The 288,358-nt window shown below is 46.8% G+C and overlaps 1 protein-coding gene across 1 annotated transcript; it reads left to right on the forward strand.

Moving 5' to 3' along the window:
• The first annotated feature begins 18,527 nt into the window (after nucleotides 1–18,527).
• On the forward strand, nucleotides 18,528–212,003 carry fer1l6 (fer-1 like family member 6). The gene is made up of 41 exons (XM_078215513.1): nucleotides 18,528–18,598; nucleotides 29,133–29,215; nucleotides 46,471–46,591; nucleotides 57,809–57,863; nucleotides 57,954–58,085; nucleotides 64,251–64,313; nucleotides 68,579–68,657; nucleotides 78,932–79,091; nucleotides 80,306–80,492; nucleotides 83,857–84,049; nucleotides 89,306–89,640; nucleotides 91,240–91,348; nucleotides 94,734–94,911; nucleotides 99,631–99,751; nucleotides 101,652–101,752; nucleotides 105,160–105,250; nucleotides 110,241–110,357; nucleotides 111,809–111,961; nucleotides 116,601–116,781; nucleotides 122,775–122,899; nucleotides 126,091–126,225; nucleotides 128,406–128,555; nucleotides 134,429–134,539; nucleotides 136,461–136,622; nucleotides 141,252–141,426; nucleotides 142,978–143,081; nucleotides 152,642–152,758; nucleotides 155,775–155,826; nucleotides 157,655–157,770; nucleotides 158,498–158,629; nucleotides 166,326–166,445; nucleotides 167,699–167,826; nucleotides 172,530–172,700; nucleotides 172,785–172,939; nucleotides 177,563–177,705; nucleotides 181,500–181,588; nucleotides 185,303–185,401; nucleotides 190,702–190,943; nucleotides 193,218–193,381; nucleotides 202,460–202,560; nucleotides 211,823–212,003. The coding sequence occupies exons 1-41, from the start codon at nucleotides 18,528–18,530 to the stop codon at nucleotides 212,001–212,003; spliced, it is 5,502 nt and encodes a 1,833-aa protein (XP_078071639.1).
• Nucleotides 212,004–288,358: the final 76,355 nt, after the last annotated feature.

Raw genomic sequence — 288,358 nt, forward strand, 5'->3', positions numbered from 1 at the left:
GGAGGAAACTCACGCAGACACTGTATGAATGCGCAAACTCCACACAGTCACCCAAAGCCGGAATTGAACCCGAGTCCCTCGTGCTGTGAGGCAGCAATGCTAACCACCTTGCCGTCAACTTAACTGACAAAGAAAATTTGAGATTTTGCTAACTTCCATATTAATACAAAAGCTGAATCAATGCCTTCAATACAACCTTTAATATCAATGTGCCATGTACCTCCAAGATATATAAACTGCCCAACTTGAAGAAAGCAAGTCAACAGAGAGGCCCAGCCTGGGAGATTATCTGGGTGGAATTGTATGTCCTTGCTGTTGTGGGTTTGGTGGTGGCCAGTCCCTCCTGGCCTCTTTAAAGCTCCATAAGCTACTGCCCACCCACCCAGCTCTCCAGTGATTTTTCACTTAGTTCATACGTTTTTCTTGGGTTTCACCATGGGCAGTGGGTGGACTGATGGCTAATTATATCAACTTTACCAGGCTAACATGATTCTTCTGACATTCCAGTAGGATTTTCCTTTTCTGAAGGTAAGACGATGATTTCAGTATCATGATAAAATTGGTTAAACAAAACTCCTGAATCTGTATAATTAAATATGCTTCTTAAAGTACATCACGTTCAAATCCCATACCTGCAGAATAATGTTTGGCACACATTTGATCTCCTTATTTGAGGAAAGATGCAGTGGTATTGGAGGCAGTTCAGAGGAGGTTCACTAGATTGATTCCAGAGATGAGGGGTTTGTTGTATGAAGAGAGATTGAACAGTTTAGGCCGACACTCTCTGGAATTTAGAAGAATGAGGGGAGATCAAATTGAGGTATACAAGATGGTAAAAGGTATGGATAAAGTAGACATGGAGCGGATGCTTCTGCTGGTGGGGCATTCTAGGACGAGAGGTCAGTCTTAGGATAAGGGGCAGCAAATTTAAAACAGAGTTGAGGAGAAACTATTTCTCCCAAAGGTTTGTGAATCTGTGGAATTCGCTACCGCAAAGTGCGGTGGATGCTGGGACAGTGAGTAAATTTAAGGAGGAGTTAGACAGATTTTTAATTGGTAATGGGGTGAAGGATTATGGGGAGAAGGCAGGAAAATGGGGATGAGGAGCATGTCAGCCGGGATCAAATGGCGGAGCGGACTCGATGGGCCGAATGGTCTAATTCTACTCCGATATCTTGTGAACTTATGAACATTTAAGTGCCTGATATTGGCAAAGTGTCATACATGCAACATCCATTGGCCAATGGTGCATAACTTGTGTCAATACTGACCTATTAATGTTGATTTTGTACCGTTTGAGTACTTTGCAACTATTCATTCTCAAGAAGTGTACCAGTGAAATCCAGCGAGTGGACCAGCCAATGATAGGGCTCAACATTTCTTCCAAATTATTTTGGGGGCAATCCTAATTTTTGCTAAGAACAGGATATGAGTTTATCCCTTTTTGTCTATCTAATTCCATGTGACGGAATGGGGGAATCCCTGGAGAAGCACGGTACGGTAAGGAGCGGCACGGTAGCACAGTGGTTAGCACTGCTGCTTTACAGCTCCAGGGACCTGGGTTTGATTCCCGGCTTGGGTCACTGTCTGTGTGGAGTTTGCACATTCTCCTCGTGTCTGCGTGGGTTTCCTCCGGGTGCTCCGGTTTCCTCCCACAGTCCAAAGATGTGCAGGTTAGGTTGATTGGCCATGCTAAAATTGCCCCTTAGTGTCCTGAGATGCGTAGGTTAGAGGGATTAGTGGGTAAATGTGTAGGAATATGGGGGTAGGGCCTGGGTGGGATTGTGGTCGGTGCAGACTCGATGGGCCAAATGGCCTCTTTCTGTACTCTAGGGTTTCTATGGATTTCTATGGATATAAGCAGAACCTTGTGCAGTTGTAGAGGTGGTTGTAACAGATTTCCTGGGTGATTGGGACAATTCCTAGGAAGCCTGGGCCACAGGGCCATCTCGATGGATCTGGAGATTCATTGACAAGTGATGGGCTTGCAATCCTGTTCCCACCAGGTTATAGTGTGGAGATGCCGGCGTTGGACTGGGGTAAACACAATAAGAAGTTTAACAACACCAGGTTAAAGTCCAACAGGTTTATTTGGTAGCTAGTGGCAGGAACTGGGGAAACTGAAAACCCTTGACTTCTGTGTTCTAAAAAAGGCAAAAAGAGCAAGTGTTGCATTTGTATAACACCTTCCACAACCACTGGATGTTTCAAAGCTCTTTACAACCATTGAAGTACGTTTGAAGAGTCGTCACTATTGTGATGTGGGAAATGCAATGGCCAACATGCACACAGCAAGATCACAGCACAGTTGATATGAGGAGGGAATTTATTTTTGCGATATTGATTGGGGGATGAGTATCAGTCGGTTCTCCAGGGATAGCTCCCAATGACTTCTTTGCAATAGTGGTGTGGAAACTTTTATGTTCATTTGAGAGAAAAGACATGCCCTCCATTTAATGCTTCTGCCTGACAGGAGCACCTCTGACAGTGCAGCACTCCCTCAGTACTGACCCTCTGACAGTGCGGCACTCCCTCAGTACTGACCCTCTGACAGTGCAGCACTCCCTCAGTACTGACCCTCAGACAGTGCGGCACTCCCTCAGTACTGACCCTCTGACAGTGCGGCACTCCCTCAGCACTGACCCTCTGACAGTGCAGCACTCCCTCAGTACTGACCCTCTGACAGTGCAGCACTCCCTCAGCACTGACCCTCTGACAGTGCAGCACTCCCTCAGTACTGACCCTCTGACAGTGCAGCACTCCCTCAGTACTGACCCTCTGACAGTGCAGCACTCCCTCAGTACTGACCCTCTGACAGTGCAGCACTCCCTCAGTACTGACCCTCTGACAGTGCAGCACTCCCTCAGTACTGACCCTCTGACAGTGCAGCACTCCCTCAGTACTGACCCTCTGACAGTGCGGCACTCCCTCAGTACTGACCCTCTGACAGTGCGGCACTCCCTCAGTACTGACCCTCTGACAGTGCGGCACTCCCTCAGTACTGACCCTCTGACAGTGCGGCACTCACTCAGTACTGACCCTCTGACAGTGCGGCACTCCCTCAGTACTGACCCTCTGACAGTGCAGCACTCCCTCAGTACTGACCCTCTGACAGTGCGGCACTCCCTCAGTACTGACCCTCTGACAGTGCAGCACTCCCTCAGTACTGACCCTCTGACAGTGCAGCACTCCCTCAGCACTGACCCTCTGACAGTGCAGCACTCCCTCAGTACTGACCCTCTGACAGTGCAGCACTCCCTCAGGACTGACCCTCTGACAGTGCGGCACTCCCTCAGTACTGACCCTCTGACAGTGCAGCACTCCCTCAGTACTGACCCTCTGTCAGTGCGGCACTCCCTCAGTACTGACCCTCTGACAGTGCGGCACTCCCTCAGTACTGACCCTCTGACAGTGCGGCACTCCCTCAGTACTGACCCTCTGACAGTGCGGCACTCCCTCAGTACTGACCCTCTGACAGTGCAGCACTCCCTCAGGACTGACCCTCTGACAGTGCGGCACTCCCTCAGTACTGACCCTCTGACAGTGCAGCACTCCCTCAGGACTGACCCTCTGACAGTGCGGCACTCCCTCAGCACTGACCCTCTGACAGTGCAGCATTCCCTCAGTACTGACCCTCTGACAGTGCGGCACTCCCTCAGTACTGACCCTCTGACAGTGCGGCACTCCCTCAGTACTGACCCTCTGACAGTGCGGCACTCCCTCAGTACTGACCCTCTGACAGTGCGGCACTCCCTCAGTACTGACCCTCTGACAGTGCAGCACTCCCTCAGTACTGACCCTCTGACAGTGCAGCACTCCCTCAGTACTGACCCTCTGACAGTGCAGCCCTCCCTCAGCACTGACCCTCTGACAGTGCAGCCCTCCCTCAGCACTGACCCTCTGACAGTGCAGCACTCCCTCAGTACTGACCCTCTGACAGTGCAGCACTCCCTCAGTACTGACCCTCTGACAGTGCAGCACTCCCTCAGTACTGACCCTTTGACAGTGCGGCACTCCCTCAGTACTGACCCTCTGACAGTGCGGCACTCCCTCAGTACTGACCCTCTGACAGTGCGGCACTCCCTCAGCACTGACCCTCTGACAGTGCAGCACTCCCTCAGTACTGACCCTCTGACAGTGCAGCCCTCCCTCAGCACTGACCCTCTGACAGTGCGGCACTCCCTCAGCACTGACCCTCTGACAGTGCAGCGCTCCCTCAGCACTGACCCTCTGACAGTGCGGCACTCCCTCAGTACTGACCCTTTGACAGTGCGGCACTCCCTCAGTACTGACCTTCTGACAGTGCAGCGCTCCCTCAGTACTGATCCTCTGACAGTGCAGCCCTCCCTCAGTACTGACCCTCTGACAGTGCAGCGCTCCCTCAGTACTGACCCTCTGACAGTGCAGCCCTCCCTCAGTATTGACCCTCTGACAGTGCAGCACTCCCTCAGTACTGACCCTCTGACAGTGCGGCACTCCCTCAGGTCTGACCCTCTGACAGTGCAGCACTCCCTCAGCACTGACCCTCTGACAGTGCAGCACTCCCTCAGGTCTGACCCTCTGACAGTGCAGCATTCCCTCAGTACTGACCCTCTGACAGTGTGGCACTCCCTCAGGTCTGACCCTCTGACAGTGCAGCCCTCCCTCAGTACTGAGCCTCTGACAGTGCAGCACTCCCTCAGTACTGACCCTCTGACAGTGCAGCACTCCCTCAGTATTGACCCTCTGACAGTGCAGCACTCCCTCAGTACTGACCCTCTGACAGTGCAGCACTCCCTCAGTACTGACCCTCTGACAGTGCAGCACTCCCTCAGTATTGACCCTCTGACAGTGCAGCACTCCCTCAGTACTGACCCTCTGACAGTGCAGCGCTCCCTCAGCACTAACCCTCTGACAGTGCGGCACTCCCTCAGTACTGACCCTCGGACTGTGGGAGGAAACCAGGGCACCCGGAGGAAACCCACCTAGACATGGGAAGAATGTGCAAACTCCACGCAGACAGTGACCCAAGCCGGGAATAGAACCTGGGTCCCTGGCGCTGTGAGACAGCAGTGCTAACTACTGTGCCACTGTGCCACTCATGGTGACTGTCCCTTTAAATCAGCCACAGTGCATAACTTTTAAAAAGCAGGACTAGACCAATGCAAATACAATGGGACAGCATGGTGGCACAGTGGTTAGCACTGCTGCCTCACAGGGACCCAGGTTCTATTCCTGGCTTGGGTCACTGTCTGTGTGGAGTTTGCACCTTCTCCCCGTGTTTGCGTGGGTTCCCTCTGGGTTCTCCGGTTTCCTCCCACAGTCCAAAGATGTGTAGGTTAGGTGCATTGACCGTGCTAAATTCTCCCTCAGTGAACCCGAACAGGCGCCGAAGTGTGGCGACGAGGGGATTTTCACAGTAACTTCATTGCAGCGTTAATGTAAGCCTACTTGTGATGCTAATAAATATGCTTTAATAAAATGTCGAGTATCAGTTTGTCGCCACGGTTACAGGCATGAGGAAAAACAAAGCAAGTTATGTCATTAATATATTAATGTAGAGGTTTCGCAATTTGTTTCCAAGGTTACAGGATCGAGAGCGAAAGAAAGCTATGTATCTCAAATCTGTTCACACCCTGTTGGCTGCATAACAAGCAGTTATTTTAGTTCCTGAGTGTCAATTATTCAAACCCTTGGCTTCTGACCCAAAGTGCTGCAAATACGTCACAGATCTGGCAGCATCGATGAGGAATTTATTCCCAAGCTGCTAACTTTCTTTCTCTTTCAGATGCTATCTGTCTGTTGTATGCTTTATGTTATTTTCGATTCACAGCTTCTCAACTGAGAACCTATGAAGGGCTTGGCTTGGAGGAGCAGATATTCCAGCAGCTGGTTGAAATTAGTGCAAGCCACCAAAAAACTTCCATTGTATCTCCATATCTGCCAGGCCGCACTATACCACCAGAGGGTGCTATTGGCTTGTGGGACAGACTGACATTTTGCCATTACCATGAGCAATGTTTACTATGGTTTACTACAGTAAACATTGCTTTTGCAATTCACTTACTGATCGTCCTTTTATGTGATCAAATTACTTATAAAGTCCACTTCCCAACATCGCAGTCCATCTCAAACTTGTGTTTAAGGCCATGGAAAGATTTGATAGGGTAGATTACAAGAAACTTAATGATCTTCATATGAAAGAGGAGGTAGGACCAATAAGTTTGCAGATGACGTGAGAATTGGTGGTGTGATAAATAGCGAGCGGCAAAGCCTTAGATATAGACGGGCTGGTCAGATGGGCAGAACAGAGGCAGATGGAATTTAACCCTTAAATGTGTGAGGTGATGTATTTTTGGGGACTAACAAGGCAAGGGAATATACAATGAATGATAGGACGCTAGGAAGTACAGAGGACCGGAGGGACCTTGGGGTACATGTCCATAGATCTCTGAAGGCAGCAGGACGGGTAGATAAGGTGGTTAAGAAAGCATATGGGATACTTGTCTTTATTTGCCAAAGCATAGAATATAAGAGTAGTGAGGTTATGATGGAGCTGTATAAAGCACTCATTAGGCCACAGCTAGAGTACTGTGTGCAACTCTGGTCACCAAACTATAGGAAGGATGTGATTGCATGAGAGAGAGTGCAGAGGAGATTCACCAGGATGTTGCCTGGGCTGGAGCTTTTCAGCTGCAAAGAGAGGCTGGGGTTAGTCTCCTTAGAGTAGAGAAGGCTGAGGGGGAGTCTGATTGAGATCATAGAGTCATAGAGGTTTACAGCATGGAAACAGGCCCTTCAGCCCAACTTGTCCATGCCGCCCTTTTTTTTAAACCCCTAAGCTCATCCCAATTGCCTGCATTTGGCCCATATCCCTCTATACCCATCTTACCCATGTAACTGTCTAAATGCTTTTTAAAAGACAAAATTGTACCCGCCTCCACTACTACCTCTGGCAGCTTGTTCCAGACACTCACCACCCTCTGTGTGAAAAAATTGCCCCTCTGGACACTTTTGTATCTCTCCCCTCTCACCTTAAACCTATGCCCTCTAGTTTTAGACTCCCCTACCTTTGGGAAAAGATATTGACTATCTAGCTGATCTATGCCCCTCATTATTTTATAGACCTCTATAAGATCACCCCTCAGCCTCCTACGCTCCAGAGAAAAAAGTCCCAGTCTATCCAGCCTCTCCTTATAACTCAATCCATCAAATCCCGGTAGCATCCTAGTAAATCTTTTCTGCACTCTTTCTAGTTTGATAATATCCTTTCTATAATAGGGTGACCAGAATTGCACACAGTATTCCAAGTGTGGCCTTACCAATGCCTTGTACAACTTCAACAAGACGTCCCAACTCCTGTATTCAATGTTCTGACCGATGAAACCAAACATGCTGAATGCCTTCCTCATCACTCTGTCCACCTGTGACTCTACTTTCAAGGAGCTATGAACATGTACCCCTAGATCTCTTTGTTCTGTAACTCTCCACAACGCCCTACCATTAACTGAGTAAGTCCTGCCCTGGTTCAATCTACCAAAATGCATCACCTCGCATTTATCTAAATTAAACTCCATCTGCCATTCGTCAGCCCACTGGCCCAATTGATCAAGATCCCGATGCAATCTGAGATAACTTTCTTCACTGTTCACTATGCCACCAATCTTTAGTTAGTAAGGCAAACTTACTAACCATGCCTCCAATATTCTCATCCAAACCATTAATATAAATGACAAATAACAGTGGACCCAGGACTGATCCTTGAGGCACACCGCTGGTCACAGGCCACCAGTTTGAAAAACAACCCTCTACAACCACCCTCTGCCTTCTGGCAAGAAGCCAATTTTGGATCCATTTAGATACCTCATCCTGGATCCCATGAGATTTAACCTTATGCAACAACCTACCATGCGGTACCTTGTCAAAGGCCTTGCTAAAGTCCATGTAGACAACATCAACTGCACTGCCCTCATCTACCTTCTTGGTTACCCCTTCAAAAAACTCAATCAAATTTGTGAGACATGATTTTGCACTCACAAAGCCATGCTGACTGTCCCTAATCAGTCCTTGCCTCTCTAAATGCCTGTAGATCCTGTCTCTCAAAATACCTTCCAACAATTTACCCACGACAGATGTGAGGCTCACTGGCCTGTACTTCCCAGGCTTTTCCCTGCAGCCCTTTTTAAACAAAGGCACAACATTTGCCACTCTCCAATCTTCAGGCACCTCACCTGTGACTATCGATGTTACAAATATCTCTGCTAGGGGACCTGCAATTTCCTCCCTAGCCTCCCACAATGTCCTGGGATACACTTCATCAGGTCCTGGGGATTTATCTACCTTGATGCACCTTAAGATTTCCAGCGGCTCTTTCTCTGTAATATGTACACTCCTCAGGACATCACTATTTATTTCCCCAAGTTCAAAATGTGTACAAAGTTATGAGGGACATCGATAGGGTGGAATAAACTTTTCCTCTTTTCCCCTTAGTAGAGGGGTCAATAACCAGGGGGCATAGATTTAAGATAAGGAGCAGGAAATTTAGAGGAGATTTGAGGAAAAACTTCTTCTGGTGGAATGTGGAACTCACTGCCTGAGAGGGTGGTAGAGACGGGAACCCTCACAACATTTAAGAAGCATTTAGATGAGCACTTGAAACTCCATAGCAGACAAGGTTATGGATCAAGTGCTGGAAAATGGGATTAGAATAGATAGGTGCTTGATTGCCAGCACAGATACAATGGGCCAAATGGCCTTTTTACGTGTTGTAGAACTCTATGACTCTAAATTATTTCATGTGATGAGGAGCCCAGAACAAGGGTTGCAACTGTGAAATCAGGGCTAGGTTGTTCAGGAATAAGGTCAGGCAGAATGATTTGATTTATTATTGCCACATGTCATGGTATGCAGTGAAAAGTATTGTTTCTTGCGTGCTATACAGAAAAAGCATACCGTTCATAGAGTACATAGGGGCGAAGGAAAGGAGAGGGTGCAGAATATAGTGTCACGGGCATAGCTAGGGCGTAGAGAAAGATCAGCTTAATATAAGGTAGGTTCGTTCAAAAGTCTGATGGCAGCAGGGAAGAAGCTGTTCTTGAGTCGGTTGGTACTTGTCCTCAGACTTTTGTATCTTTTTCCAGACGGAAGAAGGTGGAAGAGAGAATGTCCAGGGTGCGTGGGGTCCTTGATTATGCTGGCTGCTTTTCTGAGGCAGCGGGAAGTATAGACGGAGTCAATGGATGGGAGGCTGGTGATGGACTGGGCTACGTTCACAACCCTTTGTAGTTTCTTGTGGTCTTAGACAGAGATATGAGAAATATCCCACAGATGCTCAGAAGAACCTGCCTATTATGACATGCATATTATGAACTAATTATCAAACTTTTAAAGACAAACAAATTGGAGAATTAGGGCAAATATCACAAAAACCTTACTTCATATATTTTTAGAACTATCTTGTTTGACAGGCAGAGGATTATGTTTATTCAAAATGCAGTTAGATACCCAGTTGTGAACATTGGCATCTAGTTGGAGATGACTTGATCCCACGTTCTTTTCTGTGTTCGCAGAATTAGTCTGTCTTAGATTGCAAAGGGCTGATTTATGGACATTATTCAAAATACTGTAGCTCCCTTCGTTCTGTTGCGATTTCCACAGTCTTACTTTGTATTTAGTTTGATGCAGCAGATTTTAATAGTACAATTCACTGGAGGATCCCATGTGAGGTAATTAAAACTGAAGCAAAATGACCACAAATACAACATTTACACTGAGAAGCATGAAACAACCGTTGACCATTGTCGATTGTTGGAAAAACCCATCTGGTTCATTAATGTCCTTTAGGGAAATCTGCCATCCTTACCCAGTCTGGCCTACATGTGACTCCAGAGCCACAGAAATGTGGTTGACTCTCAACTGCCCTCATGCAACTGGGGATGGGCAATAAATACTGGCCAGCCAGCGATGCCCATGTCCCACGAATGAATAAAAGAAATTCCCCTGTAAAGATCTCAGTAGCAGCAACGACATATATAAAGATGAGCAGGAACATTCATGAGAATCTTGAAGGAAATATCACATGACATCAATAGCATTAGATGGTCAGCATTAATCAAGCTTAATCTACCAAGCTAAAAATAGACAGCATCCTTTCTAGTTGTATCACAACTTGATATGGCTCCTGCTCTGGTCATCGGTAGATTCTTAATTCCAGATATTATTTCAATAGGTTTCTACCATGTTTGCAATTGTGTCCTTTTTGTCACTTGAGGCCGACCCAGACATCTCTGATGGCAACATCACAGCCTTGTTTGTACAAATTGTCACTCACATTGTCTGTACCTTTAAGACTTGATTACCTGTAAAGACTCGTATTCCAACCATTATCTTGTAAATTGAGTTTGTGTCTATATATGCTCTGTTTGTGAACACAAGTCCCACTCACCTGAAGAAGGAGCGAGATTCCGAAAGCTTGTGCTACCAAATAAACCTGTTGGACTTTAACCTGTGAGACTTCTTACTGTGTTTACCTCAGTCCAACGCTGGCATCTCCACATCACGTGCAAATGTGATCCAGTGAAATGCAAATTTGTGAAACAGGACTTGCTGAACCACACACAAGGATTTCCTCAAACTTACTGAAACACAATAGCTTTCATTTTATTTGTAACAACAAACTTGAGAAGATGAGTCAGAATGAATGTTTAACCTTCTTAACCATTTGTTGGATCAGCTGTGATGGTGCACAATGCTGAGTTTTGGTTATAGCAAAGTTGCAACTGGGGTTATATCTTCTGTTTGTTACTTCCCTGTTAACAAAATGAATGGTGGAGCAGGCTCGAAGGGCCGAATGGCCTACACCTGCTTCTATTTTCTATGTTTCTATGTTGACAGAAATCTTGTTGCCCCAAGAAACTCTAGCCGTGTAACCCTGGGGCTGGTCTTCAACAATCATCATCTTCTTTTGTGTCAGGCATGACTCCAGCCATAGGAGGATTCCCCCTTTGATTCTCATTGCCTTCAGTGTTGTTGGTGCCCGTACCATGTCTCATGTTGCCCTGATGCCAAGGCCAGCTGATGCCACCTTTCCTCTGGCTTTCCTCCCTTATCTCCATGTTTGGATCAAGGTGAGTCCTGGAATTGTGTGTTCTGGCTCGAACCCAAACTGAGCATTGAGCAGTGAGCCCTGATGAGGATGGGTTGTTTGATGGGATTATTGATGGCTCCTTCTGTCAGTCTTTTGATGATTGGAAGAAGGCTGATGGGACAGTAATTAGCCAGTTTGGATTCATCCAGTTTTCTTGTGGATTGCGTGTACCTGGGCAAGCGTCCACTTACTCAGGTACGGACGGACCGATGTCATCACTTTACTTGTATAGATTGGTTAGGAGAGTAACTAACAAGTGCAGTGTACATGTCTTCACTGCTCCAGTCAAGATTTGATCAGGGAACACAGACTTTGCTATCTTAAGTGCACAGCTGTCTTCTAATACTACATATATGTACAAATCAGCGTTCATATGTTGTTTTTCAGACTGCGTTTACAACTTTCAGGTGTATGTAGCTGAACCAGCAGTCCTTAAAGGGCCCTTTGATAGCTAGACTGGGAGTCCTTAAAGGGACCACTGATAGCTGAACCAGTAGTCCTTAAAGGGACCTTTGATAACTAGACCAGGAGTCCTTCATAGAAACCCTACAGTACAGAAGGAGGCCATTCGGCCCATCGAGTCTGCACCAACCACAATCCCACCCAGGCCCTACCCCCACATATTTTACCCACTAATCCCTCTAACCTACGCATTTTAGGATTCTAAGGGGCAATTTTTAACCTGGCCAATCAACCTAACCTACACATCTTTGGACTGTGGGAGGAAACCGGAGCACCCGGAGGAAACCCACGCAGACACGAGGAGAATGTGCAAACTCCACACAGACAGTGACCCGAGCCGGGAATCGAACCCGGGACCCTGGAGCTGTGAAGCAAAACCCTTAAAGGGTCCTTTGATAGCTAGACCAAGAGTCCTTAAAGGGCCCTTTGATAGCTAGACTGGGAGTCCTTAAAGGGACCACTGATAGCTGGGCCAGGAGTCCGATTGGCTCTGCTGCAGAGAGGAGGGGTAAAAAGTGTGCCAGTGCAATAGTTATAGGGGATTCAATTGTGAGGGGAATAGACAGGCGTTTCTGTGGCCACAAATGGGACTCCAGGATGGTATGTTGCCTCCCTAGTGCTAGGGTCAAGGATGTCTCGGAGTGGCTGCAGGACATTCTGAAGGGGGAGGGCGAACAGCCAGTGGTTGGAGTACACGTTGGTACAAGCGACATAGGTAAAAAAAAGGATGAGGTCCTAAAAGCAGAATTCAGGGAGCTAGGTAGAAAGTTAAGAAATCGGACCTCAAAGGTAGTGATCTCAGGATTACTACCAGTGCCACGTACTAGTCAGAGTAGAAATGACAGGATATATCGGATAAATATGTGGCTGAAGAGATGGTGTCAGGGGGAAAAAGGTTTCAGATTCCTGGGGCATTGGGACTGGTTCTGGGGGAGGTGGGACCTGTACAAATTGGATGGGTTACACCTGGGCAGGACTGGGACTGATGTCCTAGGGGGAGTGTTTGCTAGAGCGGTTGGGGAGGGTTTAAACTAATATGCCAGGGGGATGGGAACCTATGTAAGGAGTCCGAGAAGGAGGGAGCAAGGACAAAATGTGGGGAGAAGGTTCCAACTGCATCAAAAATCAGGAAAAAAGTTAAAAGGAAGGAGAACTCAGGAGATGTCATTAATGGAAGTGTTAGCATTCATAAAGAAGGTACAAAAACTAGCATAAGGGCAGTTTATCTGAATGCTCGTAGCATTCGAAACAAGATAAATGAGTTGACAGCACAAATCATTGCAAACGAGTATGATGTGGTGGCCATTACAGGGACATGGTTACAGGATGGTCACGACTGGGAGTTGAATATCCAGGGATATCAAACTGTTCGGAGGGACCGACAGGAAGGTAAGGGAGGTGGTGCAGTGCTGATATTTAAGGATGATATCAGGGCGGTAGTGAGAGATGATATAGGTTCGATGGAAAAAAAGTTTGAATCCATTTGGGTGGAAATTAGAAATAGTAAAGAGAAATAATCACTGATAGGCGTAGTCTATAGGCCACCAAATAATGACATCGTGGTGGGGGGAGAAATAATCAAAGAAATAACTGATGCATGTAAAAATGGTACAGCAATTATCATGGGGGATTTTAATCTACATATCAATTGGTCAAACCAGGTCGGTCAAGGCAGCCTTGAGGAGGAGTTCATAGAATGTATCCGCAATAGCTTCCTTGAACAATATGTAATGGAACCGACAAAGGAGCAAGCTGTCCTAGATCTGGTCCTGTGTAATGAGACGGGAATAATTAATGATCTTGCAGTTAGGGATCCTCTTGGAAGGAGCGATCACGGTATGGTTGAATTTAAAATACAGATGGAGCGTGAGAAGGTAAAATCCAATACCAGTGTCTTGTGCTTAAACAAAGGAGACTATAAAGGGATGAGGGAGGAGTTGGCTAAGATAGACTGGGAACAAAAACTTTATGGTGGGACAACTGAGGAACAGTGGAGGACTTTCAAAGCGATCTTTCACAGTGCTCAGCAAAAGTATATACCAGTGATAAGGAAGGACTGTAGAAAAAGAGATAATCAGCCATGGATATCTAATGAAATAAAGGAGGGTAACAAATTGAAAGAAAATGCATACAAAGCAGCAAAGATTAGTGGGAACCTAGAGGATTGGGAAATCTTTAAAGGTCAGCAGAAAGCCACGAAAAAAGCTATAAAGAAAGGTAAGATGGATTATGAGAGTAGACTAACTCAGAATATAAAAACAGATAGCAAAAGTTTCTACAAATATATAAAATGAAAAAGAGTGGCGAAAGTAAATATTGGTTCTTTAGAGGACGAGAAGGGGGATGTAATAACTGGAAATGAGAAAATGGCTGAGGCATTGAACAGGTATTTTGTGTCGGTCTTCACAGTGGAAGACACAAATAACATACCAAAAATTGATGACAGGAAGACTATGGCAGGTGAGAACCTAGAAACTATCATTATCACGAAAGAGGTAGTGTTGGGCAAGTTAATGGGGCTAAAGGTAGACAAGTCTCCTGGTCCTGATGGAATGCATCCCAGGGTACTAAAAGAGATGGCGGGAGAAATAGCAAATGCACTAGTGGTAATTTACCAAAATTCGCTGGACTCTGGGGTGGTTCCCGCAGATTGGAAAACAGCAAATGTGACGCCACTGTTTAAAAAAGGAGGTAGACAAAAGGCAGATAACTATAGGCTGGTTAGCTTAACTTCTGTAATAGGGAAAATGCTTGAATCTATCATCAAGGAAGAAATAGCGAGACATCTGGATATAAATTGTCCCATTGGTAAGACGCAGCATGGGTTCATGAAGAGCAGGTCATGTTTGACTAATTTGGTGGAATTCTTTGAGAACATTATATGTGCAGTAGACAATGGGGAACCTGTGGATGTGGTCTATCTGGATTTCCAGAAGGCATTTGACAAGGTGCCGCACCAAAGATTGCTACATAAGATAAAGGTGCACAGTGTTACTGGTAATGTAGTAGCATGGATAGAGGATTGGTTAACTAACAGAAAGCAAAGAGTGGGGGTAAATGGGTGTTTTTCTGGTTGGCAATCAGTGACTTGTGGTGTGCCTCAGGGATCAGTGTTGGGACTGCAATTGTTTACGATTTACATAAATGATTTGGAGTTGGGGACCAAGTGTAGTGTGTCAAAATTCGCAGATGACACTAAGATGGGTGGAAGAGCAAAGTGTGCAGAGGACGCTGAAAGTCTGCAAAGGGATATAGATAATCTAAGTGAGTGGGTGAGGGTCTGGCAGGTGGAGTACAATGTTGGTAAATGTGAGGTCATCCGTTTTGGTAGGAATAACAGCAAAATGGACTATTATTTAAATGGTAAAAAATTGCAGCATGCTGCTGTGCAGAGGGACCTGGGTGTCCTTGTGCAGGAATCTCAAGGAGTTGGTTTGCAGGTGCAGCAGGTAATTAAGGTGGCAAAAGGAATTTTGTCCTTCATTGCTAGAGGGATGGAGTTTAAAAACAGTGAGATTATGTTGCAACTGTATAAGGTGCTGGTGAGGCCACACCTGTAGTACTGTGTACAGTTTTGGTCTCCTTACTTGAGAAAGGATATACTGATACTGGAGGAGGTGCAGAGGAGATTCGCTAGGTTGATTCCGGAGTTGAGAGGGTTGGCTTATGAGGAGAGACTGAGTAGACTGGCGCTATACTCTTAGAAATTCAGAAGAATAAGGGGAAATCTTATAGAAACATATAAGGTTATGAAGGGAATAGATAAGATAGAAGCAGGGAAGTTGTTTCCACTGGCAGGTGAAACTAGAACTAGGGGGCATAGCCTCAAAATAAGGGGAAGCAGATTTAGGACTGAGTTGAGGAGGAACTTTTTCACACAAAGGGTTGTGAATCTGTGGAATTCCCTGCCCAGTGAAGCAGTTGAGGCTACCTCATTGAATGTTTTTAAGGCAAGGATAGATACATTTTTGAATAGTAAAGGAATTAAGGGTTATGGTGAGTGGGTGGGTAAGTGGAGCTGAGTCCACAAAAAGATCAGCTATGATCTTATTGAATGGCGGAGCAGGCTCGAGGGGCCAGATAGCCTACTCCTGCTCCTAGTTCTTATGTTCTTATGTTCTTAAAGGGCCCTTTGATAGCTAGACTGGCAGATTGGAGTCAGAGCAGACGTAGGCTCACACCAGAACAATCTGCAAACGTCTCGCACCCTCAACAATCTCATCGTTATCAGGTTCAGACCTCATTCATACGGGACTGGCAAACACTGACACAAAATGTGGCCTCGGTTGAAGCTCAAGACTCGTCAATAGTGGGAGGCAATCCCAGAGGGAATCGGGCCCAAGTTGGCATTGGGCCAATTGGGCATTTTGTGGAGCTCGGAGGACCTCACCTGTACCTCTGGCCCCACAAAAAACACCCCCAAAAGTACTTGGGTCTTTTCCAGGGCAGGTAGCAGTGGTCCCTTTAGGACTCCTGGTTCAGTTATCAGATGTCCCTTTAAGAACTAATGGTTCAGTTATCAAAAATCCCTTTAAGGACTCCTGGTCCAGCTATCAGTGGTCCCTTTAAGGATTCCCAGTCTAACTATCAAAGGTCTCTTTAAGGATTCCTGGTCCAGCTCTCAGTGGTCCTTTTAAGGACTCCCAGTCTAGCTATCAAACGCAGGTCAGTGCTCATCCCAGGAAGCTGGCCGGAATCAGGAAGGAATGTGAGTGATTTTAGTTATGTTCGAATTGAGCATTTTCCCTTTCAATCCAAATCATAGGGAGCCCCTAAAGGGACCACTGATAGCTGGGCCAGGAGTCCTTAAAGGGCCCTTTGATAGCTAGACTGGGAGTCCTTAAAAGGACCACTGAGAGCTGGACCAGGAGTCCTTAAAGGGACCTTTGATAGTTAGACTGGGAGTCCTTAAAGGGACAACTGATAGCTGGACCTGGAGTCCTTAAAGGGACTTTTGATAACTGAACCATTAGTTCTTAAAGGAACATCTGATAACTGAACCAGGAGTCCCAAAGGGACCACTGATAGCTGGACCAGGAGTCCTTAAAGGGACCTTTGATAGTTAGACTGAGTGTCCTTAAAGGGACCACTGATAGCTGGACAAGGAACTTTTGATAACTGAACTATTAGTTCTTAAAGGGAAATCAGATAACTGAACCAAGGGACATCAGATAACTATCTATTTTAGATAGTTACATGGATACGCTGGGTATAGAGGGTTATGGACCAAATGCAGACAATTGGGATTAGTTTTGGGGTTTTTAAAAAAAAAGGGCGGCATGGACAAATTGGGCCGAAGGGCCTGTTTCCATGCTGTAAACCTCTATGACTATGAGTCTATGATACTGCTACCTGCCCTGGAAAAGACCCAAGTCATTTTAGGGGTGATTCTTTTGTGGGGCCAGAGGTATAGGTGAGCTCCTCCTAGCTCCACATAATGCCCAATTGGCCCAATGCCAACTTGGGCCCGATTCCCTCTGGGATTGCCTCCCACAATTGACGAGTCTTGAGCTTCAACCGAGGCCACATTTGGTGTCGGTGTTTGCCAGTCCCGTATGAATGAGGTCTGAATCTGATAACGATGAGGTTGCTGAGTGTGCGAGAAGTTTGCAGATTGTTCTGGTGTGAGCCTACATCTGCTCTGGCACAGGAAGACTCCAATCTCCCAGTGTTTGCAGCAGGTCAGTGCTCATTCCAGGAAGCTGGCCGGAATCAGGAAGGAATGTGAGTGATTTTAGTTATGTTCGAATTGAGCATTTTCCCTTTCAATCCAAATCATTACAGGTTCAATCTTCTATTTAATGGCTGCACCCTCTTTGTAACTTGAAGATGAATGGCTGAACTGAGTATGCTTTTTAAAAAAGTTTGTTTATTTATTGCCACAAATAGGCTTACATTAACACTGCAATGAAGTTACTGTGAAAATCCTCTAGTCGCCACACTCCGGCACCAGCTCGGGTAACACTGAGGGAGAATTTAACATGGCCAATGCACATGCATTGGGGAGAGAGGGGATGAGAAAAAAAGGAAGAGGGAATAAAAAAGGGGAAAGAGCGAGAGATAGAAGAAAGGAAAAAAAGAGAAAAACAAAAAAGAGTGAGAAGAGAGGTAGAAAGAAAGGAAGAGATAGAGAAAGAAGGAAAGAGGCTGAAGAACAGAAAGAAAGCAAAGAAGGACTAAAAGGAGTTAAAGTTTATTTATTAGTGTCAGAAGTAGGCTTACATTAACAATGCAATGAAGTTACTGTGAAAATCCCCTAGTTGCCACACTCCAGTGCCTATTCAGGTACACTGAGGGAGAATTCAGCACGGCCAATGCACCTACCCAGCACGTCTTTCGGACTGTGGGAGGAAACCCATGCAGACATGGGGAGAATGTGCAGACTCCGCACAGATAGCGACCCAAGCCAGGAATCGAACCCAGGTCTCTGGCGCTGTGAGGCAGCAGTGTTAACCACTGTGCCTGTGAACGTAAATTACACCAATGTTTAACAAGAGATGACCTAATATTTTCTCTCCAGGGATTTAAAGGAATAATGTTACTCATTACTAGCTCCAGTCCTTGGTGAGGTGCACTTTACTCTGTTTACAGAAACATTGTCGAGAAGGCTCAAAGAAATTCATCCAGCTTTTTGTGTGTTCTGAGACGCATGTTTACCAAGGGCTGGTTCGATGACAGATGTAAAGTATGATTGTGTCATGGGAGTTTCCACATATATATTTACTCAGGAGTTTGATAACTTAGTTTAATATCTTAAACTGTTATCAACTGGAATTCGGAGCCAATTGAGAAGTGAAAAGAAATCCCTTGGGACCCAAATATGTGTAAAAGAAAGGGGACGGATAGGTTTGCCTATTCAGTACCAACAACAGCATCGTGCATTTATATAGAACCTTTAGCTTCACAGACATTGGGCAGAATTTTCCGGCCCCCTCGCGGCATGTTTTCCAATGGTGGAAGTGGCTCTCCAATGGCCGCCAGTGGGATCTTCCAGTCCCGCCAATGTCAACGGTATTTTGCATGCCTCGCACGCTCTGCCACTAAGACACCCACCGCGGGGTGGGGTCGCCATTGCTGGGACTGGAAGATCACGCCAGCAGGCAGGGCTGGAAAATTCAGCCCCTTGTCAGGCTGAAATGGACGCTGAGGTAAAAAGGAGATATTATGGAGGCGAGGATCCAAATCTTGATCAGAGAAGTGGAATCTTAAGGAGGTGAGGAAGGTGGAGAGGCAGAGAGATAAAGAGAGGGAAGTCCAATGTATAAGGCCTAGATGCTGAAAGGCACAACCGTCAAAAGTGTGACAAAGGGGAGGGGAATATCAGAGTCAGAGGAATGCACAGTGGTACAATGGTGGGCATCTGCTGCCTCACAGCGTCAGGGACCCTGGTTCCATTCCGGCCTTGGGTGACCTTCTGTGTGGAGTTTTCATGTTCTCCTGGTGTCTGTGTGGATTTCCTCCGGGTGCTCCGGTTTCCTCAATATTCCAATCTAGAATCTCCGTGTATCTTCAGCAATCTCATCATTTTCAGGTGCAGACTTTACTTGTGTGACAGTCATCCAAAGATATATAGGTTAGATGGATTGGCCATGGTAAATTGCCCCTTAGTGTCCAAAGATGTGCTGGTGAGTTGGATTGGCCAGGCTAAATTGCCCCTTAGTGTCCAAAGATGTGCTGGTTAGCTGGATTGGCCAGGCTAAATTGCCCCTTAGTGTCCAAAGATGTGAAGGTTAGGGAGATTAGCCATGGTCAATGCACGGGTTATGGGGATAGAGCAGGGGGCTGAGCCTGGGTAAGGTGCTCTTTCAGAGAGTCAGTGCAGACACGATGGGCCAAATGGCCTCCTTCTGCACTGTAGGAATTCTATATATTTTATGATTGTTTTGAGATGGCGAGGGGTTTGGGATTGTATGTCTGGAGGATGATCAGGAGCAAGAGATTTTAAGTTTGATCCGTTGGGGATTGGGCGCTAATGTAAGTCAGTGAGCACAGAGCGGGTGAACAGGGATTTGAGCATGATAGACTACGAGCAGTAGAGTCTGGATACAGTGGAGTTTACAGAGTTTGGAGAATGGAACATCGGCTGGAATTGCAGTGGAATAATGAGGTCTAAATGAAGCATAAGCAGGTATGAGGGATATTAGCAGGGTACGGGCTGTGGAAGGAACAGAGGTAAATGATGTCATAGAAATAAGTAGTCCCTCTAATGGGGAATGTATGAGTTCTAAAGGACACTGAGATTATGAAGGGTCTGGCTCAGCTTGTGACAATAGTCGGGGCAAGGAGAGGGTCAGGATGGAATCAGTTGTGGGAGCATGAGTTTATAGAAAGCATTCTCTCTGGCTGTATCACAGCTTGGTATGGCTTCTGCTCTGCCCAAGACCGCAAGAAACTACAAAAGGTCGTGAATGTAACCCAATCCATTATGCAAACCAGCCTCCCATCCATTGACTCTGTCTACACTTCCCGCTGCAAAGCAGCCAGCATAATCAAGGACCCCACATACCCCAGACATACTCTCTTCCACCTTCTTCCGTCGAGAAAAAGATACAAAAGTCTGAAGTCACGTACCAACCGACTCAAGAACAGCTTCTTCCCTGCTGCTGTCAGACTTTTGAATGGATCTACCTTATATTAAGCTGATCTTTCTCTACACCCATTGTAACACTATGTTCTGCACCCTCTCCTTTCCTTCTCTATGTATGGTATGCTTTGTCTGTATAGCGTGCAAGAGACAATACTTTTTACTAATACATGTGGCAATAATAAATCAAATCAAATCAGATGAGAGGAGGTTAAGACAATGGGCTGAATTTCCCCCCTTTCTGAAGGCAGATTTTGGCAGACAAAATTAGAAAATCTCATGTCGGGATCTGCCCTCATACCATCTCACCTTTGAGCGCTCTTGCCAGCGTTGGAGTCAGATTGGCACCGGCTACCTGCCCAGTGGCAGCCGGTTGCTAATTGGACTCAATTCAGTGCCCACAGGATCAAATTGGTGATGGCCCTGGATCAACCCCACAGCAGATGGGACCTTCCCCCACCACCCACCACCCTGGCTCCCTCATTTCAGGTGAAGCCTAGCTGTTGCCTGAGGGCTACCACCTGGTGACGGGTTGAGGGTGCATCGAGCTTCCTTTACTCCTTCACCCAGAGACCATAGGATGAGTAGGCCACAACCCCTGACTACGGCCCATCCTGTGGAGGGAATCCCTTCCACAATGATGACATGGCAGCAGGAGTCAGTCACACTCATTTTCCTTTAACTATTTTAGAATTCTTCCCCTACCTCGAGGTGCTCTTGTGTTTTTCTACCTACATTGGCAGTGACCTGGACATCCCTGCAAGCCCTCTGATTGGGCCCCTGCCATCCCCAATTGGATGGGAGTTCAGGGTTCAGCTTCCTAATCGGTCACCTCCTGGGAAAAGCAATGTCCTGTCACGGTCACATCCGGGATATGGACGCAGAATCCAAGCCGGAAATATAAATGTAATTGGTTGGATTAGTAAGTTTGTGGACGACACAAAGGTTGGTGGATTTGCAGATAGTGATGAGGACTGTCAGAGGATACAGCAGGATATAGGTCGGTTGGAGATTTGGGCGGAGAGATGGCAGATGGAGTTTAATCCAGACAAATGTGAGGTAATGCATTTTGAAAGTTCTAATACGGATGGGAAATACACAGTAAACGGCAAAGCCCTTAAGAGTATTGATAGGCAGAGGGATCTGGGTGTATGTGGTGAACCATCGTTGGTTCCCACTGTGGGGTTGTTCTAATGTTGTTGTTGGGCTAGGGTGTTCACACTGTGGGGTTGTTCTAATGTTGTTGTTGGGCCAGGGTGTTTACACTGTGGGATTAATACACCTGTGGTTGTTGCTGTTGTGGCACATCCCAGTCGGGCCCCGCCTCCTGGGAGAGGTATAAGACCCCCTGCTCAGGCGGGACCTCGTCAGTCTGGAGTGGTGTACTTGTGTTCTAATAGTTCCATTGTTAGGCAATAAAAGCCTTCAGTTACCGAAGCCTTGTGTCTTGTGCTCGATTGATGTGCATCAGTGTACAGGTACACAGGTCACTGAAAATGGCAACACAGATGGAGAAGATAGTCAAGAAGGCATAAGGCATGCTTTCAGCCGGGGCATTGAGTTTAAAAATTGGCAAGTCATGTTGCAGCTTTATAGAACCTTAGCTAGGCCGCACTTGGAATATAGTGTTCAATTCTGGTCGCCACACTACCAGAAGGATGTAGAGGCTTTGGAGAGGGTACAGAAAAGATTTACCAGGATGTTGCCCGGCATGGAGGGCATTAGCTATGAGGAGAGGTTGAAGAAACTTGGTTTGTTCTCACTGGAACGACGGAGGTTGAGGGGCAACCTGATAGAAGTCTACAAGATTATGAGGGGCATGGACAGAGTGGATAGTCAGAAGCTTTTTCCCAGGGTGGAAGAGTCAATTACTAGGGGGCATAGGTTTAAGGTGCGAGGGGCAAGGTTTAAAGGAGATGTACGAGGCAAGTTTTTTACACAGAGGGTGGTGGGTGCCTGGAACTCGTTGCCGGGGGAGATAGTGGAAGCGGATACGGTAGTGACTTTTAAAGGTGTCTTGACAAATACATGAATTGGAGGGGAATGGAGGGATATGGTCCCCGGAAGGGTCGGGGGTTTTAGTTAAGTCGGGCAGCATGGTCAGTGCAGGCTCGGAGGGCCGAAGAGCCTGTTACTGTGCTGTAATTTTCTTTGTTCTTTGTTCTTTGAAGTTGGACCCATACCTGCAGATAGTCAGCATGTAGATGAGGCGGAGAAGGGAATCATGGGCTGATTCTAATATACTCAGAGAATATAGCGCAGGGGTGGGAAGAAAAGCCATCACTAGAGATTGTCTGGCTATGGTCAGATAAGTCAGAGTGAACCCAAGCAAGGGGAATGAGCTGGGCACCTGAAGAAGGAGAATGGTGCGGTTGACTATGCCAAAGGCTGAAGAGAAGGTGTGAAGAGTTCTCTCAGAGGATGTCATCTGTCATTTTGGCTGGAGTTGTTTCAGTGCAATTGCAGGGATGAAAGTCAGTTGGAAATATTCAAACATGGCGTTGCATGAAAGATGAAGATATTATTTCAGGTTTTCACACCATTGTGTTGCCACATGTTTTTCTTGAGATTTCCCCGTGAGTTGAAACCCGTGCCTTCCTAGTGTCGATGGTTTCATGAGGCGTGAGGAATGCACCCGGTCACCCACCCTCATCTACCATTCATTGGATGCTCTCTGTGCTGGGCCCCACTGTCGGGGGTCCCAGCTCCCTGAGCCCCCACTGGGAAGAAATTCAGATTCAGGAAACTTGGTGTTTAATTCACTAGGAATATTCGAGCTACCCAGAACTTTGTGTTGTTTGCCTTCAACCATTACGCACTCTGATTCTGCAGCATTGGAGCAAAGATACAATTGAGCTTAGATTTCCTCGCTACACCTAAAGCTCCCCTCAGGTTGTGAATAAGAGGCAGGGGAGGGAAGATGCAGGGAGGTGTTTCATTATGGGCTTGGTGGGTTTTGAGTCCTCCATCCGTCAGACACCTTTACAATAACAATTTGTTTGTTATTCCAGGCAATATGAATCACCAATAACTGTCTTATCAGTGCTCCTTCCATGTGTCCTGAAAAGAAGGAAGACTTGGATAAATTATCACAGAATTTGAACCCATTCCCTCGCAATGAGCAATAGAAATGATTTGTGCTCTGGTAAAAACAAAATCCTGCAGGTGTTGGAAATCTGAAATAAAAGTGCTGTAGATAGTCAACTGGTTTGGCAGCATCTGTGAAGAGGGAAACAGAGTGACTGCTTTGAGTTGATTCTTGAATCAAAGAATTTTACAACATTGAAAGCGCTTTATTCATTTTCCCCATGCCTTTTCACCTCTGTTCTTGTTCAAGTATTTCTCCAGGGCAGCACGGTGGCACAGTGGTTAGCACTGCTACCTCTCAGCGCCAGGGACCTGAGTTCGATTCCTGGCTTGGGTCAGTATCTGTGCGGAGTCTGTACGTTCTCCCCGTGTCTGCGTGGGTTTCCTCCGGGTGCTCCGGTTTCCTCCTACACTCCGAAAGATATGCTAGTTAGGTGCATCGGCCATGCTAAATACTCCCTCAGTGTACCCGAACAGGCGCCGGAGTGTGGCGACTAGGGGATTTTCACAGTAACTTCATTGCACTGTTAATGTAAGCCTACTTGTGACACTGATAAATAAACTTTAAATTTAATTGAGGATTTATTGGAGACAAATTGCAATCCCTTCTCTGAAATGTACCAATCCTCAACTGAGCACATAGAATTCATACAGTGCAGAAGGAGGCCATTCAGCCCGTCGAGTCTGCACCTACAACAATCCCACCCAGGCCCTATCCCCGTAACCCCACTAATCCCCCTGACACTAAAGGACAAGTTATCATGGCCAATCAACCTAACCTGCATCTTTGGACTGTGGGAGGGAACCGCAGAACCCGGAGGAAACCCATGCAGACACGGGTGCCGGAATCTTACCGGCCTGCCCCGATTCCGGCTCGCAGAACGGCATTTTCCATGGGCCTCAGGCGGGCGAGGCGGTAAAATTCCGGCAAGGGGGGAGCATGCAAACTCCACATAGACAGTCACCCGAGGCCAGAACTGAATCCGGGGTCCTGCAACTGTGAGGCAGCAGTGCTAACCACTGTGCCACTGTGCCGCAACATGACAGCGGCATTCTCATTTAGCTCATTAGGTTCAGGAGATAATTGTAGAAATGGACCTACAATAATAATTGCCATCGGGTTTGTACAGAATGTTTAAAAAAAATTCCCAGAGATTATGTTCGACTTGAATGCTTCCAGCCAATTTTCAACCTTACCTGGAAAATCATTTGCAAACAGTGTGAATGGCCTATCACAAACACTCATACCTCCCTCTGTTGTAATAAAATGATAGCTAATCAGTACTCAACCACAAAGGGATGTGGTTGGTGACGTGAACTTTACAGTCTGGGGCAACCAGTGCAGGAACACATTTTAGCTTTGTGCTTTAGCTTGGCGAAATTAGTTTCTGAGGCTAAAGGAACTCAAGAGAGAAACTACTTTCCAACAGATGGAGCCTGGTACACCACAAAAGTAAGTGACGAGCATGATTTCTGTTCACAGAAATGACAAGTGTATTTAATTTAAACTGATATTAATTTCAAGTGATCTTATTTCTGTTGGTAATTCCAAAAAAAATGCATTAATGTGTCCATAATGGAAGTTTTCTTACGCTGAGAATGAAAACTAAATTTGGAACATTTTGTAAATGATTTTCATCTGTGCTAATTATTTTTAAGTGAGCTTGCAACGTAAGGATGAAAATATTATAGTTTGAATGGTCAAAGCAATATAACAATTTGGAAAGAATGTTGTTGGATTGTAAAACAGGATGTTATGGATGCACTCGTAATGTGACAATAGATAGATTCAAAATGTTCAGTTCTGTCCTTGAAGGAATATGGAGTTTTATGATATATAATTTCAATAACGCATGATAGAAGCGATGGGAAAATATTTTCTGGTACCAAAAGAGAAAATGCTGGAAAATCTCAACAGGTCTGGCAGCATCTGTAAGGAGAGAAAAGAGCTGATGTTTCGTGTCCAGATGACCCTTTGTCAAAGCAAAAAATATTTTCTGGTGTTTGGGGGGAGGGCGGGGGGGGGGGGCGGGGGGGCTGTCCATTACAGAGGTTATTAAAGACAATAAGATCATAAGATATAGGAGCAGAATTAGGCCATTTGGTCAGTCAAGTCTGCATTCAATCATGACTGATAAGTTTATCAACCCCATTCTCCTCGTGACCCTTGATCCCTTTACCAATCAAGAAGCTATCTATCTCTGTCTTAAATACACTCAACGACCCGACCTCCACAGCCTTCTGTGGCAATGAATTCCACAGATTCACCATCCTTTGGCTGAAGAAATTCCTCCTCATCTCAGTTCTAAAGGGTCGTCCCTTTACTCTGAGGCTCTGCTGTTATTTCCAAACACAAGCTGTAATATAGGCTGCTGCTGGGCCCAGATGATCCAGAAGATCCCTCCAATGGGAACGGCTGGAAAACTTTGACCAACATGTTTATAGTGAGATTCACAATTCTTTGAGAATTATTTTTCCCTTTCTAAATGTAATGTTAAAACTGATAATTGTGCAGGTAAATATTATTTTTATGCTTTAAGTATATATTTTACACATACACACTACATATTTTTAAATACAGATAGATCTATATATATATATATAGTATAATCCAAATGCCAAACACTCCCTATATCAACAAACTCTTCTGTAAATGTTGGTTCTGAAGTTATGCAAATTTTCTTGATCTTTCTTTTTGATTCTCTGCCAAATGCTGAACAGGTTTCCAAAGAGTTATTGTCCCCCGGGTAGCTTATTAAAGTGACTATTGTGGAGGATGGGACAATAATTCGGATTGGCCTTCTGAGAAGCATTGGCTCTGTGTCCTGTTCTTGCTCGGTATCACACTTATGTTCCTACAGCACTCATCCAAGGGCAGAAACACGTCACCTTTGCTCCTCTCTACCCCATGATTAACTCAATCAAGTATGTTAACGTCATGGCAATTACATTGCTAAAGTTAATAGGACCATGTGATGGTATTAATTATCTCTCAGCACATATAAATAGGGGATTTCCTCCCCCCCCCCCACCCCCCCCACCCCCCCCACCCCCCCCACACCCCCCCAACCCCCCCCCACCCCCCCCACCACGCCCCCCCCACACCCCCCCCCACACCCCCCCACTCCCCCACTCCCCCACTCCCCCCACCCCCCCCACCCCCCCCCACCCCCCCCCATCCCCCCCCAACCCCCCCACACCCCCCCCACACCCCCCCCACAACCCTCCCCACACCACCCCCCCCCCACACACCCCCCCCACACACACCCCCCCACACCCCCCCCACACCCCCCCCCACACCCCCCCCCACACACCCTCCCCACACACCCCCCCCACACACCCCCCCCACACACCCCCCCCACACACCCCCCCCACACACCCCCCCCACACACCCCCCCCACACACCCCCCCCACACACCCCCCCCCACACACCCCCCCCACACACCCCCCCCACACACCCCCCCCACACACCCCCCCACACACCCCCCCCACACACTCCCCCCCTCACCCCCCCCGCCCCCTCCCGCCGCCCCCACCCACCCCCCCCACACACCCCCCCCACACACCCCCACACCCCCGTGCCCCCCGCCCCCTCCGCCCCCCCGCCCCCCCCGCCCCCCCAGTGGTTAGCACTGCTGCTTCACAGCGCCAGGGACATGAGTTTGATTCCCAGCTTGGGTCACTGTCTGTGTGGAGTTTGCACGTTCTCTCCGTGTCTGCGTGGGTTTCCTCCGGGTGCTCCGGTTTCCTCCCACGGTCTGAAAGATATGCTGGTTAGGTGCATTGACCCAAACAGGCACCGGAGTGTGGTGACTCGGAGAATTTCACAGCAACTTCGTTGCAGTGTTAATGTAAATCTTACTTGTGACTAATAAATTAACTGTTTACAGTGCAGAAGGAGGCCATTCGGCTCATCGAGCCTGCACCGACCACAATCCCACCCAGGCCCTATCCCCACAACCCCATGCGTTTACCCTTGCTAATCCCCCTGACACGAAGAGGCAATTTAGCATGGCCAGTCCACTTAACCCACACACCTTTGGACTTTGGAAAGTCACTAAACTTTCTCAATAAAGAACAGCTCAGTGTCTTGGTTTTGGCTCCGCCAACCAGCTTGGATCCTACTAACAAATCAGGCCAGAAACCAATCTCTGAGCAACTTGCTCTGCATTGATCAAGCAGCCATCTTAGCCACTGGGACATTGCAATCATCCAGCATACAGACAACTTGAAGAACAGTTGTGTATGATGGTCTCTGGATGTTTTTATGATCCTCTTGAAGAGCTTTCAGGCATAGTGTACAAATCTGAATGGAGAAAGTTCCTATACGACTTTGATTTAATTTCAAGAGACTCTGAAATTTTTGTTCGTCAATATACCAAAGCTGTGAAGACTATAGTTTAAGGAAGTCATGCTGGACTTATCCAAGGCCCAATTATTCACAATTGGGTAACTATGCACTGCATTTTATGGGATGGAATGGGCTGGGGGAGTGCTTGCTCCCCAAGGAAGGAAAGTTTGGTTGGAAGCTGACACGAGCAAAGCTCCGCAATATGATAGGGGCGGAATTTAGATGCTGGCCACATTGACCAATGTTTCAGCTTTCCACCATATCCATAGAACCATAGAATTCCTATAGCGCGGAAAGAGGCCATCCGGCCCATCGAGTTGCACCAACCCTCAGAAGAGCATCCCACCCAGGCACTCCCTCTACCCTGCGCATTTTACCATGGCTAATCCATTTAACCTACACATCCTGGGATTCAAAGGGTCAATCCACCTAGCCAGCCCGTCTTTCGGACTGTGTGGCAGGACAGGTGAGCCACCCAAAGTGCTGAAGACATCGGGTGGACCGGAAGATCCTGTCGGCGGCCAATGGCGGACAACCACTACTGCTGGAAAACATACCGGAGTGGTGGGGCGTGGGGGAGGGGGGGGGGAGGGGGGTCTGGAAAATCCCACCCACATGTGAACTGAGACCATTTACATAGGGAAAGCGGAAATATTGATGGAGAGACTTTCTGCAGAGGAGTCTGCAAGTGCTGTGGACCTGAGAAACTAGAAGATGGAAAAAAGGGAACTCAGTGACAACAAATAGAATGGACTGAGATGGAAATTTTTATTTTATTTTATTAATTCATGGGACATGGGCATCACTGGCTGGCCAGCATTTATTACCCATCCCTAGTTGCCCTTGTTCAGAGGGCAGTTGAGAGTCAGCCACATTGCTGTGGCTCTGAAGTCATATATACCAGACCAGGCAGGGACAGCAGATTTCCTTCCCTAAAGGACATTAGTGAAACCAGATGGGTTTTTCCGACAATCGACAAGGGTTTCATGGTCATCAGTAGATTCATAATTGCAGATTTTTAAAAATTGAATTCAAATTCCACCACCTGCCGTGGCGGGATTCGAACCCAGGTCCCCAGAACAAAAGCTAGGCTTCTGGTTTAACAGTCTAGCGATAATGCCACTAGGCCATCGCCTCCCCTTTTCCATCAAAGTCACCTCATTTTGGAAATTAGAAAGACATGTCAGCAGCTCCACAGCTAATGATTTTCTACCTTGTAGAACATTGCCTATAAAGGAATAAAATCATCGTGAAAAAGATTGATGATCTAATCCTGTGATGGATTTCTCCCTGACTGAGGGGAGAGACAGGGAGATGTATGTGAAGATGTTACAGGCTGTCATTTGGGTTAACTGTCCTTTGCCTTGTCACTAACGTGTCTCTATAAACAAAAGCATCCAGTCCTCACATTGTGAATATATCCATGAATCAGAGTTTACTAATTCCCTTAATATTCTCATTTGCTTCAATAAGGTTCGCAATTCACAGAAAATGCACACATGTTGCTTTTTTTTGTCCTGCAGGAAGAATGTATTTGCTGGAATTAAACTGAAAAAGAAGAAAAAGGAAGAAAGAGGTTTATTCATCGCAAACAAAGGCACATTAGGTAAGGCCTTGTAGATAAATATCCATTAGTGATAATAAGCAATATAAATAGTGCACTATTTAAGATGAGATATTCCGTTTAATGTGGAATTGGTTTGTGGTTGTTCAACTGATATTCTAGTTAAATGTATTCTATTATAAATCAATAGCAATCCTCCATCATATGTAAATAAAGCCAAGTACACCGAAATAGCAATGTGCATGTGTCAGATGTCAGATAACTCGGGATATGGTAATATAAAACGTCAGGAGAATTTTGAAGGCGTTTCACAATGTTAGGTCACTTAGAATAATATCGAATTTATATAAAAACAAGCCATTCGGCCCAACTGATCCATGCTGGTATTTGTACCCCACGTGAGTTTCCTCCCATTCCTCTTCATCTCCCCTTACCAGCATAGCTCTCCTTCTATTCCTTTAAGAACACAAGAACAAGGAGCAGGAGTAGGCAATTCAGCCTCTCGAGCCTGCTCCGCCATTCAATATGATCATGGCTGATCTCACCTCTGCCTCAACTCCACTTTCCTGCCCTTTCTCTATAATCCTTCAACCCATTACTAATTTAAAATCTGTCTGTCTCCTTCTTACCGCACTGTGGGGTAGTGAATTCCACAGATTCACGACCCTTTGAAAGAAGTAGTTTCTCCTCATCTCTGTTTTAAATCTCCTGCCCCTTATCCTAAAATATGACTTCTTGTTCTAGACTGCCCCACAAGAGGAAACATCCACGTCTACTTTGTCAATCCTTTTATCATCCTATCCAACTCAATTAGATCTCCTCTTATTCTTCTAAACTCCAGGGAGTATAGGCCTAAATCGCTTCATAAGCCAAAAATCCCTCATCTCTGGAATCAATCCAGTGAACCTCCTCTGAACCACCTCCAATGGAATTACATCCCTCCTCAAGTAAGGGGATCCAAACTGTGCACAATACTCCAGGTGCGGCCTCACTAATACCTCGTACAGTTGCAGCAACACTTCCCTATTTTTATACTCTATTCCTTTAGCAATAAATGCCAACATTTCATTAACTCTCAAGTTTATTTTGCTTCCCTTTAAATATTTCTATGCTGGTCTTTACACTTCCCCATGCAGTAGCATTGAGTTCCAGGTTCTAACTACTCTCTGAGAAAGAAGTTCACTTAAATTTGTTATTGGATTTATTAGTGAATACCTTATATGACGTATGAGGAGTCTCTGAGGACTCTGGTCTGTACTCGATGGAGTTTAGAAGGATGAAGGGGTATCTTATTGAAACTTACAGAATACTGAAAGGCCTGGATGGTGTGGACATGAGAAATATGTTTACATCAGTAGGAGAGACTAGGATCCGAGGGCACAGCCTCAGAGTAAAGGGACAATTCTTTAGAACCGAGATGAGGAGGACTTTCTCCAGCCAGAGGGTGGTGAATCCGTGGAATTCATTGCCACAGAAGGCTGTGGAGGTCAGGTCATTGAGAGTATTTAAGACAGAGATAGATAGGTTCTTGATTGGTAAGGGGATCAAAGGTTATGGAGAAAAGGTGGGAGAATGGGGTTGAGAAACTTATCAGCCATGGTTGAATAGTGGAGCAGACTCGATGGGCTGAATGGCCTAATTCTGCTCCTATATCTTATGGTCTTATGTATGGCCCTTGGATTTGATCTGCCCCACAAATCGAAACACCATCTCTATGCGTACCCTTTCAAACCCTTTCACCATCGGAAAGACCTCTTTCTGTTCATCCCTCAGCCTTCTTTTTTATGTTCATTCTTTCCTGAAGCATATCTTTCAGTTCTGGATTCATCCTTGTAAATTTTTTTTGGACCTTCTCCAGTGCTTTTATAGAATGGAGATGAGAACTGGGTACATTACTGTAAGTATGGTCTAACCAAGGTTCTCCTTAGCTTTAACATTACTTACCTGCGTTTCAATGGGGATGGTCATATGGCACAGTGGGCAGCTCTGGGTTTGAGTCCTACTGTGGAGATGCCGGCGTTGGACTGGGGTAAGCACAGTAAGAAGTCTCACAACACCAGGTTAAAGTCCAACAGGTTTATTTGGTAGCAAATACCATAAGCTTTCGGAGCAATGCTCCTTCGTCAGATGGAGTGGTCTCTGTTCTCAAACAGGGCACAGACACAGAAATCAAATTACAGAATACTGATTAGAATGCAAATCTCTACAGCCAGCCAGGTCTTAAATGCACAGACAATGTGGGTGGAGGGAGCATTCAACACAGGTTAAAGAGATGTGTATTGTCTCCAGACAGTACAGCTTGTGAAATTGTGCAAGTCCAGGAGTCAAGCTGCGGGGGTTACTGATAATGTGACATAAATCCAACATCCCGGTTTAGACCGTCCTCATGTGTGCGAAACTTGGCTATCAGTTTCTGCTCAGTGACTCTGCGCTGTCGTGTGTCGTGAAGGCCGCCTTGGAGAACGCTTACCTGAAGATCCAAGGCTGAATGCCCGTGACTGCTGAAGTGCTCCCCCACAGGAAGAGAACAGTCTTGTCTGGTGATTGTCGAGCGGTGTTCATTCATCCGTTGTCGTAGCGTCTGCATGGTTTCCCCAATGTACCATGCCTCGGGACATCCTTTCTTGCAGCGTATCAGGTAGACAACGTTGGCCGAGTTGCAAGAGTAGGTACCATGTACCTGGTAGATGGTGTTCTCACGTGAGATGACGAAGGAGCATTGCTCCGAAAGCTTATGGTATTTGCTACCAAATAAACCTGTTGGACTTTAACCTGGTGTTGTGAGACTTCTTACTTTGAGTCCTACCCCAGGACTTGATGGCTAAGGAAGGGTGCGTTCATAACGCGGTCACACAGTGACCAATCTGCAAATCCTTCCAGCACGTGCAGGCAGTAGGAGTGGGAGAGATTCCTGGTCAGCCATGTGATGGACAGAAATTGGATCCTGTACCAAAGGATAGTGAGGGATAAAATTGGTCCTCTTGAAGACCAGAGTGGTACACTGTGTATGGAACCAAAAGAGATGGGGGAGATACTAAATGGTTTTTTTGCATCCGTATTTACTGAGGAAACGGGCATGGAGTCTACGGAAATAGGGCAAACAGGTAGGGAGGTCATGGAACCTTTACAGATTAAAGGGGAGGAGGTGCTCGCTGTCTTGAGGCAAATCAGAGTGGATAAATCCCCAGGACCGGACAGGGTATTCCCACGGACCTTGAGGGAAGCTAGTGTTGAACTTGCAGGGGCCCTGGCAGACATATTTAAAATGTCAGTATTCACGGGGGAGGTGCCGGATGATTGGAGGGTGGCTCATGTTATTCCGTTGTTTAAAAAAGGTTCCAAAAGAAATCCGGGAAATTATCGGCCAGTAAGTTTGACGTCGGTGGTGGGCAAGTTATTGGAAGGTGTGATAAGGGATAGGATCTACAAATATTTGGATAGACAGGGACTTATTAGGGAGAGTCAACATGGCTTTGTTTTTCGAGGAGGTTACCAGGAAAGTGGATGAAGGGAAGGCGGTGGATGTTGTCTACCTGGATTTCAGCAAGGCCTTTGACAAGGTCCCTCATGGGAGGTTAGTTAGGAAGGTTCAGTCGCTGGGTATACATGGGGAGGTAGTAAATTGGATAAGACACTGGCTCAATGGAAGAAGCCAGAGAGTGGTTGTGGAGGATTGCTTCTCTGAGTGGAGGCCTGTGACTAGTGGTGTGCCGCAGGGATCGGTGTTGGGTCCATTGTTGATTGTCATCTATATCAATGATCTGGATGATAATGTGGTCAATTGGATCAGCAAGTTTGCTGATGATACAAAGATTGGAGGTGTAGTGGACAGTGAGGAAGGTTTTCAAAGCTTGCAGAGGGATTTGGACCAACTAGAAAAATGGGCTGAAAAATGGCAAATGGAATTTAACGCAGACAAGTGTGAGATATTGCACTTTGGAAGGACAAACCAAAGAAGAACGTACAGGGTAAATGGTAGGACTCTGAAGAGTGCAGTTGAACAGAGGGATCTGGGAATACAGGTACAGAGTTCCCTAAAAGTGACGTCACAGGTGGATAGGGTCGTAAAGAGTGCCTTTGGTACATTGGCCTTTATAAGTCGGAGTATCGAGTATAAAAGTTGGAGTGTTATGGTAAGGTTATATAAGGCATTGGTGAGGCCGAATTTGGAGTATTGTGTACAGTTTTGGTCACCTAGTTACAGGAAGGATGTAAATAAGATTGAAAGAGTGCAGAGAAGGTTCACAAGGATGTTGCCGGGACTTGAGAAGCTGAGTTACAGAGAGAGATTGAATAGGTTGGGACTTTATTCCCTGGAGCGTAGAAGATTGAGGGGAGATTTGATAGAGGTGTATAAGATTTTGATGGGTATAGATAGAGTGAATGCAAGCAGGCTTTTTCCGCTGAGGCTAGGGGGGACAAAAACCAGAGGGCATGGGTTAAGGGTGAAAGGAGAAAAGTTTAAAGGGAATATTAGGGGGGGCTTCTTCACGCAGAGAGTGGTGGGAGTGTGGAATGAGCTGCCGGATAAAGTGGTAAATGCGGGGTCACTTTTAACATTTAAGAAAAACTTGGACGGGTTCATGGATGAGAGGGGTGTGGAGGGATATGGTCCAAGTGCAGGTCAGTGGGACTAGGCATAAAATGGTTCGGCACAGACAAGAAGGGCCAAAAGGCCTGTTTCTGAGCTGTAATTTTCTATGGTTCTATGGTTCTATCACTATCCATAGCTTCTTACTGCAATATGCATGGAGAAATTGCATGTTCCTCAGCAAATCAGAATTGCTAAGTGAACTATAACACGCACACACCTACTTTTCAATTCTACCCCTCTTTATTTGCTTTTTCCAAATTTACTTGCTACTTCTGGGAATTTGTGTATCTGTCCCCCTAGATATCTTTTGCCTGTTATTCCATTTAGACTCTTATGGCGGGATTTTCTGGCCACACTCACCCCGAAACCGGAAAATCCCACCGGAGGTCAATGGACCTTTCCATGGTCCGCCCCGCGCCCGCTGCGCTACCCGTGGCAGGCGGAACAGGAAAATTTGCCCCTTCTTCTCTGAGGAATATGAGGCTTCCTGAGACACCTTGACAAGATACACCACCTTACACATCTATAGTGAAATGCATTTACCAATGATATATCCATTCTCTGTCTACACTTCCCGCTGCCTCGGCAAAGCAGCCAGCATGATTAAGGACCCCATACATCCCAGACATTCTCTCTTCCACCTCTTCCGTCGGGAAAAAGATACAAAAATCTGAGGTCACGTACCAACTGACTCAAGAACAGCTTCTTCCCTGCTGCCATCAGACTTTTGAATGGACCTACCTTGCATTAAGTTGATCTTTCTCTACACCCTCGCTATGACTGGAACACTACATTCTGCACTCTCTCGTTTCCTTCTCTATGAACGGTATGCTTTGTCTGTATAGCGTGCAAGAAACAATAGTTTTCACTGCATGCTAATACATGTGACAATAATAAATCAAATCAAATTAAGTCATTCCGCAAGTTATTCAGTGGAAGCATAGGTGAAATAAGCAAAGAGGTATTGGTTGAGTGACGCTAAGCTCGGGTTTCAGATCCAGAAGATTATGGGATGAAGGAAAGACTAGGGGAGTTGTGGAGTTCCACAGCTTTGAGCTCCTGGGAAGAAATGACTGCAGGAGGGACTCCAAGATATCGTCTTAGAATTTTGGCAGCAACCGGTTTTGGGGCACCTCACCCAGAGAATGCTAATGGCTTCTGCTCAAGTGACAGGTCAGAGGAGAATGGGAGTTTTTTGGGCATCGTTATTAAGTTGTAGACACAGAGTTAGGGGCTCACACGTGTTTGTGTGACAACGTTCCTGGAAGTGATTTGGGAAAGATTGCGGTCGGGAGGAGCAGTGACTGGGTCTCCGAGTGTGATCACAGGGGATGCTAGGCGGTCAGGAAGGATCACAGTGGGGTTCCACGGTCCCGTTAGCTGGGCCTCAGCGGGCAGGGGTTGGGTGGGACTAGGTGTTCAGGCTGGAGTCAGGGTGAGATTGGGGATAAGGCCCGGAGTTTGGAGTCAGAATAAGGTCAGAGATTTCAATCACCCAGGGTGGCAGTGATGACGTTTAGTACAAACCCTTCTTAGATGCTCAGTGTTGGTTTTCCTGGGGTCAATAGACACTGGTGGTGACTGCCTCAGGGGCAAGCTGAAGTCGTAAGAGGGAGAATAATAGGCATTAGGCCCTAATTAATGGCCGTATGTCTGCTTCTGAGGTGGGTGAAGAATGCCTCTTATTTCGCCCTTACTACAATGCAGCCGGCAGCAGAATTGAATGTGCGTTGCTTGGACTGGCGCTCCGCTGAAGTTCAAAGGCTATGAATGATTCTCCAGCCTCGAAAGCCTGTCCTCCATCCTTAACTGAATCGCTCTGGGGAAAATCACAATGATAGAATCACTACAATGCAGAGGGAGGCCATTTGGCCCATCAAATCTGCACCGACTTTCCAACAGAGTGTCTTACCCAGGCTCTATCCCCGTAACCCCACATATTTATCCCACTAATCCCCCTACACATGGGATGTTAAGGGGCAATTAGTACCACCAATCCACCTAACCCGCCTATCTTTGGAGTGTGGGTGGAAACTGCAGCACCCGGAGGAAACCCATGCAGACACAAGGAGAACATGCAAACTCCAGTCACCCAAGGCTGGAATCGAACCCGGGACCGTGGCGCTGTGAGGCAGTTGTGCCACCGTGACTGTTTCCTGCACACTCCTGGCTTCTGAGGCCCATTTGAACCTGATGGCGGGGCCCTGAAGCCTGCTGGGAGACCCAGCCCCACAGTGTCTGCGTTATGAGGAAATTATTAAAAAGAAGCAGTAGTCGAGTGTGTTTCATGACCTCAGGACATCCCAAAACACTTTGTCGTTACCAATGCACTTTTAAAGTAGAAACGCGGCAACCAATCGGCACACCTCAAAGCCTTCCAGACAGCAATGTGACAATGACAAAATAATCTGTTGATTGAGAGAGAAGCATTGACCAAGGCACTGAGGAGAACGCTCCTGCACCTCTTCCAAATAGTACCATTGGCTCCTTCATCAATTTAATCTCTTGTCTGAAAGATGGAAACTCTGACAGCACGGTGGCACAGTGGTTAGCACTGCTGCCTCACAGTGCCAGGGATCCGGGTCCAATTCCTGGCTTGGGTCACTGTCTGTTCAGAGTCTGCACATTCTCCCCGTGTCTGCGTGGGTTTCCTCCGGGTGCTCCAGATTCCTCCCACAGTCCAAAAGACGTGCTGGTTAGATGCATTGGCCATGCTAAATTCTCCCTCAGTGTACCCAAACAGCCGCTGGAGTGTGGCGACTAGGGGATTTTCACAGTAATTTCATTGTAGTGTTAATGTAAGCCTACTTGTGATACTAATAAGTAAACTTAACTTACACTACAGCACTCCTTCAATACCACACCGGAGTGTGAGGCTGGATCCATCTGTTCAGATGTCTGGAGTGGGACTATCTAAACCCTTTGATTCTAAGGTGTTGCGAGTGGTACCATTAAGCCAGAGCTTGCTACTTTAAATTTAGTTTGCTTACACTAATACTTTAATTTGAACAGTGGGAGTCAGAGCCAGACACAGAAGCTGGTGAAAGGTATCTTTGGGACTGATATCAGGAGGAGGTTTTTCATGCAGGGACCGACCAACATCTGACCATGAGGTGGGGATATACGACCCTGCAATCTAATTGCAGAATTAGGGTAGTTCTGGACAGATGTATTAAGAAAGGTGGGCAGCATGGTGGCACAGTGGTTAGCACTGCTGCCTCACAGCACCAGGGACCCGGGTTCGACTCCTGGCTTGGGTCGCTGCCTGTGTGGAGTTTGCACATTCTCCCCATGTCTGCGCGGATTTCCTCCGGGTGCTCCGGTTTCCTCCCACACTCCCAAGATATGTGCGTTAGGTGGATTGGCCATGCTAAATTGCCCCTTAATGCCAGGGGGACTAGCTAGGGTAAATGCTTGGGGTTATGGGGATAGGGCCTGGGTGGGGTTGTGGTCGGTGCAGGCTCAATGGGCCGAATGGCCTCCTTCTGCACTGTAGGATTCTATGGTGTCTAGGTCTTCCTCATCCATAATCACTTTTTGATCTGGTGTTTTTGACAGAATACAATAATCCGTGTGGTAAATTAATACAGGAAAGACTTTGCACTAAAGGTGGAATAATTACCTAATGTCCCATGATCTGTATTGTAGTTACCAAACAAACAGGTTTACCAACAGGCATATCAGCTGGCTCACATTGCCAACTTTGAAACAACTGACTCACCTGGGAAAGTGCTAACTATAAACCAACCTCACATCCCACAAAGTAAACAGCTGATTTGGGTGGTTGTATTGTGTGTGGCTTCTTCTGACTCGAGTGTCTGAATGGAGAACAGAGTGCAGCAAGTTTGCTATTTTTTGAACCATATTCTGATAAGACAGAGCGAGAACCGTGATCTCTGGAAGCGTCGGAACGTCATCAGATTTGTGTTTTATTTTTATCCATCCAGCATTCTCATGTAGCACCTCATTACAATCTTTATTACAATCTTTATTACAATCACTACACAAGAGTAATCGAAATGACATTCTCAAAGTATTTGACAACGGGCTGCATTAACAAATAATCAATATTGCTGCTGGTAACACTGAAAGAAATTCTTTATTGGGTGGCACGGTGGCACAGTGGTTAGCGCTGCTGCCTCATGGCTCCAGGGACCTGGGTTCCATTCCCGGCTTGGGTCACTGTCAGCGCAGAGTCTGCACGTTCTCCACGTATCTGCGTGGGTTTCCCCCGGGTGCTCCGGTTTAATCGAACAGTCTGAACGATGTGCTGGTTAGATGCATTGGCCATGCTAAATTCTCCCTCAGTGTACCCAAACAGGCGCTGGAGTGTGGTGACTAGGGGATTTTCACAGTAACTTCATTGCCGTGTTAATGTAAGCCTACTTGTGACACTAACAAATAAACTTGAAACTCCTTTTGGTCCTTCTTTGCTTTTTTCCTGTCCCTCTCTTTCCTTTCCTTCTCTCTCTATCTCCTCCTTTCTTTCTCCCTCTCTTACTCTTTTTTTGTTTTTCTCTTTCTTCCTTTCCTCTATATCTCTCTCTCACCTGCTCCATCTTCTGTTCTATTTCATCCTCCCTTTTTTCTCATCCCCTCTCTCCCTCTTTCTTCCATCCTTTTCTCCCTCTCTTCCGTTCCACTCCCTCTCTTCTCCTACTTCTCCCTCCTCGGTTCTTTACAGTTCCTTAGTGCCTGCTGTGGCCTCTGTGTGTGGCCCTTATATTTATACCTCAGAGGTTGTGAGTTTGAATCCTACTCCAGGATTCCAGCATGAAAACCAAGTCCATCACGGCACTGAAGGAGTGCGACACTGTTGGAGATGCTGTCTTTCAGATGCCGTGTTAAAGCGAGGCTCAGCCACCCTCTCAGGTGGATACACTATATTGAAGACGCGTTACCCCCGGTGGACTGGTCAATAATGTCACAATATAAACAGATTATCTGGTCATCATCATACTGTGGGATCTTTCTGTGCTCAGGTTGACACCTGCGTTCGCAATGTTTCAAGGACGGGGGAGGCAGAGGAAACCAAAGAAGTAGGAAAGAGAGAGGAAACAAGAAAAGAGCTGAAGAATACTGAGTGAAAGAGTGCAAACTGGAAAAAGGGATCGAGAAGGACTATACTCCAAAAGGGCTTCATTGACTGTAAAGTGGTTTGGGATGTGGTGCAAGGTGCTATATAAATGCAAGTGTTTCTCCTCTTTCGTTCCTTCCTTTGTATCAACCTCTCTTTTTTCTCCACTATTTATTTCTCTTGTTCTCCCTTCTCTTCAGGTTTTCTTCTCAATTCTTTTCTTCTCCCCTTTTCGGGTTAACTCCTATCTCTCTTATTTTTGGCCCCTTCTCCATCCTTTTTTGTATTCTTTCACGAGACGTGTGTTGCTGGCTAGGCCAACATTTATTGCCCAATGGGCGGCATGGTAGCATAGTGGTTAGCACTGCTGCTTCACAGCTCCAGGGACCTGGGTTCGATTCCCAGCTTGGGTCACTGTCTGTGTGGAGTTTGCACATTCTCCCCATATCTGCATGGGTTTCCTCCGGGTGCTCCGGTTTCCTCCCACAGTCCAAAGATGTGCGGGTTAGGTTGATTGGTCATGCTAAAAAAAAAATTGCCCTTAGTGTCCTGAGATGTGTAGGTTAGAGGGATTAGTGGGTAAATATGTAGGGATATGGGGGTAGGGCCTGGGTGGGATTGTGGTCGGTGCAGACTCGATGGGCCGAATGGCCTCTTTCTGTACTGTAGGGTTTCTATGATTTCTATGATCTCTAATTGCCCTTGAGAAGGTGGTGGCGAGCTGCTTTCTGGAACTGCTGAAGTCCATGTGGTGTAGGTACACCCACAGTGTTGTTAGGGAGGAGATTCCAGGATTTTGACCCAGCGACAGTGAAGGAATTTCCAAGTCAGGACGATGTGTGGTTTGGAGGGGAATCTGTAGATGGTGGTCATAGAATCATAGAACCCTACAGTGCAGAAGGAGGCCATTCGGCCCATCGAGTCTGCACTGACCACAATCCCACCCAGGCCCCATCCCTGGAATCCCATGCATTTACCCTAGCTAGACCACCTGACACTAAGGGGCAATTTAGCATGGCCAATCCATCTTACCTGCACATCTTTGGACTGTGGGAAGAAACTGGAGCACCCAGAGGAAACCCACGCAGACACGGGGAGAACGTGCAGACTCCGCACAGACAGAGACCCCAACCGGGAATCAAATGCGGGTCCCTGGCGGTGTGAGGCAGCAGTGCTAACCACTGTGCCACCGTGCACCATGGTGTTCCTATGCATCTATTGCCCTTACTCATCTATGTGGTGGAGGTCATGTGTTTAAAAGGCTCTTAAAGGAGGCTTGGTGAGTTGCTGCAGTGTATCTATAGATGGGATAAACTGCTGCTACTGTTAGTTGGTGGTGGAAGGAGTGAATGTTGTAGGTGTTGGCTGGGATGCCAATCAAGCAAATCCACATCCCATGAAGGGGATTCAGCGTTGGTAATGCCATTGAATGCCATGGGGAGATGGTAGGGTTCCCTCTTGGTGGAGATGATCATTGTCTGGCACAAATGTGACATGAATGTGACTTGCCACTTATCAGCTGAAGCCTGAATGTTGTCCAGGTCTTGGCTGCATATGACCATTGACTGCTTCAGCTGGGCGGTGCCTTTCTCGCGTCTCTGCTTCATTCCATTAGTATTCTTTTTCTTTATATTTTCCAGTTATTTTCCCACAGTTTCTATATTTTTCTCTCTCTTCGAACACTGCACTCTCTCTTTCTCTCTCCTCCCACCCATTCTCTTAGTTTGATCCCCTTTTTCTTACCTCTGCCCTGTCCTTGTTTATTGAAGATTTGTAACGATAGATGGGAGATTGTTGAGATAATGAGTGAAAATAATGAGAGCAGACTCAGGCCGGAGAGAGCCAGTGCTTTCGGATGAGTCCGTAGGGATGTTTACAGCAATCAGCCTCAGTGCAATGTACATCAGTAATGGAAATTTATTGTTTGTGAGCATTTATCAATGTTGCTGATACAATGGAAACAGTTCTTCTTGGTGGTACTGTGAAACTGGAGATAGCAAATCAACAAGAATGCACTGCCTGATAGGGTGTAGGAACAGATTCAATAGGGACTTTCAAAAGGGAATTGAATAGATACTTGGAAGAGAAAAAAATTGCAAGGGGAAATGTGAGGAAGGGGATGCCAAAAGAGCTGGTGTAGGCTTGATGGGCCACATCTAAGCGCACCCCCACAACCCCCTCGATCATAACTGGCATTGACCCCCCCACCCCCATCATCACTGGCATTGCCCACAGCTCCACTCCACCGCCCTGATCATCACAAGCACCCCTGCTCCTGATTATTGCCAGGAATAACTCCTTCTCCTCTTCCCCCACTGATCATCACTAGCAACAGCCCACTTCAACGCCAATCACACCACCACCACCCCTGATCAATGCCAGCATCGGCCCCCTTCCACCCCAATCATCGCCAGCATCTCTCTCCTTGTCTCCCACCCCAATCATTGCCAGCATCGCTCCCCTTGTCCCTCACTCTGATCATCACTGGCACCCTTCTCCGCCCTGATCATCACTGGCATCGCCCCCTCTCCGCATTCCCATCATTGCCAGCATCGTTACCCTCCTTCCCCACTGCTAAACGTCGCCAGCATCTCCATCCCTAGCAGTGTTCGCTGCCCCCCCCACCACAAATAGATGAGTAACACCACGTGAGCCACCCCCCCCAGGGCCTGCCCCTTGCAGTGCCACTGGCATAGGATGGCGCTGCCAAGGGGCATTGCCAGGGTACTGCCTGGCCATATCTCTCACCCCACACCCCGGGGGCTAAAGTGACCTTTGGCTTTGCAGGGGGAATCGCCATGACATCTTCATGTCGGGGTAAACCTGTTGTAAACGTTGTCAACGTGACGTCACATTGGTGAGGTACGAGAATTGAGTGAGGGGGGAAGATCTGGCGAGGAGGGTCTTTAATGAGATTGACATTTATTGAAATGCGTGTAAATCACGTTCTTGCCCATTATGGGTGTGACCCTGACTCTGTCGCTGGCGAGGGGTGGCGAAAATTGGAAATCAGGATCTCTCCGGCGGGATTCACTATTTCCAGGATTTGCCAGATCCTGAATATCCATTGGTTATCTCCAGGACGGAGAGTGCAGGCTCAAAATCCCACCCGATGGAGTTGATCTTACCAAAAAAAATTCTAAGTCCAGGACAGGTGGGAAAATGGGGAGTTTCAGACCGTTTTTTGGGTGAGGTCAAAGCTGCTGTTGTATGTACTCATTGCATGAGAAATCAACAGAAATAGTTCCTCACTGTAGGGGGAGAGGGCAGGGTTTAAAGCACCTGAATGATGGCAGCAGAGACCTGTCACTCAGCCTCTGCTGCTCTCAGCCCGTCTCCATGGCCTCCATAAAGCCTCCAGCCTCACAAACATAGTCACCCCCTCCCACTACCGCAGGGGTCTGCGGCCTATCGTGACCTCCCCCACCCACCCCGACTGATACTGCCCTTCCTTCTCCTCCACCCCCCCATGATTGGACGTCCAACCACCCCTTCCCCCACCCCCCTCACCCCCCGCCACTATGACCAGCCCTGATGCTCCCCCTGCCTCCCCATACCGATCCCAATGCAGAGTGCACAGCAGCCACCCCTTTCCCCCACTGACCAGCCCCCCGAAAAGGCCCCACCCCTCAGGCCCAGCTCCTGCCCGATGCTCACTGGGCATTGCCAAGGTGCCCGGTCGGCAGTGCCAAGGTGCCAGGTTGGCACTGCCAGGCTGGCACTGCCCAGGGAGCACCCCCTTGCCCCTGAGCTCCCCAGGGGGCCTCAATGGCCTCCGGTTCTACTGGCAAGGCCATCATGACTGGACCAGTTGTGATTCTCACTGGAGAGAAACTCTCCTGGTGAGGCCACGCAGGTAAGTGAGCCCGGAAGATAGCGTCCCCAGCTTATTTAATCAATGCTAAATATATTCAAATTTGAGTTAAATAATTTATTCAGCCTTGTGCTGGAAATGGGTGTGAGGCTGACCTCGCTTGCTTTCCGGTGCCGGTAAGATCACGAGAGGTGAGAGATCGGATGCGAACCTGATTTCTCAGCCACCTCACCCATCGGCCAGCAGGACACAAGGGTAAGATCAGCCCCTATATCACTCAAGGAGACATGGTTTGAATTGAACCCGGACTGGTGAGATAAGCATTTCCTCTTTTAACTGAGAGTGTCCCTTATGAAATATATTTGTAGAGTTTCCACACTACGATTTGATTTGATTTGATTTATTATTGTTACATGTATTAACATACAGAGAAAAGTATTGTTCCTTGCGTGCTATACAGACAAAACATACCATTCATAGAGAAGAAAACAAGAGAATGCAGAATATAATGTTACAGTCATAGCTAGGGTGTAGAGAAAGATCAACTTAATGTAAGGTAGGTCCATTCAAAGTTTTGACAGCAGCAGGGAAGAAACTGTTCTTGAGTCAGTTGGTATGTGACCTCAGACTTTTGTATCTTTTTCCCGAAGGAAGAAGGTGGAAGAGAGAATGTCCGGGGTGCATGGGGTCCTTAATTATGCTGGCTGCTTTGCTGAGGCAGCGGGAAGTGTAGACAAAGTCAATGGATGGGAGGCTGGTTTGCGTGATGGCTTGGGCTACATTCACGACCTTTCGTAGTTCCTTGCAACCTTGGGCAGAGCAGGAGCCATACCAAGCTGTGATACAACCAGAAAGGATGCTTTCTATGGTGCATCTGTAAAAGTTGGTGAGAGTCGTAGCTGACATGCCAAATTTCCTCAGTCTTCTGAGAAAGTAGAGGCGTTGGTGGGCTTTCTTAACTATAGTGTCGGCATGGGAGGACCAGGACAGGTTGTTGGTGATCTGGACACCTAAAAACTTGAAGCTCTCGACCCTTTCTACTTCGTCCCCGTTGATGTAGACAGGGGCATGTTCTCCTTTACGCTTCCTGAAGTCGTTGACAATCTCCTTCATTTTGTTGACATTGAGGGAGAGATTATTGTTGCCGCACCAGTTCACCAGATTCTCTATCTCATTCCTGCACTCTGTCTCGTCATTGTTTGGGATTCGACCCACTACGATGGTGTCGTCAGCAAACTTGAAAATCGAATTGGAGGGGAATTTGGCCGCACAGTCATTGGTGTAGAAGGAGTATAGTAGGGGGCTGAGAACACAGTCTTGTGGGGCACTGGTGTTGAGGATGATCGTGAAGGAGGTGTTGTTGCCTATCCTTACTGATTGAGTCTGAGTTGTACTGAGTTAGGAAGTTCAGGATCCAGTCGCAGAGGGAGGTGCCGAGGCCCAGGCCATGAAGTTTGGAGATGAGTTTCATGGGTTCTAGTGGGATTCGTACTTCTAGTGGGTTTGAGTCTATAGCACCAAAGCAATTTGCAAATTTCACTCACATAGATCACAAGGATAGCTTGTGTGGAGAGAAGAAAAACTCAAACTAGTGCATTCAAGGGTGTGGCATTCGGCATGCTTGGTTTCATTGGTCAGAACATTGAATACAGGAATTGGGACGTCTTGTTGAGGTTGTATAAGACATTGGTGAGGCCACATTTGGATGTGTACAGTTCTGGTCACCCTATTATAGAAAGGATATTATTGAACTAGAAAGAGCACAGAAAAGATTTACCAGGATGCCACTGGGAGTTGATGGTTTGAGCTATAAGGAGAGGCTGGATAGAATGGGACTTTTTTCCCTGGAGTGTAGGAGGCTGAGGGGTGATCTTAAAGAGGTCTATAAAATAATGAGGGGCATAAATCAGCTAGATAGTCAACATCTTTTCCCAAAGATAGGGGAGTCTAAAACTAGAGGGCATCGGTTTAAGGGGAGAGATTCAAAAGGATCCAGAGGGGCAATTTTTTCACACAGAGGGTGGTGAGTGCCTGGAACAAGCTGCCAGAGGTAGTAGTAGAGGCTGGTACAATTTTGTCTTTTAAAAATAATTTAGATAGTAACATGGGTAAGATGGGTATAGAGGGATATGGGCCAAATGTGGGCAATTGGGACTAACTTCGGGGTTTTAAAAGGGGCATGGTCAAGTTGGGCCGAGGGGCCTGTTTCCATGCTGTAAACCTCTATGACTCTATGGCTCTAATGAACGTGGATGGGGCAGAGAGCCTCAAATGTACAACACTAACCTCGGAGTTCTTGATGCTACAATAGGTTGAATGAAGCAAAACCTCCCATTCTAGTAGTCTCAAGAATGCTATCATTTTCCTGCTATTCTTCCAAGAAGTGTGAGCTTGAGATGTTTTAATATCATCTCTTTAATGTGTAGACAGCTGAACCCACATCTTCAGCCTGAAACTCAATGTCCAGAGTCTGAACTGAACCAGTGTGTGTGGCTAAAATGATCAAGGCTCGCAACTCCTTAAAAAAGGGTCACACTCCCTGATCAGGGAAGGCAATGGCCCAGTGGTATTATTGCTAGACTATTAATCCAGAAACTCAGCTAAAGGGGACACGGATTCAAATCCCACCACAGCAGATGGTGGAATTTGAAATCAATAAAAAAAATCTGGAATTAAAAATCTACTGATGACCATGAAATCATGGTCGATTGTCGGAAAAACCCATCTGGTTCACTAATGTCCTTTTGAGAAGGAAATCCTTACCTGGTCTGGCCGACATGTGACTCCAGAACCACAGCAATGTGGTTGACTCTCAATTGCCTTCCAAGGGCAACTAGGGATGGGTAATAAATGCTGGCCAGCCAGTGATGGCCCATGTTTCATAAGTGAATAAAAAAAATGAATGACACAGCAACAACCCCCAAACGTTTGATGCCAACTCTTGTACCCATTCCACATCCTGTGTTCATTAATGTTTGCATTTTGGTGGGAAAGTTCTGGGCATATCAGCAATATTATGTTGGTGAATTATTTTACCTTCTACAAGATGAGCATTTCCAAGGAATGTATGCTGAGGCGTCTGCTTATCCAGATGCATTTGAACTATGTTCATCACTTTATATGTCCTGTTGCCAACTTGAATACAGGGGTTTAATAATCAAGACAATCACTTAAATCCAAACAAACACATAGAATTGTGTGGCCTGATTGCACCAGCTATTCCTTGGTTAACTGTTACAGTTATCAGATTTATACAATTGTTATGTTTTGGACTGTACCTTTAATTTTGGACTGTGCCTTTAATGTAAAGTAAAATGCAAGGAGTTGCATGAATACCTGTGAAATATGTTTTGTTGGTTGCTCTGAAAATACGAGGGGGAGATATTCCATCCTGTGAGTTGAAGTGCAAGTTGCCTCCAAAGACACTGTTTAGTTAATAGTGGTTTTAGCATTGTGTTACAGTAAACATCTTAAAATGTGAAATTAATCCTTTCAGCTGTGAACTGGAAGTTTGAATTTCTTTGTCAAAGCTATGGGTCATCATGGAGATCGTATCACAACATGTTCATGAGGACAATCCGTTCTGTGGGTGTTCCTCTGAATAATTTTGTTTCAGCTCCTGTGTTCATTTTAAATGTCCAGGTAATAATCCCAGGATACGGAAATTGGCCTATTTGTAAATTCACAAACTGCCTTCAGAGTCTGACTCTGTTAAAGGGCCCCTCGATGTTGGCGCCCGTTAACTAAATGCCTCCTTGCTGAAGGACTGATTATGCATTGGCTGGAATATTAGAGCTGTGATTGTTTTCCAGATGATCATGATGACACTGACAGTGTGCTGGACATGCCAGGAGCTATTGGCCATGTTACCGATGAAACCAGCATTGAAATTCCATCCAGCGGTTCCACCAGGAATATTTCTCCCAGAAAAAGGTAGGCACCTCCGGTATGGTAAAACTATATTCTAGTTCGGAGAAGGTAATTCCACCTTTCAGAAATTAGAAGCATGGACAACCTGGGAGTGAAATTTGCTTGGCAAAATCTGAGGCTTAATCAGTCCGTTGGCAACCTTGGTGTCTTGCTTGATCATGGAGAGAGCTTCCGGCCACGTATCTGCTCCATCGCCAAGACCACCCGCTTGTATCTTTGTAACTTTACCCCACCTCTTACCCTGCCTAAGCTCGTCTGTTCCTGAAATCCTCATCCATGCCTTTGTTAACACAAGACCTGAATATTTCAACACTCTCCCTCTCCCAGCCTCCATAAGCTTGACATCATCTAACAAGTTACTGCCCATGCCATTATTTTCACAACGTCCTATTCACCCATTGCCCCGATACTTACTGGCCTACATTGGCTCCAGGTTTGATACGCTTCCGTTTTAAAATTCCCAGCCCTGTTTGAAAATCCCTCCATGGCATCATCTCTCCCTGTCTCTGTAATCTTCCCGAACCCTACAGCCTTCCAAAAACCTCTGTGCATCTACAATGCTTGCCACATATATATCCCCCATTTTATTCACTCCACCATTGTGGCGGCACTGTAGCACAGTGGTTAGCACTGCTGCTTCACAGCTCCAGGGACCTGGGTTCGATTCCTGGCTTGGGTCACTGTCTGTGTGGAGTTTGCACATTCTCCTCGTGTCTGTGTGGGTTTGCTCCGGTTTCCTCCCACAGTCCAAAAATGTGTGGGTTAGGTTGATTGGCCATGCTAAAATTGCCCCTTAGTGTCCTGAGATGCGTAGGTTAGAGGGATTAGCGGGTAAAATATGTAGGGATATGGGGGTAGGGCCTGGGTGGGATTGTGGCCAGTGCAGACTCGATGGGCCGAATGGCCTCTTCCTGCACTGTAGGGTTCTATGATTGTCAGTGTGTTTTTAGTTGTCTGAACCCTATGCTCTGGAACTTAGGGTGGCACGGTGGTTAGCACTGCTGCCTCACAGTGCCAGGGATCCAGATTCAATTCCCGGCTTGGGTGACTGAATCTGTGGAACTTGCACATTCTCCCCTGGCAGGATTTTCCGGCCACGCTCGCCCCAAGACCGGAAAACCCTGCCCCAGGTCAATGGACCTTTGCATGGTCTGCTCCGCCCGCTATGATTCCCTTGGCGGGTGGGATGGGAAAATTCCGCCTCCTGTGTCTGCGTGGGTTTCCTCCGGGTGCTCATTTTTCCTTCCAAAGTCCAAAGATGTGCGTTAGGTGGATTGGCCATGCTAAATTGGCCCTTAGTGTCCCAAGATGTGTGGGTTAGATGCATTAACCATGGGAAATGTGTGGGGTTACGGAGATAGGGTGGGGCCTGGGTAAGATACTCTGTCAGAGAGTTGGAGTAGATTTGATGGACCGCATGGGCCCTTCTGCACTGTAAGGATTCTATTCCCTCTTTAAACCACTTACCCTTTCTCCCTCTCTCTTCCTCCTTTAAGATAGTTCTCAAAATTTACTTCTTTGACCAAGCTTTTGGTCATTGGTCCCAATATCTCCTTATATGGCTCAGAGTCAAGTTGTGTTTGATAATGCTCCTGTGCTTTTTTTAAAAGAAGTAATTCATGGAATGTGGATGTCACTAGGAAAATCAGCACTTAGTCTTCATCCTAATTGCCCTTGCAAGGGTGTTGGTGAACCATCTTCTTGAACCACTGTAGCCTCTGTGATGTAGGTACTCCCACCGTGCTGTTAGAGAGGGCATTCTGGAATTTTGACCCCGCGATAGTGAAGGAACAGTAATATATTTATTTGACAGGATGGTGTGTGGCTTGGAGGTGACAATGTCTCACCAATGTGCCTGTTACCCTTGTGCTTCTAGGTGGTACAGGGCTGTGGATTTAGGAAGTGATATCCTAGCAAGTGGCTGCAGTATATCTTGTAGATGGCACACACTGTTGCCACTGTGCATCGGTGGAGGGAGTGAATGTTTAAGGTGGGGAATGGAGTGTCGATCAAATGAACTGCTTTGTCCAGGTTGATGGCTTGCTTCTTGAGTAGTGTTGGAGACACACTCATCCAGGAAAGTGGAGAGTATTCCATCCCACTCCTGACTTGTGGCTTGTAGATGTTTGACAGGCTTTGGAAGGTTAGAATCGTAGAATCCCCACAGTGCAGAAGGAGGCCATTCGGCCCATTGTGTCTTCACCGACTTTTACCCAGGCTTACCTTGTAATCCCATGTATTTACCCTACTAATCTTCTTAACCTATATATCTTGGGACACTAAGGTCAAATTTAGCATGGCCAATCATAGAATACCTACAGTGCAGAAGGAGGGCATTCGGCCCATCGAGTCTGCACTGACAACAATCCCACCCAGCCCCTACCCCCGTAACCCCACAAATTTACCCTGCTAATCTCCCTGACACTATGGGGCAATTGAGCATGGCCAATCAACCTTACTCACACATCTTTGGAGTGTGGGAGGAAACCGGAGCACCCGGAGGAAACCCCCACAGACACAGGAAGAACATGCAAACTCCACACAGATGGTCACCCGAGGCCGGAATTGAACCCGGGTCCTTGGTGCTGTGAGGCAGCAGTGCCAACCCACTGTGCCACCATGCCGCTGTGTTACCTGCTGCAGAATATCTAGCCTCTGACCTGCTGTTGTGGCCGCAGTGCTTATATAGCTGGTCCAGTTAATTTCTGGTCAATGGTGACCACCAGGATATTGATGAAGGGCAATGTGAAAATGGTAATGCTGTTGAACGTCAAGTTTAGAATTGCACCTGTGTCACGAGCTGATGAGAAAGAATGAACTCTCTTCTATTCAGCCTCCTCAGCTTGTCACAACAGTGGGTTAAGTTTCCCTTTCATGAAGATATGTATTTTCCAAATAAGAATGTACTGAACTATCTAAGCTGTGACCAACAAGGAGCCAATTAAACAAGGTTTTGTTGCATTAAGGAAAGAGCAAATTTATTAACCACTAACCTGAGGAAAAAAATAATAGCAAGGGGACATCACACATTCACGTATTTGAAATAAGGGAAGTTAGAGTCCAATAAAAAAAGGTTAAAAGCAGATTCGGTTAAGTGTCCTTTGATTGTCCTTTATATGGAGCTTGTTAAATGTTGTGGCTGTTTTGGATCAGCTGCTTTTGCGGATGTGATCAGATGTAGAAGATGTTGCAATTGTGACGAGATCTCGGTTCACAGATAGATTTCTAGCAATGTTGGCTTCCAAACCAAGTGATGCACTTGTTCTGAGAGACAGAGAGAGAGAGAGAGACCAGCTTTCAGCCTGTTTCTCTGCTGAAACCATCCTTGCAATCTCTCGGCCAGTGGCCTCAGCCTGACCTGTTATACTTCACCCATTTTGTATTCCCAAGGGGTTTTGGATGGGTGTCTGTTTCAATATCAATTAACATTTGGCATTTAATGTCTCTTCTTCAGGCAGTGATGAGTTTTGATGGGTCTCTGAATTATAGGAAATGTCTTTCTCTGTGCATTCCCGAGGGTGACTTTCTTGTGTTATACCTTCATCTTGGAAGATAGCTTTGCATTTTAAGTCGTTTATTCTGCCTGATTTCAAATTGCAAAATTTCCAGACAGTTGAAAATTCTACATGTAACAATAAATTTTCCTTTCCAGTATATGAAGGGACACTACGTCCACTAGAATTGTTGACATGGTTAATAACAAAAGAGGATTGGGGCAAGGTTGGAGGAATTTTTAATCAAGATGTGTTTTAAATCAATACATAACCTGTTAAAGGTGGTTGATAGTTAATCGCTCAGTTAATGGTATTCTTGTTTATTCAAGGGAAAATGTTAAATAAAGAAAACGCTGAAAAGTGAAACAACTTGCAAAGCGCTATCGAGATACAGATGAACCATTCAAATAAAATTAATTCAAGTCATGCAATAAAAAGAAGTAGGAGAATGTGAGAACACACTTTGTTCCATTATTCATGGCACAGTGGCACAGTAGTTAGCACTGTTGCCTCACAGCGCCAGGGACCCAGGTTCGATTCCTGGCTTTGGTCACTGTCTGTGTGGAGTCTGCACGTTCTCCTCGTGTCTGCGTGGGTTTCCTCCGGGTGCCCCGGTTTCCTCTCACAGTCCAAAGATGTGTGGGTTAGGTGGATTGGCCATGCTAATTGCCACTTAGTGTCAAGGGGACTAGCTCGGGTAAATGCATGGAGCTACGGGGATAGGGCCTGGGTGGTATTGTGGTTGGCGCAGACTCGATGGGCTGAATGGCCTCTTTCTGCACTGTAGGATTCTATGATTCTATTCATAGACATAGGCAAAGGGAGGCAGTGGTGTAGTGTATTGTCACGGGATTAGTAATCTCGAGACTCTGTGTAATGCTCTGGGACCAGGGTTCGAATCCCACTGCGGCAGAATAAATCTGGAATTAAAAGTGAACATGGAACCATTATCGATTGTTGGAAAAACCCATCTGCTTCACTAACGTCCTTTTGGGAAGGAAATCTGCCGTCCTTACCTGCTCTGGCCTACATGTGACTCCAGAGCCACAGCAATGTGGTTGACCCTTAATGCCCCTCTCAAGGGCAATTAGAAATTGGCAATAAAAGCTGGGCCCAGCCAACAGTGCCCACATCCCATGAATGGATAAAAAACAATGTAATACTTTAGGACATAAGAAAAGGCAAGTCTGTGCTGAAATTAATAGCTAGTTTATTCTTTATAAATGTTGGAGCATGTCTTTGATTGTAAAAATGACAATGTCAGTTTTTGAGACTTTCAATATTTCTCTATTTATTTAGACTTAGCACTAATTGAGGATTGGACAGCTTGGCTAGTTTTGTGAGTTAAGGATTTCAGCGGGGTACCTCACACACCAATCGTGTATACTGAGTTCTGGCAGAGCGGGAAAGCAGCAGTGTTGGCTTGGAGAGCAGGTCAGGAAATCCAAAGATTTATGGGTTAAGTGGACTGGCTTTGCTAAATTGCCCCTTAGTTTCAGGGGGACTGGCTGGGGTAAGTGCATGGGGTTATGGGAATAGGGCCTGGGTGGAATTGTGGTCAGTGCAGACTGGATGGGCCGAATGGCCTCTTTCTGCGCTGTAGAGATTCTATGATTCTATGATTTTAAATTGTGCATGTCCACATTCGGCTTTTCAGTCTATTTGAATTCATAAAATATGCAACTGAAGGGAGGGAAGAGTCAGAGAATCATAGAATCCCTACAGTGCAGAAGGAGGCCATGCAGCCCATCGAGTCTGCACCGACCACAATCCCACCCAGGCCCTATCCCCATAACCCCATCTATTGACCCATTTTTAAAATTCATTCGTGGGACATGGGCATCACTGGCACATCTTTGGACTGTGGGAGGAAACCGGAGCACCGGAGGAAACCCATGCAGACACGGGGAGAACGTGCAAACCATGGTACATTGGTGAGACCATGCGGACGCCACAAAGGCAGATGAACGGATACCGCACAACAATCACCAGGTTGGAGTGTTTGCTCCCAGTCGGAAAACACTTCAGTGGCCAAGGACATTAGGCATCCAATCTTCGAGTCAGCTTTCTCCGAGGTGGCCTTCGAGACGCACGACAACGAGAATCGCTGAGCGGAAACTGATAGCCAAGTTCTGCACTCATGAGGACGGCTTTAACTGTGATCTTGGGTTCATATCGCGCTACATGTAACTCCACCATATTGTTCTGTGGAGGAAAAATCTCCCTGACTGTCCTGTTGCAACACCATGCACACCTTGATTACGGGTGATGATCTCTCTACCTGAATTAGTTTGCACAGTGTTTAGCACCATCTCGCTCTTTGATTGTTTGTAATTATCTCTCTGCCTTAAATTATCGGTTCTAAGATCATCCCTTCACCCGTTATGCAGCCTGTTGACACTTTACACACACTGATTATACTTAACTGCTTGCATTTGTCTATTAGCACTTGTGATTATTTGTAAAGACTTGTTATTCAGCCAGCCTACACTGCACTATCTGTACTTGTCCTTTGACACTCTTGATTACCTATTAGTGTCAGGCTATTGTCACTCTGCCTATGTGGCCTGTACACAGTACTCCAGCCTGACCAGCACTTTATACAGCTGCAACATAACCTCGCTGTTTTTAAACTCCATCCTTCTAGCAATGAAGAACAAAATTCCATTTGCTGCCTTAATTACCTGCTGCACCTACAAACCAACTCCTTGTGATTCTTGCACAAGGACACCCAGGTCCCTCTGCACAGCAGCATGCTGCAATTTTTTACCATTTAAATAATAGTCCATTTTGCTGTTATTCCTACCAAAATGGATGACCTCACATTTGCTAACATTGTACTCCATCTGCCAGACCCTTGATGATGTCCTCAACATTTATCCTACAACTGACACCACTACAGGACAACAGTAATCCGTTAATTGTGGAGAACAGAGACAGCCTGAGGACATGAAATACATCAAGGGTCGAGTATCTTTTATCCACTGAGGTCAATTAAAGTTTGGATTTCAGATCCTAGAATCATGGAATCCTTACAGTGCAGAAGGATCCATTCGGCCCATCGAGTCTGCACCGCCTCTCCGAAGAGCATCTTAACCAGACCCACTCCCCCAACATATCCCCACTATCCCACACATTTACCATGGCTAAACCCCCTAACCTGCACATCTTTGGACTGTGGGAGGAAACCGGAGCACTTGGAGGAAACCCACACAGACGCAGGGAGAATGTGCAAACTCCACACAGACTGTCGCCCAAGACTGGAATCGAACCCGGGCCCCTAGTGCTATGAGGCAGCAATGCTAACCACTGTGCCACCGTGCCACCCAATGATTTTGGTTTTCAAATATGGCATATGGGCCTTTGTTTATTGACATTACAGTGGCAGCTGCCTAGGCTAGCTATACTCTAAAGTAAACAAAATGGCTTGAAAAGTAAGATGTACCACTGTATAATAAATACCAGCTACCTGTAATAAGGTCCCAACAAGTGGCGCCATCTGTAATTCAGCCTGTAGGAGAGGGTGTGCAAGGTAAACAGTGCAGATAAACAGCTAGACTTCCCACACTAAAGAACGGGTGTAGTTGGTGAGGTTCATGTTGGCTCAGGTTATATTGGCATGGGTCAGGTTCTTCTTGCGTTGAAGGTTGGGTTCACCCACTGGGGTTTGTGTTGGCATGGCTAAGAGACTTCCTGTGCTGAAGATTGAGTCCGTCCTGAGGGGTTCGTGTCTGTTTGAATCAGAAATTTCTCAAGTTGAATGTTGGGTCTGGCCTGCCAGAGAGACTTCCTGGGCTAAAAGTTTGGTCTGGCCTGTGGGGTTTGTGTCAGTTCGGGTTGCGTTGCCTTGGGTCAGATATTTCCCATGCGAAAGGGTCTGGCTGGCAAGGTTTGTGTTGGCTCGGGCTGTGTCAACTTGGGTCACAGACACTTCCCTGGCGAAAGGTTGATGAGGCTAAAAAAAAGTGTGGTTTTTGGATGTGTTCAGTTGATGGTTTAGAAACATAGAAACATAGAAAAACTACAGCACAAAACAGGCCCTTCGGCCCCACAAGTTGTGCCGAACATATCCCTACCTTTTAGGCATACCTATAACCCTCCATCCTATTAAGTCCCATATACTCATCCAGGAGTCTCTTAAAAGACCCTATTGAGTCTGCCTCCACCACCACTGACGGCAGCCGACTCCACTCGCCCACCACCCTCTGTGTGAAAGATTTCCCCTGTACCTACCCCCCAGCACCTTAAACCTGTGTCCTCTCGTAGCAGCCATTTCCACCCTGGGAAAAAGCCTCTGAGAGTCCACCCGATCTATGCCTCTCAACATCTTATATACCTCTATTAGGTCTCCTCTCATCCTACGTCTCTCCAAGGAGAAAAAACCGAGCTCCCTCAGCCTATCCTCATAAGGCATGCCACTCAATCCAGGCAACATTCTTGATGGATGAAGGATACTCGATGTGTATATATGTTGGTTTTGTGTACATGCAGGATGCTGAGTGATGTGTATGCGCACACACGATAGATGCCTCGATTGCAGAACAACCGGAATGATGCAATAAAATTCTACCTTTGGGGTTATTAAGCTATTTTATTTTAGTTTTGCCTTTTTTCTTCCACATATTGGATTTCTTTTCTCTTCATTTTTTGCCTATCAGTGTGTCTGATCTTTCTATCTCTGCAGTTATAAGGAAGCTGACAAGGCTGAGTTTTTTCAAAGTCTGAAAGGGCCGTGATTCTGACTCTACCCTTTCTTTGTTTAAGTTTCCTCAATGTCACTATTTCCTGCTCTCTGCAGAGATCCAAGGCAAAGAAATTAGAGTTATGATGAATCCCAGGGAATGTTGGGGGTCGGGGGGGGGGGGGGGTGGCGGTGGGAACAGTCAGCAGCACGTGGTCCTAGCTGTGCAGCCTGCAATGTTCTACAATGACGTCAATGTACACTGAGTGGCCCAAGATGCTGCCTGTCTCTGGGCAATCAGCATCATTCTGTGTAGCAGCAATACTCCACCTCCACCCAAATCTACATCTGCAGCCCTGTGTTAATATGATTTTGAGCTGGCTTCAGCGAATTGCTCACAATTTGCTTCACTTTGGGCGTGCTTCACCTTTACAATTAGGAGTAAAATTATCCATTACTCCTGGTGGTGCAGTGGCACAGTGGTTAGCGCTGCTGCCTCACATCTCCAGGGACCTGGGTTCAACTCCGGCCTCGGGTCACTGTCCGTGTGGAGTTTGCACATTCTCCCTGTGTCTGCGTGGGTTTCCTCCGGGTGCTCCGGTTTCCTCCCACAGTCCAAAGATGTACGAGTTAGGTGGATTGGCCATTCTAAATTGCCCCTGAGTATCAGGGGGAGTAGAAGGATAAATATATGGGGTTACAGGGATAGGACCTGGGTGGGATTGTGGTCAGTGAAGACTCGATGGGTTGAATGGCCTCTTTCTGCACTGTAGGGATTATTTTATTCTATGATTATCAGCAAACCCTCTCTTTGATTTCCCAGTCACCATCTGCTGTTTGCACTTAGGTGGCCGCGAGCTAACGATTTGTGTTTCCACTTCTCAATGCCTCGCTAAGCTACATGCGAGAAACAAAAATATATATTCAAAATAAATTAAACCAGACGCCACTCTAACTAAAATAAATATGTACTTGGTCAAGTGTTGGCCATAAATCTTTCCTACCTATTCTGTAACTTTTTAATAGAAGCAAGGCCTTATCAAATTGACACGGGTAGGCTGAGGATTGCTGACTGAGTGTGGTTAAAACCAGAAACCTTTGAGCCACAAATCCTTCAGAGAAATGTTTCCAAACATTAGACCATTGTTTCTAGTACGTATGCGCACGCATATTTAGTAAATGGATCTTTACTTGGCAAAAAAGCTTTGACAAAGGGTCATCTGGACTCGAAACGTCAGCTCTTTTCTCTCCTTACAGATGCTGCCAGACCTGCTGAAATTTTCCAGCATTTTCCCTTTTGGTCTCTTTACTGGGCAGCCTTGTGCATTTACCTCACCATTACTGCTGTGTTTGACTTATAGGGGTGCCTGCCCTATTATGGGGTCATCCAGGATTTTCACCCCCGATAAGCAATTTGCAAACTGATTATAATCTAGGAATCCCTACAGTGCAGAAGGAGGCCATCTGACCCATTGAGTCTGCACCAACTCTCCGAAAGAGCATCCCATCCAGGCCCTCCCCTCCACCCTTTCCCCATAACCTCACACATTTACCGTGGCAAATCCACCTAACCTACACACCTTTGGACGCTAAGGGTGGAATTTTCCCATCCTGCCCGCCATGGGAATTGTAGCGGGCGGGGGCAGACCATGCAAAGGTCCGTTGACTCGGGTGGGAATTTCTGGCCTTGGGGCGAGCGCAGCCAGAAAATCCCGCCCTCAGGGGCAATTTAGCATGGCCAATCCACCTAACCTGTACATCTTTGGACATTAAAGGGTGATTTAGCATGGCCAGTCCGCCTAACTTACACATCTTTGGACACCAAGGGGCAATTTAGCATGGCTAATTCACCTAACCTACACATCTTTGGACACCAAGGGGCAATTTAGCACAGCCAATGCACCTAACCTACACATCTTGGGACACTAAGGGGCAATTTAGCATGGCCAATCCACCTAACCTGTACACCTTTGGACACTAAGGGACTATTTAGCATGGCCAATCCACCTAACCTGTACATCTTTGGACACTAAAGGGTGATTTAGCATGGCTAATCCACCTAACCTACACATCTTTGGACACCAAGGGGCAATTTAGCATGGCTAATTCACCTAACCTACACATCTTTGGACACCAAGGGGCAATTTAGCATGGCCAATTCACTCAACCTACACATCTTTGGACACCAAGGGGCAATTTAGCACAGCCAATGCACCTAACCTACACATCTTGGGACACTAAGGGGCAATTTAGCATGGCCAATCCACCTAACCTGTACACCTTTGGACACTAAGGGACTATTTAGCATGGCCAATCCACCTAACCTGTACATCTTTGGACACTAAAGGGTGATTTAGCATGGCTAATCCACCTAACCTACACATCTTTGGACACCAAGGGGCAATTTAGCATGGCTAATTCACCTAACCTACACATCTTTGGACACCAAGGGGCAATTTAGCATGGCCAATTCACTCAACCTACACATCTTTGGACACTAAGGAGCAATTTAGCACAGCCAATGCACCTAACCTACACATCTTGGGACACTAAGGGGCAATTTAGCATGCCCAATCCACCTAACATGCGCATCTTTGGACACTAAGGGGCAGCTTACCATGGCCAATCCACCTAACTTGTACATCTTTGGACACTAAGGGGCAGCTTACCGTGGCCAATCCACCTAACCTGTACATCATTGGACATGAAAGGGCAATTTAGCATAGCCAATCCACTTAATGTACACATCTTTGCACACTGAGGGGCAATTTAGCATGGCCAATCCACATAACCTACACATCTTTGTACACTAAGGGCAATTTAGCATGGCCAATCCACCTAATGTGCATATCTTTGGACACTGAGAGGCAATTTAGCATGGCCAATCCACCTAACCTAGAGGATTAATCAACTATTCTCTCCCAATAGCTATTTTATAATATGAGCAGATTGTTATTAATTATTGATTTAAGTAATTTATTTACATTGCTAAACTGTGAAATAGCTGGATAAAATCGCACTTCGTTAACAAAATATTCTGCACAGATCAAAACCAGTGTCCAAAATACATCCCACTGAAAACAAGGCTCAACACTACCAGGTAGGAGGACATATTTTCAATGTTTTTTTCCAATGGCTGTTTAACTGGTGAACTATTCACTCGAGAACTCTTGTTTCCTGTGTGCATCAGATTGCCATAACCATTACTGAGGCGAGACAGCTGGCTGGGGAAAATATCGACCCAACAGTGATAATTGAAGTCGGAGATGAAAAAAAGCAAACAACAGTGAAAGAGGCGACTAATTCCCCTTTTTTCAATGAGGTAAAAATATTGAATCGCTCATGTCAATAATGACACGTGTGCTGTGAACACATTATGATGGTTTAGCATGTAAGGGTAAGAGAGAAAAAAACGTGAGCTTAGAGAGAACCCCAAAACACCGGAATCCAAAAATAAAGCCCCTAGCATTCTGTAGATCACATCACTCTGTCATGCTGCATTAACTCAACATTATTTCAATTAGGCAACTCTTCCTTTGAGGCTTTTCCCTCTCTGTCTCATGCTCATCTGTAACGAAAAATCTAAAAAAAAAGAAATATTTTTATTAGAAGTTTCCGGACGGGACTTTCCAGTTGTGCCCACCCCCGAGATCAGAAATTCCCGTTCGAGGTCACCAGACCTTTAAATACTCTGCCAAATTTTCTGTCCTGTCCATGATGATGCCCACGGTGGGTGAGACTGAAAAATTTACTCCTCACCTCATCGAGGCTAATCCCCATCCAGCAACCTGCTCAGAAAACTCTGCTCAAATATTGACAGTTGGAAAGAAAATTGCATCACGGCAGCTGTGGCAATCCACAACATTCCAAAATAATCAACAGCATTCCAAATAAACGCAATACCCTCAAAAAGGTCGATTTTCCCTCTGTCCCAAAGTTAACAGATCCTTACAAATTCCAGCACAGGCATACGCATCTTTGCCAAAAACTAACCTGTTCTTCCACGGGCTATACCTGCCTGTGTACCACCAGATTTTGTTGAGATCTGTCCATTAGTGTTTGAGATATTTGTTCAGAGACCAACAACAGGCTCAAACATTGCCGCTGCCCACCTTCAGTGATGGAGGTAATAGAAAGAGACAAAGAGAGTGTTAAATCTGAGAAACTGTCTGGATGTCTGCTGTTCCTATCGGGAGGCCTGGTCAGTGCTGGTCAGTCAGCCAAAATCAGGGTTAGTGTATTATCAGATGGCTTCGGGGTAGAGGGGGGAGGGGTGAGTGGTCTCAATCCTCAAATGGTGGGGATGGAGGGGAGCAAGAAGGATAAAGGCTCAGGCTACTTCTCAGGAGCACTTTCAGCCTCTCAGATTCCATGAACAACTTATCTTTCTTCATCTTCCCAGCTTCCAGTAGGGAGAAGGCAGAATGAGTGTGGCCTATACTCCTCCCAATTTAGCCCCAAAATGGCACCTGGTTTCCATTGACAAGATAGGACCCAATTTAAGTCAGCTTGACACTTTTTTCAGGAACATACTTAGGCCACCTATTCAAAGGGCATAGCAGAATGGCACTGGTTACAAGGACAGCAGCAATGCAGTGGTAAATGCTTGCACCCATGGCTTATTTCTATCAGATGGGAGGCCTGAAGATTTCACCCATAATTCACAAGCACTGCTTTGGAACTCCTACACCCTGGGCGAGATTCTCCAGCCACCCAGCCGCGTGTTTCCCGCTGGTGGGAGGTGGCGCGTTGTTTGCTAGTGGTGGATTCTCTGGTCTCGGCGCTGTCAGCGGGAATGCCCATTGGCTTCACCCCACACCAATGAATAACCCGCGGGCGGAGGTTTGCTGCCGGCGGGACCGGAGAATCCCACCGGCGTGAACGGCCAGAGAATTCCGACCTCTGTCTCCATTTGAGGAAACTAGGCAGAGTGCACAGGATCATTGGGATCGCACCTGAGGATCTCCACACATTGACTCTCAGATCTTCATTGTGTTGCTCTGGGATTGCTGAGTGGAGACCAGTTTTTGTCCACATTGGGATAGATAGAAAATTCCATAGAGCAACTGTCTGAAAATTCCTCAGTAATAAAATGTTATTGTAAATGGACTGGAAGTTGGCTATCCTCCTGCCCCAACCTGCTGCTCACTACACATATGCGCACATGCATGTACACACATGCACACTCACACACTTTATTAGGAATGATGGGTGGAATTCTCCCAAAAAATTCCAAGTGTCAAATTCGGGGGAAAACTGGAGTAGTTCACGCTGCTTTTTTCAGTGGGTGTTCAGACAAGAATCTTCCACACTCTGCACTGCAGAGGCCACCAGTGTGAATATCATTATAAACAAGGAGAAGGGACTTATTCCCGCCCGGGAGCCAGTGGGCCTCTGCGCATGCGCACTGGCCCCGCACTGTCAGCCTCCTGATTGCTGGTCAGCTCGATCGCTGGTCAGTCCGGGACCCCCACAATCCTGCCCCTCTGACCCCACCCCCCCCACGGCTCAATCGTGGGTTCCACCCCGATCATTCCCGGGCCAGCCCAGATCCTCCTCCGTCCCAGCCCGCCCTGATATCGAGCCCCCCACCCCGGCAATGTCGATCAACCCCCCCCCTCCCCACAGTGCAGACAGCCCCCCCCAGCAGACCCTCCCCCTTGCTGGCTGAACCACCTCCCCACCACCCCACCCCCCCGGCTGAAACCTAGAAAACCAGCGTGGCAGGGTGGGAGAATCACCCCCTGAAGTGTGGCATGGGGAGCCATAGAACAGGAAGAAGAATATATATATATCTGTAAAAAAATATTTCATAAATTGCGTGTGGTATGCCCTAACTATGTTCGGGGTTGTAGGTTTCAAACAACAAGAATAGAGACGTGGTTTGCACATGTAGATTCAAAATAACAACAAGAGGTTTATTGAAGTAACTGTTGCCTGGAAAGAGTAGTAATTGAAACTAAAAGCAGGAACCTCTGAAACATCCCAATGACATCACCATCAAATCATGTGACTGGCTCTTAAAGCAATCATGCAACCACTTAAATATATAACAGCATAAGGACAACAAAAAATGCACAAACTGGGTAGTGTTCTCTGCTAAGTGAAATAGACATTTAGAGGTAATGGCAAACGTGATATTGATTTTTATTTCAAGAATAAAATATCAAGCTCACAAAATGCCACAAATATAAATTGATTGAGTTTACAAGTAAATATACATTGATGTTACACTTTCCCTTAGCGATTTAGTTTATTGTATGGATAACTTGTCAATTCATAAAATGGGGCACGATTCTCTGACCTTGCGTGTTTCCTGCCAGCGGGAGGTGGCATGTTGTTAGCCAGCTGCGGGATTCTCTGATTCCCACCACTGGCAATGGGAATTCTCATTGACACCACCCCACGCCAGCGGGAAACCCACGGGTGGGGGTTCACTGCCAGCGGGACCAGAGAATCCTGCCGGTGTGAACAGCTGGAGAATTCCGTCCATGTTCTCAGTAGCTATAGGTAATGCAGATACTTTCACAGCTGTATTCAGCCTCTCAAACTAAGTCATTACACACTTAGTTTATTGAAAGAGATATTTAAAGAATAGCAATTTCAAATAGTGTTCAGTTTTTAAAAAAATCCTGAGGTTACATCTAATCTGTTATCTTTTACTCAAATTATTTTCCAACTATAATTGTCTAGAATTATCAAAGAAAGAAGCTTGTGCAAACAATTTATCCATTGTTTTGCCATTTGGATAGTAAAACAAAGCTTTAGTGAGGCTAGACCTGGAGTACTGTGCACAGTACTGCTCTCCATATCTAAATAAGGATACGCTTGCCTTAAGGGAAGTGCAATGAATGTTCAGTTGACTCATTCTCAGGATGAGTGGATTGTTCTATGAGGGAAGATACTCAGCCTATATTCCCGAGAGTTTAGAAGAATGAGAGTGGGAGCAAGGTTTTTTGAATGGCTGCGTTTCTCACGAACAACTCAGAGTTAGCGGGAAGTGCATCTTCACGAATACTGGCTACCTTGAAGTCATCTAACACTAACGTTAATGGGCTGCAGACACAACCTTCGCCCCTTACTTGGGATGAAATCCTGCCTCAGAGAGCCAATCTGATTGGCCAGCAACTGAGTGGTCCCAGAAATGGACTCCAAGCATAGAACATAGAACATAGAACATTACAGCGCAGTACAGGCCCTTCGGCCCTCGATGTTGCGCCGACCAGTGGTACCAATCTAAAGCCCCTCTAATCTACACTATTCCAATATCATCCATATGTTTATCCAATAACCACTTGAACGCTCTCAACGTTGACGAGTCCACCACTGCTGCAGGCAGGGCATTCCACGCCCTTACTACTCTCTGAGTAAAGAACCTACCTCTAACATCTGTCCTATATCTCTCACCCCTCAATTTAAAGCTATGTCCCCATCCGAGGAAAAAGGCTCGCACTATCCACCCTATCTAATCCTCTGATCATCTTGTATGCCTCTATTATGTCACTTCTTAACCTTCTTCTCTCTAACGAAAACAACCTCAAGCCCCTCAGCCTTTCCTCATATGATTTTTCCACCATACCAGGCAACATCCTGGTAAATCTCCTCTGCACCCTTTCCAACACTTCCACATCCTTCCTATAATACGGCGACCAGAACTGTACGCAATACTCCAAATGCGGCCACACCAGAGTTTTGTACAGTTGCAGCATGACCTCCTGGCTCCGAAACTCAATCCCTCTACCAATAAAAGCTAACACACCGTACGTCTTCTTAACAACCCTATCAACCTGGGTGCCAATTTTCAGGGATCTAAGCAACATGGACACCCAGATCCCTCTGTTCATCCATACTACCAAGTATCTTACCATTAGCCCAGTACTCTGTATTCCTGTTACTCCTTCCAAAGTGAATCACCTCACACTTTTCCGCATTAAACTCCATTTGCCACCTCTCAGCCCAGCTCTGCAGCTTATCTATGTCCCTCTGTAACCTGCCACTTCCCTCCGCACTGTCTACCCAGATTCTGAGTCTCAGAGTCCAGGTAAGTGCAGCTGGTCACACAGCAGGGATTTGGAGGCAAAGCCTAAGGGGAGGGTTGTGGGGAGAGGGGGTTAGGAGGTCTTGATGGAGAGACCGGGAGGAAGGAAGCAGCGACAGGAGGCACATCTTGTGTGGAATTGTCCGATGAGGTATGGAGGCCTTTGAAGTAGGTCTTGTCACCACACCGCCCTCCTCCCACTCCCCACCTAAAGCCTGAGCTGGGTGACTTTCTGGGCTTCCCTTTTGCTCCTGAACTCCTCCTGCCTGCCTACAAATTGAGGCCAAATGGAAAATGGCTCTTGAGTGGTCATTAATTGTCCACTTAAAGGCCTCAGTTGGGGCATGGGCAGGCTGGCCTCGGCCTTGCCTGTCCCACTATAAAATTGCGGGGCGTTCAGGGTGGGCAGCGAGAAGACCATTCAGGGAATTTAACAAGCCTATGTCTTGCCTGCAAGCCCATTGATGGTGGATGGTTGGCGGGCGGAGGGGGGGGGGGGGGGAGTTAAAATTCAGCCTAATAATCTAATTGAAGCGAACAAAATTCTTAAGGGCTCTAGTAGGTTGATGCTGTTTCCCATGGCTGGGGAATCTAGAACAAGTGATCACAGTCTCAGAATTAGGGGTCAGCTATCTTGTATTGAAATGAGGAGTAATTTCCTCACCAAGAAATCTCCTCTGCTGAGAGCTGGAGGTGCTCCATTTTTGAGTTTATCACGTTAGGGGTTGCCAGGTTTTTGGGTGGGGAATCCAGGGATCTGAGGATTGTGGAGGAAGGGTAACACCAGGTAGACAATCCGCCATGATCTTACTGAAAGCTGGCACAGGCTCGAGGGGCCCAATGGCCCACTTGTGCTCCTATTTCTTATGTTCGGTGAGTTTTTTAGTCTAATTTCCATAGACAGCAAGAAAGAATTTAGAGCTAATGAACAAAAAAGAAATTTAAGTCCATTTGGCCCATCAATTGGGCCAAATTTGGCCCATCAAAGCAGCTTTTCCTAATTCCCTCTTTGTTCCATGGTGGCACAGTGGTTAGCACTGCTGCCTCACAGTGTCAGGGACCCGGGTTCAATTCCCGGCTTGTGCGACTGTGCGGAGTTTGCACATTCTCCCCGTGTCTGTGTGAGTTTCCTCCGGGTGCTCCGGTTTCCTCCCACACTCCAAAAATGTGTGGGTTAGGTTGATTGGCCATGCTAAATTGCCCCTTAGTGTCAGGGGGATTAGCAGGGTAAATATGTGGGGTTACAGAAATAGGGCCTGGGTGGGATTGTTGTTGGGCAGGTTTGATGGGCCAAAAGGCCTCCTCCTGCACTGCAGTGGTTTTATGATTCCAGGTTAAGTAACATTTTGGATACTCCTGACATTTCTATGTTGGTATTACATTGGAAGCTGAACTGCATAAAGTATTTACTGTGACACAATTGATTACTTTTTCATTTTATCTTTGCAGTACTTTGTATTTGATTACATCGGTCCAACAGAAATATTGTTTGACAGAATCATTAAACTTTCAGTAAGTAATCACAAGATTATACACGTTTTAAATTGAATTTTGTAAACAAATGATAAAGGAGGTTGCAAAGTTCTAACTGCCCAGTGTACTGTAACTGAATCATATTACAATTTAGGAAAAGTTGGCCTGTTTGTCATCCAAAAGCGTGAGTGTCCTCGCTGTGATTAAAGCATGCAGGGTTTAGGTAAACTGAGCACTGGTGCGTTGGCAGTTTGCTGGATCAACCCTAATTGCTATTTCCGTTGAATCATAGAACGGTTGCAATGCACAATGTGGCCATTCAGCCTATCATATCTGTGCTGGCTCTCTGAAAGAGCAATGCACCTAGTTTCATCTCCCCTCTGCCCACCACGCTCTTCCCATAATGATCCAATTCTCTTTTGAAAGCCACAAAAGCAGCAGTAGTGTCCCACGCCCAACCACCCTCAGCTGCTTCATCAATGACCGTCCCTCCACCCTAAGGTCAGAAGTGCAGATGTTCGCTGATGATTACACAATGTTCATCACCATTCGTGACTCCTCAGATACTGAAGCAGTTCATGTTCATAAACAGCAAGATCTGGACAATATATATCTAGGCTTGGGCTGACAAGTGGCAAATAATGTCCGTGCCATGCAAGAATGCCAGGCAATGATCACGCCCAAAAAGAGAGAATCTAACCATCATTCCTTGACATTCAATGACATCACCATCACTGAATCCTCCATTATCTACATCCTGGGGCTTACCATTGACCAAAAAATTGGACTAGACAAGTAAATACTGTGGCTCCAAGAGCAGGTCAGAGGCTAGGAATCCTGTGGTGAGTAATTCACCTCCTGACTCCCCAAAGTCTGTCCACCATCTGCAAGGCACAAGTCAGGAGTGTGATGGAATACTTTCTACTTTCCTAGATGAGTACAGTTCCAACAACACTCAGGAAGCTTGACACCATCCAGGACAAAGCAGCCAAATTGTTTAGTAGCCCTTCCACAAACATTCACTCCCTCCACTACTGGAGAACAGTGGCAGCAGTGTGTACCATCTATAAGATGCACTGCAGGAACGCAACAAGACTCCTTAGGCAGCACCTTCCAAACCCATGACCGCTACCATCTAGAAAGACAAGAGACATCTGGGAACACCATCGCTTGGAGATTCCCCGTCAAGTCACTCACTGTCCTGATTCAGAAATATATCGCCGTTCCTTCACTGTCACTAGATCCAAATCCTGGAACTCCTCCCCTAACAACACTATGGGTCTACCCACACCTCAAGGACTGCAGTGTTTCAAGAACAGTAAGAAGTCTCACAACACCAGGTTAAAGTCCAACAGGTTTATTTGGTAGCAAATACCATAAGCTTTCGGAGCACTGCTCCTTCGTCAGATGGAGCACTCCATCTGACGAAGGAGCATTGCTCCGAAAGCTTATGGTATTTGCTACCAAATAAACCTGTTGGACTTTAATCTGGTGTTGTGAGACTTCTTACTGTGCTTACCCCAGTCCAACGCCGGCATCTCCACATTGTGTTTCAAGAAGGCAGCTCACCACCATCTTCTAAAGGGCAATTAGGGATGAAGAATAAATGCCCTTGGGCGGGATTATCCGGCTGCACTTGTCCCAAGGCTGGAAAATCCGGCTCGAGTCAATGGACATCTGCATGATCCGTGTCACGCCCGCTATGATTCCCATGGTGGGTGGGATAGAAACATTCTGCCTCTTGCGTCCTCTGGCTCTTAGCCCTTCCAGAAATGAATACAGCTTCTCTCTATCTACTCTGTCCCAGATGCCTCATGATTTTGAATACCTCCATCAAATCTTCTCTTAATCTTCACCTCTCCAAAGAGAGCAGCCCCGGCCTCTCCAATCTAGCGACATATTAATAGTTCCCCATGTCTGACACTATTCTCGTGAATCTTTTCTGCATCGTCTCTAATGCTTTCAGTGTGGTGCTCAGGATTGGACGCAATATTCCAGTTGAGGCCAGACCCGTGTTTTGTACAGGTTTAGCGTAATTTCCTTGCTTTTGCACTGTGCCCCAATATATAAAACTAATGAAGACAAGAGAGATGTAAATGGAACATCAAATCATTGTCCTCCTGCACACATTTGAGATTTACACAGTCCATTCGAGGACAAGGGAAGAAATCCTTTGTGTAATAAAATTATAAACTCCTTTCTACAGAGCAGGTTTGATGATTATGTGTCACTCAGAGGAAATCTCTTTCTGGGTCTCTACACTCAAAAACAATCCTCTGCTTTTGATTTTACCCAAACGTCATATAGTTTGGGATTGGCAGAGGAAATATCTGATACTTTGACCAAATCCTTGATAAATACAGTGCTGGATAGGATGAACTGAGCAAAACTCAGGCCACACAAAATTGCCTTTTATTGCAGTTAAAAATACAATTGTCTCAATCCTTGAATGGCTCTATTGGAAATCATGATGCTTCAGGACTTCACCAGTGGCCCATCTTCTTGTGTTAGTCTGTGGGAGTGTCAACAGAATTCTTAACTTGGAGCCTGGTCAAGTTCTTCATGGAATAGAATCATAAAATCCCTACAGTGCAGAAGGAGGCCATTTGGCCCATTGAGTCTGCACCGATCACAATCCCACCCTGACCCTATTCCTGTAACCCTTCATATTTACCCTGCTAATCCCCCTGACACTGGGGTCAAATTAGCATGGCCAATTAACCTAACCCGCACATCTTTGGAGGAAACCGAAGCACCCGGAGGAAACCCACGCAGACACGGGGAGAAAGTGCAAACTCCACACAGAAACCCGGGTCCTTGTTGCTGTGAGGCAGCTGTGCTGACCACTGTGCCACCGTGCCGCCCCATGTCCTATTGGCAAGAACCATTAATGGTCAAAATTGGGAATCATGATCCGAAGTGGAACATCTAACTGATCTAACTTTGTATAGGAATGTTGAAACCAATAATTGTGCCCTGACTATAAACTCAGGTCAGCTAACACTGAACAGAACAAGGACTGAACTGGGAACTTTTTCTCTTTATGGCTCCGATTGTAACTCCCCCCACCCTCTACCTCCACCTCCCGCCTCCCCCCCCCCACACTCGTGCCCCCACCCCTGCCACCAGCCCCCATCCCCCATGCCCAGAACAGATAGAAATTGACTCTGGGGGTGGAGGGTACAGTAAAAATTAAGACAGTCACTTAATCCTCCACCTTAACTATGCAGATTGGGCCTATTGAAAGCAGGCCTGGCTATTTTGGATGTGCTGTGGACCAGGTGCTCCTGCTGGTGTTGCACAGGAAGCTTTGGGCCTCCCTTACCCCAGTTTAAACCCCCTCACTTTCTCCACCTTGTGACTGTCGCTGGCAAACCTCCTCAGATCACCTTGGGAAGCTCACCAGCTGACACCCTGCTCTTGCAGGCTCTGGTAGTGGATGAGGTTGGGGTTTAGTGGGAACATTTAGACAAGTAAGACCCAGCTGTTACAAACAGCTGGATCTGTAGGTCCTCACGCCCCCAGCTTGACTACCTTCTCCATGTTTCTTGCCCACTCCACCTGTTCCCCTTTAAAACCAGGGCCTGAGACACACAATGCAGTGTGTTCAGTAATTAAAGGATGATTTTAGATACTAATACAGTATCAGAATTATACAAATGGGTTATATTTAATGAATAAGCGATCTATTAGGGAAACCATAAAAAGACTCTGAAGATATACTGACTAAAATCCATTTATGGAAAATTGTCTCCTAGTTTTGTTTGCGTAATTAGGCCCAAATTTCAAACCCAAAAGTTTACCTTTATTACAAGAATACAGAACTATCAGCAAATTAACTGATCCATGTTTCCCCATCTTTAGTAGCATCATAGTATCATACAGTGCAGAGGAGCCCCTTTGGCCCATCGAGCCTGCACCAACACGCAAGAAACACCTGAATTAATTCCATCACCAGCACTTGGCCCATGGCCTTAAATGTTACGATGTGCCAAGTTCACCCAGGTACTTTTCATAGGTTGTTAGGCAACCCGCCTCTACCACCCTCCCAGGCAGTGCCTTCCAGACTGTCACCACCCTCTGGATAAAAAAGTTTTTCCTCACATCCCCCCTAAACCTCCTGCCCCTCACCTTGAACCTATGCTCCCTCGTGACTGACCCTTCAACAATGGGGAACAGCTGCTCCTTGGCAAATAAGTACAGGAATAAAAGGGGGATATCTTATCTTTCTTCTGAACATGATTCCAAGTCAGTAAACCTTTCATTCATTTCCTATTTGTATAAACATTGATGTAATTATGCAGGTTCTGCATTCCAAACTGATCCGTGGAACATTGATAGGAGCGTTTAAACTGGATGTGGGAACGGTTTACAATGAACCAGGTACGCTCAAATGTTATCGGCTCAAATCGAAGCTCTGGGGTTGGGGGTGTGGGAGGTGGAGGCTGGGGGTGAGGTGATGGCGGGGATGTGCTTCCCTGGAACATCGGAAGGTTTGGACATATCGCAGCACCCATCTGGAAGAATATTGGGTGAGTTCCGTTTACCGGAATTGTATCCTGAGCTACACAATGTGCAATGTGTGGGCAGACCCAGGAATACCTTGTATTTCTTTTTTAAAAATTTACTCGTGGGACATGGGTATCGCTGGCTGGCCAACATTTCTTGCCCATCCTCAGCTGCCCTTGGAGGGCAGTTGAGAGTCAACCACATTGCTGTGGCTCTGGAGTCACATGTAGGCCAGACCAGGTAAGGACAACAGATTTCCTTCCCTAAAGAACATTAGTGAACCAGATGGGTTTTTACAACAATGGCTTCATGGTCATCAGTAGATTCTTAATTCCAGGTATTTTTTTATTGAATTCAAATTCCACCATCTGCCGTGGCGGGATTCGAACCCAGGTCCCCAGAACATTAGCTGAGTTTCTGGCTTAATAGTCTAGCGATAATACTACTTGGCCATTGCCTCCCCAAGCTATTAGCAAGCTTCTCCTTAATATATTTCATTATTTTGAATGTCATGACAGAATTTGGTGCAAAACATTTGAAATTAGAAATGATGTAGCTTTGGATGTGTATCATTTATTAAAGAAAGATTGCTAATATCAAATTGGCTGTTGTGACACGTTACTTTCTTTCTGGATATTTTCTTGGGTTTTTTTTAACTAGACTACTATGATTAAAGCTCTGGATATAATCCCTTGTGCACCTCCTGTCTGTGTTAAGACGCTTTGTTAGTCCACTCAGAAACTGGATTCTCTGCTGGATCAGTTTTCCCAGTACACTGACCCAGTTTAATTCCCGGGTTGGGACTAATTTCATTGGATTTGGCGGATTGAGAAAGCTGCAAATTCCAGGGCTCGATCCAATTTACCCAATAGGACCTCTTCAAAGAGTAAAAAGAAAACTTTGCATTTATACACAGCCTCCCGCAATCAAACCAAACTCTTTCACCTGCAGTGAATTTTAACATTGATGTGATTATGATGCGGGCAAGCGTGACCAAGATCAGATGAAGGGCTGTTTTTTTTTGCTGATGTGCTGTACGGTGGGGTTAAAATGAAAGAAACTGAAAGGAAGAGGCTCATCATTGGATTTCCATCTTTGTCACCACCGAGCTGAATTTGCAGCGCTATTCCCTTGTCCCTACACCCCTGTGGGAAAGTGAGCCATCTGAGACTGCCTTCAAATGTCAAAGGTGGGGCCTGGTCAGTTTCCCTCTCTGCTGCCACTACATGGACCACAATGGCAGTACGAGGATAGAACTCTCGCCAATTGCTAACCCACAGCCCTGGGTTTACAGGGAAAGTCCTATTATCTCTTTGTTCCGGCCAGGTCATTGAGATCCTTCACTGGAATTTAAAAATAAATATTTCGGCCTCTTCTGCCACTTTAACTGTGATAACTGATAACAGGGATAGGACCTAGGTAATATGCTCTGTCGGAGAGTCGGTGCAGATTCGATGGGCCGAATGGCCTCCTTCTTCTGTTCAAGAAAGGTCCAACTTCCCCATTGCAGCATTGTTGAATTCTATTCCCTGGTGGAAGTAGGATCCCTCTTGGTGGCATTGAGGTCAATTTGGAAACCAACCTTGTATATGTTACCAGCCCTGATGCAGGAAAATGGGTGGGGGATAGGGCGGTGGGTGGGAATCCTGCCTGACTGCAACTGCGTAGCAGCCCAGGAGGAACATTCAACCCAAATTATTCATTGATTTGATTTGGGTTGTGTTGGAAAACAGTGGCAAGCTGGAGTTCAGGAGAGAACACTGTTCTTCTTTTGAAGAGGCTTAAAATGCCTTCCAACCCTGTTGAGGGAAAACAATATCGATGGTGGGAAAATATATTGAAAATTGAGTCGGTTAGTCAGCATACAGCTGGTTAGGGATCAGGAATCTGCAGTGTTTGGAAGATTCAGAATGAAATAGTTTGGAACAAAGAGCAGAGTTCCAAAAAGAACAAATAATGATTATATATTAAGTAATAAAAGCAAATTACTGTGGATGCTGGAATCTGAAACCAAAAGAGAAAATGCTGGAAAATCTCAGCAGGCCAGACCTGCTGAGATTTTCCAGCATTTTCTCTTTTGATTATTTATGAAGTGTTAAATTGTTCTTACCGTTACAACTTGGTGTTCTTGTGAACTATCCTGATAAGTGCAGAATGAGAAACTTTGACAGCACATACTTTTTTCCAGCAATACTCGAGATGTGTACTTTCCATCGACAAATGACGATAATAAATTAGTAACAGACTTTATTGCAGCCTTCTGATAGAAAAGCTATCTCAAATCTGTGAACTGTACTCCTATTTCTCAAATGCTTATTTCAGAGCTGAGCTGGCTATGTGGCGCTGGGTGCGATGGGGTGCCCGAGATGATAAAGTTTGAGTAAAGGCACCGATGAAGTCATTTACTGCACCAGACTAGTGAGGCCATGAAAACATCAAGTAATCTGCTTACCAATCATTAAGTTGCCGTGCAAGACTTACTTTTCACTTTCAGATTCACTTGTGTAACTCCCATTATACAATTTAATTAATTTACCCCCTCACCAGCATTTTGAGAACTCGGATAACAGAATTGTTTATTCAATATCTTTTCCCAAAGGTAGGGGAGTCTAAAACTCGAGGGCATAGGTTTAAGGTGCGAGGGGAGAGATACAAAAGTGTCCAGAGGGGCAATTGTTTCACACAGAGGGTGGCGAGTGTCTGGAACGAGCTGCCAGAGGTAGTAGGAAAGGCAGGTACAATTTTGTCTTTTAAAAAGTGTTTAGACAGTTACATGGGTAAGATGGGTATAGAGGGATATGGGCCAAATGCGGGCAAATGGGACTAGCTTAGGGGTTTAAAAAAAAAGGCGGCATGGCCAAGTTGGGCCGAAGGGCCTGTTTCCATGCTGTAAACCTCTATGCTGTTTCATTTTGAAAGCTTCATTTTGTGGTTCACTTTTTTTCAAAAGCTTCATATGATCAATTAAAAAGAGCTGAAGAATCATAGAATCCCTACAGTACAGAAAGAGGCCATTCGGCCCATCGAGCCTGCACTGACCACAATCCCACCCAGGCCCTATCCCCGCAACACCACATATTTACCCTGCTAATCCTCCTGACACTAAGGGTCAATTTAGCATGGCCACTCAACCTAACTGGCACAACTTTGGACTGTGGGAGGAAACCGGAGCACCCGAAGGAAACCCACGCAAACACAGGCAGAACGTGCAAACTCCACACAGACAGTGACCCGAGGCCGGAATTGAACCTGGGTTCCTGGAGCTGTGAGGCAGCAGTGCTAACTACAGTGCCACTGTGCTTAAGGGCACGTTGAAGAATGCATTTCTGTTCAAAAAAAGGAAAGAGTAAAGGTTTCCTGCAGAGTCACCAGTAAACCTGGAACTGTTGGTTTTTGCATATCAGGTGCTTATAAATATCTTGGCCAGAATGTTACGGCCATTTACACCGGTGGGATTTTCCCAATCCCAAATTCTCCGACTTCGCTGGATCAGGAGCATGGCATGAACGGCTGGTAAGATCGCACCCCGCACCTTGCATGCGATTGGGTGGCACAGTGGCACAGTGGTTAGCACTGCTGCCTCACAGCGCCAGGGACCCGGATTCAATTCCGGTTTGGGTCACTGTCTGTGCGGAATCTGCACGTTCTCCCCGTGTCTGCGTGCGTTTCCTCCGGATGCTCCGGTTCCCTCCAACAGTCCAAAGATGTGTGGTTCAGGTTGATTGGCCATGCTAAATTGACAGGGGGAGTTAGCAGGGTAAATATGTGGGGTTATGGGGATAGGGCATGGGTGGGATTGTTGTAGGTGCAGCTCGATGGGCTGAATGGCCTCTTCCTGCACTGTAGGGATTCTATGATTCTTCTATGATTCCCCCCCCCCCCCCCCCCCCAAGTCATGCACCATCCTAACTTGGAGCTATGTCACCATTCCCTCACTGTTACAGGTCAAAATCCTGGAACTCCCTCCCTAACAGCACGGTGTGTTATTTTATTTGAACAGTGGGGAAGCCGTTACAGTTTGATGTCGAGATTAACAATCCATTCACGTCTCCAGCGAACTCAGTGCGAATGGTTGTGATGCCACCGTGTGGATCATTCAGAGTTCTGGGCAAAGCTCTGACCTGGATGGCCACAATCACAAGTTGAACTGTTCCTCATCTTCCACTCATCAAGAAGATGGCCTCATCTTCCCCGGCCCATTCTCAAAGAGTTGTCCAGGTTCTCCATGGAAGTTGAAACCTGGGACCTCACCACACGGGGCCACGTTCCCAGATTGTGGAGGTGCGCCAGCGAGAGGCTAACAATCCCTAACGGCATTGTGGGTCAACCCACAGCACGTGGACTGCAGCGTTTCAAGCAGCAGCTCATCACCACCTTCTCAAGGGATGGGCAATAAATGCTGGCCAGCCAGCGATGCCCACGTCCCATGAATGAATAAAATGTTTGTTGGGTGTGGAGTGTGTCCCAGTAGAGATTTTAGACGGACACTGTGAATGTGAGGTCTTATAACGCAGTGGATAGCGTCGCTGCCTCAGAGCCAGAAGCTCTGGGTTCGAGTGCCATCCCAGGACTTGATGACCAAGGAAGGTGCGGTCATAACGCGGCCAAACAGGTTGAGTGTCAACCTGCAAATCCTTTCAAACACATCAATGGCTGGTGGTAAGAGTGGGAGAGACTCCTGGTCAGTCATGCTTGATTTGTAGAGGTGCCCCTCAAGCTATGAATGATCTGTTCCAGGGGTTACTAGCTATGTAAACAGAGAAAAGTCTGTCTTTGTGCACCACTTGGTGTGCGAAGAGAATTGGACTGTGGATGTGCCTACAACACACAGACTGCAGTGATTCAAGAAAGTGGCTCACCCCCAGGTAGGAGCAATTAGGGATCGGCAATTCATCTTGGCCTTGTCAGCAATGCTGAATAAATATGGGTGGCACGGCGGCACAGTGGTTAACACTGCTGCCTCACAGCGCCAGGGACCCAGATTCAATTCCGGCTTGGGTCACTGTCTGTGTGGAGTTTGCACATTCTCCCTGTGTCTGCGTGGGTTTCCTCCGGGTGCTCCGGTTTCCTCCCACAGTCCGAAGATGTGCAGGTTAGGTCGATTGGCCATGCTAACTGATGCACCTCAATGAGCACCCGGAAACAAGGCTTTAGAACTGAAGGCTTTAATACATTAACAATGAAACTACTAACACAAATTCACCCGTTCAGACTGAAGGGGTCCTGCCGGAGCAGGGGGTCTTATACCCTGCCACCGGAGGCGGGACCCCACTGGAGTGTGCCATGATAACACTTAGGACAGGTAAACACCCTATCCCAACAACATAGTACAACCCCCATAACAACAACACCCTAGCCCAACAGTAATACAATAACAACCCCAGTGGTGAACCAACGATGGTTCACCACATTCACCCCTCCTTTAGGAACCAAAGGTGGCGGGGTGGATGAAAACAGACAATGACAAAAAAAATAACAGGATTCACAAGTCCAGACGGTCTGGAGGACCACACCGACGCTGCGATCTTCTCAACACCGGTTGCGAAACCGGAGCAGGTGCTTGCGGTGGCTCTCTCAAAACAACATCTGGCTGTCCCCTCAAAGACTCCCGGGCCGGCCGGCCCTGATGAGGCGATGGTGTAGGGGATCCTGGAACGTTTGGTGGTGGTGGTGGTGGTGATGATGGTGGCACCGATCTCCGAGTCTCAGGCAAGCTGTACATGGGAGTAAAAGTGTTATGCACTGGTCCCGGTGCTGACCGCGCCACGTCTGGGGAAGTAATGAGGAGTAGTGGATCTGTGACTGGGGGAATAGGAGCGACAGGAGTTGCTACGTCCCCTGCGGGCGCCAGGTCTCTAATGGAGACAGTGTCCTCTCGCCCGTCAGGATATGCCACATAGGCATACTGAGGGTTGGCGTGGAGGAGTTGGACCGGTTCGACCAAGGGGTCGGACTTGCGAGCCCTCACATGGCGCCGCAGAAGGACGGGTCCTGGGTACGTCAACCAGGCTGGCAATGAGGTCCCCGAGGACGACTTCCGAGGGAATGAGAACATCCTCTCGTGGGGAGTAGCATTGGTTGCCGTACACAGGAGGGAGCGGATAGAATGGAGCGCAGTTGGAAGGACCTCCTGCCACCGGGAGACTGGAAGGCCCTTGGATTTCAGTGCCAGTAGGACAGCCTTCCAGACTGTAGCATTCTCCCTTTCCACCTGTCCGTTACCCCTAGGGTTGTAGCTCGTGGTTCTACTAGAGGCAATCCCGAATGAGAGCAGGAATTGCCTCAAGTCGTTGCTCATGAACGACGAGCCCCTGTCGCTATGAATATAGCAGGGGTACCCGAACAGGGTAAAAAGCTCACTGAATGCCTTGATGACGGTGGCAGTCGACGTGTCCGCACAGGGGAAAACAAACGGAAACCGGGAAAATTCGTCTATTATGTTAAGAAAATAGACATTCCGATCCGTTGAGGGAAGGGGGCCCTTAAAATCTACACTCAGCCTCTCAAAAGGGCGAGTGGCCTTGACCAAATGTGCCCGGTCTGGTCGATAAAAGTGTGGTTTGCATTCTGCGCAAATCCGACAACTTCTAGTAACTGACCTGACCTCCTCCACCGAGTAGGGTAGGTTGCGGGCTTTTATGAAGTGGTAGAGTCTGGTGACTCCAGGATGACACAGATCATTGTGGAGAGCCTTCAAGCGGTCCTCCTGCATGATGGCGCATGTTCCGCGCGAGAGGGCATCCGAGGGCTCATTGAGCTTCCCTGGACGATACATAATATCGTAATTATAGGTGGAGAGCTCAATTCTCCACCGCAAGATCTTATCGTTCTTGATCTTGCCCCTCTGCGTGTTACTGAACATAAACGCCATGGATCGTTGATCCGTGATCAGGGTGAACCGCTTCCCTGCCAGGTAATGGCGCCAGTGTCTGACTGCCTCCACAATGGCCTGAGCCTCCTTTTCCACCGCTGAGTGCCGAATCTCTGGGCCTTGAAGGGTGCGGGAAAAAAACGCGACGGGCCTGCCTGCCTGGTTTAGTGTGGCGGCTAGGGCGAAGTCCGATGCATCACTCTCCACCTGGAAAGGGATGGATTCATCCACCGCGTGCATCGTGGCTTTCGAGATGTCGCTTTTCAAAACCTTGAAGGCCAATTGGGCCTCCGGCGTAAGTGGGAAGGTCGTGGACTTAATGAGCGGACGAGCTTTGTCCGCATAGTTGGGGACCCACTGTGCATAATACGAAAAGAACCCGAGGCATCTCCTCAGTGCTTTCGTGCTAGCGGGCAAGGGAAGTTCAGTGAGTGGGCGCATACGGTCTGGATCAGGGCCAATGACCCCGTTTTCCACCACGTATCCGAGGATGGCTAACCTATGCGTACGGAATACGCACTTCTCCCTGTTATAGGTCAGATTCAGGCGAGATGCAGTGCGTAGAAAGTGTTGGAGATTCGTGTCGTGGTCCTGCTGGTCATGGCCGCAGATGGTGACGTTATCCAGGTACGGGAAGGTAGCCCGCAACCCGTTCTGGTCCACCATTCGGTCCATAGCACGCTGGAAGACCGAGACCCCATTGGTGACACCAAATGGAACCCTGAGGAATTGGTATATACGACCATCCGCCTCAAAAGCCGTATATTGTCGGTCCTCTGGGCGGATGGGGAGTTGATGGTAGGCGGACTTAAGGTCTATGGTAGAAAACACTCGGTACTGCGCAATCTGATTGACCATATCAGAAATGCGCGGGAGAGGATACGCATCCAGCTGCGTGTATCTATTAATGGTCTGACTATAGTCGATGACCATCCGAGGTTTGTTCCCGCTTTTGACTACCACGACCTGCGCTCTCCACGGACTAGCACTGGCCTGTATGATCCCTTCCTTGAGGAGCCGCTGAACCTCAGATCTAATAAAGATCCGGTCCTCAGCGCTGTAACGCCTACTTTTAGTAGCGATGGGCTTGCAGCCAGGTACCAGATTTTTAAAAAGGGATGGTGTCGTGATCTTCAGGGTGGATAGATTGCACGCGGGGCGCTTTGGGCAATTTGGAGGCTGCGGCTGGTTCCCTACTGCCAGTGAAGGGAGTGGCCCACCGTACTGTAGGATCACACTCCTCATGTGGGCCATAAAGTTTAGTCCGAGGAGAATTGGCGCGCAAAGGTGAGGTAGCACAAGGAGCCTGTATTGCTCGTAAACTGTGCCCTGTACCTCAAGAGTTACCATACATTGTCCTTGGATCGGTACAGACCGGGACTGTGATGCCATGGAAATTGTCTGTTTGGCAGGGAGAACCCGGAGTCCACACCTTTTAGCAGTTTCAGGGTGTATGAAACTTTCGGTGCTCCCACTGTCAAACAGACAATTTACAGTTCTGCCACTAACCTTTACCTCCATCATGGAATGTTCCAGTCTGTAATGCCTGGTCTGATCCAGAGAGATCGACGCCACCGTTGGCCCCTGGGTGTCACTGCATGCTGCCGATGTGGATGCTGAGGACCCCTGCTGGTCGCTGCTGCATGCTGCCGATGTGGATGCTGAGGACCCCTGCTGGTCGCTCCTAGTCGTCGTGGACCATGATGGCCGCCCCCATGAATCGCATGTGGCCGAGGGCTCCAAGCGCAGCGACTCCTGGTGGTCTTCCTCCTCCTCTGTCTGCCACGATGGCGCCGTCCTGAGATCGCACGTGGTCGGACCTCGTGGGTACTGCAGCGCCGAAAGAGATGGTCTCCGTTCTGGAGGGTTACAAGCTGCACTGCCGTTTTTAGGTTTGGACCTGCAGACTTTGCCGTAGTGGCCTTTTTTACCGCACTGGCTGCAGATTGCCGTTCTTGCCGGACACTGTTGCCGTGGATGCTTGGCCCCACCGCAAAAATAGCATCGCTGGCCACCTGGAGCTGCCGCCGTCGTCGAATCGATCTGGGAGCGCGGGTTCGCGGGGCGAGGAGGGAGCAGAGCTTGCTCCAACCACGTTGACTGCACGTGGTCCTCGGGGTACAGCGCCAAGCTCTTCGACGCCGCCTCCAACCTCACGGCCATCCCCATTGCCTGGGTCAAGTTGAGTTTCCCCTTTTCTAATAATTTAAGTCTGATGTACGAGGACCCTACCCCTGCTACGAACGCGTCTCGGGCGAGGTCTTGCATGTACTGCTCGGCGGAGACATCCTTACAGTCACAACCCCTGGCAAGCTGCAGGAGTTCATTGGCGTAGTCTTCTATGGTCTCGCCCGACTGCCGACGTCGTGTAGCGAGGAGATAACGAGCGTGAATCTCGTTGGGTGGCGTAATGTACCTATTCTTTAGGAGCTCGACGGCACCCTGGTAAGTGGAAGCTGCACGAATGGCTAGGTAAATCGTGTCGCTTACCCTTGCGTGGAGGACCTGGAGTCTATCACTGTCTGTAGTGATAGCTACCGAGGCTGCCAGGTAGTCCTCGAAGCACTTCCACCAATGTTCGAACGTGTTAGCTGCACCGACCGCACGTGGGTCCAGTGTCAGACGATCCGGTTTTAGGATCTGTTCCATATTCTCAGTTAATGTATTAAATTGATGCACCTCAATGAGCACCCGGAAACAAGGCTTTAGAACTGAAGGCTTTAATACATTAACAATGAAACTACTAACACAAATTCACCCGTTCAGACTGAAGGGGTCCTGCCGGAGCAGGGGGTCTTATACCCTGCCACCGGAGGCGGGACCCCACTGGAGTGTGCCATGATAACACTTAGGACAGGTAAACACCCTATCCCAACAACATAGTACAACCCCCATAACAACAACACCCTAGCCCAACAGTAATACAATAACAACCCCAGTGGTGAACCAACGATGGTTCACCACACTAACTTGACCCTAGTGTCAGGGGGATTAGCGGGTAAATGTGTGGGGTTACGGGAATCGGGCCTGGGTGGGATTGTGGTCGGTGCAGACTCGATGGGCTGAATGGCCTCCTTCTGCACTGTAGGGATTCTATGATTCTAAATCCACGCTTTAAGCAGCAATACATCATTCTAATTGCCATGTGATCAGCTGGAGTGTTGTAGTAATTTCAACAGCTCAATAAAAATATAATTCTGGCTGGTTATTCATAAGTTGCAAGTGTGAATTAAAGTGAATAATAGCGAATTAACTTTTTCTCTTGTTCTTGCTTTAGGTCATCAGTTCTGTAACAAGTGGGCACCTCTTACTGATCCGAGTGATATCAAAACTGGAGTGAAAGGCTACCTAAAATGTGACATTTCTGTTATTGGCAAAGGAGACAGCACCCTGCCTCCGCAGAAATCCAGTGAAGGCACGGAGGAGGAAATCGAAAAGTATGGTTGTAACCTCACTCCTCCCGAGAAAAGCTGTGATAAAAATTACTGCACATGGTCAACATGTTGAAGCGATGGGGCGAGGGGCAGGGTTTCACATCCCTGGGACGGTGGGAGAGGTAGTGGGGATCTGAAACTCGATGGGTTGCACCTGAGCAGGACCAGGACTGATGTCCCGGGGGGAGTATTTGCTCGAGCGGTTAGGGAGGGTTTAAACTAAAATGGCCAATTAAAGGGCAGTAGGTGTGAAACGCTTGCCAGGAAAGGCTCAGCGCTGCGGGGGAGGGTGGGAAGAGGGCGGGCACTGAGAAAAAGGAGGCTGGCCATTTCTAATGGGCTCATTCAGATGGGACAGCTGCTGTGGGGCTGTGTCAGGGAGCTGCTGGTTCGGACAAAATAAATCCCGAGGGAAAAACACTGCAAACTGTGCCCAGGCAGCTCATTCAAACACAAACCTCAGACACAGACCCCCTCTTTAAATTAAATTTAATTCTTGATCTTTCATCCCACCCTGGATCAAGGCCAACCTGCCCATCTGCCAACAGTAAACGTAGCCGGGTAAAATTACATTCAATTGTCATCCCTAGTGGGCTAAATTGCCTGTTTGAGTGTCGGCGGGTACCATTCCGACTCTCAGGCACGCGCCCACTGTCAGGTTGCATGCCCTATGTCCTCTTGTGTGGTTTCGCACTCTTACAGGTTGGACACGCCTGCCCGAGCATCGTAAAATATGTGTTTAGTTCACGCAAAAATGGACATCTTCAAAAGTGTTTCTTTTCAACTAAATTTAGTGAATCCGTATTTTTGTTTAAATATACGGTGCTGAGGGGCTGATTTAAATGCTGCTGTATGGAACACATTCCAGTTCAGGCACCCAGTGGCAGCAGTAAGTCGGTCAGTAGCAGCAGCAGTGCGATATTCAGTCTCCTACGCCAGCCGACATTGGGTCTGCTGTCAGCGGCATGGCCACTTAGCACTGAATTTGGGACAGTTTTGTCCTTCAGGCCCCTGACAACAGAGCCGGAATTGAGATTCTCTCAAACTTATTTCACTCAGAACCCTTGTAGCCAGTTCACCGAGACTCTAAACTCAGCCCTCCCGCCCCCACCTTGTTTTCACACAGCTTTCCGCTTCAGTCGCTATTCGATTCCTTTGAGACAAAGTGTAAAAGTTGTGGAATTTTTATTGACGATGCATTTTTTGGTGTCCAATAGGAACCTGCTTATTCCGATTGGGTTTCCGAAGGAGAGGCCGTGGGCAAGGTTTTTTGTCAAAATTTACAAAGCTCAAGGCTTGCCGAAGATGAATTCCAGCCTCATGGCAAACGTAACAAAGGCGTTCATGGGGGACAACAAGGATTTTGTGGACCCCTATGTCATCGTCACCTTTTCCGGTCAAAGGGTATTTCCTTTAAAATGATTCCTCTGTTTATTAGCACGTTCGTCAAACAAGTCAGTGACCTCACCAAAAAGATTGCGACTTGAAGTTGAAACCAAACTATACCGCAATCTTGTCAAAAAAATTCCAAATGAGCGAAAAACGGGAGAGAATCGCATTGGTTTTGCGAGTCGCAATCGTATGGCACTTAGAGCAAAATAAAAGATGCGATTATCACCAGCCGGGGGCGTGGAGACTGGTGAAGCCGGCTGCTGATCTCTTGGGGCACCATTGCCCAGGCGCCCCAATCTTTCTGTGCACTGGAGATCTCCTGCTACCCCCCCACATCTGCCCCATGGATATCTGGACCCACCCGCTGATCGCCCAGTCTGCAGAGGTACCCCCTTCTCTCCATGATCACCATGCCTGTAGAGTTCCCCCCTTTCCCAATCACCACCCCTGCATAACTCCACCTTGCCCCTATCATTATCCCTGCAGAGTTCCCCCCTTCTCTCCATGATCACCATCCCTGCAGAGCTAACCCATTCCCAGTCACCACCCCTGCAGAATTCCCCCTTTCCCTGATCACCACCCCTACAGAGCTCTCCACTTTCCCTGGAGAGTTCCCCTTTCCTCCCCCACATCATAGCCCTACCCCCATTCAGGATCCACCCCCACTCAGACCCCACTCCTTGGGAATACCCCCGGCACAGTTATGGTGCCTCACGGGCAGTGCCAGGGTGCCTGGTGGGCAGTGCCAAGCTGTTACTGTCCCATGGGCACTAAGTGGCCATCCCCCGACCACCCTGGGGCTTCAATTGCCTCTGATCCCCTCCAGCATGGCCATCACGTCTGGTCTCTGCCGATGAAGACCAGCTGTGATTCTTGCCGCTGTGAAGCCCGACGGGCGAAGGGGTAATTGTAAGTGAGTGCGGACGATAGCGTCCGGAACTCACTAATGACATGATAAGAATATCATAAATATGTAAATTGGCTTCGCGCCCTTTCCAGATCTGATGCCAATTTTGTTGGCAAAGTGGGGCTGGTACAATCGGGGGAGGTGAGAAATCGGGCACGTTTTTGATTTTTCTCCTCTCACCCAATTGGAGCACCTCACCTCGCCAAGAGACGGGCGGGACAAGATCGTGCCCTGTATAACTTGATGTTTGTTTTTATATAACTTTATTAATTAGTCCTGAAACCGGGCAGTTAAAATGGCTGCATGGGCACTGCATCTTTGTGAGGTGCAATTTTATTCTGTTCTTTTGGGCAGGACAGCTGGAAACACCCACTGGAAGGCAATGAGGTCCTTCTTTAAATATGCAAATTATGCTCTGATGCTGCCATTGGGATCCATCTGCAATTTTAACCCTAGGCTTGCTTGAGGAAGAAATATAGGAATAGCAGTCGGACATTTAAGACCTCAAACCCACTCCATTATTCAATGAAATCCCAGGCTAATCTGAATCTTAGCATTTTAAAACTCTTCAGTTACGGGACGTGGATGTCGCTGGCTGGGCCAACATTTATTGCCCATCCCTCACGTCCCTCCATTTCAGAGGGCAGTTGAGAGTCAACCACATTGCTGCGGCTCTGTTGGCCGGACCTGCTAAGGATGGCAGATTTCCTTCCCGAAAGTGAGGGCATCAGTGAACCAGATGGGATTTTTACAACAACCAACAAGGATTTCATGATCATCATTAGACTTTTAATCCAGATTTTTATTGCATTTACATTTTATCATCTGCCCTGGTGGGATTTGAACCCAGCTCCTCAGACCTTGCTCTGGTTTTTGGATTACTAACCCAGTGACAGTACCACTACTTTATTGCTTTTTTTGGGAGAATGTTTCGTGCTTCTTAGAATCATAGAATCCCTACAGTGCAGAAGGAGACCATTCGGCCCATCGCGTCTGCATTAACCACAATCCCACCCAAGCCCTATCTCCGTAACCCCACTCATTTACCCTGCTAATCCCACTGGCACAAAGGGGCAATTTGGCATGGCCAATCAACCTAACCCGCACATCTTTGGAGCGTGGGAGGAAACCGGAGCACCCGGAGGAAACCCACACAGACACAGAGAGAATGTGCAAACTCCACACAGACAGTCGCCCAAGGCCAGAATTGAACCCAGGACCCTGGCACTGTGAGGCAGCAGTGCTAACCACTGTACATGGGTACAGGGGCAGCACCCTTTGTGATAAGAAATGTTTCCTCCCACCACTCCTTAATAGCCTGGCTCTGATTTTAAGATTCTGTCCCCTTGTCCTAGACTCCTCAACAGTTAAAAATGTTTCTCTCCCCTCAGCCCTTTCAGAGCTTAAAGCCTCAATCAAATAATTCACTAATGTTCTATATTTCCAGAAAAACAAACCTAGGCAGAAAATCCCATCCCTAGTTTATGTAGGGCGGAATTTTCCAGCTGATCCCGGCGATGGTGTATCCCCACCGAGGGTCTCCTGGCACCAATGGGAAAGCTCATTGTTGATGATAGGAGCAGAAGATTCCACGGCTGGCCAATGGTGCATCAGTGGTGGAGGGGGTGAATGCTGAAGGTGGTGGATGGGATGCAAGCGGGCTGCTTTGTCTTGGGTGGGTGTCAAGCTTTCTGCATGTTGTTGGAGCTGCACTCATCCAGGCAAGTAGACAGGATCCAGCACACTCCTGACTTGTGCCTTGTAGATGGTGGGCAGGCTTTGGGGAGTCAGTAAATGAGTTAACATTTCACCCTCTGACCTGCTCTTGTAACTACAGTATTTATATGGCTGGTGCCATTAAGTTCCTGTTCAATGGTAACTGGATAAAATGTGTTTTTGGAGAGATGATGCAGACTTGATGGGCTGAATGGCCTCCTTCTGCACTGTAGAGATTCTATGTCTACAACATGCATATTCTCTTATACTAAATCCCCAAGGATTGGATGTATGTCAATCTCCACTGTGCTGTCAAAAGATATGAACAGTAATCAACTACATATGTCTCTATATAAAAATAGATAAATGTTACTAAGCTACATTGGAAATATACCTACTATTGTTCAGTCCTCGTTATCAGCATTCGATACTTCCAAAATAATCTAATAGACCAATTGCCCGCTCAGGTACTTTTTACTCAATGCCACTTAATCTGTTTTTGTCATGGATTTCCATTTATTTGCAACCCTTTGATACACCGTGATAATATGTTTGAGCACAATGTTGTAGCTGCTGTCACAGCATATCTGGATAATTATTTAGCTGCGATTGCTGCTGGACCTGAATCCAGTGTGTGTGTGTGTGAGTTTGGCGTGTTGAGATTTTTCTGAGAGCAGCTGGTTGTATGGAATGATTCCTTCCCCGCTCCTGACAGAGTGTGTGTGTGCTTTGCTGTTCCCTTCTGTTCGTCAGGGCCGAACATCTGTGCAGAAAAGCTGCGCCGAACCTGTCTGGAGTGAACAGATCATTTTCAAAGAAATGTTTCCGCCTCTTTGCCGGCGAGTCAAGATTCAGGTGTGGGATGAAGGGAACGTCAACGATGTTGCCATAGGAACGCATTACATCGACTTGAAGAAAATATCAAATGAGCAGGATGGAGATAAAGGTTAAAAGGCCATGTGTGAAATTTCTCAGCAAAAGAATCAAAATGTTCACTGTAATTTTCATTGGAATAAATGTTATGTCGGCGCTTAATGATTAAATAGAATCACTGTGTTTCGAAAAAGAACTATTGATTGGTTAACCATTTACATTTAGCGGCAGCAAGATGGTGATTGCTGCTAATATTGCTCTTCTCTCGATTTATATATTTAAGACTTTTGAATGAGTTCTTCAGATTTCAGAAGGTTCTGTGAGTTTTAGTTGTGGGCAGTGAAGATACAATGAAGAACATTGCTTAGAACCCAAGGAAATAGGTGAGGTCCTAAATGAGTACTTTGCATCAGTATTCACAAAGGAGAGGGACACGTTGATTGGTAGTGTCTCAGAGGGATGTGTAGACCCGTTAGGACAAATTGCAATTACAAGGGAGGAAGTATTAGGTGCTTTAGGAAGCATTAAGGTAGACAAATCATCAGGGCCAGATGGCATCTGTCCTAGATTACTGAGAGAGACAAGAGATGAAATTGCTGGGCCTCTAACAGCAATCTTTGTTTTTTCATTGGACACAGGTGAGGTCCCAGAGGATTGGAGGATAGCAAATGTTGTCCCGTCATTTAAGAAGGGTAGCAAGGATAACCCGGGTAATTATGGGCCAGTGAGCTTGACGTCTGTGGGAGGGAAATTGTTGGAGAAGATTCTTCGAGATAGGATCTATACACATTTAGAACTGAATAGTCTCATTAGCGATAGACAACATGGTTTTGTACGAGGGAGGTCATGCCTCACAAATTTGGTTGCGTTTTTTGAGAAGGTGACAAAAATGATTGACGAGGGAAGGGCTGTGGATGTCATCTACATGGATTTTAGTAAAGCATTTGACAAGGTCCCTCATGGCAGGCTGGTGCAAAAGGTTAAATCTCAGAGGATCAAAGGTGAACTAGCTAGATGGGTACAGAACTGGTTTGGCCATAGAAGACAGAGGGTAGCAGTGGAGGGGTCTTTTTCTGATTGGAGGTCTGTGACTAGTGGTGTTCCGCAGGGCTCTGTACTGGGACCTCTGCTGTTGTGATATATATAAATGATTTGGAAGAAGATGTAGCTGGTCGGATTAGTAAGTTTGTGAACGACACAAAGATTGCTGGAGTTGCGGATAGTGATGAACATTGTTAGAGAATACAGCAGGATATAGATAGGCTGGAAAATTGGGTGGAGGAATGGCAGATGGAATTTAATCCAGATAAATGCGAAATGATGCATTTTGGTAGATATAATGCAGGGGGGAGCTATACAATAAATGGCAGAACCATCAGGAGTATAGACACACAGAGGGATCTGGGTGTGCAAGTCCACAGATCCTTAAAGATGGCAGCACAGGTAGAAAAGTGGTGAAGAAGGCATATGGCATGCTTGCCTTTATTGGACGGGGCATAGAGTATAAAAGTTGGCATATGATGTTGCAGTTATATAGAACGTTGGTTAGGCCACATTTGGAATACTGCGTCCAGTTCTGGTCGCCACACTACCAGAAGGACGTGGAGGCTTTAGAGAGAGTGCAGAGGAGGTTTACCAGGATGTTGCCTGGTATGGAGGGTATTAGCTATGAGGTGAGATTGAGTAAACTAGGGTTGTTCTCCCTGGAAAGACGGAGGTTGAGGGGCGACCTAATAGAAGTTTATAAAATTATGAAGGGCATAGATAGGGTGAACAGTTGGAAGCTTTTTCCCAGGTCAGAAATGACAAACACAAGGGGTCACAAGTTCAAGGTAAGGGGGGGCAAGGTTCAATACAGATATGCAGGGGATGTATTTTACACAGAGGGTGGTGGGGGCCTGGAATGCATTACCAAGCAAGATGGTTGAGGCAGACACGCGAGGATCATTTAAGACTTATCTAGATAGCCACATGAACAGACTGGGAATAGAGGGATACAAACGGATGGTCTAGTTAGGAACACATGATCGGTGCCGGCTTGGAGGGCCGAAGGGCCTGTTCCTGTGCTGTATTGTTCTTTGTTTTGTTAACATGTCAGGGGTGAGGGGGGTGTGTGTTTTCCACTCCAGTTTTTGGAGAGCGGGAAAGCTGGTAGGGATGGCACAGATAAAGGGGGAGGTGGCTAGATGGGTGGAGAACTGGCTTGGTCACAGAAGACAGAGGGTGGTAGTGGAAGGGTCTTTTTCCGGCTGGATGCCTGTGACTAGTGGTGTTCCGCAGGGCTCTGTATTGGGACCTCTGCTGTTTGTGATTTATATAAACGATCTGGAAGAAGGTGTAACTGGGGTGATCAGTAAGTTTGCGGATGACACGAAAATGGCTGGACTTGCAGATAGTGAGGAACATTGTCAGAGGCTACAGAAGGATATAGATAGGCTGGAAATTTGGGCAAAGGAATGGAAGATGGAGTTCAATCCAGATAAATGCGAAGTGATGCATTTTGGTAGAACTAACGTCGGGGGGAGCTATACGATAAATGGCAGAACCATAAAGGGTGTAGATACGCAGAGGGACCTGGGTGTGCAAGTCCACAGATCCTTGAAGGTGACGTCACAGGTGGAGAAGGTAGTGAATAAGGCATATGGCATGCTTGCCTTTATAGGACGGGGCATAGAGTATAAAAGTTGGGGTCTGATGTTGCAGTTGTATAGAACGTTGGTTCGGCTGCATTTGGAATACTGCGCCCAGTTCTGGTCGCCACACTACCAGAAGGACGTGGAGGCTTTAGAGAGAGTGCAGAGGAGGTTTACCAAGATGTTGCCTGGTATGGAAGGGCTTAGTTATGAGGAGAGATTAGGTAAACTGGGGTTGTTCTCACTGGAAAGACGGAGGATGAGGGGTGACCTAATAGAGGTGTATAAAATTATGAAAGGCATAGATAGGGTGAACGGTGGGAAGCTTTTTCCCAGATCGGTGGTGACGTTCACGAAGGTCATAGGTTCAAGGTGAAGGGGGGGAGGTTTAACATGGATATCAGAAGGACGTATTTTACACAGAGGGTTGTGGGGGCCTGGAATGCGCTGCCGGGCAAGGTGGTGGAGGCAGACACACTGGGAACGTTTAAGACTTATCTAGATAGCCACATGAACGGAGTGGGAATGGAGGGATACAAAAGAATGGTCTAGTTTGGACCAGGGAGCGGCGCGGGCTTGGAGGGCTGAAGGGCCTGTTCCTGTGCTGTATTGTTCTTTGTTCTTTGTTCTTTGGGTAGCACTGCTGTTTCACAGCTCCAGGGAGCCCGGTTCAATTCCGGCTTCGGGTCACTGTCTGTGTGGAGTTTGCACGTTCTCCCCGCGTCTGTGTGGGTTTCCTCCGAATGCTCCGGTTTCCTCCCACAATCCAAAGATATACAGGTTAGGTTGATTGGCCGTGCTAAATTAACCCTAGTGTCAGGGGATTAACAGGGTAAATCTGTGGGGTTACGGGAATAGGTCCTGGGTGGGATTGTGGTCAGTGCAGACTTGATGGGCCGAATGGTCTCCTTCTGCACTGTAGGGTTTCTAATCCCCAAAATGCTTTTCTGCCGATGGCATTTCCTGTCACAACTGTCCCCATTCCCATGTCAATGATGTAGTGGGGTTCCCGCCATGAAAGGTCGTGAACCCTATTACCATACATTCAGATATCATTCGCGTGATTTGCGTTTCTGGTGGGTGGAATGCACAATTTCAGAAAATGAGCCTCAAATTGTTAAGTAAGGCAGGAGTTTGACTTCAGTGGGAATACAATTTGCACTGCCTGGGCAGTGAATAGGAGGAGGGATTGTATTGACCCTTGAAAGAGGTCAGACAAAAAAAACAAGAGAATTCTTATTCTGAATACTTTAAGTAAGGGCTTGGGGCTAGATGTCAGTTTGGGGATGGACCATTTGAGGAGCATGGAGGGATCTTGAGGGCTAAGGTTCTGGGCAAAAGAACAATGTTGGGAGCTGGACAGCTGTCCCTCAGAACTGAGGGGAGCCTTCCAATCCGCACTGCTCCCACACTCTACCCACAGTGCACTGCAGCTTGCAAAATTGACCCCTTCCCAGCCACCTCTTTCAGAGGAGAAGAATCTGGGAGTAATGGGGGTTCAGAGGTGAACTCGAGTTTGAGAAGTCAGGCATGGGAGCAGATTACATTTCCTGAGATTTAGATCCGGGGCATGGTTTGGAAGATGGATTTGTTTCCTTTAGAAGAGAATCATAGAAGTGCAGAAGGCCATTCAGCCCATCGAGCTGCACTGACCACAATCCCACCCAGGCCCTGTCCCCGTAACTCCACATATTTACCCCGCTAATCCCTTCAACCTACACTTCCCGGGACACTAAGGGGCAATTTAGCATGGCCAATCAATCTAACCCGCACATCTTTGGACTGTGGGAGGAAACCGGAGCACCCGGAGGAAACCCACGCAGACATGGGGAGAATGTGCAGACTCCACACTGACAGTGACCCAAATCGGGAATCGAACCCAGGTCCCTGGAGCTGTGAGGCAGCAGTGCTAACCACTGTGCTACCGTGTCGCTCAGAGATGAATATGAGATTGATATTTTTTGGGATATTTGTGGAATGGACCAAACTGATTTAAACAATTTGTTCATTGTGATGAAGGAGTAACTCCAGCAAATAGAAGGTACAGTTAGTCAGTTATGAGATAAGAGAAAACGCCAAAGGATCCCTCAAAGGACGATATAGTTGCAGAATTAGGTTTTGGGTAAAGGTGTTGGGGGCGATCTTAGCAAAAAAATTCTAAGCGCCGAATGAGCGTGAAAATGGGAGAGAATCATACCCATTTTTTTGGGTGAGCTCTCAGACGCTATTTTATGCCACTTAGAGAAAAAATGAGGCAAAGTACGAGGGGGAGTGAACGGAGTCTATTCAGCCGGGAAGCCGGCTGCTGACTGCTAGAGGGCGTCAAGGTGTGCGCGGACGCGAGGCTGATTTCGCCAGCAATTCAGGACCAGTATCATCACTAGAGTGAGAAATCAAGTTTTTGCCTCTCTCGCGATCTTACTGGCTCGTCACGCCAATCAACCAGCGTGATGAGGTGGTAAGATTGCCCCCTTTGAAACTGATTGTTTAAATTTATCCAAGCGACGAGAAAATGTATTTGGAGAGAGAAGGGACGAAGACTATATTTATGAGACAAATAGGTGGGGTTAATCTCTGCAGGTTAAATGTCTACAGATAATAATCACAAAAAAATGACTAAAATTATTCAATAAAATTTTAAAATCAGAAGATTAAAAAATGATATCAAACGAAAACCTTTTTTGTGTTTTGTTAAGGATTTTTGCCGACATTTGGACCGGCATGGATCAATTTGTATGGCTCAACCCGCAATTACACTTTAATGGATGATAATCAAGAACTCAATGAGGGCTTTGGAGAAGGGGTATCGTTCAGGGGCCGCCTCCTGATAGAAATCGCCGTGGAGATTCTGTCAGCGGCCGCAGCGGATTCCAAATTCTCCAAGCTAGCAAAGGAACTGAAAATCGTGCCTAAGGAGCCCAAATCTGGAAAGGACCAGAAGATGTCGTCCACGCCTGAGGAATCCAAAAGCACCAATGTTTCTGATAAGACAAACTCCACTGAAGTCGAAGTGGAGTCGATCGAGCCTCGGGTTTGTTTTACAATCATCAGTTCTTTCATGTTAATCTGGCAATCAGGGCATGAAGAGTTGGGTTGGAGATAAGCTGTAACCTCAGCCATAAAGTAAAGTTTATTTATTAGTCACAAGTAGGCTTACATTAACACTGCAATGAAGTTACTGTGAAAATCCCCGAGTCGCCACACTCTGGCACCTGTTCGGGTAAACTGAGGGGCAATGTAACACGGCCAATGCACCTAACCAGCACGTCTTTCGAATTGTGGGAGGAAACCGGAGCACCCGGAGGAAACCCACGCAGACACGGGGAGAACGTGCGAACTCCACACAGACAGTGACCCAAGCCGGGAATCGAACCCAGGTCCCTGGAGCTGTGAGGCAGCAGTGTTAACCATTGCCTTTTTACATAGATCGTTTTCACTGATTTATCACTGTTTTCAGGTTTGATTGAAATCACCCAGTCTTCTATTAGAATCAGACAAAGATGAATTTTGATAGTTCCATGTTATTTCTCTGTAATGTAATTATTTCATAGATTAAGGTCTTACTGGAGTTATGGACAGACATTAGTGTCATATTCAATTTCACAGTAAAGCAAAAGTGATTAATATTTATACGGTTAATCTTAAGTGTTGTAAAGTGGTTTTGAAATGTATTTGAAAATGTGAAATATGTCATGCTGCTGGAATTATACTGCCTCGCCTGCCCCGGAATTGGGAGGGGGTGAGGCTCACAGAGTGGAATTCTCGTAAAATAGCAACCTACATGTCAAACTTCATTGAGATTTTAAATCTGCAACAATCGTATACAATTGCGGGCAAAGGACAAAGGGCTGTGGATGCAGGAATCTGAAACAAAAACAGAAAATGCTGGAAAGTCTCTGCAGGTCTGACAGCATCTGTGGAGAGAGAATAAAGCCAACATTTCGAGCCTGGGTGATCCTTCGTCAGAATTAATGAAGTGCCATCCAGACTGGAAACATTGGCTCTATTCTCTCTCCGCAGATGCTGTCAGATCTGCTGAGATTTTCCAGCATTTCCTGTTTTTGTTGCATACAGTTGTGAATCTGCAGCTTGTGTTCAGGAATGAATGCGCCGTCATACAATTTGAAAATGCGTTTCGTTTATTGATTTGTTCCCCTCATCTTTCCTCAATACATGCCAGCAGGAAATTAGAAAAGAGCGTTGCAAATTTGCTTCAATTCCGTTTCGTAAAGGAGGAACGGCAATATTATTCTCATTTAAAAATTTTCAGAATTAGGCATTTTAGAAAACTGCGTTCTGCTTCATCTCAGATACTTCAGTCATAGAATCATAGTGTCCCTACAGTGCAGAAGGAGGCCATTCGCCCCATCGAGCCTGCACCGATAACAATCCCTACCTGGTCCTATCCATTTAACCCCACGTATTTAACCCGCCAATCCCCCTGACATTAAGGGACAATTCAGCATGTCCAATTAATCTAACCTGCACGTCTTTGGATTGTGGGAGGAAACCGGAGCACCCGGAGGAAACCCACGCAGTCATTTGAAAAACAAATTGGAAGAAATACAGATGCTGCAATGTGTCTGAATTTAGTTTATCTCACTGTCTGACTAACAAATGCTTCTTTCAGACTGATGAATCAACTGTGCAAGATTTCCTTCTGTTTGGTACTATTTTTGAGGCAACAATGATCGACAGGAAGATTGGTGACAAGCCAATCAGCTTTGAGGTATCTTTAGGTAAGCAGTCACAATCTACTCCATTTTCATAGTTTGACTGTTCCAGGATCAGTAAATGGTGGAGATGCAAGCGCAGTGTCTATACTGAGCCGGGTGAAGGATCAATTCCCCTCTGCAATAAGATGTTATTACAATAAGCAGAAATAGCTGTTCATTAATATTTCACTCATCACTTCCCATCATCCAGAGGGAAGAAAGGACAGAGGCAAGAGGAACATTCAGTGAATGCACACATCACCATAATCATAGAGTCCCTAAAGTACAGAAGGAGGCCATTCGGTCCATCGAGTCTGTACCGACCACAATACCACCCAGGCCCTGCTCCCGTAACCCCAAACATTTACCCTACTAATTCCCCTGACACTAGGGGCAATTTAGCATGGCCAATCAACCTAACCCGCACATCTTTGGAGTGTGGGAGGAAACTGGAGCACCCGGAAGAAATCCACGCAGACACGGGGAGAAAGTGCAAGCTCAGACAGTGACCCGAGGTTGGAATTGAACCTAGGTCCCTGGTGCTGTGAGGCAGCAGTGTTAACCACTGTGCCATCCGTGCTGCCATCTCCAATGCAGTAGAAATTGTGAAACCCATCAGTACCCGTAGATAATGTTAGGGTGGCGTCTGTGGGTTTCACTGCCAGAGAAACAGTCTCCCTGGAACACGTGATATTATCACACTAGTACATTAATAATCCAAAGATAGGCAGGTTAGGTGGACTGGCCATGATAACATTGTCACTTAGTTTTCAAAGATGTGTAGGTTAGGTGGATTAGCCACAGTAAGTGTGCAGTGTTATGGGGATAGGGTGGGGTGGGCCTGGGTAAGATTCTCTTTTGGAGAGTTGGTGCAAATTTGATGGGCTGAAAGGCCTCCTTCTGCACTGTAGAGATTCTATGGTTCTATACATCTTACCAACATTGGTTGGCATTTTTACATTCCCATACCTGTGATTAACCATCCATTTATTTTAATGAGGGGGTTTCAGCAAATGATTTTATGATTGAAATATATAGCACTGCCTGACTATGAACACGTATAAGTTAAAAAATATATTCTCCAAGCACACCTCGGAATTTGGTAGAATCAATTATTTTTCCATGGCTCCTTCAATGACGCAGACTTTGTTGTAATAATGATGGTGAAGTGATCAACGCTCACCGTTAATTACTAGTAAATCGAACTTCTGACACCCCAGTTAGACCTAGAAATCAGGGAATTGCTGCTAGATTGCCCTCTTTTCCAACAGTTTCCCTATAACATCAGTGTCTCACTGAGAGACTTGACATTGAAACAAATGAAATGTGGTTACGTTGCTGAATTTACGTTTGTAGGCTGTAATTGGCTGTAATTGCCATAAGTTCCAGTAAAAACTCCATAGAAAATCTGTGAGCAGGTGTAAATCTGATGGATGGCAAACAGAGTTTGTTCACCATTGACAGTGAAATCTGGAACAATAAGTTTACAAACTTGAAGAGCCTTTAATCTTCTCACTAGTAGAAGGAGGTACCATGAGGAAGTCTGTATATGTTTCAAGATGTGGTGATGCTGACGTTGGACTGGCGTGAGCACAGTAAGAAGTCTCACAACACCAGGTTAAAGTCCAACAGGTTTATTTGGCAGCACTAGCTTTTGGAACCTCAAGCTCCTTCATCAGGTGAGTGAGGACTTGTGTTCACAAACAGGGCATATGAAGACATTGGGCCCGATTTTACCATTTTCATTCACATCGCTCCCGGGCTGCAGAAAGCGGAGAAAGGGCCCAGGAGAAAAAGCGGGAGCGATGGCCCCCACAGACATCACTGTCCCCCTTATCCACCCGCCCGCTACCCACAGACATCACTGTCCCCCTTATCCACCCGCCCACTACCCATAGACATCACTGTCCCCTTATCCACCCCCTCACTACCCACAGACATCACTGTCCCCTTATCCACCCCCTCACTACCCAATGACATCACTGTCCCCCTTATCCACCCAACCCCCGCTACCCAGACCGATTGCGACCCCCTGTCCCCTTCCCCCCCCCACACCGATCGCCCGCAGAGTGGCAGCAGACCCACTGCCCGCCCCTCCCCCCCACCAGAGATCCATCTGCACCCCCCCCAACCAGTGAGCGATCGGGCCTCCCCCTTCCCCCACCAGAGATATATCTTACCCGCCTCCTCCTCCGTCCCCACCAGACAATGATCAATCCCCCCACAACCACCAGACAACGATCGCCCCCCCCGCCCCACCAGACAACGATCAGCCCCCCCCCACCAGACAACGATGAGCCCTTTCCCCCCCCCCCCCACCAGAGATATATCTGACCCGCCTCCCACTCCCCGCCCCCCCCCCCACCCCCCCCCACCCCCCCCCACCAACCAGACAACGATTGGGCCTCACTCCCCTTCTCCTCCCCCCAACCAGAGAATGATCTGGCCGCCTCCCTCCCCCCCGCCCCCACCACTGATCTGAGTCAGAGAGCCGTTGGAAGCTCTGGACTCGCCTCTTCAGCAGCTGGAGCGCCCGATTCAGACTTTTATTCAGCAGGTTCATTTTGGCGCGATTCCGGATCAGCAAACGTGGCGATAAAGGGGGAAATGCTGATAAAGTTGGGTGGGCAGTTCATTAATTCAATTGAAATGCATGCAAATGCATTTAAATTGCCGTTGCGCCTGTTTCAGGCACAAAGCGGATCGCCGCCATTCCCGGGTCTCAGTAAAGTGGCGATCTGCGCGGACACGGGTGCGGATCACGTTAATGACCTCACACCCGACTTTACCATGTTTTCGCACCCGTTCGGGCCCATTGTGTCTTTATATGCCCTGTTTGTGAACACAAGTCCTCACTCATCTGATGAAGGAGCTTGAGGTTCCAAAAGCTTGTGCTGCCAAATAAACCTATTGGACTTTAACCTGGTGTTGTGAGACTTCTTACTATGTTTCAGGAGCAAGGACATTTACTGTAGAATCATAGAATCCATTGAACCATAGAATTCCTACAGTATAGAAGGAGGCCATTTGGCCCATCAAGTCTGCACTGACTCTCCAAAAGGGCGTCTTACACTGCTATAACCCTGCATTTACCATGGCCAATCCATTTAAGCTACATATCTTTGGACACTAAGGGACAATTTAGCATGGCCAATCCACCTAACCTACACATCTTTGGACTGTGGGAGGAAACTGGAGCAGCCGGAGCACACCCATGCAGACACGAGGAGAACGTGCAGAGTCCCCACAGACAGCGACCCATGGCCAGAATCAAACCCAGGTCCCAGGCGCTGTGAGGCAGCAGCACTAGGAATGGCTCAAACTCAAGGAACAGATAAAGACTAATAGACTATTGGACCAAACAGTCAGAACAAGGGTAGGAAGTGATATGTTCCATTATTTTCCGCAGGGAATTATGGAAATGTTATAGATGGCGTTTCTCCAACCTCTCCAACCAAAAGGCGACCACCAGATGTGAATGAGGGGGAAACTGTATCTCTGTTGCATGGCAGTGGATTGGATCAAACATCTGAATATGACAAGTCTACCACCACTCCCGAGAAGCCACTGCTAACTGACGGCAACAGGTGGATGAATATATTCTCTGCTATTTAGGAAAGCATAAAAAATAATCCTGTCAAATCTGGGATATTGTTCACTCTGATGAGAAAGTTGCTGGTTTTATGATCAGGGGCTGGTTGATAAAACATTAATTTGCACCATTCTGTATCGCACTCTCAGATTTGCAAACCATAGACTCCTGCCTGAAGATGCAATTTCAGCGTTTGGTGCTTTGATACTTAAGTAGTTCATAGAATCATAAAGTGCGGAAGAGGTCCTTTGGCCCATCGAGTCCCCACCGACATGTGTGAAACACCTGACCTCCCACCTAACACCATTTATCAGCACTTGGCCCAAAGCCTTAAATATTATGATGTGCCAAGTGCTATGTTCCATGTGGTAGGCAACAGAATAAATATTATATGAGACTAGCTCTACGAAGCTGAAAGGACTTGCTACTTAAAACTAGAGGAATGCCAAACAGGCCTCCATTCGGGCTGGCTTCCAAAATAAAAGCCTTGAGTTATTTATTTATTAGTGCCACAAGTAGGCTTACATTAACACTGCAATTAAATTACTGTGAAAATCCCCTAGCCTCTACACTCCAGCACCTGTTTGGGTACACTGAGGGAGATTTTCGCATGGCCAAGGCACCTAGCCAGCATGTCTTTCGGACGGTGGGAGGAAACCGGAGCACCCGGAGGAAACCCTCGCAGACATGGGGAGAACATGCAGACTCCGCACAGACAGTGGCCCAAGCCGGGAATCAAACCCAGGTCTGTGGCGCTGTGAGGCAGCAGTGCTAACCACTGTGCCACCGTTCCAGTTCCATTTCTGAGCGGTCCAGTTATTGTACTTGAATTTCTTTCACCAAAGTCAGACCCACGCCATGGAAATTTCATCCCCCTTTACCAAAGTATCTAAACCCTGTGATGTTATACTGGTGACAGTGGGTGCCTTGAAAGCACCAGCGGTGTTGACCGATTGTCTGACTTGTTGAAAGCATTAATGTACGTTAATGGGTAACAGGGTCCCTTCTGACACTAACCCACCTCAATACAAACCTACGAACATGATGGATGGAAAACTCCAGCAGGTAAAGCCTATCCCTTCCAGTCGCATTGTAACTAAGGGCCCGATTTTACCATCAAGTTGCGCCCATTCTCGGACGCGAAAACGTGGTAAACTCAGGCATGAGGCGAGTAGCTCTCTGGTGGAGGGGAGGGGGGTAAGCGGGTCAGATGGCTCTTTGGCGGGGGGGGAAGGAGGGAGGCAGGTCAGGAGGCTCTCTAGTGCGGGGGGGGGGGAGCAGGGGAGCTCCGCTGCCACTCTGCATGCGATCGATAGGGGGGAAAGGGGCAGGGGCAGGGGCCCGTGATCGGTCTGGATAGTGGGGGGGGGGGGGGGGGCGGTTAGGGGGGCAAGGGGGTCAGTAATGTTGTGGGGGTGGGGCAATGTCTATGGGGGCTGGGGGGAGGCATTATCGGGCCCGAGAGCGATGTGGCAGGGGCTTGCTTTTCTATTCTTTTTTACTGAGCATGCGCAGTTGGAGGTGCTGATCAGTGCTGCAGTGTTTTGGGTGTGTTAAGTCTTGCCCACAAGCTTCTACAGCGCGATTCAGAATCGCTGCTTTTTTTCCAGGCAGAGTGCGTGTGGGGGCGCCTGAGAACGGGTCTAAAACACTCCCAGATTCAGCACTTAGAATCAAAATGGTAAAATTGGGCCCTAAGAGTCACAACCCCAATAATCCAAACCATTAGAGAGAGCAGTAGAGGGAGAGATTATTAATGATTTCAGAAAGGAAATGGGATCGGATAGGCAGTCAAGACAAATACACTTACCAGGCTAGGGGGATATGGTGGGGAAATAGGACTGACTGTATTGTTATACAGAGAGCTGGCAAGAACTCAATGAGTAGAATAGCCGCATTCTTTTTTAAATTCATTTTACGGGATGCGGGAGTCGCTGGCTGGGCCAGCATTTATCGCCCATCCCTCACTCCCCTCCATTTCAGAGGGCATTTGAGAGTCAACCACATTGCTGTGGCTCCGGAGTCACATGCAGACCAGACCGGGTAAGGATGGCGGATTTTGTTCCCTAAAGGGACATTAGTGAACCAAATGGTTTTTTTTTTACAGCAATTGACAATGGTTTTGTGGTCATCAGTAGATTTTTAATTCCAGGTATGCATTGAATTCAAATTTCACCATCTGTTGTGGTGGGATTCGAATCCGGGTCCCCAGAGTATTACCCTGGGTTTCTGGATTACTAGTCCTGTGACGATACCACTATGCCACCGCCTTCCCTGTCCAATTCTGAGCCTTGATGACTGTAAATTTTTGGAACGGGCAAAAATTATATAAAACTGAGGCAAAGACAGGGGAAAGGAATTCTGGGAAATGTTTCTCTAACTTCTGAAGGCAATTAAAACAATTTCAGGAGATGATATTGAGGCACATCACCCAACATATCATCACTTATATTTCCAATTGTGCCAGGCACAAGTTATTAGCATCAATGCTTTTACAAAGTGGAAAGTGAAATATTACTCATATTAAACCTGTGCTACTCTTAGTCGACATCACACCCTCCACTTTTTACAAACCTCCACTCATCCAAAATTCTGCCATCTGTGTCTAATCCCCACACCACATTGTCACCCACTATCACCGTCCCAGCTGACCTACACTGGCTCCCAGTCATCCACCTTGTGTTTAAATTACTTCATGTTGTATCTCCTCACTATCTCTCAACTCCTCCACCCCCACAAACCCAACTCTGTGAGGGGCCTCATTCCTCTGCCTCAGGCGTCTTTATATCCCTGCTTCCACACCACCGTGCCTTCACTTCAAAGTTTATTTATTGGTCACAAGTAGGCTTACATTAACACTGCAATGAAGTTACTGTGAAAATCCCCTAGTCGCCACACTCTGGCGCCTGTTCGGGTACACTGAGGGAGAATTTAGCATGGCCATTGCACCTAACCAGCACGTCTTTCAGACTGTGGGAGGAAACCGGAGCACCCAGAGGAAACCCACTCAGACACGGGGGGAACGTGTAGACTCTGCACAGACAGTGACCCAAGCTGGGAATCGAACCCAGGTCCCTGGCACTATGAGGCAGCAGTGCTAACCACTTTGTCACCGTGCCACCCAAAATATATTTATTACACTTATTAGTCACTTATTTAACTGCCATGATCTGGAAGCAGCCCCTTATACTTCCCACCCCTTCCTTTAAGATCCTTCTCAAAATCTACCTCTGGCCAAATTGGGCTAATGACTTGTCCCTGGCCCAATTGGAAATGCAGGTGATGTGATGTTGAGAGACACATCTCACCGTGATCTCCTGAACATCTCCTTCGGAAGCTCAACATCCATTTTGTCTGAAGTAAAAGCAAAATACTGCAAATCTGGAATTAAAACAGAAAGTGCTGGAAAATAATAAGCAGGTCTGGCAGCATCTGTGGAGAGGGAAACAGAGTTAACATTCCGAGTCCAGTGCGACCCTGGTTGGGACTTTCCAGTCTGGTGGGAAACGTCATGTCATGGGCTGGATGGAAAAATTGGAGCGGCGGCAAAAGGTCCGTTGACATTTGGTGGAACTTTCAGATTCTGCCAAAAGGAGTCATACACATCGAAAACCTCCGATCTCGTCCGTGGCTGGGATTCTCCGTTGCCACTGAAAGTGAATGGAGTTTTGGCTGGAATGCCAAATTCTCCGTTCTCACTCACAGCATGGCGTTGGGCATGGATGAGATCGGAGAATCTCACCCACAGTTTTTCTCTCCACAGATACTGCCACACCGGCTGAGTTCTTCCAGCACTTTCTGTTTTTTATGTCTATTGTGTCTGCTAATGCCAGAGCGTTGTGCGTTTGAAGATTATTGTATAGTGCCAACAACAGCTCGCACTTATGTAACGCCTTCAACATAGTAAAGTGTCCCAAGGCCTTTCACAGGACGTTATTACATAAGGAGATGTTAGTACAGGTAGCCAAAAACTTGGTCAAAGCAGCAGATTCCAAAAAATGTCTTAAGAGGAGATTGGAGAGGGAATTTCAGAACTTAAGGCCTGAGCAGTTAAGGGCATGGCCAATGGTAGAGTTATGAAAATTGGGGTTTGGCTGGAATTGGAGGAACACAGAGAGCTCCAATAATAAGCATTTGGTAAACATGAGTTTTCTGACTGTTAATCTGGACAGGGAGACTGTATAGAATTGAGGGCCAATTCATAGCTTATCATTGACCATTCTGGCCTTGGTGCTCCCAGAATCCTTTGGCTCAGATAATACCTTTATTCATTCATGGGATGTGGGCATTGCTGGGTTGACCAGCATTTGTTGCCCATTCCAAATTGCCCTTGAACTGAGTGGCTTGCGAAACCCATTTCAGAGGACATTTTAAGAGTCAGCCACAGTACTGGGGGTCTGGAGTCACATGTAGGCCAGAGGCTGGCAGGATGGCAGATTTCATGCCCTAAAGGAGATTAGTGAACCAGATGGGTTTTTACGACAATACACAATGGTTTCATGATCACCATTAGGATTTTAATTCCAGATTTTTATTGAATTCCAATTTAACCATCTGTTGTGGTGGGATTGGAACCCGGATCCCCAGAGTATTATTACCTGGGATTACTAAACCTCTGGATTACCAGTCCAATGATAATACCACTACACCACCGTCTCCCCCAATACTACATTAGTCACTAATCACTCTCATTGCGTTCTCTTTTGCTTTGCAGGAATTACTACTATTTGCCATTTAATCACAAGAAGCCATGCATCTACGTCAAGAGTCGCTGGGAGGACCAAATCTTTCGGTTGCACAGTTCGAACTTCCTGGACAAAATTGCTGACAGGCTTGTTAGTTATTTTTTTATTAATTAATAATTAATTTACTCCATTTTGCTGTTGTTGGCTCACCCTCTGATCCTTTCCTATTACTTCACTGGTCCTGGAATGATCTGTCCTCCCTTCCTTCCATATATTAGTGACCTTGTCTACACATTCGGGCTAAATGTAACTCCCCGCGGGAACGGGTGGGGTTGGGTCACATGAGAGATTAAAGTTTGGAAAATTTCAAACCCCAATCCCAATATGCCTCAAATCCACCCTTCTCCTTCTTTAGCCAGGGTGGATGGAGGAGGTGTGAATGCCAACTCACTCTCAGGTGGCAGGTGGGTCGATAGAGGCTTTCCAAGGAAGCTGCTAATAGCAGGGCAGGGGGTGGGGCGGAGAGTGGGGGGGAGGTGGGGGTTGTGCGACAAAGGGCCAGATCCATAAGGTGCAGCACTGGTTCTGAGCAGGAATGTTTCCTCTAGACCCAACAAGCTAGCTTGCTTCCAGCTGCGAGAACGCCAACTTCACCTCACATAGGGGCAGCACGGTGGCACAGTGGTTAGCACTGCTGCCTCACAGTGCCTCACAGTGCCAGGGACCCGGGTTCAATTCCGGCCCCACGTTTTCCCTGTGTCTGTGTGGGTTTCCTCCGGGTGCTCCGCTTTCCTCCCACAGTCCAAAGATGTGCGGGTTAGGTGGATTGGCCGTGCTAAATTGCCCCTTGGTGTCAGTGAACTAGCTCGGGTAAATGCATGGGGTTATGGGGATAGAGCCTGGGTGGGATTATGTCGGTGCAGACTTGATGGGCCGAATGGCCTCCTTCTGCACTGTAGGGACTTTATGATTCAATGATTCTATCCCCCTCCCCATCTCCATCTCCCCATCTCCCCATCTCCATCTCCCTATCTCCACCCACCTCTCCAACATGCTCTCTTTACCTGTAATCACTTTCCCAGTCACCCCTTCAATCTTTCCCCTCCCTGACACCCGCCCCGACTACCACTTGCTCACCATGATCTCTCCTCTTCCACCATCACTACAAGCCCCCCAGCGACAGCGATCTCACATTTCCTCCCCGACCTGCTCCTCAGTTGAGGCTTTGGGTCGCAGTCTCTCCTTCCAGACAGGCAGCCAGTCAGTCAATCAGGCTGGCTATCAGCCAGGAAACCTGCTGAAAAAAATGTAAAAACGCTCCTCTAGTAAACAGGACATCATCTGGAGAACCTTTACCTCCAGGTTCCCCATTCACAGCTCCTCTCCCATTCCTCCCCGATTCAAAACATCTCCCTGTGAGTCACAGGGCCATCCTATCTGGCTTATGCTCAGGATTTCATTCTGCACTCAATTAATCAGACTATGTGCCCTCATCCATCCATCATCAATGGCTGAATCAGTTCGAGAATAGAGGGAAAAAGAAACAAGTGGGATCCCACCATTAAATTCAGTATAATCTCTGCAAAATCGAGGCTATCTTGTTCCGGTTTCTACAACCCTCCTTCCCCCACTCTGCCACCACTCCATCACTACCTTGAACTCACCAGCTTTTCTGACTTATGTGAAACTGCCACATTACTGACTAAGATTGCTATCAAGATTTCCAAAGTGGAAACCGGTATCTGCAGGCAGTGTGGAACTGAATTTCATTTGGATACCAGTTCAGATGGGAGGCCAGCTGTGGTGCATTTTCTTCTGTACAGATTCCATATGCATGAGGCACATGCAAACATCAAGACTTCTAATGTTGTGTGTGCTGCAGTGAGATCTGAAGGATGAAAATGGAAACATTTATTGAAGTTTAAATAGAGGTGGCGTCCTTAGTAACAAGTGTTTAATATTCCAACTGATCACAGCATCATTGGCCGAAAGCACGCAAAGGATAGAGGAGTCTTGACAGTTTTATTCATTGTCTCAACTTTATATCTAGGAAGAAGGGTTAGAAGAAATCAAAGAGTACACGAAAGTTTCCGACTCTAGAATGGATAAGAAGATGAAAGATGTTCTCCAGGAATTTACAGCCAGATGCAGGTAAAATACTGAAGTGACTGACTGATGCATCATGCATCCCAAAAGATAATATAGAAAAAAAAACCTAATGTTGGGCGGCGCGGTAGCACAGTGGTTAGCACGGCTGCTTCACAGCTCCAGGGTCCCGGGTTCGGTTCCCGGCTCGGGTCACTGTCTGTGTGGAGTTTGCACATTCTCCTCGTGTCTGCGTGGGTTTCCTCCGGGTGCTCCGGTTTCCTCCCACAGTCCAAAGATGTGCGGGTTAGGTTGATTGGCCATGCTAAAATTGCCCCTTAGTGTCCTGGGATGCGTAGGTTAGAGGGATTAGCGGGTAAATAGGTGGGGGTAGGGCCTGGGTGGGATTGTGGTCGGTGCAGACTCGATGGGCCGAATGGCCTCCTTCTGCACTGGAGGGTTTCTATGAAACATGAACAGAGGATGCTGGAAAAACTCGACAGGTCTGGCAGCATCTATGAGGAGAGAAAGCAGAGTTAACCCTTCGAATCCCTTTGGCTCTTCATCAGGACGGGAGGGAGAGAGAATGTGTTCGGTAAACACGTTGGCTGGAATTTTACCGGCACACCAGCCCTGGAATCAGGGGGGGGCGCGGCTCGTAGAACGGAATTCTCCGTGGGCCTCAGGCTGCATTTTACGAGCCGCTCCTGAGTGAGGTCATGAAATACCGGCCATTGCCTCCTTAGAGATGCTGGCAGACCTGTTGAGATTTTCCAGATCCTCTCCTCTTGTTTCAGATCCCAGCATTTTGCTTATTTTAAACAAATGAAAACACCCTGACCCTCTTTGAATTCCAGATTTACATTAAATTATTTTAGCTGCTTAGGAACATTTTGTGAATGCATGTAGCTGTTTTGTTTTAATATTGCCTTTGTTGTAGTTTTATTTTGGCATTCATGTATAAAAGTTACATTTTTTGGTTATGTTTCTGTTAGACTGTAATTCTTCTCATTATTTGACTGGCATTTGTAAATTCCCGACCCAAATACTCTGCCTGATTAACTGATGTTTACGTTTAAAGTTTATTTATTAGTCACAAGTAGGTTTACATTAACACTGCGATGAAGTTACTGTGAAAATCCCCTAGTCGCTACGCTCCGGCGCCTATTTGGATACACTGAGGGGGAATTTAGCATGGCCAGGGCACGAAGCCAGCACGTGGGAGGAAACTTCAGCACCCGGAGTAAACCCACACAGACACGGGGAGAATGTGCAGACTCCGCACAGACGGTGACCCAAGCCAGGAATCAAGCCTGGGTCCCTGGCACTTTGAGGCAGCAGTGCTAATCACTGTGCCACCGTGCAGGACATACTAAAGGGCATAGTGGTTTTGATATGAAATACTGGATTATCAGAATGTAAATGGTAATCTATACAGCATAATAGACAGTGAGAATTGACTCTGAATATCGCTTTAATGAGTTCCAATTGATATAGTAGGTGCTACTTCCTAATTATGCAGTGAAGTAATTTCTGATATCAGCAGAACACAATCTTCTGGATAAAAGCAAATTTCTGCGGATGCTGGAATCTGAAACCAAAACCACTGGGAAAATCTCAGCAGGTCTGGCAGCTTCTGTCAGGAGAGAAAAGAGCTGACATTTCGAGTCCAGATGACCCTTTGTCAAAGGGACAATCTTTAACTGTGTTGATATTAAATTCAATGATTTGTCCTTGTGCCTGCACGCACGCCTATCCCAAGAATGTTGAAATTCTGCCCAATATCACTGCATACAGTTCACGGTTCATTTAATTGAAGAAATCTATTGGTGCTTATTTGAAAAACATTAATAAAGTCTGAAGGGACAAGTTCCTGTATCCATTATACAGATTAACATATGCTGGATGATGTAGTGCATTAGTCACATCTGTCAGCAAAACAACATTGATTAAATTTTAGAAGTTATTTATTGACTGTGATACATACTGGCTTGTTCTGAGGAGGCAAAAACAAACTGTTTCAGTGGTTTATTCTGCTGAGTGATCCACATTGACTTGTTACTGCCTTGCAACACGCTGCATCTCAGGCACACAGCAGGGGTTAACTGAGCAGGGCATCAGGGTTCAATAGACAGTTAAAGTAATATTTTCTAAGTGATAGAACTTTGATTTGCAGATACTTGTGAGGATCCCACACAGTTAAGGTCTCACCCAAGAAAATCAAGGCATTGAAATATCTCAAGCTGGGAAGCCACTTGGATTTCAACGCTAAAAGTTAACCTCTGAACCTTCTTCCCATTACTCCCTCCCATACTGCGGATGCCAACTCTTGTTGGACTGTTGTCCCATGGGTTGTAATCCCACTATCTCACCCAAGTTTGTTGTATTATGTATCTGCATGCCATTGTAATGTAACGGTGCTCAGCAGAGCAAGGCTTAACATGGAACTGGAGAATAGCACCATCTGCAGTATGATGTAGAGAGTCACATAGTAATAGACTCAGATGGAATACTCTGAAAGCCAGCCTGCATGGAGAAGCAGCTCCTTGCATGAGAGTATCTGGGATTTACAAATAGTTAATAACTAACAATAAATGGTTCATGTTTAAATAAACAAGTCTCAAGAGCTCATTATCGAGTCATCTAAAAAAACCCAAATTACAACATCATTGTTTCCAAATCACCAGAAATTAGATATCGCTCTTGGGGCTAAAGGGATCAATGGATATGGTGGGGAAAGCGGGATCAGGATATTGAATTTGATGATCAACCATGAACAAAATGAATGATGGAGCAGGCTCGATGGGCCGAATGGCCTAATCCTGCTTCTAGTTTCTATGTAATTCACCTCATTGTATCCCTACAGTGCAGGAGGAGGCTATGGCCCATCGAGTCTACACCAACCACAATCCCACCCAGACCCTATTCCCGTAACCCCACATATTAATCCTGCTAATCCCCCTGAAACTAGGTTCAATTGAGCACGGCCAATCAACCTAACCCGCACACCTTTGGACTGTGGGAGGAAACCGGAGCACCCGGAGGAAACCCACGGAGACACGGGGAGAATGTGCAAACTCCACACATTGAGTGACCCGAGGCCGGAATTGAACCCGGGTCCCTGACGCTGTGAGGCAGCAGTGCTAACCACTGTGCCACCGTGCCACCCTTGTCTTCACTCAACATTGACCATAGGGAGATGAGATGTTCCAGCAAGGGCCACTAAACAGTGATCGGGAATGAGAATTTGGGCTGCTTTTGACTTCCCCTGCGTGCTAAGAATAATTGTAGCATAACAAATGATATATTTATGGCAATTTAGTCAAAGTTTTTGATAGATGCTTATTTGCAGGTTTGTGAATCCGAACCAGTTGGTGGGATATCACTTCGTAATTAAGTGCTAGCTATGAACGACACTGACAAAGGTGAAAAATTCACCCACTTAGCTAATTCATCATTTATTTGTGTCCTAGATATTTTGCCAGGTTTGCTGAAAAAAAACTGGAAAGTGTTGACCAGACTGCGCTTGATAAAAAACGCCTGATCACATGCAAGATGGAATTGGTAGGTCACTAACTAAATAGAGTGGACATAAAGGCTGTGTATTTCCTCGAAGCTGCTCCAACACTGGAAGTGAGGCAGGTGGGTTACCGTGGTTACTGTTGGAGTTCAGCAGCGTGGGAACAACTTTCAGGAAATATTCTGGTGTGCTTGGCCGGCATGACGAGATGTCTATTATAATAATGGGGTGACACGGTGGCACAGTGGTTAGCACTGCTGCTTCACAGCACCTGGGACCCGGGTTCGATTCCCGGCTTGGGTCACTGTGTGGAGTTTGCACATTCCCCCCGTGTCTGCGTGGGTTTCCTCCGGGTGCTCTGGTTCCCTCCCACAGTCCAAGGATTAGGTGGATTGGTCATGCTAAATTGCCCCTTGGTGTCAGGGGACTAGTTAGGGTAAATACATGGGGTTAAGGGGATAGGGCCTGGGTGGGATTGTGGTCGGTGCAGACTTGATGGGCCGAATGGCCTCCTTCTGCATTGTAGGATTCTATAATTCTCAAAGGGCAGGGGCCAAGAGACAATGACATAATGAATTCCTATCTCATTGCTCAACGCTGCTCTGCACAATTATTTCTCAGGTAATTTACAGTCGGACACAGACAAAGGAAGGGATGTTAATGGTTGGTGCTGACTGTCGCTTAGCGCCCAGAGTCGCCTTGTGCTAGGGAGCACACAGGCCAGGGCCATTTTGAAATTCTGGTCTATTTTAAATAGAGCCAGCAAGTTGCTGTTGGCGGCACGTGCCTGGGTATAGCTCATGTGTGATTGGAGCCAACAAAATGTTAGGCAGCCATTCGGCTACCAGCCGACAGCAAGGTAAGTTCTGGGGGGTGGGGGGAGGAGGTACCATTGGGGCAAGGAAAATCCAAGGCTTGATTTGACTTATTGTCACATGTACTGGGATACAGTGAGAAGTATTGGGGGCAATTCTCCCATCCTGTTGTGCTAATTGTTTAGCGCAGCGGGCCAGGAGATTTCAGTGGGGCTGGATTAGAGCGACACGTGCTGGTGTCGGGCCCCGAGTGCTTCTCCAGGCGCCAGATTTCTGGCGTCATCAGTTCCATGCTGGAAATATGTGCGAAGCTGCAAAGGAGGATGCAAATCTAATTTAAATATATTAGCGAGCCCGGGACTGAAGTCTCTGGGCCCGATAGCCTCTCTCCCCACTGCCAGGAGTGGTTCACTCCAGCGACGATTACACTATCGAAGAGATCAAGATCATGGAGATCAAGAAATCATAGAAACCCTACAGCACAGAAAGAGGCCATTCGGCCCATCGAATCTGCACCGACCACAATCCCACCCAGGCCCTACCCCCATATCCCTACATATTTTACCCACTAATCCCTCTAATCTACGCATCCCAGGACACTAAGGGGCAATTTTTTAGCAAGGCCAATCAACCTAACCTGCACATCTTTGGAGCACCCGGAGGAAACCCACGCAGACACGGGGAGAATGTGCAAACTCCACACAGACAGCGACCCAAGCCGGGAATCGAACCCAGGTCCCTGGAGCTGTGAAGCAGCAGTGCTAACCACTGTGCTACCATGCCGCCAGCTGGCAGCCCGATCCCGTTGGAGTGAAGGGGAGGCAATCAGGGCCCCTCCAGAGGGTTGGGCGCCGGGGGGGATGCCCCCAGGCATTGGCAACCTGCCAGTGCCAGCCTGTGCCCCCGGCATGGCCCAGGGGGCAAAGTATCAATGCCCAGGGGGCACCTTGGCACTGCCCACTGGGCCTATGGCAAAGTCTAATGGAGATAGGGTCTGATGGGGGCAGGGGGATCGGTGGGGGCGGGAGGTCCCACTGCCACTCTCCATTTTGGGGTCGTCAGTATAGAGAGGGAGGCCAGCGATCGGAGCGGGCCATCGTTGTTGGAGGTCAGCCTGCCGGGGGCGGGGTGGTTAATTGGCCTGCCGGGAGGGATGTGGGAGGGGGGGGGAGTGGTCAGGGGTGTTGAACAGGGGATCAGAGATCGGGGCTGCCGGGGGTGAGGGTGGGGGGTCGGGGGGAGTCAAGGCTGGGCACGGACATGCTTGGGCAGCCAGCGATCGGGCCATGGGGGGTGGGGCGGAGGGATGGCATTGCAGGGGTCGTGGGGCTGGCCAGCGATCGAGCAGGCCAGTAATTGGGAGGCAGGCAGACAGGGGCCACTGCACATGCGCTGATCATGGGACTGCCATGCTCAGTGGCCCACTCAGCACTATGCTGCCGCCTCTCCACCGGAAATAGGCCCCGTCCACTGATTTTCAGCGTGACTTATGCTCGTGCACTCTGCAGTGCACAGAGTGTGGGAGATTCATTTTGAAACTCCCACTGAAAACACCAGCGTGATTTACTCCAGTTTTTACGCGAATTCGACACTTAGAACGTTTTTGGGAAAATCACTTCCCATTGTTTTTTATGTGCTATATAGACAAAACATGGCTGCATGGGTTTCCTCCGGGTGCTCCTGTTTCTTCCCACAGTCCGAAAGACGTGCTGGTTAGGTGCATTGGCCATGCTAAATTCTCCCTCGGTGTATCCGGACAGGAGCCGGAGTGTGGCAACTAGGGGATTTTCACAGTAACTTCATTGCAGTGTTAGTGTAAGCCTACTTGTGACACTAATAAATTAAAACTAAAAAAACCTAAAGTTTTTAAGTTAACAGCTGCAATCCTGGTTAACAAAGAATAAAATGCAGAAGTTTATGGGAAATTAGATTCTCTCCACCTGTATCTCGGGGGGGAGGGGGGGGGAGGCAGATGGATCTCTGGGGGGGGGGGGTGTGCAGATGGATTCCTGGTGGGGGGGGGCAGGGGGGTCCGCTGCCACTCTGCGGGCGATCAGTGGGGGGGATGGGGGGCAGAGGTGGCGATCGGTCTGGGTAGTGGGGGGGTGGATAAGGGGGGGCAATGATGTGTGTGGGTAGTGGGGGGGTGGATAAGGGGGACACACACATATCACTGCCCTCCTTATCCACCCCCCCACTACCCAGACCGATCGCCACCCCTGCCCACCTTCCCCCCCACCGATCACACGCAGAGTGGCAGCGGACCCCCTGCCCCCCCCACCAGAGATCCATCTGCCCCCCCACCAGAGATCCATCTGCCCCGCAACCAGAGATTCATCTGCCCCCCCACCAGAGATCCATCTGCCCCCCCACCAGAGATCCATCTGCCCCCCCCACCAGAGATACATCTGCCCCCCCACCAGAGATCCATCTGCCCCCCCCCACCAGAGATACATCTGCCCCCCCCCACCAGAGATAGATCTGCCCCCCCCACCAGAGATCCATCTGCCCCCCCCCCCCGAGATACATCTTACCCGCCTCCCTCCCTGCCCCCAAGACAACAATCTGGCCTCACTCCCCCCCCACCCCCCTCGACAACAAACTTGCCTCACTCCCCCCTCCACCCCAGAGAATGGTCTGGCCTCACTCCCCCTCCCCTCCAGAAGACCATCTGACCCGCCTCCTCCCCCCCCACCACCAGACAACGATCAGCCCTCCCCCCCACCACCAGACAACGATCGGCCCACCCCTCCCACCGCCAGAGATACATCTGACCCGCCTCCTCCACCTCCCCCCCCAACCAGACAACAATCTGATCTCGCTCCCCTCCTCCCCCCTCCAACCAGAGAATGATCTGACCCGTCTCCCACCTCCACCCCCACCCCCATCACTGATCTGAGTCAGAGAGCCGTTGGAAACACTGAACGCGCTCTTCAGAGGCTGGAGCACCCGACTCAGATTTTTATTTCGCAGGTCCCTAAAAGCGCGGTTCTGGATCGGGAAACGCGGTGGTAAAGGGGGAAATGCTGATAGAGTTGGGCGGGCAGTTCATTAATTCAAGTTAAATGCATGCAAATGCATTTAAATCATCCTTGCGCCCGATTTGGGTGCAGAACGGATCCCCGCCATTCGCGGATCTCGGTAAAGTGGCGATCTGTGCAGACACGGATGCAGATTGCGATAAAGGCCTCACACTCGATTTTACCACGATTTCGCGCCTGAAAATGGGCGCAAATTGTTGGTAAAATTGGGCCCTCAGTGTCAGCATCAGGCAGTCATCCACAGCTTGAAACCCCTTTGCGTCGAACCCAGCAGAGCACTTACCTCAAAAATAAAGGACCTGCTGGCAAAACAACTGAATCTTCCATTTCCCACACGAGCCATCTTTTTAGTCTCCGTGTGTGAGGGAGTCAGTTTGTGCCAAAACACTGGCTCTTTGGTCATGAGGAATTAGGATGAGGCCTTCCAAACCCATTCCATGCAGGAACATTAAAACCTGGTGACAGAGGAGTCTTCCATTCCGTCACTCCAGGGGAGGCAGTGGTGTAGTGATATTGTGGCTGGACCAGTAATCCGGCGACCCAGGGTAATGCTTCGGGGACCCGGGTTCGAATCTCTCACGAGGCAGATGGTAAAACTTGAATTCAGTAAAAACTCTGTAATTAAGGAGCGAATTTTAGTGGTTTGCCCGCCCCGGGATTCGGAGCGGGTGAGGGGCGGACCATGGAAAGGTCCGTTGACCTCGGGCGGGATTTTCCGGTTTTGGGGTGAGCGAGGCCAGAGCATCCTGCCCTAAGAGTCTAATGGTGACCATAAAACCATTGTCCTAAAAACTCACCTGGTTTGCTAATGTCCTTTGGGGAGAGAAATCTGCCGTCTTTACCCAGTCTGGCCTACATGTGACTCCAGAGCTACTGCAATGTGGTTGACTCTTAAATGCCCTCAGGGATGGGTAATAAATGTTGGCCCAGCCAACGATGCCAACACCCCATGAACAAATTTTAAAAAATCTGACTGATTCCCAGGTTCCTTTAACCCCTGAGTTACCTGGTTTAAGTGAGTGCGAAGCGGCAGAACTTTGGAAGAGAGAATATAAGCAATCGGGGTCCCCTCTCCAGGATGCTGGTGTGTGTGCATGTCTATAACTGTAACCTGTTGGCAGAAAAGCACAAAAAACTGTGGGGTACATCTTTCACACTTTCCACCTTGCTCATTCCAGGAACTAATGTCCAACGAAGCCAAGGCAATGATTGAGGAAAAGAAGAAAATGTCAGTGAATGAGCGGCTACGTGAAGTCCAGAGCTGGATCCAAAAGTTACGATTTCTTGTTGATGAGGTAGAATGTAGGGAAGAATAGAAATAAATATTTCAATGGAACCAAGAGTTCATTTTCCATCCTGATTACTGAACATAATGACCACCTGATCTGTCTTAACTGTTTGTTTTTCCCTGACCCCTGAAAGAACAATCCCAATTTGTGGGATGTGGGCTTCCCTGGCTAGGTCAGCATTTATTGCCCATCTCTAATTGCCCTTGAGAAGATGGTGGTGAGCCGCCATCTTGAACCTCTGCGGTCTCTCCTGGTCATAAAGGCCCATTATGGGTTTAATGCCTACATGGCATGGATTGCGGCTGTGCTAAATTGGCTCTTAGTATCAAGGGGGTTTGCAGGGTAAATACATGGGGTTATGGGGATAGGGCCTGGGTGGGATTGTGGTTGGTGCAGACTCGATAGGCTGAACGGCCCCCTTCTGCACTGTAGGGATTCCATGATTCTACCTTAACTCTGTGTCCTCTGGTAATAGAGTCATAGAGGTTTACCACATGGAAACAGGCCCTTCGGCCCAACTTGTTCATGGTGCCCTTTTCTTTAAAACCCCTAAATCAGTGCCAATTGCCGCATTTGACCCACATCCCTCTATACCCATCTTACCCATGTAACTAACTAAATGCATTTTAAAAGACAAAATTGTACCCGCCTCTACTACCATCGCTGGCAGCTTGTTCCAGGCACTCACCACCCTCTGTGTGAAAAAATTGCCCCTCTGGACCCTTTTGTATCTCTCCCCTCTCACCTTAAACCTATGCCCTCTAGTTTTAGACTCCACCAGCTTTGGGAAAAGATATTGACTATCTCGCTGATCTGTGCCCCTCATTATTTTATAGTCCTGCCCTGGTTCAATCTGCCAAAATGCATCACCTCCCATTTATCTAAATTAAACTGTAACAATTCCTCCCTGACTGCTTTATCAAACCTCTTCACTATTTTGAACACTAAACAAAACCAGCTTCTTCCTCGTTCACTTTGGGATAAATATATCTAAAACATTTTTGAACTGATGAATTCTGCTGAGTGTATTTGTATCTCATTTATCCAAATTCCAAAGGGATTTGTAATTCTGGTGATTTGGTTATCATCAAATCGTGATTCAGTTTAAAATGAAAATCAACTCTGACGATGACCTCTGCTATCTGTTCCGATGAAAGGTCACAGACCTGAAGTATTAACACTGGCCGGAATTCTCCGATCCCGTACTGTTGTTGCCAGCGAGAACGGAGAATTTGGTGTTCGGTCAAATCTCCATTCACTGCAGCGGGACTGGAGAATGCCAGCCGCGGGCGAGGTCGGAGAATTCTGGCTATCATTTCTCTCTCCACAGAAGCTACCTGAGCCGCTGGGAATTTCCAGCATTTTCTGTTTTTATTCCCCAGCCTCTGCTGTATTTTGCTGCTGTAAGTTTAAAATGGGTCTGTGGATTTTCATTATTCTTTTAAAAATATTTTCAGCCACAACATACCATCCCAGATGTGTTCATTTGGATGCTGACCGGCAACAAGAGAATTGCATATGTACGGATCCCAGCGAAAGACATCCTGTATTCCGAGAAGCAGGATGAAACAGGAAAACACTGCGGGAAGATTCAGTCCCTATTTCTTAAAGTAAATCATTGTTTTGCTATAGAAATGTCTCAAACTTGCATTGCTCCTTAAAAGGAAGAGAAGCCGTAGTTCTCTTCATTCCTCTTGCTGTGCATTCTTTTTCCTTCATAGAGTGGGCATCCTCTCTCTCAGCTGTTGGTATTCTGTTGATGCCATTTGGTATATGGCCAAACTTTGGCAAGTGTACAAGTGCAAGTTGACAGACTTAAATGATAATGTTTTGTTCCCCCCCGCCCACTCCACCGCACCCCAGTGTTGGAAGGTTCCTGATATCCACCTGGAGCAGTCCAAGATGGACCCGGGAGCATAGGAACAGGATTAGGCCATTCAGCCCCTCCGGTCAGTTCCACCATGCAATTTGATCTTGGTTGATCTGCACCTCAGCTTCACTTGTCCATCTTTGCTCCATAACATCAAAATCAGCAACAATTTGTATTTACAGGTATATAGTTGCTCTGTGAGAGGCCAGGGGAGGGCAGATGTTCATCATGGAGGCGGGAATCGGAAGTTGGGAACTTTCACGATGACCCGAGAATGCTTGTCCTAGCAATGTTGGCCAACGAGAGTTCCATCGGGGTGAAGGCTGAAATGCTAAAGTGGCCAGATTATAACTGCCATCTCAGTTCACAAAGACACCGGTCCAATCCTTCACCCTCTGTGTGATAGGCCCCCCAACCCTCAAACCCTAACCCTTCAACCTCACACCACCTTTCATGTCCTCCCCTCACCCGTTATCTTCCTCATCACCCTTACCCCACAACACCAGCCTCCCTCACCCCCTTATCCCCCTCAATCCTCCAAACCCCCTCAGCTATGCCTTGCCCCATCACCCTTTACTTCTCTCATGCTCTCAAACTCCTGTTACACCCCTCACTACATTAGCCCCCTCACCCTGCCTTACACCCATCAGCTGCCCATTACCCCCACATCCCCTTGACACTGTCAACCCCCTCACCATCCTTACCCCCTCTCAATTCCCCCAGCCCATAAAGCTCTTTAGAAGAGTCATAAGGATTTGAAACATTAACATCTTTCTCTCTACACAGATGCAGCCTGAGGTGCTGGGCCGGATTTTCCGACCTTGCCCACAGTTAGGATTCTCCGGTCCCGTTGCAGTAAACGGAGATTTGGCTGAGTGCCAGATTCTCCATTCTCGCTGGCAGTGGTGAACAGTCGGAGAATTCTGGCCGCTGGGTTTTTCCAGCATTTCATTTCAGATTTTCAGCATGTGCAGTATTTTGCTTTTATTTCTAAGTTTCGTGACAGCTGTCCGCTGGAGTGATTTACGTCACCAGTCAAAACCCACCTGCACCAAAACTCTGCAATGCCCAATTCTGCAATCGTGCCGGCAATTTGAAGACAGCAACATGTGGACTCCCAGCCCACTCCCTTTCCTGCATCATGGAAAACTACCGGTTCCAGAAATGGAAGCAGTGACCCGGGTCACAAAAACAATTTTCGAATCCTGCCTGTCGCACATCGTCCCCATGTCAGGATGAGAAAACCCAGCCCCAAATGTCCGAATCCTGTTCCTATCCTTTGATATCCATACCTAACCAAATTTGTTGACCTCTGTTGACCCCAAAGCCTTTTGGAGAAGAGAGTTGTCAATATTTACTGCTCTTTCTGAGGAACATGTTTTGTGGGAGGAACTGTAACCATGTCTGGCAACACCATTGGCACCGAAACTTTGTACCTCTTCCTCTCCAGTATGAGAAAAATAATTCTCAATGACTTGGGCAGCAATGGGCGGTGCGGTGGCACAGTGGTTAGCACTGCTGCCTCACAGCGCCAGGGACCCGGGTTCAATTACAGCACCGGGTGACTGTGTGGAGTTTGCACGTTCTCCCCGTGTCTGTGTGAGTTTCCTCCGGGTGCTCCAGTTTTATCCCACAGTCCAAAGATGTGCAGGTTAGGTGGATTGGCCATGTTAAATTGCCACTTAGTGTCCAAAGATGTGCAGATTAGGGGGATTGGTGTGGTAAATGTGTGGAGTTACGGGGATAGGGCAGGGGTTGGGCCTGGGTAAGATGCTCTGTCGGAGAGCTGGTGCAGACATGATGGGCTGAATGGCCTCCTCCGGCACTATAGAGATTCTATGACTTTGCCTACTGCCTTTGAACGATGGAATTCTGGAACTTTTGATATCCCTCTAATATGAATCTTCACTCTCAACCGGAAGTAATCCTGGTATACTATTATTTTGTGCTTTAATTAGTGTTTCAATGTAATGTTGAAATTCAGAAGTAAAAAGAATGTTGTATTTCACTGGTAATTGGAATTCTCCCATTTCCCCCACCTACCCGTTAACCAGCAGTTTTGACTTACCGGCATCATCCATTCCCCCTGCGTGCCGGATAACAGAAATTTTCCTGTCATTTATTTCAGATGATGGGGGCTGTATTGAATCTTAGGCCTTTGCTCACTAAGAAATAGGTTAAAGGGTCTCCCAAATCATCTAATTCAAGCCCTTAAGAGCCAGCAAAAAAAAAAGAGAATTAGTAACATTAATCTGTGCCTGAATTCAAATGCCAGTGACAAGTATGTCATAAAAACTAGAAGCAGGAGTAGGCCATTCAGCCCTTCAAACCAGTCCCACCATTTACTATGATCATGGCTGATCATCAAATTCAATATCCTGGGCTGGGATTCTCCCAAAAACTCTGTCGAATTTGCATGAAAACTGGAGTAAATCCTACTGTTTATGTCAGTGGGACTTCAGAGGAGAATCTCCCACACTCTGTGCACTGCAGAGTGCACTAGCGTGATTCACCCCAGAATTCAGGGAATGGGCCCTATTCTTGCTGGAGAAGCCGGCAGCATAGCGCTGAGCGGCACCACTGTGCATGCGCCGATCTGTTAGCGCAGAGTTTGGTGTATGTGCAGTGGCCCCTGTCTGCTGGCCTCCTGATTGCTGGCCGCTTGATCGCTGGCCAGCCCCGCGACCCCCGCGACCCCCGCATCGCCAGCTGTGTGAACCCCCCCCCCCACGGCCCAATCGTTGGCCAGCCCCAAGACCCCCGCAACGCCAGCTGTGCGATTGCCCTGCAGCCTGATTGCTGGGCACCCTTGTGACCTCTGCAACGCCGGCTCTCTTATCCCCCCCCCCACCATGGCCTGATCACTGGCCCCCCCGAACATTCCTGGGCCAGCCCCAACCCCTCCTCCTAGCCTATCCCGATCTCCAGCAACTCCCCCCATTTCCCCCACCCCCCCGACAGTCCCAACCACCCCGCACACCCCCCGCCCCCCGATCCCAGGCCCGCCCAGCGAGCTGCCCCCCTCACCCAGATGGCCAGCCCCGATTGCTGCCCCCCCTCCCTCCCCCGCTGATCCCAACTACAAAGTGGCAGCGGGACCGCCCCCATGCCCACCAATCGGTCCATCACATCACACCCCCCAATTGCCCCAATCGCTGGACTCCCTCCCTCTGCTCATGATCTCAAAGTGCAGAGTGGCAGCAGGACCTCCCAACCCCACCGATCCCCCCAGAGGCCCCACCCCCATCAGGCCTGCCCCTATTAGGCCCTGCCCTCTTGACACTGCCATATGCCCGGTGGGCAGTGCCAAGGTACTTCCTGGGCATAGGTACTTTACCCTTTGCCAGAGGGCCCAGGCTGACACTGCCAAGTTGCCAATGCCCAGGGGGCACACCCACAGCACCCAACCATCTGGGGGGCCCCGATTGCCCCCCTGCACTCTTGCGGGATCAGGCTGCCAGCTCCCTGAAAGTGGGGAGCTACTGTAAACCCCACTGGAGTTAATACTCCTGGTGGGTGGGGAGAGGCTAGCGGGCCCTGAGATTTCAGTCCCGGGCCTGCTAATAGCATTTAAATCACATTTAAATCAGAATGTAATAAATTATGTAGCTCCACGCCTATTTCCGACATGGAGCTGATGGTGCCAGATATCCGGAGCGGGGAGAAGTGCTGAGGGCCAGATGCCCAACACGGATCCCATGGATTGGGTGCCACCTAAATTTCCTGGCCCGCTGCGCTAAAACGTTAGCACAGCGGGATGGCAGAATCACCCCCCCCAATCTCCCTTTCTCCCAATATCCCTCAATCCCTTTTGCCTCAAGAGCGACATCTAATTTCTTCTTGAAATCACGCAATGTTTTGGCCTCAATTACTTTCTGTGGTAGCAAATTCCATGCATTCACCACCCTGTGGGTGAAGAAATTTCTCCTCACCTCAGTTCTAAAACGTTTACCCCTTATCCTCAAACTATGACCCCTAGTTCTGGACTCCCCCACCATCGGGAACATTCTTTCTGAAAATATCCTGTCTTATCCTGTTAAAATTTTATAAGTTTCTATGCGATCCCCTCTCACTCTTCTAAACTCCAGTGAATATAATCCTAACTGACTTAGTCTCTCCTCATATGTCAATGCTATTTTATATCTCCTTCTCCCACTCAACCCTAAGGGACTAAGTTCAGTGATTGATTTAAACTCTTTATTGTGATCCGTTTTGTGATCTGTTTTGATAATAAATCATAAGAATCAGATCATCCATGATCTTATTAAATGACTGAACAGGCTTGAGGGGCCGAATGGCCTACTCCTGCTCTTAATTCGTATGTTCGTAGGTATTCTTGCATTAATGGCAATTATTTTTTAATATGTGTATCCCTTAAGCTGCCAGGAAGACGTGTCATTGGCTGGACCGTACAAGCAAAAATGGATATTTACCTATGGTTGGGTTCAACCAGACACATGGACACTATTTTGGAAAACTTACCCTATGGATTTGAGCTGGAATTTCCAATAAGAGGCATTGGGTGCCAGATTTCTCCACCTCTCAATATTCTTTATAAAGGTGGGTGCCACAGGTCAACAGATTCTAATTAGATTCTCCGACCTCACCTGCAGCTGGGATTCTCCAGTCCTGCTGCTGTTTTACATAGAAACATACATAGAAACTAGATGCAGGAGTAGGCAATTCAACCCTTCGAGCCTGCTCCGCCACTCATTATTATCATGGCTGATCATCAAATCCAATATCCTGATTCCCCCCTTCCCCTTTTGACCCCTTTAGCCCCTAGAGCTATATCTAATTCCTTCTTGAAATCACACAATGGTTTGGCCTCAAATACTTTCTGTGGTGGTGAATTCCACACATTCACCACCCTCTGGGTAAAGAAATTTCTCCTCACCTTAGTCCTAAAAGGTTTACCCCTTATCCTCAAACTATGACCCCTAGTTCTGGACGCCCCCACTATTGGGAACATTCTTTCTGAGCCTAAACTGTTGGATCTTGTCAGAATTTTATAAGTTTCTGTGAGATCCCCTCTCACTCTTCTAAACTCCCGTGAATACAATCCTAACCGACTTAGTCTCTCCTTGTACGTCAGTCCCAGCATCTCAGGAACCAGCCTGGCAAACCATCGCTGTACTTCCTCTATAGCAAGGACATCCTTCCTCAGATAAGGACACTAAAACTGCACACAATACTCCAGCTGTGGCCTCACCAACGCCTTATACAATTGCAGCAAAGCATCCCTATCTCTATACTCAAATCTTCTCGCTATGAAGACCAACGTGCCATTTGCCTTCTTTACTGCTTGCTGTACTCCGCACTTACTTTCAGCGACTGAAGCACGAGGACTCCAAGGTCTCGCTGAGTATCCATCTCTCTCAATTTACACCCATTTAATTAATAATCTGCCTTCCTATTTTTGCTCCCAAAATGGATGACCTCACATTTATCTACATTATACTGCATCTGCCATTTTGAACCAGGGATTTGAACCAGGGTCCCCAAACATTAGCTGAGTTTCTGATTTAGCACTCTAGTAATAATACCACTAGGTCATTACCTCCCCATCGCTGGGGTCTGAACACGTCCCCCACGGGACAATATTGTATACTTCCCTCCAGTCTGAAACACAATCATTTACCACGACACTCTGCTTGCTGTCTCCTGGTTGATTTCATATTCACACTTTCACTGACCCTTTAACTCTGTGGTCTTAAATTTTGTTGACAAGTCTATTCTGTGGCACTTTAACAAATGCCTTTCGAAGTCTAGGCATCAATCAACCCTCACCGTCACTTCGTCAAATAATGCAACCAAATTAACAAATTGACTTTCCTTTATTCACCCATATTTTTCCAAATGACAATTAACTTTGTCTCAGATTATTGTCTCTACCAGGCATCCAGCTTTTAATGTTCAGGATTGTAAAGGAACTGTTAACACTTTAAGAATTGTTAAAGGGGCAGGCGCAATGGTTAGCACTGCTGCCTCAAATGCCAGGGACCCGGTTTCAATTCCCGGCTTGTGCTATTGTCTGTGTGGAGTCTGCACATTCTCCCCGTGTCTGCGTGGGTTTCCTACAGGTGCTCCACTTTCCTCCCACAGTCCAAAAGACGTGCTGATTAGGTGCATTGGCCATGCTAAATTCTCTCTCAGTGTACCCGAACAGGCGCCGCAGTGTGGCAACCAGGGGATTTTCACAGTAACTTCACTGCAGTGTTAATGTAAGCCCACTTGTGACACTAATAAATAAACCTTTAAAAGTTCTGTCAGAAAAGAAAGAGTAATGTGCTTCAGATGAAGCAGGGTTAGAACACAGGAGATCATTGCTCTAGGGCAAAACAGGTGCAATTTCGTCTCCATTCTAAAGTTGTGTATTCACCTTCATTTTAATGTAATAGTTCGTTGTGATACTATCAATATTCAGTCAGCAATGACCCACAGACCCACTACAGACTGGAATGGAGATACTACAAACCGATCCCAGCTGGAATGGAGACCAAATCCTGTGCAGTTGGCACCAATCTGATCTACGCCATCCCCCCCAAGGCAAACCAGCCCCCCCCAAGAGGTTGTTGTGGCAACACACACTTACGCGCATGTTAGAACCTGGCGCTATGGATAGTGATGGAAGCAGCTTCAATTTCTTTCCAGCACATGACTCTCAGCTGCCATTGGTGTGTGTTGGAAGGATCTACAAGTTGATACGCAACCTGTTTGACCGCATTATGGACGCACCTTCCTTGGCAACCAAGTCCTGGGGTGGGACTCGAACCCAGAGTGTCTGGCTCAGAGGCAGGGACGCCACCCACTGCGCCACATGACCACCAGGGATGCAATTAGACAAATTATGGCGGCTGTTTCCAACACAAGGCAGGCGTAAAAAATTGTAATTGGAAGAAGTTGGCATAAAAGTACGACAAAGGATTTAACAGAGGAATGTTATTTAGACAGCAAATGTGGGCAGATGGATTATAAATTGCTAACTAAATGAGCAAATTATAGTTGAATATCCTTTTATCCCTACATCCACAAACCAAACACATCCAAAAACCAATCATTTTTTGAACAGACCCTCATGTGAGCCAACACGAACACCACTGACCTTTAACACAGGAAGTCTGTGACCTGAGCCCACACGAACTTCCCTGCCTGGGTCTGATCTTACTGTGGGAAGTCTGTGTGGGAAGGTTTGTCCGCATTGTTTACAGCCAGACATCTGAATCACACCTAGCGATTTTTGTGGTTACTTATTGCTTTTGTGCTTTTATTCCACGGTGAATGGGTCAAAAAGACTATCAGATACCCAAATGGGAAACAATGGGGAAAGGTGAGGGAAGCATCATTTGTTAGCAATTGCTAAAAAATTGGAGGTGATGCAGAAACTTGACCATCATGTGTTGGTGAGGCAATTGAGCAAGGAATTTGGAATGGTTAAGTAAACTTATATTACAGGTGTCGTAAGTGTCAACGTATAAGGAGTAGGGTGTGTAAGAGTTGACAAATGGAGAAACAATATTTGTAGGAGTTGGTGTAGTATAGAACATTGGGGCGACCTGATTGAAGTGTACCATATTATGAGGGGCATGGACAGAGTGGATAAGGAATAGCTGTTCCCCTTAGTTGAAGGGTCAGTCACGAAGAGAGATAGGTTCAAGATGAGGGGCAGGAAGTTTAGGAGGGAATATGAGGAAGAACATTTTTACCCAGAGGGTGGTGACGGTCTGAAATGCGCTCCCTGAGATGATGGAAGAGGCAGGTTGCCTCACATCCTTTAAAGAGTAGATGAGCACTTGGCACATCAGAACATTCGAGGCTTTGGGCCAAGTGCTGGTAAATGGGATTGGGTGGGAGGTTAGGTGTTTCTTGCATATTGGTGCAGACTTGATGGGCCGAAGGGCCTCTTCTGCGCTGTATGATTCTATAGCTAGGCTAGGCTTAGGCTATTGTAATGTAACTATGTATAGGCCTAGCAAATATACAATAAATCCAAAAACTGAAAATATCTGAACACCAAAACGCAATTGGCCCCAAGGGTTTTGGAGAAAGGATACTTGATCTGTTATTTACTGAGTGGCGTACTCTTCTGTGAATACAATGGAATGAACAAATATTTCAGTTAATGGAGGTAGCTGTCGGCCAAACCTAATTATTGTGTGATTGCATGGGGTCTGGTGTAGTATCGTCTTCACTGACTGCTCTCAGCTGGATTTATAGAAGAAAGTTGCCTTTAGGGACTTTAAAGTATCTGTGAGCCAATACATATCCTGCTTGATCGAGCTCTTCCTCCCAGTTAATGAATATAATTAATGTCCTTTCCTGAAAACTTCAACAGCCCATTTGTGGCATCGGAAGCCAGAGTCAGAATCACTTCACTTCTAACCACACATTTCCACACATGGATACAGGCCAAAAGTTCATCTGTTCAAAACAGAATCAGACAAGATTATGTCTGACCCATGGGAACTTGCTCCCACTGTGACCTGAGTATTCATTAAGGAATGGATAAAGTTGCAAAACAAAAATCAGCCGCTTTTGAAAAGCCGAAAGAAAGAACCTTTCACAATGACTTCATTCAAAGGAACTTACATTTGGGAAACATTTACAACACTAGCTAAAAAGACAAGGGGGATAATTCCATCAGTGTAGAACGTGATCCCATTTCTTTAACTAACTCTGATCAGTATTGCTAACAACTGATTACGAACTAATTAAATGTTGTGTTTCTAATCACTGGGGGGGATTTTCCTGCCGCGCTCGCCCCAAAACTGGATAATCCTGTCCAAGGTCAACGGACCTCTGCATGGTCCACTCCCCGTCCACTACGATTCCTGTGGCGGACAGGACAGGAAACTTCCCCAACTGGGCCCTATTTTACCATTTTAATTCTAAGTGCTGGGCGGACTTGAAACTGGGAATGTTTCAGATCCAACTTTTAGACCCATTCTCAGGCGCCCCCATTCGCACTCTGCCTGAAAAAATAGCAAGAAGTTTAACAACACCAGGTTAAAGTCCAACAGGTTTATTTGGTAGCAAAAGCCACAAGCTTTCGGAGCCTTAAGCTCCTTCTTCAGGTGAGTGGGAATTCTGTTCAGGGCATATAAAGACACAAACTCAATTTACAGAATAATGGTTGGAATGCGAATACTTACAGCTAATCAAGTCTTAAAGGTACAAACAATGTGAGTGGAGAGAGCATTAAGACAGGTTACAGAGATGTGTATTGTCTCCAGACAGGACAGCCAGTGAGACTCTGCAAGTCCAGGTAAGCTGTGGGGATTGTGTCGTGAAGGCCTCCTTGGAGAACGCTTACCTGAATGTCAGAGGCAGAATGCCCGTGACTGCTGATGTGCTCCCCAACAGGAAGAGAACAGTCTTGCCTGGTGATTACACGCGACGGCGCAGAGTCGCTGAGCAGAAACTGATAGCCAAGTTCCGCACACATGAGGACGGCCTCAACCGGGATATTGGGTTCATGTCACACTATCTGTAATCCCCACAGCTTGCCTGGACTTGCAGAGTCTCACTGGCTGTCCTGTCTGGAGACAATACACATCTCTGTAACCTGTCTTAATGCTCTCTCCACTCACATTGTTTGCACCTTTAAGACTTGATTAGCTGTAAGTATTCACATTCCAACCATTATTCTGTAAATTGAGTTTGTGTCTTTATATGCCCTGTTTGCCAACAGAATTCCCACTCACCTGAAGAAGGAGCTTAAGGCTCCGAAAGCTTGTGGCTTTTGCTACCAAGTAAACCTGTTGAACTTTAACCTGGTGTTGTTAAACTTCTTACTGTGTTTACCCCAGTCCAACGCCGGCATCTCCACATCATGAAAAAATAGCAGCGATTCTGAATTGCGCTGGCTGCAGAAGCCTGTGGGTGGGGCTTAATGCATCCGAAATCCTGCAGCTCCAATCGGCGCCTCCAACTGCGCATGCTGGCTCCCCTGCCACTTCGCTCCCGGGCCAGATAATGCCTCCCCCTGGCCCCCACAGACACTGCCCCAGCTCCCCCAACATTACTGACCCCCTTATCCCGCTATTCCCCCCGCCACCAGACCGATCGCGGGCTCCTCCCCCCCTTCCCCTTCACTGATCACAGGCAGAGTGGCAGCGGACCCCCCCCCCCCCCCCCCCCCACAACTGATGTCAAGCAGAGGACCGTTGGACGCTCGGCACTCACCCCTTCACGAGCTGGAGCGCCCGAATCAGACTTTTGTGGAGCATGTCTGTTTCGTAACGATTCTGGATGGGCGAATGCGGTGGTAAAGGGGGAAGTGCCGGTAAGGTTGGGCGTGCAGCCCATTAAGTCAATGTAAATGCATGCAAATGCATTTAAATGGCCGTTGCGCCGTTTCGGGCGTGGGCCCGATTGCGGCCATTTTGGGGCCTTGGTAAAGGGGGAACCGGCGCGGAGGCGGGCGTGGATCGTGCTACTCGCCTCACGCCAGACTTTACCAAGTTTGCGAGCCCGAAAACAGGCGCCACCTGATGGTAAAATTGAGTCCACTGTTTCTAGAGCTTTAACAGTGAATTTCTTCTTTTGAACAGATCACCATATATTTCAGCTGAGGTGCCACATGTACCAGGCAAGAGGTCTTCTAGCCGCTGACAATAGTGGTCTTTCGGATCCCTTTGCCAAAGTGACATTTGTTTCACATTGTCAGACCACGAAGGTAAAAATGATACGTTAATGTGACCATAGCGACGTAACCATTGGAGTCATAGATTAACTTCTCTAATGATCATAACATGTAGATCATCTGATCCCCTCAGTTTGCCAAGAAACGGTGGGTGAGATTCTCCAGCCTCCCAGCCATAGAGGTTAGAGATTTACAGCCTGGAAACAGGCCCTTCAGCCCAACTTGTCCATGCCACCCTTTTTTTTTAAACCCCTAAGCTCGTCCCAATTGCCTGCATTTGGCCCATATCCCTCTATACCCATCTTACCCATGTAACTGTCTGAATGCTTGTTCCAGACACTCACCACCCTCTGTTTGAAAAAATTGCTCCCCTGGACACTTTTGTATCTCTCCCCTCTCACCTTAAACCTATGCCCTCTAGTTTTAGACTCCTCTACCTTTGGGAAAAGATATTGACAATCTACCTGATCTATGCCCCTCATTATTTTGTAGACCTCTATGAGATCACCCCTCCGCCTTCTACGCTCCAGAGAAAAAAGTCCCAGTCAATCCAGCCTCTCCTTTTAACTCAAACCACCAAATCCCGGTAGCATCCTTAGTAAATCTTTTCTGCACTCTTTCTAGTTTAATAATATCCTTTCTATAATAGGGTGACCAGAACTGTACACAGTATTCCAAGTGTGGCCTTACCAATGTCTTGTACAACTTCAACAAGACGTCCCAACTCCTGTATTCAATGTTCTGATCAATGAAACCAAGCATGCTGAATGCCTTCTTCACCATTCTGTCCACCTGTGACTCCACTTTCAAGGAGCTATGAACATGTACCCCTAGATCTCTTTGTTCTGTAACTCTTCCCAACGCCCTACCATTAACTGAGTAAGTCCTGCCCTGGTTCAATCTACCAAAATGCATCACCTCACATTTATCTAAATTGAATTCCATCTGCCATTTGTCAGCCCACTGGCCCAATTGATCAAGATCTCGTTGCAATCCGAGATAACCTTCCTCACTGTCCACTATGCCACCAATCTTGGTGTCATCTGCAAGCTTACTAACCATGCCTCCTATATTCTCATCCAAATCATTAATGTAAATAACAAATATATTAGTCTGGGAGGTGGGAGGTGGCGCGATGTTTGTTAGCAGCAGGATTCTCCGGTCCCACCGCTGTCAATGGAAATTCACGTTGACATCACCCCATGCCGGTGGGAAACCCGCAGGCGGGGTTGCGCTGCCGGCGGGACTGGAGAATCCCATCGCTATGAACAGCCGGAGAATTCCGTTACGGTTAGGTTATGGTTAGGATTTCCAAATGGTTATGTGCATTGACCCGGACAGGCGCCGAAGTGTGGCGACTAGGGGAATTTCGCAGTAACTCAGTAACTTCATTGCAGTATTAATGTAACCCTTATTTGTGACTGATAAATAAACTTTACTTTAATTCCGGCCCTTATTTTTAAGTAACATGATTAGATTTTTCTCCTGCATTTGGTGTTACAGGCCAATCCGTTGTCCATACAGAAATGTGAATAGCAAGCATTAGTTTGTTTTATGATAAAGATTAGTGATAATGCAGCATGGGTATAAAATAGCGTATTTAAATTATTGGCTGAAATATGACCTTGGGAAGGCTGATCACTGCTCTTTATGCGGACACACAATTTTCTTTCGATATCGATGAATCATTTTTGACAAGATATTTTTTCATTGTATTATTTGTGCTTTGGAACTGCACAGTTAGTCAACATTGCAGTGTTCCTTTCCCAGGACATGTTTCTCAACATTAGTAACTCGAAACGGAGTCTGTCAAAGCTCCGCTCGGATGGAGCATGCATATCATTGGCTTTTCTTACCTGCTTGCGATTCTTACTTGCACTAAATTTCATTCGTCATCGTTTTGTCCACATACAGATTTTGTCCAATTTATTTTGTAATTTTTGGATGCTTTTTGCTGTTCCATTGATCTTCCTACTTCAATATCCTCTCCAAATTTAGCCATTTTACATGGATTTTCTGAAACCAGGTCTCCAGTACAAATTAGGAACAGTCGTGGTCCCAGACAGTGCTGGGGCAATTGGTCAATATTCTCCTCCTCTCCCCATCCCACTCCAACATAACTCCTTTAACAAGTGCTTATTATTCCCAATGCTTTCTGACCATTCCTAACATTAATCCTGAATATTCTCAGTTTTGAGTTTAACAAATAACCTTTGCCTGAGACTTTATTAAAAGTCTTTGAGAGGTTATGGGGCTTTGGGTCATAGGGTTATCATGCCTACTTCCTCAAAGTTCACAGAATCCCTATATTGCTGAAGAAGCCATTTGGCCCATCAAATCTGCACCGACTCTCTGACAGAGCATCTTACTCTCTCTCCAAATGGATGATCCATCCCCTCTAGAGGTCCCTAGCTTCACAGATGTTAGTCTTCTGCCAATTCAATTTACTCCATGTGATGCCAAGAAGTGGTTGATACTGCAAAGTCAGGACAATCCAACAACAGTCCTGAAGATTTGTGCTCCAGAACTAGTTGTGCCCTTAAACAAACTGTTCCAACGCAGCTACAACACTGGTATCTACCTGGTAATGTTGAAAATTGACCAGGTATGGCCCGTCCACAAAAAGCAGAACAAATTCAATTACCGCCCCTTTGGTCTACAGCAAAGTGATGGGAGAAATCTATTGCCATGGTGGGATTTGAACGCATGTCCACAGAGCATTAGCCTGGGCCTCTGGTTTACTAGTCTTGATGTGGAGATGCCAGAGTTGGACTGGGGTGGGCACAGTAAGAAGTCTCACAACACCAGGCTTATTTGGTATCACGAGCTTTCAGAGCACTGCCCCTTCATCAGGTGAGTTTACTAGTCTGACAGCTTAAGCACTATGCCACCTTTTAGTTCATATTGTCCCTCCTCAAATAAACCACTTTATGCATCATTGAATTCATCTGCCACGTATCTGCCTATTTCGCCAATCTGCCCTTGTCCTGCAGGCTGGAAGGGGTTTGCACTGTATTGACTGGGCTGAGGCAAGGAGGGAAATTGGTCAAATTACATTGCTTTTAAAAATAAAAAATGTCCAGTTCAGGCATTTACATGTTGTGTAAATTGTGGTAATATTTATTTAAAGAATGAGAATTGTACTAAAGTCAAAATAATTTGACAAGAAGGTGATGGTGAAAAGCCTAGTCATGATGTGTCCTTTCTCTTTTGATTCTTGACAGGTTATCATACAGACTTTGTCCCCAACGTGGAACCAAATGCTTCAGTTTGATAATATTCACCTGCATGGTGAAGCAATGGAAATACGTGAGGCTCCCCCACTTGTAGTTATTGAAGTTTATGATGAAGATGCTGTTGTGAGTATAAAATATTAATCTGTCTGTTTGATGGGAAGGACAGCTATTAGCATGGCTGGAATTCCCTTCTTAATACCGAATGGTGTTCTTACAATATATGGGCCGGAATTTTATCACCCCACTTACCACGGGAATCATAGCGGGCGAAGCGCGGACCATGGAAAGCAAGGTCGAGTGGGATTTTACAGTTTCAGGATGAGTGAGGCCATAAAATCCTGCCCAGGGATTCCAGCTTTTCAAGAAGGCAGCACATTATCACCTTCTCAAGAGCTATTAGAAACATAGAAATTAGAAGCAGGCCATTTGGCCCTGCGAGCCTGCTCCACCATTCATTCTGACCATGGCAGATCATCAATTTCAATATCCTGATCCTGCCTTCCCTCCATATCCTTTGATCCCTTTAGCCCCAAGAGCTATATCTAATTTCTTCTTGAAATCACGCAATGTTTTGGCCTCAACTACTTTCTGTGGCAGTGAATCCCACACATTCATCACTCTCTTGGTGAAGACAATTCTCCTCATCTCAGGCCTAAATGGTTTACCCCTTATCCTCAAACTATGACCCCTACTTCTGGACTCCGCCACCATCAGGAACACCTTTTCTGAATCTACCCTGTTCACACTGGCGGGATCTTCTGGTTCTGCCGAATGCTCATCCCTGCCAGCTATGTGGGGTGGATTCAATGGGAAATCCCATTGACAGCGGCAGGGCCAGAAGATCCCATTGCCGGCAGACAGCGGGCCACCTCCCGCTGCTTGGAAACACGCCGTATAGAGTCATAGGCTGGGATTTTCTGGTCCTGTCCATGGCCGTTGTGAGTGGGATGGAAAATTCAGAGACGCAACCAAACATGCATTAATGACGGGACTGGAAAATCCTGGCCCTACGATCATTAAAGAAAATGCACAGAAGGAAGACATTCAGCCCATTGGGATAATGCTGGCATTCTGTGGAACCATCCAATCAGTTGCTACCCCACTCTATCCCTGTAAGTTAATTCCTCTCAAACACCTATCCAATTTCCCTTTGAAATCGTTCATCGTCTCTGCTCATGGACAGTGAGTTCCAAGTCACTGCGTAAGAAGAATTATTTCTTGCGTTACCCCAGACCCAGATCTTAAATCTGCGGCCTCCAGACCTTTAACCATCAGCTAATGGGAATGGCTTAGCTTTATCTCCTTCGTCTTAACATGTCCAAATCAGGTACAGCTCTATTAAATCTTCCTTCAATCTCCTTTATTCCAAGAAAACTAACCCCAGCTTCTCCAGTTTCACCTTGTGGCTTAAATCCCTCATCCCTGGAACCATTCTGATAAGTCTCCTCTGCACCCTCTCAATATTCCTTGGCATTGGTTGTTGAAGTGGTGAATATTGGGTGTCATAGAATGGAAGAGTCACAGAATCTCTACGGTAGGGAGGCCATTCAGCCCATCGAGTCTGTACCGACCACAATCCCACCTCGGCCCTTTCCTGTAATCCCGCACATTTACCTGCTAATCCCCCTGACACTAGGACCAATTTAGCATGGCCAATCAACCTAACCCGCTCATCTCTGGACTGTGGGAGGAAACCGGAGCACCCGAAGGAAACCCACCAGACACAGGGAGAATGTGTAAACTCCACATAGACAGTAACCTGGAATTGAACCTGGGTCCCTGGCACTATGAAGCAGCAGTGCTAACCACTGTGCCACCATGCTGCCCTACCACTGTGCCACCGTGCCGCCCTACCACTGTCACCATGCCGCCCTGGGTGGCTGTGAATAATCTCCACATGACCCAAACCATGGGGACACCTATCTACTGCATTGCCCTGCAGTCTAGGGTTTACAATCTTCATTTATTACTGACTCCTAATTGTGAAATGCGATGCATTTCAGCAATCGAGCAAACATTGCTGTTTCTCTGCAACTAACATGTTTATTTGATTCAGCTGCAAGTACCTAAATGTTGGTTTGGTTTTATCATGCACTCAGCTGAGAAACTGAAACAGGGAATATCTCCCACTCCTGGAGCTCTGATTGTGATTTTGAATTGTGACTTGTTCTTTTGCGACAATATAAAAGTTGGTTTTCCACTACTGTCTTTTCGCTTTCATCCTGTTTAACTAACACAGCCGAAAGTTGTGTTTCATCAAGATGTCTCTCAGTGATGCCTCTTCTTTCATGCCTTTGTTTCAGGGTAAAGCAGAATACATTGGCAGCACTGTTGCTCTGCCGGTTGTGAGATTGGCCGGGCAGGAATACTTCCCTCCTGAGCTTCAATATCACCCAATGTATTGTGGCGGCATGCCTGCGGGTGAGCTCCTTGTAGCCTTTGAACTTCTGCAGGTAAGGATGTATTGGGGTCAGGTTTCACATTATCTTGCTGAACTCCTTAAACATAAATTATTTCAATGATGGTAGTGAAGGTAGGAGTCTTCATCGCTGATAGATAAGAACATAGGAATTAGGAGTAGAAGTGGGCAAATTCAGCCCTTTGAGCCTGCTCCGCCATTCAATAAGATCATGGCTGATCTCTCCCTGGTCTCAAACCTCCCCACCTGTTCCCCATATCCCTTTAACCCGTTTTATATTAGAAATATATCCATCTCCTTGAAACCATTCAACGATTCAGACTCCACCGCGCTATGGGGCAGCGAGTTCCACAAATTCACCCCCCTCTGCGAGAAGTAGCTCCTCCTCATCTCAGTTTTAAATCTACCGCCTCTCAACCTATAACCTGTGACCTCTTGTTCTAGATTTCCCCACCAGGGGAAACATTTTGTCGACATTTACTTTATCAATCCCTTTTAAAACTGTCTGTGTGGAGTTTGCACATTCTCCTCGTGTCTGCGTGGGTTTCCTCCGGGTGCTCCGGTTTCCTCCCACACTCCAAAGATGTGCGGGTTAGGTTGATTGGCCATGCTAAAATTGCCCCTTAGTGTCCTGGGATGTGTAGATTAGAGGGATTAGCGGGTAAACTATGTAGGGATATGGGGGGAGGGCCTGGGTGGGATTGTGGTCGGTGCAGACTCGATGGGCCGAATGGCCTCTTTCTGTCCTGTAGGGTTTCTATGGTTTCTAAAACTTCATATACCCCGATCAGATCCCCTCTCATCCTTCCAAACTCCAGTGAGTACAAGGCCAAACTTTTTAATCTCTCCTCATACATCAAACCCTTCATTCCCGGAATCAATGTGGTGAACCTCCTGATTTGTAGAGATGTTCAAAATCGTAAGGGGGGCTGGACAGAGTGGATAGGACGAAACTGTTCCCGCTCGTAAAAGGATCAAGAACGGGAGGGCACAGATTTAAAGTGATTTGCAAAAGAAGCAAATGTGATGTGAGGAAAAATACTTTATCACACAGTGAGTGGCTTCAGGCCTGGAATGCACTGCCTCGGAGTGTAATGGAGGCAGGTTCAGTCGAGACATTCAGTAGTGCATTAGATGATTATTTGAATGGAAACAATGTGCAGGGGTACAGGGAAAAGGCAGGGAAATGGCGCTAAGTCACGATGCCTGTTTGGAGAGCCAGTGCAGGCACGATGGGCCAAATGGCCTCCTCCTTAGCCAGAACAATTGTGTGATCTTGTAATATAGTGGATGTTGATGTAGATGGTCAATAATGGTGTACCGCAGCGGGGGGGGGAGACATTCTTACCGAGGCTGATTTCTGAGAGAAGAAGCGGGCAGTGCTGTGAGCAACTATCTATATGGTCTGTTCCTTTCATAGGAATATATAATCACCTATTAAAGTTGATCTGCACATACATATTTTAAAACAGTCTTTGTGCGTTCCCTTTCACCAAAGGAGAGCTCAAAAATGTGTTTGTTCTGAGGCAGAGTTACCACTGGTACGTCAGCAAAACTCCGTCAGAGTAACTCTGCCAAGAATCAACTTGGATTTCCTCCAGTGCACAATGTGACATGTTCATATTTGATAGGCTGACTACAGGGGGAGCAGGGTCCTGTATTGCTGTTCTTTTTTCCTTATTCATTTTATGGGATGTGGGTGTCGTTGGCTGGGCCTGCATTTATTACCCGTCCCTAAACTCCCTCCATTTCAGAGGGCAGTTGAGAGTCAACCACATTGCTGTGGGTCTGGAGTCACATGTAGGCCAGACCAGGTAAGGACGGCAGATTTCCTTCCCTAAAGGACATTAGTGAATCAGATGGGTTTTTACAACAATCGACAATAGTTTCATGGTTATCATTAGACTTCTAATTCCAGATTTTACATTGAATTCAAATTTCACCATCTGCCATGGGCGGGATTTGAACCCGGGTCCCTGGATCTTGTCCTGGTCTCTGGATTACGAGTCCAGTGACAATACCACTATGCCACTGCCTCCCCTGAAGGCCAAGGCAGCCAGCCTGGATTTCCATAACAATTCAAGGTCAATGGGATGTCAGAGAGTGCTGCTTTTTCAGACACCAAGATCAAAACTCCCACGGTTCCTCAGCTGAGGTGTAACTATCTCAAGTCCATTCAAAGAGAACATTGTTTTCTTTAGTTATGAGGGAAGGAGGCCAATAAAAGGCAAAGACATGGAGGCGGGACTTTCTACCCTCCCCCCACCCCTCATGAAGCCTGTTCTTAGGTGGAAGAGGTGGCTTGCCATTGGCCTCTGATGGGATATTCTGGTTCCATCAATGTCTATGGCATTATGTGTGGCCCACCTGTCCCACCATGGGGGAAGGGGGGTGGTTGGTGGGATTGCCATGGGAAAGACTGGAAAATCCCACCCAATGTTCCTCACCTAAATGAAGCAAAGACTTCTGAAACTTGGAATTCATTCCAAATGATATGATCATTTTTTTATTCATTCATGGAACATGGGCATCACCAACTGATCAGCATTTATTGCCCATCTCTAGTTGCCTGAGGGCAGTTGAGAATCAACCACATTGCTGTGGCTCTGGAGTCACATGTAGGCCAGACCAGGTAAGGACAGCAGATTTCCTTCTCCAAAGGGATATTAGTGAACCAGATGGGTTTTTCCGACAATCGATAATAGTTTCATGGTCATCAGTAGATTCCTAATTCCAGATATTTGTTATTGAATTCATGTTCCACCGCCTGCCGTGGCAGGATTCGAACCCGGATCTCCAGAAGATTAGCTAAGTTTCTGGATTAATTGTCTAGCTATAATACCACTCAGCCATCACCTCCCTCCTACTAACTTTGGGTGAAAATCATGGACAAGAAAATGTCACCTTCCATCTCCCAAGGCTCCTGTGATAAATTAGTGGTCCTGCTTCAGAAGTGCTGTTTTAAGATGTGTTGGAAGCTAAGTGTGCAAAGGTGCACAGGAGTAGGCATCTATGTGAGACTGAACTGTAAGAGAGTTGTCGGTAAGATGCTTGTGTGGCTGATGGAGTGTATTCAGAATTATTTGGGCCTGCACATAGGACTGTCAAAATAATCTTAAAATGGGAGTACAGGGGGGTGGGGGTGGGGTGCTTGGCAGTTCTTGAGGAAACTCAATGTCAAAGAAGTTACACAGGATTCTGGTGACAAGAATAATTTGTCAATGGGCTGGGGTCTTCAGTCAGCTGAAGGCCTCCCTCATGAGGTGTACCTGCAGTGATCAGACAACTTCCAGGCCAGGGACAGCCTTCCGAAGCTTTGCTGAGGAGACGTGGTGGGGGGATTAGCCACCTCTCATCTCTGTGATTATCCTTTCAATTTTCCTCATATCTCTCCTCCTAAAAACAGAAGAACAGGTGAGCGTTTAAGAGAGATCCCATTGATACCCAAGATCCAACCCGTAATTTTAAAACTTAAATAAAAAACTTTTCAAATAATCACAAGAAAATTGTTATTTTAAAAGTGTAATAAGTCTTTGGAGGCAGAAGTCCCTTCACCAAAACCCCTTTACTTACAATTCCAACCACAGTACACAGAGTGCGAGCAGTCAGCAGTCTATCTTCAGGAGTGCCAGAGGAACTGACACTCCCAGTTAAATACAAGGAAAAGACCCCCTGATTTGCCCATCAATTGACTCCTTAATCAGGGAGTCCATATTCCAATAGGCCAGCCTCAATGACCTGATTGAAGTCATTACAAAAATAAATGAAATTTTAAGAAGAAAAAACCTTGAGTTGAAAAATAAACCTTGAAAACTGTTTAAAAACTTATCTCCAGGTTACTCTGAGTCCCTTGTGGCCTTCAACTGTGGTATACATCTGGTCCAACACAAACAAGTCCCACTGCCTGTTCTGTAGTTGTCTTGAACACAGCTGGGAATAGTAGAAGGAAAGACAGTCCTACCAAAAAATGTTGCCCATCTGCCATCGTGTTCAGACAAAAACGACACTCCCCAGTGTGGGAATGGGGAAGCAGCCTTATCCTTCACTGCCTTATTTTCCTCTGTTCCCCCAGTCAGTCTGTCGTGTCAGGCTGGATTGCTGACTGAGCTTTTAATTAATGTTTTGCTCCAGCCTTAAAGTTACAAAGTCAGTGCTCAGAATGGAGCGGGCAAACCCCAATCCATTCCTTGCTTGCTCCAAAAACCAAATTGAAAATCCAATTGAATCCTATTCATGGTCCCCACAAGAGAGACCAGCAAGATTTAAAAAATTTTATTAGTGTCACAAGTAGGCTTACATTAACACTGCAATGAAATTATTGTGAAAATCCTCTAGTCGCCGCACTCTGGCGCCTGTTCGGGTACACTGAGGGAGAATTTAGCATGGCCAATGCCCCTAACCAGTACGTCTTTCGGACTCCGAGCTGACAAGATAAGGTATTGCACCCCATCTTGAGCTTGATCTGACGCTTGATCTTAGACAAAAGACTGAGAAGTGATACTGGGTTTGTGGCTTTGAACTTAGAACTAGATAATTGTCCCTAACAGTGAGTGATTGATGGCACCTGTAGTATCAGACTGTGAGGACTCATCACTAAATATCATCAGGTGTAAAAGTAAATCGTTCATCTTGTTGATTAAACATAATATCAAATTATAATAATACCAAAGACGTGGAGCTGAGGATAAGGGAGATAATGAGGTTGATGTAAGAGTGTGTGTAATACCATAATACCAAAAAACAGCTCCTCAGCAAAGAGAATCTACACCTCAAAATACTGCACACCTGATTATTCTGTGGTTATTTGAGTTATCTGCGATAAACCTCGGGCCATTTGAAAGTAAATATTCTCTGATATTATACATAACTCATGGAGTGTGGAATTTAGAATGCAAATCTAAATTCCCATCAGAAATGGGCATCCTGCCCCTCAAAATATAAAAGGTGGAACGGGAGCTTTGAAAGATTCAGGACCCCAAGACAACATTAAAATCTGGAGCCAGAAATACACTGTTAGACCAAGACCGGGGAACCTGTTGAAGGAGCTGCATTCCAAATCAAAAGGATTCAGTATTGGAGCGAAATGGTTTTTTCAGTTGAGTTGAACTCAGACTGATTTTTCAATTGCATTTTAATTTACTTTAATAAGACGTTTAATGCTAAACCAAAGGCTGCTAGAAACAGTCCAGATTCATAGAATCCTATAGTGCAGAAGGAGTCCATTTGGCCCATCGAGTCTGCGCTGACTACAATCCCACCCAGACCCTATCCCCGTAACCCCATGCATTTACCCTATCTAGTCCCCCTGAAACTAAGAGGCAATTTAGCATGGCCAATCCACCTAACTGGCACATCTTTGGACCCTCCCCCCTGCTTAGATTGTCCATTAGGAAGGTGTTAGCTGAGGGAAGGGATTGGTCAGAACAAAGACAGATGAAACAAGCCGAGAAGAAATGGCACGGTGGCACAGTCGTTAGCACTGCTGGCGCACAGCGCCAAGGACCCGGGTTCAATTCTAGCCTTGGGTGACTGTCTGTGCGGCGTTTGCACATTCTCCCCATGTCTGCATGGGTGTCCTCCGGGTGCTCCGGTTTCCTCCCACAGTCCAAAGATGTGCAGGTTAGGTGGATTGGCCATCCTAAATTGCTCCTTAGGGTCCCAAGATGTCTAGGTTAGGGGGATTAGCAGAGGGGATTCCAAAGATAGGACGGCTTGTAGGCTTGGGTGGGATACTCTTTGGGAGGGTTGGTGCAGACTCAATGGGCCAAATGGCCTCCTTCTGCACTGTAGGGGATTCTAAAACCAAGCTGGGTGAAGAGGTGGAGTTCGGGATAGGGGAGATAATGAGGTTGAATATAAGAGTGTGTGTAATCTTTATCTTTTGCTTTCTAAATTATGTGCTTTCAGATTCCTGAATCAGGGGTTGGAGACCTTCCCCCTGTTGATGAACCGGATGGAAATCAGATCTTACCAGTGCCAGTCAACATCCGTCCTGTGCTAAGTAACTACAGAGTGGAGGTACAGTTTGTCTGCAGCCTAAGCTAGATGCTCTGTGTTGTATTGTTTCTGAGGGAACTTTCAGATCTGACAAAAAGGTTAATTATGATCTCTTTCCTTGCAAACGATCCTCTCTGCTTTAAGTCTGCCTAATCCTGACACTTGTGTTGAGGTGTGGGAAATGCTACACTCAGACTGTAGCTTGTACTGGAGGCAGTCCAGAGGCCAGCTTCTCTCCAGTTTCCTCTGGAGAGGAAAACTCTGAACAGTGCCATCCCGTTTAAATCGAGAAGAAAGCAAAGCACGATATTGAAATGGGAAAGCAGCACAAAACGCTGGAAATACTCGGCAGTGTCTGTGGAGAGAGAATTGGAATTGATGGGCTGGACTTAACAGAGTGCCACACTCTGCACCCCACCAACACTCTACCCTACACCCCCAATCCCGTTTATTGCCCCGCAGCCAATAAATGCTGAGAGCATCCTGAAACAGGCCCTCCTGCCCCTTTCTTGGGAGGAAGTCCCAACTGAGAGAGCTGCCGGCGAATTCGATGACCAACAATTCTCTTGACACAACAGCGCCAACCAGGAGCGGTGGCCACTGTTGAAGCTACAACTAGTCCAAATGAAGAGGAGTCTGAACTCCCAGGTAAGTCGGGGAGGGTGGTGGGGGGAGGTGTCACCGGGCCCGGGCTCCACCCCCTCTTAAACAGTGTAAAATCATCTCTTTTCTCCCTCTCTAGCTCAGTGGAAGAGTCATACGGACTCAAAATATGCTGCCAGACCGGCTGAGTTTTTCCAGCATCTTCTATTTTACTGCAAAGACCCTCCCTTTCTTGGCGCTAACCCGCGCAACCAAAACTACCGGGTTCCAGCATGGCATTTTCCTACCCTGTGTGTCAAGTACCAGTGGTTGTGGGATGGGGCACCTAAGTAGTCACTAATGGGTCACCTACGGGCCTCAATTGGTCCCAGGATGGTGGGCCACCCAACGACTCCCCCAGTATAATTGTAAGGGGGCAGGGGCAGGCTGGTAGCTCACAGGCATGGGACCCACTGGATTTTACACTCCCGCCCCACCTTCAAAGCAACCAATGAAGGAGCGTAAAATCCAACCCAACATTACAGGTCTGTGACTCTTTATCAGAAGTGGGAAAGGTTAGGGATGTATTCAAGTGGAAGGCAGGCAAGATGAAATGACAAAAGAGATGATGCTGCAGGAAAGAACTCACACTTACATAGTGCCATTCATGTCCCCAAGTCATCCAAAGTGTTTCATAGCCAGTGAGTGACATCAAGTGTTTTCTCTGTCAATTATGGGGTATAGCAGCCAGTGAGGTCCCACAAACAATGAGATACACCATCAGATCATCTCTCTCTGCTGCAGTGATTCAGGAAATCAATATTGGCCAGGATAGGGGTGGCACGGTGGCACAGTGGTTAGCACTGCTGCCTCACAGCACCAGGGACCCGGGTTCGATTCCCGGCTTGGGTCACTGTCTGTGTGGAATTTGCACATTCTCCCTGTGTCTGCTCAGGTTTCCTCCGGGTGCTCCAGTTTCCCTCCTTACTCCAAAGATGTGCGGGTTAGGTGCATTGGCCATGTTAAATTGCCCCTTAGCGTCAGGTGGACTAGCAGAGTAAATACATGGGGTTATGGAGCTAGGACCTGGGTGGGATTGTGGTTGGTGCAGACTCGATGGGCCGAATAGCCTCCTTCTGCACTGTAGGGATTCTATGATTTTACTCACTGCTCTCTTGGTCCTACAGCAATCCAGCCACAACTCACCTCACGATAGTGCCACCATCTTACAGAATCCAGCACATGCATGGATTCTTTGGTTGGAGATGTAGCTGAGATGCTCACCATTTTCCACATTGGTTGGAATATTTTAAAATGTCATTGTTGACTTCAATTGATTTTGAAATGCGATTTCCTGCAGGTGTTTTTTTGGGGCCTCCGAGAGCTCAAACGCGTGCAGCTCCTCACGGTGGACCGCCCACAGGTTTTCATTGAGTTCGCGGGGAAGGGTATTAAATCTTCTGTCATCCAGAGTTACAAGAAGAATCCAAACTTTACCGTTCAAGGAGATTGCTTCACCGTGGTAAGTAGACAAACTACTAAATTCACCACCAAGTGTTTGTTGCCAGCTGTGGGGGGGCTTTGCTGGAATACCCCAGAAATTCTGTCCATTATTCACTCCTGAGATTCTGGAGAACAGACAAGAGTTCCATACTGCGCTTGAAGAATCACAGAATTGGTACAGTGCAGAAGGAGGCCATTTGGCCTATTGTGTCTGCACTAGCTCTCCAAACGAGCATCATGACTTAAGTGCCATTCCCCTGCCTTTGCCCCGTTCCCTTGGACATTGTTTCTATTCAAGTAATCATCTGATGCCCTTGTGAATGCCTCAATTGAAGCTGTCTCCACCACACTTTCAAGGCAGTCCAGACTCAAGCCCCATGCTGCGTAAAATAGTTTCTTTCTCACATCACATTTACTTCTTTTGCAAATAGCTTCAAATCTGTGCCCTCCAGTTCTTGATCCTTTTATGACCAGGAACATTTTTTAAGGGCGGCACGGTAGCATAGTGGTTAGACCTGCTGCCTCACAGCTCCATGGACTTGGTTCGATTCCCAGCTTGGATGACTGTCTGTGTGGAGTTTGCACGTTCTCCCTGTGTCTGCGCGGATTTCCTCTGGGTGCTCCAGTTCCATCCCACAATCCAAAGATGTGTGCGCCAGATGCTTTAGCCATGCTAAATTGCCCCTTAGTGTCCAGGGATGCGCAGATAAGAGGGATTCATGGGGTCAGTATGTGAGGTTACGGGGATAAGGCCTAGGTGGGATTGTTGTCAGTGCAGACTCAATGGGCCGAATGGCCTCCTTCTGCACTGTAGGGTTTCTATGATTTCTATGACTTTCTCCTGATTTCCTCTGTCCAGTCCCCCCATGATTTTGAGCATTTCTATCAAATCTCCTCTTAGCTTTCTTCTTTCCAAGGGGGACAGTCCCAACCTCTCCAATCTATCCTCATAACTCAAATTTCTCATTCCTGGAACCATTCTTGTAAAGCCTCTTGTGCACTCTCTCCAACGTATGCACATCCAATGTGACATTGGTAATCAATTCTGGGACGTAGTTTAAAATTGTGACTTTTCCTCTTCAGACCATTGTCACTCATCAGAGTGACAAGATGCTACTCTTGAGTTTCCAATGGTCAGTGGTGATAGGCCTCTTTGTCCTGTTTCTGCAGTTGTGGGCTGCCTGCCTTTACTATTTCATCCCCGTGATTTAGGGACTAAAACAGATGGAAATCCCACCCTATCTCACTTCCAAGGCTGAAGCAGGGATCTGGAAATGTGGGGCCCTCTCGCTTGTTTAGCCATGGTGCACTCCCACATGATTCAAACAAAGGGCAAATCAAAGCAGTAAAATGAGTCGCCATCTTCTAGTTTTTTTGGTGGGGGGGATGAGTTTCCTCGTTTCTTTTCTGCTCTTCTATTATCATATGGAAGTGAAAAGAAAAGATACATGTTCCCAATACCTTGGCATTGATTCCTGGGAGTTGGCTGACAGCAGGTTTCAGGCCCTGTCTAGGACTTTCCCTTTCGCTGTGAGTTTTCACTCAGCCTCTTTCCTTTGTGTTTGATGTTGGAGGCAAACCTGCAGTTTTTTCCCTGCTCCACGAGCTTCAGCTCTTTGGTTCATTGGGGTTAATATTTACCCCCCAAAAATGGGTGGGACAGTGTCGAGGAAGGGAGCTAAAAATGAATAGCCACACATGTGCTTACTGTTACTGAACAGTGGCGGGTTGTGAGACTGACATGTGTCCTGTGTGGCAGCAGTGAGCCTCCTCATTCTAATATTGAAACTGAGCTGCCACAGGATGATACACCTGCACCCACAGTGTATTTAGGAGCCTGATTTCAATTTGACGGTGGCTGGACAGTTTTCTCAGGAATTGGAGAAATCTGGCAGTCAAATGATTTATTGTTGTCACATAAGGACATAAGAATATAAGAACTAGGAGCAGGAGTAGGCCATCTGGCCCCTCGAGCCTGCTCCGCCATTCAACAAGATCATGGCTGATCTTTTTGTGGACTCAGCTCCACTTACCCGCTCACTCACCATAATTCTTAATTCCTTTAGAGTCATAGAGGTTTACAGCATGGAAATAGGTCCGTTGGCCCAACTTGTCCATGTCTCCCTTTTTATTTAAACCCCTAAGTTAGTCCCAAATGCCTGCATTTGGCCCATAACCCTCTATACCCATTTTACCCATGTAACTGTCTGAATGCTTTTTATTTTACAGACCTCTATAAGATCACTCCCCAGCCTTCTACGCTCTCGAGAAAAAAGTCCCAGTCTGTCCAGCCTCTCCTTATAACTCAAACCATCAAATTCTGGTAGCATCCTGGTAAATCTTTTCTGCACTCTTTCTAGTTTAATAATATCCTTTCTATAATAGGGTGACCAGAACTGAACACAGTATTCCAAGTGTGCCCTTATCAATGTCTTGTACAACTTCAACAAGACATTCCAACTCCTGTATTCAATGTTCTGACCAATGAAACCAAGCATGTTGAATGCCTTCTTCACCACTCTGTCCACCTGTGACTCCACTTTCAAGGAGCTATGAACCTGTAGCCCTAGATCTCTTTGTTCTGTAACTCTCCCCAACGCCCTACCATTAACTGAATAAGTCCTGCCCTGGTTCAATCTACCAAAATGCATCACCTCGCATTTATCTAAATTAAACTCCATTTGCCATTCGTCAGCCCACTGGCCCAATTGATCAAGTTTCCATTGCAATCCTAGGTAATCTTCTTCTCTGTCCACTATGCCACCAATCTTGGTGTCATCTGCAAACTTACTAACCATGCCTCCTATATTCTCACCCAAATCATTAATATAAATGACAAATAACAGTGGACCCAGCACCGATCCCTGAGGCAGAGTCAAAAGTCTCCAGTTTGAAAAACAAGCCTCTACAACCACTGTTCAAAAATGTATCTATCCTTGCCTTAAAAACATTCAATAAGGTATCCTCAACTGCTTCACTGGGCAGGGAATTCCACAGATTCACAACCCTTTGTGTGAAGAAGTTCCTCCTCAACTCAGTCCTAATTCTGCTCCCCCTTATTTTGAAGACATGCCACCTAGTTCTAGTTTCACCCGCCAGCGGAAACAACTTCCCTGCTTCTGTCTTATCTATGCTCTTCATAATCTTATATGTTTCTATAAGATCTCCCCTCATTCTTCTGAACTCCAATGAGTACAGCCCCAGTCTACTCAGTCTCTCTTCATAAGCCAACTCTCTCAACTCCGGAATCGATCTCGTGAATCTCCTCTGCACCCCCTCCAGTGCCAGTATATCCTTTCTCAAGTAAGGAGACCAAAATTGTACACTGTACTCCAGGTGTGGCCTCACCAGCACCCTATACAGCTATACATATATTGGGATACAGTGAAAAGTATTGTTTCTTGCACGCTATACAAACAAAGCATATCATTCATAGCGTTAGGAATATGCATACCGTTCATAGCATAGAGAAGGAAAGGAGAGAGTGCAGAATGTAGTGTTACAGTCATGGCTGAGGTGACGAGAAAGGTCAACTTAATATATGGTAGGTCCATTCAAACGTCTGATGGGAGCAGGGAAAAAGCTGTTCTTGAGTCGGTTGATACGTGTTCTCAGAATTTTGTATCTTTTTCCCATCAGAAGAAAGTGGAAGAGAGTATCTCTGGGGTGCGTGGGGGTCCTTGATTATGCTGGCTGCTTTGCCGAGGCTGCGGGAAGTGTAGACAGAGTCAATGGATGGGAGGCTGGTTTGGGCTACATTCACAACCCTTTGTAGTTTCTTATGGTCTTGGGCAGAGCAGGAGCCATACCAAGCTGTGATACAACCAGAAATGGCATATCTGTAAAAATTGGTGAGAATCGTAGCGGACACGCTGAATTTCCTTAGCTGCCTGAGAAAGTTAGTCTGTGAGCAACTGGTTGCCGAGGGTACCTGCTTTTCCGAGCATCTTATTAACAATGAGGTGCAGGCACATCTGCCATGGCTGCTGAAGCAAATCTTCTGCCAATTGCAGTATCTACATGCTGCAGTGTGGAGTCAACACCATCTGTACCCCCAAACAGTTCATGGTCTCTGGTCACGGCATTGCTGTGGACAGAGCAGTAAAGAACTGTTATCCCCCAAACTTCTGTCTAAATTCAACAACGTGTGGAATTCTCGACCACAGAAAGCTGTTGGGGCTGGTTGGTTAGACATGTTCAAGAGGGAGCTGGACGTGGCCCTTGCGGCTAAAGGAATCAACGGCTATGGGGAGAAAGTGGGAGTTGGATACTGAAAGTGCATGATCAGCCATGATCATATTGAATGGTGGTGCAGGCTTGAAGGGCCGAATGGCCTACTCCTGCACCTATTTTCTATGTTTCTAATGGCAAGTGGACTCTGGTCGAGATGTTGCCATGACGAATGCCGCGTGCAAATAAATGTTGTTTCCTTTGAAATTTGGTACTCTTGCATTTGTTGTGATGAGTGCCAGGTGAATTTTCCTGTCCCGCCCACCACGGGAATTGTAGCGGGTGGGGGCAGACCATGCAAAGGTCCATTGACCTCAGGCGGAATTTTCCGGGTTTGGGGTGAGTGTGGCTGGAAAATCCCACCCCATGTATCTCTTAATCAGCAGTGAAAGGAAGACTTTGCTATTTGTTTTGACAGGAATTACCTGAGCACGAATGCCTGCACCCACCGCTTTGTATCTCTGTTGTCGACTGGAGAGCATTTGGCCGCAGCACTCTTGTTGGGACACACACCATCAACTCGCTGAAGCAGTACATGCACAAATCTGTCAAACGCCGTCACGCAGCAGTTCAATGGGCAATGGACATAGCTGGTGAGCATCGCCAACCCAAGTTTCTCTCAAATCAGCTGAAAATCTCACTGGGGACAGTTATCTGTGCTGAGCCAGCATTCTGATATATTAAGGAGAGAATAACTCCACGGGGAGGCAAGAGAATCCCCCCAGTAACTCCAACAATGCAGCACCCTTCAGGATTGCACAGTAGAGCCAGGCGAGATCATGTGGGGTCTGAGGAGCATCGACATCGGGCGCCTTAACCCAGTGTTGGGTTCATCCCGCAGCACCAGTTCCGCTTACCAAAAATGGCCCATTAGGCACTCGCTTTCCACGCCCAACTCCATGCCAGTGAGTTGGGCTTCTCACCCATTCAAAGTTTGAGAATAGGTTGAGATTGTTTCAGCCCCAAGGCCTCTAGTCATTCGCATTACCGGGTAAAACTGCATGTGGATGAGCAACAGCTATCCTGAGGGAAATTTCAGAGGAACCAGCTACTAGATGGTTCGATTAGTCTTTCGCCCCTATACCAAGGTTGGACGACTGATTTGCATGTCAGGACCGCTAGGACCTCCACCAGAGTTTCCTCTGGCTTTGCCCTGCCCAGGCAGAGTTCACCATTTCCTGGAGGTCCTGGAGTACAGGTGCTTGGAGTACAGCTTGAACTCAGGGGTAGCATGGTGGCACAGTGGTTAGCACTGCTGCCTCACAGTGCCAGGGACCTGGGTTCAATTCCAACCTTGGGTAACTGTCTGTGTGGAGTTTGCACATTCTCCCTGTGTCTGCATGGGTTTTCTTTGGGTGCTCCGGTTTTCTCCCACAGTCCAAAAATGTGCAAGTTAGGTTGATTGGCCATGCTAAATTGCACCTTAGTATCAGGAGGACTAACAGGGTAAATAAGTGGGGTTACAGGGATCAGGCCTGGGTGGGATTGTTGTCATTGCAGGCTCAATGGACCAAACGGCCTCCTTCTGCGCTGTAAGGATTCTATGAAATGGAAACAGGACCACCAAATGTGCCAAGACATACTGGCTGATAACTTCCTGACTCCCCAGTATCGGATTTGGGCGGCACCCCAAAGATGCTCTGAGGAATCCCTCTTGGAAGTTCCTACATTAAGGGTTTACCTGACAATCCACCCATTTCAGCTCTGAGGAAGTTACACTCTTGTGTCTAGAGTCAGAAACAGAATGTGGACCAATTAAAAAATAGTTACACCCCTTCTGTTATTCATGAATATCTTAGTGTGGGTGTCTGAGAGACTCTAGGGGGTAGATTTTCCAATCCCACCCACCGCGGGAATCTTCGTGGGTGAAACGGACAATTGGAGAGACCATTCAAAGGTCCATTGTGCTCGGGCTGGAATTTCCGGTCTCGGGGCGGGTGGGACTGGAGAATCCTGCCCTAGAACCCATGGACAAATTTGTCAGATTCAGACTGGGGAAGTCAAAGTAAGGAAAAATTGAATGCTGAATCATTGGAAAAGCAAACTCGACAATGAACCGGAGATGCATTGATATTTGTAGCAATGTTTCAGCATAAATATAAATTCAACTTTGTATCAATTACTAATTAAAAATATATAAACAGATGCCTCTGGTGCTACACGACAAAGGCAGGAAAACGAAGTCTGTATAAGCATCAGGTCCGGAACACCAGGTGAACCAATGGCAAGGTCTTCCTCAAAATCATTGGTCAGTAAAAGTTTCTTTCCTGTGTACTTCTGTAATCCTCTATTGGAATGTTGAACTTGATTGAATAATGTTTAATAATATGTTAGGGTACCGATTAGAAACACCAAGGTATGTTATGAAGCCAGAATAGACCTCAATAATGTTTGCATTTTGGCAATACTGTGAGGATAAAATGTTTCACTCCATGTTTGATTCTATTGACACACTAGGGAGCTTTCATCAAAACAAACTTTATTTAACAATACAGTTTAACTATAACAAAATGAATCAGCTTAACATTTAACATTTGAACAATACATAAACATGACATGATGCAATTCTTAACTGCTAACCTATCTCTAGTAGTTCCAATTTAACCAATATTCCTCTTACAGACTTAAAAACCCCTCTTCAAAATCAGTTAGCAAACAACACAGGCTTACATTCTTGTACTTGTTAACAGTCCTACAGCTTTTTGAACACCTCTAGAGAGAGAGAGAGAGAGAGACATATGTCTTCAAACAGCAACCTTCAAAGAGAGAGAGAAAAAGAGAGACAGAAAGATGCCTCTGGCTTCTTTCAGAACCAGGCAGAAACTGACCGTTTTAAACACTGTCTCTCCTGCAAGCCAAGCTCCATCCATTAACACATGACTCTGGCAATCAACCTAATCAAAACCCTACTCTGAAACCCCAAGGGAAACCTAAGTAAACACAAATGCACTAACTCCGTTTGGACAAACACACCATTAGCTAAAATCAGTAATTATTTTGCATTCTCAACATTTGAGATGCCTGTTGCTCAGACAAATTGGCGCCATGTAAAACATTGTGGAATTTTAAACATACCCCTTACAAGAAACATGATATAAGTACATTTATTAAAGGCAAAGTATCATCACATATGACATGCAGCAGTGTAATGCAACTGACCTCATGCTGCTTTTTAAAATTCCTTTAATGGGATGTGGGTATTTCTGGCTAGTGAGCATTTATTGCTCACCCCTAGTTGCCCTTGAGAAAGGTGGTGGTGAGCTGCCTTCTTGAAACGCTGCAGTCCGTGTGCTGTGAGTTGACCAGCTGCTGGAAGTGTCGGAGGTGGACCTTGCGAAGGTGATAGAGGGGTGGAAATTGGAAGCAAATTGGCCAATTCTTCTCTGAACTCCCACTGAAAATACCTGAATTACTCCAATTTTCATGCGCATTTGACACTTTGAATTTTTTGGGGAGAATTCTGCCCATCATAACTGTTTTACCAATTTTTGGTCGCTCATTTAAAACTGCAGTGCGTAGAAATTTCTTCTTGCAGTCGATGATGAATCTTTGGAATTCTCTGTCACAAAGGACAATGGAGGCTGGATCATTGGAAGTATTTAAAGTGGAGGTGGATAAATAATAGATCGAGGAATAGAGGGTTCTGGGGAAATAGCACAGAAAAGGAGCTGAGGCTGACATAGATCAGGCATGGTCGTATCGAATGGCGGGCAGGCTTGAAGGGCCTGGTGACCACTCATGCTTCTATTTCTTGTGTTCTGGCGTGTTTTGAAGCCTTTGATCCATACTAGTGCTTAAATTGCTGGTTTGTGCTGAGGTGTCTCACATGTACAGGCTCCTGGCTCAGTTCTTAGAGAAAGGGAGACTTTGCTGGATCAGATATCTGCTGCCTTGGAATAAATCCTGGGAAAGCAACTATTTCCCTTAGCCTTCACTGAACAAATGGGAAATTCTCCAGTAAAACAAATAGAGGACTCAGTGTTTGCCAGATGTTGAAATAACTCAGATGCTCAACGCAACAATGGTTGCTGCCTCAACAGCTTCAAACCTTAATACTTCTCAAATTTAAGAAATGTCTCATCATAGAATAGAGAATCATAGAATCCCTACACTGCAGAAGGAGGCCATTCGGCCCATCAAGCCTGCATTGACAACACTCCCATCCACGCCCTATCCCTGTAACCCCACATATTTACCCTGCTAATCCCCCTAACACTAAGGGGCAATATGTAGTCTCACAACACCAGGTTAAAGTCCAACAGGTTTATTTGGTAGCACGAGCTTTCGGAGCATTGCCCCTTCATCAGGTGAGTGAAGAGTTCGGTTCACAAACATACATAGACACAAACTCAATTTACAAGATAATGGTTGGAATGCGAGTCTTAACAGGTATCCAAGTCTTTACAGGTGCAGACAATGCGAGTGGAGAGAGGGTTAAGTTCAGGTTAAAGAGGTGTGAATTGTCTCCAGCCAGGACAGTTAGTGAGATTTTGCAAGCCCAGGCAAGTCGTCGGGTTACAGATAGTGCGACATGAACCCAAAATCCCGGTTGAGGCCATCCTCATGTGCGGAACTTAGCTATCAGTCTCTGCTCAGCGATTCTGCATTGTCGTGTGTCGTGAAGGCCGCCTTGGAGAACGCTTACCCGAAGATCAGAGGCTGAATGCCCGTGACTGCTGAAGTGCTCCCCAACAGGAAGGGAACACTCCTGCCTGGTGATTGTTGAGCGGTGTCCATCATCCGTTGTCATAGCGTCTGCATGGTCTCCCCAATGTACTATGCCTCGGGACATCCTTTCCTGCAGCGTATCAGGTAGACAATGTTGGCCGAGTCACAAGAGTATGTACCGTGTACCTGGTGGATGGTGTTCCCACGTGAGACGATGGCATCCATGTCGATGATCCAGCACGTCTTGCAGAAGTTGCTGTGGCAGGGTTGTGTGGTGTCGTGGTCACTGTTCTCCTATAACAATATGCGGGACCTAGAGAGAGTGATCAAAAGAACCTATTATGCTTAGCAGAGAAGTATTCAAAGGGGAGTCATAGATTAAACTAAGTGGTAAACATATAGCCCTGTGACCCTAAATTGCAGTGAACAGTTAAGTGAAAGAGAAATAAAATAAATATACAGCATCGTTCACAACCTTGGATCCTCCCATAGCACTTTACAATCAATTAAATACTTCAGTGCGGTCACTATATCGGAACAGCAAGGCCACACAAACTACAATGAGATAAATGACCAGCAAATCTGTTGGGGTGGTGTTTGTTGTATTGTCATGCCATTCTAATGAAAAGGTGTTTGGCTGAGCAAGAGTGAATGTGGGACTGGAATAGCACCGGCTATGCTATGATGTATCGTGTCACATGGTAATAGACTCAGCGGGAACACTGGAAGCAGCCCGCATGGAGACAGGAGCTCCATGCATGACATTTACTGGGATCTGTAAATAGTCAAAGAAGAACAATAAATGGTTCATATTTAAACATACAAATCTCAAGCTCCTCATCATTGAAACACTGCAGTTGACACCATACTGCAATGTGGTTTGCAGTGATGGTCACATCTAAAGAATATCAAGGCAGTGCAGGCATCATAATGCAACATGATGATCAGTGGTGATACAAAAGGTGGAATTTTATACAATGAGCATAGAACAGAATCCCCAAGATAAGAAAAACTAAAAACAGCTGAAGCCTGGCCAGAGAGATATGCATCTCAGAAAAAAAACTAAGAAACTCGGCTACAGAGCTGGAAGTTGAGGAATCCACCAGAGCGAGTGGAAGTTCATTGCAAGATTCCTGGGTGATGCAGAATAAAGAAAAACTGGTCAGATCACTAAGACAGGGTGAGCAAAAGTACAAAGAAAGAGACAAGATCCTGAGTGAAGGAAAGTATAAAAGCCTGGTCAGATCACAAAGGCAGATGAACAAGAATACTTACATGAGTAAGTACTCACTGGGGTGGCATGGTGGCACAGTGGTTAGCACTGCTGCCTCACAGTGCCAGGGTCCCGGGTTCAAATCTGGCCTTTGTCTGCGTGGAGTTTGCATGTTCTCACTGTGTCTGTGTGGGTTTCCACCGGGTGCTCTGGTTTCCTCCACACTCGTGGAGTGCCCCCGTAGCTTTACATTTAAAAAAAAGGCCGATATCTGGTTGGCTGAAAAGATTCCCAAAGCACAGGACATTAAAAAAAATGTAAAGAAGAAAACCTGCAGAGCAAAAAAAGAGAAAACTCTGCAATGTTTTTTTAAACAGACAAAGGTTTTAAAAAAATTTAAACAGCTTCCAAACAACGAAGAGGCCAATCACAGGAAGGCCTTCCAAAATTCGAAAAGCACGCAAAAAAACTCAGAAACCGACAGCTGCAGATAACCTGGGTGGGGAAGAATGGTTGCTGCATTGACAACCTTAAAGGGGCAATAACATTTAAAGCTGTAACTTTAAGAAAATGGAGTTTTCTTGGAGACAGGGATAAGAAGTAAAGATTATATTGCAGATAGATATACTCCTTTAGAAGGGAGAAAGAATCTTTATTGAGAAGAAAAGGGGATGTTGTATTATATGCCTGCGTGCCATTGTTAGGAACAGATGCGGGCAGAGCAAGGGTTAATGTGGGACTGGAATAGCATTGCTGACGGTATGATGTATAGAGCCACATGGTAATAGACTCAGAGAGAACACTCTGAAAGCAGTTTGCAAGGAGACTGTAGCTCAATGCATGCAATTAACTGTAAATAGTTACAGATTAACTATAAAATATAAAGTTTAATCATACAAGACTCAGGCTCCTCATAATTGAGACACTGCAGCTGACATCATATTACAACAGTGTTGCTTGGCCAGATTACTCAGAAACTCCCCACACTTCAACTAAATACTTTAGTGCAGTCATTCTATTTATGGTAGGAAATATTGGAACAGCAAGGCCACACAAACTACAATGAGATAAATGACCAGCAAATCTGTTGGACTGGTTTTTGTTGTATTGTCATGCCATTCTAATGAAAAGGTATTTGGCTGGGCAAAAGTGAATATGGGATTAGAATAGCATCGGCCATGCTATAATGTATTGTGTCACATGGTAATGGACCCAGAGAGAGCTTCAGCCCCATTGCATCAGTTATGATCCTAGTTGATGTTATAACTGGATGGGAAGATCCCAGAACGGAACCCTGTCTCAAAATACCATCACTTTTACTCTATTAAAACAAAACATGAAGGAACAGAGTCACAGGACCTCCAATTAGTTTTAACATGAAGAAACATTTATTAAAAATGAAAAGTTTGATTATGATACAATACTCCTTAGCATCACAAATATACACAGATTGTAATGTTAACATGGGTTACAAGGTGTATCTTAAGCTACAATGGTCTCAGTAACACAAAGTCCCTTTCACCATACAGACTGGCTGTGGTAAGACACACATTCCACTCTGAACCCAAGTGAACTTCTGTGGATTTCCTCTCAAAGTGCCCCCCCCCCCTGCCCCCCCCCTGCCCCCCCCCCTCAGATAATTCTTATCCCATGAGCCACCTTATCTCACTGAAGTCCAGCTTCCACACAAGTGATTTCAAATTACTCTTTCAAAAAGACAAACTTTCAAATCTTCTTCGTCTTCTTCTGTTTCTCTCATCCCATCAAAGTTTCACTTTTGGATTTTACACCTCCCTTTTCAGGACTTATTTGTCCTGATTGTTGCACAAACTCTTCACAATTGCTTTAACTATCGATTCCCAGACTATATTAAAAAGGTATAAACTTTTGATTTACCTCTGAAGTCTGCTTTCCTACTTTAAATCTGGCTGCTGCAGCCTGTCTCTTTTAACTCAGAACACTTTGTTTGCTTTTCCCTTGAATTTGCCTGAACCACCACCTTATTCATCTTCTTGGTCTCTGTTCCATTAACTTCGGTCTTCCAAGACATTCTTTCTGTCCCAATTCCCTAACTGTCCAGGCTTCATTTGGTACTTTGGGAAGTCTGCCTTTTTTGCAGCCTCATTGTCTTGTCCAGTTTTCTTGTGGTAGAGTTGTGAGGTGTTCACTTTCCAGCGTCCTATCTCCAACTGCCAACAAATTCAGCTAAAACTAAATGCAGACCTTTCTACCTAAAAAGAGCCCCTGGTTGCTAAGCAATGACCTCAACTTCTGCCGCTTTTATTTCTTCTTCATGCTGTAACTTCTCTAAGCACAATAGAAACACAGTTTGAATTGAAAACAAAATGCCCACACATACGAGCAACTTTGCCCGAGAGGAATCTAAAGATTTACCCTTGCATACACAGAAACACTAAACTAAACCCACCTAAAACTATATCTTATTTACAATATTTAACAATCCAAATATAAATCCTTTATAACTACCTTTGTTTTCCGCACACATCTCTCATGCCCACATAAGTGGGTAGAAGGAAGGTGGGCAGAAAAATTGTCGAAAACTAAGACAAACCTTACAGATGGACTGACGATTATTTATTCAGGAAATTAATTTCCAATGCTTAGAAATGTAATTTCATAAATGATGAGTGTAATAACTTCTCAACTTCTATAACATTCTAACAGGACTAGACTGGGTAGGTGCAGGAAGGATGTTCCTGATACCGGGTGAATCCAGAACCAGGGGTCACAGTCTAAGGATATGGGACAAACCTTTTAGGACTGAGATGAGGAGAAATTTCTTCACCTGGAGAGCAGTGAGCCTGTGGAATTCTCTACTGCAGAAAGCAGTTGAGGCCAAAACATTGTATGTTTTCAAGAAGAAGTTAGATATAGTTTGTTACGATGGCCACGAAAGCTTCGAGGGATCATCAATCGATTTCCCCATGGGCCACATGGAGTATGAATTCACCTGCTGAGGAGTGGGGACTCACCCGGTGAGAAGGAGCAGCGGGAGTTTAAAACTAGCTTCCTCTACCCAGACTGTTATACTGTAGGTCACCAGGCTTTGACTAGTGAACTGTAGCCACAGAGATGGTGCTTTTCCACTGTGTAAGTAAAAGGTGTTGGGGATGGAAAACTGGCCTTGGCGAGATGCTCTTGGGGCTAAAGGGATCACGGGATATGGGCTGGAAAGCGGGAACAGGTTACTGAGTTGAATGATCAGCCATGAATATAATGAATGGGGGAGCTGGCTTGAAGGGTTGAATGACTCACTCCTGCTCCTATGAGGTTGTTTTATTCTATGCCTATAAAGTCGCTAAATCCAGGTACCTGTAACTGAATGCAGTTAACTATCCATCCACCTCAGTATGAATGAACACAATATAATGAATAACTCTGGCACCATTCTTGGTCATGATTGTTTTAAATCAATGTTAGTTTATTCTTGCTGAGGCAGTTGCTGTTTTTGTTTCTCTGAACTGTTCAGTTGGAGAATTGTGCAAAGCAGTGGAATGATTTGCAAGTTATCAGTCTGAGAGACCAGAATGTGATCTCTCTCTCCATGACCATTATCAACATTATATTAGCTGAAAGGGTGGTTAGTTCTAAATGGTGGGAGGTTTTTAATGATCTTCCACAACCTATTAATTGAATCCACATCCAATGATGTGGGGAATCATCAACTGATCTCCCCATGGGCCACATGGAGTATGAATTCACCTACTGAGGAGTGGGGACTCACCCAGTGGGAAGGAGCAGCGGGAGTTTAAAACCAGCTTCCTCTACCCAGACTGTCATACTATACGCCCCATAGACCTCATCAGTCTCGCAGCGGACACAGAGGAATTCATCACGGCATCTCCACATCATACTATAGGTCACCAGGCTTTGACTAGTGAACTGTAGCCAATGGACACAAATATCCTGTAGGATGTTCAACTGTCCCGCATTGTCTGCCGTGACATTCCGACAGTACATCTCCTGATCCTTAAGAAGAAAAGAAATGGACGCACTCGGCCCCTCAAGCTCGCTCTGCTCATGAACTAGATCTTGATTGATTTTCTAACTCATTGCCTTTTTCCCGCTCTATCCCCATATCCTCTAATGTCTTAATGTCTAGAACACTACTGATGTCTATCTTGAACATACTCAATGGGCCCGATTTTACCAAAGATTCGGGCGCGAAATTGCGGTAAATTCGGGCGTCGGGCCTTTAACGCGATCTGCACCCGAATCCGAGCAGATTGCGGCTTTACCGACACCCGATTCGGGTGCGGATCCGTTCCACGCCCGAATTGGGCGGCCCAATCCGGATCCGCGCTTTTAGCGACCTGCTAAATAAAAGTCGGAAGCCGGCGCTTCCTCAGTGAGGGTTGGTGAGGAGGTAGGTGCATGGCGTCCGAAAGCTCTCCGGTACTTATGGGTGTCTTGTAGTCGCAGCCATTCCGCCGTCCCGGGTCGGTGGCGGCTCTGCGAGTGTGTGGGGGGGGGGGGGGGGCGGGGGGGAGGAGGATGGATCTCTGGTTGGGGGGAGGTGGGGGGGAGGATGGATCTCTGGTTGGGGGAGGGAAGGAGGAGGGGGGAGGATGGATCTCTGGTTGGGGGGAGGTGGGGGGGAGGATGGATCTCTGGTTGGGAGCGGAGGAGGGGGGGAGGATGGATCTCTGGTTGGGGGGGAGGAGGGGGGGGAGGATGGATCTCTGGTTGGGGGGGGAGTGGGGGGGGGGAAGGATGGATCTCTGGTTGGAGGGGGGAGTGGGGGGGGAGGATGGATCTCTGGTTGGGGCGGGGGAGGAGGGGGGGAGGATGGATCTCTGGTTCGGGGGGGAGGGGCGAGGACATAAACCATTCCAGGCATGTAAACCATTCATTATCTTTACTGTTAGAGGATAGGAATCGAAACATTTGAATGTTTTAATTCCTATCCTTTAACAGTAACAAGCATCTCTTTTCAAAATATTGTTACAAATTAAAAAGTTAATAAACTCATTTTTCTGCATAAACTACCATTACATTCATTTGATCTAAAATATTAAACTTCTGACACTGTTTAAGTATATCCAAGATGTTCCTGGGACTAGGAATTTCTTCTAAAGAACTGTTGCTTCAGGATATATGCTACAAGTACTGGGTTTGTTATATATTTATTTTACAATATGTTGATGGGGAGATGTCTCTGGGACAACAGGAATGAACAGACACTCACAATGATATGGATGTACTTTGTTCTGTGTGGTCGAAGATTCTCAGAAATGCACATTTTATTTTTCACTTGAGCCCTGCAAGTCAACACAATCAGCCCAAAATAACCCAAGCAGCTCACATTCATTACTGAGACAAAAGTAGATGCAAGTGTAATCTTTCGACAAAAGCTTTGAGTTTAATAGCATTATCAGATTGTTAGAACAATATTTTCTCTAACAAGAGCAGGTATAATTATTGCCAACTCTTCCATGTGTCAGAGAGCCGCTCTCTCTGCTTTTTTTTCTTTCCCGCCCGGGCGCGCTGCTTTTTTTCGAACTGCGCATGCGCAGTTCAGAGCTCCGATCGTTCCGGCAGCGCTAAGCCCCGCCCACTACGCGGATCAGACCGGAGCCATCAAAAAGCGTATGGGCGCGCTGGAAAGAGGATTCCGGGCTCGGATCTGCATTACACCCGGATCCGGCCCTTAGATTCCAAATGGTAAAATCGGGCCCAATGAGTGAGCCTCCATATCTCTCTGGGGTGGAGAATTCCACAGATTGACTATCCTTGGATTGAAGAAATTCCTTTATTCAGAATTGGGAATGCTGCCATTAAAGCCAAAGGTTTGCTATGGTAATGGGATATATGGACCACCCCTCGTAGTACCAGTGAAAACATGTGTTCCAAGTTTCCTTTTACATTCTCTGAAACCACTTCCCTTCGGCTTTGCTTTATTTCAGAAGAGGCGGTTGTCACGGAAGTTCACTTCAAAAAGGAAACATTCTGTCGCTCCTGACGGTGAGAATGTTGTAGATTGGTGGTCAAAGTACGACGCTTCCGTGGAAAAAGCCCAAAACGTATGGAATACTGATACATGAGTGTTCACTTTATAGTACTTGTTTACAATGTTCTCATTATTAAATTATTATATCATTTATCGAAATGGTATCATTGATCAGTAATTATTGTAGTTCACTCAATTTACTGAGAAATTACAAAATAATGATTAACTGCAGTGGTTAGCACTGTTGTCTCACAGAGCCAGGGACCCAGGTTCGATTCCCAGCTTGGGTCACTGTCTGTGCGGAGTTTGCACATTCTCCCCGTGTCTGCGTGGGTTTCCTCCCACAGTCCAAAAGATGTGCGGGCTAGGTTGATTGCCGTGCTAAAATTACCCTTTGTATCATGGGGATTAGCAGGGTAAATGCGTGGGGTTACAGGGATAGGGCCTGGGTGGGATTGTTGTCAGTGCAGGTTTGATGGGCCGCATGGCCTCCTTCTGCACTGTAGGGATTCTATGAATCTACAAATGTGGATTGGAAACGTTTTAAAAGTTGCATAGGATCTTGGAAACAAAGAAAAGATGCTTGTTCTCCCTCTCCCCTGCCTCTAGAGTCGCTTACAAATGATTACATCTCTCACATTTTCCAGTTCTCAAAAAAGATTGCCAACCTGAATCACTGACTCTGATTCTCTCTCCATGAATGCTGCCTGACTCGCTGAAAGTTTCCAGCATTTTCTGTTCCTATTTCAGGTTTCCAGGATCCGCAGTATTTTGCCTGTTCTTCGCTCTGATCCCATTGTGTCAGTCAGTGTTCAGCCCTCCTGGCGGTGCTGGAGCTCATTAGCTCCGGTGCTTTTAGGTGTTGGTGCAGTAGAATCCATCTTCAGCACTCCTGGCACGGAACTTCATGTGCTGGATATTGCATGTCAGAATATTAACCGTTCCCTGCCCCTGATTTTCATTTAAATGCGTGGGGAAATAGCAGCATTAAGTGCCCAGCTGTTCAATATGTTAAACTGGACAGTGAGCATGCTGAGAACTAAAAATCAAGTTTGTTCCACGTCTGAACCAATAAGCTACAGCTCTGCTGGTGGATTCTGGGACGAGAGCAGAACCATTGACGTTGCAGCAGGATTTCCACTGGGTTCTGTGTTTCCTTTTGGCCATCTTTTGGGTTTTGTTCTAAATAACTCCTTAATACAAATAGTTCTGCTGGTGACCTTGGGTGGGATTTTCCAGCCGCGCTCACCCCAAGACCAGAAAGTCCCACCTGAGGTCAACGGACCTGTGCATGGTCCGTGTCCTGCCCACTACAATTCCCGCGGTGGGCGGGACAGGAAAATTCCACCCATTGAGTTCAGAGTAACAACCGGTTAATTCCAATCGATCTGAACAGAAAATGGGCATAATTTTGATAGGTTTCCCCGACGGCTCAGCGGATTTACTGGATTGAGATTATTGCCGGAATTTTACCACCTCGCCCGCCCGAGGCTCGTAAGATCCCGCCCGAGGCCAATGGAGAATGCCGTTCTGCGAGCCTCGCCCACCCTGATTCCGGGGCGGGTGTGTCGGTAAAATTCCTCTATGTGACTAGGATTTTCCAGCCCCACCCCACCACCAGGTTTGTCCAGTCCCACCGAAAGTCAATCAAATTTTGGTTGGGCCGTCGAATCCCCTGAGGCAGGTTCCACCATGATGGATCTGGAAAACCCCAGCCATAATCTCAATGCAACTGTTAGAATAGAATAGAATCCCTACAGTGCAGAAGGAGGCCATTCGGCCCATCGAGTCTGCACCGACCACAATCCCACCCAGGCCCTACCCCCACATACTTACCCGCTAACCCCTCTAACCTACGCATCCCAGGACTCTAAGGGGCAATTTTTAACCTGGCCAATCAACTTAAACCGCACATCTTTGGACTGTGGGAGGAAACCGGAGCACCCGGAGGAAACCCACGCAGACACGAGGAGAATGTGCAAACTCCACACAGACAGTGACCCGAGCCGGGAATCGAACCCGGGACCCTGGAGCTGTGAAGCAGCAGTGCTAACCACTGTGCTACCGTGCTGCCTTAATGTTGATAAGTGTAACTGATTTCAGCACTAAGGGAATGATAGGGGTGTCACAACTGACCTCAATGTCAGGGGTCGGACTACTTCTATTCCCTTTAGTTATTTAAACATCAACATGAGTCATAATAAATGCCAACCAGATGCTTGTCATTAATGAATCCACGTGTTACACAATCTAACACTGGTGTTTCCAGGCAAACCTTACAACACAATACCATTTATGTGATTCTTCATTAATGAGTTCATAAACCGATACAGAATTCAACGATCAAGTTTTACCATCCCACCCTAACCACAGCATAGTGCTTTATTCTGAACACTTCACACTTATTCTAACTTTAGATTCCTACATTCCATGAATGCTAACACTAATTTGCTATACGGTCCAAGTCACATGACACAGATTTTAAATAACACACAGCCAACACTCATGTTCATCAGTCGCTCCCAATGATTCCATTGTAAGAAGTCTCACAACACCAGGTTAAAGTCCAACAGGTTTTTTTGGAATCATGAGCTTTTGGAGTGCTGCTCCTTCATCAGGTGAATGATGAGGGAGCCACGCTTCGAAAGCTCGTGATTCCAAATAAACCTGTTAGACTTTACCCTGGTGTTGTGAGACTTCTTACAGTGCCCATCCCAGTCCAACGCCGGCATCGCCACGTAATGATTCCATCGTCATTGGTACAGATCCCCCCAAGCACTTTATTACTATAAACTGTGACCAACAGATGTCTCAAAGCCAATTCAGACCCGGATGAATGACTTTCCCACACTTTCAGCATACCATCTTTTGACAAAGCATTCCGCGGAACCGGATCACACACTGATCTCACACGCATTGAAATAAATGGGTGATGTGAACCCAGATTCCCACTTCTGGAAATTAGGTAAAGGGAAATCATCCAATGTTCCTGCTCCCGATTTCTTAGGACTGCCACGTTAACCGAACATGTCATTGTAGCGCTTACAAGTTGCTTGCCTACTCACTTTTAATTTTGTCTTTCTGATAAGGCAAAAGACAAGGAGTTAAGTACCAGTCTGCGTGCTGAAGAATATGAAAATGGTAAGTGAGCACCTACAACACAACCAAATGTCTAATTGTTCGACATCTGTCCTAAAGATAATCCATTGTTTAGACTGTTTAGAGAAATGAGAAGGCCCTCTGCCTCATGATGGGAAATATATGCATCCCTATTGCAAATGACTGTATAATTAATGAAATGTGAAGACCTTGAATCTCTGGTAGAAGGGAATGTTCACTACAGGATTGGCTGCAGAGACCTGCACTCCTGATTTGGACCACGCAGTTTTCTGGCCATTTGTTTTCGCCACCTGAAAAGTAGAAATGCCCCAACAGGGGACCACCGTGACCTTTGCACCTGATTCTCCAATCTACACTGGCCACAGAGCCCCACAAGATTTACCCCATAATATCTGAGATTTAGTTGCATAAAAGAAATATTCAAAGCCTTTGGTCCAAAGGGAGAGATAATAGCTATAAAATATTTAGCACACTGTCATATTGGTGAATGTTGTTATTAAATTTCTTACTGATGCCGCTGAGGAGGTCTTGTAGTGCAGTGGGTAGCATCCCTGCCTCTGAACCAGAAGCTCTGGGATTGAGTCCCACTCCAGCACTTGGTGGCCAAGGAAGGCACATTCATCAGCCAAATAGGTTGAGTGCAAATTCTTCCAATGCACACCAATCCAGGCAGTACAACCAGAAGAAATTCACAGTCAACCACGTGATGGACGTTGGAGCCTCCACCAACACCATCCGTAGAGCTCCAGACTACAATGTGCATGTAAAAGTGTACGTTGCCACAAGCAACTCAGATTCCCAGAGTGAACTTTAACAAACGCCACCTTGTTGATTTTATGAAGGGTAATTTTATGGAGTTGCACCACTTTGGTCGCCAGGATCTGCATCAGGGATTGTGGTGAGCTCCAAATACCAGGAGCTGTGTTTTACTCTTAATGGTGGCTATTGTCACCTGGTGGGTGCATTTGGAAAATTCCCAAATGGACAGAAGTCAGAACAATTTGCAAAATGGCTGGAAATATATAGTGACAGTCTAACTGTCACATGAGTTCAAATTCTATTCAAAATGATATTCATAGAACCATAAAGCACTGGAGAAGCCATCCTGCCCACCACCTCTGAGAAAGAGTTACCCAAATAGTCCCACTCACCTGCTCATTCCCCAATAGCCCTTCAGATCTTGCTAGATTGTACAAAGGATTTCCAAGTACACAATGGGCAAAGACTTTCTCTGTGGGTAGCTTGGAGCAAAAACATTCCAACCTGTTTTTGTAAAGTGTTTATAACAATAACACACAAAGGGAATTTTTGCCGTGTGTTTAAGTGAACATCATAAATGTGCAGAAAGGGGGAAAGTAGGTTAATTGAACCACCATGGGCGGCACGGTGGCACAGTGCCAGGGATCCGGGTTCAATTCCGGCCTCGGGTCACTGTCTGTGTGGAGTTCATACATTCTCCCTGTGTCTGCGTGGGTTTTCTCCGGGTGTTCCGGTTTCCTCCCACAGTGCAAAGACGTGTGGGTTAGGTTGATTGGCAATGCTAAATTGACACTAGTGGCAGGGTAAATAAGTAGGGTTATGGGGATAGGGCCTGGGTGGGATTGTGGTCAATGTAGACTCAATGGGCTAAATGGCTTCCTTCTACAGTGTAGGGATTTTATGATTCTAAAATGCTAGATATTTATTGTTGATGTTAAAAATCATCACATATATTTATAACATTAATAATTACCAAGGTCTAATGTCTTGAAAAGCCAAGAACTAAGTGTTTTCTCTTACTTCTTGACTTGCCCTGGTGCACAATGTGATTATGTAAATATACAATGCTTATTTAAATCTTTCTTTCTAGTCCAGGGTGCACGTGGCACACCTATCGCTTTAGATGGTGAAGATGATGAGAAGAGAAAGCGAGTTAGAACTGTCGAAAGGAAGAAAATATTAAAGCCTGGACTAGCAACTCTAGAGGTAGAGTCCGAAGTAATGTGGCCCGTATGGTTCATTGTAGAAATATCATATACATCATAAATATCATATATTGGAGATCATGATGTTGTGGCGATTGGGTGGGTAGAGATTGGAGGGCGTTGGTGGAAATTAGCTAGGGGAGTGGTGGGGTGTTGGAGATTGGGAAAGTCATTGGAAGGTCATTGAGAGTGGGGTTTGGTTAGGAGAGATCATACACCTGAGATGGGGGGGTTTGGATCGATGAAGTGCAGAGATTTTCCAGTTGGGCTGTGAAGGAACAGTCCTACTTCTCTTAAGCCACAAGCAGTGCTATAAATGCGCTTACATTATGGATCCATAAGTCCTTCATAACTTGATCTTCAAGCTCCAGAGTCACCCTTGTCATTTTTCTCTGAAATGTCTCAATTATATCAATTTTCCTTCTACAGGAAGGGTGCTTCAAGTCGTTCACGTTGCTTCAAATGTGGCCTTATCAATCAGTTTCATCGGGTTGAAGTAACTTGAATTGACTTGCAATGAAATCATCTTAAATTATACCCCAGTCAAGACTGTGAATTGTACATAATCTTTCTAAATACTTTCTCCAAATCTCTGACCACTTGATGTTCATTTCTAAGTAAATTCCAGGGCTCGTTCTAATGAAAATGTCTATTTAACAAGTGTAGGTTGAACTGAATAGTCGTATAATTGGAGCAAATGCTACAGCTCTGTGAATTATTCCCAACAGGTCTACGATAAAGAACTAGAAGAAAAATTTGAGCGATTCACTGATTGGGTACAAACATTTGATCTCTTTCGCGGCAAAGCAAGTGAAGACGACACCAGTGTAGACGATGAAAGGATTGTTGGAAAATTTAAGGTGTGTTTGACTCTGATAAAAATCCTAGAGTACATTTTATGGTTCTGTGACTCACACAACAAAATTTGGGCATAGAACATAGAACATAGAACAGTGCAGCACAGAACAGGCCCTTCGGCCCACGATGTTGTGCCGAGCTTTATCTGAAACCAAGATCAAACCACTCCCTATCATCCTGGTGTGCTCCATGTGCCTATCCAATAACCGCTTAAATGTTCCTAAAGTGTCTGACTCCACTATCACTGCAGGCATAGAGAGGGGGGGAGGTTTTCCTGTCTCGCCCGCCATGGAAATCATAGCGGGTGAGGGCGGACCATGCAAAGGGCGGGATTTTCTAGTTTTTGGGCGAGCGCAGCAGGAAATTCCCATCCAGAGTGTCAGACACAGGAAAGAGATGAAATTTCATGGGGAAGGATGAAGAAGAAATTTAGTTTTGTCCATGTTGAGATCCAAGTCATCTGACCATTTGCATCTTCATAATGCACTTCTTTGCTCCTTACAAAGAGAAATGTTTTGTCCCTTTGTGCCCCAAAAGGCAACAACAAAGTGCGTTTACAGCACTGCTTGTGGCTCAAGAGAAGCAGGAGTGTTCCCCAAGGCGTTGGCAGCACTCCATTATTTTCCATATATCACCAGTCTCCATGTCTGAACCAAGGCTGTCAGAAAGCAATTAGATCATGGGAGTAACATCATAAACAAACTTGATCTTGTGCTCACTCAATGTCCAGAGTCCATGTATCTGGAATCACTGTTTGGCTATGGAAACAGTAAATTTGTGTTTGTTTTCCTCTCACAAGTCCAGGATTTCAGGACAGGATTTTACATTTCAGGTGGGATCCCTGGTGCTGAGGTCAAACGGAGGTCCCAACCTTGCAGAGTGTTGGGAGCAGTCATCTGGCAGTGACTTCCCGTGATTGGCCAATAAGTGGTCACATGGCCATCTTTAATGATGGCGGGTAGGGTCTCATAACTGGAGGGACAATAGGAGGCCTCCCAGCATGAAAAGAGCTGTAAGCTGCCAATACAAAGGGCAGCAGAGGGCACCTCCATCTTAAAGCACCCCCTCAGCAACTTTTAATGAATTTGAATTGAAAAATGGCCGCTTCTGCTGGACCATGATTATGGAGCAGGTCCCCCTCCTCAGGGCAAGGTAGACAGGGAGCGTCTCACTACCTAGCTGGGGCAGTGAAATCCTAATCTCCCATTGCGAGGTTGCCTCCAGCAGCCACAGGAGACCTGCAAGTGTGATGCTACTGCACCTTTAACAAATGTATTTTTTAAAAATCATGTTCCCTGCAGTTTTAAGCAGGTCTTTTAATCTCATTGTTACCAGCTGTCTGCTAAAAGTCCTTTTATTGCTCCTTCAATGGCTTAAATGGGGTTTTGTTTGTTTGTAATCTGGGTCTCACGCACTGACTTGGAATTCACGACCGCGTGGCAGGTCATGTGTTTTTCATAGTGAATTCAAGATTTTGCTTTCAGTTTGGCTGCTGTGTTAGTTAGTTAGTTTGGACATCAGACTGAAAAGCAGTGTTTCTCTCTCTCCCTGACATTGTAAATTCTGCTGGCTAGCTGGAAGCAAGGCTTCTTGCCTTCCTGGAGTGAAAATTCTGCTGTTGGTGGTTTGCTAGCTAGTAGCTCGAGTCTCTCTCTCCCCATGGTGTTTTGGGAAGCTGTTCTGACTTCAAGCTTGTCTGTGTGTGTATCAAGAGAGCTGCAGCATCCAACCAAAGGACTAAGTTCCAGCATCACGTGAGCATTCGTATTTTCTGTGCTAAACCTGTGGCAGGAGTTTTGTTTATGGGATTTGTTCGCTGTTTAGGTTTGCACATTATCCTGGTTGTTGTTTTTCTTGATTGTAATTGGTAAAAGTAATTGTTAATTTCCTTTCTATACATGTTAACTGTAAGAAATCTCACAACACCAGGTTCAAGTCCAACAGGTTTATTTGGAATCACAAGCTTTCGGAGCGTTGTTCCTTCCTTTACAGGTATAGACATTGCGAGTGGAGAGAGGGATAATCACAGGTTAAAGAGGTGTGGATTGTCTCAAACCAGGACAGTTAGCAAGATTTTGCAAACCCAGGCCAAATGATGGCCAGTCGCTGAAAGTAAGCACGCAGGTACAGCAGGCAGTAAAGGCAGCTATGCATCAGTAATATTCCTACTACCTGTAAAGACTTGATTACTTGATTACCTGTAAGGACTCACATTCCAACCGTTATCTTGCAATTGTGTCTCTGTCTATATATGCTGTGTTTGTGAACCCAACTCTCCGCTCACCTGAAGAAGGAGCAGCACTCCGAAAGCTCGTGATTCCAAATAAACCTGTTGGGCTTTAACCTGGTGTTGTGAGACTTCTTACTGCGCCAACCCCAGTCCAACGCTGGCATCTCCACATCATGTGAACTTTATTCTTAAATAAACTTTGTTTGATAAAAGCTCCCTAGTGGGTCAGTTGAATCATACCTGAAGTGAAATATCTCATGCTCTCCCTAGCCAAATTCAAAGTGCAAAACTTATGATCCAGGCGGGCTCATTGAAACACTTTGGAGTTTCTGACCTGAATTATAACACAATTATAACACCCCCATCTCTGTGGGTAGAGTTGAGGAATCGCAAAGGTAAAAAGACCCTGATGAGAGTTATGTGCAGGCCTCCTATCAGTAGTCAGGATGTGGGTCAGAAAATAAATCAGGAGATAGAAAAGGCATATAAAAAAGGCAATATTACAATAATCATGGGGGACTTCAATATGCAGGTGGACTGGGAAAATCAGGTAGGTAGTGGATCCCAAGAAAAGGAATTTGTGGAATGTCTAAGAGATGGCTTTTTAGAGCAGCTTGTGACAGCCTACTAGGGAACAGGCGATTCTGGATTTGGTGATTTGCAATGAGGCAGACTTGATTAGGGAATTTAAGGTGAAGGAACCCTTAGGGAACAGTGACCACAATATTGCACAATTCGGCCCATTGAGTCTTCACTGACCACAATCCCACAAGGCCCTATTCTCATAACCCCACATATTTACCCTGCAGTTTGAGAGGGAGAAGCTGGAATCAGATGTAACGGCATTACAATTAAATAAAGGTAACCACAAAGACATGAGGGAGGAGCTGGCCAGAGTTGATTGGAAAGGGAGCATGGCAGGGAAGACAGTGGAACAGCAATGGCAGGAGTTTTGGGGGATTATTCGGGAGGCACAACAGAAATTCATCCCAAGGAGGAGGAAACATGCTAAGGGGAGGATGAGGCATCCATGGCTGACGAGGGAAGTCAAGGACAGCATAAAAGCAAAAGGAAAAGCATTCAAAGTGGCAAGGATTGGTGGGAAGCCAGAGGATTGGGAAGCCTTTAAAAGTGAGCAGAGGACAAATTAAAAAAGCAATAAGGGGGGAGAAGATGAATTATGAGTGTAAGCTAGCTAGTAATATAAAAGAAGATAGGAAGAGTTTTTTTCAATATATAAAAGGTAAGAGAGAGGCAAACATAGACATTCGACCACTGGAAAATGAAGCTGGAAAAGTAATAATAAGAAACAAAGCAATGGCAGAGGAACTGAATAGTTACTTTGCGTCAGTCTTCATGGTGGAAGACACCAGTGGGATGCCAGAGCTTCAGGAGAATCAGGGGGCACAGGTGAGTGTAGTGGCCATCACTAAGGAGAAGGTTCTGGGGAAACTGAAAGGTCTGAAGGTGGATAAATCACCTGGAGCGGATGGACTACACCCCAGGGTTCTAAAAGCGATAGCTGAGGAAATTGTGGAGGCATTGGTGGAAATCTTTCAGGAATCATTGGAGGCAGGGAGGGTCCCAGAAGACTGGAAAGTAGCTAATGTAACACCACTATTTAAGAAGGGAGGGAGGCAGCAGATGGGAAATTATAGGCCGGTCAGTCTGACTTCAGTCATTGGCAAGATTTTAGAATCCATTATTAGATTAGAATCCCTACAGTGCAGAAGGAGGCCATTCGGCCCATTGAGTCTTCACTGACCACAATCCCACAAGGCCCTATTCTCATAACCCCACATATTTACCCGGCTAATCCCCCTGACACTAAGGGTCAATTTATCATGCCCAATCAACCTAACCCACACATCTTTGGGGAGGAAACAGAGCACCCGGAGGAAACCCACGCAGACATGGGGAGAACATGCAAACGCCACACAAACAATGACCCGAGGCCGGAATTGAACCCGGGTCCCTGGTGCTGTGAGGCAGCAATGCTAACCCCTGTGCCACCGTGTCGCCCTTAAAGATGAGATTGCGGAGTGAAGGAAAACTTAGGGAGCAGTGACCACAATATGATAGAAGTGCATGATAAAATAGGACTGAGTCAGCATGGCTTCGTCAAGGGGAGGTCATGTCTAACAAATCTGTTAAAGTTCTTTGAGGGGGCAACAAGGAAGTTAGATAAAGGAGAACCAGTGGACCTGATTTATTTAGATTTCCAAAAGCCTTTGACAAGATGCCGCATAGGAGACTGTTAAATAAGTTAAGAGCCCATGGTGTTAAGATCCTGGTATGGATAGAGGATTGGCTGACTGGCAGAAGGCAGAGAGTGGGGATAAAGGGGTCTTTTTCAGGATGGCAGCGGGTGACTTGTGGTGTGCCTCAGGAGTCGGTGCTGGGACCACAACTTTTCACAATATACATTAATGATTTGGAAGAAGGAACTGAAGACACTGTTGCTAAGTTTGCAGATGATACAAAGATATGTAGAGGGACAGGTAGTATTGAGGAAGCAGGGGGGCTGCAGAAGGACTTGGACAGGTTAGGAGAGTGGGCAAAGAAGTGGTAGATGGAATACAATGTGGAAAAGTGTGAGGTTATGCACTTTGGAAGGAGGAATGGAGGCATAGACTATTTTCTAAATGGGAAATGCTTAGGAAATCAAAAGGGACTTGGGAGTCATTGTTCAAGATTCTCTTAAGGTTAATGTGCAGGTTCAGTCAGCAGTTAGGAAGGCAAAGGCAATGTTAGCATTCATGTTGAGAGGACTAGAATACAAGAGCAGGAATGTACTTCTGAGGCTGTATAAGGCTCTGGTCAGACCCCATTTGGAGTATTGTGAGCAGGTTTGAGCCCCGTATCTAAGGAAGGATGTGCTGGCCTTGGAAAGGGTCCAGAGGAGGTTCACAAGAATGATCCCTCGAATGAAAAGCTTGTCATTTGAGGAACAGTTGAGGACTCTGGGTCTGTACTCGTTGGAGTTTAGAAGGATGAGGGGGGATCTTATTGAAACTTACAAGATACTGCGAGGCCTGGATAGAATGGATGTGGAGAGGATGTTTCCACTAATAGGAAAAACTAGAACCAGAGGGCACAACCTCAGGCTAAAGGGACGATCCCTTAAAACAGAGATGAGGAGGAATTTCTTCAGCTCGAGAGTGGTGAATCTGTAGAACTCTTTGACGCAGAAGACTGTGGAGGCCAGGTCATTGAGTGTCTTTAAGACAGAGATAGATAGGTTCTTGATTAATAAGGGGATCAGGGGTTATGGGGAAAATGTAGGAGAATGGGGATGAGAAAAATATCAGCCATGATTGAATGGCGGAGCAGACTCGATGGCCGAGTGGCCTAATTCTGCTTCTATGTCTTATGGTCTTATGGTCTTATAAGTCAACAAGCCCTCTCTGATAGTTGGCCTTTAATTTAGCTCAATTGGCATTTGAGGTGGATAACTCTTCATCCTCATCTCACCTCTGGGAAAATGGGCAGGTGATGGGATGGTACTGGAAAAACAGCACACCTTTCAGTGGTGCGAGCCTACTTGTCCACCCTCTCCTGTTCTTGTTCCCATGTTGGGGCAGAAATGTGTAGCGCCTTAACAGAAATCAGCTCAGAGCAAAGATTAAACCTCGGCTTTCCCAGTGCAGAGGCTCAGTATCCAATCACACAGCACATTAACTCACCAGAAATATCTCCTGATTAATATTTAGTATTAGCAGCTCAGCCACCTCATTCCTCACAGTGAGAGGGGGGATATGCTGTTTTCTAACAGGAATGTATGAGGGTGAAGTGTTATGGGGAGTATTATCAAAGACTAATGCGCTGTAAGTATTACATGAAATCTAAAGAACACCATTAATCTATTTTATTGAAGGCAAAGGAAGTACAATTTAATGAGACTGCTACTGCATGGAATCGGCCTCATTAGTGCCAAAAGTAGGTCAGATAGTTACAGTATAGTTTCGTAGAATTATAGCCCCAGTTCTCCATTCTGTTCCCTGTTCCAGGCTCTGCCAGGGCCTTGTATCGTCACAATTCACTTGCAAAAAGCAGAAAGTACATCGGCAAGAGTATAATTCTACATTTAGGATTTTATGTTGCAGCCAAGTTTCAGTTTGATGCAGCATTGTGGGAATGAGGGTAGCCACATTCCCCAACAACCTATCATCCCACACTCACAATTCTAAATATCGCCAGGCCTATCATAGTCCTGCTTTCAAAAACTGAGAGAAGGATCCCAGGGTATTGCCATGACAATCCCTGGCCAGAGAGTCCTTCTAAAGAAACAGCCTGATAGAGTCTTCAACCCTCACCCCAGGCCTGTAAAGTCTCCACACCCATCCAAGCCCTGTACAAACCCCACACCTGCCATGTACAGACTCCCAGCCCCACCCCAGCCCTGTACAGACTCCCACCCCCACCCCAGCCCTGTACAGACTCCCACCCCTGTACAGACTCCCACACCCACCCCAGCCCTGTACAGACTCCCACACCCACCCCAGCCCTGTACAGACTCCCACCCCTGTACAGACTCCCACACCCACCCCAGCCCTGTACAGACTCCCACACCCACCCCAGCCCTGTACAAACCCCACACCTGCCATGTACAGACTCCCACCCCCACCCCAGCCTAGTACAAACTCCCACACCCACCCCAGCCCTGTACAAACCACCACCCCAGCCCTGTACAGACTCCCACCCCCACCTCCACCCTGTACAGACTCCCACCCCCACCCCAGCCCTGTACAGACTCCCACCCCCACCCCCACCCTGTACAGACTCCCACCCCCACCCTGTACAGACTCCCACACACACCGCCAGCCCTGTACAGACTCCCACCCCCACCCCAGCCCTGTACAGACTCCCACCCCCACCCCAGCCCTGTACAGACTCCCACCCCCACCCCAGCCCTGTACAGACTCCCACACCCACCCCAGCTCTGTACAGACTCCCACCCCAGCCCTGTACAGACTCCCACCCCCACCCCCACCCTGTACAGACTCCCACACACACCGCCAGCCCTGTACAGACTCCCACCCCACCTCAGCCCTATACAGACCCCCACACCCACTGCCAGTCCGCTCTGGGTGTCAGCTTGCCTCTTCTCTCCTCTTGCTTCTTATTCAGCTCCTTGTCTGTGGTCTTATGGAGGACGTTGAACGGAACACAACAGACTAGTTATGGAGGATCTTTTCAAAGTGACGGGTGACGGTGAAAGTCTCTTGCATGTCAACCGTGGGACCAGCCAGAATGATTGCTCATCAGCCTCCAGTGACATGTTCCCTCCTCCCGGCCCTTGCTGCTCCTCCAATGGAGATCAGGGCAGAGGGAATGTGGGATTGGGAGAGCTGGAGCAGAATGAGAGGGCAAAAGGGTAGACGGTTGGAAGCACATTTCTTCTACGTACCAACATACCATTTCTAGTCCTATTAGAAACAGCTATCTTTCTGGAACTCTCTTTTCAGGGTTCATTCCGGATGTGGAAATGTGGTGATGATTATGATACAGATGGACAATGCAAAATTATGTATGGAATGCCTTCAAACACTCCTGTCAAAGTTTTAATCAGAGTCTACATCGTTGCAGTAAGTAGCATGGATGTCTCATCTCTCTCTCTCTCTTCTCACCTTTAAATATATATATCCCCATTCTCCAGCTGTCAACACCGCATAACTGAATCATTAATACCATAAAACCCCCCCCACAAATACTGGAAGTCTGAAGCAAACACTAGTAAATGTTGGGCACACCCAGCAGATAAGTTTGAGTCCCCGGAGGGAAGAGATGAGTTTTATTTTTACTCATTCGTGGGGCATGAGCTTCGCTGGCTGGCCAGCATTTATTGCCCATCCCTAGTTGCCCCTTGAACTGAGTGGCTTGCCAGGCCATTTCAGAGGGCAGTTGAGAGTCAACCACATTGCTGTGGCTCTGGAGCCACATATAGGCCAGACCAGGTAAGGACGGCAGATGTCCTTCCCTAAAGGACATTAGTGAACCAGATGGGTTCTGGCGACAATGGGTTCATGGTCATAGAAATCATAGAAACCCTACAGTACAGAAAGAGGCCATTCGGCCCATCGAGTCTGCACCGACCACAATCCCACCCAGGCCCTACCCCCATATCCCTACATATTTTACCCACTAATCCCTCTAATCTACGCATCCCAGGACACTAAGGGGCAATTTTAGCATGGCCAATCAACCTAGCCCGCACATCTTTGGACTGTGGGAGGAAACCGGAGCACCCGGAGGAAACCCACGCAGACACGAGGAGAATGTGCAAACTCCACACAGACAGTGACCCAAGCCGGGAATCGAACCCAGGTCCCTGGAGCTGTGAAGCAGCAGTGCTAACCACTGTGCTACCGTGCCGGTCGTCAGTAGATGCTTAATTTCAGATATTTTTTTTAAATTCCACTATCTGCCTTGGTGGGATTTGAACCCAGGTCCCCAGAACATTAGCTGAGTTTCTGGATTAAGAGTCTAGCGATAATATTAGGTCAGCACCTCTCCCAGTTAATGTTTCAGGCTCCACACCTGAACCGCTATCTCTTCTGCTTTCGCTAAAGATTCTGACTGAGACACTGCACGAAGATAGAAGGCTTTCATCTTTATTTACACAGATCCCTATTCAACTCAGCAAAACATGTTGAATCATGCTTTTACATTCTGACTGGCCTCTGTTCCCTCATTCTTGTGTCTAGTAATCATTTCTGCTGCAGTTAGTGAAATCATCGCATGGTGGCATCATGAACAAGTTGTGTGTTAAAATCCATGTGTTTCATAAATTTTTATCCCAATTTAATCATGTTTTTTTCACCTGTTTAATCTGTCTCAGGCAACTAATCTATACCCGGCTGATCCCGATGGAAAGGCTGATCCGTACATTGTTCTGCAGATTGGAAAGACTGAGATTAAGGATCGTGACAATTATATCCCTAAACAGCTTAATCCACTGTTTGGAAGGTTAGACGGCGTGTGTGTGTAACTGAGTGGCCGACTCTACCACATGTTCCTATCTCATAACTAGAATCATAGAATCCCTACAGCACAGAAGGAGGCCATTCGACTCATGGAGCCTGTACTGACTTTCCGACAGAGTATCCCACCCAGGCCCTATCCCTGTAGCCCCACATATTTGCCCTGCTAATCCCCCTAACCTACGCATCTTGGGATGCTAATGGGCAATTTAGCATGGCCAATCCACCTAACCTGCACACCTTCAGAGTGTGTGAGGAAACCGGAGCACCCGGAGGAAACCCACGCAAACGCGGGGAGAATGTGCAAACTCCACATGCACAGTTACTCAAGACCGGAATTGAACCAGGGACCCTGACGCTGTGAGGCAGCAGTGCCAACCAGAGAATAATCAGATAAGGTTCAGACATGAGGCTTGTTCAATATTCTGAGTGCTGCGTCGCGCTTGAGTTGGTTTAATGTTACAAGTCACAAGTGGACGTTGTGAAAATGGGGGCGTGAAGGATGAGGTTAGGCTGCTATCGGTGCAGGTGGAGGTTTATATCTCTCTGGGAGCAGACAAGCAGACAGAGCCGGGAGTGAAATTGGGTGGGCTGGTGGGGGTGGTGTGCCATGCCTGCCAATATTCACCTCCACTGGTATACTACCTGTGATGGGCAGGTTTCAGGTGGCTCACCTGCCCTTGGCCCAATTGAAGCCCTCACGTGTGCGAATGATGATCATTTAAGAGCCTCCTCCTGCCAGTACTAGTACTTTGCCAGCAGCAGAGGTGGGGGAACATGTGTCCACATCACGTGTCAAAGTAAGCTCCGGCAGCCTGACTTCAGTTTTGATTGGGACCTTCCTTATTTTGGCATCCCGTGCCCAACTAAGGCTCCTTCCCTTCAATGGTGATAACCCTCCACTCTTGTTCTCCCTCACCGCTCCCGCCTCACCTTATCAGTCTTGATAAAACTGCCGCAACTCACCCTTGATTCCAACCTCCAGCTTGCTCTCCCTGCTGGTGACCTGCTGCAGTGCTGGCAATGGCCACTGATCCCAGTGGCTGGAGAACCACTGGACAGCTGATCGGCTGACAACTTCTGGGGGCAAGACATTCTCCCAGATGCGGGCAGTAACCATGACTTCAGGGAATTAACAGCTTTAAAATCAGGCCTTGACTTCCCATTCCTTTAGAAATGGGCTAGCCCCTAACTTTTCAGAGATTCATAGAATCCTTACAGTACAGGAGAAGGCCAGTTGGTCCATCGAATCTGCACCAAATCTTCTGACAGAGCATCTTACGCAAGCCCACCACCCTGCCCTATCCCCGTAATGCCACACATTTACCATGGCCAATCCACCTAACCCGCACATCTTGGGACACTAGGCGGCAATTTACCATGGCCAATCCACCTAACCCGCACATCTTGGGACACTAGGCGGCAATTTACCATGGCCAATCCACCTAACCCGCACATCTTGGGACACTAGGCGGCAATTTACCATGGCCAATCCACCTAACCCGCACATCTTGGGACACTAGGCGGCAATTTACCATGGCCAATCCACCTAACCCGCACATCTTGGGACACTAGGCGGCAATTTACCATGGCCAATCCACCTAACCCGCACATCTTGGGACACTAGGCGGCAATTTACCATGGCCAATCCACCTAACCCGCACATCTTGGGACACTAGGCGGCAATTTACCATGGCCAATCCACCTAACCCGCACATCTTGGGACACTAAGCGGCAATTTAGCATGGCCAATCCACCTAACCCACACATCTTGGGACACTAGGCGGCAATTTACCATGGCCAATCCACCTAACCCACACATCTTGGGACACTAGGCGGCAATTTAGCATGGCCAATCCACCTAACCCGCACATCTTGGGACACTAAGCGGCAATTTAGCATGGCCAATCCACCTAACCCACACATTTTTGGAGTGTGGGAGGAAACCCACGCAGACACGGGGAGAATGTGCAAACGCCACACAGACAGTGACCCAAGGCTGGAATTGAACCCTGGTCCCTGGTGCTGTGAGGCAGCAGAGGGACCACCACCTCTGAAAGGTCCAACATTGGACCTGCTGGTATGGACCTAATATCATTTGAGCAGCTGGCAGGGCACTTTTACACTGGTATTCATACCTCTCTGTCTCAATGCACATAAATGTATGCACTTTCCAACTTCAGGCTCCATTGAGATTTCTGTCGATCAAATAGGGCAATAGTGAGCTACTAAATTTTAATCAATCAGTGAAGATAAGATGGTGTTGAAGGATGTCTTGATTTCAAAGCAGATTTTTAGAAGTTATTTAAAAGTGGATCCTGTACCTGCTGTCAAAAGTCAGTTATCTGAGATGAAGGCCTGCGTTTTCATGCATAAATGCTGATATGGGGAATGGGAATCCACAACATTCCTGGCTGGGCCCACACGGGATGGGAGAAAGTGCCCACAATCAGGAATTTCCTTTGCTGGATTGTCAATCAAACAGTGTCTGCAGGGGGTGGCACGGTGGCACAGCGGTTAGCACTGCTGCCTCACAGCACCAGGGATCTGGGTTCAATTCCTGGCTTGGGTCACTGTCTGTGTGGAGTTTGCACATTCTCCCCGTGTCTGCGTGGGTTTTCTCCGGGTGCTCCGGTTTCCCTCCACAGTCCAGAAGATGTGCAGGTTAGATGGATTGGCCATGCTAAATTGCCCTTTACTATCAGGGGAACTAGCTAGGGTAAATGCATGGGGATAGGGCCTGGGTGGGATTGTAGTCGATGCAGACTCGACGGGCCGAATGGCCTCCTCTGCACTGTAGGATTCTATGATTCATCTGAGAAGCAGGTGTTCTGTTATTTTAATAGATTCTAGGCTCTCAGCCAAGCATACATAATGAGGCTCAGCTGAGGGCTCCGTCAGTTATTTGAATTATAGAACAACTACTCCCCCGGGGAAACATTGTTTGATTGATAGCTCAAGTCCTCTGATCTTGTACTCAATTTCACTATGTCTACAGAGCTCAATTGGCTTCAAGTCCTTGTGGTTTTTGGAACTTCAAAGGGCCTGGATGATTGACACATTGATTAGCTTTCAGACTAGAGTTTATTTTCATGGGAGAAATGTATCATTGGAATGCATGTTTTTTAAAGCTTCTTTTTGCACATGCCAATACACACTTGGATGTTCTTTGGATCTAGAAAGCGTACAATGGGTCAATGGGCATGGGTGTGTCAGAGTTTGGCATAGGGGCATGAGGGGGGCAGAGAGGGTGGGTGAAAGGGTAGAGATGACATAGGGGAAATGAGGAGACATAGGGGGTGGGTGGATGAGCAGAGACTGGTATACGGGGAATTGGGGGGGCAAAGGGCAGGTGGGCAGAGCTTGGCATATAGGGCATGAGCATGACCTTTTGAACTTGATTTTTAGAAGCCCTGTCATGCACATTAGGGGTCACAACTCTTCTCTGGGCCGTGAACCACAACTCTTAACAAAACCTGGCCTAAAAACTGCAGAGGAGTATGAGATACCTATCTTCACATTGGTACAGGCCATTCGGGAAAGCCAAGTGCAGGCTTTAGGCAGGAAACAGCCCGTACCCTTTAGAAGGACTTCCAAAAATCTTACAGCCCAGGAATGGAGTCGGGAATGGAGTTGGGAATAATTGGGACCTGCCGCCATTTTTGAAGGGCTCCTGAGTCAACCTAATTCAGTGAAAATTCAGGCTGAAATCTCCTTAAATTATATCTCAAATCATAAAATACATTCTTATTGTAATTGTATCTCAATAGTTCTATAATTCAATGTACTTTCCTGTACTCTCAGCAAAGCCTTAATCTGTTTCAAGTGATCTATGCCATTGCGCAATGCAAAATATCCCTTTCTTGTGGCGGCACGGTGGCACAGTGGTTAGCACCGCTGCCTCACAGCGCCAGGGACCTGCGTTCGATTCCCGGCTCAGGGCACTGTCTATGTGGAGTTTGCATGTCCTCCCGGTGTCTGTGTGGGTTTCCTCCGGGTGCTCTGGTTTCCTCTCACAGTCCAAAGATGTGCAGGTTAGGTTGATTGGCCACGCTAAATTGACCTTTAGTGCCAGGGGGATTCGTAGGGTAAAATGTGGCATTGCGAGAATAGAGCCTGGGTGGGATTGTGGTCAGTGCAGACAAGATGGGCCAAATGGCCTCCTTCTGTACTGTAGGGATTCTATGATTACCACAAATCGCATTCCTCCCTCCAGTCCTTTAGCGGTAAATCAGTACTCCTCCATGTTGAACCTGGTGTCAGGGTAAATGAGGGTTATGGGAATAGGGTCTGGGTGGGATTGCAGTCGGTATAGACTCGATGGACTGAATGGCCTCCTTCTGTACTGTAGGGATTCTATGAGTACATTCTTCTATGAGTATGATGGATAAAGAATTGCAATTACTTGACTTCAAGATCATATCTAGAATTGTGACTATAAGTTATTGGCTGTGAATATTTGTTCCAGTCAGCACTTTTATTAAATGTGGAACATTCAAAATTCGCAATGCCAGCATTTTGTTTACTCAAATTTGATCTCTTTGAGCGAGTTCAGCATTTTGAAAAAAAGCCCAACCTGAAAGTATAACTTGGTCTCATCATATTTTCCAACATCATTCCGTTTTCATCTTCTGACTACCTTTGGGGAATAATACCACTTGTAAAATAATTATTTCCTTCTTCTGACAGGTCTTATGAGATTGAGGCTACCTTCCCAATGGAGTCTCTGCTCAAGGTAACAATCTATGATTATGATTTGGTCGGAACAGATGATTTGATTGGATCAACTAAAATTGACCTGGAGAACCGTTTTTACAGCAAACACAGAGCTACCTGTGGCCTACCGTACAAATACGAGATGTAAGGACGCCAAAAGTAATTACCCTTGGCTTCTCGGGTATCGCTTTGATTGTAGTTTGTAACGGAGTGTTTTACAATTTGCAGAGAAGGTTACAATGCCTGGCGTGATGCAATGAAACCGACCGAGATCCTGACCAGAATGTGCAAGGAATACGGCCTCCATGGACCCTACTTTAGTTCGGCCAAGATTGAGGTGGAAGGAAAAGCCTTTGTGGGCAAGACAGTCTTTATGGAGGATGGTGAAGATCAGCATTTATATTAATAAGAAGTTGGGATAGATCAAAATAACATCTACAATTGTGACACTTCCCCTTGTCAATATTGCAGCCAGTGGTTTTATCCCAGGTTTTGGAGATTGATTCTGAATGTGGGAATCCTTCCTCTATCTCACTCTTATGCAATCGTGCTTTTTCTCCTCTGATTTCTTCAGCAGTATCATCTGAGATGCCTGGCTGATAATAGGACACTAGAATGTAAATTTGTAGCTTTGCAGTCAAAAGGTGGACGTGTTCATTAGAAAATGCCAAGCGAAGTGATCATTAAACTGCCATTGCTGTATAATATGTGGAACACTGAAGGTTGAAAGTGCAGATTCAGTCTTGCGTGATGCTAAAATAATGAAATCTGAAACAGAAACAGAAATGCTGAAACTGCTTAGCAAATCTGGCAACATCTGTGAGAAAGAAACAGGGTCAAAGGGCAGGATTTCCCCCTCCAGGGGTGGCGACCATCTCTGGGTCTTAAGCCCACCCCCAGGGGGGGAAGATTTCATAGGGGTGCTCCCTTAATTAGCCTGGAGAAGAGCTGGTTGGGCAGTTAAGGATGGTGGGCTGGCTCTTGAAGCTGGAGGGCCAACCAGAGGCCTTACGAATTGAAGGCAGGTCTAGATAGAAGGTAGGGAAGAGAGGACACTTCAAATTGGAAGTTACCTCTCTCCAACTTAGAGTCACGATCTTACCGGCCGTTCACACCACACTCCTGCTGCAGCGAGGTTGGAGAACTTGGCAGCCAGCCAAATTTCCATTCACTGCAACGGGATGGGAAAATCCCGTCGGTGTGAATGGCTGCAAGATTTCAGCCATAGAGTCATAGAGATATACAGCACGGAAACAGGCCCTTCGGCCTAACTCGTCCATGACGACCAGGTTTCCTAAACTGAACTAGCCCCCTTTGCCTGTGTTTGGCCCATATCCCTCTAAACCTTTCCTATCCATTTTAAATGTTGTAATTGTATCTGCCTCTACCACCTCCTCTGTTCACATTTTAAATAAAAATTGCCCTTTGAATCCAGGCCACCATTAAAGGGAGGATCTTTTCACCGGGTGGTCTGTGGCTGCTCCAGCCAGGCAGGTAGGGCCCAAGGTCTGCCTAGAGTGCTGACCCCTCCTCGACATCTCAACCAACTCCAGCTGGTCCCGGGAACATGAGGCCAATTGAAAAATCCTAGAAAGCCTCCTTTAATTGTCTCAGTGTGTACACATTCGGCCCATCGAGACTGCACTGACAACAATCCCACCCAAGCCCTATCCCCCACGTATTTGGTGGGTGTAACACTGGCACAGTGGTTAGCACTGCTGCCTCACAGCGCCAGGAACCCAGGTTCGATTCCTGGCTTGGGTCACTGTCTGTGTGAAGTCTGCATGTTCTCCCCATGTCTGCGTAGGTTTCCTCCGGGTGCTCCGGTTTCCTCCCACAGTCCAAAAGATGTACTGGTTAGGTACATTGGCCGTGCTAAATTCTCCCTCAATGAACCCAATGAACTCCCTCAATGAACCCATTGAGCTGTGCCTCAGGGATCAGTGTTGGGACCGCAATTGTTTACGATTTACATAGATGATTTGGAGTTGAGGACCAAGTGTAGTGTGTCAAAATTCACAGATGACACTAAGATGGGTGGCAGAGCAAAGTGTGCAGAGGACACTGAAAGTCTGCAAAGGGATATAGATAATCTAAATGAGTGGGTGAGGGTCTGGCAGATGGAATACAATGTTGGTAAATGTGTGGTCATCCATTTTGGTAGGAATAACAGCAAAATGGACTATTATTTAAATGGTAAAAAATTGCAGCATGCTGCTGTGCAGAGGGATCTGGGTGTCCTTGTGCAGGAATCTCAAGGAGTTGGTTTGCAGGTGCAGCAGGTAATTAAGAAGGCAAATGGAATTTTGTCCTTCATTACTAGAGGGATGGAGTTTAAAAACAGCAAGGTTATGTTGCTGGTGAGGCCACACCTGGAGTACCGTGTACAGTTTTGGTCTCCTTACTTGAGAAAGGATATACTGGCACTGGACGGGGTGCAGAGGAGATTCACCAGGTTGATTCCGGAGTTGAGAGGGTTGGCTTATGAGGAGAGACTGAGTAGACTGGGGCTATACTCATTGGAATTCAGAAGAATGAAGGGAGATCTTATAGAAACGTATAAATTATGAAGGGGAGAGATAAGATAGAAGCAGGGAAGTTGTTTCCACTGGCAGGTGAAACTAGAACTAGGGGGCATAGCCTCAAAATAAGGGGAAGCAGATTTAGGACTGAGTTGAGGAGGAACTTCTTCACACAAAGGGTTGTGAATCTGTGGAATTCCCTGCCCAGTGAAGCAGTTGAGGCTGCCTCATTGAATGTTTTTAAGGCAAGGATAGATACATTTTTGAACAGTAAAGGAATTAAGGGTTATGGTGAGCGAGAGCTGAGTCCACAAAAAGATCAGCAGGCTCGAGGGGCCAGATGGCCTACTCCTGCTCCTAGTTCTTATGTTCTTATGTTATGTTCAAACAGGCGCCGGAGTGTGGTGACCAGGGGATTTTCACAGTAACTTCATTGCAGTGTTAATGTAAGCCTAATGTTAATGTAAGCCTATTTGTCACAAATAATAAATAAATAAATATTCACCTTGTTAATCCCCTTGATACTAAGGGTCAATTTAGCACGGCCAATCAACCTAACCTATTCACACATTCAAACCCAGGGAATGGTCACAACTTCATACACACACACAAGCACACAATAAAAAGATATGAAAGAGGAGTTTTAGCAACAATTGATAACTTAAAAGGAAAAGCACCACAGGTATGGACATCAGGTCATGTGATTGTCAGAGTCCAGAAAGTCAGAGTCCAGTGAGGGTTCCTTCATGGAGGAGCTGACATTCAGGCAGGCTCAGCTCGGTGAAGCAACATTTCTAGAATTGCTTTAAAGTCGATGACAATGCAGCAAGATGAGGTTGCTAATCAGAGACTGGGCCTGCTCGGTAGGACATAGCAGGAATATTCCAAAGAAACAGGCTCTGAGGAGGCTTAGACTTGGTGCAGGCTGTTGGTCAGCCTGGAGCCCTGCTTTGATGTTTACAGGTTAGGGTTTAAACAGCTGACTGAGTTGCAAGTCTAAAAATGTAATATTAAAAATTTCCAAAGGCCAGAAGCTTTGCTCTTTGATGTTGTTCATTAGTGAGTCAGTTGCAGGCGAACAAGCAGTTTCTAATCAAAATCCATTATTCACCTTAGGGAATGGATGGTGGCTTTCAGAACCTCTGTAAGCTCTCCCTTTGTTAGAACCAGGCTTAGGAGACAGGCCATCCGTTGGACACTGATTTCATTGATTGTAATGTGCCCTCACAATGAGAGGTGTGAGATTCCACAAGGATGAGGGTTGAGCTTTTGTCATGTAACTTCAGTTTGAAAATTCCAGAAATTGTAGCCAACTTGTTAATCATATGACCGGTAGTGGCTATCTTTTGTTCCAACAATGTCCATCTTTTAACAATCAAGTAAGGTTTGATTTAAACAGTTTATGGGGTTGCAGTGGGGTGTGGGTGGGTCTGGGTAAGATCCTCTGTCAGGGAATCACCACTCGATGGGCCAAATGGCTTCCTTCTGCACTGTCGCGATTCTATGGCCAGAATTCTTCAGCCATTCACGCCCCGCTACCACTGCTCGCGAGGATAGAGAATTTGAAACTCAGTCAAATCTCTGTTCATTGCAGTGGGACCATTAAATCCTGCTGGCATGAATGGCCAGAGAATCCCACCATATGATTCTCTGAACTCCTTTATGTCTTAGGAACATGACACTAGACAATATTTCCTCATAGGATAATGTCCCAACTCAGGAATCAGCCCAGTGAACTTTCACTGTACTCCCTTAAAGCAAATATATCCTTTCTTAGGTAAGAAGACCAGAACTGTACACAATACTGCAGGGGTGATCTCACTGAGGCCCTGTGTAATTATTATAAGAATTTTTTACTATCGTACTAAAATCCTTTTGTAATAAAGTTTAAGTTTATTTATTATTGTCACAAGTAGGCTTACATTAACACTGCAATGAAGTTACTGTGAAAATCCCCTAGTTGCCACACTCCAGCAGTGCCTGTTCGGGTACACTGAGGGAGAATTTAGCATGGCCAATGCACCTAACCAGCATGTCTTGCAGACTGTGGGAAGAAACCGGAACACCCAGAGGAAACCCACGCAGACATGGGGAGAATGTGCAGACTCTGCACAGACAGTGATCCGAGCCGGGAATGGAACCCGGGCTCCAGGCGCTGTGAGGCAGCAGTGCTGACCACTGTGCCACCGTAATAAAGGCTAATATACTATTTGCTTTCCTAATTGCTTGCTGCACCTGTACGTTAACTTCCTGTGACTCATTAACAAGGACGCACAGGTTTCTGAGAATAGCAACATTTCCTGTCTCTCTCCATTTCAAAGATATCCTGCTTTCCCTGCCAAGACACTTCACACTTCTCCACAGATATTCCACCTGCTGGTTGCTGTCTATTCTTTTACCCCGTGTGTGCAATTCAGCCACCGTGATAAGCAGTGATGAATATTTTGATATGATCTGAGCATATTCCCTTGCTTTTTAATGTAGGTGAAGAGGTGATCTCACATGAACATCTGGCTTTAAAGGTGTTACATCAGTGGGCAGTGATTCCTGGGGCTGGATGTAAGTTGGTTCCTGAGCATGTTGAAACACGACCTCTCTACCATCCGGAGAAACCGGGCATGGAACAGGTGACTTGAATATTAACGGCACAAAACTCCTGTTTGTTGAGAGCTTTAACCATTTAGTCATGTGACATGTGACATTTTTACATAACCTAACCCCATTATAAGATAATACTGTTGAATTAATAATTTTGCATATAATGGTAATAGGTGTGACATGTGAACCAAAATATAACATAAAATGCACCGTAAAATAATCGGAGTTGAAAATTTGCAGCTTTATATCAGACTATTAGGGCCCGATTTTACCAAAGCTTCGTGCCCGAAAAGGAGACACTGGAGAAGGACCAAGCTGGGCCTGTAAAGGGATTCACCATCACTGGTACACTACCAGCTACAGATTACTCTTCCCTGCAGGGGCAAGAGAGCGGGAGAGATGGCTGTGGCTGGTAGTGTACCAGTGATGGTGAATCCCTTTACAGGCCCAGCTTGGTCCTTCTCCAGTGTCTCCTCTTCGACTTGTACTGATCTTGTAGCCGGTTTTCATGCGGATCGACTGTGGAATCGGCCGGTTCTGCTTCATCTTCTTAGCGAGGAATCGCTTCATCCTGAAGGTTTTGTGGGATGGCATGGCCGCACGTCCACTCCGGCAGGAGGGATTCGTTCCTCCGGTGGGGAGGAGGGGTCGCCCGCAGAGTGGCGGCGGAACCCCCCTGCCCCCTACCTCCCCACCGATCGGCCGCAGACTGGCAGCGGAACCTCCCCCGACCAGAGGGTGATCTGGGTCCACCCCACCACCCCCCCACCCCCACCCCCTCCCCCCCCCCCCCGACCAGAGGGTGATCTGGGTTCCACCCCCCCCCCTCCCACCACACCACCCGCCCCTCCCCCCCACCCCCCCGACCAGAGGATGACCGTCAGAGAGCCGCTCTCTCCGCTTTCTGCACACAGTGCGAATCGGACTGGAGCCGGCAAAACGCGTATGGGCGCGCTGGAAAGAGGATTCCAGGCGCGGATCTATTTGATGCCCGGATTTGGCACTTAGACTCAAAATGGTAAAATCAGGCCCTTAGTATTGTCAGTATTATAACTATGATAGGCACTAAATTACAGTCTGAACTTGACACACAATCACCAAAATCCTGTTGGCGTTTATTCCGGCAGAACTTTACAGTCCCACTGATGGCGCCACCCCACCCCACCCCACCCCACCCCATCCCATCCCACCCCACCCCACCCCACCCCACCCCACCCCACCCCATCCCACCCCACCCCACCCCATCCCATCCCACCCCACCCCACCCCACCCCACCCCATCCCACCCCACCCCACCCCATCCCACCCCACCCCACCCCATCCCATCCCATCCCACCCCACCCCACCCCACCCCACCCCACCCCATCCCACCCCACCCCATCCCACCCCACCCCACCCCACCCCACCTCCCCCCAGCCACCGCCCCCCCGCCCCCCCCCCCCCCACCACCCTCCAGCCCCCCACCCCTGTGGGTTTCCTGGCAATCAGCGTGCGTTCAATGGGAAATGCCAATGACAATGGTTGGACCATAAGCTCCTGCCGCCAGCGAGCAGTGCACCCTCTCCCACTGCCGGGAAACACACCCCACAGGGGGAGAGAACCCCCACCCAATGTCTTATCAAATAAGACATTGGGTGGGGCAAACCTTGATGTTTGAGGTTTTGGGTTATTATAAAAGAGTTTTATAAATGGACACAATGGATGGAATTTTACCAGCACGCCCGCCCAAGGTTCATAAGATCCCACCCACGGCCAACGGAGAATGCCGTTCTGCGAACCTCGTAGAATAAGGTGCCGGTAAAATAAGCGCCAATAAGTCACAACTTGTGTACAGAGGGACTGGATGCACCTTCAAGCTTGCACAATACTAAGCTGCCTAACAACAGCAACTTGCATTTACATAGCGCAGTTGATGTAGTAAAGTGTCCCAAATCACTTCCCTCAAGCGGTATCGAACGGGAATATTATGCTTGGTCAAAGATATAGGTTTTAAACAGTGTTGCAAAGGAAGAGAGACGCAGCGAACAGAGAAGTTCATGGCGGAAATTTCATAGCTTAGGACCTGGACAGTCGAAGACATGGAACAGGTGAAGGAAATTGAGAATGGGCAAGAGAATTGGAGGAATGCAGAGTTCGTGAAGAATTGTCAGGGTAGACAAAGTGACAGAGATAGGGAGAAGAGAAGCTATGGAGAATTGGAACTCAATTAAGAGAATTTTAAATTGGGGATATTGTTAGAATGACACCCAATGTAATATTAGTGCATTGCAACTTTCCTTTCACCCTTAGGGGAAATCTCTGGCTGTCTGGTTGGGGGTACAATGACAAAGGTTACTTACTTTTCAATCAAAACATGTTTAACTATCAGTTCAAGGTTCAGGTTGTTCACTGGTGCTGGTGGAGTATGTATCATCAATAAATTTTGTAAATAAGAATTACTCAATGCAATTTGGTGAGCAACAATATGTAGCTCTCCAGAAAGTAGACATCCATTCAATCCACGTAAATCTACCAAATTAGAAAGTTGTGGATCCATTTCAGGAATGTAATATATAGGCTGCAATTTTCCAGCCATTTACGCCAGTGGGATCTTCCAGTCCCGCCGAAGGCGAATGACCCAGGGGGAGTGCATAGAATAGGGAATCCTGTTGACAGCGGCGGAACCAGAAGATCTCACCACCGGGAATGGCAGGCCACCTCTGCTGCTACAAAACACGCCGCTAGGGGCGTGGAAAATCCTGCCCATAATCTAACCTGCTACAGTGCCGATGGAGGTCTGCAAGTTTAAGCTTGGAGGGGCAACTGTTCCCTGCTGCGTTCTACAAGGCAACACCTGTATGCAAACCAATTTGGCGTCTTTTCTCATGCTTTATAAATTGATGTTCCCTTGGAGATTTGATGTTTGAGGTTCTTCATATTCTTCATATTCTGTCCTGATGAGTGCGCGATGAATAATTTTGACAGCATGTCTCTTTTTTTCCAGCAATGCCTATCATTTCTTTGTGGGACATTATTTGCTCACAAATTGGCTGCTGTGCTCACCGACAAAATATCAGTGGCCTCAATTCAAAAGTAAATAATTGGCTTTGCTGTGCTTTGAGTGTCCCAGATGAAAGGCAATGTCTAAGTGCAAGCTTTTCATTTAATTTGAAGGCTTGGCTGGTTGATCAAAACCCATTCTAAACATAGCAATGTTCATTAACATGGACCGCAACACTTAAGGCTGCACTAACATTACAGATTTCTAGCCAGTTATCCTCAGTGAAGTACAGAGGGATGTTAAAGGGTAAGTTGCTTATGCTGCTTGAATGGAACTTTGCCCCTATTGGAAACATACCGCAATTTTCTGTCTATTTTGACTACTTGAGGTAATCGCATGAGCTTCAATTTTAACAGAGGCGCAAAAAAGTGAGTGATAATGGATCTGCTGCCCAGTATGGAAATTTAAAAGTTTATTTATTACTGTCACAAGTAGACTTACATTAACACTGCAATGAAGTTACTGTGAAAATCCCCTAGTCACCACACTCCGGCGCCTGTTCGGGTAAACCGAGGGAGAATTTAGCATCCACCTAACCAGCATGTCTTTCGGACTGTGGGAGGAAACCGGAGCACCCAGAGGAAACTCACGCAGACACGGGGAGAACGTGCAGACTCCACACAGGCAGTGACCCAAGCCGGGAATCGAACCTGGGTCCCTGGCACTGTGAGGTAGCAGTGCTAACCACTGTGCCGCCATGTAATTGTTCCTTTTGAATCATGTAGAACTTTATTGAAGCGAATGATTGTTCAGTATCATGTTTCTGCTTCTGATAATAATCCAGGGCCGAGTTCGGATGTGGGTGGACATGTTTCCAATGGATATGCCTCCTCCTGGACCTTCTGTCGATATATCACCTCGCAAGCCTAAAAGGTAATAGGGAGAGAAATGAAACTATGTGAGTTGCTCGACCGGACAGCCGGTGCAGACATGATGGGCCAAATGGCCTCCTCCTTCACTGTAACAATTCTGTAATTCTGTGAATTCTAATTGAAAGAGAATGACAGGGCCATGCCCGTTCGAACAGTTGTAATTTATTCTTTGAAAGGATATTAAACTTTATCTAGCAGCTATTCATTTTAACACATCGTTCATCATTACTGTGAATAGGTCTCTGATCATTTATTTCAATGACCTTACCTGATAGGCTATAGCTCAGATCACAAAATTGATATTAAATCAAAATATATGTACTTTAAAAAGAGAGTCCACTTTGAAACTAAATGTTCCAAAGTTTCTTTCTGAAATTATCAGTGTCCAACCTCAGCTCTTTAAGTGAGACCTAACTCAGTTTTGGAATTGAGTTTTTTTTACTTTGAAGTATTTTACTCATTTTATTTTAAAGGTAAATGATGGGATAACTGATACTTTTGACATGGTAATACTCACTTTGATGAGTACAAGTACATTTCCAAAATATATAGGCCCATATTTCACTGATGAAGTGACAGTGCTCGCTACTGACCTTGAAGAAAGCTCTCCATAAACTCAATGGCATGCACAGTGGCACAGTGGTTAGCACTGCTGCCTCACAGCGCCAGGGACCCGGGTTCAATTCCAGCCTTGGATGACTGTCTGTGTGGAGTTTACACATTGTCCCCCTATCTGCCTGGGTTCCCTTTGGCTGCTCTGGTTTCCTCCCCCAGATGAGCAGGTTAGGTGAAATGGCTATGCTAAATTACCCCTTAGTGTCACAAGATATGCAGGTTAGGGGGCTTGGCAGGGTTAAGGGGATAAGGCCTGAGTGGGAAGCTCTGTCGGAGAGTCAGTGCAGATCTGATGGGCTGAATGGCCTCTTTCTGCACAGTAGCAACTCTGTGATTCTGCTTCCTTTTCTGGACATCAATTTGAATCTAACTCTTAAGTTGAGGGAATCTCCAGGTGCCCAGAAATAATGATGTCATCAGGCAAGGCAAGCAACCAATCACATTGACATAACTGGAGATCCTGGAGATAAGGAGACAGACTTGGAGGCAGTCAGAGGAATGCCAGCAGATTGACTGGAGCCCAGAGGGAGCATGAGTAAGGTTTTAAAATAAACCATGTGACATCAGCAGTTGTGAAGATGCTGATTGTTGAGCAGTTGATGAGTTTATTTTATGTTTTTATAAGTCTTTGGTTTATTTCTGAAAGGGTTAGTTCATGTAATAAATAGAGGCAAAGCAGGGCACTTCAGTCCCATGGAATGCACATCCTGTTCCATGTGGGAACTCAAGAATACTTTTCATGTCCTGGGCAATCATTTGTGCAGTAAGTGTCAGCAGCTGTAGGAACTTGAGCTCTGGGTTTCAGAGCTTAAGCAGTGCCTGACATCTCTGCAATGTAACCAGAAGGCTGAGAGCTACATGGATTGCACATTTTGAGGGAAGGTCACCCTGCAACTGAAGGGAATGCAGGCAGACAGGGAGGGAATGGTTGACTGCTAGACCTAACAGGTTGGACCAGTGAGCCAGTTTCTGAAGAGATTAAGCCATATTATATACGAAAGAATGAATTAAGTTGCGAAGATGATGTCATACTTTGGGGAGTAGACGTCCCTGTACCAGGGAGGGAGTTACTCCTTTGCCGCATTACACAGTGGGTATAACTACAATGAAGATGCTCACCAGGAGGCCTGGCATTGATGCCAACATTGAGAGCCTCACCAAGCACTGTGAAGCACCATCTGAAAGAGAGGGCAATGCCCCAGCAGCCAGTTTTGCCGTCAGGAGCTATTTTGCCATCAGAAAATGTTACCGATAGTTTTAGCACTGACGTACCTGGTCGTCCTGTGACAGGCACAACCGGCGTCTCCATGGAAACAGGTAGAACTGAACTGCCTGTGCCTGAAGAGGCAGCTGTCATTGTGGTTTTGGCTGACAGCAACCCTGTGGAAGCACTACAGACAGAGGAGCTACGCTGCTCCACAAGAATTTGGAAACTCCCTGAAAGATTTGATTAATAATTGACTAAATTCATGTACTGAATGTTTAATTATCTGAGACTCTGTAAAGTGAGTATTGGCATTTGTATAAAAGGACTTGAGGGCGTGGGTATGTGGTGATTGTCCCTTCAAGGATCCATCTGTAAAGTAAGGGTCACATGACCTAGGGAACCAATCGGGAAGCAGGGTGAGCTCGGATTTCTGTTCCAGAACCTTCTCAGGAGCTGACTGGCGGCCATTAGGGCTCAAGCCTCTGTACTGTAGTTATATTTAAATAAATGGACTGGTGAACCAAAATTATTATCGTAGAATAGAATCCCTACAGTGCAGAAGGAGGCCATTTGGCCCATCGAGTCTACACCAACCACAATCCCACCCAGACCTATCCCGGTAACCCCACATATCTACTCTGCTGCCCCTGGTACTAAAGTCAATTTAGCATGGCCAGTCAACCTAACCCGCACATCTTTGGAGTGTAGGAGGAAACTGGAGCACCCGGAGGAAACCCACGCAGACACCGGGAGATTGGGCAAGCTCCAAACAGACAGCGACCCAAGGCAGGAATTGAATCCAGGTCCCTGGTGCTGTGAGGCAGCAGTGCCAACCACTGTGCCACCGTGCCACCCAACTTATAGGGTCCCATGCTGTTTGTGATTTAGACTTGAATGTGGGTGGTATGATTAAGAGGTTTGTAGCTGTTCCTTCAGTCGCAGTTCCTTGCAAATTCCTTCCTCAGCCCCTTCACCTTGTCACCTTTCTGCGCTTTCAAAAACCTTGCAAAGTCTCTTGCTTTTGCCCATTCTCAGTCCCAATCCTTCCTTGATATCTTCCTTGTTGGTGTCTTCCTTGCCCACCGCTCTGTAAAGCTGTCAGGCAGATCTCTGTAAGAGGAATTATCTGCAAATATAAATTGTATATTTAATCAATGGGGTTGAAATATACTGTAGGCTTCAGGACGCCACTTACCGTTTGAGCTGAGGATCAGTGCTCCTGTCCCCAGTTTCCGCTTGGCAATTTTACAACCTTTCAATTGGCCACCTCCAGGCCTGCTGCCCAATCAAGGATGGCAGCAGGGTTCTTGATGCTGCCAGCCCAATCAGCAGGCCAGGCGCTCTGAAAGCCTCAACAGTGCCACTGGGTGAGGTGGGCACTGCTGAGTGGGCAGGGACACCTTGGGCATGCCTCAAATGAAGGCACCCACAGGTAGGTATGTGAAAGATTAACATTTAGCAGGTCAACTCTGAAGAACAATGGGGAAACCTCGCCAGACCATCCACTGGGGCTACAGTGGTGGCCTCCCCAGCCTGCTCTTTGGGTCATGGAGCCTTCAATTCTCAAGGCCCTCAGGCTGCCTCAGGGATGCCACCTTCATGAAGCTGGTGGATATGGCAGGATCCACCACGCTGTCCAAAAAAGGCAGATGGTCCCGTAAAATGGCCCCTACTTGGGGCCTTTCTTTTTAAAAATAAGCCAATGTTCTCCGCAGTCCTTGCTGGGAAACTTCCCCGTCAGCGGGCGAACGATGGGAAGTCAGCCCAAATGCTGGTAAACATCAGCCCATAGTGTCTGAGCAAATCAACTTGCCGTCAATTTACCAGGGAATTAATTTGTTTTGTGTTAAATCTTTGTGACATTCTTTAATAGATAGACATTTTTGATTTCAGGTATGAGCTAAGAATAATTATCTGGAATACCGAAGACGTGATATTAGAAGATGAGAATTTTATTACAGGTCAAAAATCAAGTGACATCTACATCAAAGGGTAAGAACATCCGATGATTAATAGTTTTTTGAATTCATTCATGGGACATGGGCATCGCTGGCTGGCCAGTAAGTATTGCCCATCCCTAGTTGCCCTCGAATTGATTGACTTGTTAGGCCATTTCAGAGGGCAGTTGAGAGTCAACCACATTTCTGTGGCTCTGGAGTCACATGTCGGCCAGACCAGGCAAGGACGGCAGATTTCCTTCCCTAAAAGGCATTAGTGAGCCAGATGGGTTTTTCTGACAAATAACAATGGTTTCATAGTCATGAGTAGATTCATAATTTATGATATTTTTTATTGAATTCAAATTCCACCAGCTGCCATGGCGGGATTCGAACCTGGGTCCCCAGAACATTAGCTGAGTTTCTGGATTAATAGTCCAGCAACCTTTTAGATTAGAGGAGTGTCTTATTGGAAACTGGGATTAAAACATACTTAAAATATCACCAAATCTTTACAAGATTGGCAGCAGCGGGGTGGGTCATGGATCTGATACGTGGACCAGGATTTCTGATAAATTATTTTAATGATGGCTTCAATTTAGAAATTAAAATCAATTTTGATTCACCCAGCTTGCTGGGTTCGTGATTCTTTGTACAAACTCTTGGTCTGCCTGTGAAGAGGTCCTCTTTGGACAATGAAGAAATGATTTTATAATGCTCGCAAGGGAATGCCTGTATCATGATGCATAAAAAAGCCTTGGCGACTGATCCCCGAGTCCCATGTGGCGGTGCTTTTTCTCCAAGCCGCTTCAGTTCACACGTTACTAGATATGCAAAGACAGGGGTCGGAATTCTCCGGCCGTTCACGCCCTGCCGCCGCTGTCAGCGAGCACGGAAAATTTGGCGTTCAGCCAAATCTCCGTTCACTGCAGCGGGACTGGAGAATCCCAGCTGTGGGTGAGGTTGGAGAATTCTGGGTGTGGGGTGGAAATGGTGCCGACACTTAATGGTAGGTGAAGCAAAGAAAACCCAAAAAGAAATCAGCATCGGCAATAAATTCTGCTCTTGCCAGCGACGCCCACATCCTTTGAATGAATAATAAAAAAGATCATGGCAGGATTTTCCAGCTGACTGCAGTGGGAAATGGCGAGTCCGACAAAGGGTCATTGACTTCGGCAGGACCAGAATATCCCAATCCATGTCCATGTGGGATAGGCTGGATCACGTTAGTTCCATCCATCTTTTCATCCATCATTTTCACACATTCTTAGTCGTATTTGTGTGAACATACTTTGAGCCACAGGCTGCAGCAACTTACTCAGTTTTATTTAATTTAATTTTGCCCCTTTTAAGACTGCCAAGGCACCTGATATCTCCTTGAGAATGGAGCAGTCAATTTACGTGATTAAATCAGCAGGTACCATGAAGGATCTGAACACGTTGTAATGGGAGCCGTGGGGAGTTTCTGGTGAATCTTTAGCTCCCCAAGTTCATAGTTCTAGGGAGGCGATGACCTCGCTGTATTATCACTAGACTATTAATCCAGAAACTCAGCCAATGTTCTGGGGATCCGAGTTCAAATCCCGCCACGACATGTGGTGGAATTTGAATTCAATAAAAGATATCTGGAATTAAGAATCTACTGATGACCATGAATCGATTGTCGGAAAAACCCATCTGGTTCACTAATGTCCTTTAGGGAAGGAAATCTGCTCTCCTTACCTGGTCTGGCCTACATGTGACTCCAGAGCCACAGCAATGTGGTTGACTCTCAACTGGCTTCGAAGGGCAACTAGGAATGGGCAATAAATGCTGGCCAGCCGGCAAGGCCCATGTCCCACGAATGTATAGAAAAAAGTAGTGATAAACATGGTACAACTAAACATAATGCTCTTTTACAGTTAGTGGCTGATGTCCTATAATTAAGCATAGAGAGATCTTTATTCTGTATCTAAAGTATATTTTACATGCCCTGGGAGTGTTTAGTGGGACAGTGTAGCGAGATCTTAGCTCTTTCTTATCTGCACTGTTGGAGAACATTAATATCAATGTGATCATTAATATTAACAAGGCTTGAAGACTACTTCCACTTTGATTGTTTGAAAGCTTGTATTGTGAGGGCTCTACTTTTGTGAAATCACTTTTTCAACTCCTCCTGTTTTGCTGAGGTTTGGTAAATGCTTCAATCATGCTTCATATTCCTGTCAAACAGGAGGCAATAAACATTTTGCCTATTGTACTTTCTACCTAAGTATTATCCACACGCAAGGAAATCTCCAGAAACTGTCTAGAACAAAAGCTTTGTAAAAATTTTTCCCAAACTATGATATAAAGCTCAATACAATAAATGTTGCCATCAAACTGGAAATAAACATCAGTGATAAATCTTCTCCCCCATTCGGAGCTATGTTGCCATTGTTGATGCTGCCAAAGTGGAACAGATGTTGTGGCTCATAAAATTGGGTAGAAATCCATATTTCTGGATCTCTGCCTATCCCCTGCGTAGTTTGTGTTCTATTTGTAGCACTTTTTGCAGGATGAAAGAATAGATAGTGAGAGCACGTGGATCTTGGGCGTAACAACAGAACAGATTTATTAGATAGCTGTTTATTTCACAGTGGCAGGATCTAGGCTAAATAAAGCCCGCAGAGTAGCACAGACTGACAGGAGACCTGCTTCCTTTTAAGGGCTGGACATCATTATACATGCATTCTGGGGATCATGATGCGAATCCCGCAATGGCAGGTGGTGGAATTTGAATTCAATAAAAAAATCTGGAATTAAGGATCTACTGATAACCATGAAACCATTGTCAGAAAAACCCCATCTGGTTCAATATGTCCTGTAGGAAAAGCAATCTGCCGTCCTTACCTGGTCTGGCCTACATGTGATTCCAGGGCCACAGCAATGTGGATGACTCTCAACTGCCCTCTGAAATGGCTTAACAAGCCACTCAGTTGTGAAGAAGACAGCTCACCACCACCTTCTCAAGGGCAACTAGGGATGGGCAATAAATGCTGTCCAGCCAGTGACGCCCATGTCCCATGAATTAATAATAAAATAAAACATACTTTAACTAAGCTTGAAAAGGATTATTAGAGCCATTTTGTCTGGAAGAGTTGAAGGAAAAGGATTGAGGATGCTCGATGCATGCGTTTGTATTGAGCTTTTTCCTGGTCAAGTGGTTTATGAATAAATAGACTAGGTTTAGAAATTTGCATTATGAGATACCTAAGGAGCTTTTTTTTAAGCTATTTAATTTTGTAGCTTGGAAATGTTTCATAAGGAAACAAGGGAGGATTATTAAATTTTATTTTATTTGACCTGAAAGTTGGGGGGGGGGGGGGGGTGGGGGGAGGGGGGTGGTCATAGGAGAACATGAAAGATTTTCATTTTTTGGAAAAGTTAAGTTCAGAAAGTGCTGAGGATGATAGAATCGTAGATGAAATGGAGAAAATATATTTTTTAAGGAGAGATTTTGAGAGCTTAGGGGTTGGCTGTGTGAGGAAGACCTACTGGAATCAGCTCTGGGCTAGGAAAGAAGGTACCGTTTCAGTCAGTTTTGAGGCTCCAAAAAGCCATCTTGTCTTTGAAGATTTGAATTTCCACAGCAGAGTGGGAGAGGGGAGTGAGAGGTTGTGTGGTATGCCTCACTAAAGTGACAGCAGCTTTGCCTTGGGGTAATATTACTAGATTTTTAACATGGTATTGTTACCTGGAGGGCAATTACTCGTGGGCCTGACCCAGCAGGGAGTCTTTTCAGGTGAATGTTTTGCAAGATTGATTTTAAATGTGTAACTCTAATCTTGTGTGCTTAAGTTTTATTTTCTTCTTGTTAACAAGCTTTGTATTTTTAACTTTAAAATCACAAGTGTGTTACTGGATTTTGCGTGGCTGAGATTTGTACCTTTTTAGAATACAAAAAATAGAGTACAGCCCAGTAAGCCAAGTTTCCCTCTGGTATTCGGTTTGCTTGGCAATGAACATCTGCCGCGGACAAAACAAAAGGAGACTGGCTCTGATTCAGCAGAATATCAGTGGCTCCAATGGCAGCACTGCCAGCAACAAGAGGTAGTTCAGGCTATCCACCTGTGCTGTGTGGGGTAAGGTGCATAGCAGTGGCCCAGATTTATTTTACACAGCTCGGGGAAGCAATTCTATTGCCTGTGGCCCCCCCAAAATACAACCTTATACATAAATGAAATAATAAAACATAAATCTATTGAATTAGTAAATAAAGCTTAATTTTGGGTTTCTCGTGGGCTGGACAGCAACTGATTGTCATGGCGTATGTTTTGCTTAGATTGTTTAAAATGGAAATTAGGGACCCGGTTAGTCATTTGCATCTTAGAATCACAGAATCCCGACAGTGCAGAAGGAGGCCATTCGGCCCATTGAGTCTGCACCGACTACAATTCCACCCAGGCCCTATCCCCATCACCCCACATATTTACCCTGCTAATCTCCCTGACACTAACGGTGGCTAATAAACCTAATCTGCACATCTTTGGACTGTGGGAGGAAACCGGAGCACCCGGAGGAAACCTACGCAGACACGGGGAGAATGTACAAACTCCACACAGACAGTCACCCGAGGCCAGAATTGAACTTGGGTCCTTGGCGCTGTGAGGCAGCAGTGCTAACCACTGTACCAGAGGCTACCTCACAGCACCAGGGACCCGGGTTCAATTCCAGTCTTGGGTCACTATCTGTGTGGAGTTTGCACATTCTCCCCGTGTCTGCGTGGGTTTCCTCCAGGTGCTCCAGTTTCCTCCCACAGTCCAAAGATGTGCAGGTTAGGTTGATTGGCCGTGTTAAATTGACCCTAGTGTCATGGGGATTAACAGGGTAAATATGTGGGGTTACAGGAATAGCGCCTGGGTGGGATTGTGGTCAGTGCAGACTTGATGGGCCGAATGGCCTGCATCTGTACTGTAGGGATTCTATTAAAAGGGACTACTGCCTGAACTGGGCAGATGCCTTGGCCACAGGACTCTGTGAAAGGAGGATCTGCCAGATTGCTGGCTTAAGCAGCTTGTGGAGCCACCTTTGGCTTGCACAGCCATCCCATTCAAGGCAGTCGGCCCAAATTGAAGTTTAACCCCATGATTTTCCAAAGCCCAGGATATTCCCCTTCAGTCTCGCAGGGATCCCGGCGTTCCCGTTTAAATGTTTTTTATGCCCTTTGCAAATCGCGAAATACTCCAAACATTACAAATTTATTCATGAAGACATTGGGCATTCATGCTCCTAGATTCTTATCAGGATGTAAGAGCCTTTATTCTCTACAGCACTGTAAGCTTGTCTCAGATGCGAAACATTTTTTTGATATTTCAAACACATTTATTCCTCCAGCTGGCTGAAGGGGAAAGAAGATGATAAGAAGGAAACAGATGTGCATTACAATTCCTTGACTGGGGAGGGAAACTTCAATTGGCGTTTCATTTTCCCTTTCAACTACATTCCTGCAGAGAAGCAGATGGTTATCAGCAAGAGGGAGTCCATTTTCTCTCTCGACAAGACGGAGCGTAAAGTTCCCGCTGTCCTTGTACTTCAAGTCTGGGATTTTGAGAGGCTTTCTTCCGATGACTTTTTAGGTAAGCCAGAAATAGTTGCTCTTGGTGGAAGAAAGAGTTTGGTGTCTTGAAGCAACTCGGAAATCTGGTTTCAAATCTGACCTGGAGGCAGTCAGTAGGGATCAAAAGGTTTTAGATTCTCCGCTTTTGAAGAATTGAGGAGAAACTCAGCATAATGAGACTTCCAACAGCTCAGAAGATTCATACTTAACAACGGGTGCTTTTGTTAGTCTGACAGTCATTTTAAACTTGTGTTTGAAATCTGCCCTGGATTAGGAGCTGAGATTGTCACCGTGGGCCCAGATCGCCTGAAGAGTGTAGTAAAACGGCACGGTGGCGCAGTGGTTAGCACTGCTGCCTCACAGCTCCAGGGACTTGGGTTCGATTCCCCGCTTGGGTCACTGTCTGTGTGGAGTTTGTACATTCTCCCCGTGTCTGCGTGGGTTTCCTCCGCGTGCTACGGTTTTTTCCCACAGTCCAAAAATGTGCAGGTTGGGTTGATTGGCCATGCTAAATTCTCCCTTAATGTCCGGGGATGTGTAGATTAGTGGGGTATACATGTGGGTTTACAGGAATAGGGCCTAGGTGGGATTGTGGTCAGTGTGGAATCAATGGGCCGAATGGCCTCCTTCTGCACCGTATGGTTTCTATGAAAAAGGAGGTCATTCAGCCCACCAGCCCTGGGAACCTATCCGGTTAGTATCACTGTTTCCTGTTCTTTCCCCATAGCCATCACTTTCCTTTTCAAAGGTTTATCCAACTCCCATTTAACCTACTTCTACAACCCTTTCAAACAGTTCATTCCAGACCATAACAACTCACTGTGTAGTTTTATTTTCTTCCCATGTTGCTGCTGGTTGTGCATAATTATTGGACTGCATTTAACGCAGGCAATAGGTGTTGTCTGCTGGCTGGAGAGCTAGCGAGAGTCCCCCTGCCCCCCCCCCCCCCCCCCCGCCCCCCTCCATTTTCTTACATCAGGAAGGTCGGGCACTTAACTGGGCAGAAGTGGATCAAGAACCTTAAGGGAAGAAGTCCTACCCTCCAAGGGCTGGTAGCACGTCATTGCTCAGGATTACTAAGGGACCCAGTGCAGGTGAGTGATGGCTACTAGCGGGGTTGTGGGATGTAGGAGGTGGATCAGCAATGGGGGTTGATCTCAGCAGATCCCGCCTCCCTCCTTCCAGATTCAGAGTTTCTTGATCAGACCTTTGAACAAGAGACCAGAACCACCCTGGAAGCTTGCAATAATAAGGATGAGTGAAGGAGTTCCACTCATCCTCCTGTCCCTCTCTCGTGTTGCAGTTGCTGCCTCCCTGTCTGTCCTCATCCCTTCCCGTTGGTCCTGCAGATTAAAGGATGCCCTCGAAAAATGTTGGTGGCCAAGCACTCTTCTTCTTCTGGTGACTCCTATAATGCGTTCACCAAAGCAGAACAGAGAGGCACCTGCTCTTTGTAAGCATTTCCAGAAGACATGTTGAGCGTCAGTGCAGTTTTGACAGTTTTCCACATGTATCCCAATGATCCCCAAAAGGCCTCTCCAAAGCTGCAGAAGCAAATAAAAAGAAAAAGGCGATACACCTTTAAGTAGACTTGTTTGCGCCCAGTCAGCTGGATGGCGTTAGGAGAGGGTGTATTAGTTCAAGTGCAAACCACCAAGATGCCATTTGGCCTCCTGCATAAATACTAGCAGGCAACTTAGCATAGGAACATAGGAATTAGGGGCAGAAGTTGGCAATTCAGCCCTTCGAGCCTGCTCCGCCATTCAATCAGATCACGGCTGATCTCGCCCTGGTCTCAAATCCACCTCCCTACCTGTTCCCCATACCCCTTTAACCCATTTTTATCAGAAATATATCTATCTCCTTCTTGAAACCATTCAACAACTCAAACTCCATCGCACTATGGGGAAGCGAATTCCACCAATTCACCACCCTCTGCGAGAAGTAGTTCCTCCTCATCTCAATGTTAAATCTACTGCCTCTCAACCTATACCTGTGACCTCTTGTTCTAGATTGCCCCACCAGGGAAAACGTTTGGTCTATATTAACTTTATCAATCCCTTTTCGTATTTCATATACCTCGATCAGATCCCCTCTCATCCTTCTGAGCCCGAACTGTTCAATCTCTTCTCGTACATCAACCCTTTCATCCCCGGAATCAATTAAGCCATTGGGTAGGGCTGGAAAATTTCAGCCAAGGAAGGGATAAAATGTTGACTTCACAACACGAAGGGACTGATCCAATGCAAACTGTGATTCGTGTGCATTTTAATTTTCTGGCCCCTTTTTGTAGGATCTGTGGAACTTGATCTGAATGGATTTCCTCGTGGTGCCAAGTCAGCGAAGAAATGTGGCTTGGATATGATCGAAGAGAATTCGGACACTAAACTTATCTCAATATTTCAGCAAAAGCGGCTTCGGGGTTGGTGGCCGTTAGAGAAGTCAGGGGAACTCACTGTAAGTACCGTACTCTCCATCCGCAATAAATAAAATTCAGCTAAACCTCTAATCTCCTGGACACTACTGTGTGCTGCCAGGAGGAAAATCAATGGCTCGTTGATAAAGATCTTTAACGGTTTTCTTTGTCATTTTCTTTGAGCTTTTCTCTTTTCCAGATACAAAAATATTAAAAACAGCAGACTAAAATGGCTGACATTCAAGCATCATCCAATTGGGTTATGAGTCTTTTTTTTGCTTTCCAATTGGCACAGGAAGGCAGTGGGTCACAAGGACGGATGTTTTGGCCGACTAACGGCTGGGGCAAGCATGGGATGAATCCTTCAGGAATACATTTAATTATGGTTGGCAACCCTAGACGTGGGTAATATGGAGGCAAAACAGGCGCAGTAAGACCCAATTTCACAGACCTACATCCTGCTCCCCAAGGACACCTGCAAAAACATCCAATATGAAATTGGGTGGGGTCTTTTTTAAGGTGTTTGGGTCAATCAGTTAAAACAAGCTTTCATATGCTAAGAGGGGCTTAATGTCTGTATTAAGAGCCCTCTGTAAAATAATCTGCCCTCATAATCAAAAGGCTTTGGGCCTACTTTGCTCAGTTACCTAATGGGGATGTTGCCTTGCCAACGACTGTTATGTTGTCTTACTCTAACATCATCAAGAGTTTCAGGCTTTAATTGGAACAAAAGGTTCCATTTATTGATAAGATAAACTCGGTTCAGGAGTTTGCAGCTGTAGGCTGCCTTGGAGCAGCAGCTCCAGTTACTAAATGGCTGCTCGCTGATTCTGCCTGAGAGAGGACTCCACCCTCTGGCGTGATCACCCATTCTTTGGGTGGGATTTTCTGGCCACACTCGCCCCAAGACCGGAAAATCCTGCCTGACGTTAACTGACCTTTGCATGGTCCGTGTCCCGCCCTCTATGATTCTCATGGTGGGCGGGACGGGAAAATTACACCCTTAGTTTCCATTGGTCCCTGAAGCTTGGTGATCCACTTCCGCCATGCTGCATTAGAGAGACAGACACCACATACACAACAACAACTGTAAAGGTGAGTTTAATTCTCAATTTAAATGGGCTTGCTCCTTCTGACACCACAACACTTCTGCTGGCTGTGATAAGACCCCCTCCCGCTAGTCACAGCTTGAAATTTGATTGTTCAGTCGGGCGAGCCACCTGTGGAGGTGACCATGGCAACATGATTCTTTCGGTCAGGAGCCAGGATGAATTGCCCACCATCCTTGGGCCTCCATCTTCGGGGGCAGGGGTCATTCCTGTTCCCACTTGAAAACTGACCCGGACAAATTTCTGTGTCCATTTCTGTGACCTTTGAAAACTGACTCGAAACTAATGTCCAGCGTGACCTGTGTTCAGTTTTGGTTTGGTTTCTATCACCTTCCACTGGACACAATTAATCAACTATGCTGATGGACAGATTTAAACTCCACCCATTTTCCTTGCTGCTCCTTCCACTTGAAGCAGTGCCGTATAAAGGGTAGAGTTCCAGGGCTCCGAGTAGCCCCTGGGACTGTAACGAGATGCCATTCTGTCAGCCAAGATGGTGATCCAGTGATCAGGCAAGTCAGCCATGGGGATTAGGTAAGCAGACACCTATGCTGTCCCAACAGGTCACTACAGTAAGCAGAAGAAGTTGAACTGATTTTATGTCCTCTCTCAGTTCCGTGAGGCAATGTCCATTATCTTACACTGTGGCACTGGCTCAGGTCAGTTAACTCATTCAGACCAGAGATCAAAGCTGGGGTCTTCTTGATCTTGATTTGATTTATTATTGTCACATGTATTGGTATACAGTGAAAAGTAATGTTTCTTGCGCGCTATACAGACAAAGAGAAGGAAACGAGAGAGTGCAGAATGTAGTGTTACAGTCATAGCTAGGGTGCAGAGAAAGATCAACTTAATGCGAGGTAGGTCCATTCAAAAGTCAGATGGCAGCAGGGAAGAAGCTGTTCTTGAGTCGGTTGGTACGTGACCTCAGACTTTTGTATCTTTTTCCCGACAGAAGAAGGTGGAAGAGAGAATGTCCGGGGTGCGTGTGGCCCTTAATTATGCTGGCTGCTTTGCCAAGGCAGCAGGAAATGTAGACAGAGTCAATGGATGAATCCCCACGCATTATCCTGGGTCTCTGATTTGATTTGATTTGATTTATTATTGTCACATGTATTAGCATACAATAAAAAGTATTGTTTCTTGCGCGCTATACAGATAAAGCTTCATCGAGAAGGAAAAGGGAATCTGAGAGTCTTGGTCTGTATAGCTTACCTGATGGTTCTTTATAGATCAAAGACCAGGTTTTAATGGATTTGGAGACCTCTAGATATGGCAGGAGGGACCCGGGTGCAGGAACTCCCCATGCCACCACCCCTCCCCACCTCCATTTCTGATAGATCCAATATTTGCTGGCGGGAGATGAGCGAGTCTTATAGACAGGAAACCAAAACTCAGCAGAGCCATTTATAATTAGCGCTGAGTTCAAATAGACCACATTTTCACTGGTCCAAGTTTAACCCACGGTACGAAAGTCATGAATTTATGAGGTCAAGTTTAAAATTTATTTATTAGTGTCACAATTCGGCTTACATTAACACTGCAATGAAGTTACTGTGAAAATCCCCTAGTCGCCTCACTTCGGCGCCTGTTTGGGTACACTGAGGGAGAATTTAGAATGGCCAGTGCACCTAGCCAGCACATCAGGGGGCAGAGGTGGTGGGGTGTGGGGGGCACATGATCAGTATTGAGGTGAAATAGCACAGTGAAGATTACTTAAATTAAAAATATGCTATTATTTCAAAAAATTGTTGTTTGTGCATATTTTGACAGATAGTCTCAGATGGTAAATGTTGCTAATGACTACTGCCCAAACATATAATTGCAGCATGACCGTGTGCTATTTTTAATTCTCTTGAAAACTACTTGTTCTGACATTTAGTTAAGTCTCTTAAAACAGCACCATCGCCCTGCTTGATATCCTTGCATCTGGTGCTATTTCCAGCTCAATAAATCATGCAGTTTTGCTGGAATTAGAGCGAATACAGAAAACAATTTGCAAAACACCTTTTGTATTTTTACTTCCAATATTGATCACTGATTCCTTTCCCGAAAGAAAAATCGGTGGGAACCAGTGATAGATAAGGAATGATATGCAGACTCCCAATTCCAAAATGCAATCTGAATTGTGCCTTGCTCAGTTGATTTATTGAAGTAATGTTTATAATTATTGTATGTTGAACAAGACAGGAGCATTAAAGCTCCATTGATTCCAAACACCGTGAGAACTGCCAAGTTTATATTAAAACATGCTGCGAAATATAGAATCCATAGAATCCCTACAGTGCAGAAGGAGAGCATTCGGCCCATCAAATCTGCATCCACTCTTTGAAAAGCATCCCCTCATCTCTGCCCTATCCCCGTAACCCCACATATTTACTGCCAATCCACCAAACCTACACATCTTGGGACACTAACTGACAATTTAGCATAGCCAATCCACCTAACCTACACATCTTGGGACACTAACTGACAATGTAGCATGGCCAATCCAGCTAACCTACATCTTTGGACGTTGGGAGGAAACTGGAGCACCTGGAGGAAACCCATGCAGACACAGGGGGAATGGAGTGCGGTGGCACAGTGGTTAGCACTGCTGCCTCACAACGCCAGGGACCCGGATTCGATTCCTGGCTTGGGTCGCTGTCTGTGCAGCGTCTGCACATTCTCCCCATGTCCGTGTGGGTTTCCTCTGGGTGCTCCGGTTTCCTCCCACAGTCCAAAAGACGTGCTGGTTAGATGCATTGGCCATGCTAAATTCTCCCTCAGAGTACCCGAAAAGGTGCCGGAGTGTGGCAACTAGGGGATTTTCACAGTAACTTCATTGCAGTGTTAATAAATAATAAACTGATAAATAAACTAAACTTTAATATGCAAACTCCCCACAGTCACCCAAGGCCAGAATTGAACCTGATACCTGGCGCTCGGAGGCAGCAGTGTTAACCACTGTGCCACCGTGCCGCCCTGTAAAATTTGATTAGGCCAGAGGTAGTGCTGTTTAATTATTAAGGTGTAGTGGTCTAGTGGGTATAAATCCGGGTACGTAAAACAGTGGTCCTGAGTTTATAATCCCACCAATGGAAAATTCCAGGAATGAATTCAGGAGCTAATCTGCCAGTTCTATGTGGTCTGGCCTACCTGTGACTTCGCTATTTGGTTGACATTAAAACGTCCTCAAAGCAATCGGAAATGGGCGCCCAATTGGTTTGCCAATGCCACACCCAAGAACAAATGAAAAAAGTATTTTATTTGGCTTCTTTTCAGAGTAGTGAGCAATTGCAATTGAGGAGAGGGATGTGAAATAAAGTCACATTAGGGAGTATTATGTAATCCTGCAGGGAATAATATAGTGTGAAACGAGCCCATTTGAGCCATCACACCTGTGTTGTCCTTTTGAAAGACCTATCCAATGAGTTCCAATATTCTGCTCTTTCCCTGGAGCCCTGTAATTGTTTCCTTCTTGATTCTTTTTCCAACTGAGTGTCATTACTGAATCTGCCTCCACCACCACCACCCCTGTTCCAGACATCGACCAATCCTGTGTAAAATACTTACCCCTCACGGCTCCTTTGAACTTCCCTGCTCTCACCTTCAGTGCATGCCCCCTGGTATTAGACATTTCCTCTGGGAAAATGATTCTGGTCGGGATTCTCCCAAGAAAATGCTAAGTGCCGAATTTGCATATAAACTGGAGTAACTCCCACCGATTTTATTTTTAGCATGATTTTCAGATTGAATCTCTGACACTCTGTGCATCAAGGAGTGCCCCAGTGGGATTCGCTCTGCAAATCAGGGGGAGGGGCCTATTCCCCCATGAGAGGCCGGCAGCATAGCGCTGAGTGGGCTATTGCGCATGCGCTGATCATAGAATCAGAGAATCCCACAGTGCAGAAAGAGGCCATTCGGCCCATCGAGTCTGCACCAACACAATCCCACCCAGGCCCTATCCCCATTTATTTACCCACTAATCCCTCTAACCTATGCACCCCGGGACACTAAGGGGCAATTTAGAATGGCCAATCAACCTAGCCCGCACATCTTTGGACTGTGGGAGGAAACAGGAGCCCCCGGAGGAAACCCACGCAGACACAGGGAGAATGTGCAAACTCCACGCAGACAGTGACCCGAGCCGGGATTCGAACCCAGGTCTCTGGAGCTGTGAAGCAGCAGTGCTAACCACTGTGCTACCGTGCCGCCCTGATCTGTCAGAGTGCAGATCGGCACATACGCGGTGGCCCCGCACTGCCAGGCTCCCGATCGCTGGCTAGCCCGATCACAGGCCAGTGCCACGCTCCCACATCATTATCCTCTGACCACACCCGCCCCCCCCTCCCCCCCCACCCCCCGATCGCTGGCCTCTGGACCTTTACAGGCCAGCCTCGATGTTTCCCCCACTCCCGGCAGTCCCAACAGCCACTGACCCCCTGGCAGCCCCAGCCCCAATCACCCTCTCCCTCCCTCTCCCAGCGATCCTCTGGCAAAGTGGTAGTGGGACCCACCCACCCCCAGTGATCAGCCCCCCCAACCAATAGGCCCTGCCGCAATAGGGTCCACCCCTCTGCCCCCACCCCCTTGACACTGCCTGATGTCCGATGGGTGGTGCCAGTTTTCCCCTTGAGCAGTGCCAGGGGGCCAGGTTGCAGGTTGGCACTGCCCAGGGAGCACCCTCCCTTACCCCAACCTCCTGTAGGGGTCTTCATGGCCTGTGTTCCCTCCAGCAGGGTCAGGCCGCCTGTTCCCCGTTAGTAGGGAGCTGGAGGGAACCACTCCTGGTCGGGAGGGAGATAACACCGGGCCCGGAGACTTCATTCCCAGGCCCGCTAATCAGATGCTAATCCTCATTTACATATTGTAATCAGCTCTGCGTCGATTCCTCTTCATGGGGGCAGAGAGCACATTTTGGAAAGCTGGGGGCCAGAAGTCCCCACTGCCATTTGCCCCGCTCTCCACCAATGAGAACGGAGAATTTGGTGCTCAGCCAAATCTCCATTTGCAGCAGCGGGAGTGGAGAACCACAGCAGCGGGAGTGGAGAATCACAGCCACGGGAGTGGAGAATCACAGCAGCGGGAGTGGAGAATCACAGCAGCGGGAGTGGAGAATCACAGCAGCGGGAGTGGAGAATCACAGCAGCGGGAGTGGAGAATCACAGCAGCGGGAGTGGAGAATCACAGCAGCGAGAGTGGAGAATCACAGCAGTGGGAGCGGAGAATCACAGCAGTGGGACCGGAGAATCACAGCAGCGAGAGCGGAGAATCATAGCAGCAGGAGTAGAGAATCACAGCAGTGGGAGTGGAGAATCACAGCAGCGAATCTGGAGAATCACAGCAGCGGGAGCAGAGATTCACAGCAGCGGGAGCAGAGAATCAGAGCAGCGGGAGCGGAGAATCACAGTAGCGGGAGTGGAGAATCACAGCAGCGGGAGTGGAGAATCACAGCAGTGGGATAGGAGAATCACAGCAGCGGGAGCAGAGAATCACAGCAGCGGGAGTAGAGAATCACAGCAGTGGGACAGGAGAATCACAGCAGCGGGAGCAGAGAATCACAGCAGCTGGAATGGAGAATCACAGCAGTGGGACAGGAGAATCACAGCAGCGGGAGCAGAGAATCACAGCAGCTGGAATGGAGAGTCACAGCAGCGGGACAGGAGAATCACAGCAGCGGGAGCGGAGAATCACAGCAGCGAGACGGAGAATCACAGCAGCAGGAGCGGAGAATCACAGCAGCGAGACAGAGAATCACAGCAGCGGGAGCGGAGAATCACAGCAGCGGGACAGGAGAATCACAGCAGCGGGAGCGGAGAATCACAGCAGCGAGACGGAGAATCACAGCAGCGGGAGTGGAGAATCACAGCAGCGAGACGGAGAATCACAGCAGCGGGAGCGGAGAATCACAGCAGCGAGACGGAGAATCACAGCAGCGGGAGTGGAGAATCACAGCAGCGGGAGCGGAGAATCACAGCAGCGAGACGGAGAATCACAGCAGCGGGAGCGGAGAATCACAGCAGCGGGATCAGAGAATGCTAGCCTTGAGCGGGGTCGGAGAATCCCAGCCAGGGGATTAGAAATTTTGGGAATAAAGATGCCGGTTGGCTATTGAGCCCCTCATAGCTGTTCTCTCATTCTCTTAGATTCTAGCTGATGTATACCACAATTTTCTTTATCTGATTCAATTCATATCAGACAATGCTCTTAATATGGATGTGGAGATGCCGGCGTTGGACTGGGGTAAACACAGTAAGGAGTTTAACAACACCAGGTTAAAGTCCAACAGGTTTATTTGGTAGCAAAAGCCACACAAGCTTTCGGAGCTGCAAGCCCCTTCTTCAGGTGAGTGGGAATTCTGTTCACAAACAGAGCATATAAAGACACAAACTCAATTTACATGAATAATGGTTGGAATGCGAATACTTACAGCTAATCAAGTCTTTAAGATACAAACAAAAGTCTTTAAGATACAAACACATTGTTTGTATCTTAAAGACTTGATTAGCTGTAAGTATTCGCATTCCAACCATTTGTTCTGTAAATTGAGTTTGTGTCTTTATATGCCCTGTTTGTGAACAGAATTCCCACTCACCTGAAGAAGGGGCTTAAGGCTCCGAAAGCTTGTGTGGCTTTTGCTACCAAATAAACCTGTTGGACTTTAACCTGGTGTTGTTAAACTTCTTACTTAATATGTGTGACAGGCTTGTGTTTGAAGGTTCCAAATGCCTCACTGCATCCACACACTTTTGAGGGAGGGAGTTCCAGTTTTGTGTGAAAAAGTGTTGCCTGATTTCACTCCTGAACAGCCGAGCCCAAATTTTAACATCATGTCTCCCCGTTCACTATCAGTGAATCAGAAATTGGGTTGATGTGAGGGCATTGGGAGGGAGAGAAGAAACCTGGCTGTGGAACACAAGGAATAAACTGGTGTCAAGGTAACTGGCAGGTACACAGTTGGAGGATATCACAGGAGAGGGGAAAGGAAAACATATCAAGTGATGGAAAGGAGAGTTGGATACCTTACTCTTGCCTTTGCCGGTTAGATCTCCTTCAATTGCAAATCAAACAAACTGCGGACAGTTTCAGTCCCCTTATCTAAGGAAAGGTATAATGGCATCGGAAGCAGCCCATACCCTCCTGCTGCCATGCCAATTTGCCAGTGGCAAGAAACTTGGCACCTCAGTATCCACCAGTGCACCACAAAAGTGGCCAATTAAAGGGCACTTCTTGGCTCTGACAGTATTTTGCCCACCTCGGCAGGACCTGCCCCCTCATGGGAAAATTGTCGGGCAAGCCCTGGTGACCTTCCAGTGGTCTCTGGTGGAGCGTTAGGCCCTCCTTGATGGGTGCTCTATAGCCCCCCCAGCAGCAATGACTGCCCCCTTGGCAACAGCACGCCCGGTGCTGCACCCCCTCGCCCACCCCAATGTGGAGGCACTCTCTTACTAGTTCTGGCTGAGCTGCCGCCCCCTCTGATTGGGCCATCAGCTCTTGGGGCCAGGCGGCAGTCCATAATTGGCTACCACCAGAAGAGTGTATCCCCTGGGTCCTGCTGCCAGTTGAAACGAGGTTGACTCCCGCCGTCAGCCCTGGCAGTTGGGCTAGACCATTATCAATAAAATTCAGGCCGAGATTTTCCTTTTATCTTGTCAGAACTCTGAGGCATGTCAGAACAGCATCTATACATGGGAGCATTATTCAAATCCTAATCTAATAATGGATGCAGTTTAACATTCCAAAGATGTGAGGGTTAGGGTGATTGGCCGTGCTAAATTGCCCCTTAGTGTCAGGGCGACTAGCAGGGTAAATACGTGGCATTACGGGGATAGGGCCTGGGTGGGATTGTTGTTGGTGCAGCTCGATGGGCTGAATGGCCTCCTATTCTATGATTCTATGAAAAATAAAGTGCACCTATCAGTGCCTGTCATTCCTGTATTGATCATTGCTCCCAATCTGAGGTTGGAGTTGTGTTATTTGCTGTATTGTTTTGCATATGTGACAAATTCCTGATTTCCACACATTTAGGGTAAGGTTGAAGCTGAATTCCATCTGCTTACTGGTGAGGAAGCGGAGAAAAATCCCGTTGGCTCAGGGCGCAAAGAGCCAGAACCATTGGAAAAACCCAAGTAAGTTTGTTCCCACGGATAGATTGAGATAATTTTAAAGAACATTGTCAGTCTGAGGGATCTAGTTTGCATTTTCTAGCTTTCTTACAACTTTCACTCAATGTTGAAACAACAGTGTGTACGGCGGATGTGGGCATTGCTGGCGAGGCCAGCATTTGGTGCCCATACCTGACTGCCCATCAGCGGATGGTCATGAGCCACCTTCTTGAACTGTTGCAGTCCATGTGATACAGGGACATGCACAGTGCTGCTCAGAGGGCTGTTCTAGGATTCTGAGCCAGCGACAGGAAAGGAACGCCGATATACTTCCAAGTCAAGAAGGTGTGAAGCTTGGAGGGGAACCTGTGGTAATGATGTTCCCATGCATCTTATACCGGAGGCAGTGGCATAGTGGTATCATCGCTGGACTAGGTGGGGACAACATGGCTTCAATCCTACCATGGAAGATGGTGAAATTTGAGTTCAGTAAAAATCTGGAATTAAAAAGTCTAATGATGACCAAGAAACCATGTCGATTGTCGTAAAGACCCATCTGCTTCCTACTATCCATTAGGGAAGGAAATCTGCTGCCCTTACCTGGTCTGGCCTACATGTGACACCAGCTGCACAGCAATGTAGTTGACTCTCTGAAATGGAGTGTGTTATGGATCAGGCCAGAAGCTCCACAATGTCTTACGAAGCCTGCCTGGATCATAAGTTTTGCACCTTCAAATTGGCTAGGATGAGCATGATATGTTCCACCTCAAGTATGACTCAAATAACCCACTAGGGAGCTTTTATCAATCAAAGTTTATTTAAGAATATAATTAACATGTATGGAAAGAAAATTAGCAATAACTTTTATCAATTACAAACAAAATCAAAACAACCACAATAATGTATTACTCCTAACAAATGTATCTAAGATGTTCCAGTCAAAACCAAAACTTCCTTTAGACAAAACCTTTTTCACAGGTTTAACACAGTAAAGACTAATGCTCACGCGATACTGGAACTAAATCCTTTGGATGAATGCTGCAATTCTGTTGATACACTCAGAACAGTTTGAAGGCAGAACAGTTTCCCAGAACACCAGAGAGACTCTCTGGTCCAGCCACCAACAGAGACTTTCTACTCAGGAAGGCTTTCAGCTAAACAGCAGAATTTCCCAAAACTAGGGAGAGAGAGAGAGAGAGAGATACTTCTTTTCAGCTTGATGTCCCTTCTAAAAAACTAAAACTTGCAGCTCAGAACTGAAAATGAAAGAGCTTCTGTCACCTGACCTGCAAACATTCTTCCTCCTAACAATGCAGGATCATAAAACTAATTTCCAAAGTAAAAATAAACAAACCCCATTCAAACCACTGAAGGAGCAATAAAAGGACTCAATGTGGACAACTCAGTGCCACAATGAGAGCTGAGAGCTACAGAGGACATGATTTTTAAGAAAATTATTAAAGGTACACAATGTCATAAGCACAGTTAGGGATGCCCAGGCAGCAACACTCACCTCCTTGAAATGAATTTTCAAAAAATCTTTCTAGATGGTAGAGGTCATGTGAATGGAAGTGCTGTTGAAGGAGCAGTGCATCTTGTGGATGGTACACCCTGCTGCGACTGTGCATTAGTGGTGAATGTTGAAGGTGGTGGATGGAGTGTCAATCAAGTGTGCTGCTCTGTCCTGGATAGTGTTGAGCTTATTGAGTGTTGCTGGAGCCACACTGATCCAGACAGGTGTATTCCATCATACTCCTGACAGCTGCCTTGTAGTTGGTGGGGACAGGCTTTGGAAAGTCAGGAGGTGAATTACCCACCTCAGAATTCTCAGCCTCTGATCTGCTCCTGTAGCCACAGTATTTATATGGCTGGTCCAGTTCAGTTTCTGGCCAATGACAAGCCCCCCCAGTACATTGATATTAGAGGATTCCGTGATGGTAGCCATCGAATGTCAAGAGAATATGTGTGGTGCAAATGTTACTGGCCACTTATGAGTCCAAGCCTGAATGTTGTCCAGGTCTTGCTGCACATGGACTTGGATTGCTTCAGTATCTGAGGAATTGCAAATGGTGCTGAACATTGTGCAATCATCAGTGAACATTCACATCTGACCTTATGATGGAAGGAAGGTCATTGATGAAGCAGCTGAAAATGGTTGCGCCTACGACACTATCCTGAGGAACTCCTGCAGCAATATTCCGGGACTGGGATAATTGGCCTCCAACAACCATCCTTTTTGTACTCGGTATGACTCCAACCAATGGAGAGGTCTCCCCCTGATTCCTATTGACATCAATTTTTCCAGCGATCCTTGATGCCACCCTCAGTGAAATGCTGCCTTGCTGTCAAGGGCGGTCACCTTCACCTCCCATCTTGAGTTCAACTCTTTTGCCCATGATTGGACCAAGGTTGTAATGAGGTCAGGAGCTGAGTGGCCCTGGCGGAACCCAAACTGAGCATCAGCAAACAGGTTATTGCTGTGTGAGCTCGATAGCACTGTCAACAACACCTTCCCTAACTTTGCTGATGATTAAGAGGAGGATGATGTGGCAGTAATTTGTTGGTTGGATCTGTACTATCGCGTAGATGTCAGTGCTGTCACTGAATTGGAACAATTTGAGTAGGGCCATGACTAGTTATGGAATCTATCATTCTTTTTTTGTTCCTTATGCAATATCATATTAGCAAGAGATACTGGGAAAAGTTCACTAAAGTCAAATAAGTTCCTGGTAGCCAGACGTTGCATTAGAATAAGCACAATGGACATGGTCGAGTTAAATATTGTTCAACTCTTCAGGTTTATTCCACCTTTAACCTAAGTAATTTATTTAATAATTAAATATCTTCAATTTACTAAATGATAATAGTATTACAAAGAACAATGCAGCACAGGAACAGGCCCTTCGGCCCTCCAAGCCTGCACCGATTATGTGTTCCTAACTAGACCATCCGTTTGTATCCCTCTATTCCCAGTCTGTTCATGTGGCTATCTAGATAAGTCTTAAATGATCCTAGCATGTCTGCCTCAACCACCTTGCTTGGTAGTGCATTCCAGGCCCCCACCACCTTCTGTGTAAAATACGTCCCTCGCATATCTGTATTGAACTTTGCCCCACTTACCTTGAACTTGTGACCCCTTGTGTTTGTCATTTCCGACCTGGGAAAAAGCTTCCAACTGTTAACCCTATCTATGCCTTTCATAATTTTATAAACTTCTATCAGGTCGCCTCTCAACCTCCGTCTTTCCAGGGAGAACAACCCTAGTTTACTCAATCTCACCTCATAGCTAAGACCCTCCATACCAGGCAACATCCTGGTAAACCTTTTCTGCACTCTCTCCAAAGCCTCCACCTCCTTCTGGCAGTGTGGTGACCAGAAGTGGATGCAGTATTCCAAATGTGGCCAAACCAACGTTCTATATAAGAACATAAGAAATAGGAGCAGGAGTAGGCCATCTAGCCCCTCGAGCCTGCCCCGCCATTCAATAAGATCATGGCTGATCTGACGTGGATCAGTACCACTTACCCGCCTGATCCCCATAACCCTTAATTCCCTTACCGCTCAGGAATCCATCCATCCGCGCTTTAAACATATTCAGCGAGGTAGCCTCCACCACCTCAGTGGGCAGAGAATTCCAGAGATTCACCACCCTCTGGGAGAAGAAGTTCCTCCTCAACTCTGTCTTAAACCGACCCCCCTTTATTTTGAGGCTGTGTCCTCTAGTTTTAACTTCCTTACTAAGTGGGAAAGAATCTCTCCGCCTCCACCCTATCCAGCCCCCGCATTATCTTATAAGTCTCCATAAGATCCCCCCTCATCCTTCTAAACTCCAACGAGTACAAACCCAATCTCCTCAGCCTCTCCTCATAATCCAAACCCCTCATCTCCGGTATCAACCTGGTGAACCTTCTCTGCACTCCCTCCAATGCCAATATATCCTTCCTCATATAAGGGGACCAATACTGCACACAGTATTCCAGCTGCGGCCTCACCAATGCCCTGTACAGGTGCATCAAGACATCCCTGCTTTTATATTCTATCCCCCTCGCAATATAGGCCAACATCCCATTTGCCTTCTTGATCACCTGTTGTACCTGCAGACTGGGCTTTTGCGTCTCATGCACAAGGACCCCCAGGTCCCTTTGCACGGTAGCATGTTTTAATTTGTTTCCATTGAGATAGTAATCCCATTTGTTATTATTTCCTCCAAAGTGTATAACCTCGCATTTATCAACGTTATACTCCATTTGCCATATCCTCGCCCACTCACTCAGCCTGTCCAAATCTCTCTGCAGATCTTCTCCGTCCTCCACACGATTCACTTTTCCACTTATCTTTGTGTCGTCTGCAAACTTCGTTACCCTACACTCCGTCCCCTCCTCCAGATCATCTATATAAATGGTAAACAGTTGCGGCCCGAGTACCGATCCCTGTGGCACGCCACTAGTTACCTTCCTCCAACCGGAAAAACACCCATTTATTCCGACTCTTTGTTTCCTGTCGGATAGCCAGTCCCCAATCCACTTTAACACACTACCCCCAACTCCGTGTGCCCTAATCTTCTTCAGCAGCCTTTTATGGGGCACCTTATCAAACGCCTTTTGGAAATCCAAAAACACCGCATCCACCGGTTCTCCTCCATCAACCGCCCTAGTCACATCTTCATAAAAATCCAACATGTTCGTCAAGCACGACTTTCCCCTCATGAATCCATGCTGCGTCTGATTGATCGAACCATTTCTATCCAGATGCCCTGCTATCTCCTCTTTAATAATGGATTCCAGCATTTTCCCTACTACAGACGTTAAGCTGACCGGCCTATAGTTACCCGCCTTTTGTCTCCTTCCTTTTTTAAACAGCGGCGTAACATTAGCCGTTTTCCAATCAACCGGCACTACCCCAGAATGCAACGAGTTTTGATAAATAATCACTAACGCATCCACTATTACCTCTGACATTTCTTTCAATACCCTGGGATGCATTCCATCCGGACCCGGGGACTTGTCCACCTTCAGTCCCATTAGTCTACCCAGCACTGCCTCTCTGGTAACATTAATCGTATTAAGTATTTCTCCTGCTGCCAACCCTCTATCGTTAATATTTGGCAAACTATTTGTGTCCTCCACCGTGAAGACCGACACAAAAAACGTATTTAAAGACTCAGCCATATCCTCATTTCCCACTATTAACTCCCCCCTCTCGTCCTCCAAGGGTCCAACATTCACTCTCGCCACTCTATTCCTTTTTATATATTTATAAAAACTTATACTATCATTTTTTATATTAATTGCTAGCCTAGCTTCATAGTCTATCCTTCCTTTCTTTATCGCTTTCTTAGTCTCTCTTTGTTGTTTCTTAAATTTTTCCCAATCACTTGTTTCTCCACTATTTTTGGCCACTCTGTACGCAGCTGTTTTTATTTTAATACTCTCCTTTATTTCCTTCGTTATCCACGGCTGGTTCTCCCTTTTCTTACAATCCTTGTTTTTTGCTGGAATATACTTTTGCTGAGAACTGAAAAGGATCTCCTTAAAAATCCTCCACTGTTCCTCAGCTATCCTACCTGCCAGCCTGCTCTCCCAGTCTACCTTAGCCAATTCATCCCTCATCCTATCATATTTCCCTCTGTTCAAACAGAGGACACTGGTTTGAGACCAAACTTTCTCCTCTCCCATCTGAATCAGAAATTCGACCATATTGTGGTCACTAGACCCAAGAGGGTCCTTCACAATAAGATCCTTAATTCTACCTACCTCGTTACACAATACCAGATCCAAAATAGCTCGTTCCCTCGTCGGTTCCGTAACATGCTGTTCAAGGAAACTATCCCGACAGCATTCTAAGAAGTCTTCCTCCATTCCACCCTTACCGACTTGAGTCTGCCAGTCAATGTGCATGTTGAAGTCCCCCATGATTATTGCCATTCCGTTTTTACACGCATCCCTTATCTGCTTGTTTACAGCCCTCCCTACCTCAACATTATTATTTGGGGGCCTATATACCACACCTACTAGTGTCTTTCTCCCTCTACTATTCCTCATCTCTACCCATAATGATTCCACGTTTTGTTCCTCAGAGCCTATGTCATCCCTCAGTACTACCCTGATATTATCTCTTATTAATAGCGCAACCCCACCACCTTTTCCTTCCTGTCTATTCTTCCTAAACGCCTGATACCCCTGGATATTCATCTCCCAGTCCTGGTCACCTTTCAGCCACGTTTCTGTAATGGCCACTAGATCGTACCCACTTGTGCTGATTTGCACCATCAACTCATTCACCTTGTTCCGAATGCTTCGTGCATTCAGGCAAAGTGTCCTTATTCCAGCTTTTATCTGAACCCGCTTTGATGAGTCGCGAACACCGTCTCCCTCTACTCCCTTATCTAAATTACCGCCTTCATTCACTTGCACCCTCTCCTCTACCATTAATTTTGTAATTCCCCTTACCCCTGCATCCTCCCCCCCATCAATTAGTTCCTTGATCCTAGTCAACTCTTCTAGCTCCCCTCCCCCCAACCTATCTAGTTTAAATTCTCCCCAGTAGCCTTAGCCAACCTACCGGCCAGGATATTGGTCCCCGTGTGATTCAAGTTCCACCCGTTTTTTGTATACAGATCACCCCTGCCCCTAAAGAGGTCCCAATGGTCCAGGAACCTGAATCCCTGCCCCCTGCACCAGTCCCTCAGCCACACATTCATCCTCCACCTCACTCCATTCCTGCCCTCACCTTCCCGTGGCACAGGCAGTAATCCTGAGATTACTACCTTTGCTTTCCTCTTTCTCAGCTGTCTCCCTAATTCCCTGTACTCCCTTTTCATGACCCCTTCTCCCTTCCTACCCACATCAGCGGTACCAATATGTACCGCTACCTCAGGCTCCTCTCCCTCCCACCTCAGGATTTCCGGGACGCGACTAGCGACATCCTGGATCCCGGCCCCAGGGAGGCAGACCACCATGCGAGAATCCCGCCTACCTCCGCAGAAACGCCTGTCTGTCCCCTTCACCATCGAGTCCCCGATTAATACCGCCTTCCTCCTCTTTTCCTTAGCCCTCTGAGTTACAGGGCTGGACTCCACTGCGGAGACACGGCCACTGCTGCTTCCCCCAGGCGGGCTGTCCCCCCCAGCAGTACTCAAGCAGGAGTACTTGTTGTGCAGGGGCAAATCCACCGGGGTGCTCTCAACCACCCTAGCCTTACCCTTCCTGGCCGTCACCCACTTGGCCTCTTCCCGTGGCCCTGGTGTGACCACCTGATGATAGCTCTTGTCTATCACCTCCTCATTCTCCCTCATCAGCCTAAGATCCTCGAGTTGTAGTTCCAGCTCCCTAACACGGTCTCTCAGGAACCGCAGCTCGACACACCCCTCACAGATGTGGATGTCCGGGAGGCCAGATGCCTCCAGGACCTCCCACATCCTACACTGGGAACAACACATTGGTTTCACACTCATACTGGACACTTTATGTCAAGTAAGACAGTGAAAAGTTAATAAGAGTGTAAGGAAACAAAAACTCACCCCTGCTCGTCCAAGCCCTGTGAGCCAAAGCCCTGACAGCTCACTCAACTTCCCACTCACTCTGCTGTCCGCTACGATGCTGCCCGCTGTATACTTTGGTGCACTTTTAAACCCTCCAAAAACTTCCCCTGGCCACTCCTGGCCTGACTTCCGGTTTTGAAAAAAACCTCCGATTTTAAACCCAAAATTAACTGAAAAAATAAATAATTAATTACAGTCAGAAAACCCACTCTCTTACCCTCAGCCTGCTCCTGGGAACAATGAAGCTGAACCTCCAAGGTAAGCCCTTTTTAAACCCTCCAAAAACTTCCCCTGGCCACTCCTGGCCTGACTTCCGGTTTTGAAAAAAACCTCCGATTTTAAACCCAAAATTAACTGAAAAAATAAATAATTAATTACAGTCAGAAAACCCACTCTCTTACCCTCAGCCTGCTCCTGGGAACAATGAAGCTGAACCTCCAAGGTAAGCCCTTTTTAAACCCTCCAAAAACTTCCCCTGGCCACTCCTGGCCTGACTTCCGGTTTTGAAAAAAACCTCCGATTTTAAACCCAAAATTAACTGAAAAAATAAATAATTAATTACAGTCAGAAAACCCACTCTCTTACCCTCAGCCTGCTCCTGGGAACAACATCATATGCCAACTTTTATACTCTATGCCCTGTCCAATAAAGGCAAGCATGCCATATGCCTTCTTCACCACCTTTTCCACCTGTGTTGCCACCTTTAAGGATCTGTGGACTTGCACACCCAGATCCCTCTGTGTGTCTATACTCCTGATGGTTCTGCCATTTATTGTATAGCTCCCCCCTGCATTAGATCTACCAAAATGCATCACTTCGCATTTATCTGGATTAAATTCCATCTGCCATTTCTCCGCCCAATTTTCCAGCCTATCTATATCCTGCTGTATTCTCTGACAATGTTCATCACTGTCCACAACTCCAGCAATCTTTGTGTCGTCCGCAAACTTACTAATCAGACCAGCTACATCTTCTTTCAAATCATTTATATATATCACAAACATCAGAGATCCCAGTACAGAGCCCTGCGGAACACCACGAGTCACCGACCTCCAATCAGAAAAAGACCCCTCCACTGCTACCCTCTGTCTTCTATGGCCAAGCCAGTTCTGTACCCATCTAGCTAGTTCACCTTTGATCCCGTTGAGATTTAACCTTTTGAACCAGCCTGCCATGAGGGACCTTATAAAATGCTTTGCTAAAATCCATGTAGAAGACATCCTTGGCCCTTCCCTCGTCAATCATTTTTGTCACCTCCTCAAAAAACTCAACCAAATTTGTGAGGCATGACCTCACAAATTGTGAGGTATTGTCCCTGGTAGTTGCTATACCAGCACATTGTGAACTCTGCAGCGTTGTACTCAGGTTATTGCTATTAGTGAGAGTTTGCCACCTCGGGGCTGTACAGTGTGTTGTGACCCTGCAGATGAGCAGACTTGTACAGGGGCGATTTTACCACCTCATCGGGCCCGTTTTTCAGTGAGGTGAGCTCGTAAAATCAGGAGTGAGTGGATGAGCGGGAATGGCACCCAGTTTCGCACCCATTTCCCATTGTACCAAAAAAAACAGTCATGATCTGGAACCCGCCCAAAAAAAGGATCAGAAACTCTCCTGTTTTCATACCCGCCCTGGAGTTAGAATTTTTTTGGTAAGATCACCCCCATAGTGTATTTTAAATTCAAGAGAATCATCGATATCCACGATGGTTTTAAAGTGTTTTTATCAACTTTTCTTTCTTTCCTACAGCCGTCCTGATACCTCCTTCTCTTGGTTCATCAATCCTTTCAAGTGCCTCTATTATCTGATTTGGAGGAACTACAAGAAGTACATCATTATTGGACTGATCTTGATAATCCTCACCTTGTTTATTGTACTGCTGATCTACACATTGCCTGCGGCAATAAGTACAAGGATAATGAATGGATAAACTAAAGTCTTCTTGATTGAAATTGAAGAACTCCTGGAAAATGTCCTCATCTACTTTTTTCTTTCCTGAATCGACCAAAACCTATTATGTTTCAGGTTTTAATTTCATGTGTATGTAAAGTTAAATAGCTGTTTAAATTCGGAATGGACTATTAACTGGCAAAGTGTTCCATTGGATAATTTTTCAATCAGACTGCAAGCCATTGAAACATGTCTTTTTGCAGAGTTCTACTAGTTGCTTAATTTACTATGACAATATTTGCTAAATTGAAATTAGGATCCTAATAACTACTGCCGTCGTCCTGATTCTGTCACACTCTGTTTATAAAGCACAATTTCTACTTCAATATACAAGTTGATAATGTATAGCCTGTTAGAATATTCCCAATCTGTCCTCTGTGTGAAAGCAGCATTCTTATTTTTCATAAATTACTGGAAAGTTAAATCTGCAAAGCATCGCAGTTCAGTTTCAGAAATAACGGCCACAATTCTCCGGCCGTTCATGCCAGAGGAATTCTACGGTCCCCCTAACAGCGCACCCCCACCCATTGGTCTCCCGCCAGCGTGGGGTAACGTCAATGGGAATTCCCATTGACAGCGGCGGAACCAGAGAATCCCGCTGCTAGCAAACAACGTGCCACCTCCTGCCGGTGGGAAACATGTGGGTGGGAGGCCATAGAATCTCGCCCAACATGAAAAGAAAACTCCCACAGTAGAATCCTCGTGAGAACAAAATGTTTTTGAGATTCAAAGAGTCTTTTATATGCAGAAGCAGGTCATTTGGCCCATTGAATTAGCACCGACTCTCCGACAGAGCATCTTACCCAGGCCATATCTCCATAAACCCGCATATTTACCCATATATCTTGAAACACTAAGGGACAATTTAGCATGGTCAATCCACCTAACCTGCACATCTTTGGACTGTGGGAGGAAACCGGAGCATCTGGAGGAAACCCACGCAGACACGGGGAAAACATGCAAACTCCACACAGACAGTCACCCAAGGCTGGATTCGAACCTGGGTCCCTGGCACTGTGAGGCAGCAGTGCTCACCGCTGTGCCACCGTGAACAAGATTGGCATGAACTTGCCTTTATTTTGGAAGGAGAGATGAATCTCTTGCTATGGCAAGACCAATCAAACTATGGGTGCAGAAAAATATTAAAATCTTTCCTGTCTGTTGATGCCACCTGTCTGGTAAATGTAAAAGCCTTGATGGCAATAATGGAGAAGATAAGGTCCAGTCTACACACCCTCCAGCCAGAGAGAGTATCGGTAACAATTGGTTATGAGCGTCAAACATGAAGAGAAATGTAGCAAAGAGAGATGGCGAGATATCAGGAATAATTCAATGTTCAAGATGATCAGAGGATTAGATAGGGTGGATCGTGAGAGCCTTTTTCCTCGGATGGTGTTGGCTAGCACGAGGGGACATAGCTTTAAATTGAGGGGTGAGAGATATAGGACAGATGTTAGAGGTAGGTTCTTTACTCAGAGAGTAGTAAGGGTGTGGAATGCCCTGCCTGCAGCAGTGGTGGACTCGTCAACGTTGAGAGCATTCAAGTGGTTATTGGATAAACATATGGATGATATTGGAATAGTGTAGATTAGAGGGGCTTTAGATTGGTACCACTGGTCGGCGCAACATCGAGGGCCGAAGGGCCTGTACTGTGCTGTAATGTTCTATGTTCTATGTTCTATGTTCTAATTCAAAGTTTAAAATGTAGAAAAATATTTAAATCATTTCTAAAACTCTAAAAATTTTGAAAAATATACACATATATGAAAAGCAATAAGCATTAGAAACAACTCTGTTGGTTGAAAAGGTTAAGACGCCTCACAGCGCCAGGGACCCAGGTTTGATTCCGGTCTCGGGTCACTGTCTGTGTGGAGTTTGCACATTTTTCCTGTGTCTGCGTGGGTTTCCTCTGGGTGTTCTGGTTTCCTCCCACACACCAGGTTAGGTGGATTGGCCATGCTAAATTGTTCTTTAGACTAGGGGGATTAGTGGGGTAAATATGTGGGGCTGTGGGGATAGAGTGTGGGTGGGTTGATCTGTTGGAGAGATGGTGCAGATTTGATGAGCCAAAAGGCCTCCGTCTGCACTGCAGGGATTCTATGATTCTGTGATACCTCACTAGTGTTGAGTGTGCGGAATGTGAAGAAGTTCCAAACCCAAATGCACAAATTAGGAGTCTTTGACAAGTTCTTAACTTGTACAGTTAAGATCTTGTCAAAACGTACAATCCTTGAATGCCATTCTGCCTTTTGGACTGAAGGATGAAGTACAAGCAGCCAAGGCAACAATGAAAAACATAGTGTGGTAAACCACTGTTAGCTTATTGCCTGTGTGTGTGACATGCCTGGACACGTCCCTGCCGGTCCTGCCCGGGACTCCTCCCCCCCCTGGTCCAGGTATAAAGGCGACTGCTCCCCACCCCCTGCCTCAGTCTCTGGACCAGTTCATCGGCATGGGTGTGCTCCAAGTCTTTTGCTAATAAAAGCCTATTTGTTCTTGCATACAAACTAGTCTTTGCTTGATTGATAGTGCATCACACAGCTTTTACATTCTAAGGAGGAACTCTTGCTTTAAGTAAGTGGGCTGAAGCACGTGACAATCACACCACTCAAAAACATTCCGGTCATTTTCCAAGAAAGTAATTATACTTTTGTAACTCTTTTCGCATTATCACTAGGCTATTAATCCAGTAACTCAGCTAATGTTCTGGGGATCCAGGTTCAAATCCTGTCACGGTAGATGGTGGAATTTGAATTCAATAAGAAAAAATCTGGAGTTAATAATCTACTGATGACCATGAAACCATTGTTGAAAAAGCCCATCTGGTTCACCAATGTCTTTTAGGGGAGGAAATCTGCCATCCTTACCTGGTCTGGCCTACATTGCGACACAGCAATGTGGTTGACGCTCAACTGCTCTCCAAGGGCAACTAGGGATGGGCAATAAATGCTGGCCAGCCAGTGACGCCCATGTCCCACAAATGAATAAAATAAATTGTAGAAATGAAGAGGATTAATCATATGAAATATTTAATTACATATTTTACTTTGATGTGCAACACCATTGATACAGCTCTAATACAGTTCATTAATGGATAAAATATGTGAAATTCCACCAGATTCTCTTAACACAAAAGATGACATATTGGATGTACATAACTATCCATGATGCCATCACTTACCAATGTTCCAATAGTGACACTGTTCTTATACCCTTCCAGTTCCAGTCGCATGGCACTACAAAGTTAAAATATGTATTTCTTCTGTTAACAGCACTTGAAGCTTCCTTGTTATTTAGTTCCCCTTGGTTTTAGGTGCTAATGAGTTCACAGTGGTTGTACAATATTGCCAGAACAAGGTAATATCTTGCTACAATTAGAAATGATTTCCACCAGCCATAATTACAGACACAATTGTGAACTCTGCAATAGTTGCTAAATTACTGCAAAAATCTGTGACAAAAAATAACTTTTGATTTGATGAAGTTCCACTTGGCAGATATTTTAAGGGACTGTGATCATCTTTATTGACCCGTCAGGAGTTGGATTCAATGTGAGGTTCCAGCCCGAATTCTGGTGAGTTGTCACGAGAGCTGGTGTGGTCAGCAGTGAACAATTCACAGCCTCTTCATCAATCAGCGATGTATGTAATTCTTTTACAGACCGTGGACATCGCTGACTCGGCCAGCATTTATTGCCTATCGCTAATTTCCCTTGATAAGGTGGTGGTGAGCTGCCTTCTTGAACCGCTGCAGTCCCTGCAGTGTAGGTACACCCACGATGCTGTTAGGGAGGGAGTTTCAAGATTTTAATCCAGCGACTGTGAAGGAACAGCAATATATTTCCAAGTCAGGATGGTGAGTGACCTGGAGGAGAACCTGCAGGTGTATCTGCTGCTGCTGCTGCCCTTCAAGATTGTAGTGGTTCATTGTGTCGAAGGAGCCTTGCCAAGTTGCTGCAGAGCACCTTGTAGATAGTACACACTACTATTGCTATTTGTTGGTGATGGAGGGAGTGAATTTTGAAGGCAGTAGAATGTTTAAGGTGTTAAAGTATGTTCCTTTACTGAAGGCTGTCAAAGAATTAAAACAGACATCTCTTGTATCTTAGTTTGATAAATTTGATGTAATTTTTTCAATCAATATTAAAGCAATTGTTTTAAATGACAAATGAGTGTTACGCTTACATAGCAGGTCAGGTAGCAGCTATGGAGATAGCAAACTAATCCAGGTTTTGAGTGCAAACCCTTCTTCAAATACATTTTGAAGAATTCGACCCAGAATTAGCTTGAGTTTTCTCCGATGCTGTCTGACCTGCTGAGTGTCTCCAATATTGTCTGTTTTTGGATCAGGGATTTTCCGGGATCCTCCGCTCCCGCTGAATGTCAATGGACTCTTGGCTGGGCTGTCGAATCCCCTGCAGTGAGTCCCTCCCCGTTGGGGCTGGAAAATCCCAGCCTCGGTTTTTGAGAATCTGCAGGATTTTAAAACTTTTATTCGCAATGTTTACACAATGAAACGGGCAAAAATAATGCATCTAAAGTTAACTTTTTGAATTGGAATGGTAAATACTGCACCATGCCTGCATATATTAACTGAAAGTTTTAAGGTGATTAACTGTCTAATGCTTGTAATCAAGTGTTAAAATTTAAAAGAAATACTCTTTGTAATGCGTTGTACGTATGAATTATTCAGTTTATTGATAATAACAATGATAATTTATTGTCATTCAAGGAACTTCTATTGTATACATGCATTTTATACATTTATGTTTTTATATAAACTGCCAGTGTTGGGCAAGTTGCCAAATGTCCACTTCAAAGATCACTATCATTGATAAGTTCCTTCTCACATCCACTGCCCCCTCGCCATAACTTCAGAGACTCAGTGGAAATTCATTCATGTAGGAGATGCCCAGAGAACATCCTCGGCATATTGGGTGGCATGGTGGCACAGTGGTTAGCACTGCTGCCTCACAGCGCCAGGGACCCGGGTTCGATTCCTGGCTTTGGTCACAGTCTGTGTAGAGTTTGCACGTTCTCCCCGTGTCTGCGTGAGTTTCCTCCGGGTGCTCCGGTTTCCTCCCACAGTCCAAAGATGGGTTGATTAGTCATGTTAAATTGACCCGAGTGTCAGGGGAATTAGCAGGGTAAATATGAGGGGTTATGGGAATAGGGCCTGGTGGGATTGTGGTTGATGCAGACTCGATGGGCCGAATGGCCTCCTTCTGCACTGTAGGGTTTCTATTCTAAATATCACTGTGTTTAGAAGGGAAATTGGACCCATGATCAAGACTCAGCCATTCAGATAAAGCAGCACATTTCTTTCACAATTCCAGCAGCTGCTTTGTGTGTTTCCGATTTCCATCATCTGCACAATATTGTCCAGGATGTACAGCACAGAAACAGGCCATTTGGCCCAACCGCTTCATGCGGCATTTATGTTCCACTCGAGCCTTCTCCCACCTTGCCTCATAAATCCCACATATCAACTTTCTAATCCCATCTCCCTCAAATGCTTGTCTAGTCCCCCATGATTTCAAAGATGTGCAGGTTAGGTTGATTAGCTATGCTAAAAATTGCCCCTTAGAGTCCTGAGATGCGTAGGTTAGAGGGATTAGCGGGTAAATATGTAGGGATATGGGGGTAGGGCCTAGGTGGGATTGTGGTCGGTGCAGACTCGATGGGCCAAACGGCCTCTTTCTGCACTGTAGGGTTTCTATGATTAATTGCATTGATGGGTGGGATTTTCCAGCCCTGCCAGGATTGTCCAGTCCTGCCGACAGTTCATGGACTTATGGCTGAGCCGCATAACCTCCCATGTTAGGGCTGGAAAATCCCGGCCTAAGTTGCTCATTTCAACCACCCCCTGAGGTGGCAAGTTCCACTCTTTGGGTAAAGTTTCTTCCAAATTCCTGACTGAATCTTGCTGACTTTCTTCTATTGATGGTCTTTAGTTATGCTCTTCCCACAAGAGGAAACATTCTCTCTGTATCCACTCCATCATAAGCTTTAATCATTTTAAAGTCACTATAAGATCAGCCACTAGCTGCCTTTTTTTAAGAGGAAATCCTTTCCTGATACATAGAGGCTTGCATTTCTGGTATTATCCTTGTAAATCTTCTCTCCAATGACTCTAAAACCTTTTCATAATAAGGCAACTAGAACTGCACGCAGTACACATACTGAATATGGACTTAGCAACATTTGATGCAGTTTTAATACAATTTCCCTACTTTTCAATTCCCTTTAGAAATAAAGCCGAGTGCTTAGTTAGTTTTTTTGTGGTCGTGTGGCCCAACTTTTAATGAGTGATGTACTCCGAGATCCCTACGTTCCTCTACCTAACCTACCTAGACTTCCACCTTCAAAGTGGTAAGAAACTGTTGTGTGTGTCTGCATGCCGTTTTAATATAAAAGTACTCAGCTGAGCAAGGGACTGGAGAGTAGCACCATCCATGGTACAATGTATAGAGTTACATGGTAATAGACTCTGAGAATAGTGCAGAAGGACCTGCAAGGGAGCAGCACCACGCATGGCAATAACTTGGATCTGTACATGATTAAATAAAGATTACCAATAAATTGTTAAACCAACAGGTCTCAAGATCCCAACAATGAGACATCCAAATGAACCCAGGACACAACAGCAACCTTTCTATTCTTCCTATCAAAATGTATTACCTCACATTTATCAATGTTGAATTTCATTTTCCAATTATTTTACCACTCTGCAAGTTTATTAATGTACAATTTCTTATCAGCACTTTGTTTCTTCAACAGAGCATTTTGCTTGTTCTAGAACAATCTGGTTTATAATGCCAGAGTCAGGTGTGTTGCTGGAGGGGAATGGCTTTGGAGAAAACATGTTATCTTGGGAGGCCCATCTCGGTTGAGTAGTTAGTGCCAGGTCTTTACAGCCTACATGTGCCATGTTATTGCTGTTCAGTGTGCCAACTCCCACGTGGATATGATCGGGAATCCCTGAACCGACCTTGTTAATGCTGCAAATATTGAAGCTGAGAGTCAGGGAGCCAACAGGGAATAGTCCTGATTGAAGACCGGCTCTGCAGCTTATCATTCAGAAGGGCAGCAAGTGCATCCTCTTCAATAAAGCTCAACAGCATCGGTGTCAGAGTGTTTGTGTTTTCACCTTTGAACATTGGTGTATGAATAGGTTTTCAGCAGTGGAACAAGATCGGAGATGGTGAACTGACAGCTATTTTAACACAGTATCTTCTTTTCTAGTCGACGCAGAACTACATTGGACAGATTGTTAAAATTTATGTCAATTTTTTATAATGAGTTACTTACAGGGTTGTTTCCAGTTTAAATATGTTCACATCATAGAATCATAGAATCCCGGCAGTGCAGAAAGAGGCCATTTGGCCCATTGAGTCTGCACCGACAACAATCCCACCCAGGCCCTATCCCCGCAACTCCGCCTATTTACCCTGCTAATCTCTCTAACCTACACATCCCAGGACAATAAGGGACAATTTATCATGGCCAATGAACCTAACCCGCACATCTTTGGACTGTGGGAGGAAACTGAAGCACCTGAAGGAAACCCAAGCAGACACGGGGAGAACGTGCAGACTCCACATAGACAGTGACCCAAACCGCGAATCAAACCCAGGTCCCTGGCGCTGTGCCACCATGCCCCTTCTGGGGTCTTATCGATTCCAGAACACCAGTGTCAGAATTCACCCTTTGTGTACAGAGAGCTCCTCATTTATTTGCATGTTGATAATCTATGAATAATCATGGAGGACAAAGAATGTTTTTATTGCACAGTATGATATAATGTAATTTATATCATTTTAAAGCATTACATGACAGACAGGCTCAGAAGCTCTGAGAAACTGCCCTCCTGCTATGGAACATTTACAACGGCTGGTGTCAAGGTGATATACATCTATGGAAACGTATGGATCCTAAAATTTGAGATGAACTGCAATGAGGGAAACACCTCAACCTTGATCAGATCAAGCAGAGATAAAAGGTGGCATGGTGGCACAGTAGTTAGCACTGCTGTCTCATGGCTCCAGGGACCAAGGTTCAATTCCGGCCTCGGGTGACTGTCTGTGTGGAGTTTGCACATTCTCCCCATGTCTACGTGGCTTTCTTCTGGATGCTCTGGTTTCCTCCCACACTGCAAAGATGCGCAGTTTAGGTGGTTTGGCCATGCTAAATTGCCCCTTAGTATCCCAAGATGTGTAGGTTAGGGGGATTAGTGGGGTAAACATGTGGAGTTATGGGAAAGGGCCTGGGGTGGATCCTCTGTTAGAGTGTCATTGCAGACTTGATGGGCTGAATGGCATCCTTCTGTGCTGTAGGGATTCTATGATCCTTAAGGAGTAGAACTCCTGACTTGATGATCCCAACCTTTGGGCATTGGGGGTTGGGGGTCAGGGTTGTAATTTAAACTCCATGAGCATGCGAGTATCCGTATATCAAGAGCAGCCAAAGAGCTTGGCAAATCTAGGTGATGAGAGGCTAAGTGGGTGGGGAGGAGATTAGATGTCAGCCTCCCCCTCTCCATCCCACCCCCAGATACATCTGACAGCTGCAGGATGTTATAAGTCAGGTTGGATCTTTCAAGATGTTCTATGAAGTTCACCTGACCTGTAACATTTTATGTTGAATTTGGCTAGGTTGAGTATGAGAGGTTTCACTCCAGGTGTGATTCAACTGACCCACGGAGGAGCTTTTATCAGAAACAAAGTTTAATTAAGAATATTGTTCACATGTACAGTAAGACAATTAGCAAGAACTTCTAACAATTACAAACAAGAAACACAACAACCACGATAATGAACTCTTAAGGAAGTATCTCTAATGTGTTCCAACCAAAGCCAACATCATACACAAAACCCTCCAAATAAACACAATACAGCACAGTTTAATGCCCACTTATTACAGGAATCCCGCTCCTGGGTTGAATGCTGAAAATCCCTTGTGGAGAAACTCAGAAGAGGTTGTAGTTGAATCTGTTTCCCAAAACACAGCTTCTTTAAGGCAGAACCAAACAAAGGTGAAAGAAACAGGGAGAGAAAGAGACTGCTTCTTAACTTGCTGCTAAACTGCTTCCCAAAATGAAACTGAAAGCCCAAAGGGAAAAACCCTATCACCCGACTGCCACAAACAAAACTGAAAACCCTATCACCTGACTGCCACAGCTTAGCTCCACCCCCAAAGACATCGCTGAAGCTGTAAGCTGCATGATTTGAAAAAAAAACTTTCCTGGAGGCACACACACATGACAAGGTGACATTGAGTTGGGAATGAGAATGGTGATGTATCACACCAAGTATGATTAATCCCATGTTATCCATGTGCATATCTATGCAATTCAGAATGGTACTAAAGGTAGCCTATTGATATGATGCATTGTTATGATGCTATACTAAATGTACCTGCAGCTTAACTAAAGTAGCCTGGGCTTATAAATGATAAAAATCAGGTTTCCAAATTGGCTGCAGGAGCTGTGAAGATAAGGCTGAGCTCTAACAGGATCCACTCTGAACAGTATTCTCATATTTCACCCTTTTGTGGCTCAACTCCCCACTGGCATCTTCAACACTTTTCTATGTGAGTATAAATATTCAGCTGGCCTATTTTTGCACTATACGTGTTGCTGCATTTATCAGTCACACTGCTCCAGCAACGCTCACTGTGCGAACGTGCTTTATACACATGTTAATGTAGAATGAGACAAGCTGCATTGAAGTGGCTTTGGACATTTTTCTTTATTCATTCAAGGGATGTGGACTTTGCTGGCAAGACCATCATTTATTGCTCATCCCTAATTGGGCTTTGAGAAGGTGGTGGTGTGATACTGGCTTGCTGGGCCATTTCAGAGAACATTTAAGAGTTTAAAGATGTGCAGGTTAGGTGGATTTGTGATGCTGATTTATCCCGTAGTGTCCCGGGATTTGTAGTTTGTAGGAATTAGTGGGGTGAATACATGGGGTTATGGGAATAGGACCCGCATGGGATGCTCTGTCGGAGAGTTGGTGCAGACTCGATGAGCCGAATGGCCTCCTTCTGCACTGTAATGATTCTATGATTCAGTCAACATTGCTGTGGATCTGGAGTCACATGTAGGCCAGACCAGGTAAGGGTGACAGATTTCCTTCCCTGAAGAACATTAGTGAACCAGACTCGTTCACTTGCTCACTAACCAAAATCCTGCATAAGGACGCAGTGACATCAGGACGAGCGCCCTAAATCTTCTGGCATGATTTTACACGCTTTCAGGTCAGACAATGCCCAAACATTTTCTGTAAAATTCTGGCTGTGCTGTTTACCAACCTCTGGATATTCTAACTTGCTGAATAGCTAATGGAATGCAGCTTCTTAGATGGATTGGCCACGCTAAATTGCACCTTAGTGTCCAAAGATGTGCAGGTTACGTGGATTGGCCATGCTAAATGTGCAAAATTATAGGGATATGGTGGGCATAGGTATGATGCTCTTTTGTGGAGTCAGTGCAGACTTGATGGGCTGAATGGCCTCCTACTGCACTGTAGGGATTCTATGATTCTACTTGTGCAGGATGCACAGCAGCCACATTGTGCACAGTGAGATTTACATGTGATAATGACCGGTGCATTGGTTTTAGCAATGCTGATTGTGGGGTTAGTATTGGCCAGGACAATAGGACTAACTCTCCTGCTCTATATGTAAGTACCAGCATGACCACCTGAGCAGATGAACAGGGCCTCAGTTTAACATCTCTTCCATATGGCAGCACCTCTAACGTTACCTCAGTGCTGCATTGGCGTGTCAATCAAGGTCCTAGGGGTCAAGTCTCTAGAGTGGGATTTGAACCAACAATCTGCTGACTCAGAGGAGAGCATGCTCCCAACTCAGCCACGGCTGGAACAGAGAAAGGGGAACATCAAATAAAAAGAGAAAATGCTCATCAGTCAGGTTCAGGTCTTACTTGAAACTTGAATTTAGAAGAATGAGGTGAGATCAGATTGAGGTACACAAGATGATAAAAGGTATGGATAAAGTGGACATGGAGCGGATGTTTTCGCTGGTGGGGCATTCTAGGATGAGAGGTCATAATCTTGGGATAAGGGGGAGCAAATTTAAAACAGAGTTGAGCGAGAAACTACTTCTGCCAAAGGGTTGTGAATCTGTGGAATTCGCTACCCCAAAGTGCGGTGGATGCTGGGACAGAGAGTAAATTTAAGGAGGAGTTAAGGCAGATTTTTAATTGGTAATGGGTTGAAGAATTATGGGAAGAAGGCAGGAAAATGGGGATGTGGAGCATATCAGCCATGATCAAATGGTGAAGCAGACTTGATGGACCAAATGGCCTAATTCTGCTCCTATATCTTATGAACTTATGAAACATTAATCTAACTTCGTAAGTGGCAGAGATGAAACAAGCAGTGCACGGTATGAACACAGGAGTGGGAGTAGGCCATTCAGTCCATCGAGCCTGATCAGAACATGGCTGATCATCTGTTTCAATACCCCCCACCCCCTCCCTCCACCCACCAACTATTCCCATAAAGTCAATGATATTTAAAAACCTGTCAATCTCTACTTTGAACACACTCAGTGACTGAGCTTCCACGGCTCTTTGGGGTAGAGAATTCCAAAGATTCACAACCCTCTGATTAAAAACATCTCTCATCCTGGCCCTAAGTGGCTTCTCCTTTATTCTGAAATTTTCCAGTCGTGCTACCACAGGAATCGTCCCAGGCTGGACAGATAGCTTGATGGACCAGCAAATTTCCAGTCTGGGGGCAGGCAAGACCAGAAAATCCCAATTCTAGACCCACCAACCAGGGGGAAACATCTCATCTGTATCTACCCCATCTATCCCTTTAGATATTTTGTAATTTTCAATGAGATCTCTTCTGATTCTTCGAAACTCTCGAGAGAATAGGCCCATTTTGCCCAATCTCTCTTCATCCTAAAGAAAAGAGTTAACAGTAAGAAGCGGAATGTTTGACTGGATTATTTAACTGATTTATACTGCTTCCTTACATTTCAGTCTATTCTCCAGCCACTTGGTTGCTCTGAGGATTTTTTTGTGCCCAAGAGTGACACTTTTAAGTTGGAGTGATGGTTTCACAACTCATGCATAAAATGTCAGCAGTGAACAATTTAACCACTTTCACATTTGGAATACAAATTCCTTGCTATATATAGTGGTTACTCGAGTTTCAACAGTATTATATTGCAGGAAGTTATAATGCCATTGATCTACCCTTCTATTTAACCTAACCTCCATTGGAAAAGGCATTTTAAACCAAGTCTGTTTGTATCACATAACTCATACCTGTTTTCATCACGGGGAGGGAAGGACTACAGGAGGTTACTGTGCATGGAGGCATGCACCATTTCTGAATGGAACACTTTTGAGAGACAAGTTTGTTATGTGAACATTCGTACATGCGAAATAAAAGCAGAAGTAGGCATTCAGCCCCTCGGACCTGATTCAATAAGATCATGGCTGACCTGTTTGTGTTTCTAATTCCACATTCCCTTCTTTGAGGCCAAAACGTTGTCTGTCGTCTGATTTCAAGAAGAAATTAGAAATTGCTCATGGGGCTAAAGGGATCAAGGGACATGGGGGGAAAGGGGGAATCAGGATATTGAATTTGATGATCAGCCAAAGATGTGTGGGTTAGGTTGATTGGCCATGCTAAAAATTGCCCTTAGTGTCCTGAGATGCGTAGGTTAGAGGGATTAGCGGGTAAATATGTAGGGATATGGGGGTAGGGCCTGGGTGGGATTGTGGTCGGTGCAGACTCGATGGGCCGAATGGCCTCTTTCTGTACTGTAGGGTTTCTATGTTTTTTCTATGATCAGCCGTGATCAAAATGAATGGCGGAACAGGCTCAAGGGGCCAAATGGCCTCTTCCTGCTTCTAGTTTCTATGTTTCTACCACTGATAATCTTTGATTCCCTTGCCCAACAAGAATCTATCTACCTCCATTTTAAAGATATTCAGTGACCCCCACCTCCACTACCTTCCAACGCAGTGAGTTCCAAAGTCGTAGTCATTTCCACACGTTTAACATCCTTAGACTAAAATTAATATATTTGAAAAGTGTTGCAGTTTGTTAACAGTTGAGGATGTGCTGTGTAATTTCTGATATGCACTGCATCTGAAACTCATTACCTTTGCCACTCTAATGGTGGCACAGTGGTTAGCACTGCTGCCTCACGGTGCCAGGGACCTGGGTTCGAATCCCGGCTTTGGTCACTGTCTGTGTGGAGTTTGCACGTTCTCCCTGTGTCTACGTGGGTTTCCTCCGGGTGCTCTGGTTTCCTCCCACAGTCCAAAAGACATACTGGTTAGGTGTATTGACCCGAACAGAGTGTGGCAACTAGGGGAAATTCACAATAACTTCATTGCAGTATTCATGTAAGCCTTACTTATGACTGATAAATTAACTTTTAAAATTAATTTTGCTGATACATGATATGACTGATAGAAGCTTAACGTCTGGTACACTTTAAATGATTGCTTTCTTGCTCTCATCTCGACAGCACTTTGCCTAAGGTGCAGGCTCTGTATTTGTTTATCCTCCGCCTTCCATTTCTGTATTTCACTCAGTTACATATTCGCAAAGATATTTCTCTTCATATTTTCCACGGCAGGTTTGTAATTCTCCTTGAGGCTGTCAATGATGTGGCCAGTGGCCAGCATCTGTAGAGGACGCAATTCATCATTAGGCTGACCGAGCTGACACGGGCCACAATATCTGAAGCCAGTGTTGACATGCCTCATGAACGTTAATTCTCCCTTAAGTGTGTTAGCTGTGACTCAGATGGCAACACTCCTGCCTCTGACTCACACTGAGGTTCCACATTTAAATCCTACTCCAGGGGCAGGATTTTCCAGCTGCACTCGCCCCAAAACTGGAAAATCCCACCCGAGGTCAACAGACCTTTACAACAGACCTTTACAACAGACCCTGCCCCTGCCCCCTACAGCCTCCCCCCCCCCCCCCCCGCTACAATTCCCATGGCAGGCAGGACAGGAAAATTCCTCCCTCGGATTTTAGCACAAAAATCTAAGTTGACGCTTCAGTGCAATACTGACAAGGTTCTGCATTGTTGGAGGTGCTGACTTTTTGGCTGAGATGTTAAACTGTCTTTGCTTTCACTTGAAAGAACCCACAAGATTATTTTGAAGTCCAGACCGGGTGTCCTGGCCAATATTTACCCAACTGACATTAAAAAGACAGATTACCATGACTTTATGTCAGGGCTGTTTGCCACATGCAAATTCATTGCTGAATTACCTACCACCATGCTTTGAAAGTACTTCATTGATTGTAAAGCACTTTGAAATGTCCAGTGATTGTGAAAAATGCTTGGTGAATAGAAGTCTTATTTAAAGAAGCAAAAGAAACTCCAGGGAAACAATTTCGACTGCCGAGTTTGAATTATACAAAATATACAAAAAAAAACCTTTTTAGTTTTGATATCTTTAACATCTGCTTGTAGCTCCCAGCTTGTTAGCAATTTTTCTGTCTGGTTGTCAGAGTTTTCAAGGTACATCCTGGGTTTTGTAGTTCCACTGAAGCAAGCTAAAAACTATTCACCTTCTCAGCCCAGTGTCTCCCGCTGCAGCAGATGCGGCAGAGATTGTCATGCCTGAGTGGGGCTTTGGACAATCATCAAACACAGAATTAAGCGCAGCAGCATGAACCAACATCTTATAAGATGGAAGGCTATCACCATCTCTGAGTTAACAATGAACTCTTCAACCAAAAGAGAAAATGCTGGAAAATCTCAGCAGGTCTGGCAGCGTCTGTAAAGAGAGAAAAGAGCTGACGTTTCGAGTCCAGATGACCCTTTGTCAAAATTAAAAGGTTTTTTTACTGTTCTCTGTCTTTTGTTTCTCTATTACCTTTCCTTATTTTTCTTCCCCCACTCTCTCTCCCTATTTTATCACCCCTTTCCTTACTTTTTCTCTGTCTTTGTTTCCCCTTCCTCTTTTTTCTAAATCTTGCCTCTCTCCCACCCATTCCCACCCCTTCCCCCCACATCTTCATCTTCATCTGTCACAGCTTAACCTCTGATTTCAGCTTCTCTGCCATTTGGCCATTCACACCCTTTATTCTCTCTGTGGACTGCCATTAACGGCCTTTCCCCTGGTTTTTGTGGCTATGACTCATCTTTCATTCCCTCACCCTGCAGTATAAATATCTCCCACTTTCTGTGCCTTTTAGCTTTGACAAAGGGTGTGGTGAACCATCGTTGGTTCCCACTGGATAGTACTGAGCCAGGGGCTAGCCAGTACTACAAGGATGTACATATGTTACTGTTGGGTTGTGCTATTGTTGCTGTTGGGGTTAGGGTGGGGTTGTTACACCTTTGTACTGTAGTGTTGTGGCACATCCCAGTCGGGCTCCGCCTCCTGGGAGAGGTATAAGAGTCCCTGCTCTGGCCGGGACCCCTTCAGTCTGGGATAGTGTATATAAGTTCTGGTAGCTTCGTTACAGTAAATAAAAGCCTTTCATTTACTGAGCTTCAAGCCTCGTGTTTGAGTAGCGCATCAATTTTATTTACTGTCGTTAAACTCTCGTCGAGAAAAAAAAAGAGAGAGAGTATGGAGCAAATTCTGAAGCCGGAACGCCTTACGCTAGATCCACGTGCGGTGGGCGCTTCTAACACCTTCGACCACTGGCTGAAGTGTTTCGAAGACTACCTGGCAGCCTCCGCAGCAGTCATCACAGATGATGACAGACTCCAGGTCCTCCATGCGAGGGTAAGCGACACTGTCTACCTCGCGATCCGTGCGGCCACCGATTATACTAAGGCCCTCGAGCTTCTGAAGAAGCGCTATATCAAACCACCTAATGAGATACACGCTCATTACCTCCTAGCCACTCGACGACAGCAGTCTGGCGAAATGATGGAGGAATATGCGAACGAGTTCCTACAGCTAGCCAGGGGCTGTGACTGCAAAGCTGTGTCGGCTGAGCAGAGCATGTACGACCTCGCCCGAGATGCATTTGTGGCGGGGGTCGGATCGTCGTACATTCGACTTAAACTGTTGGAGAAGGGTAACCTTAATCTTACCCAGGCCATCGAGTTAGCAGAGATGCTCGAGACGGCCTCCAAAAGCTTAGTATTATATCCGGAGGACCACGTGGAGACAACGTGGCAGGAGCAGTCGCTAATCCCTCCTCGTCCCTCGGGTTCGAAATGCTGCGTAATGGCGTGCTCCCATTTGGGCCAGACGACAGCAGCAGCCCCGGTCGGCCCGCGGTGCTATTTCTGTGGAGGAGCGAAGCATACTCGGCAAAAGTGTCCCGCTAAAGCTGTGTTGTGCACCGCATGTGGTAAAAAAAGGACATTATTCAAAAGTGTGCCGATCTAAACCCAGGAACGGCAGTGCGGCTTGCGATTCTTCAGAGCTCGGCTCTTCGTCGTCGAAGTCATCGCGGGGTTTGTCCACGTGCGAGACCAGGACGACGCCATTACGGTCGACGGAGTCGGAGGAGTATGACCACCAGGGGTCGCTGAGTTTGGCGCCCTCACCCACGTGCGACTCATGGGGGCAGCCATGTTGGTCGACACTGACCACGAACGACCAGCAGGGGTCCTCCTCATCGACTTCAGCTGCCTGCAGTGGCGCTCATGAACCAACGGTGGCGTCGATCATCCTGGACCAGGCCAAGCCTCATAGACTTGACAAATCTATGATGAATATCCAGATTGCCTGAGCCCAGAAGATGGTTGCCACCGCAGGGCGTGTCAGGATCCCATGGACTACCGTCACCTCAGGGTCAACTGGCCTGTGAGTTCGTGGAAGAACAGCTGGACGCCGCCTTGGGGAGAACGCCACCGCAAGTGCCTACTCCGGTGTCACCGCCGGTATTGAGGAGGTCACAACGACGGTGCGGTCCCCCTGACCGTCTGAACTTATAGACTGCTGACACTTTATTCTGTTTTTTGTACCCCGCTGGCCTTTGTTCTCAAAGGAGGGGTGAATGTGGTGAACCATCGTTGGTTCCCACTGGATAGTACTGAGCCAGGGGCTAGCCAGTACTACAAGGATGTACATATGTTACTGTTGGGTTGTGCTATTGTTGCTGTTGGGGTTAGGGTGGGGTTGTTACACCTTTGTACTGTAGTGTTGTGGCACATCCCAGTTGGGCTCTGCCTCCTGGGAGAGGTATAAGAGTCCCTGCTCTGGCCGGGACTCCTTCAGTCTGGGATAGTGTATATAAGTTCTGGTAGCTTCGTTACAGTAAATAAAAGCCTTTCATTTACTGAGCTTCAAGCCTCGTGTTTGAGTAGCGCATCAAAGGGTCATCCGGGCTCAAAACGTCGGCTCTTTTCTCCCCTTACAGATGCTGCCAGACCTGCTGAGATTTTCCAGCATCTTCTCTTTTGGTTTCAGATTCCAGCATCCGCAATAATTTGCTTTTATCCAATGAATTCTTGAACCGTAGTTCAACCTCCTTCTTCCTTATGTCCCAATCCTTAAATCTCATTGGTTAACAGCTACATCCCAGGACACCCTAATAGAAAAGCAAAACACTGCGGATGCTGGAATCTGAAACAAAAACAGAAAATGCTGGAAAATTTTAGCAAGTCTGACAGCCTCTGTGGAGAGAGAATAGAGCCAACGTTTTGAGTGTGCATGACCCTTCGTCGGACGCACTGCTACCCTGCATGATCGGTTCACACTTCCAGCCACCTATAGAGCCAAAATATTTTGAGCAGCAGGATTCAGGGATGAGACAATTTAACAGATCTACTTGTAGGTCGAATAGTTCGGATGGGGCAGTTTTTGTGCAGTGTGTGCAGGAGGGTTTTCTGACACAATATGTGGATAGGCCGACAAGAGGTGGGGCCACATTGGATTTGGTACTGGGAAATGAACCGGGCCAAGTGTTAGATTTGGTTGTGGGGGAGCACTTTGGAGATAGAGACCACAATTCGGTGTCTTTTGTTGTTGCAATGGAGAGGGATAGGACCGTACGGCAGGGCAAGGTTTACAATTGGGGGAGAGGTAATTATGATGCGGTTAGGCAAGAATTAGGGGGCATAAGATGGGAACAGAAACTGTCAGGGAAAGGCACTAATGAAAAGTGGAACTTTTTCAAGGAACAAATACTGTGTGTCCTTGATAGGTATGTCCCTGTCAGGCAGGGAGGAAATGGCCAAGTGAGGGAACCATGGTTCACAAAAGAGGTGGAATGTCTTGCAAAAAGGAAGAGGGAAGCTTATGTAGGGATGAGGAAACAAGATTCAGATGGCTCGATTGAGGGTTACAAGTTAGCAAGGAATGAGCTGAAAAAGGGGCTTAGGAGAGCTAGGAGGGGACATGAGAAGTCCTTGGCGGGTCGGGTCAAGGAAAACCCCAAGGCTTTTTACTCTTATGTGAGGAATAAAAGAATGACCAGGGTGAGGTTAGGGCCGGTCAAGGACAGTAGTGGGAACTTGTGTATGGAGTCAGTAGAGATAGGCGAGGTGATGAATGAATACTTTTCTTCAGTGTTCACCAAGGAGAGGGGCCATGTTTTTGAGGAAGAGAATGTGTTACAGGCTAATAGGCTGGAGGAAATAGATGTTCGGAGGGAGGATGTACTGGCAGTTTTGAATAAACTGAAGGTCGATAAGTCCCCTGGGCCTGATTAAATATATCCTAGGATTCTTTGGGAGGCAAGGGATCAGATTGCAGAGCCTTTGGCTTTGATCTTTGGGTCCTCACTGTCCACGGGGATGGTGCCAGAGGACTGGAGAGTGGCGAATGTTGTTCCTCTGTTTAAGAAAGGGAATAGAAATGACCCTGGTAATTATAGACCGGTTAGTCTTACTTTGGTGGTTGGTAAATTGATGGAAAAGTTCCTTAGGGATGGGATTTACGACCATTTAGAAAGATGCAGATTAATCCGGGATAGTCAGCATGGATTCGTGAAGGGCAAGTCGTGCCTCACAAATTTGGTAGAATTTTTTGAGGAGATAACTAAGTGTGTTGATGAAGGTAGGGCAGTTGATGTGATATACATGGATTTTAGTAAGTGTTTGATAAGGTCCCCCATGGTCGGCTTATGATGAAAGTGAGGAGGTGTGGGATAGAGGGAAAGTTGGCCGATTGGATAGGTAACTGGCTATCTGATCGAAGACAGAGGGTGGTGGTGGATGGAAAATTTTTGGACTGGAGGCAGGTTGCTAGCGGAGTGCCACAGGGATCAGTGCTTGGTCCTCTGCTATTTGTGATTTTTATTAATGACTTAGAGGAGGGGGCTGAAGGGTGGATCAGTAAATTTGCTGATGACACCAAGATTGGTGGAGTAGTGGATGAGGTGGAGGGCTGTTGTTGACTGCAAAGAGACATAGATAGGATGCAAAGCTGGGCTGAAAAATGCCAGATAGAGTTTAACCCTGATAAATGTGAGATGATTCATTTTGGTAGGACTAATTTAAATGTGGATTACAGGGTCAAAGGTAGGGTTCTGAAGACTGTGGAGGAACAGAGGGATCTTGGGGTCCATATCCACAGATCTCTGAAGGATGCCACTCAAGTGGATAGAGCTGTGAAGAAGGCCTATAGTGTGTTAGCTTTTATTAACAGGGGGTTTGAGTTTAAGAGCCGTGGGGTTATGCTGCAACTGTACAGGACCTTGGTGAGACCACATTTGGAATATTGTGTGCAGTTCTGGTCACCTCACTATAAGAAGGACGTGGAAGCGCTGGAAAGAGTGCAGAGGAGATTTACCAGGATGCTGCCTGGTTTGGAGGGTAGGTCTTATGAGGAAAGGTTGAGGGAGCTAGGGCTGTTCTCTCTGGAGCGGAGGAGGATGAGGGGAGACTTAATCGAGGTTTATAAAATGATGAAGGGGATAGATAGAGTGAACGTTCAAAGACTATTTCCTCGGGTGGATGGAGCTATTACAAGGGGGCATAACTATAGGGTTCATGGTGGGAGATACAGGAAGGATGTCCGAGGTAGGTTCTTTGCGCAGAGAGTGGTTGGGGTGTGGAATGGACTGCCTGCAGTGATAGTGGAGTCAGACACTTTAGGAACATTTAAGCGGTTATTGGATAGGCACATGGAGCACACCAGGATGATAGGGAGTGGGATAGCTTGATCTTGGTTTCAGATAAAGCTCGGCACAACATCGTGGGCCGAAGGGCCTGTTCTGTGCTGTACTGTTCTATGTTCAAAAGGTAGGGTCCCAACTGCCTCAGTCCATTCATGGATTGGCTGGAATGGAGTGTACTGAGCCCATTGTTCATGTTGAAGGCTTCATTCGATGATACCTCAGTGCAGCGCCCATCGCTGGCCTCGGGTGATCTTCAGAATACAGAATACCCGCTTCTCATGTGAACAATCAGCTTCCACAGCCCCAGCCCAATGCATTTCACACAGGAGGCTAGAAAACAGTTAATTCTGTGCTCTATGGATTCAACCTCCCTGCAGATTATCCAGCTTCCACTGCCTGTATATGGAATGTAAGAGGAAATGTGTTTCTGTGGTAAACTCTGCACAATAAAACATGGCTGCTGATGTTTATAAGCAAATTGTGGACCTTCGAAAATCAGTCATTTTATAAATGGTTAAATTTGCATTGACTTCTGTGATTTGATTAAATTGCGGATTTTTAATGTACATAAAGTCATAAAGTCATAGAGGTTTATGGCATGGAAACAGGCCCTTCGGCCCAACTTGTCCATGCTGCCTTTTTTTTAACCACTAAGTTAGTCCCAATTGCCCATATTTAGCTCATATCCCTCTATACCCATCGTACCCATGTAACTATCTAAATATTTTTTTGAAAGACAAAATTGTACCCACCTCCACTACTGCCTCTGGCAGCTTGTTCCAGACTACTGTCTGTGTGAAAAAATTGCCCCTCTGGATCCTTTTGTATCTCTCCCCTCCCACCTTAGACCTATGCCCGCTAATTTTAGACTCCCCTACCTTTGGGAAAAGATGTTGACTATCTACAAAAACAGCATAGTGATTATTTCTGTGCTCCTTTTAGCTCCCTAATAGTATGTGAATGAATTGCCTCATAAAAATGGTAGTTAATCATATTAAGATAGACTTGAAAATAATCTTGTTGTTTTCCTGAGAATGAGATCATCTGGTGATCCACAGGGAGGCTGCGTAGTAACAGATAGTGATTGTGGCTAATGGAAAATATCTTGCCATATTAATGTAACATAATGTCCGACCGGTGATCAGGCAGTTTACGTCCGTGGCTGACTGGTCGTTTGGCTGGAAGGTTAGCCAACTCTCTCCATTGATTCAGACTCACCTCGAGTGTGCCTTGTCACTAATCGTCAGAGGGCAGCAACATATACTGAGGGAGATTGAAGACGTTTAGTGACAGTTTGACGACCAGTTTGACGGGTCACGGTTAACGGTCAGTATTCAGGGTGGCACTGCACAAAGTGATTAATAGCATCACTTTTAGATTTCTTTTTTAACCTCACACCCTGCCGCCCATGAGACCCATGATGTATCTGGCTTCTTTATTACTCCAGCTTGTTTTTACTCTCCTTGCCCCGAGCTCTCTAATTCAGCGCTGACTGTAGATTGTTGCCAACTCAAGTTGCCTTTCGGGTAAATGTAATTTTGCTGATATGTTTGCGGTCTCTGCGTTGTTACAGCTAATGGTAATTGTCCCATTGCTGCTGTGAAGCGTAGCGCTGTCTTGTGTTCTCAGTGGAATTACAAAATATAAAACCATCCTATCATGAATTTCAGATGATGAAACAGATTGCAAATCAAAAACTAACACCAGAGGAAACATGCTCTTTGTTCCTCCATTCCACCCACAGGAAAAACAGTTTCAATTTTAGACAGCACATATTCCCTTTGTGTATGTCTGAGTACTTGATTTTTAATCCTCATGATATGAACGATGGGATATTAGCTACAGTTGCAGCTAAGTCATGATTTCATAGAATCCCTACAGTGCAAAAGGAGGCCATTCGGCCCATCGAGCCTGCACCGACAACAATCCCACCCAGGCCCTATCTCCATAACCCTACCCATTTATCCTGCTAATCCCTCTGACCTTAAGGGGCAATTTAGCATGGCCAGCCAACTTAAACTGCACATCTTTGGAGTGTGGGAGGAAACCGGAGCACTCGGAGGAAACCCACGCAGACACGGGGAGAACGTGCAAACTCCACACAGGCAGTGACCTGAGGCTGGAATCAAACCTGGGTCCCTGGCGCTGTGAGGCAGCAGTGCCAACCACTGTGCCACTGTGCTGCCCATTTGTCCCATTAAACTCCCATGGTAACTTTCCGTATGTCATTTTGTTTTCCACTTTTTAAAAACAAATTGAATAGTGGAAAGTGATCTTGAAACACCAATAAAATCCTGAAATCCAATACAATCAATTGGAGTTTAATTTACTCTGAAGCCAAAAGAAACAGCCTCAGGCAAAGGCTTTTATTCAGGGCTGTTTTTCAATTCCATGTTGCTTTTGGCATCCTCATTATCTTTGGAAGTGTGTCAATGTTGTGGAATGCTTTATCAGCTTTCCTGGAGTTTGTAAGCGAGCACTATCAGGGAATGACAGAGTGAGAAAGCGATGGAAGTTTTCTCTTGGAGAAATGGCTAAATTATGCGTCATTGACTCTGCCTGTAGCCAGATCTTTGGCAATTATTCGCCTAGTAAGAAGTCTCACAACACCAGGTTAAAGTCCAACAGTTTTATTTGGTAGCAAAAGCCACAAGCTTTCGGAGCGCTGCTCCTTCATCATGTAAGTGGGAGTTCAGTTCACAAACAGGGCATATAAAGACACAAACTCAATTTACAAAATAATGGTTGGAATGCGAGTCTTTACAGGTAATCAAGTCTTAAAGGTACATTCAATGTAAGTGGAGAGAGGGTTAAGCACAGGTTAAAGAGATGTGTATTGTCTCCAGCTGGGACAGTTAGTGAGATTTTGCAAGCCCAGGCAAGTCGTGGGGGTTACAGACAGTGTGACATGAACCCAAGATCCCGGTTGAGGCCGTCCTCATGTGTGCGGAACTTGGCTATCAGTTTCTGCTCAGCGACTCTGCGTTGTCATGTGTCGTGAAGGCCGCCTTGGAGAACGCTTACCTGAAGATCAGAGGCTGAATGCCCGTGACCGCTGAAGTGTTCCCCGACAGGAAGAGAACACTCTTATTGACAATTATTCGCCTAGCCATGGCAAAGTGCCATGTCTTTTATCATGGGTAGGATGAGGAGGCAGATCCCGAGCCTACCTCAGTGAGAATGGGATTGACCCCTTGTGTGTCATTGGCCTTCACCCGAGCCACCCATCTAGCCAACTGAACTATACCAGCCCCCAATGCCAACTAATACATCTCAATTATTATACATCAGCTAATAGATATCCAGGAGGATTCTCCAGTCCTGTCAGACGGCCCGTGGGAATCCCTATGCCTCGCTGATGGAGCGTCGGCAAAAAAAATCCGGATTCTTGCCAGGCATGAAGGCAATCGGGATTCACCCGGCCGGCCCCAATTGGGTTCCCGCCCGGATCAGGCGGGATCCCGAAAACTATGCAAGGACAGTTGAGAGAATGCATGATAACAGTGGCTGCATCATGGCGGGTACCTGAAAGAAGGCCCCCGTCACAACACTGAACGGACTGAGTGGTGATAAACATTACCATCATGCCTTGCATAGAGGCACACATTAGTGCAATCTGTGTCATGTTGATGCTTGAATGAGCTTAGCATCGGGATGCTTGGTGACTTGAGTTCCAACTCTGATAATTAAATCAATTAAATTAAATTAACTAAGCTAAGGGCAAAGCAAGAAGGGCAGCTCCTTCAAGGGGAACCGCCCAAAACAAAAACAAATCAAAAATGGAACTTAAAACATCAAACCACAATGTGATTAAGATGGTCAATAATACACTCCAGTCCCTGCGGTGCCCAACGGGCACGGAAGGCCTCAGTGGTGTTTGTGGAAACTGCATGCTCCCTCTCCAGGGCCACCCAGCTGCCAATGTAGCCCTGGAAGAGGGGCAGACACTTGGATTAGATGACCCCATTGATTGCCCGCTGCCTGGACCTGTTCATAGTGGGTTTGGCCAGTCCCAGGAGCAGGGTCACAAGAAGATCCTCCTCCTTTCCCACCCACCTCCACACCAGGTGCCCATAGATCAGGAAGAGCAAACAAAAGAGTAACAAAAGATTTTTTAAATAACTGAATAGGGAGTGCAGTCCAAATCACCCGATGTAAACGCGATCCACGGACTCCACAAGATCGCAAAAAGGGAGGTCTCTTGGGAGTCCGTGAACCGGAGTAACCTACAGTTGTATGGGACTGCGGCAGGCACTCCCCTCCACCCCAGATCCCTGATGTTAAGGGGGAGGATCCATCATTAGAGGGACATCCACTGGGGACCTCCACCACTGGATGGCAACAAGACATGCCAAGGTGTGTCTGGGCAACGGGGGAGGGCACAGAAGTGGAAGGTCGCTGAGAGGTGGATTTGAACTTCCATGCTACTAAACCCTCTGGCCTGACTCTGTTGCCTGAGTGTGGGGCTCAGGGCACACAGCAGGTGCCCTCCCCAAATGAAAGGGTCTTCAGGTCTCATAAGGCAGGGAGTCACCACATTATCGAGATCCCCCCTCACAAATCCGCAACCAGGGCCCTCATCGTCGTCCCCAGGACTGCCCCTCTGTTATAACCTCCTCCCAACCACTTCCATGCTCCCTCAGAGGGAGGGCACTCACACTGCAGTGATAGGGGCACAATCCCAACATGGTGGAAGCGCTGCCTGCCTGCCAATCACCAGACCCACTGGAGCAACCTGACAGAAGGAAAGTTCTAGACAGCAAGGCACCCCTCCCCACAAGATTACAACAGTGACCCCCAACCCTGACCCTGAGTTGAACTTATCAGTTTTCCCTGCAAATTTCTTCGCCAACTTCAATTTCCTCACTGCCCCGCAGTTATTTCCTCTTCCCCATGGATGACCTACAGATAACAGCGCTTCTCACACAAAGGCTGCTGATACCAACTCACAAGCGAAGATACTGAACTATGGAGCACTCGTGTTTTAGAGTGTGATGTAGTCACATTTTCACACGTCATGCAGTCAGACATCACATGGTGGAGCTCGGTCCAGGCAAGACTGAAGGACTTGATGTCCTTTAGCTAAAGAAAGGGCAACGTTTTGTGCAGAATTCCTTCTTACTGCCTGATAAACCCAGCTAAAATTGAACCAAGAACTGGATTCTGTTTCGCTGAAGTATCTCATGATAAAACGATTTGTCAATCGTATCTCGTTCAGGATCACAGATGAAGAATGGGCCTCTCCGTTCGCCCTGACCATTAAACACTCGGAATGGCGATGACTGCCTGAGCGCTCAGTTCCAAAATCCCCCACGGACGGGAAGCTGCCAGGTTTATGTTTATACCGATCTGTTGTAAATGGCGTCAGCATAACATCACGCCTGTGCCCATTGAATATTCAGTGAGGGGGAATATCCGGAGTGAGTGCTTGATAATGATATGCTAAAGTATTAAAATGAGGTTCCCAGGCTCCCGCAGCGTCTGAAATTACTCTGCAGTGAGGGCGATTGAAAATAGAAAATTGCGATCTCATCAGCGAAATTTGCTTTTTCTGAGTCGCTCCGGATTTTGTGGCCTCACCATTGATCCCACCCACGGAGAGTCCGGGCTCAAAATTCCTGCACAAGGCTATACTGCAAAAGGAAATAATTGAATTGGTTGCTTTTATATGTCCTGAAATAGCTAAGGGTGCTATATAAATGCAAGTTCTTTCTTTACTTATTAAAAATAATACTGTACTGTGGTTTACATGATAAAATAACCCATTTATAAAAGAATGCATCATCTTGCTATTAGTTCTGCCAGTCCTGTGTGTGGTGGTAATGTATGAGGCTGATGAATAATGCTGTTTATCGGTTCTTAGAGCTGATATCTGTCATGGGCCCATTCTTCATCTGTGATCCTGAACGAGATACGATTGACAAATCGTTTTATCATGAGGATACTTCAGCGAAACAGAATCCAGTTCTTGGTTGAATTTTAGCTGGGTTTATCAGGCAGTGAGAAGGAATTCTGCACAAAATGTTGCCCTTTCTTTAGCTAAAGGACATCAAGTCCTTCAGTCTTGCCTGGACTGAGATCCACCATGTGATGTCTGACTGCATGACGTGTGAAAATGTGACTACACCACACTCTAAAACACGAGTGCTCCATCGTTCAGTATCTTCGCTTGTGAGTTGGTATCAGCAGCCTTTGTGTGAGAAGCGCTGTTATCTGTAGGTCATCCATGGGGAAGAGGAAATAACTGCGGGGCAGTGAGGAAATTGAAGTTGGGGAAGAAATTTGCAGAGGGAAAAATATGTAGAAAGAACATTGATTTAACTAGTAATTCACTGAAATTGCACTGATATCTGACATTATTACAGCTCGCTCACATTCCTTTCATAACTAATTGCCCTGTAATAATTTCCCCGATTGTTTATGTTTAACTGGTATTGGGCATTGCACTGGGAAAGGTCACAACATATGGATTCTCTCTAAGCAGCCATTATTAACCTCACTTTATTTACACTTCCCGAGACAGAGAGGGCAGCAAGGAGGGCTCTACACTACCCTGGCACAGTGGTTAGAACTGCTACCTCACAGCGCCGGGGATCCGGGTTCAATTCCCAGCTTGGGTCACTGTCTGTGAGGAGTCTGCACATTCTCCCCATGTCTGCATGGGTTTCCTCCGGGTGCTCTAGTTTCCTCCCACAATTCGAAAGACGTGCTGGTTAGGCGCATTGGCCATGCTAAATTCTCCCTCAGTGTATCCGAACAGGCGACGGAGTGTGGCGACTAGGGGATTTTCATAGTAACTTCATTACAGTGTTAATGTAAGCCTACTTGTGACACTAATAAATAAAATTTAACACTCCCTCCCCACTTAGGAAACAACTTATATATCCAGATGTAAAATATAGACACATGAACATAATTTTCCAGAGTACTAAACAAATATCAACAATACCTGAAATTTATCACATTGAGTTACATATCTGTTTTTGCTGCAATCACAATAACGTATATATGACCAAAGTTGCCACAGTAATTTATGTAGAATCCCACAGTGCAGAAGGAGGCCACTCGGCCCATCGAGTCTGCACCAACCACAACCCACCCAGGCCCTATCCCCATAGGTCCATGTACTTACCCTAGCTAGCCTCCCTGACACTAGGGGTTAATTTACCCCAATCCACCTAACCCGCATATCTTTGGAGTGTGGGGGGAAACCACAGCACCCGGAGGAAATCCACGCAGACACGGGGAGAATGTGCAAACTCCACACAGACAGCAACCCAAGACAGGAATCGAACCCGGGCCCCTGGGTACTGTGAGGCAGCAGTGCTAACCACTGTGTCACCATGCCACCCTGTAAATCTATGTCAGCAATAAATGATTTTCCTGAACACCAGTATATATTTAATAACATTATCATCATTTAACAAGAAATAATGAACAAAACAATGGTTGGAATGTGATCACCTTTCGCGCCGGTGGGATTTTCCCATTCCGCTGCAACGAACGGAGATTTGGCTGGGCACCAAATTCTCCAACTTCACTGCAGTGGGAGCGCGTTGTGAACAGCCAGTAAGATCTCACCCAGCATATTTCTTCCTTCTTCCAATCTACTTTCAATTAATCTGTCTGACTGCTTTCCCTTTCTACCTAGACATCGCCTTCCATTTCCAACTCTGCTGACTCAACATCTCTGACTGTGTCAACCCTGAACTCTGTCAGTTGGGACATTGATTAATTTGACTGAATCGAAGATTCTGGTTCACTCTGCTCCACCAATGAATTCTGCACGACTGCAAACCTTCCATTTCTCTTTGATTGTCGCTTTGCTTCTGGCTTTTATTTGGGACTGGAGGAGGAATTTGGATTATAGGAGATTTATCAGCCTCTCCCTTAGTCAGATTTCACAAGGCACTGGCAGGGAGCGCAATTTTCCCGTCCTGTCTGCCGTTTCCCATCCATCCACCACAGGAATCATTGAGAGCAGGATGGACAATTTAATGACCGTCAAAAGATCCGTTGAAATCTGACAGGAATTTCTGGTCCCCAGTGGACAGGACCAGAAGATCTCGCCCTCATCTTTCTTTAGTAACTCCAGCTACATATTTCTCCTTATCACCTCAATGGTTTTTTTTAGCATGACCTTGGCATTTTTACCATGACCATGGCATTGATCTCGCTCTCTCTAAGTTTTGTGCCTGGTATATCATCACTCATTTGTCTTGATTTTCTCTTGCTTTCCTATTGCTGCCAGGCTTAAATAAACTAAACATTATCCTAGGTTCTTAAACACTAATTCATAAGGCAAGCAAGGTATTGTAGGCTGTGGGATTATTCTGTAAAAGCACAGAAATTTGTCTATCCTGTGTCGTAGAGAAACAAAGAATTAAAGGCGACACGGTGGCACAGTGGTTAGCACTGCTGCCTCACAGCGCCAGGGACCCGAGTTCAATCCCGGCCTCGGGTGACTCTCTGTGCGGAGTTTGCACATTTTCCCCGGGTGCGTGAGTTTCCTCCGGTTTCCTCCCACAATCCAAATATGTGTGGGTTAGGTTGATTGGCCATGATAAATTGTCCCTTAATGTCAGGGGATTAGGAGAGTAAATGTGTGGTGTTACAGGGATAGGACAGGACCTGGGTGGGATTGTTGTTGGTGCAGGCTCGATGGGCCAAATGGCCTCCTTCTGCACTGTAGATTCTAGGATAACACGGCAATTATGACCTAGTTTGTTTTCTCTCAAATACATTTGCAAAGACCTATTCGCAACCCTCACGCTTCTCTCTGCAGCACCATTCAATGCTGGGTAACATGGTGGTGTTAGAATATGTTTAAATCCATTCTTACTCAGAAATATTTCAAACTCTTCCAACATAAACTGTGGACAACTGGTAACCATGATGTGGAGATGCCGGTGTTGGACTGGGGTGGGCACAGTCAGAAGTCTCACAACACCAGGTTAAAGTCTAACAGGTTTATTTGGCAGCACTAGCTTTCGGAGTCTCAAGCTCCTTCCCTCAGGGTGAGGAAGGAGCTTGAGACTCCGAAAGCTAGGGCTGCCAAATAAACCTGTTAGACTTTAACCTGGTGTTGTGAGACTTCTGACTGCGACAACTGGTAACCCCTAAACTGCAAACCAATTTCTCAAAACTTCATCAGTTTGGCACTTGTGGTATTGGATATAGACTCAAACATTTATCCATAGGTATTGATCTTAACAAGGTTTTCTTTCCTTTCCACTTTGGGATGTACTCTTCCTATGATTTTCTTGTGTTTGACCATGGAATCAAATAAACGTTGGTTGGATAGTTTCTCATTTATTCTGAGATATATTTCTTTATTCTGAGACATATTTCATAATGTTTCACCTTTTGAGTTGTCCACCAATGTTATCTTCAAGCATCAGAAACAGCTGCAGAATTCTGAGTTTCGATCTTCTCCATCCTGCCTGTACTGCACCATTGGAATCATCGTCTACTGAGCTCCGATGACTCTGTGTACTTTTATATGTTTCAACCGGTTTCAGTCTCCCAGAAGTTTTGGTTTCCAGTCTCAGGTTTGGTCTTAGTTTCCTTGGTAACTAAGAGGATCAGTTTCCTTTCTTAGTTTCCCTTTTCAGTTTCCCTTTTCAATTAGGGTTCATCTCAAAAGTTACAAGCTTTCAAACCATGGATTCCATCACACACTTCATCAGGAGTAGCTGGCCCCATCATAGTGAGGAAAACATTTATTTTATCCTCATCCCCGATTTAATTTGCTTCCAGCTACATGCAAAAACTCAATTTCAAATGACACTGGTTCTTTTTGTTAGGGTTGAACTCCTCCATTTTCCCTAAATATGTCTTCAGTGCCATTTCCTTTTCAATTATGCACCTTGTGGGCTCACTGAGCTGCACCTGAACTTAATGGGTGGGATTTTACAGCCTTGCTCATCCCGAAATCATAAAACCCCACCCAAGGTCAACGGACCTTCGCATTGTCCACCCCTCGCCTGCTCCGATTCTCATGGGTTGGTAAAATCCCAGCCAATGTGCGCATGGAGAAATCTTTCCGTTTTCCCCTAATCAACTTCATCAGTTCCAGAAATCATGTCACAATGTTTTCCAGTTCTTAAATTCGCTAATAAATAATTCCTGCCCATCTTTGTTGCTGTCTTTCTGTTGTGCATTGCGTTGTGAAAGGACTGAAGTGGGCTCACTGTCAGTAGCCCATTATTGAACCAAACTTATTTACACCTCCACAACAGAGAGGGCAGCAGAGAGGGCACCAAACTGCATGTAGTAAGAGGCGTAACACAGAATATCCCCTTCCCACGCAGCCTCTCCCCATCCCCACCCTGCTCGCCAAAGTCTCTCCCACTTTAATCTCCCCATTCTCTCTCCCTCACTCTATCCCTCCTCTCCAGTGCCCAGCTGAGGCCTTACACCACAGGCATTTCTGGCTGGTGAGAAAAACTCAGATGTCCAGCCATTAAATTGGGCATGATCCCCATTTTCCTGGACGCTCAAAGTCACCCCTGCTCCCTGCTCCCGTCCCAGTAAATAACAGGGCCAGGATACCTGAAACCACGCAGTCAAAGCAGGTGCCACGAAGCCACTTAACATGCAATTAGCAAGTACGTTTTAATGAACATGTGGAAGAGCAGTGATGCACAGGTGGTTTCGAAGCTTCACTCAGGCAACAACGGTACTGCGATGAACCTCTTTAAAAGGACTCAAAGCACCACTGCACGCCACACAATGGTTCTATGTGTTCATAAGATGAAATCCTGGAATATCCCTGGATGAGGGAATGGAATGGTGCAGGACAATGCCAGAGATATGCCTTCTTGTTCTCAAAGTAGAAGAGCTACTCTGTGCATGTTAAAGTGATAGGCAGCGTGGTCTGAGTGGAGAGAGATATTGTGCATGTGAGTGGAGCAAAGTGTGGTGCTTTCTGCCACCACTTTCATCTCACCATTTTGGCACAAGGCACTTTTTTAAAGCAACTATGACATTTTCAAAATTGATCCAAAGATAATATTTTCTTTAGCGATCCCACACGCAAAATGTATTTGTTCTGTTACTGCCCATATGTTTTGTATGGAAAGAAGTGTACCTTTTCTTAGCCTTGGCATGTGTATTCCAATTAAATGATTCAGCAGCAAGCTTTTGTGAGTTTATTCTTACACACAGTGCAAATTAATGCAATGTCATGCATTTGGTCTCATGTATGAACACACTCACAAACACACACACACACACACACACACACAGATTGAATACAGATAAAGATAGTGCATTTTTGAAGACAACCATGTTATGATCCAGCAGGGGGCAACTGTTGTGCAAACCAAATCTCAAAGAGAAAATTGGCAAGCTTATCACAACTCTTTTCTTTTTGTACTTTGACCACAAGCAGATACGTGCACTGAAGTCAGAAGACACAAATTCCCATAACATTTTGGGGGATTTAAAAAATTTAATTGAAACATTTATTAACAAAAGAAAAGAAAACTTAAACATACAAGGTTACAGTTAAAATTAGTCTTGAAACATTCCAGCAAAAAGATTTCCTCCTTAGACTCAAGAATTAACATCTCTTTCAGCAACAATCCCTTATGTTTAAGTGTAAAAATCCCAGTAATGTTACCATAAGGCAAACCCACTGTTGCTGAAGTGAAGGAACGTCACAGGACCTCTCATCTCCCACTTAGCTGTAGAAATTTAAGAAAAATTGTAACAAAATCATCCTTTGTGAAAAAAGCAGACACTTCTTTAGGTTGACTGGAAACTGCCGGTTTTGCCTCCTCACAGCTCCTGTTTCCTGCATAGAGCAGCATTCTGGGGGATGTCACATGAACGCTCCCTACACAGCTCTCACATCTCTACTTAAGTTGTTTTTTTCCCCTCTTCCATCTTCATTCCATTGTCCTTGTCCTTCTTTGAAACTCACCGTTCTCAGAATTGAATTGATTTTTGTGTTTTCCATATTTCCCCCAGTTGCAGGTCAAATAAAATGTAATAGCCTTGTCTTATTTATTTATGATCTTTTCCAAGTTGTAAATCCCTTTTTACTTTCCTATGAAACTTAACAACTGAACACAACAAACTTTCTTTATCTCCTAATGCAAATTTTCACCCATGGCTAATTTACTTGTAGAAAATTCAACGAGGCCATATTTACTTCAAGTGCTTGCCTTTCACATCTGGGCTTCTTTGATGTCCTCAAACATTGTAGGTATCCAATCCCCAACTTAATTAAATTATGTCACACACAGGGCAGAATTTTTCTGTCCCACCCACCATGGGAATTGTAGCGGTCAGAACACTGACCATGCAAAGGTCCATTGATGTCAGGCAGGATTTTCCGGTCTTGAGGTAAGCACAGCCAGAATATCCCACCCACATAGTCACAAGCCCACTTCACAGAATGACATGATAAATCCCGAAAATATTAAAAATAATACCACCTTTTTCACAACAGTAAATTCCTTCCCTGATTTTCAATTTTGGGTCTCTGATGTGGCAAGGCTGTGGTTTCTTCAATAGATTTCATGAGTTCAAGTTGAACAGAGAGTCCTGTAAAGTGAAAAGTTCACAGAAGATTATTTTAGTCAAATCTCCAGGAGGTTGGTTATCAGGTGAACTTTGAAACTAGAATGGGTTAAGTATTTTGGCTGCTTGATGACTTCCAGCTAGTTTCAGAGTCTGGTTCTCAGGCTGGCTGACAACCGGTGGTTCTTAGAATGCAAAAATGGCACGGCCTTTCCCCGCAGCGGTTGTCTTGTCGGTGTTCTTCCGCAGTCTACCCTGGTCTGTCAGAATTTACATAAAACTCGTTAGCTCACGATAGTTTTGGTGACACTTTTGAGATCCACCTGGTGTAGGGTGGCATGGTGGCACAGTGGTTAGCACTGCTGCCTCACAGCACCAGGGACCCGGGTTCAATTCCGGCCTTGGGTCACTGTCTGTGTGGAGTTTGCACATTCTGTCTGCGTGGATTTCCTGCCGGTGCTCTGGTTTCCTCCCATACTCCAAAGACGTGCGGGTTAGGTGGATTGGCCATGCCAAATTGACCTTACTGTCAGGGGGACTAGCTCGGGTAAATATGTGGGGTTACAGGAATAGGGCCTGGGTGGGATTGTCGTCGGTGCAGAATGGGCCGAATGGCCTCCTTCTGCATTGTAGGGATTCTATGATTCTAGTTTGGATGGTCGGGCCTATTATGATACACTAGGAAGTTGATAGCAGCCATTGAGATTCTGTCATCCCTTTTGTCTAGTATGAAATATGGAGACAGGCAGTTGGGAAACTCCTTAGTCTTTAGCCGTTGGCCCATCTTTAAACAATGAGATGTCTGAATTCCACAAATGGTTGTGAGGTACCCTTACCTATGTCCTATGTAATTGGATATTCACTGGAGATTTTATACCATCTGTTGTCCAAATGCTCAACGTCACATGATTTACAGCAGTTCATCAGTGGCTATCTCAAAATATAAAAGACTGTTCAAGAAACTTATATATAACACATAGTCTACATGGAAAGTTATGAATAGGACTTGCCTTCACTGGGCATGACAAGCGACATAAGGGGAGGCAATGGCCTAGTGGTGTTATCACTAGACTATTAATCCAGAAACTCAGCTAATGTTCTGGGGACCCGGGTTCAAATCCTGTCACGGCAGATGGTGGGATTTGAATTCAATTTTTTAAAAGTCTGGAATTAAGAATCTATTGATGACCATGAAACCATTGTCGATTGTTGGAAAACCCCATCTGGTTCACTAATGTCCTTTAGGGAAGGAAGGAAATCTGCTGTCCTTACCTGGTCTGGCCTACATGTGATTCCAAGGCCACAGCAATGTGGTTGACTCTCAACTGCCCTTCAAAGGCAACTAGGAATGAACGCCCATGACCCACGATTGAATAAAAAAAAGTTGGGAAAATTAGATTCAGTGACTGCTGCAAATCAAGAGTCGACAGCCATGTTCTTTGCTTTCCTGTCAAAGCTTATGGACCGGAATTTTCCAGCCTTTCGTGCCGGTGGGATGCTCTGGTCCTGCCGACACAACACACCCACCGCGGGTTTCCCAACGGCGAGCTGTGTATTCAATTTGAGACACGTGGCAGGTTGCACGGAAAGTCCCATCCATATTGTTAAAATGTGAGGCAGACATTGCCGCTGAAGATTGTAGTGGAGCTTCGGAACTATGTATTCAGCTGCAGGTGCAAATAGTTTAAAAGACACCCATGCATTCGCTGCAGTTAGCTGCAACTCACACTCATTTTTAATAGTTTGGGACCAATTTCTCTAACTGAGCGGCAGTATAAATGACTAACCTCAGGATTTTTCTAACAGATCCTTTAAAAATGACAGTGAATTGGTTGTAAGTAATTACGATTCTTTGTTCTAAATTATATTCATTTGAATTGTCTTGGAAAGTTACAATAAATAAATCCCATCAGTTTTTCTTTTGTATTAAATGCACTAGACCAGGTTGCCAACTATTCATAGAATAGAATCCTGCAGTGCAGAAGGAGGCCATTCAGCCCATTGAATCTGCATCGACCACAATCCCACCCAACCCTTATCCCCATAGTTCCACATATTTACCCTGCTAATCCCCCTGACACTAAGGGGCAATTTAACATGGCCAATCAACCTAACCCGCACATCTTTGGACTGTGGGAAGAAACCGGAGCACCCGGAGGAAATCCACGCAGACACGTGGAGAATGGGCAAACTCCACATAGACAGTGACCCAAGCCGGGAATTGAACCAGGGTCCCTGGTGCTGTGAGGCAGCAGTGCTAACCACTGTGTCACCGTGCCGCCCCCCTGCTGCTCTGGAATCATATACAGCTCCCTGTGATTTTGATGAGTTGCTCTTAAAGCAAATCTATGTTTTTAATTTATTAGTGTCACAAGTAAGCTCACATTAACACTGCAATTAAGTTACTGTGAAATTCCCCTAGTCGCCACACTCTGGTGCCTGTTCAGGTACACTAAGGGAGAATTTAGCACGGCCAATGCACCTAACCACCACATCTTTCAGACTGTGGGAGGAAACAGGAGCAGCCAGAGGAAACCCATGCAGACATGGGGAGAACGTGCAGACTCCGCACAGACAGTGACCCAAGCCGGGAATCAAACCCGGGTCCCTGGCGCTGTGAGGCAGCAGTGCTAACCACTGTGTCACCGTGCCACCCTTGATGCTGTGTGGGTGAAAACGTGCAGGTAGCACATAAGTGAGTGAAGGAGCTCACTCAGGGGAGCACCACCAACACCTCAGTAAAGAGGGGCGCCCTCCCCCCAACACTCAAATAACGCATTAGCACCCCCACACCATGCAGGCATCAGGATCACTTGATCCAAACCTCCCTCAGCCCCCCTCTCCCCTCAGACCCCACACTCTACACCCCCCAACTCAGCTCCCCTCAGACCCCACTCAGCCCCCTCCCTCCTCAGACACCCCCCTACTCAAGCCCACCTTCAGACCATGAGCCTTGGCAGTTCCAGTGGTGCACTGCCCACTGGCACCCTGGCATGACTTCTTGGCTTGGCACCTTGGGCCCAGAAAGTGGTCAAGGATGTTCATCCAGGGGCTATTTTCCCCACTGCCACTGCCAGGCTACAGAGGAAGAGTCACTCAAGCCTCCTGGGAGTTGAGTGGGCTCGGGCTGGGGGCAAGGGGTTGACCTCACCACACGCAAAAGAGGAAGTTAAACTGCTTATTACTTTTGTAGAAAGCAGAGCTGTTAATCAGGCTTAGAGTTTATGTAAACATTGCGGTTGGGAAGAATGGATGTATTTGAGATGCATTCAAGCATGAACGGAAATGAAAATAAACACAGTTGACTGCAGGCTGAGTAGAAATTCATTAAACTGTCAATGGAAGCTTATTTCAAAGCACTGCACTTTGGAATTAGCAGAGATCAAAGATTTTCAATGCAGCAGAGAGAATTTCAAAGGTTTCAGCTTGCTGGGAAGGCTCAGAGACTTTAGTGCACAGCTGTGGAGAGGGGATCACCCCTTATGCTTTCCTCTTTGTTAGTGCCTTTTAGAAAGCTCCTGAATATGAATCTGTACTTTAGTTTAAACTTGTCAAACGCTTCTACAACATTACTAACTTTTCAATTCATCATGGGCAGGAGCTGTGTGTTTATTGTTGCGGTCGTGGCCATTTCACTTTTGCAGAATTCACACAGTTTCTCTCTCTCCACCCCCCCCCCCCCCTTTCTCTCTCTCTCTAGCTATCCCCCTCTCTCTCTCACTCTCTCTCATACACACACACACACACATTTAGGCACAATTTAGGACTGATTTTACAATCTAATTCAACATCGAATGATTTTAAAATGTTTGGATTTTTCCTCAGAGACACCACGCTGCCACCATGTTACGTCTTTTGGTTGCCACAGGTTCAAAACAATTACAGTTTAACTCAAAGATGCTGAGACTTCACCAATGCATTCTTTTCAACTTTCTATGTGACTGACAGAAGGATAGCTGTGAGGGACAGCTCGGTGGATAGGATATTAGGATGTAGATAGGCTGGAAAATTGGGCGGGGATCCTGGATTCAGGATTCAATCCTGGACCGGGGAGCGGCGCGGGCTTGGAGGGCCGAAGGGCCTGTTCCTGTGCTGTATTGTTCTTTGTTCTTGTTCTTTGTTCTTTGATACATTGTTACTCGGAACTTGACTACAGTTCAATAGTGAATGGAGCACGCCGGTATGTATGTTCACATAACAGTTAGTTACATAACCGGGTTCCTCCTTGTGTGCCTCTCTGCTGCTCAGCCCCTCAGTCAAACATTGGTAGAATTGCCAGTTCGCAATGAGTTATCTTTATGATGCCCTTGGGCCACACAAGATAGAAATTTAAATTGGCTTCTTGACAAGTGACTGAAATGTACTTATTTTTGGTGCATGTTCTGGGGTAAAATCGAATGTGAAAATCTTCCTAGTCCCCAAGCTTGAATAAATTACCCTTTAATAACAATTTCATTCAATAGCGTGCACTGCAAAAAGTGACCAGATAGTTATTAAAATAGAGAAATGGATGTGAAAGCAGTTCCCCGAGAATTACTTATTATCAAAACATGTGATCTTTCAGTATATTGTACCTACACTGGTGCTATGTTACAGCAATCCTAAAGCTCTCCATTCCGAACTTTCCATTCCGAACATCATCCTGGTAAATGCAGGCTCTCAACGGAAATGTTTTCTTCATTTCATGGGATGTGGGCGTCACTGGCAAGGCCAGCATTTGTTGCCATCCCCAATTGCCCTTGCGTGGTTTGCTGTACCATTTCAGACGCTAGTTAATCACATTAATTATTTAATAAGGAATTAATGGGGGAGGGAGGACTGGTTTTCGCACTGTTATAGGAACATAGGAATTAGGAGCAGAAGTAGACAAATTCAGCTCTTCGAGCCTGCTCTGTCGTTCAATCAGATCTTGGCTGATCTCTCCCTAGTCTCAAATCCACCTCCCCACCTGTTCCCCATAACTCCTTATCCCTTTTTTTAAAATCAGAAATATATCTATCTCCCTCTTGAAACCATTCAATGATTCAGACTCCACCGCGCTATGGGGCAGCGAGTTCCATCAATTCACCACCGTCTGCGAGAAGTAGTTTCTTCCTCATCTCAGTTTTAAATCTACCGCCTCTCAACTTATACCTGTGATCTTTTGTTCGAGATTGCCCCATAAGGGGAAACATTTGGTCTACATTTACTTTATCAATTCCTTTTAAAATTTTACATACCTCGATCAGATCCCCTCTCATCCTTCTAAACTCCAGCGAGTACAAGCCCAAACTGTTTATGATGGCCACGAAGGCTGCGGGGGATGATGAATAGATCTAGCTGTGGGCTTTGTGGAGTACAAGTTGCCTTATTGAGTGAGCAGAGGCTCACCCAGTGGGAAGCAGCCAGCGGGGGTACTGAATCCTGTAACTCTACCCGGACCGGTGTTGTAGGATACAAGGTGAAGACTAGCTGACTGTAAACCACGGGAGTGGCCTTTTCCTTTGGTGAACAATAAAGGGTGTTGGTGACGGGAAACTGGCGTGTGGCTGAATTATTATCCCATATTATTTTCTCCTCCATTTAATTGAAGCCACTGAAGTTAAACAGCCCACTCACTATGGGGCCATCTTGCTCTGGAAATGGAGATCAGTTCCACTCTTTGTCCTTTGTCTAAAGGAACACGCAAAGGTGCTCACAGCACCACACTCCCGCCTAGTCATTGCCCTGTGCAAGTTATGGGTATCTCTTCGGGCGCGATGTCTCTACTAATAAAACCTGGTATCCAACATTGCTGCTGGCATTGAAAGCAAGTATATGAATGTTACATTCGGGGCGGGAATTCTCCGGATGTTCACACCGTTGGGATTCTCTGGTCCCGCCGGCAGTGCACCCCCGCCCAATGGGTTTCCCGTCGGCATGGGGTAATGTCAATGGGAATTACCATCAACAGCGGCGGGACCAGAGAATCCTGTGACTCCCGATATTGACTTTGTTGGTATTTCCAGCTCATCCAATCCGAGGCCAGCTTCTCACTGCATTGGCTGCTGATAGGCTAGCTAGTGTGCCTATCAGTAGCCAACGCGGTGTGAAAACCGCCTTTGCCGCTTGCAAACAAGGCGCCACCTCCCGCCGACAGGAAACACATGGCTGGGAGGCCGGAGAATCTCAGCCAGGGACTTTCAATTAGTATTTTGTCACTTTCATTGACTTTCCCAATGAATCAAAGGTTCGGAAAGAGAAGCTGGCTTTGACGACATGACAAATGATACCTGATAGATTATGAAGATGTGATAATTGGTTAAAATAGAAGCAAGGTGCCATTTGATGGGCGGCTTGGAGTGAACGAGGGGGAAGCTGGAAGTTCCAGAGTTGTCAGGGTAAAGAATGTCCATCAGAGTCTGATGCTTTACAGACAATTAATTGGAAGATTCATCAGAAAAAACAGTTCCTGGTCGTTCACTCCTTGAGCCTTTATTCCACCATCCGTTTCCCAAACTGGGTTCCATGGAAACCTGGGGCTCTGGGGGGCTCATCCAGGGGATCCGCTGTTTTGAAAATGAAAGATGCTTGTCCAATCAAAGGCAGTTTTCACACCGCGTTGGCTACTGACAGGCACACTAGCTAGCCTATCAGCAGCCAATGCAGTGAGAAGCTGGCTTCTGTTTGGGTGAGCTCGAAATACCGACAAAGCCAATATCGGGAGTCACAGACAAAGCCGAGAGTGAGGATAACCGGATGGCAGAGCAGGCAGCAGAGTGAGGCAGGCCGTAGGCACAGAGCATGAGGTGTGTGAATGTGTGTGTGAATGTGTGAGTGTGTGTGTATGTGTATCTCAGCTCCATTTACCTGTTTTTACTCCATATCCTTCGGTATCCTTACCCTTCCAAATCTATTCACTGTTTTGAGAATTCCGATTAACCAGCATCCACGTCCTTTGGTGGAGAGAGTTCCAGCCAGTTATTATTCTTCAGTGTGGAGAAGTGCTTCCCAATTTCACTCTTGAATAGTTCAGTTTGAATTTTAAGATTGTGCTAATTTGTTCTGGATTCTCCAACCAGAGGAAATAGTTTCTCTCCAACTGACTTATTGAATCCTTTTATCAATGACAACCCTTGATCGGATCACCCCTCAACCTTCCACACAAGGCCAAGTTTCATAGAATCCTACAGTGCAGAAAGGCCATTCAGCCCATCGAGTCTGCACTGACCACAATCCCACCCAGGCCCTATCCCCATAACCTCACGTATTTACCCAACTACTTGATGCAACAGCGCATGAACGCCACAAGTAAGAGTAAGTTATGTTCAGAGTGATACTAATGGGTTATGTTGTTTGATATACTGGCCGGAATTTTAGGAGAACGATTCTAAATTTCCAGCTAGGGTGAAAATGGGAGAGTTGCAGATACTTTTTTTGGGTGAGATTTCATGCCCAATCTTATGCACTTAGTGCATGGGAAAATAGTCTAGACTATTTCTAGTTGCTACAGGTGGTGGACAGGGCTTAATAGCCTGCAGAGGGAGCTATTGCACATGTGCAGACCTCTGATTCTGCACATGCACAATAGCAACAGCAGAGGCCGACAGAGAGAGAGAGAGATGTCAGGCCTCTGCTGCTGCAGGCAAACTCAACAAACTTCCCCCCCCCACCACCCCCGGCAGCTGATTGCGAGCCCCTCACCACCCGAAATGCAGCCCCCCCTGCCCCACCCCCCCGTGCTGCCCAGACTGATCACATCCCCCAACAATCGCGATGCAGAGTGGCAGCAGGGGGCCCCCCTCCCAAAAGCATGGCTTTTGCGATGCAACCAATCGATCTTGCTGTTCTTTTGGTTGCTGCTGGAGCTGAGGAGGAGGAGCTGGAGGAAGAATTGCGGGCACAGGAGGCCCCAGGCCTTACCACTTGCAGGAGTCGAGGGAGACGACCACCAGAGGCAGGAGATGGCCGCCATTCACCCAGAGGAGGGGGGGGGGGGGCGCAGGAGAAGGAGGGAGCAGAGACCCCAACAGTTCCATGCACAAGTGTCTTTTGAACAGATGTAGGACACCATGTGCCGCCGACATCTCCAGCTCTGAAAGAAGACCGTGCAACACCTGTGCAACCTGCAGCAGGACCTGTCACCTAGAGGAAGGCCGGGGCAAGATTGGGGGGTGGGGGCGGCACTCATTCTCAGTGGCTGTCAAATTGAGTGCCGCTCTGAAATTTTATGTGACTGGCTCTTTCCAGACCCCCAGCGGAGATGTCTGTGGCATCTCCCAATCAGCCGTGCACACCTGTGTCAAGCAGGTCACAGAAGCCCTGTATGCCCGGGCTGGGCCAGACCCAGCAGGAAGCCCGGGCTGCAGCGTTCGCAGCCATTGCGGGGATACCTAACATTCAGGGGGCCATCGACTGCACACACATCGCCCTCAAGGTCCCCCTACAGAATCTGCAGAGAGGGGTTCCACTCCCTGAATGTTCAGCTAGTGTACAACCATAACACAAACATTATGCATGTCTGCGCAAGACATCTAGGCAGCGTACAGCTTCATTGTCAGGAGCTCAGACATCCCGGAGGCATTTGAGGAGGAGCCCAGGCTGCGGGGGTGGCTCGTGGGTGATATGGGTTACCCGCTTTGGACATGGCTGATGTCGCCTGTGCAGAGGCCTGTGTCTGAGGCGGAGACCCGCTATAATGAGGCCCATGTCGCCACCCGCGCGACAGTGGAGCGGTACATTGGGCTCCTCAAAATGCGATTCCAGTGCCTGGACCGATCTGGCGGGACCCTCCAATACAGCCCAGTGATCTGTTCCCGCATTGTGGTCGTGTGCTGTGCCTTGCACAATCTGGCTCTACAGAGAAGTAACATATTGGAGGAGGTGGAGGACGTGGAGGCTGACCAGGCGGGCATCGCTGGGGAGGATGACCAGCAGGAGGGGGAGGAAGGGGAGGAGGAGGAAGATGAGGAAGAGCACGCCAAGGAACACCAACCAGGCATTGGTGGGTTGGCAGCTCAAATGGGGCATGCGAGGGCGGCAAGGAAAGCCCTGATCACCAGGCGGTTCAGTCACTAGTGGTTTGTGTCTGTGGGTTCCATCCCCCCACAACCTCCCAAAACTCCTTCTATCTCCTGCAACATTGTCACACCAGAGTGGTGGGCCTGGGTACTCTGTGTTAGTGAGTTTTCTGGCAGGCAGGAGGGTGCTGACGACTCGCGAAGCACCATTATGATGATGCCCTGGTGCAAACCTAGTCTGACTCCTACCTGAGCTCCACATGCACGCTGGCACCTGGGCCCATGTCTGTGTAGTGGGTAAGGGATCTGAAACCCCCACACAGGGCCCTGGGGTGGGTGGGGTGGGAGACAGGAGGGAATCGTTCTTGGGGTCTGGGGAACCAATGCCTTCCTTTTCTCAGTGACACAACATTGAAGGCCCTCCCCAACTGACATCAACATGAAGCATCTCTCCGGCGATCATCAATGGAAGAGGATTCCTATTCGAGACAAATCTGAGACAAATTAGTCACAGGTGGGTGGTGAAAAAACATTTAATTGCAATAAAGGTGTTTAACATAAAAACCTGTGACAGAAAACGTTAAGGTGCTTAAATATCTTTCTAACTCGTGCAGCCCTTCACCCGTGCCATCTACAACTTCCTAACCGTACGTGGCCTATCACTACGTCTCAGTGACTCCCCAGAATGTACATCGGAGGTGGAGGGGGCCAGCTGCCCTGTGGCATGTGATCCGCGTGGCAGGTGTCCTCTGGAGGTCCTGGACCTTGAGGGTCCTGGCCGGCTTCCAGGTGTCTGGGACGTTTCCATGACACCCTTTTCATCCCGCTGCCCCTGAGATGCCCCGGTGTCAGGAAGAGGGGAGTCAGAAGGCATAGCCACAGCCGCAATCTCCTGGCTGGAAGGCACCAGCATAGGCTCAATCCCTTCCCCCTTCCTTGGGCTTCCTGTGGGCCCCTGGGTCACTCCACAGAATGGCGGTGCTTGTGCAGTGAGTTCCAGAAGCTCCGGCGTCTCCTGGCACTGCCAGTCCTGGAGGATCACCTGTGTCCTGTCCATGATGGTCGAGCCCTCTGCGATGGCCACTTGAGTCGGGGGGCCACCTCTCAATGGCCACAACAAGTGCCCTCTGAGACTGGGCCACACTCTGCAAGCCCTCAGCCCTGACTCTCTGCGACTGGGCCACGTTCTCAAGAGCTGCTGCCGTAGCCCTCTGTGACTCAGCGCTGTCCCGCTGGGTCTCCTAGAAGTTCTCGAGCCTTTCAGCCTTGGGCTGCAGAACCTCAAGAAACCTGTTCAGTCCCTCAGCTGTGGCCTATTGTGACTCAGCCATCGCTTGGAGCCTGCCACGCATGATGAGGATCCCTTGCCCCAGGCTTTCCACTGCAGACACCACTCTTGCAATGTTGTCCTGGGAAGCACGCAAGACAGGCAATAGCTGGTCTGCCTGAAAGCTTTGGGACTCCTCCCAATAGCCTCACAGTCAGTCCAGTGTGGCCGTCAGGCCCTCCTGCATTCCCTGGCTCTGTTGCTGCATCTCCAGCAGCTGAGAGAGAAGTGATCTCAGAGGCCCAGCATGTAGCCTGGGCCCAGCTGAGTCCTCACCTCCAGCAGGCCCTGCGTGCCAGAGGCCTTGGACATTCCCTCCTCCACCCGATGTACATCAGCAGTTGTGTCGTGCTCACCAGAGAGTGACCCAGAAGCCTCAACACTAACTGGACCCACCGACGTGTCAGTAGCTGGGATGGTGAGTTGTGAGGTGGCAGCTGATGCCAAAACAGTGCCACCTTCAGAGGTCTCTTCACCCGTATCCTCCGAGGACTCGTCCGAGCTGTCTGGAGCAGGATGGGCGGGAGCTGCAGTAGGGGCCTGGAGTCCAGAAGGCCCCGGGGCATCCGGATGTGTCCCTGCAACACAGGACACAAGGTTAAGTGCAAGGCAGGGAGAGGAATCTGGAATGCCAAACACATGATGCACATTTCTCCATTGAACATAGAGCAAAGCACCAAAAAGATTACATCACAGGATCAGGCCCTTCAGCCCTCCAAGCCTGTAGCGACCAGGCTGCACATCTGATTTGTAACCCCGTACCCTTCCGTGGACCATATGCCTCTATTTCCATCCCATACACATAGCTGTAAAGATGCCCCTTAAAGATCACTATCGTATCTGCATCCACAACCTCCCCCGGCAGCAAGTTCCAGGCACACACTACCCTCTCTGTGCAAATAAACATGCCTCGTACATCTCCTTTAAACCTTGCCCCTTGCACCTGAAACCCGTGCCCCCGAGAGGTTGCCTCAAAGTGAGTGAAGGAATGGCAGGTGCTCACGTCTTGACAGCAACCCAACCACGCTGTCGCTGACAGCCCGCATCTCCCCTTCTCTGGAGAGCTCCAGCGCCCACTCCTCAAAGGGGATAAGAACCCTGAGGTCTGGCTCACCACCCCCTGTCTTCACCCTCTCACGGGTGTTATGGTCGGTCTTCTCCTGTGGAGACAGAAGGAGCCATGAAAGAAATGATGGCGTGACTCCTGCAGAGTATCAGGTGGTGGCCCTTAGAGGCCAAGCGCAGTGGGCCTCTTGGGAGGAAAAGGAAGGAGGTGCTTGGGGGTCAGGAGCTGGAAAGATGCAGGGTGCTGGGGATGGGAGGATCTGGGGGAAATTCGGGTGAAGATGCAAGATGGGGTTCAGCACTCACCCTTGCTGCATGGATGAGGTCATTGACTTTTTTCCGGCACTGCTTCCCAATTCGGGGGGCCAGTGCCCTGGCACTGACCGAGGCGACAACTGCCTCTCAGGCCGCATTTCCACCAGAACCCCTGGGTCTGCGTCCTCCTGGGAGGAAGAGGGTGTCCCGCCTCGCCTCTGCTCCAGCAGCCTCCCCAGGTCACCCTCAGAGAATCGGGGGGCTGGTCATGCGCACATTTTGTGCAGGAATGCCTGCCTGCCTGTCCATTCTTGTGTTTTTAATGGAGCTGCCCCTCGTTAGGGCAGATCAGCTGCAGGCAGTTTGGTAGAACATTCCAGCAAGTTCCATGTAGTTTGCTTGTTGGCATTGAGAGGAAGACAAGTGAGCACTTGCAGGTGTGCTGATGGCGGGGGGGTGAGGGGTGGGGGGGGGGGGGTTTGTGGATCAGTGCCTCAATGATTGGGGACAGGGGAGAGAAAGGGAGGTGTGACACAGCCATTGGAGTCCAGAGGAGATGGGGCCTTGTGCAGGAGGGTCCGGGGTGTGGGTGAGGGGGAGCACCCTGCCTGATATCTGTAGGGTGGAGAGGGAGGTGGATCACTCTGCCTGAGATCAGTGAGGGGGAAAGAGGGTCCGCTGCCACTCTGCCTGAGATCATTGGGGGGGGGGGGGGGAAGGGGAGAGTGCCCCGGGATCGTTCTGGGTAGTGGGTGGGTGGGGGGATAAGGGGGTCAGTAATGTTGTGGGTGTGGGGCAATGTCTGTGGGGGTCAGGGGGAGGCATTATTCAGCCCGGGAGCAAAGTGGTAGAGGAGCATTATTTTATTTTTTTTCTGCGCATGTGCAGTTGGAGCGCCGATCGGTGCTGCAGTGTTTCGGGCGCGTTAAGCCCCACGCACAGGCTTGCGCAGCGCGATTCGGACTCGCTGATATATTTGCAGGCAGAGTGTGTATGGGGGCGCCGGAGAACGGGTCTAAAAGTCGGATCTGAAACACTCCCAGATTCAAATCCGCCCAGTACTTAGAATCAAAATGGTAAAATAGGGCCCAAAAAGTCATTTCTGATGGGGCAAACCCTGTCACAAGGCTCCATATCATGAGCAGCGCCATGTGAAATGTACCAAGTAACATCTTATTATTGTGCTGTCAATGTCTGTTAGCTCACAGCTGTTTTGGAAAACAGTTATTGATCGGGTGTGAAGTGATGCATCTGTTGCGGTCAGGTTAAGTTCTCTTTCTTGTCTTTTCAGTGCTGGAAGACAATGTTTTCGTGTGAGCTGGCAAAGGGAAAACCACAACAGTGGCCTTTTGTGACCAAATATCTGTCAAGTATAAATATTCACATTTTAGAGCAGATTTTGAGGATTGTCAAATCCAGCGTGAAGAACAGCGGTCTGGAAACTTGATGCCGGTAATGCAGAAATTTGAAGTGCAGACTGGTAGTGCCAGCTGTGACGCAGAGTACCAATCCGGTTGGCACGTTCTTCCACCTCACATTAAGAGTACCTTAAACTCAAATTTGAGTGTTTATAGTCCTAGAAAACAACCTGGACTCATTGTTCACTGCTGTCAATCTTCACTTATAACCAGCATAATGGACCCAATTCATCATAGAATCATAGGATCCTACAGTGCAGAAGGAGGCCATTCGGCCCATCGAGTCTGCACCAAACACAATCCCACCCAGGTCCTATCCCCATAACCCCATGCATTTACCCTAGCTAGCGCTCCTCACACTAAGGGGCAATTTAGCATTACCAATCCACCTAAACCTGCACATCTTTGGACTGTGGGAGGAAACCAGAGCACCTGGAGGAAACCCACACAGACACGGGGAGAATGTACAAACTCCACACTGACAGTGACCCAAGCCGGGAATCGAACTTGGGACCCTGACTCTGTGAGGCAGCAGTGCTAACCACCGTGCTACCATACCGTTTAACTTAAGTGTGATTGTAGTGTGTCTGGAAAACATTCACTTCAGATGCAGGGTGAGCAGAATAATTTCTCATTTTAGCCATGCAGTGCTTACTTAGGACAGAGCTAAGTAACTCTGCTCAGCAATCTGAGAGCTGTAATTAGTTTAACATTACATTGGTTAAGATTTTAAGGACAGAAGCCAAAAATGCCTCACCCATGCCAGTACGATAAATGTCCTGTTGACTGAAATGCCAGCGTTGGGATGGCTCAGTGCAAACTGCAGCACTGTGGGAGTTGAATTTGCTTTGAACTGTTAATAATTTTAAAGCAACAGCAAGTCCTCCTGGTGTCTTGGCCAACATTCTTCCCTCAACCATCAGCATATAGGGCATGGAATCTTACCAACCTCACAAAGGTGGCATCGGAGGTGCGGGGTGGGGAAAGGAGATTGGGAAAGTTGCATGTCGGCTCCGCTCCCTGGTTTCCACCTCTGTGTGCCTTTGCAGTAAGAAGTCTCACAACACCAGGTTAACATCAGGTGACGAAGGGGCAGCGCTCCGAAAGCTAGTGGCTTTTGCTACCAAATAAACCTGTTGGACTTTAACCTGGTGTTGTGAGACTTCTTACTGTGTTTACCCCAGTCCAACGCCGGCATCTCCACATCATGTTTTTGCAGGAGGCAGCCTTATGGTGGCAGTGGCTACCTTCCCTGCAGAACTGGGTAGCCAAATAGCCCAAGTTTCATGTACTAATGATATCTTACCAGTGTTGGACTAGCCCATCACTGAGCTGGGAACTGAAGAGTCATCAGTGCCACCTCTCTCTAAATGAGCCCCAAAAATAATAAGGTCGCAGCCTCGGCTATAACCTTTCCTGTGGAGGGGTTTCTCCTCCACATTGGTGACTCCGAAGGGCCTTCTTTATCTGAGACATTTTGAGGTACCCTCACACTCTCCTCCCACCCACCTATGCAGTACCCGTCTCTCCTGGTGGGACTGCCATCCATCCAGTGCTGCAAACCTCCTCATGGGCTTCCCACCCCAGGAACCCATCCACTGCCCTCAAATGGATGGCAAACCCGGACTCTTCATTGGCCATCCCCGTAACTCTATGTATGTACCCTAGCTAGTCTCCCTGACACTGAGGGAGAATTTAGTATTGGCAATCAACCTAACCCATATATTGTTGGGCTGTGGGAGGAAACCGGAGCACCTGGAGGAAACCCACGCAGACACGAGGAGAATGTGCAAACTCCACACAGACAGTGACCCAAGCCGGGAATCGAACTCGGGTCCCTGGCGCCGTGCGGCAGCAGTGCTAACCACTGTGCCACCGTGCCACCCTGAAAGTGAAGTTGAAACCAGTCAGGTCAGCCATGATGTTGAACGGTGTAGTCTCCAGGGGTAGGATGGTCTACTACTGTTCTTAGTTCCTGTGTTGTTGTGGTGAATTGAAGCTGTTAACAGTTTTATAGAACTGAGGGGCTTAGAACCAATGACCATTTGTTTGCAGAGTTACAGTTACGGTAAGTTGTAATGATCATGTAGGGCTGAATTGTCAGGGTTTCCCAAAGGCAGGAGACCTCGAAAATACCAGGTCTGGGTGCAATGTGTCAACTTCAAGGTAGTGACCCCTGTGTCTGCAATAATAAACAATTATCGGGGGGTCAGGGGGGTAGGTTGGTGGGTTTGGGGGTGGGGAGGTGGGGGGGTGAGGGGGTGGGTCTAGTGGCGGGGGGGGGGGGGGGGCGGTCAGTTGCTGTCCTCCCAGTTGAGGCTGAGAAGCTCATTCAGATTTTAGTGAGGGGAACGGATGGGATATTTAAAGGGTGGAACATGGGTTTTGGAAGTTGTCAGCTTCCGAACAGCTGGGAGGAGGCAGCTACAGAATGGGGAACCAATCAAAACTGCTTCGGGGCATCATCCCTTCCCTCCCCAACCCCCCACCCCCTCCCCGCCCACACACCACCACCAACCCCTGCATAACCCAATGTCTAAAAGCAAGGCCAAACTGGCTTTGGAGACATGACTGTCAGGATTCTGGGCCCATTGGTGACGAAGGCAACACTCTCCAGAGAAAGGGTAAAAACCCAGCACATCAGGAGGGGATGGAAGAGGAAAGAGGGGCAGAAAGGCAGCGCTGCCATATTGTTCAATTGTTTGCTGCTTGATTGTTGTCTCTGTTGACTGCTCACAGTTTGTGGTTAGTTAAGCCTGGGTCACTTAGTGAGTGAGGCTGTAGGTATGGAGCAGACATTTTAAAGCATTGTATACAAAGCTCCCGCATCACAGATACATCATCTCTGCATATCTCTGTGGTGAACCATTGTTGGTTCCCACTAGGTAGTACTGAGCCAGGGTCTGGCCAGTACTACGAGTATGCATATATGTTGCTGTTGGGGTTAGGGATGGGTTGTTCTACTTGTTGCTGTTGGGGTTAGGGTTGGGCTGTTACACCTGTATTATAGTTATTATGGTACATCCCAGTCGGGCTCCGCCTCCTGGGAGAGGTATAAAGGTCACTGCTCTGTCTGGGACCCCTCAGTCTGGGATCGTGTACTATACATGGTAGCTTCGTTGTAATAGTAAATAAAAGCCTTTATTTCCTTGAGCATCTCAAGCCTCGTGTGTGATAACGCGCATCAATCTCCCAGGCATCAAACACAACAGGTAGCACTGAGTAAATATTCCCCCTTCCACCCATTCGACAGCAACTTGACTGCAGAGCTTTTCGAGAGTGAACATGAAGTGAGCAGCATTACATTGATATGTAGGGACTGACAGGACTGAGAAATCCTCTTGAAAGAAAAAAGGTGGAAAATTGAAGGGTTGATGAATGACCTTTTCTCCTGGCTTGCCTCCTTATTTTCCATAACTGCCTGAAAATAAAGATTGTCAGACACTGTGGCTATATTTAAACAATAGCTCAAAGGCATCATTATTTATTGCAGCTGGAATCTATCCTGTTTCCTGTGCTGTGAAGCTGATTTGATGCAATTGGCCAGACTGAACATTGATCCAGTGCTGGAAGCAATAATGAATGGTAAGGTGAAGCTGACATCGCCACAGAAATTGACAAACTGTTCATGTTTCAACACTTTAACTGCCAAACAATCTAGCTGCACTCCTGCCCAATCATGCAGTAGTTATTCTGGTGCTGTAGGGTGTTACATAGAATACAGTGCAGAAGGAGGCCATTGACTCTGCACCGACTCTTACTCAGGCCCTATCCTTGTAACCCTATCCCTTAAATCCCTTAAAGGGGAAGCACGGTGGCATAAGGGGCAGCACGGTGGCACAGTGGTTAGCACTGCTGCCTCACAGCGCCAGAGACCGGGCTCGAGTCACTGTCTGTGTGGAGTTTGCACGTTCTCCCCGTGTCTGTGTGGGTTTCCTCCGGGTGCTCCGTGATGCACCATCAATTTACGAGGACTCCAGCGAGTGAGTGAAATACAACAGGGCTTTTAATCGCAAAGAACTGGAAGACACCCTTGTAGTCAGCCTGGCCCAGACTGAGGCAGAGGGGAGGAACCGTTACCTTTATACCTCGATCAGGTGGAAAGGGAGGAGTCTCGGGTCAGGCGCAGCAGGGGTGTGTCCAGGTGTACAACATGCAGTTACAGTGGATCACCACACTCCGGTTTCCTCCCACAGTCCAAAGATGTGCGGGATGGGTTGATTGGCCATGCTAAATTGTCCCTTAGTGTCAGGGGGATTAGTAGGGTAAATATATGGGGTTACAGGATAGTGCCTGGGTGGGATTGTTCTCAGTACAGAATCGATGGGCCGAATGATCCTCATTCTGCACTGTAGGGGTTCTATGAAACCACACATATTAACCCTGCTAATCCCCCTAACCTGTACATATCTTGGGACACTAAGGGGCAATTTAGCAGGGCCAACCCACCTAACCTGCATATCTTTGGGCTGTGGGAGGAAATCAGAGCACCCGGAGGAAACCCACGTAGACATGGGTCCCTGGTGCTGTGAGGCAGCAGTGTTAACCACTGTGCCACCATGTGAGGGTTGTTCAGCTTTACTGGTGACGACTGAACTCGCTTATTTATGGTCGGAGGTCTGGGCTTACATTAATGAAGCCTGCTGGAGGATGGTGAATAGTGCAATCAACACAGGTTCCAGGTTTTGGATGATAAGACTATGTTTATTATCTAAAGCCAATCTAAATATGGCACAACCAACACTAAACACTTTTCTGTCGCTATCCCTCGAAGTTCACCGAAATAAGCCCCTCTGGGTTCCCCGACTCATGGTTGTTAAACTCCCAAAATTACCAAAGGTTTGGTCGGGAGATGCGAGGGACTCTCCACCCGGCAGCGAGTTGAGTATTCCACAGGCTACAGGTGAAATGTTCACCCCAATGTGTCCTCTCTGGCCAAAGTCCTTGGGATCATACCCATTCCTTGGGATATGTGACTTCCTTCAGTCCTGGTTATAAAGAGGTGGGGGGAGACAGAGAGAGTCAGATGCTGTTCTGATCTTGCCAAGCTGTATGTTTATCGATTATTTATTTATTAGTGTCACAGGAAGGCTTATATTAACACTGCCATAAAGTTACTGTGAAAATCCCCTAGTGGTCACACCCCGGCGCCTATTCGGGCACACTGAGGGAGAATTTAGCTTGGCCAATACACCTAACCAACATGTCTTTCGGAGTGTGGGAGGAAACCAGAGCACCCGGAGGAAACCCAAGCAGACACTGGGAGAATGTGCAGATTCCACACAGACACTCACCGAAGCCGGGAATCGAACCCAGGTCCCTGGCACTGTGAGGCAGCAGTGCTAACCACTGTGCCACGTGCATGCCTCATGTTCCTTCCTTTCATTCCACCCACAATTTGAATCCTTCTTTTTAGAGGCCAGTTATACCGTTTACTGTCCAAAGATGTGCGGGTTAGGTTGATTGGCCATGATAAATTGACTCTAGTCCCCAGGGGATTGGCTGGATAAACAAGTGGGGTTATGGGGATAGGGCCTGGGTGGGATTGTGGTCGCACAGACTCGATGGGCCGAATAGCCTCCTTCTGCACTGTAGGGATTCTATGATTCCATGACCTGCACAGACAATGAAAACAAACCGAAAAAGGTCCCTTTTCCCAAAACCAGGATATTGCCTGGTGAAGACTTGGATTGGAAATGATGACCCTTCAGTGCCTGTGATTGCCCTGCTCTCCAATGAACTGGGGGACAGCTGCCAGTAGAACGGTCAACACAAAAACATGAAAATGCTGGAAAATCTCAGCAGGTCTGACAGCATCTGTGGAGAGAGAATAGAGCCAACGTTTCGAGTCTGGATGGTCCTTCTTCAGAGCAGCATGGTCCAGTTCGTGCCCACCTCAAACAGGTGTGGAGTTCTTTGATATGAATGATCAGGGATGTTGTTTTAGGATGCTAATGCCAAAGTCAGCAACAACACAGCAGATTGTGCTCTGCGTAAGTTCCCTCAGTGTTTCAGGATTGCAATGCTCTTAGCAGGGGTCTGTGAAAGGGCGATTGGATGTCATTGAAGAATATGTAAGCTTTTTTTAAACTTGATTTTATGCAGAATCAGGACTCTGGCCGACACCAGTCTGTGCTCACTCCCTCTGCTGCCTGTCTTCAACTCTTGTCAGACTTACCCGTGAACCTCCAGGGTCAATGAGTTCAGTTGCGATAGCCAATTGACATTGGAGGCAGAGGCGATACAAGACCCAAATCCTGGTAGTCATTGCCCACTGTCGCACCCACTTTGTACTGGTCTTCAATGCAAGACTAACTTCCTGGCCACAACCTATATCAGCTCTGACAAAGGATCATCCAGACTCGAAACGTTAGCTCTATTCTCTCTCCACAGATGCTGTCAAACCCGCTGAGATTTTCCACTATTTTTCTGTTTTGTTTCAGGTTCTAGCATCTGCAGTATTTTGCATTTATTTATATCTTCTGCTAGATTTCCTCCCCTCTTGACCTCAGGAACTTTTACACAGGCACAATGGGCTAAATAGCACCGCCTGTTCCTACACTCCTAAGAGATCCATCAATCTTCTGATATTTTGCTCAAATTGCCATTCTTTAATTGATTTGATTTGATTTATTATTGTCACATGTACTGGGATACAGTGAAAAGAATTGTTTCTTGTGCGCTATACAGACAAAACATCCCATCCATAGAGTACATGGGGAGAAAGAAAGGAGAGGGTGCAGAATGTAGTTTTACGTTCATAGCTAGGGTGTAGAGAAAGATTAACTTAATGCAAGGTAGGTGTGGTGGACCTCAGTTGTGCCTTTGTCCTATATGGACCACCGTTGTGTGTGCTTGTCATACCTGGACACATCCCCTTCCAGTTTGGTTCCTCTCCTCGGCACCTAGTATAAAGGTGGCTGTCTCCTCCCCCTTGTTCAGTCCAGGTTGGTTATTTGTTGGGATCTGCTTCTGATTCTGTTGTGAATAAAAGCCTACACTTGTATTGGCACACCGGTAGTCTTTCGCCTTATTGATAGCGCATCAGTAGGTCCATTCAAAAATCTGACAGCAGCAGGGAAGAAACTGTTCTTGAGTCAGTTGGTACATTTTTTCAGACATTTGTATCTTTTTCCCGATGGAAGAAGGTGGAAGAGAGAATGTCCGGGGTGCTTGGGGTCCTTGATTATGCTGGCTGCTTTTCCGAGGCAGCGGGAAGTGTAGACAGAGTCAATGGATGGAAGGGATGTGAACCACAGCAGACTATTTGACTGTCATCACAGTCGGATCTAATCTTTTCCTTTAAGTTTAACATTTATTTATTAGTGTCACAAGGAGGCTTACATTAACACAGCAATGAAGTTACTGTGAAAATCCCCTAGTCACCACACTACGGTGCCTGAGGGAGAATTTAGCGTGGCCAATGCACCTAACCAGCACGTCTTTCAGACTGTGGGAGGAAACTGGAGCATCTGGAGGAAACCCACGCAGACACGGGGAGAGCGTGCAGACTCCGCACAGACAGTGACCCAAGCTGGGATCGAACCCGGGTGCTGTGAGGCAGCAGTGCTAACCACTGTGCCATTGTGCTGCCCTGACCTGAACTTATGAACTGGAACTAGCGGCTGTCATTCAGAAATAGGGATCCTGTTGATTGTTATCCTTCCCGCCCTGACAAAACTAAAGTCAAATATTGAGCTCAACATCATTATCGTAACTGAGTGGTGCTAATGCATCTTAGATCGGGGTGTGAATGTGCCCACTTCCTGACCCAAATGTATCAGTTCCATGCCATGTGGCGCATTTACTTACTAAGTCATTTGTCTGAGAGAAATAGTGTGATTCAAGATGCTGTGTTTTTGCCAGCCGGAACCTGGGAATAAGCATTTGCCTGGCAACTGTAGACTAAAATGTTGGCCATGGGTCAGTCAATACATGGCAGCTATTCATAATCATTAGAATAAGTGAATCTGAAACTGTTTGTAGACAACATGGGTACAATCACTGTTATGTTGATTCACTAAAAGAGTGATTCCATTTGCTTTTGTAATCACAATTACACACCATTTCCATGTCACACAGTGGCAGAAGTTTGGCACAAAACCTACGGTTGTGTGGCCCCTTTAATGGGCGATCCTTCGTGGGCCATGTGACTAGGCCAGAACCAATGGAGCGCAAGCACCCAAATCTGGGCTAATCAGGAGCGAGGGCAAGCATCCCTGGGGCTAGAGACTTCATTTGGAGTCAGGGCGTTGTCAGGAGTAGATCTGTATAGTTGTGCTGTTAAAACCTTTGTTGTATATAGTTCTTCTCAGTCAATAAATCTTTTAGTGTGTTACTAGCCACATTGAGTCACCCCAAATTAATACTCTGGCGATGAGGACAAACGGGATCAGTAGTTGAAAGCCTGCCAGAGTTAGAGGAGAAGAGTGATCATTAAACCATAGAATTCCTACAGTGTGGAAAGAGGCCATTCAGCCCTTTGAGTCTGCACCAACTCTCTGAAAGAGCATCTTACCCAGGCCCACCACCAACCCCTCCCCTTATCCTCCTAATCCCACGTATTTACCATGGCTAATCCACCTAACTACATATCTTTGGAGACTAAGGGGCAATTTAGTGTGGTCAATCCGCCTAACCCCACATCCTTGGACTGTGGGAGGAAACTGGAGCACCCGGAGGAAACCCACACAGACACGGGGAGAACGTGCAGACTCCACACAGACAGTGACCCAAGCCGGGAATCGAACCCGGGTCCCTGGCGCTGTGAGACAGCAGTGCTAACCACTGTGCCACCGTGCCGCCACTCAAAGTTCAAAGGAGAAAAGGTACAGACTTTGTTTTAAAGATGCTGCTAGTCGGGAAAATAGAGCCTCTCGACCCCGCAGTTGAGAGTTTGGGGCAGTACGTTGAGAGACTGAGTTTTTTTTGTTGCCATAAATGAAATAATGATCGAGGAGAAACAGAGGGCGTCACCATCTGCGGCTCACAGACTTACAACTTGGTGAGGAGTTTGACGTCACCTGAAACTCCAGACAGAAAAATCTATGATCAGTTAGTCAGCTTAGTTCAGGATCACTATAACCCCTGACCTTCCATTATCACCCAAAGGTACAAATTCCATTCTGCTGTCAGGGAGCCAGGAGAGACAGACTCCGGGTTCATGGGTGGACCCCAATGGCTGGCTGAGCACTACGTGCTTGTTGGGAGACATGTTGAGGGATCATTTAATTTGTGAGATCAACAACCCCAACCCCCAACAGAGAACTGCTTGCTCAAACCAAGATTTCACTAGAGAAAGCAGCAGGGGTAGTCAAGTGACTGGGCGCGCTGGGATGGGAGATTCCAGGAGCAATCCTGTAAATATAAGCAAGTATTCCAGAGAGACCTCTGTCAGATAAAAAGGGTTAAAGCTAAAATTTACCTAAAGTTTATTTACTAGTCACAAGTTGGCTTACATTAACACTGCAATGAAGTTACTGTGAAAATCCCCGGGTCGCCACAATCCAGTGCCTGTTCGGGTACACTGAGGGAGAATTTAGCACGGCCAATGCACCTAACCGGCGCGTCTTTTGGACTGTGGGAGGAAACTGGAGCACCCAGAGGAAACCCACGCAGACACGGGGAGAATGTGCAGACTCCGCACAGACAGTGACCCAAGCCAGGAATCAAAGCTGGGACCCTGGCACTGTGAGGCAGCAGTGCTAACCACTGTGCCACCCACCGTGCCATTCATAAACCCTTAAGCAACACCTACGTTTTTCCGAGTTCACCCAATGCCCTATGTGTTACACCAGAAAGCAGAGGTAGATCTGAAAAGGTTAGAAAACCTGGGCAACATCAGACCTGTGCAGTTTTCCAAATGGGCCACACCCATTGTTCCCGTCCTGAAACCTGACTGTACCTTGAGCATCCACGGGGCTACAAACTGACGGTAAACCCTGGGAGCCCAGCTGGATCATAACCCCATTCCCAGGATAGAGGACCTCGATACTGAGTTAGCAGGGGGCCTCAAATATACTAAACCGGACGTTAAGTTATGTTTAACAACAGCTGGAACTGGAAGTGGACTCCAGTAAGTTTGTCACAGTAAAAACTCACAAGGGGTTATATCAGTAAATGTGATTGCAATTTGGTGTCTTGTCAACCTGTGTCATTTTTCAGCAGACTATGGAGAACCTGTTATAGGGAATCCCTAAAGTGGTGCTATACTTGGACAATGTCCTGATGACAGGTAGGTCTCCTTAAGAACATTGTACAAACAAGGATGAGATCCTCAAGAGGTTCAAGGAAGTTGGCACAACTTAAAGTGTAAGAAATGCACTTTTCAAGCTGATGAAGTTACGTACCCCGGGTTCAAAGTGGATGCAAAGGGGTTGCATCTCCTCGAAGATAAGGTGAAAGCTACAAAGGGAGTGCCAGCACTTAGGAATGTGACAGAATTGAAGTCCTTGCTAGGAATGGTCACTTACTATGGAAAGTTCCTGCAGGATGTATCAGCAATTTTGTCCCTGCTACACCAGCTTTTTAAAAAGCACCAGCAAAGGAAGTAGGGAGACATGTGGAAATAACCTTTTGCCCAAGTCAAGCGGGCTTTATCATCATCAACATCGCCGTACACTTCAACCTGTGTTCCCAAACTTGTCGGGGAGGGTGGTGGCTAGGCAAGCCACTCAGAAAGAGTATTGTGACTCTCAGAAAAGGAGGAGGGTGTTTGATGTTGACATCCTCGTGTTGGCATGGAATTTTGGCGGCAGACCAGCCTGGGCGCCAGGATGTGTTGTGGAGAAGACGGGGCCGGTCTCACGTGTGGTGGAAGCTCAGGGCCGTCGAGTAAAGAAGCCTTTCGACCACTTACACAGCTGGTTACAGCCATCCCCAGGGGACAAGCAAGTGGGCCCCCCATCGCGTTTGTATGTACCAGCCTCTGAACTAGAGATTCTGACGCCCACGGTGGGACTAAGGCCACCTCTGACTTCGGTGGCTGAGACAGAGGAAGGGTCAGCAAAGGCTTAGCCCCTGAGGTGGTTAGCATGTCTACCCCATCAGTGGATCTGGTGTCGTCCGCTGCTGAAGAATCCCTGAGAGTTGTGGCGTTCTGCAAGTGTGTGGAAGTCTCTGGACAGGCTGATGTTATAAACTGTTTTTCCCTGGAGCCCCTTCTGTAATATTGTTGTTTGTCTGCCTCTGTGTCAACTGTTTTTCTTTCTGTTTTATCATGGGCCCGATCTTCCCACTGCGTTGCGCCCATTTTCGGGTACGAATAGTGAATTCGTGAGGGGAATAGCACGATCTGCACCCGCGTCGGTGCAGATTCCCACTTTACCAAGGCCCAAAAATGGCCACGATCGGAATCGCGCCCGAAACGGGCATTGACTTAATGAGCTGGACGCCCAATCTTACCAGCAATTCCCCCTTTACCATCGCGTTCGCCCGTCCAGATTTGACGCGAAACACACATGCTCAACAAAGGTCTGTTTCGGGCTCTCCAGCTTCTGAAGAGTAGGTTCAGAGCTTCCGACGGCTCTCTGACTCAGATCAATGGGGGGTGGGGAGGTGGGGCGGGGGGGGGGGGGGGGGGAGGGAGGTGGGCCAGATCATTCTCTGGTGGGGGGAGGGAGGGGGAGGGGGGAGGCCCCGATTATTCTCTGGTGGGGGGGGTGGGGGAGTCCAGATGGTTCTCTGGTGGGGGCGGGGGGAGGAGGGAGGCCAGATGGCTGCCTGGTGGGCGGGAGGGGGAGGAAGGCCAGATGGATCTCTGGTGGGGGGGGGTGGTGGAGAAGGAGAAGGAGGGAGAGCCTAATCATTCTCTGGTGGCGGGGGGGGGGAGGAGGAGGAGGCCAGATGGATCTCTGGTGGGGTGGGGGGGGGGTGGCAGGAGCAGGGGGGTCTGCTGCCACTCTGCGGGCAATCAGTAGGGGGGAAGGACGTCCGCTGCCACTCTGTGAGCGATCGTTGGGAGGGAAGGGGGGTCCGCTGCTACTCTGCGGGCGATTGGTGGGGGGGAAAGGGGGCAGGGGGTCGCAATCGGTCTGGGTAATGGGGGGGTTGGCTGGACAAGGGGGGCAGTTATGTTGTGGGGGTGCGGCAATGTCTGTGGGGGCCATCGCTCCTGCTTTTTGCTCCCGGGCCACTTTTCCACTTTTTGCAGCTCAGGAGCGATGTGACAGGGGAACAATTTTCAAATTTTTTTTTCATGCAGCTGCAGCGTTTCAGGTGTGATAAGCCCCGCCCACAGCGCGATTCAGACCTGCGATTTCTTTTTCAGGCTGAGTGCGTATGGGGACGCCTGAGAACAGGTTTCCAAGACGGATCTGAATTAGGCCTAGATTCAGCACTTAGAATCAAAATGGTAAAATTGCCCCCCATATGTGGTCCAAGAAGTTAGGGGGGAAGGGGTGTGGTAGTGTGGCTCCTCAATAGGCGATTCTTCACAGGCCACGTGACCGGGCAGAACCAATGGAGTGCAAGCGCGCAAACCTGGGCCAATTGGGAGCGAGGGCATGCATCCCCGGGGCTGGAAGCTTCAGTTGGAGTCAGGATTTTGTCAGGAGTAGACCTGTATAGTTGTGCTGTCAAATCCTTTGTTGTATGTAGTTCTTCTCTGTCAATAAGTCTTTTAGTGTGTTACTAGCCACATCGCTAGCCTTATGATAGAGAGCAGCGGGCTCCCCACTTGAGTAATCCATTCCCTTTTCAGACCTACTGAATTATGGCTTGATCCTGGATTAGATCCCTCAGAGATCCCAGATTTCAATGTGGATCATGAAGTGCGCTGAGATCACAAATGTCCCCTCCCACCATCACCTTCACATGGGGAGATCTATCCTGGTTAAGTGGATTGCAAAGAGATTTTCACCTCCATCAGGATTCTCCTTGTGCTTTTGGTGATTTCCGGGAATCCATTGCTACCTAGGCAGGAGATTCCTCAGGGAAATCCACCCATGGGCCGATTTTCCAGCTCCGTGTCCCATGAACTGAATGCTCCTGAAGTGCAAGGGTCAAGGAAAATGGGCAGGGATCAGCCTGTGCCCCTCGCTCACTTCTCTGGAATTTCCTGGGCTTTGTTGTCAGTTCTGCATCTGATTTGAGTTGATTTGATTTATTGTTATCACATGTAGTAGTATACAGTGAAAAGTATTGTTTCTTGCGCGCTATATGGGGAGGCGATGGCCCAGTAGTATTATCGCTAGATTATTAATCCAGAAACTCAGCTAATATTCTGGGGACCTGGGTTTGAATCCCGCCACGGCAGATGATGGAATTTGAATTCAATAAAAAAAATCTGGAATTAAGAATCTACTGATGACCATGAAACCGTTGTCAATTGTTGGAAAAACCCATCTGGATCACTAATGTCCTTTAGGGAAGGAAATCTGCCGTCCTTACCCAGTCTGGACTACATGTGACTCCAGATCCACAGCAATGTGGTTGACTCTCAACTGCCCTTGGGCAACTAGGGATGGGCAATAAATGCTGGCCAGCTAGCGACGCCCATGTCCCACAAATGAATAAAAAACAATACAGACTAAACATACCATACATAGAGATGGAAAGGAGAGGGTGCAGAATGTAGTGTTACAGTCATAGCTAAGATCAACTTAGTGCAAGATAGGTCCATTCAAAAGTCTGATGGCAGCAGGAGGAAGCTGTTCTTGAGTCGATTGGTACGTATCCTCAGACTTTTGTATCTTTTTCCCAACGAAAGAAGGTGGAAGAGAGAATGTCCGGGGTGTGTGGGGTCCTTGATTATGCTGGCTGCTTTTCCGAGGCAGTGGGAAGTGTAGCCAGAGTTAATAGGTGAGAGACTGGTTTGCGTGATGAACTGGGCTTTGTTCATGACCCTTTATAGTTTTTTGCGGTCTTGGTCAGAGCAGGAGCCATACCAAGCTGTGATACAATCAGAAAGGATGCTTTCTATGGTGCATCTGTAAAATTGGTGAGAGTTGTAGCAAACATGCTGAATTTCCTTAGCCTCCTGAGAAAGTAGAGGTGTTGGTGGGCTTTCTTAACTATAGCGTCGGCATGGGGGGACCAGGACAGGTTGTTGGTAATCTGGACACCTAGAAACTTGAAGTTCTCGACCATTTCCACTTCATCTCTATTGATGTAGACTGATGCATCTGGAGAATGTGCAGGTCAGAGGCTGCCATTTAAATGAAATGGGAGAGCCCATACCTGGAATAGTCGCTCATTTCTTGCTGATAATGTTTGCTGGGCCTCCAAGCAGAGGAGCACATGAGAAAGAGCTATAGCTTTGACTTGTCCCAGTCTTTGACCAGGGGGTCCACAATGCCCCAGGAGCAGGATCTGAGCCAAGTTTCAGTAATTATTCCCCCAACCCCCAAGGTTTAAGCTAAATCCAGTTGGGCTGCCAATCTACATCTGTCCTAATTGGTGAAAGGCAGTGAAGTAGCTCCTAGTCCCTCCCTGTCCATCCTTCACCCCCCTTCCATTCACAGGGTACTTGTGCTGGGGCTATGTCAGCCCATATAAACAGCCCAAGCAAGAAATAGGGAGGAAAAGACCATGGCAGTACAAGAACTCTACACTTTAGATTTGCTGCTCTTGTTTAGTGTTTGGGAATTGGCCCTCATAATCTTTCTTCTCCTTCTCCCTGATTTTCATTGGATCCTTATTACCAAAGATATGAATTTAACATGAAATAGATTGCTGCCTCCTGCTGCTACTATGGCTTCAGAAACTTATCTCCCTACAGACAAGCACTCTGACTTAAGGAGAACTTGAGGCAGGATGGAGGATGGCATATTGCACCCGTGCAGGTGGACATGGTAATCAAATTCCTCTGGAATGTACAGCTAGGAGAGCTTTTAAGAACTGTTTCCCAAGCCAGAGAGCTGGGATTGGAAGGATATACCAAAATGTTGCAAAAAGCCCTCTCTCTGTTGCTCTCTCTGAAATATTGTGCACTGATATTACAGAATAACCATCCAAAGAAGAGAAATTTAACTTTTGGGAATGAAATATGGAAATCTGCTCAATACGTCCACTTCCAGGAAGACAAATGAACTAAAGAACTAAAATGTGGAATCACCGCATCAAAACCAGCCAAGGAACAGTTAACTGTATATTTTTTAGATTGTTTATTTTCTCCCTGAAGTGTCAAAAATCCTTAAGTCTATCCTCGTATCCTACCATCTGTACTGGTGTTTTTGTGTGTAGAGCCCAAGTAATTTGTGTGATGTGTGAATGAGGGTTATAATTGGAGTAGTATTTTGTTTAATTTGGGAAGTAGGGCCAGTGAACGTACCTCGTTCTTTGACTTAAATTCAGAAAGTCTGTAGGATTAATTCTTTATAAGGTGCAAGTGTACAAGGTAGGACTTCTGCAATATTGACAAAGCACATCTTTGCTAAATTTGTGACAAAACCCCTTACAGCGAGTGGTAAAATGGGGCATTCAGTTTTTACCCCTCCTCACATGATCAGGTCAGGTTGAGAAGGCTTTATAAACAGAAGGAAAGAACACAAAGAAAAGAAGGTATACGTGGGGCGGCACGGTAGCACAGTGGTTAGCACTGCTGCTTCACAGCTCCAGGGTCCCGGGTTCGATTCCCGGCTCGGGTCACTGTCTGTGTGGAGTTTGCACATTCTCCTCGTGTCTGCGTGGGTTTCCTCCGGGTGCTCCGGTTTCCTCCCACAGTCCAAAGATGTGCGGGTTAGGTTGATTGGCCAGGTTAAAAAAAAAAAAAATTGCCCCTTAGAGTCCTGGGATGCGTAGGTTAGAGGGATTAGTGGGTAAAATATGTGGGGGTAGGGCCTGGGTGGGATTGTGGTCAGTGCAGACTCGATGGGCCGAATGGCCTCCTTCTGCACTGTAGGGTTTCTATGTTTCTATGATTTCTATGATAAACATTTATAAAACGCTGCTTAGAACCCAACTGGACTAAAGTGGGCAATTCTGGGCATGACACTTTAAGAAAGATGTCAAGGCTTTAGAGAGGGTGCAGAGGAGACTTGTTAATATTATATCAGGTCTGAAACACTTTTGCTACATGGAGAGAACACTGCGTTGTTCTCCTTGGAGCAGGGAAGGGTTGGGGGATATTTCACAGAGATGTTCAAATCTTGAAGGGTTTAGAATCGTAGAATCCCTACAGTACAGAAGGAGGCCATTCGGCCCATCGAGTCTGTACCGACCACAATCCCACCCAGGCCCTATTCCCGAAACCCCACACATTTATCTTGCTAATCCCCCTGACATTAGGGGCAATTTATCATGGCCAATCAACCTAACCTGCACATTTTTGGACTGTGGGAGGAAACTGGAGCACCCGGAGGAAGCCCACGCAGACACGGGGAGAATGTGCAAACTCTACACAGACAATCGAGTAAATAAGGGGAAACTGTTTCAAGTGGCAGAGGGATCAGTAAATTACAGGGTCTTGGGGAAAGGGCAATGGAGTGAGACTAACTGGATTGCTCTCGCAAACAGCTGGCACAATGTCCTCCTTCTGTGCTGTAGAAAGACCATGTTCACTCTACAGCTGTTCTAGAGCGGCAAACCTGAGAATGCTGTCGTTGGGCGCATATGAGACAATAAGACATAGGAGCAGAAGTGGGCCACTCAACCCATCGGGTCTGCTCCACCATTCAGTAAGATCATGACTGATCTGATATGATAAAATCCTCAAATACACTTTCCTGCCTTATCCTCACAACCCTTGATTCCCTTAAAATCTGTCTATCTCTGTCTGTATGTATATGGTTAATGTGGGACTGAGTGCCGTACCACCACATACTGATGTAGGAGAGCACATGACCCATCCCCAGGATCAGTTGAGTGTTGGACAGAGCTGTGTGTACCAGCAAACATGGAGCCAGCTCCTAGTTAGTACATTTTATGGTACATTTGTAAATAGTTCTAAGAGTCAAGAGTGACTTGCAGCTAACCTACGTATAACAAAAAGTTTTCTTCATACCTTCCACACTGTAACAAACACCCAACAACAGCTGCTATGCCCACACACATATGTTAATATTTCTTGTGTACTTGTTAAAATAACTGACTAATTTTAACTTGGGGACAAGAATAAACGAGGTGTGGTGACTTTTCATGGGATTTGTTGACTGGGAAATATTTCAATGTCGCAACATATGTCAGTTAAAGAGGGTCTATCCTTGCAGTGCCCACTCAGCCACGTCCCACCTCAATCTAACATGTTGCACCACAGGAAATATCACATTCCTTATATGTCCCACAAATAATATTTTTTCCAGCATTACATTTTCATTGTGCTTTCCTTTTAACATAATTCCAACTTCTTTATTTCAGGCTTTTATTTGAGTTTTTTGAAGCCCTGGATATTATGCTGGATAAAATCCTTCAAATTCAGTAAGCCCTTGGCACTGAATCTCGATTAAGGTATGATAGGTTACAGTATGTTGGTTTTCACTGTGTTTCTTTCTTTCTGACTCTTCCCCTTCCTCCCTTGACGTCTACGTTTCCGGTTCTGCGTGTAAGCTTTCAACCAATATTCACGATAACCCTGCCAATTCACGCAACTACCTTAGTTATAATTCCTCATGCCCCGCTTCCTGTAAGGACTCCATTCCATCCTCCCAGTTTCTCCGTTTCTTTCACTTCTGTTTGGACAATGCAACCTTCCATATCAGTGGTTCAGACATACCTTACTTTATCCTCAACTGAGGATTCTCCCCCATCGTGGTTGATGGGCGATTGTAAGCGATGAATCTATTTTGATTTGTTTCTCTTTAGCTGATTTTTCCTTCTTTTATTTTCTCCCTTATTCCTTCACTTTGATTTCAGGTGACAGCTGTTCAGGATGTCACTATTCACACCTGCTCTAAACTCATTTTTAGTTCCTTAACCTGTCCCATTATCCCTTTCTTTGGACTTAAACCATGAAATCATTTCTCATCTAAGGTAGGGATGTGTTCGGCGCAACTTGTGGGCCGAAGGGCCTGTTTGTGCTGTAGCTTTTCTATGTTCTATGTTCTATTCTCTCCTGCCTTCCACCCTATCACAGAACTTGCCTTTTGTTCTTTTTTACCACCTTGCACTTGCTCAGAATCAATTACATCTCTAACGTTTCCCAGTTCTGGTAAAGGTCACAGACCTGAAACATTGGCTGGATTCTCTGGCTTCCCTGCAGTATGTTTCTCGCGACGGGAAGCGGCGCACCATTGGCCAGTGGCAGGATCTTCTGGTCCCTCCGCTGTAGGTGGGATTTCCCATTGATTCCACCCCATGCCGCCAGGAAACCCACAGCAGGGGTGCACCGTCGGCAGGACCAGAAAATCCCGCCAGCCGGAATGTTCCAGTCATTAACTCTATTTCTCTCACCACAGCTGCTGCCAGAACTGCTGAGTTTTCCCAGCATTTTCTCTCTTCATTTCAGATTTCCAGCATCTTCAGTATCTTGCTTTAGTGTTAACATGCTCAGCATCATGTTTAGGTCCCTCCATGGCCTTGCCCTTTCCTGCGTCTGTACCCACCAATGACAACGCCTTTCCCCCCACAGGGCCATCTGTCACTTGATCTTCCATTTTGCTTTCGCTGAGCGCAGTCCTTTGTTCCCCTCTTAACACATTCTGCTTTCTTACCTTGACGCCACTATTATTACTTCTTTAGGCCTTACCCGGTCTGGCCTACATGTGACTCCAGGGCTACAGCAATGTGGTTGACATTGCCCTCCAAGGGCAACTAGTGATGGGCAATAGATGCTGGCCAAACAGCGATGCCCATGTCCCAAGACTGAATAAAGAGAATAAATACCATTAACACTCGCTTTGTCTTGTGTCCATGACATCTTTGTCAATCTCTCCATAGTTCTGACCTCTCGTTGACCTTGTATTTTGCCTCATATCCTCTATCCTCCCTCTCCAACTACATAATTCATTACATTTCACCCCCTCCTCAGTTCTGTAGGAGAGCCTTACGGACTCAAAATTTTAACACTGTTTCTCTCTCCACAAATGCTGCCGGACCTGCTGAGTTTAACCAGTATTTGTTGTTTTTACTCCAATAGAACATAGAACAGTACAGCACAGAACAGGCCCTTCGGCCCACGATGTTGTGCCGAGCTTTATCTGAAACCAAGATCAAGCTATCCCACTCCCTATCATCCTGGTGTGCTCCATGTGCCTATCCAATAACCACTTAAATGTTCCTAAAGTGTCTGACTCCACTATCACTGCAGGCAGTCCATTCCACACCCCAACCACTCTCTGCGTAAAGAACCTACCTCTGATATCCTTCCTTTTTCTCCCACCATGAACCCTATAGTTATGCCCCCTTGTAATAGCTCCATCCACCCGAGGAAATAGTCTTTGAACGTTCACTCTATCTATCCCCTTCATCATTTTATAAACCTCTGTTAAGTCTCCCCTCAGCCTCCTCCGCTCCAGAGAGAACAGCCCTAGCTCCCTCAACCTTTCCTCATAAGACCTACCCTCCAAACCAGGCAGCATCCTGGTAAATCTCCTCTGCACTCTTTCCAGCGCTTCCGCATCCTTCTTATAGTGAGGTGACCAGAACTGCACACAATATTCCAAATGTGGTCTCACCAAGGTCCTGTACAGTTGCAGCATAATACTTCTGTCTGATTGCTCGTATGTGAATCGCCTTGGTGAATGTTTGAACGGTAAAAGTATTATTGAAGTGTAAATGACTGTAACGGGGATTCTGGCAACCCCTGTCAGCATCTCTTTCGCACTCCCTTTACAGTTTGTTGAAACATCTCACACAATCACAATGAGCTGACCTTCCTGTCCTGAAACACAGGTCTGACAGTGACCTTGGGCGGGATTTTCCGGCCTGCTCGGCCCATGGCCGGAAAATCCCACTCGAGGTCAACAGACCTTTGCATGATCCGTCCCCCCGCCTGCTACGATTCCCGTGGCTGGCGGGACGGGAAAATTTCACCCCTTGTGTCTGTGTGTTCCCCAGAATCACCAACTTGTTCCTCTGCTATTTCCCTTCAATAAACTCCCTGCATTCCAATGATTAGTGTCCATTTCCCGCTGTGCTCTGTGTATCAAGCAAATTTGATCATTCGGAAACCAGTTGAGCATGAACTGAGCAGTGGAGGGTTGGGGCAGCACGGTGGCACAGTGGTTAGCACTGCTGCCTCACAGTGCCAGGGACCCAGGTTCAATTCCGGCCTTGGGTGACTGTCTGTGTGGAGTTTGCACGTCCTCGTGTCTGCGTAGGTTTCCTCTGGGTGTTCCAGTTTCCTCCCACAGTCCAAAGATGTGCAGGTTAGGTGGATTGGCCATGTTAAATTGCCCCTAAGTAGCTTAGGAGGATTAGTGGGGTAAATATGTGGGGTTATGGGGATGGAGCCTACGTTAGATGCTCTATCAGAGAGTTGGTGCACATTCAATGGACCGAATGGCCTCCTTCGGCACTGTAGGGATTCTACAAATATCCCCCATTTGGAACTAGACAAGGGCTCAATTTCTGCTTCCAAGTCAGGTGTGCAGAATGTGGAAATCTCCCAACTCCCCAAACTTGACTTGGGAGAAACTTCCCTAAATGGTCAGATTGTCTTTCCAGAGTGGGGAGGTGTATGCTGGACTCAGGTCACCACCCACCAACCCCAGCCCCCTTCCCCCATCACCAAACCAGGTCAGAGACAGCCAAAGGGCTGCCAAGTGTCAAGACTTTTCCCTCACACTTCCACGTAGTCCCCATGTCCCATCCATGTCCCATCCATGCCAACCCATCTCTCCACCCACCCCAAAAGCCCTTCATAGTGTCCATTCCATCCCATGTCGCTCTACCACCTACCGTCGCTCCTCATGCCAACATATGCCCCTTGTTTTCGATGGCAATCCTTTAACCTGCTGAACATCTCACCCCCACCCCACTCTTGTGTGAATATGTTTCCAAACTTCCAGTTCACCCTTGGCCCTGGTTCCTATCTACCACTCCCAACTATTCAGCATATTTTCCAGGCTTCCAGCCACTAAAATAATCCACCTGTCCAGCCCACTGAAAGTATTAATATTTTTCCATCTTCTCCACACACTTGCTGAGGTATTTCATGCTCTCCAGTATCTATTCTCCGCCTCTCCTCATTCCTCTCCTTTGTCCTTACTTCCTGGTTCCTCTTCCACTTTCTTATTCCATCCCACCCTTATTCACCCTATCGTACTCCTCCTCCCATCCCACCCATGTAATCTCTCCTCTCCTCTCCCATTCTCCTTTCTCCAGTCTTCAGTTAGCCCCTGACCTCGAATCCTGCTTCGCCTCAGACTTGCATTTGGCCTCAAATCCCTGTGCGCGACACCACGGAAAATGGACCGGTTAAACAATTAATACACTTCCCACTAGCTGACCCTGAGAAAAGTGAGCACATTGGGCCACCGTCAACTATCTGAGTAGTTCTGTTTGTAAATATGTAGGATTACTGAAAAAAGAGACCTGCTGTCGAAGCTTTGCATCTTGGACTCATCAGGCCCTAATTCACAAGAATACCATCTGTAAAGGGAACAACAATTTATGCAATTTTGTTGTTCGAGCTAGGGCTGTTCTCTCTGGAGCGGAGGAGGCTGAGGGGAGACTTAATAGAGGTTTATAAAATGATGAAAGGGATAGATAGAGTGAACGTTCAAAGACTATTTCCTCGGGTGGATGGAGCTATTACAAGGGGGCATAACTATAGGGTTCATGGTGGGAGATATAGGAAGGATATCAGAGGTAGGTTCTTTACGCAGAGAGTGATTGGGGTGTGGAATGAACTGCCTGCAGTGATAGTGGAGTCAGACACTTTAGGAACATTTAAGCGGTTATTGGATAGGCACATGGAGCACACCAGGATGATAGGGAGTGGGATAGCTTGATCTTGGTTTCAGATAAAGCTCGACACAACATCGTGGGCCAAAGGGCCTGTTCTGTGCTGTACTGTTCTATGTTCTATGTTCTATTTTACAATTGGTATATTTACAAATCTGTCCTGATGACTGCAAAACTAAGCTTTGACAGCATGTCTCTGTTCTAACTAATAATTAAGTTCTCTATCAGCAAATGACTAAACATGCAGGGTTTTTCCAGTCAAGCATGGTCCTATCTCGTGATCATTCACATTTCTTCCATGACTTGTGTTCAATCCATTCCATGTTTTGTAATAGAAGCAGTCAGTTAGGTAGATGAATGACTTTGGGCATTTTCATTGGAGATAAGATCTTATAGCTCATGAAATGCTGTGATAAGCATTATATTCTGAGTTGTTTATAATTGGATTTCTTCTATCCATATCAGCTCATTGTGAAATTTGAAACGGCTAAATTTATGTCCCCTCTGCCACATAATATTAGGCATCAGAACGTGTAGATTCTGAATCTTCATCATTCCGACACATTCACAGACTCCCGGGTGAGAATTAGTGTGAAAGTATTGCATTTGTCAACTACAGTTCCAGAATGTTCAATTTACTGCCAGTCAAGGTTCCCCAGGAACTGATGCAAACTCTGCCGCATGTTGGCCTGTAACCTGTGCTGAAGTTAAGTGTAGTAAACACGTGTGTGTTTATGGTGTGAGAAACAATGTCACTGTCCCATGGAGTAGTCACTCACAGTGAAAACGAGTGATTAAAATACGGGAAGTATCACTTTGTCAGATGCTGACACATTCTAACGTTAATCAAAATGTTCTCAGTTCTGAATATTTTAGAATCTATCCTTGCTAGCAGCAAGTAGGGGAGGCCAGTGGATGTGCACAACAACACATTGATATGGTGAATATTACTTCACTAGGCAGGTGCAATGTGACTCCCGAGGAACCCACCCGGGGCAGGCGATGGCCCAGTGGTATTATCATAAAATCATAAAAACCCTACAGTACAGAAAGAGGCCATTCGGCCCATCGAGTCTGCACCGACCACAATCCCACCCAGGCCCTACCCCTACATCCCTACATATTTACCCACTAATCCCTCTAACCTAACCTAAGGGCAATTTTTAGCATGGCCAATCAACCTAACCCGCACATCTTTGGACTGTAGGAGGAAACCGGAGCACCCGGAGGAAACCCACGCAGACACGAGGAGAATGTGCAAACTCCACACAGACAGTGACCCAAGCCTGGAATCGAACCCAGGTCCCTGGAGCTGTGAAGCAACAGTGCTAACCAGTGTGCTACCGTGCCGTCCATTATTGCTAGACTATTAATCCAGAAACTCGGCTAAAGTTCTGGGGACCCGGGTTCCAATCTCAGCACGGCAGATGGTGGAATTTGAATTCAATAAAAAGATATCTGGAATTAAGAATCTACTGATGATCATGAAACTATTATCAGTAAAACCCATCTGGTTCACTAATGTCCTTTAGGGAAGGAAATCTGCCATCCTTACTTGGTCTGGCCTACATGTGACTCCAGAGCCACAGCAACATGGTTGACGCTCAACTGTCCTCCAAGGGCAACTGGGGATGGGCAATAAATGCTGGCCAGCCAGCAACGCCCATGTCCCATGAATGAATTTAAAAAATGAGTCATGAAGCATTGATTAACCCTTTAATTTACAGCTCACACTAAACCACGCGTCCTCAACAATTCTTCCTTTACCTGTCTCAACATTCCAAATGGGCCATTTTGATTGGGCGGCACGGTAGCACAGTGGTTAGCACTGCTGCTTCACAGCTCCAGGGTCCCGGGTTCGATTCCTGGCTCGGGTCACTGTCTGTGTGGAGTTTGCACATTCTTCTCGTGTCTGCGTGGGTTTCCTCCGGGTGCTCCGGTTTCCTCCCACAGTCCAAAGATGTGCGGGTTAGGTTGATTGGCCAGGTTAAAAATTGCCCCTTAGAGTCCTGGGATGCGTAGGTTAGAGGGATTAGCGGGTAAATATGTGGGGGTAGGGCCTGGGTGGGATTGTGGTCGGTGCAGACTCGATGGGCCGAATGGCCTCCTTCTGCACTGTAGGGTTTCTATGATTTCTATGAGTCCCAAGATATCAAAGCTAGGGTTAAGACTTATGTAAAGTGGGATACTGCTGTGGTGAACCATCGTTGGTTCACCACTGGGGGTTGTTATTATGTTACTGTTGGGCTAGGGTGTTGTTACTGTGGGGGTTGTACAATGTTGTTGGGTTAGGGTGTTTACCTGTTATAAGTGTTATCATGGCACATTCCAGTGGGATCCCGCCTCCGGTGGCGAGGTATAAGACCCTCTGCTCCGGCAGGACCCCTTCAGTCTGAACTGGTGTATTCGTGTTAGTAGTTCCATTGTTACACAATAAAAGCCTTCAATATCGAAGCCTTGGTTCCACGTGCTTAATTGTCGCACATCAATTTTATTGTGTAACAGAAAACTCACAGCTGTACAAAAAAAGAGTATGGAACAGATCTTAAAACCGGATCGTCTGACACTGGACCCACGTGCGGTCGGTGCCGCTAACACATTCGACCATTGGTGGAAGTGTTTCGAGGACTACCTGGCAGCCTCGGTAGCTATCACTACAGACAGTGATAAACTCCAGGTCCTCCACGCAAGGGTAAGCGACACGATTTATCTCGCCATTCGTGCAGCTCCCACTTACCCGGGTGCCGTCGAGCTCCTAAAAAAACGATACACGAAGCCACCCAACGAGATACACGCTCGTTACCTCCTCGCTACACAACGTCGGCAGTCGGGCGAAACCATGGAGGACTACGCCAATGAGCTCCTGCAGCTTGCCAGGGGTTGCGATTGTAAAGACGTATCAGCCGAACAATATATGTACGACCTCGCCCGAGACGCGTTCGTAGCAGGGGTAGGGTCCTCGTACATCAGGCTTAAATTGCTGGAAAAGGGGAAACTCGACTTGACCCAAGCAATGGAGATGGCCGTGATGCTGGAAGCGGCGTCGAAGAGCTTGGCGCTGTACCCCGAGGACCACGTGCAGTCAACGTGGCTGGAGCAAGCTCAGCTCCCTCCTCGCCCCGCTGACCCGCGCTCCCAGATCGATCCGACGACGGCGGCAGCTCCAGGTGGCCAGCGATGCTATTTTTGTGGTGGGGCCAAGCATCCACGGCAACAGTGTCCGGCAAGAACGGCAATCTGCAGCCAGTGCGGTAAAAAAGGCCACTACGGCAAAGTCTGCAGGTCCAAGCCTAAAAACGGCAGTGCAGCTTGTAACCCTCCAGAACGGAGACAATCTCCTTCGGCGTCGCAGTACCCACGAGGTCCGACCACGTGCGAACCCAGGACGGCGCCATCGTGGCTGACGGAGGAGGAGGAAGACCACCAGGAGTCGCTGCGTTTGGCGCCCTCGCCCACGTGCGATTCATGGGGGCGGCCATCATGGTCCACGACGACTAGGAGCGACCAGCAGGGGTCCTCAGCATCAACATCGGCAGCATGCAGTGACGCCCAGGGGCCAACGGTGGCGTCGATCTCCCTGGACCAGACCAGGCACTACAGACTTGAAAATTCCATGATGGATATAAAGGTTAGTGGTCGAACTGGGAATTGTCTGTTTGACAGTGGGAGCACCGAAAGTTTCATACACCCTGAAACTGCTAAAAGGTGTGGACTCCGGGTTCTCCGTGCCAAGCAGACAATTTCCATGGCATCACGGTCCCGGTCTGTACCGATCCAAGGACGATGTATGGTAACTCTTGAGGTACAGGGCACAATTTACGAGCAATACAGGCTCCTTGTGTTACCTCACCTTTGTGCGCCAATTCTCCTCGGACTAAACTTTATGGTCCACATGAAGAGTGTGATCCTACAGTACGGTGGGCCACTCCCTTCACTGGCAGTAGGGAATCAGCCGCAGCCTCCAAATTGCCCAAAGCGCCCCGCATGCAATCTATCCACCCTGAAAATCACTACACCATCCCTTTTTAAAAATCTGGTACCTGGCTGCAAGCCCATCGCTACTAAAAGTAGGCGTTACAGCGCTGAGGACCGGATCTTTATTAGATCTGAGGTTCAGCGGCTCCTCAAGGAAGGGATCATACAGGCCAGTGCTAGTCCGTGGAGAGCGCAGGTCGTGGTAGTCAAAAGCGGGAACAAACCTTGGATGGTCATCGACTATAGTCAGACCATTAATCGTTATACGCAGCTGGATGCGTATCCTCTCCCGCGCATTTCTGATATGGTCAATCAGATTGCGCAGTACCGAGTGTTTTCTACCATAGACCTTAAGTCCGCCTACCATCAACTCCCCATCCGCCCAGAGGACCGACAATATACGGCTTTTGAGGCGGATGGTCGTCTATACCAATTCCTCAGGGTTCCATTTGGTGTCACCAATGGGGTCTCGGTCTTCCAGCGTGCTATGGACCGAATGGTGGACCAGAACGGGTTGCGGGCTACCTTCCCGTACCTGGATAACGTCACCATCTGCGGCCATGACCAGCAGGACCACGACACGAATCTCCAACACTTTCTGCGCACTGCATCTCGCCTGAATCTGACCTATAACAGGGAGAAGTGCGTATTCCGTACGCGCAGGTTAGCCATCCTCGGATACGTGGTGGAAAACGGGGTCATTGGCCCTGATCCAGACCATATGCGCCCACTTACTGAACTTCCCTTGCCCGCTAGCATGAAAGCACTGAGGAGATGCCTCGGGTTCTTTTCGTATTATGCACAGTGGGTCCCCAACTACGCGGACAAAGCTCGTCCGCTCATTAAGTCCACGACCTTCCCACTTACGCCGGAGGCCCAATTGGCCTTCAAGGCTTTGAAAAGCGACATCTCGAAAGCCACGATGCACGCGGTGGATGAATCCATCCCTTTCCAGGTGGAGAGTGATGCATCTGATTTCGCCCTAGCCGCCACACTAAACCAGGCAGGCAGGCCCGTCGCGTTCTTTTCCCGCACCCTTCAAGGCCCCGAAATTCGGCACTCAGCGGTGGAGAAGGAGGCTCAGGCCATTGTGGAGGCAGTCAGACACTGGCGCCATTACCTGGCAGGGAAGCGGTTCACCCTGATCACGGATCAACGATCCGTGGCGTTTATGTTCAGCAACACGCAGAGGGGCAAGATCAAGAACGATAAGATCTTGCGGTGGAGAATTGAGCTCTCCACCTATAATTACGATATTATGTATCGTCCAGGGAAGCTCAATGAGCCCTCGGATGCCCTCTCGCGCGGAACATGCGCCATCATGCAGGAGGACCGCTTGAAGGCTCTCCACAATGATCTGTGTCATCCTGGAGTCACCAGACTCTACCACTTCGTCAAAGCCCGCAACCTGCCCTACTCGGTGGAGGATGTCAGGTCAGTGACGAGAAGCTGTCGGATTTGCGCAGAATGCAAACCACACTTTTATCGACCAGACCGGGCACAATTGGTCAAGGCCACTCGCCCTTTTGAGAGGCTGAGTGTGGATTTTAAGGGCCCCCTTCCCTCAACGGACCGGAATGTCTATTTCCTCAACATAATAGACGAGTATTCCCGGTTTCCGTTTGTTGTCCCCTGTGCGGACACGTCGACTGCCACCGTCATCAAGGCATTCAGTGAGCTTTTTACCCTGTTCGGGTACCCCTGCTACATTCATAGCGACAGGGGCTCATCGTTCATGAGCAACGACTTGAGGCAATTCCTGCTCTCATTCGGGATTGCCTCTAGTAGAACCACGAGCTACAACCCTAGGGGTAACGGACAGGTGGAAAGGGAGAATGCTACAGTCTGGAAGGCTGTCCTACTGGCACTGAAATCCAGGGGCCTTCCAGTCTCCCGTTGGCAGGAGGTCCTTCCAAATGCGCTCCATTCTATCCGCTCCCTCCTGTGTACGGCAACCAATGCTACTCCCCACGAGAGGATGTTCTCATTCCCTCGGAAGTCGTCCTCGGGAACCTCATTGCCAGCCTGGTTGACGTACCCAGGACCCGTCCTTCTGCGGCGACATGTGAGGGCTCGCAGGTCCGACCCCTTGGTCGAACCGGTCCAACTCCTCCACGCCAACCCTCAGTATGCCTATGTGGCATATCCTGACGGGCGAGAGGACACTGTCTCCATTAGAGACCTGGCGCCCGCAGGGGACGTAGCAACTCCTGTCGCTCCTATTCCCCCAGTCACGAATCCACTACTCCTCATTGCTTCCCCAGACGTGGCGCGGTCAGCACCGGGACCAGTGCATAACACTTTTACTCCCATGTACAGCTTGCCTGAGACTCGGAGATCGGCGCCACCATCATCACCACCACCACCACCACCAAAGGTTCCAGGATCCCCTGCACCATCGCCTCACCAGGGCCAGCCGGCCCGGGAGTCCTTGAGGGGACAGCCAGACGTTGTTTTGGAAAGAACGCCACCGCAAGCACCTGCTCCGGTTTCGCAACCGGTGTTGAGGAGATCACAGCGTCGGTGCGGTCCTCCAGACCGTCTGGACTTGTGAATTCTGTTTATATGACCTGTTTTTTTCTTGCACCCCTCCACCTTTTGTTCTTAAAGGAGGGGTGAATGTGGTGAACCATCGTTGGTTCACCACTGGGGGTTGTTATTATGTTACTGTTGGGCTAGGGTGTTGTTACTGTGGGGGTTGTACAATGTTGTTGGGTTAGGGTGTTTACCTGTTATAAGTGTTATCATGGCACATTCCAGTGGGGTCCCGCCTCCGGTGGCGAGGTATAAGACCCTCTGCTCCGGCAGGACCCCTTCAGTCTGAACTGGTGTATTCGTGTTAGTAGTTCCATTGTTACACAATAAAAGCCTTCAATATCGAAGCCTTGGTTCCACGTGCTTAATTGTCGCGCATCAACTGCTGCCTCACACGGAATATTATGGGAAGGCAGTGGCATTGTGGTATAGTTGCTGGGCTAGTAGAGGCCCAGGGCCACGCTCTGACGACCGAGATTTGAATCCCAACACGGCAGATGGTAGAATTTGAAACCAATAAATATCTGGAATTACAAATGATGACCATGAAACAGTTGTCAATTGTTGTTAAAAACCCATCTGGTTCACTAATGCCCTTAAGGCCACACCAGAGCCAGAATCAGAGGTGGGCAAGAAATACAAGGAGCCCCATCGGCCCCCATGCCAGCTCCCCCGCTCCATCCTAGCCTCGATCAGGTCATTATTATGGGCTATCCACCCATATATGCCTGTTGCTGACACAGCTGATTAACGGTCCCTTATGGCCAATTAAAGGAGACTTTTCAGTTGGCCTCCAGCTTCCTGAAGTTAGCAGGACCGGCTTAACTGGCTGCAGAGGCAGCTTCCTGGCGATGGGTGCTGCAGTAGCCCCAGGCTACCCTGTGGAAAGGTTTCACTGCCCAGAGAGACAGCCTGGCTGCGAAAGTCACTTTTAATTTAAACTTTAAAAATGTCGGAGTGAGAGCACCTTCATTTAAATCACCCTTTAAACTGCTGTAGGCCATGTGGTGAATGTACACCCATAGTGCTGCTTGGGAGGGAGTTCCAATTTCTGACCCAACAACAGTGAAGAAACGATGATACATTTCCAAGTCAGTGTTGTTACAATTGAATAAGACGTTGGTGAGACCACATCTGGAATATTGTATCCAGTTTTGATCTCTGTACTTGAGGAAAGATGAGGCAGTTCAGAGGAGGTTCAGCAGATTGATTCCGGGAATGAGAGGGCTGTCACCATGATCAGGTTAAATGGCGGAGCGGGCTCAAAAAGTTGAATTGCCTACTCCCACTCCTAATTCCTATGTTCCTAAGTCAGGATGATGAGTGGCTTGGAGGGGAGATTCCAGGTGATGGTGTTTCCATGTATATGCTGCCCTTGTCATTCCATGTGGTAGTGGTCTTGGTCTTGCAAGGTGCTGTCAATGGAGCCTTGGTGAGTTGATGCAGTGCATCTCGTGGTTGGTATACACGGCTGCTACTGTGCGTTGGTTGTGGATAGATTCAATATTGAAGGTGGTGAAGGGGATGTCAATCAAATGGTCTGCTTTGCCCTGGATGGTGTTGTTGATTTCTAATACCTTCTTTGACTGAATTCTTTGAAGGGGTAACCAAGAAGGTAGATGAGGGCAGTGCAGTTGATGTTGTCTACATGGACTTTAGCAAGGCCTTTGACAAGATACTGCATGGTAGATTGTTGCATAAGGTTAAATCTCACGGGATCCAGGTGAGGTAGCCAAATGGATAGAACATTGGCTTCTTGACAGAAGCCAGAGGTGGTTATAAAGGGTTATTTTTCAAACTGGAGGCCTGTGACCAGCAGTGTGCCTCAGGGATCGGTGCTGGGTCCACTGTTATTTGTCATTTATATTAATGATTTGAATGAGAATTTGCAGATGACACCAAAATTGGTGGCATAGTGGACAGTGAAGTTATCTAGGATTGCAATGGGATCTTGATCAATTGGGCCAGTGGGCTGATGAATGGCAGATGGAGTTTAATTTAGATAAATGTGAGGTGGTGTATTTTGATCGATCGAACCAGGGCAGGACTTCCCTGGTAATGGTAGGGCGTTGGGGAGAGTTACAAAACAGAGATCTAGCGGTACATGTTCATAGCTCCTTGAAAGTGGAGGCACAGGTGGACAGAGTGGTGAAGAAGGCATTCGGCATGCTTGGTTTCATTGGTCAGAACATTGAGTACAGGAGTTGGGACGTCTTGTTGAAGTTGTACAAGACATTGGTGAGGCTACACTTGGAATACTATGTACAGTTCTGGTCACCCTATTATAGAAAGGATATTACTGAACTAGAAAGATTGCAAAAAAGATTTACTAGGATGCTACCAGGACTTGGTGGTTTGAGTTATAAGGAGAGGCTGGATAGACTGGGATTTTTTTCTCTGGAGCGTAGGAGACTTAGGGGTGAC

Source organism: Mustelus asterias, chromosome 7, assembly GCF_964213995.1.
Source record: "Mustelus asterias chromosome 7, sMusAst1.hap1.1, whole genome shotgun sequence".
NCBI classification, from domain to species: Eukaryota; Metazoa; Chordata; class Chondrichthyes; order Carcharhiniformes; family Triakidae; genus Mustelus; species Mustelus asterias.

Coding starts and splice junctions, on each gene's coding strand:
- fer1l6 (XM_078215513.1), top strand. CDS start 18,528: ATGTTTTCCAATGGTGGAAGTGGCTCTCCAATGGCCGCCAGTGGGATC. Junction 80,493..83,856: donor TCACCTTTTCCGGTCAAAGG/GTATTTCCTTTA, acceptor TCTGTTCGTCAG/GGCCGAACATCTGTGCAGAA. Junction 122,900..126,090: donor CACATTGTCAGACCACGAAG/GTAAAAATGATA, acceptor GATTCTTGACAG/GTTATCATACAGACTTTGTC.